At 42.7% G+C, this 279,364-nt stretch overlaps 1 protein-coding gene and 1 long non-coding RNA gene across 13 annotated transcripts; both read left to right on the plus strand.

The window, feature by feature from the left end:
* The first annotated feature begins 281 nt into the window (after positions 1-281).
* ZNF438 (zinc finger protein 438) lies at positions 282-207,789 on the plus strand. 12 transcript variants are annotated; one of them, XM_059892517.1, is made up of 11 exons: positions 282-632; positions 1,286-1,364; positions 76,903-76,959; positions 95,605-95,731; positions 110,558-110,635; positions 141,995-142,058; positions 173,720-173,787; positions 193,387-193,470; positions 196,765-196,871; positions 203,770-205,546; positions 206,907-207,786. In XM_059892517.1, coding segments are annotated over exons 5-11 (2,721 nt in total). In that variant the 5' UTR covers positions 282-632; positions 1,286-1,364; positions 76,903-76,959; positions 95,605-95,731; positions 110,558-110,633; the 3' UTR covers positions 207,526-207,786. The 12 variants fall into 12 exon arrangements, with proteins under 12 accessions (XP_059748500.1, XP_059748498.1, XP_059748505.1 ...); XM_059892515.1 differs by lacking the exon at positions 95,605-95,731; XM_059892522.1 differs by lacking the exon at positions 1,286-1,364.
* Positions 207,790-209,322: 1,533 nt separating this feature from the next.
* LOC132346891 (uncharacterized) lies at positions 209,323-215,992 on the plus strand. The gene is made up of 3 exons (XR_009496868.1): positions 209,323-211,222; positions 213,618-213,758; positions 215,486-215,992. It is a non-coding gene; the product is annotated as an uncharacterized lncRNA (long non-coding RNA).
* Positions 215,993-279,364: the final 63,372 nt, after the last annotated feature.

Consider the following 279,364-nt stretch of genomic DNA (forward strand, 5'->3'; position numbering starts at 1 on the left):
CGCGGGGCGCCGGTCCTGCCTCCAGTAGTAGCCGGAAGGGCGGACCCCCAGGGGGCGGGGCCAGGTGGAGGGGGGTGGTCCGATTGGGGAGGAGTATACTGGGGGTGGGCGGGGCCGACTACTTGGGGCGGAGTCGGGGCGGGGCGGCATAGGAGCAAGGGCTGGTGGGAGACCTGAGCGCTCCCGGCGAAGGGACCGCAGCACCTGATGGACAGCAAATGGCTGCTTCCGCACGTGGAGAACTTTTAACGAACACGTGAGGGAAGAAAGGCAAAGTCTGTGGAAAATTTACCTCACAACTCTGGCGTCCAGCCCTAGCCCCTTAGCGACACCCTGTTTGCTGTGGGTCTTTGCCCACTCCCATTGTTGCCTCGCCCCCGGCCCCACGGCTAGAGCACAGCTCTCTCGAGCAGCCCCCGCCCTCGGCGACCTGGTTTGGGAAGCCCTCCAGGAGGCAGCCACGCGGGCCGTCTGCGCCTGCTCCGCGCCCGGGGCCCCGCGGCGGGGCGGGGCCGTTGAGGAAGGGGCGTGTCTCCCGTCGGCGCGCGGGGGGCGGTGCCCGCGGCCTGACCTGCCCAGGCGCCGGGTCCTCTGACGTCACCTCGCCGTGACGCGAACGCGGTAGGAAAACTGTAAGTTTCTGAGGATTCCTGAAGCTGCTTGGGCCTCCGGGGCTCCCCCAGCTGTTCGCACCCCGGGAGTCGGTGGTGGCCTTGGGTTCCGCCCCTGGGGCGGTCCGGGGAGCCGCCGAACGCGGTGACGGGACAGGTACCCGCCCGGGGCGGGAGCGCGCTCTCCGTGGCGGGCGGGGCGGCAGTGCGAGCAGGCGAGGCCGCGCCCGGGGAGACTCGCACGGCCTCCCTTGGGACCGCAGTAGAGGCCAGAGAACGGGGAGTCCAAGGGAAGAGCCTCTTTTCATTCTTCCTCCTAGAGAGGACTGAATTCGATCTGTCTTGGAGTTTGACATGTTGAGTCAGCGGTGCAGGGTTCCTGCAGAGACCCCCGCATATCTGGGCTTCCTTTGGGGTCCCAGCAGCTTCAAGATAGGTGAGGGCGAGCTGCAGGGATGGCCACTTGCTGCCTCAGTTTCCTTTTTGTGTAAAATGGAGGCATAGCGGCCTCTAACCTCCCTAATGGGCATCTCCCAGGGCCGGGAGCATTGTGAGAGGTAACCTTGCCAGGAGAAAACTTAAGACAGTCGGTTATTCTGAGAATGTGGTGACCAGAGGCCTTGTAGGTAGGGAATGTTTTCAAAATTTTGCCTTCTTTCCTTCTGCCCATCTAGTCACGGACAACACTTGAACCGGACCACAGATCTGAACTCTTGTCTCTGAGCTTGGTGGACAGGAGTCAAGACATCACTGGTATCAGTATCACAATGTTCTCAGCAATTAAAACGCCCCCTTGTCTGGTGTTGTAGAGAAAACTGAGCGTCCTGGAATGAGCACAGTATACTCAACAGACACACTGTGTTTTAGGGGTTGTTCTGTCAGTTTGGAATTTCACCTCATCATATGTTACTGTTTGACTTTCTTGGCTTGTCAGAGGTTGGTGCATTTTTGATGAGTTAGTGCTATACTATGAAACTTCTCAAATTCAGGAGCAAGTGTTTGTTAAGAACTTTGAAAGGAAGAATATTGGGTGCCCCTAGGGTGTATTTATTCAGGAAATTGAATACAAACATTTCTGTAAATTTAGCTCAGGGGCCCAATACCCATCCATCCTAGTTTGAAGAGCCTTAGAAAGCGAGGATTCTGATTTTTGTTTCTGATAGTTACTAGCTTTGTGTCCAAAGAGAAGTCACCCAAGCTGGGAACTTTTTCTCCCCAAAATGGGAGGTGATAGTATATGTACTGTTTGTTTTTTGAGGATCAGATGTGATCATGAAAATGAAAGGCTGGCTAAGTATTGTTATTAAGAAACTCCGGCTGGTCCTCTAACCTGGTTAGGAGATGTGTACTTTCAAAGTCAGGTTCTGAGTCAGAACTACACATAGAGCAGCAAATAACATGAAGTTGCCAACCTGGTGGAGCTCATGGTCCAGGAGGGTATCAGACATCAAAGAATAAGTACATAATGTTATTTCAGATGGTGGTAAGTGCAGTGAAGTCAAGGAAGATAAGAACAACAGTGGGAGTACAGGGCGGGTTGTTTGACATGGGGTCCATCAGGGAATACATTTCAGAGGAAGAACCTGAGGTAATAAATTTTTAGGCAGGCATAATCGTAGCCGTAAACCCTAACCTAGAGCTAACTATGTGAGGCATTCTTCTAAACACTAAATTAGATTTTTACAACCTGAGATGTGTATTCATATCTCCATTTTTTGTTATAGAGGAGGATACCAGTGCACAGAAATGTTACACATGTGCTCATGGCTTCCCAGGTGACTCAGTGATAAAGAACCCACCTGCCAATGCAGGAGACGTGGGTTCTATGCTTGGGTTGGAAAGATCCCTTAGAGTAGGAAATGGAAACCCACTTCAGTATTCTTGCCTGGAAAATTCCATGGGGGGCTGCAGTCTATGGGGTCGCGAAGAGTCGGACACAGCTGAACGACTGAGCATACATGCTTGCAGACAGAGCTAAAATGTGATAGGGACAGTATTTGAATGTGGGTAACTCGACCTCAGAGTTCAGACTTCAGAGGATTGTATGGTACTGTCTTGCGACAGCAGTGGTCTGAGCTGGAAGCAAGCCTGAGGTGTCCAAGGCGTGGCAAGGGGAGAGTGTTTAGAACAAGGCAAGGAAGGGAGAAGGTGGTGGTAAGTGATACTGGAGGGCCAGCAACTAGGGGGACCCTTGTGGGTTAAAGGGGCAGGGGTGTGTGAAGACGCTACTCTGAATGTGATGGGAAACTACAGGGAGCCTTGCATCAAGGGGATAGCATCTAATTGCAGTTTTCTTGGAGGGAGAATTAGCAGTAGGGTTGTGGAATGGGGAGTATTGAAAGCGGGGAGATGGAGTCTCTTACTGTTGCCTGGGGAGAGATGGCAGGGGTTTGGGCTAGGGGAGATAGTTGGTGAGATGATGGTATATGGTCAAAGTCATAGTATACTTTTGATGCTAGAAGTTGGAGTGTGAGAAGAAGGAGAAGTAATGATTTCTCTGGTTTTAGGCTGAAACAGCTGGAGGGACAGTGGTGCTATTTCCTGAGAAGGGAGGAAGGGGTTTAGGAGGACAACCATGAATTCTGTTTTGGACAAGTTATAGATGCTCCATAGACATAGTAACAGGCTTCCCAGGTGGCACTCGTGGTAAAGAACCCGCCTGCCAGTGCAGGAAATGTAAGAGATGTGGATTTGATTTCCTGGGTTGGGAGGATCTCCTGGAGGATGGGATGGCAACCCACTCCAGTATTCTTGCCTGGAGAATCCCATGGACAGAGGAGCCTGGAGGGCTACAGTCCAGAGTGTTGCAAAGAGTTGGACACAACTGAAGTGACATAGCATGCGCATGCATGCAGACATAGTAACAGCAGTCCCAGTGCTGGTAATAGCAGTAATCTCCATGTCAGTGTGAACTGTGTGTTTGGCTGGTTTTAAGCACTTTTACACATGTGAATACATATAATTCTTATGACAGTTTTGTGTGTGGAGGAGCCACTAAAGAAGCCTGCCATCTCCTAGCTTGGGAGTGATGGAGCTGGGATTCAGACTCAGGCAATCTTGTTTCAGAATCCGTGCAATTCATCCCTGTAACTCCCACTAGATTGACACATTGAACAGGCTCTTGGATGTAGGAATATGGAACTCAGAGGAATGGTCAGGGCTGAAGACACACATTTGTATTTCTGAAAAGAAAGCCTGCTTTTTTTCCTCATTGTCTTGATTCAACATCACAGTAATTCAACATCACATTAATCCAAAGCTATGCCCCAACCATTAATGCCAAAGAAGCTAAAGTTGAATGATTTTGATTCTGTGAAGGTCTACAAGACCTTCTAGAACTAACACCAAAAAAAGATGTCCTTTTCATCATAGGGGGTTGGGAGGCAAAAGTAGGAAGTTAAGAGGTATCTGGAGAGGAGAGGGTGTGGAGAAAAGGGAACCCTCTTACACTGTTGGTGGGAATGCAAACTAGTACAGCCACTATGGAGAACAATGTAGAGATTCCTTAAAAAACTGGAAATAGAACTGCCATACGACCCAGCAAGCCCACTGCTGGGCATACACACCAAGGAAACCAGAATTGAAAGAGACACATGTACCCCAATGTTCATCGCAGCACTGTTTACAATAGCCAGGACATGGAAGCAATCTAGATGTACATCAGCAGACGAATGGATAAGAAAGCTGTGGTACATATACACAATGGAGTATTACTCAGCCATTAAAAAGAATGCATTTGAATCAGTTCTAATGAGGTGGATGAAACTGGAGCCTATTATACAGAGTGAAGTAAGCCAGAAAGAAAAAACACCAGTACAGTATACTAACGCATATATATGGAATTTAGAAAGGTGGTAACGATAACGCCACATGCAAGACGGCAAAAGGACACAGATGTATAGAACAATCTTTTGGATTCTGTGGGAGAGGGCGAGGGGGATATAATTTGGGAGAATGGCATTGAAACATGTATATTATCATACGTGAAAAGGATTGCCAGTCCAGGTTCGATGCATGAGACAGGGTCCTTGGGGCTGGTGCACTGGGATGACCCAAAGGGATGGGATGGGAAGGGAGGTGGGAGGGGGTTCAAGATGGGGAACACATGTACACCCATGGCATATCCATGTCAGTGTATAGCAAAATCACTACAATATTGTAAAGTAATTAGCCTCCAATTAAATAAATTTATATTAAGAAAATGCAAAAGTAAAAAATAAGTTTTTACTCTCTGTGGTGGGCAGAACTCTAAAAAAAAAAGAGAGAGTTACCTGGAAAAACAGGCAAGTTTGGCCTTGGAGTAAAATGAAGCAGGGCAAAGGCTAACAGAGTTTTGCCAAGAGAATGCACTGGTCATAGCACGAGACAGCTCTTCCAACAACATGAGACAGCTCTACACATGGACATCACCAGATGGTCAATACTGAAGTCAGATTGATTATATTCTTTGCAGCCAAAGATGGAGAAGCTCTATACAGTTAGCAAAAACAAGCCCCGGACATGACTGTGGCTCAGATCATGAACTCATTACAAAATTCAGGCTTAAGTTGAAGAAAGTAGGGAAAACCACTAGACCACTCAGGTATGACCTAAATCAAATCCCTTGTGATCATACAGTGGAGGTGATGAATAGATTCAAGGGATTAGATCTGGTAGACAGAATGCCTGAAGAACCGTGGACATAGGTTTATAACATTGTACAGGAGGCAGTGACCAAAACTATCCCCAAGAAAAAGAAATGCAAGAAGGCAAAGCAGTTATCTTAGGAGGCCTTAGAAATAGCTGAGAAAAGAGAAACGAAAGGCAAAGGAGAAAGGGAAAGATACACCAACTGAATGCAGAGTACCATAGGATAGCAAGGAGAGATATGAAAGCCTTCTTACAGTGAACAATGCAAAGAAACAGAGGAAAACAATAGAATGGGAGAGACTAGTGATCTCTTGAAGAAAATTGGAGATACCAAAGGACAGGGAAGCCTGGCATGCTGCAGTCCATGGGGTCGCAAAGAGTCAGACACAACTGAGTGACTGAACAATAACCACCACCACCAAGGGAGATGGGCACTGTAAAAGACAGAAACAGTAAGGAGCTAACAGAAGCAAAAGAGATTAAGAAGAGGTAAGAATACACAGAGGACCCTGATGCAGCCCTCAGATTATATGAAAAACCTCACCTCTGGAGGATCCCAGGTGACCATCAAGGACCCTACCCCACAAGGTTACTATAGTCAGATGGCATCAAGATCCTTCTGAGGGCCAAAGTTTGTATGTGGGCAGATGCTGTTGTCAAAAACCGATTATGCTTTCTGGCAAATCACTCACCGTATATAAATCCGTATATGTAAATCCCATGTTAATTTATTAAATTTCAGTTGGAAAGGAGGCATTGTGTATGATGAAATATATGTAGGGAGTCAGGCTGTCCAGTGTGCAAACTCCAAGGCAGTTGGTGTAATTGGATTCAGAGACTAGATGAGGCATAGAATACTACTCGTATGTGTGCAATTGCATAAATATTAAATTATGTTTTTAAAGTCCATTTTCATTCCTGGAGCTCAGATTTCATTTGCTATTGCTGTATACTTTATATACCCAAGGACATCGCCTCAGGGTTGTAAGCTCTTTAAGGAGATTTTATGCTTATATCCATGTATTATATAGAAAAATAAAAATTGAGTTTACTTAAAAAAAAAAGAATACACAGAGGAACTATAAAAAAGGGTCTTAATGACCTGGATGACCACGATGGTGTGATCACTCACCTAGAGCCAAACGTCCTGGAGTGTGAAGTCAAGTGGGCCTTAGGAAGCCTTTCTACAAACAAAGCTAGTGGAGGTGATGAAATTCCAGCTGAGCTATTTCAAATCCTAAAATGATGATGCTATTAAAGTGCTGTGCTCAATATATGAGCAAATTTGTAAAACTCAGTAGAGGCCACAGGACTGGAAAAGGTCAGTTTTCATTCCAGTCCCAAAGAAGGGCAATGACAAAGAACATTCAGACTACTGTACAGTTGTGCTCACATGCTAGCAAGGTAATATTCCAAATCCTTCAAGCCGGGCTTCAGTAGCTTGTGAACTAAGAAATCCCAGATGTGCGAGCTGGATTTAGAAGAAACAGAGGAACCAGAGATGAAGTTACCAACATCTGTCTGATCATAGAAAAAGCAGGGGAATTCCAGAAAAACAACTACTTCTGCTTCATTGACTATGCTAAAGCCTTTGACTGTGTGGATCACAACAAACAGAAAAATTCTCAGAGATGGAAATACCAGACCACCTTACCTGTCTTCCAAGAAACCTGTATGCAGGTCAAGAAGCAGCAGATAGGACTGGATTTGGAACAATGGACTGGTTCAAAATTGGGAAAGGAGTACATCAAGACTGTATGTTGTCACCCTGTTTATTTAGCTTATATGCAGAGTACATCATGAGAAATGCCAGATTGGATGAATCACATGCTGGAATCAAGATTGCCAGGAGAAATATCAACAACCTCAAATAACCAGATGATACAGAGGATGAGATGGTTGGATGGCATCACTGACTTAATGGACATGAGTTTGAGTAAACTCTGGGAGTTGGTGATGGACAGGGAGGCCTGGTGTGCTTTGGTCCACGGGGTTGCAAAGAGTTGGACACAACTGAGTGACTGAACTGAACTGAACCAATCTAATGGCAGAAAGTGAAGAGGAACTAAATAGCCTCTAGATGAGGGTGAAAGAGGAGAGTGAAAAACCCAGCTTAAAACTCAGCATTCAAAAAACTGAGGTCATGGCATCCAGTCCCATCATTTCATGGCAAATAGATAGGGGAAAAGTGGAAACAGTAACAGACTTTATTTTCTTGGGCTCCAAAATCACTGTGGATGGTGACTGCAGCCTTGAAATCATAAAAGACACTTGTACATTGAAAGAAAAGCTATGACAAATCTAGACAGTATTAAAAAGCATAGACATCACTTTCATGACAAAGATCCATCAAGTCAAAGCTATGGTTTTTCCTGTAGTCTTGTATGAATGTGAGAGTTGGCCCATAAAGAAGGCTGAGTGCTGAAGAATTGATGCTTTCCAACTGTGGTGCTGGAGAAGACTCTTGAGAGTCTCTTGGACAGCAAGGAGATCAAACCAGTCAATCCTAAAGGAAATCAACCCAGAATATTCATTGAAAGGACTGTTGCTGATGCTGAATCTCTAGTACTTTGGCCATCTGATGCAAAAAGCCAACTCACTGAAAAAGACCCTGATGCTGGGAAAAAAAGATTAAAGGCAGGAGGAGAAGAGGTGACAGAGGATGAGATTGTTAGATGGTGTCGCTCATTGTACAGGAGTTTGAGCAAACTCTGGGAGATAGTGAAGGATAGGGAAACCTGGTGTTCATGGCATCTCAAAGAGCTGGACAGGACTTAGGGACTGAAAAACAACAAGAAGCCTTGAATGGCAAGAGGAGAAAGGAACACAGGCTAACTGGCCTTTCATTACTTGTTTCTGTTCAGGCAGCCCCTGTCCCATACTCCCTTTCTGTGAGGTTCCAGAGGGTGAGGTCTGTATTTCTTCTTCTCCATCTCTAGTCCCTGCCGTGGAGTAGATATTAGGGATGACTTTATATGCAGAACATTGGCTAGGTGTGAGGAGTTCAGAAATGAATAAAACATAGCTCTCCTCTGGAGGAGCAGAGTGTGCAGAAGGACCTGTGGGAATACAACTAGAGGCTAAATGCAGAAACGCATGCCGATGAGTTCATCCTGGAACATGCGTGAGGGGTGGGGCGGGAAGGGGTCAGAGGAGAGAAGGAATGCCTCAGCAAACGCAGGATCAATTCGAGGCTCCCCAGGAGTCTGTTTCAAGAAAAGAATGACTCGAAACCTAAGCCTAGTATACTATATTTGCATTAGTTTTATTTGGCAACTGTGTAATTATTGCCAAATGAAATACAATTTGATATTTGAATATCATGGTGGAGTGATGAGTTTTTCCAGTTCTATTACCTCAGTGTTGACAGGGCTCACTAGTGAAATAAAGGAGTTGGCCTGAAATGTTGCAGTTTGCATAACAGGACCACGGAGGGGTTGTGTGAAGTATTTAGGCAGGTTTCCACTGATTTCAGTGAATTGTGCCAAAGTTCCACACATTGTAGTAAGTTTGAGTTTCTCTGCTGATCCTCTTTAACATTGAGTTAGATTTTTTTGTCTGAGAAAGAGGATCTGGTGATATTTGTCGTGAGCAGAACTATAGATTACATCTCTTATATGTGGAACAATGTGGAAACGTAGGAATTTGAACAATACACACAAAAATAGGTATCGTATTTCCATGAGTCTCTTTCAGGGCCTACTATAATCTACACACATTTATCACATTGTATTACTTCCTAATATGCATATTTCAAATTCAAACCATGAAAGATTATATAAATTTATACCATTGTAGATTTCATGATTAATTTCCGAGCTTTTCTGCTACAACATATACAATTATATTTTGTTTAGCTTTTTTAGCTTTCAGCAGCAGAATTGATCTGAATAACAAAGTCCACCAGAACTCTAAACAGGAACCCACCACAAGTTTAAAAGTAAAAGATGTGCTGTCTCGTGTTGCAGCTCACTGAATTTTAACTCTGCTATTGCAGTATCTCTAAATTTAGTGGAGTTGATGTGATTATTATTATTTTTTTAAACCACAATTGCAGTTAGCTTCCTTAAGAACATTAGACATGGTATAAAGTAGAATTGTGTCTATTGATGGCCTATTGATGGCTCATGCTTTGTCATTTTTTAAGTTCAGGCTCTGGGAGAGCAGGCTGTTGGGTGCATGCTAAGTTGCTTCAGTTGTATCCAACTCTTTGTGAGCCCATGGACTGTAACTCTCCAGGTTCCTCTGCATGAGATTCTCCAGGCAAGAATACTGGAGTGGATTGCCATGCCCTCGTCCAAGTGATCTTCCTGACCCAGGGATCAAACCTGCATGTCTTACATCTCCTGCATTGGCAGCCAGGTTCTTTACCACTAGTACCACCTGGGCAGCCCTGGAGAGCAGGCTGACGGTTATTTGTATCAGGTAGCTCCCAGCAGAGGGGGAGTGGTGGTCAGCTATTGTATTTGATGACAACAGAAGTCATTCTCACACTGACCAGGTGAAATATAGCATCCTAGGTAACTTACTGTGATTCCTTTTAAAATTTATATTTACCTAGGCAAAATTAACGGGCTTCCCTGGTGGTTCAGATGGTAAAAAATCTGCAATGCGTGAGACCCAGGTTCGATCCCTGGGTCGGGAAGACCCCCTGGAGAAGGCAATGGCTACCCACTCTAGCATTCTTGCCTGGAGAAGTCCATGGATAGAGGAGTCTTTTGGGGCACAGTCTGTGGAGTCGCAAAGAGTCAGACATGACTGAGCGACCAACACTTTCACTACTATGTTAAGAGTACCAATGTAAGTAGATGGAAATTATTTCTTGTAGAAAACCATGTGTCTCACCCAGTGATGGTGTATACTAGGCATTTAATGTAATTCTTAAAATTCTGCTTCTTGTGGTTTCTTTTTGCATTTTACCATCAACATATATGTATTAAACATCTATAGTAATTAGCTGAATACTAATTTGTGTATTTTTACTTAATATTTTAAATGTTTGACTACATTTAATAATTTATGTAGATAAGTAGCACTTAATTTTGTTTCATTTCATATTTGGTTGCTTAGAAATCAAAATCTTGAGGCATGATTTTTTTTCCCATATAATCACTAATGAATAATAATTAGTAAGTCTGGTAGAGACTAAGCTTTGGTGACTGGTTAACTAAGTTGTTACCCCAGAAGAACTCCCAAGAAGGAAATTCTTAGAGAGAATTAAGCAAAAAAACAGCATGTTGATGGAAGAGAATTAAACCATAACTCCCTCCTGTACCTATAATTCTCCTATAGACAGCATTCTTTTACTGAGCTCTTATACTGCAAAACTGTTAGCTCCCAACTGCATTCTAATTTATCAGTCTCAGAATGTGGTCCACTGGAGAAGGGAATGGCAAACCACTTCAGTATTCTTGCCTAGAGAACCCCATGAACAGTATGAAAAGGCAAAAAGGTAGGACACTGAAAGATGAACTCCCCAGGTTGGTTGGTGCCCTATATGCTACTGGAGACAGGGGAGAAATAACTCCAGAAAGAATGAAGGGATGGAGCCAAAGCAAAAACAACACCCAGTTGTGTATGTGACTGGTGATAGAGGCAAGGTCCAATGCTTTAAAGAGCAATATTGCATAGGAACCTGGAATGTTAGGTCCATGAATCAAGGCAAATTGGAAGTGGTCAAACAGGAGATGGCAAGAGTGAATGTCAACATTCTAGGAATCAGCGAACTGAAATGGACTGGAATAGGTGAATTTCACTCAGATGACCATTATATCTACTACTGAGGGCAGGAATCCCTTAGAAAAAATGGAGTAGCCATCATGGCCAACAAAAGAGTCTGAAATGCAGTACTTGGATGCAGTCTCAAAAACGACAGAATGATTTCTGTTCATTTCCAAGGCAAACCATTCAATATCTTGGTAATTCAAGTCTATGCCCCGACCAGTAATGTTGAAGAAGCTGAAGTTGAATGGTTCTATGAAGACCTACAAGACCTTTTAGAACTAACACCCAAAAAAGATGTCCTTTTCATTATAGAGGACTGGAATGCGAAAGTAGGAAGTCAAGAAACACCTTGGAGTAACAGGCAAATTTGGCCTTGGAGTACAGAATGAAGCAGGGCAAAGGCTAATAGAGTTTTGCCAAGAGAATGCACTGATAATAGCAAACACCCTCTTCCTACAACACAAGCGAGGACTCTGCACATGGACATCACCAAATGGCCAACACTGAAATCAGATTGGTTATATTCTTTGCACCCAAAGATGGACAAGCACTATACAGTCAGCAGAAACAAGACCAGGAGCTGACTGTGGCTCAGATCATGAACTCCTTCTTGCCAAATTCAGACTTAAATTGAAGAAAGTGGGGAAAACCATTAGACCATTCAGGTATAACCTAAATCAAATCCCTTATGATTATACAGTGGAAGTGAGAAATAGATTTAAGGGACTAGATCTGATAGACAGAGTGCCTGATGAACTATGGACGGAGGTTCGTGACATTGTACAGAAAACCGGGATCAACACCATCCCCAAGAAAAAGAAACGCAAAAAAGCAAACTGGCTGTCTGAGGAGACCTCACAAATAGCTATGAAAAGAAGCAAAAAGCAAAGGAGGAAAGGAAAGATATAAGCATCTGAATGCAGAGTTCCAAAGAATAGCAAGGAGAGGTTAAGAAAGCCTTCCTCAGCAATTAATGCAAAGAAATAGAGGAAAACAACAGAATGGGAAAGACTAAAGATCTCTTCAAGAAAATAGAAATGCCAAGGGAACATTTCATGCAAAGATGGGCAATAAAGGACAGAGATGGTACAGACCTAACAGAAGAAGAAGATATTAAGAAGAGGTGGCAAGAATATACAGAACTGTACAAAAAAGATCTTCACAACCCAGATAATGATAATGGTGTGATCACTCACTTAGAGCCAGAAATCCTGGAATGTGAAGTCAAGTGGGCCTTAGGAAACATTACTACGAACAAGCTAGTGGAGGTGATGGAATTCCAGTTGAGCTATTTCAAATCCTAAAGTGATGATGCTGTGAAAGTGCTGCACTCAATATGCAGCAAATTTGGAAAACTCAGCAGTGGCCACAGGACTGAAAAAGGTCAGTTTTCATTCCAATCCCAAAGAAGGGCAATGCCAAAGAATGCTCAAACTACTGCACAGTTGCACTCATCTCACATGCTAGTAAAGTAATGCTCAAAATTCTCCAAGCCAGGTTTCAGCAATACCTGAACTGTGAACTTCCAGATGTTCAAGCTGGTTTTAGAAAAGGCAGAGGAACCAGAGACCAAATTGCCAACATCTGCTGGATCATGAAAAAAGCAAGAGAGTTCCAGAAAACCATCTATTTCTGCTTTATTGACTATGCCAAAGCCTTTGACTGTGTGGATCACAATAAACTGTGGAAAATTGTGAAAGAGATGGGAATACCAGACCACCTGACCTGCCTCTTGAGAAACCTATATGCAGGTCAGGAAGCAACAGTTAAAACTGGACATGGAACAACAGACTGGTTCCAAATAGGAAAAGGAGTATGTCAAGGCTGTATATTGTCACCCTGCTTATTTAACTTATATGCAGAGTACATGATGAGAAATGCTGGGCTGGAAGAAGCACAAGCTGGAATCAAGATTGCTGGGAGAAATATCAATCACCTCAGATAGGCAGATGATACCACCCATGTGGCAGAAAGTGAAGAAGAACTGAAGAGCCTCTTGATGAAAGTGAAAGTGGAGAGTGAAAAAGTTGGCTTAAAGCTCAACATTCAGAAAACTAAGATCATGGCATCCGATCCTGTCACTTCATGGCAAATAGATAGGGAAACAGTGGCTGATTTTATTTTTTGGGGCTCCAAAATCACTGCAGATGGTGACTGCAGCCATGAGATTAAAAGACAGTTACTCCTTGGAAGGAAAGTTATGACCAACCTAGACAGCATATTAAAAAGCAGAGACATTACTTTGTCAACAAAGATCCGTCTATTCAAGGCTATGGGTTTTCCAGTAGTTATGTATGGATGTGAGAGTTGGACTATAAAGAAAGCTGAGTGCTGAAGAATTGATGCTTTTGAACTGTTTTGTTGGAGAAGACTCTTGAGCGTTCCTTGGACTGCAAGGAGATCCAAACAGTCCATCCTAAAGGAGATCCGTCCTGAGTGTTCACTGGAAGGCCTCATGTTGAAGCTGAAATTCCAATACTTTGGCCACCTGATGCAAAGAGCCGACTCATTTGAAAAGACCCTGATGCTGGGAAAGATTGAAGGCAGGAGGAGAAGGGGACGACAGGATGAGATGGTTGGATGGCATCACCGACTCAATGGACATGAGTTTGGGTAAACTCTTGGAGTTGGTGATGGACAGGGAGGCCTGGTGTGCTGTGGTTCATGGGGTTGCGAAGAGTCGGACACGACTGAGAGACTGGACTGAACTGAGAGAGAGAGTGAAAGTGAAAGTCACTCAGTCGTGTCCAACTCTTTGTGACCCCATGGACTATACAGTCCATGGAATTTTCCTGGCCAGGATACTGAAGTGGGTAGCCTTTCCCTTCTCCGAGGGATCTTCCCAACCCGGGGATCAAACCCAGGTCTCCCATGTTGCAGGCGGATTCTTTACCAGTAGAGCCACAAGGGGAGCCCCAGATATGAAATAAATACTGAAATGTTGTAGTGAGGCTATAGCTCAGTGAATCTAAGCTGGGGATGACTTTGTCCCCTCCCCCAACTTACCCTGGGGACATTTGGCAAAGGCTGGAGGCATTTTTAGTTGTCCCAACTCTGTATATGTTGGCGGGTTGGAGGGGGGGCACATTGCTCCTGGCATCTAGTTAGTGGAGGCCAGGGAAGCACCTCAATAACCTACAGTACCCAGGGCGACCTCAACATCAAAAAATTATTTAGGTTAGGAACTTCCCTCATGGTCCAATGATTAAGAATCTACCTTCCAATGCAGAGCATGGGGTTCAATCCCTGGTTTGGGAACTAAGAGCCCACGTGCTTCGGGGCAGCTAAGTTCACAAGCCACAGTGAAGACCCAGTACAACTAAAATAAATAAATAAACTAAAAAGGACTCCTTTTTTTTTTTAATTATCTAAGTTAAAATGTCAACGCTGCTAATGTTGAGAAACCCTGCAGTGTATAGCTTGCTTTCTTTTTCTCTTTTTCCTGTTGCTTTAGAAATTGAAGTAGTAGTTGTAAATGACAAACACCTGACTTGAACAAAAGATGTTGTTGAACTGCTTTTAGTTCTTTGGAGAGCTGAGGTCATTTGGTTCATTTATTGCATGGAAAAGAATTCTTGTAGCTCATAGCCATGTGGTGGTCAGTGTGTCTAGCATTTGGGGTATGATTTTAGGCATGACATTTTTTCCTTATTAAAATTAATTTGATTGGGGTATTATATAATCCTGGATTTTAATAGGTTTGCTCGTATGAATCCTCTTCATTTTTGTATGTATAGAATTAATTATCTCCCAGTTACATGGGTTTTTGTATGTTTGAAAAATCCTTTTCAGATTCATTTTCATAAGTGATGGTTATACATACTCCAGAAAATGTGTAGGGTATCCATTCCCCAACTATTTGACAAATCAGGAAACAGATTTAGATCAAATGACTTGTCATGTGTGTTATATAGCAAGTTAGTTACCAGACCAAAGTAGGTAGAGGCCTCAGAGATCTGGTTGTTAAGACCTTTTTTTTTTTTTTTAATGAATAGGAATGTGTATTTTTAATTAATTAATTTATATTTATTTACTTATGTTTTGGCTGCACTGCACAGCCTGTGGGATCTAGTTCCCCGACCAGGGTTCAGACTCACGCCCCCCACATTGGGAGCTGAGTCTTAACCACTGGACCACCAGGGAAGTCCTCTTAGGACATTTAAAAAAGTACTAGTTATGTGTATCTCTTTTAATCTTTCTGATAGTCCTGTGAAATAATTCCTATTTTATAGAGGAGGAAATGGTGTTCGGAGATACTGAGCAACTTATTCAAGGTCACCAAACACATCATAGAGTTTTTACTGTTTCCACCAAGCTGTACTGCCTCTCGTTGGATTCTTCTCTGTAAATGAATTTGACAGTTTCTGTATAAATTCACCAAGTCTCTGCCTAACCTTACTAAGTTAGGCCTCTTGACCCTGCAGGTGAGGGAAGATTCTCCTCCACCCTCTTTGGGTCTCTGGCTGGGCCTGAGGACTAAACTGACATAAAACAGATTAACAGGAGAAAACCATACACATTTTGTTAAACTTTGACATATACACAGGGGCCATCACAAGAGAATGAAGACCTAAAGAAGTAACCAGAGCCAGAAACTTTTGCACGTTTTAGACACACAATAAATTTGTGAAGAATTGACAAGACAAAGCTGGTGTGGGGCAGAGATAGCAAGTGGTGAAGAGATAATGGCAAGATAAGGGTTACTGTCATAAGATTTGTTCCTACAGCTTTCCCAGCCCCCAGTCCCCCACCTCTGCTGATAAGAATGTCTTCCTTCCTTCTGCTATGGGGAAGGTATGTTTCACTTGGGAGTTTTATCTCGCTCTCAGGAAGGACAAGAAGTCTCAGAGTGTCCTTCTGCACCTGCTATTTCTTAAATGTCTTTAATTCAAAATAATGTGTCAAGATTATTTTAGGGTGACATGGTTTCCTTCAACACCTAGTCAAATGTTCATGTTGGCACTTGAATCAATTAGTATTTCAGTGTTTGTAATCCTAAATTCTGAAAGAGATGGGAATACCAGACCACCTGACCTGCCTCTTGAGAAACCTATATGTAGGTCAGGAAGCAACAGTTAGAACTGGACATGGAACAACAGACTGGTTCCAAATAGGAAGGCTGTATATTATCACCCTGCTTATTTAACTTATATGCAGAGTACATCATGAGAAACGCTGGACTGGAAGAAGCACAAGCTGGAATCAAGATTGCTGGGAGAAATATCAATAACCTCAGATATGCAGATGACACCACCCTTATGGCAGAAAGTGAAGAGGAACTAAAGAGCCTCTTGATGAAAGTGAAAGAGGAGAATGAAAAAGTTGGCTTAAAGCTCAACATTCAGAAAACGAAGATCATGGCATCTGGTCCCATCACTTCATGGGAAATAGATGGGGAAACAGTGGGAACAGTATCAGACTTTATTTTTTGGGGCTCCAAAATCACTACAGATGGTGACTGCAGCCATGAAATTAAAAGATGCTTACTCCTTGGAAGGAAAGTTATGACCAACCTAGATAGCATATTCAAAAGCAGAGACATTACTTTGCCAACAAAGGTCCATCTAGTCAAGGCTATGGTTTTTCCAGTGGTCATGTATGGATGTGAGAGTTGGACTGTGAAGAAAGCTGAGCGCCAAAGAATTGATGCTTTTGAACTGTGGTGTTGGAGAAGACTCTTGAGAGTCCCTTGGACTGCAAGGAGATCCAACCAGTCCATTCTGAAGGAGATCAGCCCTGGGATTTCTTTGGAAGGAGTGATGCTAAAGCTGCAACTCCAGTACTTTGGCCACCTCATGCAAAGAGTTGACTCATTGGGAAAGACTCTGATGCTGGGAGGGATTGGGGGCAGGAGGAAAAGGAGACGGCAGAGGATGAGATGGCTGGAGGGCATCACCGACTAGATGGACATGAGCTTGAGTGAACTCCAGGAGATGGTGATGGACAGGGAGGCCTGGCGTGCTGCGATTCATGAGGTCGCAAAGAGTCGGACATGACTGAGCAACTGAACTGAACTGAACTGAACTGAATCCTACTTTGATCAGACTTGAGTGGATGCTTCACTGAGCTTTGAGAAACCATAAGGTAACAGTATTGGCTATTTAGAATTTATTTTTTGAGAACACTAAGGCCAAAAGCAGTGCAAAGACAGCTCTCAGCCATATTTGAGTATATTTGGGTCATGCAACCCTCTTGCACAATTCACTTTGCCTATCTGATTAGAGGGATTTCTATTTGGGATAGGATTCCCGTTCATTCTAATATTCTAATTAGAACCCTTATTACTCTGTTTTGTTGTTGTTGTTCAGTCACTAAGTCATGTCTGACTCTTTATGACCCCATGGACTGCAGCTTGCCAGGCTTCCCTGTCTTTTACTATATCCCTGAGTTTGCTCCATCTCACATCCATCGAGTTGGTGATGCCATCCAACCATCTCATCCTCTGTCTCCCCTCTTCTCCTCTTGCCTTCAATCTTTCCCAGCATCAGATTCTTTGCCAGTGAGTCGGCTCTTTGCATCAGGTGGCCAAAGTACTGGGGTTTCAGCTTCAGCCTTAGTCCTAGTGAATATTCAGTGTTGATTTCCTTTAGGATTGACTGGTTTGATCTCCTTGCAGTTCAAGGGACTCTCAAGAGTCTTCTCCAACACCACAGTTTGAAAGCATCATATCTTGATGCTCATCAGCCTTCTTTAGGGCTTCCCTCATAGCTCAGTCGGTAAAGAATCTGCCTGCAATGCAGGAGACCTGGGTTCGATTCCTGGGTTGAGAAGATTCCCTGGAGGAGGAAATGGCAACCCAGTCCAGTATTCTTGCCTGGAGAATCCCATGAACAGAGGAGCTTGACAGGCTATAATCCATGGGGTCCGCAAGAGTCCAACATGACTTAGCGACTAAACCAACAGCCTTCTCTAGAATACTGATGTCTCACATCAGTACATGACTACTTGAAAAACTATAACTTTGACTATACAGACCTTTGTCAGCAAAGTGTTGTCTTTGCTTTTTAATATATTTTCTAGGTTTGTCATTTTTCTTCCAAGGAGCAAGTGTCTCAATTTTGTGGCTGCAGTCACCGTCCACAGTGATTTTGGAGCCCAGGAAAATGAAATCCGACACTGTTTCCACATTTCCCCCATTTATTTGCCATGAAGTGATGGGCCAGCATGCCATGATTTTTGTTTTTTGAATATTGAGTTTTAAGCCGAGTTTTTCACTTTCCTTTCACTTTCATCAAGAGGCTCTTTAGTTCCTCTTCAATTTCTGCCATTAAAGTAGAATCATCTGCATATCTGAGGTTGTTGATATTTCTCTCAGCAATCTTGATTCCGGCTTGTGAGTCATCCAGCCCAGCATTTCCTATGATGTACTCTGCATATAAGTTAAATAAGCAGGGTGACAATATACAGCCTTGATGTACTCCTTTCTCAATTTGTAACCAGTTTGTTGTTCCATGTCCCATTCTAACTGTTGCTTCTTGTTCTACATACAGGTTTCTCAGGAGGTAAGGTGATCTGGTATTCTCATCTCTTTAAGAATTTTCCAGTTTGCTGTGATCCACACAGTCAAAGGCTTTAGTGTAGTCAGTGAAGCAGAAGTAGTTGTTTTTCTGGAATTCCCCTGCTTTTTAATACTGTGTCCAGGTTTGTCATAGCTTTTCTTCCAAGTTGCAAGTGTCTTTTAATTTCATGGTTGCAGTCACCATACCCAGTGATTTTGGAGCCCAAGAAAATAAAGTCTGTAACTGTTTCCACTTTTCCCCCATCTATTTGCCATGAAGTGATGGGACTGGATGCCATGACCTTAGTTTTTTGAATGTTGAGTTTTAAGTCAGGTTTTTCAGTCTCCTCTTTCACCCTTATCTAGAGGCTCTTCAGTTCCTCTTTAGTTTTTGCCATTAGATTGGTATCATCTGGTTATTTGAGGTTGTTGATATTTCTCCTGGCAATCTTGATTCCAGCATGTGATTCATCCAATCTGGCATTTTGCATGATGTACTCTGCATATAAGTTAAATAAACAGGGTGACAACATAGAGCCTTGTTGAACTCCTTTCCCAATTTTGAACTAGTCCATTGTTCCATGTCCAGTTCTAACTGCTGCTTCTTGACCTGCATACGGGTTTCTCAGGAGATGGGTAAGGTGGTCTGGTATTCCCATCTCTAAGAATTTTTCAATTTGTTGTGATCCACACAGTCAAAGGCTTTGGCATAGTCAATAAGCAGAAGTAGATGTTTTTTTGGAATTGCCCTGCTTTTTCTGTGATCCAGCAGATGTTGGCAATTTCATCTCTGGTTCCTCTGCTTTTTCTAAATCCAGCTTATACATCTGGAAGTTTTTAGTTCAGGTACTGTTGAATCCTAGCTTGGAGGATTTTGAGCATTACCTTGCTAGCGTGTGAAATGAGTGCAATTTTATGGTCATTTGAACATTCTTTGGCATTGCCTTTTTGGTATTGAAATGAAAACTGCCCTTTCCAGTCTTGTGGCCACTACTGAGTTTTCCAGATTTGCTGGCTTTTTGAGTGTAGCTCTTTAACAACATCCTCTTTTAGGATTTGAAATAGCTCAGCTGGAATTTCATCACTTCTACTAGCTTTGTTCGTGGTAATGCTTCCTAAGGCCTATTTCATTCTCCGGGATGTCTGGCTCTAGGTGAGTGACCATAGCATTGTGGTTATCTGGGTCATTAAGAGCTTTTTTTTTTGTACAGTTCATCTGTGTATTCTTATCACCTCTTCTTAATCTCTTGTGCTTCTGTTAGGTCCTTGCCATTTTTGTGCTTTATTGTGCCCATCTTTGCATGAAGTGTTCCATCTTTAGCCGTTTTTTTATGTCAAATTGAGACAGTTCCTCTTACCTTTTCTCCCTGCTGACCTAAACCTCAAGCTGACTTGACTTCAGCAACAAACAAAATATGATAATGTAATGGTTGGGCTTGTTTTCCTTTCCGAAACATTTAGGGTTCATCATACTCTAGATGAGTACATACAACATTTTTGTGAGGTAGTAGGAGCTGGGTATAGTCACTTTGTTTTCTAGATTGAAAAATTGAAGATGAGATGATCCATTTACCCAGATAATTAAATTGCAAAGGTAGGATTTAGAATTTAGGTTTTCAGATTTTAAAAAACCAAGCCACACTGTCATTTCTGTTAGATCAAAGGGAATGTCTACTTAAGTTTTTGATAACTTATCTTTTTGTTTGAAGACTATTTGATGATATTCACTTCTCTCTCTTTTTTTTTGGCTACACCATAGGATCTTAATTTCCTGATCAGGGTTCAAGCCTGCATCCACCCCACTGCAAGGCATATTCTTAAGTACTGGACCACTAGGGAACTCCCCATAATGATATTCAATTATTGATACACATTTGACTAATTGGAAATATTAGTGTTTAATGAATTCATTGGCTGGATGCTGACCATTGATGGTATGAGATTATTGGTCTGGCAATCAGAGGAGAAGGAAAAGGATCCCTTTGTTAGTACAGTTGTATATTGGGCAAAAATGACTATATTTAGACTTAAAAGGTGAAGATTCTCAAGTTTCCATAAAATTGAATTATTATAACAAAAAGATTTTTCTTTCCTCCATGAAGAAAAATGGTAATAACCAAGTAACCCTCATATTTATTCTATTGTTGAAGAAAGAGACTACCCAAGTGTAGCTGGATGAAAGCTGAATTTCACACTTGCTGAACAAGGGAGAACTATACTTGCAGAATATGGTCCTCAAGACATGCAGAGACTTACGTAGGATTTTGAGGAAACGTGGAATTTTTAGGATTGTTTCTTTCCAAAATGAGTTTGGGACCCTAAACTTGGAGGTTAGGGACCAGCAAGCTATGAGGAGGAAGGGTCTTGAAGCAGGGTAGTTCCTAATCAGAACTGACTCTCCCAACTGTGTATGTAAGTGGAGATATTGATTAGCGTTTAAGGATTGCTTGATGGGGCATATTTAAAACCTGTTCTTTGTTTACTTGTTTCCAGCTTAGGACAAGAGCCAAAGAATAATCTTTTCCTTTCTTGAAGTTGGAGATTAGTTACTTTAAATTTTCTGTGTTTATGTCAAACCTTAATGTTAGCACTTGTGCTAATACAGCACTTGTGATTGTGCTTTTCTTCTGAAATTTAAAAAAAAAAAAAAAGTGGAGTGACTATCATTTGTTTTCCTGCCTACCAGTTTCAAGATTCTGTGATATTTGGGATCCAGGCAGTCACAAGGATTTGTTTTATATAGTTGAAAAGGTAATAGTGATTTATGGATTACTTTAATGCTTTAAACATTATGGTGAAAACTGTGTTACTTTTATGTTTATCTTTCTCTCTTGTGGGGGTGTGTTGTGTCGTATACCTGCCAAAAGTAGTCCTGATGGATGCTGTATTATAGATCTAAAGTTTGTTGTTTTTGCTGTTGTTAGAGGTACATGTAGAAGGGATTACCTTTTGAAAGTTAACTAGCAATTATTCTTACCAACATTTTAGAATGTTTAGGATTATATTGCATGCCTTTTCTATAAAGTAGGCAGAATCATGTTAGTGTCTGTGAATCATTTTATCACAACTGCTATATCATAGTACCATTTTTATAAAGTATTTTGGTTTAGTGTTTATTTTAAAATATTCTTATACTTTAGAATGAAGTAAAGAGCTATTTATGAGTATTTCCAGGAACTGTGACAAAAAAGTAGGCCTTTTTCTAAATTGATCTCTCACAGTAATATTTTAGTTTTAAAAAATGTTTTCCTATGGAGATGTTAAAGTCAGAGGGCATTATTTTCCTAGAAGTTCAAGAAGGCAAAATAAGTTGTTGGTATACTTTATTTTTTGTATTGAAATTTTATTTAAAATGAAGAGGTGGCAAGAATACATAGAAGAACTGTACAAAAAAGGTCTTCACGACCAAGATAATCATGATGGTGTGATCACTCACCTAGAGCCAGACATCCTGGAATGTAAAGTCAAGTGAGCCTTAGAAAGCATCACTACGAACAAAGCTAGTGGAGGTGATGGAATTCCAGTTGAGCTGTTTCAAATCCTGAAAGATGATGCTGTGAAAGTGCTACACTCAATATGCCAGCAAATTTGGAAAACTCAGCAGTGGCTACAGGACTGGGAAAGATCTGTTTTCATTCCAGTCCCAAAGAAAGGCAATGCCAAAGAATGCTCAAACTACCGCACAATTGCACTCATCTCACATGCTAGTAAAGTAATGCTCAAAATTCTCTAAGCCAGGCTTCAGCAATACCTGAACTGTGAACGTCCAGATGTTCAAGCTGGTTTTAGAAAAGGCAGAGGAACCAGAGATCAAATTGCCAACATCTGCTGGATCATCAAAAGAGCTAGAGAGTTCCAGAAAACCATCTATTTCTGCTTTATTGACTATGCCAAAGCCTTTGACTGTGTGGATCACAATAAACTGTGGAAAATTGTGAAAGAGATGGGAATACCAGACCACCTGACCTGCCTCCTGAGAAATCTGTATGCAGGTCAGGAAGCAACAGTTAAAACTGGACATGGAACAACAGACTGGTTCCAAATAGGAAAAGGAGTATGTCAAGGCTGTATATTGTCACCCTGCTAATTTAACTTATACACAGAATACATCATGAGAAACGCTGGACTGGAAGAAGCACAAGCTGGAATCAAGATTGCTGGGAGAAATATCAATCACCTCAGATATGCAGATGACACCACCCTTATGGCAGAAAGTGAAGAGGAACTCAAAAGCCTCTTGATGAAAGTGAAAGAGGAGAGTGAAAAAGTTGGCTTAAAGCTCAACATTCAGAAAACGAAGATCATGGCATCTGGTCCCATCACTTCATGGGAAATAGATGGGGAAACAGTGGAAACAGTGTCAGACTTTATTTTTCTGGGCTCCAAAATCACTGCAGATGGTGACTGCAGCCATGAAATTAAAAGACAGTTACTCCTTGGAAGGAAAGTTATGACCAACCTAGATAGCATATTCAAAAGCAGAGACATTACTTTGCCAACAAAGGTCCGTCTAGTCAAGACTGTGGTTTTTCCAGTGGTCATGTATGGATGTGAGAGTTGGACTGTGAAGAAGGCTGAGCACCGAAGAATTGATGCTTTTGAAGTGTGGTGTTGGAGAAGACTCTTGAGAGTCCCTTGGACTGCAAGGAGATCCAACCAGTCCATTCTGAAGGAGATCAGCCCTGGAATTTCTTTGGAAGGAATGATGCTAAAGCTGAAACTCCAATACTTTGGCCACCTCATGCGAAGAGTTGACTCATTGGAAAAGACTCTGATGCTGGGAGGGATTGGGGGCAGGAGGAGAAGGGGACGACAGAGGATGAGATGGCTGGATGGCATCACTGACTCGATGGATGTGAGTCTGGGTGAACTCCGGGAGTTGGTGATGGACAGGGAGGCCTGGCGTGCTGCGATTCATGGGGTCGCAAAGAGTCAGACACAACTGAGTGACTGAACTGAACTGACATGCTGTATTCACAGGAAATAAGCTCATCTTACTTAAAAAAGAATGGATGCTGTGTATATTCTATTTATATTCTGCCTATATTTCCATTCTTAACCTATAGCTTTTGTGTCTTCTACCATGCAGATGGGTACCATCCAGTGCTAAAGCAATATTTGTGATTTAGATAAAGCATATTAATGTGAAACCTCTTTGAAAATGTCAAGCATGGTCCTTGTTTTTGTTTACAGTCCAAGTTTCTGACCTGCTGTGAGAGCTAACCTTAAGAGGTTAATCTTCACCTAGTATCAAAATTGATGTTATAATATTCTTTATGAAAGAGCAGTTGATTAACTACTAAATGATACTCAGGTGTATTCATTCTTAACATTTTACTCTATAAATTTATTCTAAATAGGTAAGTTTTCTGGCAGAGTCTTCTGTGCCTGACTGTGGATTGATGTTTGTTGTTTAGTCACTAAGTCATGTTTGACTCTTGTGACCCCATGGGCTGTAACCCGCCGGGCTCTTCTGTCCATGTAATTCTTCCCAGGCAAAAATACTGGACTGGGTTGCCATTTCCTTCTCCAGGGAATCTTCCCCACCCAGGAAAGGAATCCGTGTCTTGTGTTTAATGGGCTCTCCTGGTAGCTCAATTAGTAAAGCATCCGCCTGCAATGCTGGAGACCCCAGTTCAATTCCTGAGTCCGGAAGATGTGCTGGAGAAGGGATAGACTCCCCACTCCAGTATTCTTGGGCTTCCCTTGTGGCTCAGCTGGTAAAGAATCCTCCTGCAATGCGGGAGACCTGGGTTCAATCCCTGGGTTGGGAAGATCCCCTGGAGAAGGGAAAGGCTACCCAGTCCAGTATTCTGGCCTGGAGAAGTCCATGGACTATAGTCCATGGGGTTGCAAAGAGTTGGACACCACTGAGCGACTTTCACTTCACTTTCACTCCTGCTTGGCAGGCAGATTTTTTTACCCCGAGCCACCTGGGCAGCCTGCCTGACCATGGTTATTGGGATTATTCCATAGTGTCTATAGTATGAAATAATGACTTTGAAATGTGGTTTTTCTCTGTGCACATGCAGTGAACAGTTGGGCTTTTATTGCCTAATGGTATGGTCAAAAAAGGAATCTTAGTCTAGGTGATCTTTTGTAGTAAATTGGGGAAAAAAACAGGTTTATGTGCTCTTCAATAAAAGCTTTGTTTTCTGGATTTTTCTAACATAATGGTTATAAAATGGTTTGTCATGAATTTAATTTACATTTCTTTGATTACTAGTGAGGCTCAACTTCTCTTTATTCACTTGCTAGCTACATGGATTTCATCTCCAGTTGCCAGATTTAGCAAATAAAAATACAGGACACTCTATTAAATTTGAATTTCAAGTAACAGTTTTTTAGTGTAAGTATATACTATGTAATTGTCAGGCCATACTTATACTGAATTTTTTTCACTATGTATCTTTAATTTAAACTTAATAGGGCATCCTGTATTTTATTTGACCACTTTAATTTTGTTTATCGGTGAATTGTCTGCTTGCTCTTACCCAATATTCAATTCTTGGTGTAGGGAGGCTATTAAATCCTTCCCCCCCCTTTTTTTAGATGTTGTGAATACATAATCCCAGTCTTTGGCTGTTTGTTAGTTTTGTCTAGAATGTCCTTTGTTGAATTTTGAGGTCCTTCATTTTGAGGCACTTGTTGTTATTACTTGTTAAATTCCATCAAAATTTCCCCATGGCCAGGTAAAGGTACACTTAAAAATACAAAGTCTCAGTTCCCTACAACAACAAAGGTTTAGTTCTTACTCATGACATGGCTGTGGCTGTGTTCCACACCCTCTGTTACATAAAGCCAAAGGAATAGGCTTTTTGGAGATGTTGCTGTTCTGTGGCTGAAGGGACAGCATGTGGCAGAATCAGGAGCTGGGACATGGCATGTATTGTTTTTCTTCATACTTTATTGGCCAAAGCAAACAAAATGGTTGAAGCTTGAAATCAGTCAGGCAAGAAGAATGATCTTGAAGTCACGTGGCCTGCCCTGATGTCATTGGGATGTGGTGGTGGAATCTTCCTGTCTTGAGTCACACAACCTCCAGGTAGGTAGCTCACCTTAACTTGAAGGAGAGAAAGATGGACCTGCCACAGAAGCCAGCGAAGGAAGGAGGAGAAATGACAAGCTTTGTATCTACGACCAGACTAATGTGGTTGCTTTCATGCGGTGCTGATTGAAGGCAAACAGGCCTGTTGCATTTTTGAGAGGATTGTATTGTGGCATTGTCAAAGATGCCACAAGTTTGGCTTAGAAAAACCTGTGGTGGTTTGACACTGACATCTAAAGCAACCGTTGACCTCCAAATTGGCCACCAGCTCTTTGCCACATCTTTGGAGCGCTTGCTTTTCTATATCTACTTCATATATGGCTAGAAAGGATGGCAAACAATGGAAACAGTGACAGACTTTATTTTTTTGGGCTCCAAAATCACTGCAGGTGGTAACTGCAGCCATGAAATTAAAAGACACTTGCTCCTTGGAAGAAAAGTTGTGACCAACCTAGACAGAATATTAAAAAGTAAAGACGTTACTTTGCCAACAAAGGTCTGTCTAGTCAAAGCTATGGTTTTTCCAGTAGTTATGTATGGTTGTGAGAATTGGACTATAAAGAAAGCTGAGCACCAAAGAATTGATGCTTTTGAACTGTGGTGATGGAGAAGACTCTTGAGAGTCCCTTGGACTGCAAGGAGATCCAACCAGTCCATCCTAAAGGAAGTGAGTTCTGAGTGTTCATTGGAAGGGCTGATGCTGAAGTTGAAACCAATATTTTGGCCACGTGATGCAAAGAACTGACTCATTTGAAAACAGCCTGATGCTGGGAAAGATTGAAGTTGGGAAGAGAAGGGGACGACAGAGGATGAGATGGTTGGATGGCATCACCAACCCAATGAACATGAGTTTGAGTAAGCTCGGGAAGTTGGTGATGGACAGGGAGGCCTGGCATGCTGCAGTCCATGGGGTCGCAAAGAGTTGGACACGACTGAGCGACTGAACTGAACTGAGAAAGAATCATGGAAAAAAAGAAAGAATCTTCCAGAGGCAAAACCAGCCTCTATCAGACACACTGACAAAAGGGATCCTCCCTTCCCCCCAGAGAACAGGACTGAGTTTAATTGAGGGCCTGTTTTCCCTGGTGGAGTGGGGAGTCTTTGCCTTTCTTGTCTAGCTGTATCTCATCATTGGTAGGGATATGTCTTTGCCATTCTTTACAGGGTGGGAGACTTAACTGCATTCATCTTATTTTTGGCCCATTGTGTATTGGGTGTGAGGGTGGTGTTAAGTCGATGTTAAGTCGCTTGCTCAGTCGTGTCTGACTCTTTGCGACCCTGTGGACTGTAGCACACCAGGCTCCTCCGTCCATGGGATTCTCCAGGCAAGAATACTGGAGTGGTATTTCCTTCTCCAGGGGATCTTTCCGACCCAGGGATCGAACTCAGGTCTCCTGCATTGCAGACAGACACTTTAACCTCTGAGGTAGTGGAGAGCAAAAGATACCTGTCTGTTAGTTTGTGGATCACTGGGCTGGGCTGGGCTGGAGCCACTTTGATATCTGTTGAAGAGATTATGCGTTGCTCAAAAATTGTAGACTGAGCTGAATCCAGTTTATTCCTTTAGGAAGATGACTGCCCAGAGTGGGAAAGAAGGTACCCTCCCACCTCTTGACATTTAGCTTGGCCTGTAGTCCCTATGTAGAAATTGTATTTCTTAGGCCTCTTGTAGGCATATGGACCACATGTCTGAATTTCGACCAGTAGATGGTAGTGGAAATAACGTGTGTGACTTCTAAATCATACTTGTATTCAAGTCTGCTTTAGTCATATTCTTTTCCCCACCTCCATGAGCAAAGTGTTGTAAGTCAGCTTCTGTCACAGAGACCAAGGCAGTGTTCCCAGGGAGTGGGGGAACTAGATAGAAGGAACCTCAGTGTCTGGACTTTTCTGGGACCACTTGTCTGTTCTGAACTATTACATGGGAGAGAAACTTTTCTTTCATTTGAGCCACTGTATTCTTGGTTTTGTCACAGCACATTAACCTATAGCCTAGTTAATACAGATGGCAGTGAGGTAAACAGGAAACAAACAGGGAAAGTTAGATTTGAAATTGTTCTTAGTGATTTTTTTTTCAGTTGAAGCTTTTCATTAATGTATTCTTTCTACGAAAATTTATTTTTCAAATTGTTTAGCAAAGAGTTTAGAAATAAGCTCTTTTACTTGAACATTGTCCTCTGATAGTTATGATATATTCCTTTTTATTTCCTGTGCATATGTTTTACATATCTATATACAATTCTGTATCTTGATATTTTCATGTAATACTTGTTGTCTCTGTTGCTGTAGAGTTCTTATACTTGCACGGTTATTGCGGTGTTCAGTTTTACCGTGCTTTAAAGTAATTACTGTGGGCTACTATGGACTGAATTGTGCCTCCCCTCCAAGTCATGTGGAAGGCCTTAAACCCCCATGAGACTGACTGGATTGGACATTGGGCTTTTGAGGGGGCGATTAGGGCTAGATGAGATCTTCAGCTTGGATCCTGATCCTATAGAACTGGTGCCCTCACAGGAAGTGGAAGAGACCCCAGAGCGCTCTCTGCCATGTGAGAGCAGGATGGGAAGGAGGCTGTCTGGAACCCAGGGAGAGAGGTCTCATCAGGACCCACCATGCTGGGCTGTGGTCATAAAAATACCCAGAGAGTGATGGTGGGGGGCGGGGGGTGGTGGTGTGGAGCTGTGATGGGCTGGCGGCCTCTTCTGGGGGAGGGATAGGGTCCTGCCTCTTGATAAGGTTTCAGGTTACACAGGTGTATGCCCTTGTCAGAATATATTAACTAGTACACTGAAGATTGGTGTGTTTCATGCATGTTCAAAAGAGGGGAAAAAAATGTAATACTCAACTTGAGTTAGGAGTTATGTGAGTGCTGAAATATTTAGAGGGAAGAGAAACATTTGCAACTTAGCAATGCATACAATGCATTAAAAAAATTCAGAATGACTGGGTAGCTCAGAAATCACCAGGATTTTGGGGAGAACAAATTTATGTTTGCAGGCAAAATCCAGATCTCAAAGGATCGAGTAGTCAAAGGGAATTGTAAAAATAATGAGTTGAAGCTGTATTACAAGACACTTGACTCTGAAGAGAAAGGGGCAAATAGGACTGGCAGGAGAGAGGCAGATGTCTGGGGAGGAATATTAGTTTTCTTTGTTCATTTGTTTTCTTTTTTTTTTTTTAATTAGTTTTATTTTATTTTTAAACTTTACATAATTGTATTAGTTTTGCCAAATATCTTAAAAAAAATTAATTTATTTGGTGCTGCTGCTGCTAAGTCACTTCAGTCGTGTCCGATTCTGTGCGACCCCATAGACGGCAGCCCGCCAGGCTCCCCCGTCCCTGAGATTCTCCAGGCAAGAACACCGGAGTGGGTTGCCATTTCCTTCTCTGATGCCTGAAAGTGAAAAGTGAAAGTGAAGTCACTCAGTCGTGTCTGACCCTCAGTGACCCCTTGGACTGCAGCCTTCCAGGCTCCTCTGTCCATGGGATTTTCCAGGCAAGAGTACTGGAGTGGGGTGCCACTGCCTTCTCCGTCATTGGGTCCTAATTGTAACAAGTGGGATCCTTGTTGCGGTGTGTGGACTTAGTTGCCCCATGGCATGTGGAATCTTGGTTCCCTGACCAGGAATCAAACCTGTGTCCCCAGCATTGGGAGGCAGATTCTTAACCACTGGACCACTAGGGAAGCCCCTGTTCATTTGTATTCTGATGGGAGAGATTTGAACGTGTATGTGCTGTGGAGGAAAAGCCTGATGAGAAGGGGAAGGTAAAGGTGAGGGGGTGGAAGTGGATCAGGGATAGGGGAGATCCCTAAGGAGAGGGGCTAGATGGCGTGTTTTAGAGCTCTGGTTCAAAGTTACCTTTGGACAGGAAGAGGTACATCCTTCCTCCACGCTGCCAGGAAGGAGGTAAGAGTGGGTGTGTGGCCGTTGTTAGGGGGATGGAGGAAGCTGAGGGAGTCTGACCTATTGACCTCTCTTTTGTTCCTGTGGAGGTGATGTAATTTACTGAGTGGATGGGAGAGTAAGAAGTGTGAAGACATGGATGAAATTTTTTCTGTGGGCGGAGAGCGAGCCCTAAGAAATGGATGGGCTACGGATTGGGAATGGATTGGGAACTCCGGAAAAATGAATGTCCCCTGATAGGGGACCGTGTGTTTGCGGAGCCCCCAGTCACCACAGCTGGGGCTTTTCATAACACTGATTTCTGGATGGCTGGGGTGTGGGACTAAAGAAGTAGATCCTTTGATTTGATTAGGGGAAGGACAGGCCAGCAAGAAAGTTCAGAGTTTAGGCAAAGGAGTGGCTGCAACATGGGGTGATCGGATCCAAGATGACAGTGCACAAGAGGTAAAGCTTGGGGCATGGTTGGTGGGTCAGGAATGAAATCAGAGAGAGGTGTGGGGAAAAACTGGAGCCCTAAACATACTTCAGATCAACTATGACTTCTTCATTCCTTCAAAAATATTGAACATTTTTCTTCCAAACACTGTTCTCAGTGGTCTGGCTCCTGAGATCAAACAGAGATCAAAACAAAGTCTGTACCCTGGTAGAGCTTCCTCCTAGCAGGGAGGTAGAGAGATAATTTCGGATGGTAAGACAGTGTTAAAGAGAAAAACAAAGATGGGTCAAAGGTCAGCAGGTGACAGTGTGAGCAAGTGAAGTGACTTCTGGGCAGACTTGACACGGAAGGCAGAGCTCTGGCCAGGGCTGGGAATCGGGAGTGAGGCGCGGAGAGGGGCATGTGGCGTCCAGGCTTCGCTGCGGACTTAGGATTTGATTCAGGTGTCCTGGGAAGGAGGACACCACAAGTCAGAAGAGAGACCGTCTGCCTTCTGAGGGTTCATATTGGCTGCTTTTCCAGGAATTGATTGGCAGTGGGAGGCAAGGAATCTGGGGAGCCAGAAGGAGGAGGTCCTGGGCCCCGCAGGCAGCATGTGGAGTTGAAGGTTTGAGTAGCCGCGTGCTTCCTGATGAAGGATCCCGGACTGTGCTCCTTTAAGCAGACGCGCCTGCTCCACAATAGGCATTCTTTTCAGTGGAGAAAGGCCCGACCCTGACCCTGACCCTGACCCTGGCTTATTCCGCACCCTTTCCTGTTTTTGACTCTGCTCCCCGGCAGCTTCATTATTCATTCTCCCCTTTTGTCCTCACCTCATCTTTCAGATCTGATGCACATTGTTGTCTGCTTGGCCAAGACTTCCTCTAGACTTAGGTGGTCAGACCTTTTCGTTGCAGTCTGATTTCAGGCTTCAGAAGACGTCCGTGGAGGCCTAGTATGTAAGACAGGTCAAGTGCAGTGCCCGGCTCCTCACAGCTCTTCTCTGACCCCTAGAGCAATCAATCCTGAGATGCCTCCAAAAAATGCCTGGTGTCCCCTTCACACTGTGGAAAAGCCCTGCCTTGAACCGTGGTGCTGTCTCTTGCACAGGCCCTTCCTGGGTCACCTGGGGTCGTGCTCCCAGCTCAGCTGTGCCTTCTTAATCCTCCGGCACCTCCAGCCAGAGGGAGTCTGGGGACCTCCAGTTACAAAGTAGCGTGCTGAGGGCACTCAGAACTATGAAGCGGGCATGGCATGTCTTCCCAGTATTAGTTTTACTTGCTGGCTGTTACTTGATTTACTAAATTTGCACAGCAGAGATGGATGGAGTTCTAATAATAAGCCATGAATTCTGTCTTGCCTTCTCACCAAATCCTTATATTGACCCTAATTAATAGAATGGTAAATGCCTTTTTATAACAAAAGAGCATAGATATGTTATGATATAGAATATACCATTAGTGGGAACTCTTTAAGAGAAAAAAACACCAGTTTGAGAAATTTAAAGTTTGCCTGGGCTACTTAGGGGCTGGACTTTCAGTCTTGTGAGGATTATTTGGCCCATCTGCTCTGCATTGGGAATACGTTGGTAGACAAGGCTAGAGCTCCCTTTGTATGGTGGTGGATTTTTGTACTGTGTTTTTGCTTTTATTTTTAATGGAGCTATCATAATATTTTTGTTTGGTACGGAGTAGGAACTGGTCAAGATAGAGTCTTGGACATTCAGGTTTTTCTGATTGAAGGTAAAAGTATGAGTATTTTCCTCCTCTAGTCAAGTTTCATTTTGACCAATATTGTTAAAGTAAGCATTCAGTTCAGTTCAGTCAGTCAGTTCAGTCGCTCAGTAGTGTCCAACTCTTTGCGACCCCATGAATTGCAGCACGCCAGGCCTCCTTGTCCATCACCAACTCCCGGAGTTCACTCAAACTCATGTCCATTGAGTCGGTGATGCCATCCAGCCATCTCATCCTCTGTCATCCCCTTCTCCTCCTGCCCCCAATCCCTCCCAGCATCAGAGTCTTTTCCAATGAGTCAACTCTTCGCGTGAGGTGGCCAAAGTATTGGAGTTTCAGCTTTAGCATCAGTCCTTCCAATGAACACCCAGGACTGATCTCCTTCAGAATGGACTGGTTGGATCTCCTTGCAGTCCAAGGGACTCTCAAGAGTCTTCTCCAACACCACACTTCAAAAGCATCAATTCTTTGGTGCTCAGCCTTCTTCACAGTCCAACTCTCACATCCATACATGACCACTGGAAAAACCATAGCCTTGACTAGACAGACCTTTGTTGGCAAAGTAATGTCTCTGCTTTTGAATATGCTATCTAGGTTGGTCATAACTTTCCTTCCAAGGAGTAACTGTCTTTTAATTTCATGGCTGCAGTCACCATCTGCAGTGATTTTGGAGCCCAGAAAAATAAAGTCTGACACTGTTTCCACTGTTTCCCCATCTATTTCCCATGAAGTGATGGGACCAGATGCCATGATCTTCGTTTTCTGAATGTTGAACTTTAAGCCAACTTTTTCACTCTCCTCTTTCACTTTCATCATTGCAGCATTATAAAAAGGATTTGCAAGTGATGGCCTATTAAGGTCAGTACTCAAAACAAGGTCATTTGAGGCCACAAAATAGTTTGGCTCTTTGGATTATTTTAAAAACCAGAATATCGCCTATTTTAAAAGCTGTCATGTTTCTTCTGAGTTGAGGGTGGATCTTTAAGTGTTAAGATGAAAAATTTCTTTCTTTGGATTGTTTGCTGTTAAGAAATTGATTTTGGGCTAGGAATTTTTCATCGTCCTGCCAAATTATCAGGCTAATGAGAACAAAGATTTGGTCTCATGAATGCATCCTGAGCTAAGAGTCAGTTATTGTGCCTGCTATATAACACTTCATAACACTGCATCTTTGATATGACTTGGAGAGCATATTGTCTGATTATCCATACAGGACAGCATCAGGGTTGAACTGGGGGAGACTCCTTGGATGTTCTGTCCCAATATTGTTACCTGTATGTGGCCGCCTTAAGTTAATAAAAACAGGAACTCTCGAGTCTGACAGTTCTTAAGTCTGTTTAATCCCATGACATGCCACTTCTATCTGTACAATGGGAATGGCAACAGAGCATCTGTTCATTTAGTGCAAGTAGCTGCACTAAGATGAGATGATATAAAGAAAAATTATATATCTGATAATCTACTTGTACCAAGAATTTATACAGAATGCTTATAACTCAGTAATAAAAAGGACAGATAACCCAATTTAAAAATTGGCAAAGCTGAATAGACATTTCTTCAAAGAGGACTTACAAATGGCTAGTAAGCACATAAAAGATGTTCAACATCATTAGTCATGGGGTATGCAGATCACCACAGAAGATAGCTGCCACAGCCACTACCTGACTGTAATCAAAGATAGGTGATGAGAAGGGTTGATAAGAATGTGGAGAAGTTGGAATGTTCGTACATTGCTGGTGGGAATGTATAAAGGGGCAGCCACTTTAGGAAACAGCATGGAAGTTCTTTAAGGGTTAAAATGTGGAATTACCATAGTTACACAGCAATTCCATTCCTAGGTGTATACCTCAAAGATATGAAAACACATTCACACAAATACTTGCACATGAGTGTTGATGATGCAATTATTCCTTCCTAACAGTTAAAAAGTAGAGACAACCCAGATGTCCATCAAGTGATGAATAAACAAAATATATCCATGCAATGGAATTTTATTCAGTAATAAAAAAGGAAAAGTGCTGATACATGCTGTAACATGGGTGACTCTCGAAACATCATTGTATATACCTTGATTGCGTTTGTATGAAATGTCCAGGATAGGTCAGTCATAGGGACAGAGAGTAGATTATTGGGCTGGGGTGATGTATAAGGAGTTTCTTTTCGGGATGATGAAAATGGTCTGAAATGGTTTGTGGTAATGGTTGTACAACTCTGTGAATATACTCAAGTCAGTGAAGAGTGTACTTTTAAAGGGTGAATTGTAGAGTAGGTGAGTTACATCTCAATAAAGCTGTTAAAAAAAGAATAAATGAGGTAATACGTAGGGATATACTTTGAGCTATTTGAGAAGATACTAGTAATATTATAGTTTGACTGTAAGGCTTTTAAATAGTAGCAGGATGACTTAGTTATTTTTCATCACTTGCAGGTCTGTGATTTTAGGCCATGACTCAACTTTATAAGGCCATAACTCAGCAATATAAAATGTTGAAAATGTCGAAGCATAAAATGAAAACTGCTTGGCTTACTATTTTTATTTAATAGGATTTTCTGAATCAGTTAATTGGCAATAAGTAGAATGTGTCATTAAGGAATTAGGTTTTAGAGTCATAAAATTTTAGAGCTGAAAGAAACTTTAGAAGTCGTCTATTTGAGCCACCCTCATATTGTTTTGTAAGTAAGAAAACTTGAGTCCTACAGAAGCTAACTGAGGTATCCGGTCACAGAGTTGAGTAAGTGCTAGAACTGAGTCACTGTTCTTTGTTGATTGTTGTTGTTTAGCCGCTAAGTCATGTCCAACTCTTTTGTGACCCCATGGACTGTAGCTCACCAGGCTCCTCTGTTCCATGGGATTTCCCAGGAAAGAATACTGGACTGGGTTGCCATTTCCTTCTCCAAGGAGTCTTACCAACCCAGGGATCAAACCCATGTCTCCTGCGTTGGCAGTTGGGTTGTTCACCACTGAGCCACCAGGGAAGCCCTCTCTGTTGATGACTGTTGGTTTTAGTGCTATTACAGTATCAATAGCAGCTATTTCAATGCTTTCTTTGGTGACTTCCTTGGTGGTCCAATGTTTAAGACTCCACGCTTCCACTGCAGGGAGCAGGATTTGATCTCTGGTCCTGCAGTCCATGGCAACCAACCCCCACACCCTCCTATACATAAAAAAAGCAAAAGAAAAAAACCATAAATACTTACTATTTATGTGCTTTGCATTGTTGGGTACTTTATGTGTGTTATCCTGGTTAATCTGCCCAACAGTCTGTGCAGATGATTTGTTTCACCTGTGTGTGAGGGTCCTGTTGCTGCTGTAACAAATGAAACAAAAACATAATGGCTTGAAACAGCGCAAATGAATTTTCTTCCAGTTCTAGAGGTCAGAAGCCTGAAATGGGTGTCCCCGAGGGTTCCTAGTGGAGAAGGCGATGTCACCCCACTCCAGTACTCTTGCCTGGAAAATCCCGTGGAGGGAGGAGCCTGGTGGCTGCCGTCTATGGGGTTGCACAGAGTCAGACACGACTGAAGTGACTTAGCAGCAGCAGCAGCAGCAGCAGAGGGTTGCTAGGGCTGCTTCCTTCCTGGAGGCTTTAGAGAAGGTCCATGTTCTTGTCTTTTCCATCCTCTAGAGGCTGCCTGCCCTTCTTGGAGCACCTCCTCCTTCCATCTTCAGTATAGGAACGGGTCTTTCGAACACGGTTCTCAGGTTCTGACTCTTATTCATCCCTCTTCCCTTTCAGACCCATCTCAATTATCCAGGATACTCTCTTTAATTTTAAGGTCAGTTGTTGGGACTTGCGATCTTAGTTCCCCTTGTTATGTAACCTACCATCTTCACAGGTTTCAGGGATTAGGATGTGGAAATCCTTGTGGGGAGGTGTCATCATTCTGCCTCCACAATCTGTTACGTAGGGAGTTTGAGGTTCAGAGAAGTTAGATAGATAGTCCAGGGTCTCAACTCTTGTATATGAAGGAGCTCGAGTTTAACCCAGTCTGTTATGTAGCATATCTCTCACAATGACCCAGCCTTTTCCACAAATGCCATTTGATCCTTTTCCACAAATGCCATTAGGGTAAGTAGGATGGTTGACAGTTTTCAAACAGTAAATAGTTATGTCTTCATAAAGCAAAATCCCATTTACTTTAGCAGTATCAAGAAATAGGCTGTATTACTATGAAGCAATTAAAAGTGTGGTAGAGAATTCTATTTATTGATGTGGGAAAGTCTTTATGACTCCTCAAGACTTTCGGTTCATTACCCCGTCTCCCCTCTGCCATTTCTCTGTATTGCTGAGTTCCCTTGGTCGGTCATCAGTCCTTCCTTATCCAGCCTTCTCCCACCCCAGTTCAGTTCCTCACCTGCGGATGCCCACCATTCCTTTGCACTCCTTTGATCTCCTCCTGTCTGGTAAACGCTCAGGACTGAATGAACCCCACTACCTGCCTGGTTTTGCATTAATGACCCACTTGGCTGCCTCACAATTGGCAGCAGTCTCCCCAGGTGTCTTGTATCTCCCTGCCCACAGCGTCCCTCCTGCGGGCTTCCAGACCTTACCCTCCTGTGTTGCTTGGCATGTCAGCAGTTCTCCATGCAGGGACCTCAGCTGCATAGTGCTTCCTTTTGGGAACCCTCTGCCTTTTTCACACCACCCTTTCCTGGCTTTCCTTTTCCCATTCTGGCTGGTTCTTCTCAGTCTTCTGTGCTGGTTCTTCCACTTCTGCTTCACTTCTCAATGGAGTTCTTCAAGGTTTAGTCCTCTTTTATACTCACCTTGCCCTTTTGATTTAAAAATGATCTATTTGAGTCAGTCTTCCATATTTGTGTTTCTCACCCTCGGCACTAGTGACCTTTGGGGTGGGATGACAGTCTGTTCCAGGGCTGTCTTGTGCATTGTAGAATGTGTAGCAGCATCTCTGGCCTCTACCCTCTAGATGCCAGTACACCTCCCTCTGTCCCCGATGTGACAATCAGAAATGTCTCCACTCATTGCTGAGTGTCTCCTGGGGGATAGAATCACCCCCAGTTGAGAATCACTTATCAAGCCTGAAGTCCCTTCTGAGGATCAAAAGATGATGCATTTTTGGCAGCCTTGTGCATTTTGAATTCTCGTAACAAATTTAACAGAACCAGAATGGACTCTTGTTCTTTCTGTGGATTTCCTGTCCTCTAGCTTTCTTCATTTCAGATCATTTATGACCTTGCAGGGCATTAGAGGTGGTTTGGCTTTTGTTCCGAGTGAACTTGTAAGCCCTCAGAGAGTTTTGGGCTAAGAAATGGTAGGATCTCACTTAGGTCAGATCTTTGTTGAGAGTAGACTGTGAGTTGAAGGGTTGAAGCAGGAAGACTAGTTTAGAAACTACTGTGGTGATCCAGGTGAAAAGATGGTAGGAGCTTGCACACGGTGGTAGAGGATGTGGTAAGCAGTGGTATCTTCATAATTCTAAAAGGTACATGCACCCTGATATTCAAAGCAGCACTGTTCACAATAGCCAGACAAGGAAGCAACCTAAATGTCCAAAAACAGAGGAATGGATAAAGAAGATGTAGAATATATGTGTGATGGAATATTATTCAGCCATTAAAAAGAATGAGATAACGCCATTTGCAGCAACATGGATGGAACTAGAGATTGTTATACAGAGTGAAGTAAATCAGAAAGAGAAAAAGTCAGAAAGTAAATTATCAGTTGTATGTGGAATCTAGAAAAATGATACAGATAAACGTATTTGCAAAGCAGAAATAGAGATATAGAATAGAGAACAAATTTATGGTTGCCAAGGGAGAAGAGGGGGGTAGGGTGAATTGGGAGACTGGGATTGAAATATACACACTGCTGCTGCTGCTGCTAAGTCGCTTCAGTCGTGTCCGACTCTGTGCGACCCCATAGTCGGCAGCCCACCAGGCTCCCCCGTCCCTGGGATTTTCCTGGCAAGAGTACTGGAGTGGGGTGCCATTGCCTTCTCCAATGCGTGAAAATGAAAAGTGAAAGGGAAGTCGCTCAGTCGTGTCCGACTCTTAGCAACCCCACGGACTGCAGCCTACAAGGCTCCGCCGTCCATGGGATTTTCCAGGCTAGAGTACTGGAGTGGGGTGCCATTGCCTTCTCCATATGCACACTACAATGGCACCCCACTCCAGTACTTTTGCCTGGAAAATCCCATGGATGGAGGAGCATGGTAGGCTGCAGTCCATGGGGTCGCCAAGAGCTGGACACGACTGAGTGACTTCGCTTTCACTTTTCACTTTCACACATTGGAGAAGGAAATGGTAACCCACTCCAGTGTTCTTGCCTGGAAAATCCCAGGGACGGGGGAGCCCGGTGGGCTGCCATCTATGGGGTCACACAGAGTTGGACACGACTGAAGTGACTTAGCATAGCATAGCATAGCATGCATAAAATAGATAACTAATGAGAACCAACTGTATAGCACAGCACAGGGAACTCTACTCAATGGTAGGGTGGTGACCTAGATGGAAAGGAAGCCTAAAAAAGAGGGGATGCGTGTATACATACAGCTGGTTCAGTTTTCTGTATAGCAGAAACTTAACACAAACATTGTAAAGCAACTATACTCCAATAAAAATTAATAAAAAAGAAGTGGTATCTTTGGTTGAAGCCTTAAGTACCAGTAGCCTTCAGAAGAGGAATGCATTGTGTCATCATGAGAATATCTTCATGTGATTTGTTTATCATGTATTTTCTAAGATCTCAAAGGAAGAAGATGTTGGTGGATCAGAGTGAGAAGAGAGTAGCAAGAACCCAGGCACTTACATGTTTACTGTCCTCAGTATGTACCTTAAAATATGCTTAATTCTGAATTCTGTTATAGAGGGTGTGGATGTCTCAGGGCCATCTCTTAAGAGAGTGCAGAGGATACCTGCTCTAGCCGCTCCTGTCCCAACCTTGTGATGTGGTGGAATTTGAATTGAAATGGGTGAGGCCTTGGGATGAAAGGGAATTCCCTGGCTGGATTTTAGCAAAAGGATGGGAGTAGGACTGGAAGAGGGAGGTTAATGATTTATGTGAATGTTTATGCACATCATGTCTTTATCAGGTCCAGCTAGTATCAAGAGCTAAATATGTTTAAAATCACATTTGAGAAAAAGGAATAGAGTGTACTCTTTATTGGATTTGTGGGGGAAAAAAATCATTAACTCAAGAATTGGAGCAATGACAGACTCCCCAAAGAAAAGATCACCAGTTTGAATATATAAAATTTAAGACTTTTTCACAATGAAAAAAAAATAATATAACAGACTGGAGGAAATGCTCATATCATGTGTGACTGAGTGCTAATTATCTGTAATACCTGAAGGATTCTCTCAAACTTAATGAGGAAAAATAATGTCAAGATTTAGTATATTAGTGGACAGAGAATTTTAGCAGATTAATAAGTAATACAGTTAGTGATAAAAATGGGTAATCAAAGAAATGCATTTTAAATCAGCCTTGAGTTATCCCTTCTCATCTCTCAGAAGTACTGAAGTTCAGATAACTCCCTGTTCTAGTGAGGTTTTAAGGGACTGGGGCCATTTGCTTGTTACTGTTTCTTATGCTGTAGCTACTTCCTGCTGCTGCCTTTCCCTCAACATGACGCAGCGATTTCAGACTCCTCTCTTGTCCTCTCTCTGTCTTCTTCCTGAGCTCTTCCCTGGAGAACAAATGTTGGGGGGGGCCTCCCACCCAAGTCAGTGCTGCCGCTGAGCAGCCCTCTGAGTGGCACACAGCACTGCACTGCAGTCTGGGGTGTGTGAGTCACCCCTGCCACTTGCCTGGGGTTTCTTGAGCTTAGGGCTGGGCAGTTGTGCCTCAGAGCCTTGTACACAGTAGTTGTTCAGTAAATGGTGAATGAAAGGATTGAAATTTGATGAATGTTTTAATGGACTGCGGTATGTTTTAGTGGACAGTCGTGTTAGTTCCATCATTCTAATATGGTCACTCTAATTATGAGTATAATTTATGGCGAAATTTTGTAACCAAGTACAAAATGGTATATTTAGCGTGATTTCAGCTGCATTTGAAAGCTTTTATAATATGGGATTACCATGTACACAACAAGCACACATTGCTATATATAAAATAGGTAATCACCAAGGACCTACTTTATAGCACAGGGAGCTCTCTTCAATACTCTGTAATAACTTATATGGGAAAAGAATCTGCAAAAGAATATATATATATATATATAACTGAATCACTTTGCTGTACATGTGAAAGTAACACAACACTGTAAGTCAACTATCCTCCAGTATAAAATAAAAAATTTTTTAAACACTTTAAAAAAGTAATATACAAAATGAAAATTGAAAGATTTTAAATTGTAGGTAAAATTTAGTTTTTTTTTAATATATAAAGATAACTCTTTGATCTTTATGATAAGATGTATAATTTAAAAAATCAGCTGGCAGACTTGAACTTCTTCCCATCCAAGGCTAAACTCTTCGTCCTGTCCCATTATCTAGTGTATGTATCAGGAAACAGCTGGGCCTCCCTGGCCTCCCTGGAATGTGGGCTCAGAAGGATGGCTGCATTTATGTGAATGTGAATTAGGTCTCCAAACATATTTGAACGTTTACTATGCCAGGATGTATACAGCTTGAGAGATATTTTCATTAAAAATTAAAAAAAAAAATTGATTCCTTCTTGTAGGTGTATATATGGTACTTAGTACTTTGCAGTTTATAAATGTATTTGCATTATCAATGACCAGTTTTATAGCTTTTGATGATGTCAGGTATAAATGGCAATTGACTTTTTTTTAACAATTTAAAAAATAATTTTCTTGATTTATTTTTGGCTGTACTGGGTCTTTGTCGCTGTGTGGGCTTTCCTCAAGTTGGAGCAATCAGGGGCTACTCTTTCACTTGTGGTGCACAGGCTTCTTGTTGCGGTGGCTTCTCTTGTTGCAGAGCACAAGCTCTAGGTCACGGGGCCTTTAGTAGTTGCAGCTCCTGGACTCTAGAGCACAGGCTCAGTAGTTGTGGTGCATGGACTTGGTTCCTCCACGGCATACGGAATCTTCCCGGATCAGTGTTTGAACCCATGTCTCTGGCATTGGCAGGAGGATTCTTTACCACGGGACCACCAAGGAAGCCTAGCACTTGACTTCCGTAACAGGTTTTGAATATCTATTAATACCGTCTACTAGTGCTTGAGATCTCTAGTCTTTCCCATTCTGTTGTTTTCCTTTATTTCTTTGCATTGATCGCTGAGGAAGGCTTTCTTATCTCCTCTTGCTAGTCTTTGGAACTCTGCATTCAGATGCTTATATCTTTTCTTTTCTCCTATGCTTTTTGCTTCTCTTCTTTTCACAGCTATTTGTAAGGCCTCCCCAGACAGCCATTATGCTTTTTTGCATTTCTTTTCCATGGGGACGGTCTTGATCCCTGTCTCCTATACAGTGTCACGAACCTCTTTCCATAGTTCATCAATGCAAAGAAATAGAGGAAAACAACAGAATGGGAAAGGCTAGAGATCTCTTCAAGAAAATTAGAGATACCAAGGGAACATTTCATGCAAAGATGGGCTCGATAAAGGACAGAAATGGTATGGACCTAACAGAAGCAGAAGATATTAAGAAGAGGTGGCAAGAATACACAGAAGAACTGTACAAAAAAGATCTTCATGACCCAGATAATCACGATGATGTGATCACTGACCTAGAGCCAGACATCCTGGAATGTGAAGTCAAGTGGGCCTTAGAAAGCATCACTATGAACAAAGCTAGTGGAGGTGATGGAATTCCAGTTGAGCTGTTTCAAATCCTGAAAGAGGATGCTGTGAAAGTGCTACACTCAATATGCCAGCAAATTTGGAAAACTCAGCAGTGGCCACTGGACTGGAAAAGGTCAGTTTTCATTCCAATCCCAAAGAAAGGCAATGCCAAAGAATGCTCAAACTACTGCACAATTGCACTCATATCACATGCTAGTAAAGTAATGCTCAAAATTCTCCAAGCCAGGCTTCAGCAATATGTGAACCGTGAACTTCCACATGTTCAAGCTGGTTTTAGAAAAGGCAGAGAAACCAGAGACCAAATTGCCAACATCCGCTGGATCATGGAAAAAGCAAGAGAGTTCCAGAAAACCATCTATTTCTGCTTTATTGACTATGCCAAAGCCTTTGACTGTGTGGATCACAATAAACTGTGGAAAATTGTGAAAGAGATGGGAATACCAGACCACCTGACCTGCCTCCTGAGAAATCTGTATGCAGGTCAGGAAGCAACAGTTAAAACTGGACATGGAACAACAGACTGGTTCCAAATAGGAAAAGGAGTATGTCAAGGCTGTATATTGTCACCCTGCTTATTTAACTTATATGCAGAGTACATCATGAGAAACGCTGGACTGGAAGAAGCACAAGTTGGAATCAAGATTGCTGGGAGAAATATCAATCACCTCAGATATGCAGATGACACCACCCTTGTGGCAGAAAGTGAAGAGGAACTCAAAAGCCTGTTGATGAAAGTGAAAGTGGAGAGTGAAAAAGTTGGCTTAAAGGTCAACATTCAGAAAACGAAGATCATGGCATCTGGTCCCATCACTTCATGGGAAATAGATGGGAAAACAGTGGAAACAGTGTCAGACTTTATTTTTCTGGGCTCCAAAATCACTGCAGATGGTGACTGCAGCCATGAAATTAAAAGACGCTTACTCCTTGGAAGGAAAGTTATGACCAAACTAGATAGCATATTCAAAAGCAGAGACATTACTTTGCCAACAAAGGTCTGTCTAGTCAAGGCGATGGTTTTTCCAGTGGTCATGTATGGATGTGAGAGTTGGACTGTGAAGAAGGCTGAGCACCGAAGAATTGATGCTTTTGAACTGTGGTGTTGGAGAAGACTCTTGAGAGTCCCTTGGACTGCAAGGAGATCCAACCAGTCCATTCTGAAGGAGATCAGCCCTGGAATTTCTTTGGAAGGACTGATGCTAAAGCTGAAACTCTGGTACTTTGGCCACCTCATGCGAAGAGTTGACTCATTGGGAAAGACTCTGATGCTGGGAGGGATTGGGGGCAGGAGGAGAAGGGGACGACAGAGGATGAGATGGCTGGATGGCATCGCTGACTCGATGGACATTGAGTCTGAGTGAACTTCGGGAGTTGGTGATGGACAGGGAGGCCTGGCGTGCTGTGATTCATGGGGTCACAAAGAGTCGGACATGACTGAGCGACTGAACTGAACTGAGTGCTTGAGATACAGCATGCCTTTAGGGAAGCCCTTGTCTGGCAGGAATAATAGACAGCCATCATCAGTGTGGAGATTATGACAAGGAGACAGGAGAAGTGTAGTTCCGAATCTCCTATTTATTTTTGCATCCTTTCTCATGTGACCCTTTCTGTGATCATCCCTAGATTATAGATTGCAAAATAGATAAGACAAGCTTTATATTATGTTCAGCTCCACCCAACCTGCCACATGGTCTGTCTCAAAATTCATAGCTGTACAACTATGTCTCGTTTTATATTCTGGGTGAAAGTTGATGATTAGAGGAATGAGATGGGCTAAGAGGTCATTACAGTGTTCCAGACAAGAGGTGATGGCTTATATTAGAGCAGAGATAACAGACATGGATGGGAAGGAGTGTATTTGGAACATGTTCCTATGTAGACTTAGTGACAGCTTTGATATGTGGGGGTAGGGAGAACGAGGAATTGTGGATCAGTGCTTCTCAATTCTTAGTGTGAATGTGAATTGCCTGGGGATTTTGTTGAAAGGTAGATCCTGATTCAGCAGATCTGAGGTGGGGACACAGATTTCTGGGTTTCCAGGAGATAAGCAACATTGTTGGTCATGGACCAGTCGTTAAGTGGCAGGGGTGAGTTAACTTAAGTGTCAAGCTCCAGTGACTGGAAGATGATGTGAATATCTCAGATGGGAAACACTGGAGAAAAGAAAGGTTGAGGAGGATCTGGAAGGTGGAGTGAAGTCCTTGTGGAACATTCAGGTTGAAAATGACAGATAGCTGAAAATTTGGAGCTTCAGCATAAGAGAGTGTTAGGCCTAGAGATACAAATTTGGAAATCAGTTACAGTTAAGTAAAGGCACAAGAATGAACATTACCTGCAAGAAAGAGATAAAGGTATTATTAGAAAATGTGCTTATTCTGTTTGCTAGAATTTTAATGTTCCATTTAAGTTACTTTATAAGCCAGCAAGAGGAAAGAAATTGGATAGGTGAGCTTCCTGCATGTGAACCAGCTGTGGGTATAAATTCAGAAGTGGACAAATCTTCTTTGGAAAACCCCTTTAATCCTCTGTTTTGACCGTAGACCAGGTTAACTGTTCCTTGCTGTGCTGCTTCTGTTTAGTTGCTAGGTCATGTCTGACTCTTTGCGACCCCATCGACTGTAGCCCACCAGGCTCCTCTGTCCATGGAATTCTCCAGGCAAGAATACTGGAATGAATAGCCGTTCCTTTCTCCAGGGGATTTTCCCAACCCAGGGATCAAACGCAGGTCTCCTATTTGGCAGGCAGATTCTTTACCACTGAGTGGGAAACACGAAAAGTGGGTAGAGTGCAGTGTGATGAATACAGTGGTGGGGAGGGGTAGCAGGGACCCATGACTCAATGGGAGGACACAGGACAGCTTTCCTGAGAAAGTAGTGTTTAGACTGAGACCAGCAGGCTGAGTGGAGGTGATCATAAAGAGGACAGGAAGGGTATAACAGCAATGACTTGGAGGGGAGAAGGCCCTGCAGGTTGAAGGAGCCTGGTGTGTCTGGACTGCAGAGTGAGAGATGAGGCTGGAGAGGATCCATGACAAGGCCCATTCCCTTGGGACTTGGTCGAGGGAGTGTGGAGGGAGAAAATGATGTATTTTCCAAAGGAAAAAGTGGTTCAAACAATAGTCCTATGCATATGGTTTTATAAGGCTTTTATGGACTGGCCTAGTAATGGAATGACTCATAGAAACATGGTTCCTGTCGGAAAATGTTTTGGGTTTCAAAAATTTAGTTTAACTTGCAAATTTTTTTCACTGTTTGGGAACTACTTGCATAGGCACATACCTAGTGCTGTTTGTTATTTGTGCTCCAATGTGCTTTCTCTGGTATTTATCTGTATGGCTACAGTGTTTACTTTACACCCTCTGATAGGAATCAAAAGTATCATTCCACAGATCAAGGAACAGATTTAGAAAATATATGGAAATAAAAATAGAAATCTTATTACAAATTGTTTGGTTTTTGGAGTTTGTCCCTTAAAGTTAAGGATTCCTCTGTAAACTATATTTGTATAGTGTTGTGTATATGACAATATGAAAAATGAAACTGACATGAAAACTGTTATAAACAGAAAGTAAGAGAGATTGGTATGGCTTCTTTATTGAAGTCAGATGGAATGCTTAAGGTAAACAGTACATGGGTAAAATACCTACCTTTTAAAAAATACTTTAATAACCATGAACTTTAGCTTATCATCATCAAAATTATCATCATTATCTTCATTACTGGCTATTGTTATCACTAGAAATACTAGATTTTTTAAAGCAGAAGAGACATGTTAAGTTCACTCCCTTTATAAATTAGAACTACATGAGCTTCATTTTGTTTAATAAGGCAGAACTTTAGGCAGAAACTCCTTCAGATTCCCAGGTCTTCAATTGGCTAAGATAGTAAAGAACCTACCTGCAATGCAGAAGAGCCGGGTTCGCTCCCTGGGTTGGGAGGATCCCCTGGAGAAAGGAATGGTCTCTAATAGGCAAAGTTAATGTTATTTACACCCATCTTGTGAAAATCTTTCTTTCTATATCAGAATGCTTTCAGCTGGTAAAAAACAGGTGACTGAGTTGTAAATGGCTTAAAAAATAAGTAAATTTAATAATCTCATATAAATAGAACTCTGAAAGAAAGATGATTTTGTAGTTGGTTCATGTAGCAGCTAACTGCTATCGTTAGGCTCTTTGGATGTTTCTGTCTTTCTGTTCTGCCATCATGGTTGAGTTAGCCTTTGTCCTCTAGCTAGCTTATCCCTTTCTAGTCTTGAGGTGGCAGGCAGCTATAGCTCCAAGATTTACATCTTCGTATCAAAGTATCCAAGATTGAAACAAGAGGTGCTATAACAAAATGCTATGTAGTGGGTGGCTACATTAATTCGGCTGCTATAACAAAATGCTATGTAGTGGGTGGCTTAAACTACAGACATTGTATGTCTCACAGTTATGGAGTCTGGGAAGTCCAGGATCAAGGTGCCTGAAGACTTGATTCTTCATGAGCTTGCAGACAGCTCTCTGTTTTCTAGTTTCCTCACATGGTGGAGAGGAGAAATAACCTCTCCACCTTGTCTCTTATTTTATGTGGACCATGAAATTAAAAGATGCTTACTCCTTGGAAGGAAAGTTATGACCAACCTAGACAGCATATTAAAAAGCAGAGACATTACTTTGTCAACAAAGGTCTATCTAGTCAAGGCTATGATTTTTCCAAATAGTCATGTATGGACGTGAGAGTTGGATTATAAAGAAAGCTGAGCGCTAAAGAATTGATGCTTTTGAACTATGGTGTTGGAGAAGACTCTTGAGAGTCCCTTGGACTGCAAGGAGATCACACCAGTCCATCCCAAAGGAAATCAGTCCTGAATATTTATTGGAAGGACTGATGCTAAAGCTGAAACTCCAGTGCTTTGGCCACCTGATGAGAGCAGCTGACTCATTGGAAAAGACTCTGATGCTGGGAGGGATTGGGGGCAGGAGGAGAAAGGGACGACAGAGGATGAGATTGTTGGATGGCATCACTGACTCAATAGACATGAGTTTGGGTAAACTCCGGGAGTTGGTGATAGACAGGGAGTCCTGGAGTGCTGTGGTTCTTGGAGTCGCAGAGTCAGACACAACTGAGTGACTGAACTGAACTGAATCTCATTATGGGACTCCATCCTCATAACCTAACGAACGCTAATAGCCTCCAAAGACCTCACCTCCACATACCATTACAGTGGGGATTAAGGCTTTAATATATGGTCTTGGGGGAACATAGACGTTTAGACCTTAGCATCTTTGTTTCTTTTTTGAAAAAAAAATTTTATTGGAGTAAAGTTGCTCCAGTGGTCATGTATGGTTGTGAGAGCTGAACTATAAAGAAGACAGAGCATCAAAGAATTGATGCCATTGAACTGAGGTGCTGAAGAAGACTCCTGAGAGTCCCTTGGGCAACAGGGAGATCAAAGCAGTCAATCTTAAGGGAAATCAACCCTGAATACTCATTGGAAAGATTGGTGCTAAAGCTGAAGCTCCAGTATTTTGGTCACCTGATGTGAACAGACGACTTGCTGGAAAAGACCCTGATGCTGGGAAAAATTGAGGACAGGAGGAGAAGAGGAAGTCAGAGGATGAGATGGCTGGATGGCCTCACCAACTCAATGGACATGAGTTTGAGCAAACTCCAGGAGACAGTGAAGGCCAGGGGAGCCTGGCATGCTGCAGTCCAGGGGATTGCAAAGAGCTGGACACGACTGGGCAGCTAAACAACAGCATAGTTGCTTTACAATGTTGTGTTAGTTTCTGCTGTATAGTAAAGTGAATCAGCTCTATGTTTACATATACCCCCTCTTTTTGGATTTCCTTCCTATTTAAGGAATGACCTTTATTTATTTATTTTTAAATTTATTTTTAATTTGAGGGAAATTGCTTTACAGTATTGTGTTGGTTTCTGCCATACAACAACACGAATCAGCCATAATTACACATATATCACCTCCTCCTTGAGCCTGCCTCCCCTGCCTCCATCCCACACCTCTGGGTCATCACAGGGCGCCAGGCTGGGCTCCCTGTGTTATGTAGCAACTCCTCACCAGCTATCTATTTTACACGTGGTCATAGCATCTTCCTTACGTCTTTTTCGTTGTTACTGTTAAAATATTTATTTATTTGCTGTGCCCGGTCTTAATTGTGGCACACGGGATTTTTAGTTGCAGCATGTGAACTCTCAGTTGCAGCTGGAGGATCTAGTTCCCTGACCAGAGTTCAAACCCTGGGCCCACCTGCATTGGGAGCGTGGAGTCTTAGCCACTAGATCACCAGGGAAGTCGCTTATGTGTTTTTATCAGAGTGAAAAAAAGCAGCCTCCCAGAAGACTTGACTTCACTAGCCAAATCTACATCCTATATCCCATTTCTAAACCAGTCAGTGGCAGGGGGTACAAAAGTCCTGTGATTGGCTTTGACTACTCAGGATTCATGGTCCACCCCCCGCCTTCCCTGAGAAGAACACAATTAGGATTCTGTTATCCAGGATGGAAAGTGGACTGGGAGGCAGCCCCTCTTGCCCACCATCCCTTCCAAGCCCAGCTTCTCTGCCTGGGCTCTGAATCCATTCCTGCCTCTTGGAGGACCTTATTCTGTTGATCATTTTTTACTCATCTTTATTTCTAGTCTGTATTCTCTTTGTCTTTAAGCTTATTGGAAGAAGGGTCTATGTGTGCTGTCTCCATTTCTTTTCTTCCAGTTTATTCCTTAAATCTCCTGTAACTTGAGTTCTGCTGCTCCCCTAATAGACCCCCCCTCTGACATGATCAGTGCCCACCCATTGCCCAGGACTTTGCCAGCATCATTAACTAGTGTTGGGTGAGACCAGAGCTTCTCCAGATTCTCCAGGTTTAGTGTATAACCAGAATCATTTGGAGGGTGATGGAAGTACAAACCCCTGGTTTCCATCCTGAGTTTCTGAGTCAGTTAAGTCTGAGCTGGGGCTTGTAGAACTGAGCTTACTTAACATCTCTGGTGGTTTTCTGGTAGTCATGTATGGATGTGAGAGTTGGAGTATAAAGAAAGCTGAGTCCCAAAGAATTGATGCTTTTGAACTGTGATGTTGGAGAAGACTCTTGAGAGTCTCTTGGACTGCAAGGAGATCAAACCAGTGCATCCTAAAGGAAATCAGTCCTGAATATTGATTGGAAGGACTGATGCTAAAGCTGAAACTCCAATGCTTTGGCCACCTGATGAGAGCAGCTGACTCATTGGAAAAGACCCTGATGCTGGGAAAGACTAAAGTTGGGAGGAGAATGGGATGACAGAGGATGAGATGGTTGGATGGCGTCACCAACTTTATGGACCTGAATTTGAGTAGGCTCTGGGAGTTGGTGATGGCCAGGGAAGCCTGGCGCACTCCTGTTCATGGAGTCACAAAGAGTCGGACATGACTGAGCGACTCAACTGAACTGAACCTCTCTGGGGACATTTGATACGAATTTTACTAACTACTACCTTCTTTCTGAGTTTCAGAACTCAAAATCAGACCTGCAATTCTTATTCCTCCTGTGTTCTCTTTCTCTTTTTAAAGTTGATGAATGGCAGTGTTCTTTTTCTCAAGTAGGAAACCTGAAACTCATTGTAATTCTTTATTCTTCCTTACCCCCATCTACAGTCAATTCATGTTCCACACTCTAAATATCCCTCTGAGCGCATCGTTTTGTCTCCCTCTCTATTGTCTCTGCTTTAGTTTGAGCCATTTCTTTTCACCATGTTGCTATCATGCTCTCCAAAAGTGCTTGTCTAGCTCCAATCTCAGACTTTCTTGTATTTATACTTCATACTTGAGCACAGTGAGTTTTTTTTTAAAAGATGCAAGCCTAATTACATTATTCCTGAGCTCAAAATTCTTTGGCCTCCCACACCTTCTAGATAAAATCCAGACTCCCTCCCATGCAAGCAGAGGGCTTCAAAACCAGGTCTCTGCCTGCCTGTCTAGTGTTTGCTCCTCTTCCTTCTCCACTCTTCCTGGGCTTTAGGACTGAACTGGCCTTGATTCTGAGTTCTCTTGGGCTTTTGGACCTTTGCCTGAAACACTTTTCTCCCTTTAGTGCTTATCTTCTAGAACTTAGCTCAGGGTTACCTCTCCTATCGCCCCACTTCCCTGGTCCCTTTTCTGTCCCTGGAAATTAGATGCTCCTTTTCTGTACAGCCATGAGGTATGTAAATTGTACTCATTTAGCTGTTAAACACACTACTCAGTTCTAGAGGTTTATTTGGTGCTTGTCCTCCTCTAGACTATGATTTCTTTAAGGACAACGATTGTACTTTTCTTGTTTCTTAATATAGCTTCTAACATCATAATTAATTAATGTTTGTTGAGTGATTGAATGTTAAAGACTTTTCAGTGATAAAAGCTGGTCATAAAACCCAGTCTGGAAAAGTTAGGACCCACTCTGGGGAACACTTTGGAAGGTGACAAAAACACTGTAGACTTCACATCTGGTTGGATTTGTTCAAGATTCTGGAGGAATTGGTATTTCTTGGAGTCTGTGACAGAGTGGGCATGGGAGTTGGTGATGTATTACAGCAGTCACTTCAGTGATGTTGTCATTTTCATTTCTTTTATAACTTGGGTGAAATCTGGAAATAAAATTGCTCTTAAGAGATCTTTAGCATATTCAGAACTCTGCCAGTAAGACAGAAACATGTGGTTCCAAACTTTCCTCATATACCTACGTCTGTATCTGTGTTTACATAGACATATTTGTTTATTTCTTGTTCTTTGAGAAGTTTATGCAAACTTAAAAACAATTTGTGGTCGTCACAAGCTGCCATCTTTGTGATACATAAATTTTATTTCTAAGTTTTAGATGACACCACCCTTATGGCAGAAAGTGAAGAATAACTAAAGAGCCTTTTAATGAAAATGAAAGAGGAGAGTAAAAATGTTGGCTTAAAGCTCAACATTCGGAAAACTAAGATCATGGCATCTGGTCCCATCACTTCGTGATGCGGAAACAGTGGGAACAGTGGCTGACTTTATATTTTTGTGCTCCAAAATCACTGCAGATGGTGATTGCAGCAATGAAATTAAAAGACACTTCCTCCTTGGAAGGAAAGTTATGACCAACCTAGACAACATATTACAAAGCAGAGACATTACTTTGCCAACAGAGGTGTGTCTAGTCAAGGCTATGGTTTTTCCAGTGGTTATGTATGGATGGGAGAGTTGGACTGTAAAGAAAGCTGAGCGCTGAAGAATTTATGCTTTTGATCCGTGGTGTTGAAGAAGACTCTTGAGAGTCCCTTGGACTGCAAGGAGATCCAACCAGTCCATCCTAAAGGAGATCAGTCCTGGGTGTTCATTGGAAGGCCTGATATTGAAGCTGAAACTCTAATACTTTGGACACCTGATGCGAAGAGCCGACTCACTTGAAAAGACCCTGATGCTGGGGAAGATTGAGGGCAGGAGGAGAAGGGCATGACAGAGGATGAGGTGGTTGGATGGCATCACCGACTCAATGGACATGGGTTTGGGTAGACTCCAGGAGTTCTTGATGGACAGGGAGGCCTGGTGTGCTGCAGTTCACGGGGTCAGAAAAAGTCGGACATGACTGAGCAACTGAACTGAACTGAAGTTTTAGAAATTGAATATTTAATTGACCATAAATGTATTATGGTTTTCATTTGTATTTCCCTAGTGACAAATGGAGAAGGAAATGGCAACCCACTCCAATGTTCTTGCCTGGAGAATCCCAGGGACGGGAGCCTGGTGGGCTGCCGTCTCTGGGGTTGCACAGAGTCGGACACGACTGAAGTGACTTAGCAGCAGCAGCAGTGACAGATGACATTGAGCATGTTCTCATGTGTTTGTTAGCCATTTGTAAATCTTCTTTGGAGAAGTGCCTATTCCAATCCTTTGCTAATTTAAAATTTTTTAATTATGAAAATAATTTGGATTATATAATTGTTTACCTTCTTATTAAAGATTTACAAGTTCATTATAACTGATACAAGTCCCTCTTCAGGTATGTGATATATGATTATTTACTCCTGTCTGTGTTTCTCCCCCCACTTTCTTTATAGTATCATTTGCAGCACAAAAGTTTTTAATTTAGATGTGTCCCAGTTAATCTGTTTTTTCTTTTGTCACTTGTACTTATGGTATCATATTTAACAAACCATTGCCTAATCCAAGACCATAAAGAATTACTGCTCTTTTGTCTTCTCAGAGTTTTGTAATTTTAGCACTTAATTTGAAGTCTCAGATTCATTTCTAATTAATTTTTATGCAAGAAAATGTCCAACATTGTTATTATTTTTTGCATGTGGATATTCAGTCGTCCCTACACCATTTGTTGAAGAGGCTGTACTTTGCCATTGTTTTGGATGGCACAGTTTGTCAAACTAGATTATAAACGTAGGAGTTTATTTCTGAATTCTTGATTCTCTTCCATTGTTTTACATACTTGTCTTTGTGTCAGTACTGTACTGTATTGATCACTGTAACTATATAGTAAGTTTTGAAATTGGGAAATGTGAATCTTCCAACTCTGTTCTCCTTTTTCTAAGCCTGTTTGGCTATTCTGAGTTCTTTGCATATCTGAATTAGTTTTAGGATCAATTTTTCCTTAAATAGCTGCAGAAAAAGGCAGCTTGGATCATAGTAGTAATTGTGCTGAATATATAAATGAATCCGGAGTATTGACATCCAAACAATATTAATTCTTGATAACCCATGAATATAGCATGTTTTATCTATAATTTCTTCCAACAATGTTTTGTAGTTTCCAGTGAGCGAGTCTTATACTATCTTTGTTAAATATATGCCTTCTGAGTACTTTATTCTTTTTGAAGTGATTGTAAATGCAGCTGTTTTCTTAATTTCATTCTTTCACTTTTGATTTGGTCATTGCTGTTGTATGCAAATAGATCGAATTTTATTTTATTCTTGGATGCTGCAACCTTGCTGAACCTGGTGACTTGTGTTTAATTTTTTTTACTAGATTCCTTAGAATTTTCTGCAAAATCATATTATCTCTGAATTGTTGTTGTTTAGTTGCTCAGTTGTGTCTGACTCTTTGCCACCCAACAGACTGCAGCACGCCAGGCTTCCCTGTCCTTCACCAACTCCTGGAGCTTGCTCAAACTCATGTCCATTGATTCAGTGATGCCATCCAACCATCTCATCCTCTGTCATCCCCTTTTTCTCCCACCTTCAGTCTTTCCCAGCATTAGGGTCTTTTCCAATGAGTCAGTTCTTCGCATCGGGTAGCCAAAGCATTGGAGTTTCAGCTTCAGCATTAGTCCTTCCAATGAATATTCAGGACTAATTTCCTGTAGAATTGAATGGTTTGATCTCCTTGCAGTCCAAGGGACTCTCAATAAGTCTTCTCCAACACTACAGTTCAAAAGCATCAATTCTTTGGCAGTCAGCTTTCTTTATAGTCCAACTCTCACATCTGTATATGACTACTGGAAAAACCATAGCTTTGACTAGACGGACCTTTGTTGGAAAAGTAATGTCTCTGTTTTTTAGGTTGTCTTGGTTGCTGTCTAGGTTGGTCATAGCTTTTCTTCCAAGGAGCAAGCATCTTTTAATTTTATGGCTTCAGTCACCATCCGCAGTGATTTTGGAGCCCAAGAAAATAAAGTCTGTCACCGTTTCCATTGTTTCCCCATCTGTTTGTCATGAAGAGATGGGACTGGATGCCATGATCTTAGTTTTTTGAATGTTGAGTTTTAAGCCAGCTTTTTCTATGAATAGGGACAGTTATACTTATTCCTTTCCAACTCTGGGTGCTGAGGTTTTTTTTTTTCTTACCTAATTGTATTGGTTAGAACCTGGCGTGAAATGTTGAGTAGAAATGGTAAGAAATAGGACTTTATTTTCTTATTCCTAGTTTTAGGAGGGATACATTCAGTGTTTTTCTATTCCTGATTTGTTGAATGCTTTTTATGACAAGAGGGTATTGGATTTGGGGAAATACCCTTTCTGTCTGTCGATATGATCATGTGGTTTTTATTTTTTATTTGTATGGTTGATATAGTGATTTTTTTGTGTGTGTGGTTTGAGCTAACCTTGCATTCTTAGGGTAAATCCCACTTAGTTGTCTTCTATAATACTTCTGTATATTGCTGGATTTTAGTTTGCTAATATTTTGTTGAAGATTTTTGCCTCTGTAGCCATAAAAAATATTGGTAGTTATTGCATGATATCTTTTTCTAGTTTTGGTTATCAGAGTACTGCTGGCCTCATAGAAGTGTTATCTCCTTTTTTTTTGAGGGGGGGAGAATTTGTCAATGATTGGTATTAATTCTCATTTAAATGTTTGGTAGAATTCACCTGTGAAGCCTTCTGAGTTAGAAGTGTTTTTAATCACCAATTCAGTCTCTTTACTTGTTTTAAGTTTATTCAGAGATTCTGTTTTTCCTTCAGTAAGTTTTAGTTTTTTGTGTTTTTCTAGGAATTTGTTCTTTCCTTCTAAATTATCCAATTTGTTGGTTTACAGTTGTTCATAGTATTCCTATGCAATATGTTTTATTTCTGTATGGCTAATAGTAATGTCTTTTTGTTCATTTCTGATTCTGGTAATTTGTGTCTTCTGCTATTTTTATCTTGATCACTATAACTAAATGTGGGAGACCCAGGTTTGATCTCTGGGTTGTGAAGATCCCCTGGAGAAGGGGATGGCTTCCCACTCCAGTATTCTTGCCTGGAGAATTCCATGGATAGAGGATCCTGGTGGGCTGTAGTCTATGGGATCACAAAGAGTCAGAAATGACTGGCAACTAACACTTTCAAAACTAAAAGGGTGTTAACTTTGGGGATCTTTCCAAAGAAACAGCTTTCGTTTTCATTGATTTTCTATCTTTTTTCTAGTCTCTATTTCATCTATTGGCACTTGAATCTATATTATATCCTTCCTCCTGTTTGCTTAAGTTTAGATTGTTTTTTTTTCTTGGCTCTTAAGATGAAAGATAGGTTATTAATTTAAGATCATTCTTCTTTTCTTTATTTTTTTTTTGTTTTTGTTTTTTTTTTTTTTGGTTTTTTCTCCAATTTTATTTTATTTTTAAACTTTACATAATTGTATTAGTTTTGCCAAATATCAAAATGAATCCGCCACAGGTATACATGTGTTCCCCATCCCGAACCCTCCTCCCTCCTCCCTCCCCATACTATCCCTCTGGGCCGTCCCAGTGCACCAGCCCCAAGCATCCAGCATCATGCATCGAACCTGGACTGGCAACTCGTTTCCCACATGATACTTTACAGGTTTCATTGCCATTCTCCCAAATCTTCCCACCCTCTCCCTCTCCCACAGATTCCATAAGACCGTTCTATACATCAGTGTCTCTTTTGCTGTCTCGTACACCGGGTTATTGTTACCATCTTTCTAAATTCCATATATATGCGTTAGTATACTGTATTTATGTTTTTCCTTCTGGCTTACTTCACTCTGTATAATAGGCTCCAGTTTCATCCACCTCATTAGAACTGATTCAAATGTATTCTTTTTAATGGCTGAGTAATACTCCATTGTGTATATGTACCACAGCTTTCTTATCCATTCATCTGCTGATGGACATCTAGGTTGCTTCCATGTCTTGGCTATTATAAACAGTGCTGCGATGAACATTGGGGTACACGTGTCTCTTTCCCTTCTGGTTTTCTCAGTGTGTATGCCCAGCAGTGGGATTGCTGGATCATAAGGCAGTTCTATTTCCAGTTTTTTAAGGAATCTCCACACTGTTCTCCATAGTGGCTGTACTAGTTTGCATTCCCACCAACAGTGTAAGAGGGTTCCCTTTTCTCCACATCCTCTCCAGCATTTATTATTTGTAGACTTTTGGATCGCAGCCATTCTGACTGGTGTGAAATGGTACCTCATAGTGGTTTTGATTTGCATTTCTCTGATAATGAGTGATGTTGAGCATCTTTTCATGTGTTTGTTAGCCATCTGTATGTCTTTTTTGGAGAAATGTCTATTTAGTTCTTTGGCCCATTTTTTGATTGGGTCGTTTATTTTTCTGGAGTTGAGCTGTAGGAGTTGCTTGTATATTTTTGAGATTAGTTGTTTGTCGGTTGCTTCATTTGCTATTATTTTCTCCCATTCTGAAGGCTGTCTTTTCACCTTGCTAATAGTTTCCTTTGATGTGCAGAAGCTTTTAAGGTTAATTAGGTCCCATTTGTTTATTTTTGCTTTTATTTCCAATATTCTGGGAGGTGGGTCATAGAGGATCCTGCTGTGATGTATGTCGGAGAGTGTTTTGCCTATGTTCTCCTCTAGGAGTTTTATAGTTTCTGGTCTTACGTTTAGATCTTTAATCCATTTTGAGTTTATTTTTGTGTATGGTGTTAGAAAGTGGTCCAGTTTCATTCTTTTACAAGTGGTTGACCAGATTTCCCAGCACCACTTGTTAAACAGATTGTCTTTAATCCATTGTATATTCTTGCCTCCTTTGTCGAAGATAAGGTGTCCATATGTGCGTGGATTTATCTCTGGGCTTTCTATTTTATTCCATTGATCAATATTTCTGTCTTTGTGCCAGTACCATACTGTCTTGATAACTGTGGCTTTGTAGTAGAGCCTGAAGTCAGGTAGGTTGATTCCTCCAGTTCCATTCTTCTTTCTCAAGATCGCTTTGGCTATTCGAGGTTTTTTGTATTTCCATACAAATTGTGAAATTATTTGTTCTAGCTCTGTGAAGAATACTGTTGGTAGCTTGATAGGGATTGCGTTGAATCTATAAATTGCTTTGGGTAGTATACTCATTTTCACTATATTGATTCTTCCAATCCATGAACATGGTATATTTCTCCATCTATTAGTGTCCTCTTTGATTTCTTTCACCAGAGTTTTATAGTTTTCTATATATAGGTCTTTAGTTTCTTTAGGTAGATATATTCCTAAGTATTTTATTCTTTCCGTTGCAATGGTGAATGGAATTGTTTCCTTAATTTCTCTTTCTGTTTTCTCATTATTAGTGTATAGGAATGCAAGGGATTTCTGTGTGTTGATTTTATATCCTGCAACTTTACTGTAGTCATTGATTATTTCTAGTAATTTTCTGGTGGACTCTTTAGGGTTTTCTATGTAGAGGATCATGTCATCTGCAAATAGTGAGAGTTTTACTTCTTCTTTTCCAATTTGGATTCCTTTTATTTCTTTTTCTGCTCTGATTGCTGTGGCCAAAACTTCCAAAACTATGTTGAATAGTAATGGTGAAAGTGGGCACCCTTGTCTTGTTCCTGACTTTAGAGGAAATGCTTTCAATTTTTCACCATTGAGGATAATGTTTGCTGTGGGTTTGTCATATATAGCTTTTATTATGTTGAGGTATGTTCCTTCTATTCCTGCTTTCTGGAGAGTTTTTATCATAAATGGATGTTGAATTTTGTCAAAGGCTTTCTCTGCATCTATTGAGATAATCATATGGTTTTTATTTTTCAATTTGTTAATGTGGTGTATTACATTGATTGATTTGCGGATATTGAAGAATCCTTGCATCCCTGGGATAAAGCCCACTTGATCATGGTGTATGATCTTTTTAATGTGTTGTTGGATTCTGATTGCTAGAATTTTGTTAAGGATTTTTGCATCTATGTTCATCAGTGATATTGGCCTGTAGTTTTCTTTTTTTGTGGGATCTTTGTCAGGTTTTGGTATTAGGGTGATGGTGGCCTCATAGAATGAGTTTGGAAGTTTACCTTCCTCTGCAATTTTCTGGAAGAGTTTGAGCAGGATAGGTGTTAGCTCTTCTCTAAATTTTTGGTAGAATTCAGCTGTGAAGCCGTCTGGACCGGGGCTTTTGTTTGCTGGAAGATTTTTGATTACAGTTTCAATTTCCATGCTTGTGATGGGTCTGTTAAGATTTTCTATTTCTTCCTGGTCCAGTTTTGGAAAGTTGTACTTTCCTAAGAATTTGTCCATTTCTTCCATGTTGTCCATTTTATTGGCATATAATTGTTGATAGTAGTCTCTTATGATCCTTTGTATTTCTGTGTTGTCTGTTGTGATCTCTCCATTTTCGTTTCTAATTTTGTTGATTTGATTTTTCTCCCTTTGTTTCTTGATGAGTCTGGCTAATGGTTTGTCAATTTTATTTATCCTTTCAAAGAACCAGCTTTTGGTTTTGTTGATTTTTGCTATGGTCTCTTTTGTTTGTTTTGCATTTATTTCTGCTCTAATTTTTAAGATTTCTTTCCTTCTACTAACCCTGGGGTTCTTCATTTCTTCCTTTTCTAGTTGCTTTAGGTGTAGAGTTAGGTTATTTATTTGACTTTTTTCTTGTTTCTTGAGGTGTGCCTGTATTGCTATGAACTTTCCCCTTAAGACTGCTTTTACCGTGTCCCACAGGTTTTGGGTTGTTGTGTTTTCATTTTCATTCGTTTCTATGCAAATTTTGATTTCTTTTTTGATTTCTTCTGTGATTTGTTGGTTATTCAGCAGCGTGTTGTTCAGCCTCCATATGTTGGAATTTTTAGTAGTTTTTCTCCTGTAATTGAGATCTAATCTTACTGCATTGTGGTCAGAAAAAATGCTTGGAATGATTTCTATTTTTTTGAATTTACCAAGGCTAGCTTTATGGCCCAGGATGTGATCTATCCTGGAGAAGGTTCCATGTGCGCTTGAGAAAAAGGTGAAATTCATTGTTTTGGGGTGAAATGACCTATAGATATCAATTAGGTCTAACTCGTCTATTGTATCGTTTAAAGTTTGTGTTTCCTTGTTAATTTTCTGTTTAGTTGATCTATCCATAGGTGTAAGTGGGGTATTAAAGTCTCCCACTATTATTGTGTTATTGTTAATTTCTCCTTTCATACTTGTTAGCATTTGTCTTACGTACTGTGGTGCTCCCGTGTTGGGTGCATATATATTTATAATTGTTATATCTTCTTCTTGGATTGATCCTTTGATCATTATGTAGTGACCTTCTTTGTCTCTTTTCACAGCCTTTGTTTTAAAGTCTATTTTATCTGATATGAGTATTGCTACTCCTGCTTTCTTTTGGTCCCTATTTGCATGGAAAATCTTTTTCCAGCCCTTCACTTTCAGTCTGTATGTGTCCCCTGTTTTGAGGTGGGTCTCTTGTAGACAACATATGTAGGGGTCTTGTTTTTGTATCCATTCAGCCAGTCTTTGTCTTTTGGTTGGGGCATTCAACCCATTTACATTTAAGGTAATTACTGATAAGTATGTTCCCGTTGCCATTTACTTTATTGTTTTGGGTTCGAGTTTATACACCGTTTTTGTGTTTCTTGTCTAGAGAATATCCTTTAGTATTTGTTGGAGAGCTGGTTTGGTGGTGCAGAATTCTCTCAGCTTTTGCTTGTCTGAAAAGCTTTTGATTTCTCCTTCATACTTGAATGAGATCCTTGCTGGGTACAATAATCTGGGCTGTAGGTTATTTTCTTTCATCATTTTAAGTATGTCTTGCCATTCCCTCCTGGCTTGAAGAGTTTCTATTGAAAGATCAGCTGTTATCCTTATGGGAATTCCCTTGTGTGTTATTTGTTGTTTTTCCCTTGCTGCTTTTAATATTTGTTCTTTGTGTTTGATCTTTGTTAATTTGATTAATATGTGTCTTGGGGTGTTTCTCCTTGGGTTTATCCTGTTTGGTACTCTCTGGGTTTCTTGGACTTGGGTGATTATTTCCTTCCCCATTTTAGGGAAGTTTTCCACTATTATCTCCTCAAGTATTTTCTCATGGTCTTTCTTTTTGTCTTCTTCTTCTGGAACCCCTATGATTCGAATGTTGTAGCGTTTAATATTGTCCTGGAGGTCTCTGAGATTGTCCTCATTTCTTTTAATTCGTTTTTCTTTTATCCTCTCTGATTCATTTATTTCTACCATTCTATCTTCTAATTCACTAATCCTGTCTTCTGCCTCTGTTATTCTACTATTTGTTGCCTCCAGAGTGTTTTTAATTTCACTTATTGCATTATTCATTATATATTGACTCTTTTTTATTTCTTCTAGGTCCTTGTTAAACCTTTCTTGCATCTTCTCAATCCTTGTCTCCAGGCTATTTATCTGTGATTCCATTTTAGTTTCAAGATTTTGGATCAATTTCACTATCATTATTCGGAATTCTTTATCAGGTAGATTCCCTATCTTTTCCTCTTTTGTTTGGTTTGGTGGGCATTTATCCTGTTCCTTTATCTGCTGAGTATTCCTCTGTCTCTTCATCTTGTTTAAATTGCTGAGTTTGGGGTGTCCTTTCTGTATTCTGGCAGTTTGTGGAGTTCTCTTTATTGTGGCGTTTCCTCACTGTGTGTGGGTTTGTACAGGTGGCTTGTCAAGGTTTCCTGCTTAGGGAAGCTTGTTAGGGAAGCTTGTGTCGGTGTTCTGGTGGGTGGAGCTGTATTTCTTCTCTCTGGAGTGCAATGAAATGTCCAGTAATGAGTTATGAGATGTCTATAGTTTTGGGGTGACTTTGGGCAGCCTGTATCTTGAAGCTCAGGGCTGTGTTCCTTTGTTGCTGGAGAATTTGCTTGGTATGTCTTGCCCTGGAACTTATTGGCCCTTGTGTGGTGCTTGGTTTCAGTGTCGGTATGGGGGCATTTGATGAGCTCCTGTCAATGAATGTGCCTTGGAGTCAGGAGTTCCCTGGAGTCAGGGTTTGGACTTAAGTCTCCTGCTTCTGATTATCGGTCTTATTTTTACAGTAGTTTCAAAACTTCTTCTTCTATACAGCACCATTGATAAAACATCTACATTAAAGATGATAAGTTTCTCTACAGTGAGGGTCACTCAGAGAGGTTCACAGGGTTACATGGAGAAGAGAAGAGGGAGGAGGGAGTTAGAGGTGACCCAAATGAGATGAGGTGAATCAATAGTGGAGAGAGTGGGCTAGCCAGTAGTCACTTCCTTATGTGCACTCCACAACTCGACCACTCAGAGATGTTCACGGGGTTATACAGAGAAGAGAAGAAGGAGGAAGGTAACAGAGGTGGCCAGAAGGATAAAAGGGGGGAATGAAAAGGAGGGAGACAGATCCAGCCAGTAATCAGTTCCCTAAGTGTTCTCCACCATCTGGAACACACAGAAATTCACAGAGTTGGGTAGAGTAGAGAGGGGTTAGGGAGGAGACACAGGCGACCTGGTGGAGAAAAAGGAGGGTCCAAAGGGAGAGAGAGCAGTCAAGCCAGTAATCTCACTCCCTAGTGAAAAATGGGTCCTGAAGATTGGGTCCTTATAGGTACAAAATTGGTAACAAATACATAAAAGCAAAAATTAAAAATCTAGAGTAGAGTTTGGAATTTCAAAAATACGATGTTAAAGAAAAGAAGAAGGAAAAGAAAGAGAGAAAGAACGAACAAACAAAAACAAACAAGGTCGCGAAAATTATAGAGAAAGTACAGGTACAAAATTGATAACTAATACCAGAAAGCGAAAATTAAAAATCTAGAGTAGAGTTTGGAATTTCAAAAATACGATGTTAAAGAAAAGAAGAAGGAAAAGAAAGAGAGAAAAAACGAACAAACAAAAGCAAACAAGGTCGCGAAAATTATAAAGAAAGTACAAGTACAAAATTGATAACTAATACCAGAAAGCAAAAATTAAAAATCTAGAGTAGAGTTTGGAATTTCAAAAATACAATGTTAAAAAAAAAAAAAAAAAGAAGAAGAAAAATAAAGAGAGAAAACAAACAAATACGAACAATGTCACAAAAATTATAAAGAAAATACAGGTACAAAATCGATATCAAATACCAAAAAGCATAAATTAAAAATCTAGAGTAAAGTTTGGAATTTCAGATATACAATGTTATATAAAAGAAGAAGAGAAAGAAACAGAGAAGAAGAAAAAAAAAAAAAAAGTCACAGAAATTATATAAAAAAAAACTATAGGTACAAAATTGATAACATATACCAAAAAGCGAAAATTAAAAATCTAGAGTAGAGTTTAGAATTTCAAAAATATAATGTTAAAGAAAAGAAGAAAAAAACAAAAACAAACAAAAAAAAACAAGGTCAAAAAATTATAAAATACATATATATGAAGTTTGCTGAAGAAGAAAAAAATAGGGTCTTTTTTTTTTTTTTTTTTGCAAAGTAATAGGATATAAAGGTGAAAATTAAAGGAACAATAGAGGACTTAAAATTTTTTTTTTTTAATTAAAAAAAAAAGAAAGAATGATCGTAAAAATAATAAAAATATATCTAGGACTTTTTTTTTTTTTTTTTGGTGGGTGTTGTGGGTTCAGTTCATTTTTGGCTAGTTCCTTGGTCAGATTTATATTTCTCAAGATCTATAGGCCCCTTCCTATGTAGTCCGTAGTAACCACAGGGTTTTGATCTATTGCCTGTAGCTTCCAAGGCGTTTCCCTCTGGTATATCTTCTTCTGTTTGCTAGTCTCTTCAGTATCTGGTTTCCGCCCTGACTCAAAGGGCACGGTGGAGGACACTTTTTTTTTTTTTTTTTTTAGGCTTACTTGTTCAGTCACGCTGTGGGGAGGGAGGGAGGGATGCTGCAAACAAATAACACTGGCGTGGGCTCGCAGTGCCTCAGCCACCCTGGGTCTGCCCCCGCTCACGGCGCGTGTAGCCTCCCTGTCCACACTGCTCGGACTCTAGGTTGTTCCGCCGGGAACAATCCAAGGCTGGCCCTGGGCTGCATGCACCTCCCAGGTCCAAGCCGCTCAGGTTCAGGCACTCGGGTAGTCCTCAGAGGCGCAGACTCAGTTGGGCCTGCGTTTTGTGCTCTTCCCAGGTCCGAGCGCCAATTTGCTCTTCCCAGGCGAGCGCCAATGCTGCGACTTATCGCCTCCCCGCCACTCGGTTATCTGGATGTAAAACCGGCGCACCTTCTCAGGCAGATGTTGACCGTCCAGACCCCCAAGAAGTTTTAGTTAGCAAAGAAGCCTGCTTACAGTTTTATAGATAATGTCTCTCTGGGGCTGCGATTGCCCCCTTCCGGCTCTGGCTGCCTGTCACCGGAGGGGGAAGGTCTGCAGCCAGCTATCTCTGTTCAGTCCTTTGTTCCGTGCGCGGGCCTGGCGGTCTTAGGTTAGGGCTGGCTTTTCGCGTGGTAGGTATCCCACAGTCTGGTTTGCTAGCCCAAATTATTTCGCTCAGATAGCGCTCAGGGTATTCAGGCCAGATTCTTACTCTCAGCGATGCAGCCCACGCCGCGCCTCCCTGCCCAGCCCCAGTTTGCTAATGGCGGATGCAGGCGTCTGCGCTGCTTCTCTGCTGGGGGAGTTACCGTAGGGCTCGCAATCTGTGAGTTTTAAATTGTTTATTTATTTTTTCTCCCTGTTATGTTGCCCTCTGTGCTTCCAAAGCTCGGCACAGATTCGGCAGTGAGAAGGTTTCCTGATGTTTGGAAACGTTTCTCTTTTTAAGATTCCCTTCCCGGGACGGAACTCCGTCCCTCCCTCTTTTGTCTCTTTTTTTTTGTTTTTAATATTTTTTCCTACCTCCTTTCGAAGAGTTGGGTTGCTTTTCTGGGTGCCTGATGTCCTCTGCCGGCATTCAGAAGTTGTTTTGTGGAATTTACTCGACGTTTAAATGCTCTTTTGATGAATTTATGGGGGAGAAAGTGTTCTCCCCGTCCTACTCTTCCGCCATCTTGGCTCCTCCTCCTCATTCTTCTTTTCTAATATCAGCATTTACAACTATAAAATTTCTCTAAGCACTGCTTTCTTTATCTATCAGATCAGATCGGTCTCTCAGTCGTGTCCGACTCTTTGCGATCCCATGAATCGCAGCACGCCAGGCCTCCCTGTCCATCACCAACTCCCGGAGTTCACTCAGACTCACGTCCATCGAGTCAGTGATGCAATCCAGCCATCTCATCCTCTGTCGTCCCCTTCTCCTCTTGACCCCAATCCCTCCCAGCATCAGAGTCTTTTCCAGTGAGTCAACTCTTCCGATGAGGTGGCCAAAGTACCGGAGTTTCAGCTTTAGCATCATTCCTTCCAAAGAACACCCAGGACTGATCTCCTTCAGAAGGGACTGGTTGGATCTCCTTGCAGTCCAAGGGACTCTCAAGAGTCTTCTCCAACACCACAGTTCAAAAGCATCAATTCTTCGGCGCTCAGCCTTCTTCACAGTCCAACTCTCACATCCCTACATGACCACAGGAAAAACGATAGCTTTGACTAGACGAACCTTTGTTGGCAAAGTAATGTCTCTGCTTTTGAATATGCTCTCTAGGTTGGTCATAACTTTCCTTCCAAGGAGTAAGCGTCTTTTAATTTCATGGCTGCAGTCACCATCTGCAGTGATTTTGGAGCCCAGAAAAATAAAGTCTGACACTGTTTCCGCTGTTTCCCCATCTATTTCCCATGAAGTGATGGGACCGGATGCCATGATCTTCGTTTTCTGAATGTTGAGCTTTAAGCCAACTTTTTCACTCTCCACTTTCACTTTCATCAAGAGGCTTTTGAGTTCCTCTTCACTTTCTGCCATAAGGGTGGTGTCATCTGCATATCTGAGTTTATTGATATTTCTCCTGGCAATCTTGATTCCAGCTTGTGTTTCTTCCAGTCCAGCGTTTCTCATGATGTACTCTGCATATAAGTTAAATAAACAGGGTGACAATATACAACCTTGACGAACTCCTTTTCCTATTTGGAACCAGTCTGTTGTTCCATGTCCAGTTTTAGCTGTTGCTTCCTGACCTGCATACAAATTTCTCAAGAGGTAGATCAGGTGGTCTGGTATTCCCATCTCTTTCAGAATTTTCCAGTTTATTGTGATCCACACAGTCAAAGGCTTTGGCATAGTCAATAAAGCAGAAATAGATGTTTTTCTGGAACTCTCTTGCTTTTTCCATGATCCAGCGGATGTTGGCAATTTGGTCTCTGGTTCCTCTGCCTTTTCTAAAATCAGCTTGAACATCAGGAAGTTCACGGTTCACATATTGCTGAAGCCTGGGTTTATCTATACCCCATGAATTTTGGTATGTTGTATTTTAACTTTCATTCATCTCAGGGTGTTTTCTAATTTCCTTTATGATTTCTTCTTTGGTTCATTGGTTATTTACCAGTATATTGTTTTATTTCCATGTATTTGTGAATTTCCAGAATTTCCTTCTGTTACTGATTTCTGATACGCATTCCATTGTGGTCATAGAACATTCTTGACGTGATATTAATCACTTTAAATTATGAGGGCTGTTCATGGTCTAGAGTATGGTCTGTTTTAGAGAATGTTTAATGTACACTTGATTGGAATGTATACTGTGTTGTTGGGTGAAGTGTACAGAGATCTGGCAGGTCTAGTTGGCTTATAGTTTTATTCCAATCTTCTATTTCTCTATTGATTTTCTTCCTGGTTGTTCTATCCAGTATTGAAATGGGATAAAGAAATCTCTCATTATAATTTTTGAATTGTTTATTCTTTCAGTTCTTCTTTGCTATTGTTGTGGTTTTAAAGTCTGTTTTGTCTGATTCTCCTATGGTTGCTGTTTGCATAGTGTGTTACTATGTATCTTTCTACTTTCATCAAACCTAAAATGTGTCTCCTATAAACAACATATGGTGCAATTTTTAAATGCAATGAGATAATCTCCAACTTTTGGTTGGATTGTTTAACCTGTTCACATTTAATATTATTGATATGGTTTGATTTAAACCTGCCATTTTGCTTTTTGTTTTCCATAGGTCTTATGCCTTTCTTTGTTCTTTTTTTTTTTATTTTTTTTTATTTTTAAACTTTACATAATTGTATTAGTTCTGCCAAACATCAAAATAAATCCGCCACAGGCACACATGTGTTCCCCATCCTGAACCCTCCTCCCTCCTCCCTCCCCATACCACCCCTCTGGGTCGTCCCAGTGCACTAGCCCCAAGCATCCAGTATCGTGCATCGAACCTGGACTGGCATCTCGTTTCTTACATGATATTTTACATGTTTCAATGTCATTCTCCCAAATCTTCCCACCCTCTCCCTCTCCCACAGAGTCCATAGGACCGTTCTATACATCAGTGTCTCTTTTGCTGTCTCGTACACCGGGTTATTGTTACCATCTTTCTAAATTCCATATATATGCGTTAGTATACTGTATTTGTTTTTCCTTCTGGCTTACTTCACTCTGTATAATAGGCTCCAGTTTCATCCACCTCATTAGAACTGATTCAAATGTATTCTTTTTAATGGCTGAGTAATACTCCATTGTGTATATGTACCACAGCTTTCTTATCCATTCATCTGCTGATGGACATCTAGGTTGCTTCCATGTCCTGGCTATTATAAACAGTGCTGCGATGAACATTGGGGTACACGTGTCTCTTTCCCTTCTGGTTTCCTCAGTGTGTATGCCCAGCAGTGGGATTGCTGGATCATAAGGCAGTTCTATTTCCAGTTTTTTAAGGAATCTCCACACTGTTCTCCATAGTGGCTGTACTAGTTTGCATTCCCACCAACAGTGTAAGAGGGTTCCCTTTTCTCCACACCCTCTCCAGCATTTATTATTTGTAGACTTTTGGATCACAGCCATTCTGACTGGTGTGAAATGGTACCTCATAGTGGTTTTGATTTGCATTTCTCTGATAATGAGTGATGTTGAGCATCTTTTCATGTGTTTGTTAGCCATCTGTATGTCTTCTTTGGAGAAATGTCTGTTTAGTTCTTTGGCCCATTTTTTGATTGGGTCATTTATTTTTCTGGAGTTGAGCTGTAGGAGTTGCTTGTATATTTTTGAGATTAGTTGTTTGTCGGTTGCTTCATTTGCTATTATTTTCTCCCATTCTGAAGGCTGTCTTTTCACCTTGCTAATAGTTTCCTTTGATGTGCAGAAGCTTTTAAGTTTAATTAGGTCCCATTTGTTTATTTTTGCTTTTATTTCCAATATTCTTGGAGGTGGGTCATAGAGGATCCTGCTGTGATATATGTCAGAGAGTGTTTTGCCTATGTTCTCCTCTAGGAGTTTTATAGTTTCTGGTCTTACATTTAGATCTTTAATCCATTTTGAGTTCATTTTTGTGTATGGTGTTAGAAAGTGGTCTAGTTTCATTCTTTTACAAGTGGTTGACCAGATTTCCCAGCACCACTTGTTAAACAGATTGTCTTTAATCCATTGTATATTCTTGTCTCCTTTATCAAAGATAAGGTGTCCATATGTGCGTGGATTTATCTCTGGGCTTTCTATTTTATTTCATTGATCTATATTTCTGTCTTTGTGCCAGTACCATACTGTCTTGATAACTGTGGCGTTGTAGTAGAGCCTGAAGTCAGGTAGGTTGATTCCTCCAGTTCCATTCTTCTTTCTCAAGATAGCTTTGGCTATTCGAGGTTTTTTGTACTTCCATACAAATTGTGAAATTATTTGTTCTAGCTCTGTGAAGAATACCGTTTTTAAATAAGCGAATCTCTTCCAGTGTGGTGTCTTAGCTCCTTTAATAATTTTAAAATTAAACATTTTGAATTATTTCATTAGTGTTTGTTCTAGGACTTTCTATACAGATCTTAAAAGAATCTACTTCTGATATTTACCTAGTTTCAGCAAAAGACATTTCAGTATAGCTGTTTCTTTCCCCCCTCTTTTGCTACTCTTGTTATTCATATTATGTCTGTATATTTTAGAAACCCAACAACATATTGTTATAATTTTTACTTTATATAAATCTTTAAAAAAGAACTTAAGTCTTTTAAAGCAGCTAAGAGAAGTAAGGAGAATAGGTACATATTTATGGAGTTACAATAATTTTTCTATTTTTCATTTGCTTCATGTATTCTGTGGATTTAAGTTACCATCTGGTGTTATTTCCTTCTCTAATGCAGCTTTGCTCTCATCTCTGCTTCTTTTTTTTTTATCAAATATATAAAACTTTATATCTTATTAGCCCAACAATACAATTGTATGCTTATTGTTTTATTGAGTTGCTCTTTAAATCAGTTAAGAGAAGGGAAGGAAATGTATAGTTATAGTTTTACATAATTACCTTTATTGGCAGTCTTGTTTTTTGTGTGGATTCAAATTACCATTTGGTGTCATTTGCTTTCAGCCTGAAGAATTCTCCAGTATTTCTTATAAAATAGATCTTCTAGCAACACATTCTCTCAGTTTTTGTTTTTCTGGGAATGTGTTGCTTTCACCTTCATAGATGAGAGAGAGTTTTGTTAGACATAAGATCTTAATTCACAGTGTTTTATCTTCAGCACTTTGAATACTCAGTCCTACTGCCTTCTAGTTTCTTCTGCTTCTGATGATAAGTCAGTCAGCTGTTAGTCTTATTGGTATCCCTTTTATGTGATGAGTCATTTTTCTCTTGCTAATTTCAAGATTTTTTTCTTTTTTCTTAACACTTTGATTATATTTTGTCTGGGTGTATATCTCTTTATATTTATCTGGTTTGGAGTTTGTTGAACTTCTTAATGTATAGATTACTAATGTTTTCATCAAATTTGGGAAGATTTCAGCCTTTATTTAAATCTTTTTTCTGCCCCTTTCTCTTTTTCTGTGATGGTCTGTTCACTCCTTTCATTTTTTTCGGTCCATCCTTCAAATTGTACAATATCTATTGACTCATGTATGCTGTTGAGTTCCTACAGTGAATTTTCCACTTCAGTTATTGTACTTCTTCAGTTATTGTACAATTTCAGATTTTCTATTTGGCTCTTTTTTTATCATTTTTATATCTTTATTGATATTCATTGTACTTTCTTTTAATTCTTTTTACATGATTTCCTTTAGTTCTATGTGAAACTGAAAGTTGCTCAGTGGTGTCCAACTCTTTGCGACCCCATGGACTATACAGTCCATGAAATTTTCTAGGCCAGAATACTGGAATGGGTAACCTTTCCCTTCTCCAGGGGATCTTTCCAACCCAGGGATCGAACTCAGGTCTCCTGCATTGCAGGCAGACTCTTTACCAGCTGAGCCACAAGGGAAGCCCAGAAGTACTGGAGTGGGTGGCTTAGCCTTTTCCAGCACATCTTCCCAACCCAGAAATCAAATGGGGTCTCCTGCATTGCAGGCGGATTCTTTACCAACTGAGTTATCAGGGAAGCCCAACTTATTATAATAGCTGATTTGAAGTCTGTATCTGTTAAGTCTAACATCTAGCCCCTTTAAAATCAATTTATATTGCCTGTCTTCTTTCCTGCAAATGGGTTTTCTGTTTCTTTGCACATTTTGCCATATTTGTTGAAAACTGGAAAATTTAAATAACACATAGCAACTCTGTGGACTTATCACCTTGGAGCTGGGGGTTAATGTTGTTTGCTTAGTTATTTATGTATTTTTTACTGACTTGGCTGAACTGACAATGTGAAGGTATTTCCCTCAGTGGACAGCATTGGATGCCTGTACTCAAATTTATTTTCTTGTTTTTTTCTTTTACCTTCACTACTTAAGGGTCACCCCTTGGTTAATATAAACCACTTGTTGTTTTAAAGCTGTGCTTATACCCTCATAGCCAGTTAGACTTTTACTCATTACCATTAGATGTGTGTGTTGCGAATGCTATCCTAGTTGAAAGAATTTAGGTATTACAGTTCATAAAGGAAAGGCAGGACAAATTCTTGCGGTTTTTCTTTGACTTAATGGTTTTTAAGATATGTAATTGGTTCTCTATCATTTCTTGAAAGTGACCAATTTTTTTTAAAAAATCATAAATTCTTAGAATTAAACATATTTGATGAGTTTTAATCCATCTCAATTATTGTCATTAATGAAGTTCAAATTATTCCATCTTTGCCCAGTGGAAGCCTTTTGAAATTGGCTCCTGAGTCCCAGAATTAGCCATTTCTCTAAGAAGCTCTGGTCTCTTAAGGAATGCTCAGTGATGCTGGTTTGGTCTTTATAGGCCTTTTCGGTCATCAGAGCTCAGAAATATACGCACATATTTAAGATACAATAAAATACCTCACATGTTCATATTGATGCTTCCAATAAAACTCTAGACTACAGTGCAATTGAATCTTCCTTTTACATCTCCTTTTGTCTATGCCAAGAATCCTGGTTTTGAAAGATTTAAGTAATTATAGAATTAGAAAATCCCATAATCACTCATTTTTATCCCATATTACACATGCAGCAATCTCAGAATGACAACAGTAATACTACTGAAAACATGATTATTGAAAACATTAAAAAAACACATTTTTTATGTTCTGTCACCATCTTTATAGCACTTAGGACTGACAATGTCTTCTGAGACATTGTTTGTTTAGCAAAATGAAATGTTTGCCAAGTAGCACTTTAGAACACTTTATCTTTCTCAGACTTCCTGTTAGAACGGTGATGAAAAAGAGAAGGAAGACATAACCTTGTTCCTTAAAACCTGGGTTGTTGGGTTATCTGGTATCATTCTGGTATAGAAAGATGTGGCCCTAAAATCTGAGATTTTATTCTTCTTTAAAGGTACTGTTAATGATTTGACTGCATGCTTCCTGAGATGAAACTTTCATTTTCTACTTTTATCAGGGAGTAGCTTCCATGGGGTGGAGGTGCTTGACACTTCTGATGGTCTCTTACCTAGTGTATTTGGTTGTGCAGAGAAATGCAAGTAGCAGGAGATATAGCTGTCTATGCTATCATAGCTTTTGTGAGTGCACGATAGATAGATGATAGGTAGATAGACTGATAGACAGATGATAGATACACAATAGAAATAAAGAGAGAAAGAAAGAAAGGGCTTCCCTGGTGGTTGAGTGGTTAAGAATTTGCCTGCCAGTGCAGGTAACACAGGTTCGATTACTGGTCCAGGAAGAGGCCACATGCCACAACTAGAGTTCGCATGCTGGCACTGAATGGCCTCACATTCTGCATCTAAGACCCAGCACAGCCAATAAATAGAAAGAAAGATGGATAGGGAGAAAGAGATTTTATGTTAAGGAACTGGCTCACATGATTGTGGGAGCTAGCAAGTGTGATACTTGTAGAGTAGGCCAACAGGCAGAAATTTTAGGTAAAAGTTGATGATGTAACCTTGAGTCAGAATTTGCAGGGCAGTTCAGCAGACTGGAAACTCAGGCAAGGTTTCTTTGTTGGTCTTGAAACAGAATTAATTGCTTCTTCCTTGGGAAAGTTCAGTCTTTACTATTAAGGCCTTAAACTGTTTGGATGAGGTCCCCCATATTATGGAGAATAATCTGTTTGAAGTTAGCTGGTTGTAATTGTTAATCACATCCACAGGACCTTCACTGCAACATGTAGACTAGTGTTAGATCAAACTAGCCAAGTTGACACATAAAGTTAACCACCACAGTTGGGTTAACCATTTATTACCCAAACTGAAGATTCTTTCTGAAAATAAGTACTAAAAAATAATGAAATAATATGATTTTATTTGTTGATTGACAGATTATTTTTATTTGAGCTATGGTTTTTCCAGTGGTCGTGTATGGATGTGAGAGTTGGACTGTGAAGAAAGCTGAGTGCCAAAGAATTGATGCTTTTGAACTGTGGTGTTGGGGAAGACTCTTGAGAGTCCCTTGGACTGCAAGGAGATCCAACCAGTCCATTCTGAACGAGATCAGTCCTGGGTGTTCTTTGGAAGGAATGATGCTAAAGCTGAAACTCCAGTACTTTGGCCACCTCATTCGAAGAGTTGACTCATTGGAAAAGACTCTGACGCTGGGAGGGATTGGGGTCAAGAGGAGAAGGGGACGACAGAGGATGAGATGGCTGGATGGCATCACTGACTCGATGGACGTGAGTCTGAGTGAACTCCGGGAGTTGGTGATGGACAGGGAGGCCTGGCGTGCTGCGATTCTTGGGGTCACAAAGAGTTGGACATGACTGAGTGACTGAACTGAACTGACTGAAGAAGTTATTTTAAAATAAATTTATTTCTGAAAAATATTAACATATTTCCATGTTAATATAAAAAACCCAAATCATTGAGACAAATGTCAAAGCAAAACAAAACTGTTTCATGCTGAATTTTTTCAACTTTAAAAAGAACATAAATAGAATTCTCAGTAAAAGTTCATATGCATTATTTAGTTTCTTCATCGTAATTTGTTTGTAGTCCTGGGTCTCTGTATTTTTCTGAAAGAAATGTAGTTTTGAAACATGGTTGTATTATTTTTGTTTCCTAAAATTGTAGTCTTCACAGTTTCATTTTTGATTACCAAGCTTGAAATTGTTTATTTTTTCAATAGTTATTACTTGCTGTAAATCATAAATTTTTAACTTTGAGAGTATAACATCTGTGTAGGTACTAAGGTACCTGGTAAGTTAAAGCAAATTCTACTTAATTGGGGTCATTGTAAATTATTTTTTTAAATAGTTTAACATGAAAATATTCTAGCCCGTATATTTTCATAGGCACAGTCTTTTTTTACTCTATTTAGAGTACCTTTATTCAATGAAATTTTTACAAGAGAAAACTTGTCAGATAAGTTGTATCTGACAAAAAAGTTAGAAATCTTTTTTGAACATTTTACCAAATTTAGATGCTGCTGTTAATAGATTGTCAGCATTTGAAATCCATTTTATCCTGGTACAAAATATAAACATATCTAAGTAAAAAGCCCTGGTTCTCTGTGTAGATTAAATCTGAATTAAAGATTTCCAACTAACTGAACAAAATGAAGCCAATATTTATTTTTAAAATTTTTAGTGGAGTATAGATGCTTTTCTGCATTGTTAGTTTCTACTGTACAGCAAAGTAAACCAGCCACACATGTACATATATCCCCTATCTTTTGAATTTCCTTCCCATTTAGGTCACCACAGAGCATTGAGTAGAGTTCCCTGTGCTATACAGTAGGTTCTCATTAGTTATTTTATACATAGTAGCGTATATAAACATCAATCCTGATTTCCCAATTCACTCCACCCCCCTTCCCTCTTGTCCATATGTTTATTATGAAGCCAATATTTAAAGTGCTCAACTGAAAAAAATTCCACGCTATTGATGATTTTACTGAGTTTTAAAAACCTTAAAGATTGGTTTTTAAAACTCAGTAAAATCATCAATAGCGTGGAATTTTTTTCAGTTGAGCACTTTAAATATTGGCTTCATAATAAAATCTGGGAGTTGGTGATGGACAAGAAAACCTGGCGTGCTGTAGTCTAGGGGGCTACAAAGAATCGGACTTGACTAAGCAACTGAACTGATAGCAAAAAGAGAAAATATGTACTGCCACGTTGGAGTAGTTTTTATTCAACATCATATTTGTCAAAAAATATTCTAGTTCACTTTCTTTAACTGTGTGTGTGTGTGTGTATATATATAAATATTTGTCAGTGTTGTTTGGTAGACTGTCTTTGGTGAATGTAATTGTGGGATGTGTTTGCATCTACTTAAACGTCATATATTGCCATTTACATGGTATGGTTGTGAATTAGGTGTTAATCACAACCATATTCAAGCTAGTTTCTGTTCTGTGCTTTATAAATTAATAAGAACATTGATTTTTACTCTGTGATAGTGTGCTCAACCAAAGTTTGTGTTATCACTGTAAAATCAAATACAGTGTCTGCTCATTATTTACGATTTCCATTTTGTGAATTCTCCCTGCTCACAAAAAAATTAATTGAAACCCTCAAAGCAGTATTCTTGGCCCTTTTCTGGTTATTTAGGGCCATAGTAACGTGGCACCCCACTCCAGTACTCTTGCCTGGAAAATCCCATGGATGGAGGAGCCTGGTAGGCTGCAGTCCATGGGGGTCGCTAAGAGTCAGACACGACTGAGCGACTTCATTTTCACTTTTCACTTTTCATGCATTGGAGAAGGAAATGGCAACCCACTCCAGTATTCTTGCCTGAAGAATCCCAGGGACGGGGGAGCCTGGTGGGCTGCATCTCTGGGGTCACACAGAGTTGGACACAACTGAAGTGACTTAGCAGCAACAGAAAATTTGAGTTGCTCAACCTACTTGTTCCCAGCTCAGGTAAAGCAAAGGTTTCTTTCAGCTCTCACACTCTCACAGTATACACCTTTCAGGGTGCCATTTTTTTCTTTTCTTTTTGGTAATTTCACTGTTTACAGTAGCTCCAAGGCATACTGTTGAAGTGCTATATACAGTGTTCCTAAGTGCGAGAAGGCTACTGTGTGATGTATTTTACAGAGAAAATACATGTCTTGCTATGCTGTGCTAAGTCTCTTCAGTCGTGTCCGACTCTTTGTGACCCCATAGACGGCAGCCCACCAGGCTCCCCCGTCCCTGGGATTCTCCAGGCAAGAACACTGGAGTGGGTTGCCATTTCCTTCTCCAATGCATGAAAGTGAAAAGTGAAAGTGAAGTCGCTCACTAGCGTCCGACTCTTAGCGGCCCCATTGATTGCAGCCTAACAGGCTCCTCCGTCCATGGGATTTTCCAAGCAAGAGTACTGGAGTGGGGTGCCATTGCCTTCTCTGATACATGTCTTAAATAAGCTTTATTCAGGCATGAGTTAGTGCTATGGACTCTGAGTTCAGTGTTAATGAATCAATAATATATATTAAATATAGTGTCTTTATACAGAAACATGTAAAACACAAGGTTTTGTTGATTAATTGATGAAACTGTTGTAGCCAGAGGCTCACAGGAACCTAACTCTGTGTTTCCTCTAAGAGCAGTAGTTTGGTATTTGCTAGTTAAAGTTCAAAAGCATCAATTCTTCGGCACTCATCTTTCTTCACAGTCCAACTGTCACATCCATATGTGACCACTGGAAAAAACCATAGCCTTGGCTAGATGGACCTTTGTTGGCAAAGTAATGTCTCTGCTTTTAAAAATACTATCTAGGTTGGTCATAACTTTCCTTCCAAGGAGTAAGCGTCTTTTAATTTCATGGCTGCAGTCACTATCTGCAGTGATTTTGGAGCCCCCCAAAATAAAGTCTGACACTGTTTCCACTGTTTCCCCATCTATTTCCCATGAAGTGATGGGACCAGATGCCATGATCTTCATTTTCTGAATGTTGAGCTTTAAGCCAACTTTTTCACTCTCCACTTTCACTTTCATCAAGACGCTTTTGAGTTCCTCTTCACTTTCTGCCATAAGGGTGGTGTCATCTGCATATTTGAGGTTATTGATATTTCTCCTGGCAATCTTGATTCCAGCTTGTGCTTCTTCCAGCCCAGCATTTCTCATCATGTACTCTGCATATAAGTTAAATAAGCAGGGTGACAATACAGCCTTGACATACTCCTTTTCCTGTTTGGAACCAGTCTGTTGTTCCATGTCCAGTTCTAACTGTTGCTTCCTGACCTGCATACAGGTTTCTTAAGAGGCAGGTCAGGTGGTCTGGTATTTCCATCTCTTTCAGAATTTTCCACAGTTTATTGTGATCCACACAGTCAAAGGCTTTGGCATAGTCAATAAAGCAGAAATAGATGTTTTTCTGGAACTCTCTTGCTTTTTCCATGATCCAGCAAATGTTGGCAATTTGGTCTCTAGTTCCTCTGCCTTTTCTAAAACCAGCTTGAACATGTGGAAGTTCACGGTTCACGTATTGCTGAAGCCTGGCTTGGAGAATTTTGAGCATTACTTTACTAGAATGTGAGATGAGTGCAATTGTGCGGTAGTTTGAGCATTCTTTGGCATTGCCTTTCTTTGGGATTGGAATGACAACTGACCTTTTCCAGTCCTGTGGCCACTGCTGAGTTTTCCAGATTTGCTGGCATATTGAGTGTAGCACTTTCACAGCATCATCATTTTAGGATTTGAAAGAGCTCAACTGGAATTCCATCACCTCCGCTAGCTTTGCTCGTAGTGATGCTTTCTAAGGCCCACTTGACTTCACATTCCAGGATGTCTGGCTCTAGGTGAGTGATTATACCATCGTGATGATCTGGGTCATGAAGATCTTTTTTGTACAGTTCTTCTGTGTATTCTTGCCACCTCTTCTTAATATCTTCTGCTTCTGTTAGGTCCATACCATTTCTGTCCTTTATTGAACACATCTTTGCATGAAATGTTCCCTTGGTATCTCTCAATTTTCTTGATGAGATCACTAGTCTTTCCCATTCTGTTGTTTTCCTCTATTTCTTTGCACTGATCGCTGAGAAAGGCTTTCTTATCTCTCCTCAGTAGTGTTGGAGAAGACTCTTGAGAGTCGCTTGGACTGCAGGGAGATCCAACCAGTCCATTCTAAAGGAGATCAGTCCTGGGTGTACATTGGAAGGACTGATGCTAAAGCTGAAACTCCAATACTTTGAACATCTCATGCGAAGAGTTGACTCATTGGAAAAGACCCTGATGCTGGGAGGGATTGGGGGCAGGAGGAGAAGGGGATGACAGAGGATGAGATGGCTGGATGGCATCACCGACTCGATGGACATGAGTTTGAGTGAACTCCGGGAGTTGATGATGGACAGGGAGGCCTGGCATGCTGCAATTCATGGGATCGCAAAGAGTTGGACACGACTGAGCGACTGAACTGAACTGAACTGAATTTAGCGTTCATGATGACTTTGTAGAACTTAATTACTGTGACTAATGAGAACTAACTATAGTTTTATCTTTGTTTTTGAACTTCTTAACTGAATTGGAATAGCAGCTATGCAGTGTCAGGTGTACTACATAGTACAGAATAAACTTCCAAAGGCTCTATGTTGATTCCATAAATTGGATGAAAACAGTCAAACCATTTTTGGAATTAACTGATTTCTTCTATTTGATGTATTAATATCTCCTCACAACTGATAGAAAGCTGGCATCATTTAACTGTGAATTTCTTCTCTATTAGAGCCAAGAGAATAATAATTGTCAATTAACTTTGTAAACAAGATACTTTGTAATCAGAACTGAGCACCATTAATCTCAAGACCAGTCATTTGATCTAAATGAAGAGTCATGGTTTGTAGATCAATATTGTGTATAAAACATTTTTTTCCATCTGCTTTTCTTAAATTAATACCTTCAATGTAGTTACAGCTGGGGCAGCAGCATTGACTATTTCTCCCACCTCCACCCAAGACTGAAGGAAGGATTGAGCCGTCTCTTGGCTACTGCTGTCCAAGTGCACTTCCCTTTTCTGTTCATGGTTCAGATGCTGACTCTGTGAATGAGATGTCAGTTACAGCCCATCCAGCAATGGGTTACTGCTCAGGGTCTTCACATTTAACCACAGGCTAAATTGACAGCTAGGCTAAGGGTGCAGGCATCTCACACTGCTCAATGAGATCAGGGCAGAGCGTGGAAGTAAATGTTCTGGCTTGCTATAATGCTGTCATTAAAAGTCACCAGGAAGTGGAAAATCCAAGACAAATAATAAATTGGATGGGACATTGCAACAATGGACATAACTTGGGACTGTCTCAGTCAAAATGCCACACATGGATGCTTTACCAGGCACGTGTCTTCTCAAAAATCTCCTAATCCTCAACTCCTGGTTACTGTTTTCCACTCACCAAGGCTGTGCCCTCAATGTGATTCACTTGTTTGTGACCAGTTAGTAATTTCCACAGCATTATGCACATGGAAAAGAATGTGAAGCATTTTTCTTAGTCAGTTTTATTCATTGTGGTACTCCTTTTTTGTCTAGAACATTTTCTATTCATCTTAAAACTTGTATTAAATTTTGCATGCCTTCATTTTTAAACTAAAGATGTAATACATTTATGAAATTGTTCCTCACATTAGTTCTTTTGTAACCTTAAAAAATACCATACTATAATTTAGAGTGAAATTTGAGGATGAAAGGAATACAGTTGTTGCTTATATTTGATAAAAATGGATTATCCGAATATGATTGTGATAACATTTTATATTATATTTAATATTTATATTTGATTTATATTCTATTACAGGACTAATGAAAAGGATTCACCATATCTTAGGACTTTTTATGGAGCCTTAAGAGACAGGTAAGTGCCAAGCATTTTTTGAAAAGATACATTTGAAACATTAAATAATTTGAGTGTATCGGTTCCTGACAAAAATAGGCAAAGGAGTATATTTTACTTAAGCAATTTACCTTTTATTCTTCTCAGTAAAAATAGTGTAAATACCATGTTTACATTAATTTAATGTAACATTCTCTGGTATCCAATAAATCACACTTTCCAGGGAGCCTTAGATTTATTTTCTGTAATAATTATAATGAGAACATTGTTAATAAGATGAACAAGTTAGGCATATTTCAGAACTTAAAGTCCTAAAAAGAAATCATTAAATGCAAAGTGGTGCCCTGGCTTGGATCTCAGGACTGAAAAAAGACATTAGTGGAAAAACAGGTGAAATCCAGATAAAGTCTGTAGCTTAGTCAATAGTAATGTACCAACATCCTTTTCTTAACAGAGACAAATGTACCATGGTAATGTAAGATGCTAACTTTAGGTGGAATTTGGTAAAAGGAACATGAAAACTTTATAGTACCTTTGCAACTGTCCTGTAAATCTAAAATTATTCCAAGGTAAAAAGTTTTAATTAAAGCCAAAAAATCAAGATTTATTTGAAAATTATACTTCTATAGGAAATTATAGTAGTAGCTTTTCTGTGTAACAGTTTGAAAAATCAAAATGGCTGCTTTTAGAAAAACCCAGATTCCATGCAATAGAGATGCAGGGAAATATGATACTCTAGGTTTCATTTTACAGTTCATGGGAGGTGTGGGATTTCGTTTTCTGGACATTGACCTGGTGTCCGTGAACATCTCCTTGAACTCGGTTATAGACTTGCTCTTCAGTTCCTTTAAGGTACATATGTGTTCTTCAGTGGTTTAGTACAGCTCTTTCTATTAATATAAGCAGGACCCTTACATGGTTCACAGACTACTACGTTTTTCTTTTCTTTGGTATATCTGTTAGAAGCAAAAACACCAGTGATGTGACTCAGTGGTTTGGAGTTGAGATCCTTTTAGGGTGGTTTTGTTCAGTCATAGCTACTTGAGCTTCTAGGTCAAGTGCTAGACACAGTTGACCTGTCATGAAAGAGTATGAATAAAGATGAGCATAACTCTTACATAGCCATTTCTGTAGTTGAGCTGAAATAATTGATTGCTGTCAGATAATTGAAATTCTCAGTTTCCAAAATGAACTCTAGCATCTAGCAGTATAACTCTTTTAAATTTCTATAAATATTAAAGGACTATAAGAAAGAAGCTCTGTAGTTTGCTGAAACTATTATATAACTTTTCATTAATAAAATTAAATAGCCCTGCTGGCCTTATAAATGGTCTCCTGCTGCTGTTGCCAACTTTAGTGATTTTAGTTAAACTTAAATTTCATCAAGGGAAATAGAAATATATTGTACTTAGAGGATATAGACATTTAAAACAACAGACCCAGACCTGAATGACTTTTGCAGAATAATCATTGGCCTTGAAGAGTTCTTTTGCTTGATGATATTTTTTCAGAATTGGTGTTATCAATATCGTATCAATAGACTTTGCATCTTTACTTCCTAATTATGTAACATACTTGTGCCAGCCTTTGTAGGAAAGTTTTTAAAAAGGGAGGAACATTCTTTTAGGACAAGTTGAAATTTCATTATAGTTCACACAGACAAAACAAAAAAGTCTTTTTATTGTTTTTCTGTGCTCAAAGAGCATTAAAAATGTTGTTTCTGGAAACATGCTTTACCATTCAGCTGGCTGGCTGTCGTTTTACCTAACGTATAAATGAAGGTAGTACATAGGTACTGCATACTTTCTGTGTACCCTTTTTACTTTTTGTTTACGATGGTCTCATTTAATCTTCACAAACACCGATGAGCTAGTTTGGAATTCCCATTGTAGATGAGGTCAGAGGATAAGAGATGTCTCCAGGCCAACCCTGAGGGAGTGAGGAAGAACGACTCGGTGCCCATGGTGTTCAGTACCTACAGTCTGGTTCCTAATGTTACCAGCTTCCAGGGAGCCCTGAGTCCAAGGACACATGGTAAACTTCCCATTACTGCAGCTTGTCTGGGTTAAGGATGTCTAATCCCTCTGGTGACCTAGAGCAGAATCCCCCAGGGTTACAGGCGTGGAGTAGAGTCTGCTGGTCCCCATTCCAGCCTTGCCTTGGCTCATCCTCTGGCTCCTGAGCTTGTCAGTTGTTGTTCTCTGTCACCTGATTAATTGCCGAACACTCACTCATTGTGTGCTCCATTGATCAGATGCCAAGAACTCTTGGCAGCTCTGCGGAACATGATCTCAGTGTGCCTCCTGGTCAGTGCTGGGCAACTTGAAGTGGTTAGTGGGGGTGAGAACTTGGATTCAGAAGCCAGGACCTGTGCCAGAAGCCAGGGATGGGTAATTGAGTGGCTGGCACGTGAAATGGAGTGCTCCAGACTCATCAGTAGTCTGGGAGGCAGAAGGGGAACTGCACATGACTTTGAAAGGTGGTCTTTGAAGATCTTGATGGCTGGCTGTGGATTTTGTAGTTTGTAGATATAAAATCTAGTTGCTTTTTGAGGAAGAATGAGAATGTTGCCAGCTTATTCATTATATTGCTCATTACACTGGGCAGAGATCTCTCTGTAACTTTTACCCATCAGTTCCAGCTGTGTCCTTCTGTGGTTCTAAATCTCCAGTCCTTCTTACACTTGAAAGCATAACATACAAATACAATTACAAAATCTCGTTTGCAGTCTCCTCTTCTTCAGTCTCAGGAAGTTGCCTTTCTTCAGTCAGTTCATGACTGCTTTCTCCATTTTTTCTCTATGTGATCTCCTGTATCCTTCACGCTAAATATCATCTGGCCCCCTTGTTTATTTCTTTACCTCGATCTTTCCCATGAGCTCCAGGCTCCTATCTATGTCCCCCTGTCCAACATCTCTATTTAGAAGTATAATAAAATTTCAAACTTAATGGATCTGCATAGAACTCTTAGACTGAAACTTCTGGCTGCTGCCAATGACAGTGGGATCTGTCACTGACAGTGTCAAGTTGAAGCTTATCAGCCTCAGCTTTTCAAACCCCAGTGTATATATGAATCCCTTGGGTAGTTTGTTAAAATGTAGATTTTGATTAAGTCTGTCGTGGGGCCCAAGGTTCTGCACTTCTAACAAGCTCCCAGGTACTGATAATGCTGCTGATCCATGGACCCCACTCTGAGCAGCAGGGAATGTAAGTGTGTTCAGAGTAAATGCTTGTCAAGACAGGTCTGGGGCTGGGGGAGGTAAATGGAGTCCTGCAGGTCCCTCCCTCATCTCACCATTGTCCCATCCCCGCTTAAGAATCATGTTATATACAGCAAAAACTAGCACATATTGTGAAGCAACTATACACTAATAAAAGTTTTTTAAAAAAAGAAAAGTAGAATCATGTTTCTAAACACACAACTCTCAGTTATGCTTATAATTAAAAGGAAATTTAAAAAGTGGTATCCGTACTATTATTTCAATTTAAATTAACAAAGATGTGTGTGTGTGTGTGTGTGTGTGTGTATACATGTATATGCTTAGCCAAACTCTGTGAGGACACATGCCAAATGTTAACAGTTGTTAATCTTCTAAGTGATAGATTTACAGATGGCATATATTTTCATCTTTATATATGTGGCCTTTTCCAATTTTCAGTAGTGAGCATAATTTTCTAGATATAGTTTATGATGATTAATGTTATTACAACTGTCAGGTATACTCCAGCTTAGTTCATCACAACGTCGCCTTGGATGAAACATTTGCCTTCTACCACTCACTCACCTCTCTTCACCCTTCCCCCAAACATCTGCTCTTTTTTTTTTTTCCCTCAATAAATGTATTAGCTCTTTAATGGTTTAGTGAGGGCTTCATATTAGGGCTGTAGTTCAGTATCTACCAATATAGTTAATAGAATAAGGGTAATTAAATAAGTACTTTTTTATATTCAATTTTTGTAATTTTTTTGTGTGTTCAATTAAAAAAAGAACTAAAGAAATACCCTTTTTCTCGCCTCTCCCTCCTAGGAAGGTGAGCTCAGCAGGTTTCTTGGAGGGAGCTTAGTTTTCCTTTCAACTTTAAAATTCAGTAACCAAATTTAAAAGTGAAGTACCTGTCTCTTGCTATGGAACAGGGAAGGAAGTAACAAAGATACAGGATAGAAAAGCCTGATATATTTAAAATCTCACCTTCTTAAAAAGGTGAGTGTTGGACAAAGAAAGAATTTCTGAAATACACATAAAGGTGCCCCCGCAGATCTGGTAAACACCAAACCATGCATGCATAGGATAAAACTTGCAAAAGCTTGCAAGGACAATCTCCTGAGAAATGAAAAATTACCAGGTCACTGTAAGAAAAGCCCTAGAGTAAAGGTTGCTCTATACAAACCCTAAAAGAACTTAAAACTAAGCCTCAAAAGAATCATATTAATCCTCAAGTATCAACTGCCAGAAACCCAACACTTTTTAAACAAATACAAGAAATCGAGCATTCAGCTACATAAAATTCACAGTGAATTTCATCCAATCAAACATCATAGATAAACAAAGAAGCAGGAGAAAAATCCCATAACTAGGAGCCAATAGAAATAGACCCAGAAACGACAGATGATAGAACTAGCATACACGTACTTTAAAATAGCTATTGTAAATATGGTTCGTGTAGATAGACATAATGAGAAATGAAATAAAAGATAGAAAAAAAATATTGGAACATTAGAGATTTAAAAAAATACAGTATTTGAAATGAAAATTGTACTAGTATGGGACTAAGCACAGATTAGATCTTTCAGGAGAGAAGTTCAGTGAACTTGAAAACATGGTGAGAATTTAACCAAAAGCATCGAGAGAAGAAAGGTTGAAAAAGTATGCCCATCTCCACCATGCTGCTGCTGCTAAGTTGCTCAGTCATGTCCGGTGCTTTGCAACCCCATGGACTGTGGCCCATCAGGCTCCTCTGCCCATGGGCTTCTCCAGGCAAGAATATTGGAGTGGGTTGCCATGCCATCCTCCAGGGAATCTTCCTGACCCAGGGATCAAACCCAAGTCTCTTGCATTGCAAGCAGATTCTTGACCATCTGAGGCACCATCTAATTCTATAACGGAGAATTATTATATATTGTATCGCCTGTTATTGCCTGTATTGTAACAGGCAATACAAAGAAGCAAATGACATACATATTGGCAGCGTAGAAATAAAAGGTCTTTATTTGTAGACAATATAATCATGTATAGAGAAAATGCTAAGAAACTCCAAAAAATCGCTAGTATTTGTCATTTAATTTAGCAAGCTTGATGGACACAAAGCAGATACACAAATTTTGAAGTGAAAGTTGCTCGGTCATGTTTAACTCTTTGCGACTCGACTATACAGGGTATATGTAGTCCGTGGGGACTGTATAGTCCATGGAATTCTTCAGGCCAGAATACTGGAGTGGGTAGCCTTTCCCTTCTTCTCCAGGGGATCTTCCCAACCCAGAGATCGAACCCAGCTCTTGCACATTGTGGGCGGATTCTTTACCAGCTGAGCCACCAGGGAAGCGTAAGAATACTGGAGTGGGTAGCTTATCTTCCTCTCCAGTGGATCTTCCCAACCTAGGAATTGAACCCGGGTCTCCTGCATTGCAGAAGGTTTCTTTACCAGCTGAGCTACCAGGTATAACCAAGATACACAAAATCAGTTGTAATTTTATATACCAGCAATGAAAAATTAGAAATTGAAAGTCAATATTTGTATCAAAAAAGAACGGACCTGAAAAAAGAAAAAAAATTCACAAGAACAATATTGGAAGGTTTCTAGTACCTAATCTCAGGACTTCCTCTGCATTTTAAAGGTCCTTCTTTAAAGCTACAGTGATCAAGGCAGTGTTCGTCTAAGGTAAACATATACGTCAATGGAATAAAATAGAGAATCCAGAAATAGATGCACACTATTAATGGTCAGCTGACTTCTTCTGACAGTGATGCCAGGTTAATTCAATGGGGACAAGATAGTCTTTTTAACATATGGTACTGGAACACCTGAATATTCAATGTAAAAAAATTAACCTCAACCCTTACTTCTTCTGTATATAAAAATAACTTGAAAAGAATCATGGATCTAAATATAAAAGACTAACACTATAAAACTTCAAGAAAAAATTGCAGGAGAAAATATTCGTGAACTTGGGATAGGCAAAGATTTTTTTGGGCCCAAAATGCATGAACCATACAAGAAAAATTGACAAATGGGATTCCTTCAAAATTTAAAACTTCTGTTCTTCCAAAGAGATCGTTAAGAAAATGAAAAGGCAATCTGTAAACAGAATATATTCACAATACATATACCTGACAGATGACTTGTGGCCAGAATATATAAAGAACTCTTAGAGCTCATTAGTAATATGACAGCCCAGTTAGAAATCTAGGCATAAGAAAATAACAAATGGCCAGTTTTGCATAGGAAAAGGTCTTCAACATCATTAGACATAAGAAAAATGTAAACCCAAACAATGAGATACCATTGGATATTCATCAGAATAGCTAATACTTAAAAAGTGTTAGAATGGACGTTTCATATTTTGCTGGTAGGAAATCTAAATGATAAACCATTTAAACAGTTTGGCAGTGTGTTATAAGTTAAGCATATTAATACTGCATGATCCAGCAATTTTCTACTAAATGTTTACCTAAGAGAAATGAAAACATGTTTAAACACATACTTGCACAGAAATGTCCATGGCAGGTTTATTCATAATAGCCTCAAACTGGAAGCAACTTGAATTCCATCAGGTAGTGAATGGATGAACATGTTGTGGCATACCTGTGCAGGGGTATACTACTCAGAACTTAAGGTAGTAATACATTTAGCAACATGAATGAATCTCAGAAACATTATGCTGAGTTCAATAAGCCAGACACAAAAGAATACAAGCTCTGTGATTCCATTTACTACCCACAACTATTATACCAAAAATACTAGGAAAAAAAATTTAATCTGTCGTGACAATAAACAAACACATTGTCGTTTGCAGCTGAAACTGGAGTGTGATTGACTTGGATGAGGCACAAGGGGACCTTTTGGTTTGGTCCCTGTGTTCTATATCCTGACTGTGGTGGTGATTATATGGCTATATATGTGTTTATAAAATTCACTGAAATGTACACTAAAAATGTACATATTTTATTGTATATAAACTATATCTCAATAATGTTGTTTTGAAAAAATTCCAAAAATTTGAATGTTATTTTACTAACAACAGGTTATTGGTGGTGGTTTAGTTGCTAAGTCGTGTCCAGCTCTTGTGACCCCATGGACATTAGCCTGCCAGGCTCCTCTGTCCATGGGATTCTCCAGGCAAGAGTACTAGAGTGGTTGCCATTTCCTTCTCTAGGGGATCTTCCCAACTCAGGAATCGAACCCAGGTCTCCTGCATTGCAGACAGATTCTTTACCAACTGAGCTATAAGGGAAGCCCAACAAAAGGTTAACTTCTGTCTAATGTTAGAAGACCTCTGTGTAAGGCTGAGTTGACCCCAAAATTCCATTTAGATAAACCAGTATACACAATATAAATAATAATACATGAGTTAAATATCCTTAAACATGAAAAGAGAGTAGATAAATCAGTTTAGTTAACCTATGATTTGATTTATTGGAATGGGACCCTAGCATCCTTGGAAGTCATTGACATATCTTTTTAATTTCTTTAATTGATAATATCTTTGGCACTAAGAAGAATCCAGCTGAATGAAGTAATTATGAACAATCCACTCTTGGTTTTCTTTTATTGTTCTTTTCATTTTTTTTTTAACTGATAAGACTATGTGGAAGATATTCCAGTGTCCCTTAGAATCTGTTCTTGCTTTTAGGAGTAGTACTCCTAGATTTTGCCTGAGCACATACATGGCTGTCCTTCTAAAATCAACATTTCTCTGCTTCTCTTTCAGCAGGGTGTGGCTTTGGACTAAGGAGAGGTGACTGGTGATGTGTTTAAGGTTACCTCATTAAGGACAAGCCGCTTAACCTAGATTTTCTCTTTTCCTTTCCTGCTGGCTAAGGTGTAACATCAGGCACAGCAGACTATGTCAGTCCAGAGATGGAAGCCACGTGGAAGTTGATGGACCCAGCCTGGGTTCCTGAATGATCTTGTGACCACGCCTCTCCCTGTACCCCACACTGGGACAGGAAAAAGAAAAGTCTGTAATTTTGGCTGTTGTATTTTTGAGTCTTTCTGTTATGGCAGAAAGTTTATACCCTAAGACAAATTGGACAAATTGGAAAGCATTTAAGATTTTTAAGTTTTTCTCTGTGTGCTGTTTGGTCATAGCTAATATATTTTGCTGTGTATTCTCAAGTAAAATAATTTCTAAAATAGTATATGATTTCATGCCAATAGTTCTTTTTGACCCAGTAGTTATTTAGGAGAGTGTTTCTCAAATTTATGAGTTACTTTTAAACTTTAGGTACTAATTATTAGTAAATGGAGACACAGCATTCAGCTTTTCTAATTTTTAAATGTGTTTATGGGCTAATTTATGATCAATTTTGGTAAAATTCCACAGATCTTTTTAACGAAGTTGCCTTCTTGGTAAGATACCAAAATATTTATTTATTGTGTTACTTAACTTTTCTGTAATTATTTTTTTATCTGATCTAATAAAGGTTTAGAGATTTAAATCAGTGATTTCTTCCATTAATTTTTCTTTATATTTCTGTCTGTTCTGATATCTGTGTTCATGTGTTACTTAATTGTCAGCAGCTCAGTTGAGGATTGTACCTTTTATCAGAATAATGTGACTTTTTTCCTAATTTATATCTTATGCTTTGTGTTTTAGCTGACATTAATATGCTACTTTAGTTTATATGTCCCTGTATTTCTTACTTTATCTATCCTTTCTTTATCTTTATTTATATTTATCCTTTATTTATCTTTCTGTCATTTCTTTAAGATATGTCTTCTATAACTGGAGCATAGTTGGATTTTTTTAACCTATTGGGAAGAACCTTTGTCTTTTAACAGATATTATAACTCATTTATATTTATTATCAAAATTGATCTTTAACTGATTTTATTTCATTGATCTTGTTTTTGTTATAATGTCTTTGGTTTTTCCATTATGTTTTAGACTTTTTACTGTTTGATTTAAATTTTGTTTTTGTTTAATTTGGTTTTGAATTTTGCCTGCTTTGAAATATTATTTTTTAAGATTTTTTGAAAACTTAAATCTATATAGTGCCTATATAGATTTTTCCAGGGGGAAAAAGAAATTGAAAAAAAAATCAAATGAAGTTAATATATCAAATTTTATATTTGATGAGACTGTGTTTGGGATTATTAAATATAGTGGATTTCATGGTGATGGGTGGGGAATATTATTTACCGATGATCTTGTTTTCTGTGCTGTCCCTGTCAGTTACTGTATCCACAGCACAGGGCATGGCATTTACATGCTCACTAATGTTTGCTCAGTGTCAGAGTCTGTCCTTCTGCTCAACACTCTGATAGGCTTTTTCCCTACCTTGGATGCTCCTAGCCCTTTGACCTTCTCAAGTGGACGTCATCTCCATTCTGTCTCTATAATAAGTGTGCTTGTATATGGGGCTTTCCCATGTTTTTCAGAGTATACTTGAGGACTATTTAGGGAAGTGGCTCTTGGAGGACATGCAGCCTTGTCTTGGAAATAGTGTGGAGGGAACAAGCCTGTAGCAGTTGCAAGAGAGAATATCTTTAAGAAAATAATGAGGTTGCTAAGTTACTTTGCGAGGGAAGGCTTGTCTTTCTCATATTTTTTTAACTGATAATTATGTAGCTGGACTACCAAGATGCAGGGAGTGAGGGGAAGTCAGCTCTCCAGTCTCTCCAGGGCTGCGGGTCAGGGTGAAGTTCTTGGCCAGCGACTCATGTCTGTGTGGTATGTGGAAAGCAAATGGGCTGAGGCGGCAGGAATACTGTTATTCTAGCTTTGGTTCTGTTTTCCTTTGTGACCATGGCAAACCTCTCAGCTCTTCTGGGCCTCAGGCTCGACCTGTTAAATGAGAAAGATGACTCTCCAAGATGCTTTCTAACTTTGAAACTCCATGCCTGATCAGGGCACCAGGGATAACCAGGGAATTTCCACTTGACAGCATTTTTATTTTTAATTTCATTTAAGTAGGGAAGTCAGCTTCATTTCATCTTGTACAGTCAAGAGGAATAAATCACTTCTCTTGCTGCCTTGAGTAAGGAGAACTAGAAGGGTCATGTGTGACTTGTGTACGTATGACCTGACCTAATATTAGCAAGTGACACACACGGTGGTGGACTGCCCCACTTACAACACCTGGAAGTGATCTGGTGATAGAATGACTCAGAGGACTGTGAAATTACCATCTTTCCCTGAGAAAACTGAGATGTTTATTTAGACTCCCAGAAGGTTCTTGCCTTTGTCCCTGGTGTGTGTGTGTGTGTCTTGAGACTGAGGGTCCTGGGAGATAGATCCGCCGTGTGACCTTCAGCTGTTACAGACCATGGTTTTTGGCCTTCCCAAATCAACAGAAGTTGATAAGAGGCTAGGTGAGAAATTCAGGCAAGGCTTTATTGGGGCCCCTGCTACAGCTGAGGGCAGAGAAAAGAACACGTGCCCTTGCTTGCTTCCTGAGGTGGGTTGAACTAGTTCCTTATATGGGGTGAGGGTAGGGGCAGCAGGTCCAGGAGTTGGGCCAGAGGGATGGCTTGGGTGTTTTGCCCACCCCTTTGGTGGTGTTGCGTGCAGGGAGCATGTGTGCAGTACCCTGCTTTTGGTCCCAACACTCTGCTCTTGCTCCTCCCTCCTCAGAAGTGGAAGTTGGGTTCTTTTTGGTCTTTGTGTATCTTCTTGTCCATAATTTGCCCTAGCTATGCATGCGCACAGTTATTTTTAGTCCCTTATAGTTTTTTGTATTTTGTGGCTTGAGGAGACTTTTGTCCAGGTGTGAGCCCTGTAGCAAAGGGTCCCAGGTCCCAGCTTGTCTCACAAGCAGGCATCAGACCTGAAGGTCACAGTGCAGATCCTTCATTGATGAGCTCCTGAGTGATCCAAAAGCTGTTCATACTGAAATCTTGTTTCACAAGGTCAGCAATGGGGGCTGCCCAAGCTGGCTTTTTGTCAAAAACTGAGCTGGGCATGATCACAAGTAGGGTAGGCAGAGAGAGTTTTCAGATAATGAACATGTCACAATTGTGAAAGAGCAAGGACACAGCACTGACTGAATGAAATCTGTGCAACAGTCAAAGGGTGACTGTTTCTGAAGAAGGGCTTTGTTTTGGCTCAGTTCTGGAGGATGATTCCACAAAGGCGCCATCCAGAACAGTGTGGAGAAAAGATCATTGCTTCTCTTTGCTGTAGTCATCGCTCTGAGGACTAAAAAGTTATTGAAAAGTTTTATTTTCCGCTCTAGAAGAGCTTCTGGGGGAGAAAAAAAGAGAATCATTTCATTTCAGAAATGCTTTTTTTTTTCAGTAAATAGATGCTGTGAATAAGTCAAATAAAATGTAGAATAAATTTGAAACTTGGATAAAAAATGTAGATGATAGGCTTTTATTAAGTGCCACTGTGTGGTAGGCCTCTGGGGTACAGAGACCAACATTCAGTAGCCTCTCTTCACAGGAAGTGAACTTGAATGAGGCTGATAGATAGATGGCTAATACTATGTTTCCACTGCGTTTTTATAGAGCAGTTACTCTGGAGATGCTGCATCAGATGCCGAGACTACAGGTGAAGTAGATAGAGTCTCTGTTCTCAAGACATTTAGAATTCACAGTGAAATGCATCACCAGGTATGCAGAGCACCAGTTGTGCAGAGACATGTAGGAAGACATCAGTAGTTAGAATGCACAGGAGAGAATGATACAGGAAATTTGAACCTGCTCTAAGAAAAGAACTAAGCAGTCTCAAGGCACCTGTTCCTTCAGTGGTTGTTGTAAGCTGTGCTCATTAACTTTCTGGCCCCAGAGGTACACATTCCTGATGTTAAAAATAATAATAGCCCAGAATTGTACAGTGCTTTGCTTTGTGTTGGGCACAGTCTAGTGCTTTACGTACAACAACTTGTTGTTCAGTTGCCAAGTCACGTCCAGCTGTTTGAGACCCCCATGGACTGCAGCACACCAAGCTTCCCTGTACTTCACTGTCTCTCAGAGTTTGCTCAAACTCATGTGCATTGAGTCGGTGATGCCATCCAACCATCTCATTGTCTGTTGCCCACTTCTGCCTTCAATCTTTCCCAACATCAGCGTCTTTTCCAGTTAGTGGGCGCTTCGAATCAGGTGGCCAAAGTATTGGAGCTTCAGCTTCAGCATCAGTCCTTCTAATGAATATTCAGAGTTGATTTCCTTTAGGATTGATTGGCTAGATCTCCTTGCAGTCCATGGGACTCTAAAGAATCTTCTCCAGCACCATAATTTGAAAGCATCAATTCTTTGGCACTCAGCCTTCTTTATGGTCCAACTCTCCATGCATGACTACTGGAAAAACTATAGATTTGACTAGACGGACCTTGGTTGGCAAAGTGATGTCTCTGTGTTTTTAATACACCGTCTAGGTTTGTCATAGTTTTTCTTCCAAGGAGCAAGCATCTTTTAATTTCATGGCTGTATTCACTATCTGCAGTGATTTTGGAGCCTAAGAAAATAAAATCTGTTACTGTTTCCACTGTTTCCTATTTGCCATAAAGTGATGGGACAGATGCCATGATCTTCATTTCTTGAGTGTTGAGTTTTAAGCCAGCTTTTTCACTCTCCTCTTTCACCCTCTTTAAGAGGCTTTTTAGTTCCTCTTCGCTTTCTGCCATAAGGGTGGTGTCACCTGCATATCTGAGGTTATTGATATTTCAGCCAGCAATCTTGACTCCAGCTTGAGCTTCATTCAGCATAGCATTTCGCATGTTACCCTGCATGTAAGTTAAATAAGCAGGGTGACAGGATACAGCCTTGACATTCTCTTTTCTCAGTTTTGAACCAGTCCTTTGTTCCATGTCTGATTTTACCTGTTGTTTCTTGACCTGCCTACTGGTTTCTCAGGAGGCAGGTAAGGTGGTTTGATAGTCCCATCTCTTTAAGAATTTTCACAGTATGTATATACAAACTATACAAATTATACCTAGAATTTTTTATTTGAAATTATAGAAAGATCCCTTTTGATCAAATACTATCCCCCATTTATTTACAGAGAAAGGCTTTCTTGAATTATAAATATATCTAAAAGAGATCACATTGCCTCCCACAAACACTGAATCCACAGCTCTTTGAGGTGTGGTTTTCTGTTCAGCTTAATGTCCTCCTGGTCAAATAAGAGGCTGCTTTCTCTGTCTTCTCATCTGTTGAAATGTCTGTCCCTTTTTACAGCACTAGAGGTCTTTAATTTATAAGCTGGATTTGTAAATTGCAGGGTCCCAGCTGGTTGGGCCTGTGGTCCTTCCATGCCTGAACCACAGGAGGCCTGCTATTTGCTCCTCTGAGGAAGTTAATAAGAGCTTTTGTGACCTGGTTTGAGTACAATTTACAGGCGCCCATTTAGGTGATCTGGAGGAAGAAAAATGGGATGAAAAAGTCAAAGTTATGATTGTGAACGAGAAGGAAAGTTAGAATTTTAAAACCAGCATCAAAATGGTACAGACAAAGAATTAGAAGTTAGGAAGAGCCTAGGAGGAGAGGTTTTTAATTAGAGCAACCCTCAAGACATTGGAAATTGTTATGATGGTTTTAAGTAGGCAACTCTTTGGCCTTAAAGTGAATCCACAACTTGACTTTCTGTATGTGGTTTATGAGATATAAACACACACAGAGTGTGAGGCAAAAAGGTAATTGTTTTATGTAAAGCTGTTTTGATGTATGGCTTCTTGGATATTGAAAGCCTCCTTGGATCTTAAATACATTGAATGGTTTTAAAAGTTAATAAAATTGTAAGGAATTTTTTTTTTTTTTGCACTGACAGTTATTTTCAGTTTGGTGAACAGGACTATCATTAGGAAGATTGTTGAAAGCAGTCTGTGATATAAAGCTTGAATGGTGTTAGTAAAGAACAGGAGCTTTAGAACCTCACTTGGACCCTATCTACAAATAAAATAAACTTTTTCATGTAATACTGAAATCAGCAATGCAATTGAAAATACAATAATACTTTGTATAATTTTATTATTCTATTTTGCTTTCTTTAAAATTAATTTTATTGATACAAGGAATTCATAATTTTTTTTTAAAACCTTAAACATGAGATTTAAATTACCTTTGACCATCTCAGTCCCAGGGTCATCTCTTGCCATTTATTCTTCCAAATCTTGTTCTGAATACTTAAATACATGTATTTATATGTCTAGAAGAGATACTTGTGTTTTGTGTAGGTGTTAAACAATAACCCACAAATGTATTACGTTTTGCTGGTTCACTTAAGTGTGACCTTCCATTATACCTTTTGTGTTTAACAGCAGTAATGTTGCTGATCACAGCTGACATTTACTGAGTAGTTAGTATGTGCTAGGCAAGATGTTTAGCATCTTTCATGTGTTTTGTCTCCCAGTCTTCATAATAGGCTTCAGAGGTGAGTAAAAACTGATTTTATATGAGTAAAATTCCAACGTTATTCTATCTCACATTTACATTAAATTACTAATGTAATTTAATCATCACTCTTTAGTACAACTTCAAAAATAAAGCAGAATGATTGCTTTTAATTGTTAAGAATATAACTTTTATTTCTGTGAGATTCGTTCTTCTGTGCCATTGGTTTCTCCAGCCAGCCCGAGAGGTATGTGTCTCTGCTAAGCCAGAGGCTGGGGGTATGCTCACCTTTCAGGAATGAGCTGGTCATACATGTGTCATGATTGACTCATCCTAAAGGAAGAACAGACACCCCAGACATTTCCTCAGTAGTTAATGATTTTCAGAGCCCATGCCTGTGATGATGTCCTTATTTGGGGGTCAATTATAGGGTACAAGTCCTAGGTGTGAGCAGGATTTTTTTTTTAATTAATTTATTTTTGCTTGAAGGATAGTTGCTTTGTTGGTTTATGCTGTACATCAGTGTGAATCAGTCATAGGGTATACACAGAGGTTAAATTTTGAAAGATGCTTTTCACCGTGCTCTTGGCCATGCTGGTAAAAGCTACAGTTGCAGAAACTCTGATCATTTTTATGGCAGTTTGTAGACAGGGAGTGGTTGTTGTGTGGGTTGAGGAAAAAAAAATCTGCTTATTATGTGTACTCTGAGTTTAGAATTTGGATAAAGATATTTTCAAGATTTCTTGACAAAATAAAGATCTTTACTATGTGGGACAGCTGTCAGAAGGTTTAGATCTCAGCTCTGCTGCTCAGCTAGCTGGGAAAACTTGAAAAGGCCACTTAGTAATATTCAGTGAAATGATAATAATATCCATTTGTGTTGTTCAGTTGCTAAGTCGTGTCGACTCTTTGTGACCCCATGGGCTGCAGCACGCCAGGCCTCTGTGTCCCTCACTATCTCCCAGAGTTTGCCCAAGTTCATGTCCATTGAATCAGTAATGCTATCCAGCCATCTCATCCTCTGCTGCCCTCTTCTTCTTAATATCCACTTAGTAAAGTTGAGGTGAAATTACATGGAGTGTCTTATACATTGTGAAGCGTTGTGTGAATGTGCAAATATCGGGTGATGCTTCTGTCATTTTGTCATCTGAACTGTTGTCGAGGTCGTCTGCAGTTTGCCTTTTTCACTGTTGCCTCTGTCCTAAGAATGTAACTGCTTTCCTCTGTCCTTTATTCCATGGAAGAGAACACTGTATCAGAGCTCTGTAATCTTCAGGGTAGGAGCTGGGGCCCTATTGCTGAACGTGAAAGTGTTAGTTATTTAGTCGTGTCTGATTCTTTGCAACCCCGTGGACTGTAGCCCACCAGGCTTCTCTGCCCATGGGATTCTCCAGGCAAGAATACTGAAGTGGGTAGCCATTCCCTTCCCCAGGGGATCTTCCTGACCCAGGGATCGAACCCAAATCTCCTGCACTGCAGGCAGATTCTTTACCGTCTGAGCTACCAGGGAAGGCCTAAACAAACATTGAAGTACAGCCAGCATTTCTTCAGGCCTAGTGTAAGAACTGAAAAGATCATCTGCAGTAACTCATGGAAGAGACATACCCAGTGTCCCAAGAAATATCTTTTCATTGTAATTAATACATAGTGTTTGTAAACATTTTGGCCTTTTTGTCTTGAAAAGTAAACAGGTGTTAATTAGTATCTGTCTATATAGGAAAGTATTTGTTAATAAATTCTGTTGCAGTAGAACATGGTTTGAAAAAACCATCAGAAATTACCTTGCTGTGTCTTCTTTTTGGTTGCAGCACTTAAATTATCCTCAAATCTCATCATTCAAAGAGGGCATGAGGTTTTTTTATGTTTGTCAGAAGGAGACATGGGGTTAAAATGATGAAGAGACCTTCCAAGTCAGCTCTCAATTCTGGATAAGGAGAGAGCGCCATTGATTTTCCATTTGGTCTAGTCTGTGATGAGAACTGATCCTTGCTTAGAAGCTGTGAAAATCTCAGTTGCTCTTTGGGTGACCTGCCGTTCACTGTGTGTGTGTGTGTCCTGTGTGGGTGTCCTGCGTGTGTGTGTGACCTGCCACTCACCCTGTGTGTGTGTGTGTCTGACTCTTTTGAGTGACCCTTTTGACTGCAGCCTGCCAGTCCATGGGATTTTTAGGTGAGAAGATTGGAGCAGGTTGACATTTACTTCTGCAGGGGATCTTTCCCACCCAGGAATGGAACCCACATCTCCTGCATTAGCAGGCAGATTCTTTACCACTGAGCCATCAGGAAAACCCACCAGTCACCATACAGGATCACTACTGGTATAGTTTGCTGCTTGAGGAAGATATGTGTACTTTGGAGGAGGCACACTGCTGAAAAAAAAATTCTCTGGTTTTACTGTTCCCTCTTCTGGATAGTTCCAAAAACCCAAGCCTTTTAATTTTCATTGGTGATTTGCTTTGTCATCTCTGTATTCACTTTCATTGGTTTCTTGACCTACTCTTTGTGGTAGACCGTCCCTAACCTGGTTATACCAATGGAAAAAGTGAAATCTTATTTCAGGGTAACCTGTAAAATTCCATTCCATACTTTAGACTTAGACCACTGAAGATATTTTCCCCTTCATTTTATCTTACTCCCCCTATGTATTCTTACTGTCTTGAGCGCCATGGGGTTTTTTAGTTGTTTGTTGTTGTTTTATTTTTTAATGAATCTCCTTCAGACTCACCTATTTATAGAAGCTGAACATTTCCTCCTTTCTCAGAGGCAGTTGTGGCTAGAGTAGCTTTGCTTCTTGAGATCCTAACCAGGGGGGTCTCTGAAGGAGTCCAGAATCTGCAAGTCACACTTGCTTTTCCATAATTAGCAACTAGAAATATTTTAATGTGCCTTGACTATACCTAAGCAACTCTTTAAAAAAATAGTTTGCAATCAGTTGAATTCTCTAAGCTTCTGGCTTACAATACAGAAGAAACTTCTACAGAGAGTAGATAAAGGATGGGGTAAGAATTTTCCGATTTGATTGCATATTATTTATTGTGGAAAGAATGTTTTCCCTACAGACTGACTAGGAACAAGATGTTTAAACATAAGCCAGGGTGGAGACCTGTTTGTTTGGTCAGCTTCAGAGGAGCCACGTTTCTCTACTTGTGAAGAGTCTGCCAAATCTTCCATCCTCCCCACCCCCGCCTGATTCTTCAAGTTTCTTTGGGACTTTTACTTAGGGCCCTTGTTGGATAAGGCAGTGATGGAGTGCATATGTGGCAGTTAGAAAGGCTAAAGGCTTTTTTTCTGGAGGGACATGATTTTATCATGTCATCATAAATTTATGCTGTGCTGTTTGTGTGTGTGTGTATACAATGGCTTTTTCCCAGGCCCCCTCTGTAGTTGGCTTGTGTATTCACATAGCTGGGTGGCTGCAGGACCTCATTTATCACACAGGCAGTGGGAGCGGGCACGGAGATATGAAAGGGTTACTGTTCACATTTCCTGTGTAATTCCCTCTGATCTTACTGAGCTGTAATTCCTCTCTTGATGTTAAACATTCCCAGGCTCCTATAACCTTCTCACCAGTTTGTGCTAGCCAAGTTTGTCCCAGGTGATCATGTATGTAGGGGGACCTCCTGCTTCTAAAGATTAGAAACCCCTTCTTGGTCCATGCGATAGGCTAGCTGTTCTCATTAATTTGCAGCCCAGAAGAAATGCCTTTGATTTAAAACAAGAACAGAGCACTAACGGATTAGTTTTAAAATTCACATTAGCAGCCAACAACCAAATCTGTTGTCATATTAGATTTAAAAATCTTCTGATTCCTGGACTGGTGAATTTCTAGGTAAACCAAAGCCCTATGGATCTAGCGGAGATTACCTTTTTCCTTCTAAAAGCACATTTGAAAAGTGGGTTCTGATTGGAAAAAGGTAAATTTTGATGCCACCATCTTACTTTTAGCTTACGTGATCGGTAGAGTGTTTTTAGTTATGTCATGTAAAGCCACTTAGCTGAAATGGCAACATTTCTGCTTCAATTCAGGACGTAGTAGCTGAGCGTAGGGTGGTATTTATTTTCTACTTTTTGTCTGGTTTTTAAAGTATATAGCAGCTCATTTTTGTTCCACAACTTTTAAAATGTATATTTTTGTGGTTGGCAAAAGGTTTTCTATTTTTCCCTTTCCCCCTAAAGTTTTGGGAGCAAATGACATGTTCCTGTGAAGCACTGTATGTGTCAGCAGCTACTGATGGATAGGGACACAGTACCTATTCCAGCCCTGGCCTCATCCGTGAGGAGCTTCCCTCTAACACAGCTCAGGGTAAGTCTGCTCCTGTTGCTTGGAGCACATTGCCGTGTTCCCACCGTCCAACTCGGGAACCTAAGGATTCAGGGATGGACAGAAATGAAACATTGTCTCTTGGAAGGGGTTTCTAGGATAATTAAAGTTTGCCAGTGTTTAGGCCAAGTAGACTGTTTGCATGGCTTCAGGTAGTGAGATAAAATACTTTTTATGCACCTTATCCATGGCTTCCCATGGAGGCAGGTAGAGGAACTTTTAGATTGATTTCGTTTGGATCTGCCTTAGAAAGCCAATGTGACTCGTTGTTGTCTCTCATTCTCCCTTCAGTTTCCCAGAGCCTGAGGTAGCCTGTCACACGGACGGCTTTCAGTAGAGGTTTGTTTGAATACATGTGAAGTAGACATTACTTGTGTAGATTCTAAATTGGTCTGTATGTATGTCATTAAGCACGTGTCTAATAGTTTAACTCTCACTTTTCCAATTCGTCTCTAATGATAGATCCTGTTCAGAGTTTTTTGTTATTAGACAGTTAATTCCTCACAACAGTCTGTGTCCAAGTCCCTAAGTGCTTTCCACCTGGCTGGCTAACTGTGGCACTGCTCAGTCATAGAGAAAAATGACATTTAGTCACAAATTACTTAAATTATAGGCTGTTAATATTTCCTAAAACCAGTAAGCCCATTTATTATTGTAATGATGGAAGAATGCTTATATTTTCTCCCAAATAGTTATTCCTTAGGACCGTCCTAGAGCACTGAATAGTAATGTTAATCAGTGGACAAATACTTAGAGATACTTAGAGAATGATGACGTACACAGCATCGTGCCTGGTACCATGTGTTCTGCAAAGATGTGTACGACCTTGGTCCTACCACCTCGAATCTAGGCTTCTCCACAGATAGGTGCTTTACACCAGTCAGCGTAAGGCCATCAGAATGGATATGGGCCGAGAGCCCTGAATGAGAATCAGGTGAGTCCTCTTTCAGTGCATTAGATGCAGGAGATGCAGGTTCAGTCCCTGGGTCAGGAAGACACCCTGGAGAAAGGCATGGCAGCTCATTCCAGTATTCTTACCTGGAGAATCCCATGAACAGAGGAGCCTGATGGGCTACAGTCTGTGGGGTTGCACAGAGACTGAGCACACACGCATATATGCACACACTGGCACCAGGCACTCTCCCGTTTACAAAGATAGGAATGTCAACATGCACATACACATACACGTGTGCGTTATACATATATGTTATCCCCTTAGTAACGGCTACTACCTGGTCTGGACTTCGTAATTTATGTTAACACAGCAGTATTTCTTTATGTTCTCTTTTTAAATCACTGCTTGAGACTACTACAAATGGTGTTAATTTTATATTTGTAATTCTCGTTGTGTTTTAATCACGAGTAAGAGTCTAAATAAGCATTTGTTAAATGAACTAAAGGACAACCTGTGTGTGCATGTTTTAGCTTAATTATATACAAACAGTAGCTTATTTAGTAAGATGAAAATGGTTGGTTTTCATTGCAGCAACTTGGTTGAAGTTTGTCATGTTTGGAAAATTGTTTTATAGTATCTCTGAGAATATTGGCCTTTTTATCTCTAACAAATAATTTTACCTTATAATGAACTTTGCAAATTACTTCTGAGTAAGACCTGGGTCTAGGCTTCCTTTTCCAGTTTGGTAGTAGAGGCTAGACACAGGACATTGTGAGTCCTGCAATAGCCTAGGTAAATTACAAAATAACATTATTTTAGTGATCTGTTATTACATAATTAATTGCCTCAACACTGAGTGGTTTGTTCTGGATAGCTCATGGTTCTGTGGGTTGGGAGTTCAGACAAGTCTCAGTTGGGTAATTTTTCTATTCCACATTGCACTGACTAAGATCACTGGATGGTATTCATTTGGTAGATGGATTAGATGCTCTGGAGGATCTAGGATATCTTTACGCACGTATATGGTGTGTGGACAAAGGTAGAAGATGTGTCTATATGACCTTTTTAGCAGAGTCTCAAGGGAGTCAGACTTGTCCTGTTGTGATTTAGGACTCCTAGAGAGAATTTTCCAAGAGATGGGAAGGATGATGCTATAGAGGAAGGTCTAAAACTGGAAACTGGCCCCACATCACTTCTACCATATTGTGTTGGTCAAAGCAGTGCCAGAGCCCCCCAGTTTCAGTGAGATGGGACATAGAGTGGCCTTTCAGTGGAAGAGGTATCAGAGAATGTGTGGCCATCCTACTGTGCTACAGTTCACCCTCTGGCCACAGATGATTTACATTCCTCCTATATTCTAAATGTACTCAGCCCCTTCTGAGAATCCGAAGTTGTCATCCGTCTATGGCTTTATTCTCAAGCTTCAGGTCCAGGACCTTGTCATTTAAGTCAGGTCCAAACGTGCAGAAAGCTCGCCTGGTGTAGTTGCCTCAAGAGACAAGTTATTTATTCGGCATATATTAGAGAGGCAGGCATAGAATCACTGCAATAAGCATTTCCATTCAGAATCAGGAAGCAAGAGGTGCATAGCTTTCACTGGTTCATAGTAATTTTGAAATCCTAATGCTGTCATTTCTTTACTAACATTATTTTTACTCCCTGGAAATGATTATCCATGGCTCCTGACTTCACCCTAGCAACTCTGAGTCATCCATCATTTTATATAAAAAATGGTTCATGTTTACAACTGGATAGTCTTGCCAGCCTTGCTTCCTGCTGGCAGAAATTTGAGAGTTCAGAAGCATCTTTTCAGTTTTTTTCTCTTTCTGCTCCTGTCAGCCCTATATGACATAATTCTTTTAAAAACTTTGTGAAATTCCTGTGTATCAAATTATAGTCCACTCTGTTAGACAGAAGCCACATTCACATTTGTTTTGAGATATATTTTTTTCTACTTCAGACTGTGAGTAAAGGCATTATAAGATGATACCCATAAGATTCTGTGAAGCTTTTCTGTTTGAAAGAGAGTCCAAAAGGGACACCCTCAAAATTCCTATAGGTTTTTTATCTAAAAAAGATAGTCTTATGAGGCACACACTCTTAAGATTCTTAGAACTGAATTAGATATAACATGTAATCATGGTATTTTACAGTCACATTCTAGAAAGTTTTGTCCCAAAACCATGCTTTACTGACAGCCCTAAACTTGACTTTTTACTTTGAAGCTATATCTTAGTTTTCTGTCTGGGCAGAATGGGGACGAGGAAATGTTTTGTTTTAGAAAAGAGCAAGTCCTGGCTCCTTAAATTCCTGAAAGTGAAATGGTTCTTTTGTTAGCTCTAAATTCTGCTTGAAAATGGAACAGTTCTTTTGTTAACTTACCTTTCTCTTTGAATCCCGTATTATACTAGGCTAAAAGAGACTAATACTTTGACCTTCTGCCTGGCAATCTCCTTAGCCAAATCTACCACTTTATTGGGCACGTTTTCTCTTTTCTTTTTTATGCAAGGAATAGTGTTGCACAATTTCCACCACCATGTAAGAGGGCTTGTCATTTCTCCATCTGTTAACATTTTCACTAATGTCCTTCAGGCTTTCATTAACAGTGTTTTTAAGGACCTCCCTGTTTCTGCTCACCACTTGGTCCCAAAGCCAATGTCAGTATTTTAAGATTTTTATTACAGAGCCCCCACTTCCATGTGCCAGTATCTGTTATGGTTATCTAATTCTGTTACAAATTACCTAAAAACTTACAGTCTTAGAAAAACAGTCATTTTGTTGTACTTCACAGTCTGTAAGTCAGTGCAAAGGGCAGGCTCAGCTGGTGGTTATTCTTCTCCATGTAGCATCAGCTGAGGTTAGTTGGTGGCATTCAGCTGAAGGATGAGCTGGTTGCAAGTCTCTAAGACAGCTTCATATTTACATTTCTGGTACTTTGATAAGAATCATTCAAAAGCTAATTTTGGCTGAGGCTGTCAGTCAGAGTGCTTACACCTACCTTCTCCAGGATGACAGTCTTACTATAGTTAAATGATGGTAACAGTAGCACAAAAGACAGGAAGAAAGGAATAGATATCTTCTGTTGTAAAATTCTTATTTCTGAAGTGATAAAATTGTCTGAGTCACCAGGGAAGTCCAAAATATTATTAAAACTTAGGTTGTGGTAAGTTAAAGCTCTGTAGTTTAAACACCAGAGCAATAAAACTGCAAAAGAAACAGGTACATCTAATAAGCCAACAGGGAAGATAAAGTAAAATACTAAAAAATATTCAGTCACAGATAAGGCAAGAAAAAATGTGAAAAGGAAACAAAGAATAGATTAGAAAATAGCTAGATTATTATTTCAGATTCAGCCATATAAATAGTTACATTACGTATAAATGATTTAAATGCTCTGAAGACAGATCATCAGGCTAGATAAAAAAGCAAGCCCTAACTACATACTGTTCACAAGAAATCCTATTCAAATATGAACACAAGTTATGAGTAAAAGAATTGAAGAAGATATACCATGCAAACACTAATCACTAAGAAAACTGGATTGGCTATATTAATTACAACAACATAGGCTTCAGAACAGAGACTATTACTAGCAATATTGAGACATATTTCATAATGATGAATCAATTTATCAAAAAAAATAACAATCCTAAATATCTATGAGTCCATTAACAGAGCTTAAAAATACTTGAAATAAAAATTTACAGAACATAAAGGATGTTGTTGTTCAGCCGCTCAGTCATGTCTGACTCTTTGCAACCCCATGGACTGCAGCACACCAGGCTTCCCTGTCCTTCACCATCTCCCGGAGTTTGCTCAAACTCATGTCCTTTGAGTTAGTGATACCATCCAACCATCTCATCCTCTGTCATCCCCTTCTGCTGCCTTCAGTCTTTCCCAGCATCAGGGTGTTTTCTGATGAGTTGGCTCTTTGCATCAGGTGGCCAAAGTGTTGGAGCTTCAGCTTCAGCATTAGTCCTTCCAGTGAATATTCAGGTTGATTTCCTTTAGGATTGACTGGTTTGATCTCCTTGCTCTCCAAGGGACTCTCAAAAGTCTTCTGCTGTACCACTATTCGAAGGCATCTTTTTTTAAGTGCTCAGCCGTCTCTGTGGTCCAGTTCTCACATCCATATGTGACTACGGGAAAAACCATAGCTTTGACTCTACGGATCTTTGTCAGCAAAGAAATGTCTCTGCTTTTGAATACATTGCCTAGATTTGTCATAGCTTTTCTTCTAAGAAGCAAGCATCTTTTAATTTCATGGCTGCAGTCACCATCCAAAGTGATTTTGGAGCCCAAGAAAATAAAATCTGCCAATTTTTCTCCATCTGTTTGCCATGAAGTGATGGGACCGGAGGGATGCCCATGGTCTTCATTTTTTTTTTTTTCCAGTTTTTAAAAATGTATTTATTTTTTGTTGAAGGATAATTGCTTTACAGAATTTTGTTGTTTTCTGTCAAACTTCAACATGAGTCAGTCATAGGTGTACATATATCCCCTCCCTTTTGAACCTCTCTCCTATCTCCCTCCCCATCCCATCTCGCTAGACTGGTACAGAGCCATTTTTTGAGTGTTGAGTTTTTAGCCAGCTTTTTTCACTCTCCTCTTTCACCTTCATCAAGAGTCTCTTTAATTCCTTTTCACTTTCTGCCATAAGGATGGTGTCATCTGCATATCTGAGGTTATTAATATTTCTCCTGGCAGTCTTAATTCCAGCTTGTGCTTCATCCAGCTTGGTGTTTTGCATGATGAACTCTGCATATATGTTAAATAAGCACAGTGACATATACTGCCTTGTTACCCTTGAACATAAAGGATAAATAGGCAAAACTACAGTTGTAGTTAGTCTCAAACACTTCTCTCTCAGCATTTGATTTATAAGTAGGCAAAATATTAATAAAAAAGAAATCTGGAACAACACTGTTAACCAGTTGGAGTTAATTGACATTTATAGAATCTTGCACTCAACAATAGAAGAATACACATTCTTTTCAAGAACACATGAAATTTTCATCAAGGTAGGTCATATGTTAGATCATAAAACAAGTCTCAATATATTTTAAAAGATTAAAACTATGCAGGACATGTTCTTTCACTGTTTCTAAATTGTATTAGAAATGAATAGCAATAGAATATCTAGAATTCCTTCCCCAAATATTTAGAGATTAAATAGCACACTTTTAAATAAAGCATGGTTCCATGAAATTACAAGAAAAAGTAGAAAATATTTTTAACTCAATGAAAAATGAAAACACATGGGAACAATATTTATGCAGCAAAAGCTGTGATTAGAGGAAAATGTATAGCTTTAAGATACAGATATTAAAAAAGAAGAAAAGTCTAAAACCAGTTATCTAAGCTTTCACTTTTGGAAGCTGGAAAATTAAAATGAACCCAAAGTAAGTTGAAGGTAGAAAACAAGAAATAGAAATCAATAAAATAGAATATTATAAAACAGACAAATGATGGAGAAAAATTGGTGAAAACAAAAGCTTTTTAATCGATAAGATTAGTTGGCTCTCTTTAGTGGCAGTTCAGTGCCTTCCATATATTCCTAGATATAAGAGGTTAAAATTGTCCATGTCTCTTAAGTTCTAGACCCAAAAACTGGTGTCTTGTCATAGCCACCATATTTTATTGGTCAAAGAGGCCATTCAGATTCAAAACTTGGAAAGTACATGTGTACCCACTTCTCAATGGGAGGAGTTTCAAAATATTTCTGTCACTCAAGCACAGTCATATTTTTGAAGAGCTTATGAATGAAAAGAATACTGAATGAACTGAAGTAACAAAAGTGGAAGAGCACCTACGAGATGAGACTGTTAGAAATCCTCTTTCCTGAGTGTGTGTGCTCAAAATGAACACTGGCTAAGGATCAAGATTGCTGTATAAGTGAGACTCTATGAGGGAAAAGAGAAACCGTGGAAGTTTTGGTTATCACATAGTCTGACATATTGAACTGGAACCTGGGGAGTCTTCAGACACACAGCTGGTTTTCCCCATAGGTTGTTTACTGAGCCTTGAGACAGGATGGGAGGTTGGCAAGTTGAGCTGGAAATATGCAGTGATGTCTTCTGCAGTCTTGCAGTGCTTAGGAGACAGTCTCTTTGTGGTAGGGTTAGGGTGCAGCTGCAATAAGCACAATTAATTTCACCTTTGAGATGTTTTACACCAGAAGTAAAATAATTAGATGGACGTGAACAGCTCCTTACCCTACCAGTCTAATAGAGGGAAGGATGGACCCTCACTGGGAGAAAATAATGTCAGCCACAGTTTTATGGCTATTACATTCAAAATATTGAGAATACAGTAAAATGTTATATGACATGTAAAAAGTAAAAAAATATATATATGTTCAAAGAAGATAAATAGAAGCAGATCTGCCAGTGATACAGATCTAGAAGTTACCAAACAAATATTTTATAGTTGTTGTAAATGTGCTAAAGGAAATGAAGCAGTTAGAAAAATGGATGAAAAGATGAACAATATTAATAGAAAGGTGGAAATATTTAAAAAAATAATCAAATGGATATCCTAGGGCTGAAAAATATGACATCTGAAATTAAGATTTGAGTTTAAGAGCAAAGTAGGCACAACAAAAAATAAATAACTAGAACTAGTGAACTAAAGGACAGTTCAGTGGGAAAATGTACAATCTCAGAAAGGAAAAAGAATGGAAAGAACAAAACAGCTTAGGAGACATAAGATCAAGTCACTTCATCTAACGTTCATGTGGTTGGAGTCCCCAGAGGAGAGAATGAGAAAAGCAATATTTGAGAAAATAATGACCAGAGGTTTTCCAAACTGATTAAAGATAGCAATCCACAAATTCAAGGAGCACAGGAAACTTAGTGAACCCCAAGCAAGATTAATATGAAGAAAATCACACCTAGGTACAACTTGGTGAGACTTGTGAAAACCAGCTATAAAGAAAAAATCTTGAAACAATCGAAGTAAGCTCCACTACCTTCAAAGGAACAGCAGTAAGGTGGCTGACTGTCCTACAGACATTATTAAAACCAGAACATTAAGGAATGACATCCGTAAATACTTGCAGAAAGGAAAAATACTGCCAACCTGAACCTCTGTACCCAGCAAAAATATTTTTTTAATGAAAGCAGAAAAAAAATGTTTTTAGACAAAAGGTGGGAGATTTTATCACAAGTAGAACCATAGTGCAAAAATACTAAAGGAAGTTATTCAGTCTGAAGAAAAGTGATCCCAGATGAGCCATAGGACCTCAGGAAAAGTGAGGAGCCTAGGAAAGCCTATGAATAAATATAAAAGATTTCAGACCATTGAAAGCAACAATATTAATGTTTTGTGAGGCTTTAAACATAATTAGAAATAAAATATTTAAAATCAGTGGAACAAAGGGTTAGTAGGTGTAAGTGAAGTTAAACTAACATTTTTTTGTCTCACCCAGGAAGTGGTAAAAGTCATCTGAAATCAAGGAAGTATTTTTAATCTCTAAGATAATTGCTAGAAATATTACAAAGATGTTTAAACAAAAAGTTTACCAAAGGTAAAATAAAATAATTTAAAAAATTGGGTATCAAAAAAAGAACAGAAGGAATGAATAGAAAATTAATAACATGAAAGTATCTTTAAGTATAATTAAATTACATAAATTGGCTTCTTCTTCCAATTAAAACCAGAAATTTTTGGACTAGATTTTTAAAAAAAGACAACAATGTATAGTTAAGACATAAGACATATTTCACATAAAAGGATATAGAAAAAAATAAAAGGTACACTGTAACAAATACTGACTAAGGAAATCTTATATGTTAATATCAGACAGAGTAATCCTTATGGAAGAATGAATTATGGAATGCTCTATAATGATAAATGATCAATGCAGTAGGAAGACAGAACAGTGCTAAATTTATATGTTCCTAACAGCATAACTTGAAAATACATAAAGCTAAAATTGACAGGACAAAAAGGAGAACAGATGAATCATAGTTGCAGAATTTTGCAACCTTCTTTCAACCACTAGTGTAACAAGCAGATTTTTAACATGATTGTTAAAAGTGTAAGGTGATAGAATATTTAAACAAGGTTATTAACTTGACCTATTGCTATTCATAGAATATTATTCCCAACAACTGCAGAATACACATTCTTTTCAAGCATGCAAGGAATTTTTACCAAAATAGAACATGTACTAAGCCAAAAAGCAAATCTCAACAGATTTCAAAGGATAACATGTAGTATATGTTACGCAGTAGAATTAAATTAGAAATATATAACTGAAACATAAAAAAGCCTATATTTGCATGGGAAATAAATAGTATGCTTTTAAATAATCCAAGGGTCAAAGAAATACAACCATGGTCAAAATATGTTGAACAGTATCAAAACTTGTGAGACACAAAGTAATGCCTAGGGAGTATTCAGTTCAGTTCAGTCACTCAGTTGTGTCCGACTCTTTGTGACCCCATGAATCACAGCACACCAGGCCTCCCTGTCCATCACCAACTCCCAGAGTTCACTCAAACTCACGTCCATCGAGTCAGTGATGCCATCCAGCCATCTCATCCTCTGCCGTCCCTTTTTCCTCCTGCTCCCAATCCCTCCCATCATCAGAATCTTTTCCAATGATTCAGCTCTTCTCATGAGGTGGCCAAAGTACTGGAGTTTCAGCTTTAGCATCATTCCTTCCAAAGAAATCCCAGGGCTGATCTCCTTCAGAATGGACTGGTTGGATCTCCTTGCAGTCCAAGGGACTCTCAAGAGTCTTCTTCAACACCACAGTTCAAAAGCATCAATTCTTCGGCGCTCAGCCTTCTTCGCAGTCCAACTCTCACATCCATACATGACCACTTGAAAAACCATAGCCTTGACTAGACTGACCTTTGTTGGCAAAGTAATCTCTGCTTTTGAATATGCTGTCTAGGTTGGTCATAACTTTTCTTCCAAGGAGTAAGCGTCTTTTAATTTCATGGCTGTGGTCACCATCTGCAGTGATTTTGGAGCCCAAAAAGATAAAGTCTGACACTGTTTCCACTGTTTATCCATCTATTTCCCATGAAGTGATGGGAACAGATGCCATGATCTTCATTTTCTGAATGTTGAGCTTTAAGCCACTTTTTCACTCTCCACTTTCATTTTCATCAAGAGGCTTTTTAGTTCCTCTTCACTTTCTGCCAAAAGGGTGGTGTCATCTGCATATCTGAGGTTATTGATAGTATTGGATAACTTTAAATGCATATGTTTTCAACATAAGGTATAATTTTCCATCTCAAAAAGCTACAAAAAGATGTGCAAACTGAATTCAAATAAACTAGAGAAAGCTCAGATTAAACAATATGTCTTTTTTTTTTTTAATATGATGCTATTAATTTGAGCTTTCTCTTTCTTTCTTAGTAAGCGTTTGTCAGCTTTATTAACATTTTCAAAGAAACACAGCATGTGAGATCTTAGTTCCCTGACCAGGGATTGAACTCAGCACCCCCCCCCCCGCCCCCCCGCCTCCCCGCCTCCCCGCTGGCATTGGAAGCATGGAATCTTAACCATTGGACCACCAGGGAAGTCCCTATAACTTTGATCTTACCCCCAGATTTCTTCCCTTTCCTCCCCAGGAATTTAAACCTGGCTTTTGTAGGTAGTGCCAGTTTTGTTTTGTTTTTTTTTTCCACAACCATCTCAAGAAAATTTTTTTTTTAATTTTTCTAAGTCTATAGATTTTATTTTTTATTTATTTATTTTTTCTAATTTTATTTTATTTTTAAACTTTACATAATTGTATTAGTTTTGCCAAATATCAAAATGAATCCACCACAGGTATACATGTGTTCCCCATCCCGAACCCTCCTCCCTCCTCCCTCCCCATACCATCCCTCTGGGCCGTCCCAGTGCACCAGCCCCAAGCATCCAGCATCGTGCATCGAACCTGGACTGGCAACTCGTTTCCTACAAGATATTTTACATGTTTCATTGCCATTCTCCCAAATCTTCCCACCCTCCCTCTCCCACAGAGTCCATAAGACTGTTCTATACATCAGTGTCTCTTTTGCTGTCTCGTACACCGGGTTATTGTTACCATCTTTCTAAATTCCATATATATGCGTTAGTATACTGTATTTATGTTTTTCCTTCTGGCTTACTTCACTCTGTATAATAGGCTCCAGTTTCATCCACCTCATTAGAACTGATTCAAATGTATTCTTTTTAATGGCTGAGTAATACTCCATTGTGTATATGTACCACAGCTTTCTTATCCATTCATCTGCTGATGGACATCTAGGTTGCTTCCATGTCCTGGCTATTATAAACAGTGCTGCAATGAACATTGGGGTACACGTGTCTCTTTCCCTTCTGGTTTCCTCAGTGTGTATGCCCAGCAGTGGGATTGCTGGATCATAAGGCAGTTCTATTTCCAGTTTTTTAAGGAATCTCCACACTGTTCTCCATAGTGGCTGTACTAGTTTGCATTCCCACCAACAGTGTAAGAGGGTTCCCTTTTCTCCACACCCTCTCCAGCATTTATTATTTGTAGACTTTTGGATCGCAGCCATTCTGACTGGTGTGAAATGGTACCTCATAGTGGTTTTGATTTGCATTTCTCTGATAATGAGTGATGTTGAGCATCTTTAGATTTTAAAGGGAGGGTGATGTGTTCCTTTGCTCTCCACTGTCAATTCAGGATCGAGGTGCCACCTTGTGCGTCAGTTCCTTTTCTGCTAAGTCTTATGCTGCCATCTCCCATTTCGAAGGCTTGTTATTGGTTGATTTCCAAGAGGGCCACCACTCTAACTTCCTCAATCATGTCAGCATCACACTTGAAACTGTCCTTTGCACACCACACTGTGTGATTATATCTGTTTCTTCTAATTCATGTTTTGGGATTTCTGATACTCAGAACTCATTATTCTTTAAGTTGCTCAGTTCTGTCAGTCAGAATCATTTCAAGATCTCAGATGCTGAAAGCCCCTTTCTCTTCTCTAACTTTTTTCTTTTAAGCCCTTAAATTCAGATATGTCTTCATTTATGTACTGTTTCTCCACCTCTCCTTCCCTCCCTAACTTCCTTCCTCTCTATCACAGTAAATGGCCTTGTTATTGACCTTAACTCCCTCAATTTTACACCCTTACACACAATAATTTTTATCCATATCCATCACCCATCCTTTCTTACATTTCTAACCATGAAGAAAGAACAATTTCTCTTCTTAACATGGCTAACTCTACCTTCTCTTGACTTTGCTTCATTATTAATCCCTTTTCCTTCCTTTTACTCTCATTAAAAAGAAAATAGTAACTCTTATTGAAGATTCGGGTTTACATTCAAACTATGCAAGGCCTCTTAAAAGAATAATGTTTGGTAGTTAATTCCATTTCTCCTTTTTCTTTAATTCTTCCATTTTTTTGTTTTCTTTTATTGCCCTCCTGAAATTTCTTTCTAAGATCATGAGTGACTGTTAAGTTATTCTTAGTCCTCCTTCTGCTCTGAAAACACAAGACAGGGTGCTTCGTTCTTTGGCTGTTCTTCTTTGACTTCATTGATAGACATCAGTTTTTTGTGGAAAGCCTGCTTATCAAATAAATAAACCTTTTTGGAGATAAGCAGACTTCCCTATTGACTTGCTATAGCAAGAGTGACCACACAGATATGGGGGTAGGTAGGGGGCTGCTTTAGGAAATGAGTGTAGGGTTTTTATTGATTATGTTTGGGCTTTCAAGTTCTAGGGTGAGATGCCAGAAGTCAGGTGAGTCTTTTGGAGTGGTCAGTTTCTTTAAGGGATGCACACAACGCATGGTTGTGATTGAAAGGCAAAGTCTGTGGAGGCTGAGGATGCTGCACTAGTGACTGTCTGACTGGATGGTGGTAACTGGTCCAGCTCTCAGTCCTGCCTACCTTATGGGGTGGTTATTCTGGTTCTCATTTTCAAGCACACTTTTATTGTATTTTTGATTTTTTAATTCCATTGCTGTTGCCCTGGTTTCTTCTTATCCTGACTGTTGTAGTAACAAAACAGGTCTCACTGCCTTTTCAGTCTTCTTGTAGTAACTCTAAAAGCAGAACCATCTTTCTAGAATATAAATTTGAATGAGTTTTCTACTGAAAACCCTTGATGGCTCTTTTTATGTACAAGATAAAACCACATATACTGAAGGTAGTATTTAGCCCTTTCACAGTAGGACCTGGAGCCCGCATTGCAGTCCTTGTTTGTCTGCTGCTCTGTGGGTCTCCTGTCCCTCTCTCCCTCCTGCTTTCCCCTCCCCCTACCTCCCCCACCTACTTTTCTCATCCTCTCCACCAAACAATGCTCTTGTTACAGAAGCATACTGACTTTCCCAAGCTCACACACTGTATTGTGGCTTCTGTGCCTAAAATATAGTTTTTGTTTCTTCTTGGAATATTGTTTCCAAACCTTACCTTTATCTGATTGCTAAAAGTCCTATCTCTTTTAAAACTGAATTTAAGTGTCACCATTACAGACTATTGGAGAAGGAAATGGCAACCCACTCCAGTGTTCTTGCCCGGAGAATGCCAGGGACAGGGGAGCCTGGTGAGCTGCCGTCTATGGGGTCGCACAGAGTCAGACACGACTAAAGCGACTTGGCAGCAGCATTACAGACTATGTTACTTTGCCAGGACTACATAACAAAATATTATAGACCAGTGACTTCAACAACAGAAATCTGTCTGTTCAGTCTTGGAAACCAGGCCTCTGAGATCTCGGTGTCTGCAGGCTTGATTTCCCTGGGGCTCCTCTCCTTAGCTTCCAGATGCCCATCATTTTGCTGTGTCCAAATGTGGTCTTTCTCCTGGTGTGTCTCTGTGTTTCCTAACTTCTTCCTACTATAGGACACCAGTCACATTGGATTAGAGCCCACCCTAAAGGCCTCACCTTAGTCACCTTTTAAAGGGCCTTATCTCCAAATACAATCACACCCTGAGGTTCTAGGGCATTGGGGCTTCAACACATTAATTGGAGGGGGGAAGGGATTGGAAGACACAGTTCAGTCCATAATACAAAGCCGTCACATATGTTCCCTGTAGTAAGTATGGATGTGAGAGTTGGACTGTGAAGAAGGCTGAGCACCGAAGAATTGATGCTTTTGAACTGTGGTGTTGGAGAAGACTCTTGAGAGTCCCTTGGACTGCAAGGAGATCCAACCAGTCCCTTCTGAAGGAGATCAGCCCTGGGATTTCTTTGGAAGAAATGATGCTAAAGCTGAAACTCCAGTACTTTGGCCACCTCATGCGAAGAGTTGACTCATTGGAAAAGACTCTGACGCTGGGAGGGATTGGGGGCAGGAGGAGAAGGGGACGACAGAGGATGAGATGGCTGGATGGCATCACCGACTCGATGGATGTAAGTTTGAGTGAACTCCGGGAGTTGGTGATGGACAGGGAGGCCTGGCGTGCTGCGATTCACGGGGTCGCAAAGAGTCGGACACAATTGAGCGACTGAACTGAACTAACACCCCCTGCCCCCTCCAAATCCAGTAGCACTTTGTACCATTTTTAGCATTTACCGTGTGTGCCTTGATGTGGAGTTATTCATGTTTGTGTGTCTCTGGTGGTTTGTGGGTTTCCTGAGGACGGGAGCTATATCTTAACTCAACTTCACCTCTCCCTGCTGTCCATGATATAGTACTGAGTAGGGCTTGATTGGTGGCTAGATTTTAAATGATCTATTGTAAATCAAGCTTAAATATATTATTTTCCAGAACTTTTAGGAGATTGACATAAAAACATAGGAAGAAAATGTTATACCTCCTATTTTAGAAGTCTTTGAGCATAGCTTGAATTTTTATTTTAGGTTCTTAAATTATACCTAAGTATCAGTTTTCTAGAACTAAATATAACTCTTATGATCTTTAGGTGCAGTCATCTAATTAGCTTCTGTAAGCTACCTATCAATTCTTTCATACTTCCATTACATTTGTTTTCAGATAAAAATGAATGCCATGTCTCAGCCAGCACTGAAAACGTGAAGTTTAGAAGACATTTGCTAAGTCGAGTCAACTCATGTAAGTCCACCCACATCGCTCAGCACCAGTTTAAGACTGATTTAAAATGTGAAGAATTAAGTTCACCACCTTTGATGATTTCTCAAGGCTCAATTGTTCAGAATATCTTATAGTTCCCTTGTATATTGAATCACTGGTCTTGGAAGATATTGGAGAGATGATTACTCACTAAATCTCATGTGCTTGTTGAAAATATAATGTTTAAATTCAAGATATTACTTTAAAAATTAGAGTAGCACCTCATGACCAACCTTTATTTTGTACCAAGTCTAGGTATCAATTCCCAACTATGGGCCAAACTTAATGTTTGTAAAATGGTTTTCCATTGTAGCAAATATATTTTCAGTTTCTAAGTCTGGCTTTTCTGAATATGTTCTTGATAATTAAAGGGAGATGTTTAGTAATTATCACTGGAACCATAAATACATAGCTATTTATCCAAAAACCTAGCTTTGAGGTGTCATCTTAACCAATTCCAACTATTATAATTATCTCCTCATGGTCTTTGTCTTCATTCTGTCGTCTATCCTATTTTTGCTGCCTTATAGATATGCATGTAGAGCCACTCCAATAATTTAAAAACCCTTCAGTGGCTCCTCGCTCACTGCTGATAGAATCCATGCCTTTGCCGGCATTCAGAGCCCTCAAGCAAGCTCCTAAAATGTCCCCATCTTTAGCCAGCTGAGCTTTCTTCCTGTTCTCTGAAATCTCCTTGTTGTTCTTGCCTCTACATCTCGACTTGGACTGTTTTTGTTAGTGTTTCTCTGTAATGTCCCCTGCTCCTCCCTTTCTGGTTTCTCTGCCTGTTGAAGTCTTGTGCAAACCTTCAAGGTTGAGCTCAGGTGTGGAGTGCTCCACGAAGCTTCCCCTGATCACTCTAGCTAGAAGCATGAGCTTTCTTTCTCTCTGCTGACTTCACCCAGGATTTTCTTTATCATTGTTTCAGCATATTTTACCTTGCCACGTCAGTGTGTGTGTGTGTTGGTGTCTATCTTAGGACCAGAAAATCAAACATTTTGTCTAATGTAGTTTTGTCTTGCACAGCGTTCAGCGTAGCCTTTAACGATGCTCAGTATTTGTTTAACAAATTAAGAATGTGCCTGGGCTTTTCTCCCATCCTCCCCTCTATCTTACATCCTTACAGACACACATGGTCCATATTCATGGCAACCATTCATCCTCGTCTTGTCCCCCTGGCAGACCACCATGCTGCCATCTTGCCCTGGGAAAACTGGCCGTGGTGTAATTAGCAAGACACAGTCATTTCCCAGCCTCAGAAATAAACTGTGGTCCCAAAGTTCATGTCCAGTTCCATTGTTTGGAATGCAGAAAACATTTTTCCACAAAAACAGTTATAAATAGTCATTAAGTTTCTCAGTCTGCCCTCCCAAGATTGTTTAACTCATAAGTACTGGTGCAGCCACCACATATCACACTGTTTGTAGAGCAGGGATCCCCAACACATGGGCCACTGGTACCAGTCCACAGCCTGATAGGAACTGGGCCAGACAGCTGAAGGTCAGCCACAGGCAAGTGAGTGAAGCTTCATCTGTGTTTATAGCTTCTTCCCATCGCTCCCATCGGAGAAGGCCATGGCACCCCACTCCAGTACTTTTGCCTGGAAAATCCCATGGACAGAGGAGCCTGGTAGGCTGCAGTCCATGGGGTCACGAAGAGTCGGACACGACTGAGCGACTTCACTTTCACTTTCACTTTCATGCATTGGAGAAGGAAACGGCAACCCACTCCAGTGTTCTTGTCTGGAGAATCCCAGGGACGGGGGAGCCTGGTGGGCTGCTGTCTATGGGGTCACACAGAGTCGGACACGACTGAAGTGACTTAGCAGCAGCAGCAGCAGCATCACTCCCATTATTGGCTGAGCTCAGGAAGGCAAGCTCAGGGCTCCCACTGATTCTGCATTTTGGTGAGCTGTATAATTATTTCATTATATATCACAATGTAATAATAATAGAAATAAATGTAATGTGTTTAATCACCCAAAAACCATCCACCTGCCCCATTCTGTCAAAAAATTGTCTTCCCCCAAACCTGTCCCTGATGCTGTAAAGTTTAGGGACCGCTGTTGTAGAGAACCTCTGACTCTGGATATGGAAGCATATCTCTCATGTCCTGGAAGCAAAATAGGGACTTCTTGGGCAGCCTGAGCAGTAGGAAGTCTGAGCAGGGGCTCTGGCAGGGCGCCCCCCCACCATTAAACACCCTCATGACAGGAGCTTTTGGGTTTCCAATATTTGCATAAGAAACATTTAGCTCTAGGTCACTGGTACTCTCATGAGCTCTGAACTGAGGGCAAGGAGGCTCTTGTTCTGCTGACCCTCCCCACAGTAGATGAGGATGGTAAACAGTGCTTCAGTTGTCTTGTCACATGGGGGGTCATTTTTAATTTGGGTGTCTGGGAGTTGACGATATCTTTCTTGAGCTTGGCATGATTTGTTTTATGAACCTATTACACCACTTCACCCTCATTAGTGTGATCTCTTTTCTCTCACAGCCTGGCAACTTATACAGTAATTTCCCACAGTTTGCATTTAATGGAAGGAGACCATTGTCTGCTCATGGACCAAGTCTAACTCATAATCGTAACTGAAGTTATGTGCAGGAGGAATACGACCTTTAGCTTAAGCATAAAGCGTTTAATAACCACCCACACATGCAATAACATAACCCCAGTTCTGCGGGATTGTGCCAATAGCCAGAGTCACATACACCATACTTATTGGCACATAATTCTCCAGCATCTCATTGAAATTTGAAGCAGTAGTCTAAATTATGCTATGCACTTTAATATTTTTAGCATTGAATTTGATAGTTGCTTCATTTTTCTGGTAGCAGACCCATGCCTGCTTCCTGACAGGAGCAGCTATCCTTGCTCTGAATTTGTGCTCGTCTCCTGCCCGTTTCTGCAGCCCCCCACCTCCTCTCTGGGCCCATCCCCTGCTGGGGTTGGTCCATGAGCACCCGCACCCCATCTTCACCCAGGGGAGCCAGCAGATAGGAGATGAAAGGAGTTAGAATTTTAGTTCTCCTGTGACACTGACACCCCAGGTAATCCTGGGGGCTGATGTGGGACGAGAAGGCTGCCAGGGTATCCACACTCAGAACTCTCAAATTTTGCATTAGTTGAACACATTTCTCATCTCTTTGGTGTGTTTTAAATAATTTATGTTTGGCAACAGTGGGCCTTGTTTATTAGATGGCAGAGAATAAATTCAAGATGAGATGTTTTGATGTGACCTGTCTCCTTTAAAAAAGGATTCAACATCATGGATTAAAAAAAAAAAAAAGAACCACTCTCTTGGCTGTTTTGTAATAGTGCTTATGTGACAGCACTTTCTGCTGTGGCCTTGTTTGCCTGTGACAATTTATTGTTGTGTTGTCAATAGCTCCACTTTTTTACTATATAAAACTTAGGTTTTTCACTAATCATCCAAATGTTTAACCAGATGATGAATGGTCTGCTTAGACTTGAAGGAGCCTGTACAAGAAAGGGGAGAGAGGAGAAATTAAATCTGTTGAGTACTGCTCTGCACCATGTCCTTTATGTGTCTTTTAGGATCTTAACTCCATTTTACAATGGAGGAATTTGGGCTTGAGAAATGTTTAAAAAATGAATCTGAGGTCAGAGGTCTAGTCGGTGATAGATCTGGGTTTCAATCCCAAATCTGATCATCTCACTAATTGAACAGCCTGATCCTACAAGCCCATGTGCCTTTTATTTGTTGAGAAAGATCAGTGACTTGAAATTGGAGGTTGGAGGCAGATTTGGGTGTAGTAAGGTTCTCCTTCCCCACTGACAACCAAAGCTGCTCTCAGGTTCAGTTCCCTTGGCTGTCCTACGGGACTAAAACCCGTTTTACTGACCATTTGATACTGTTGTGAGAATAATAAGCTAGTGAATTTCGGTATGATTTTATAGGTATAAAACCCAATGGAAGAAGAGAGATTTTTAAGTCAAGAGAAAAACTAGTAAAAACCTTAAAACATTAAATGAGATGACTTGGACAGATTTTGTGGTATTTCACATCTTAACATTGCTCTATAAAGCTTCCAAAATGACATTTGTCAGTTTTATAATCCCTACCACCATCATGTGCAAGCTGCATCCCTGAATTAGGTATCTCATCCCTGATTTAGGTATCTCAGGTGCAGCGGAGAGAGTCCTGGCAGCATCCCAGGGACCCCCTTTCATTCACCAGAAGAGATGATTCATTTCTGCACCATATCAAACAGGTTTGGACTCTAGTAGATACTGAAGAAATGTTTGTAGCCAGTGAGGACCTGGAAAATTCTCAGGCTGTTGAATAGTCATAGATGTGTCAGACTAGCAATAATGTTAATGTTCTCAGAACAGTTTATATTTTTGAAGTTTTTAGTAAGCCCAAGTATGAAAGTCACATTTTGTAAACGTGCTTTCACAGAATTGCTGTTCAAAAGTGGTTCCAGGTTTCTGGGCACCTTTCATAGATTACAGGATGGTGAATACTGAAAGACAGCTCTGAGCTCTGAGTTGTCATCCAGTTACGCTTCTTTCAAGTATACAGAGAAGAGATAAGAAAGGTAGGGAACTCATTAAGTTATAAGGACAAGACTATGAATGAAGTGTCTGTGAGCCTGGGAAGTACCAAGGTCATGTCCTAGGCTTAACCCAAACTTTTACCCCATTAAAGCCCTAGGTCTAAAGATAAATGCTTTCAGAAGACCAGCTGAGACCATTGGAAGGATGGTATTAGAACAGTGCTCAGATATGGATCGAGAAGTCTGCACTCAGTCAGCCTTGGAGCAGATGTGTGTAGGACTCTTCCCCATCTGCCACACATCCCAAGAAGGGTCCCTGGTCCTGAGGTGCTGACTCCCACTGCTTCTTGGGCCAACCCTGAACCTGCTTCCTAGGTGTGGTGGCTGGAGGCCTCCAGAATGGGAAAGGAGACCTAGGAAGCAAAGAGTGCACACACACAGCAGACACTGTGGCCCAATTTGGTCCATCGCTATGGACCACATTTGGCTTGTACAGTGTTTGTTTTCAACATGAATAACATTATTAACTGGTGTTATTCCAACTAGTTTCTAATTGGATTTTCTGTTAACCCCTTTAATGTGCACACCCAGATTTCTGGGTTTTCTGGAAAACTGTAAGATGTGACAGCTTTAGGCCTGCCATTCGAAGTGACTGTCGTCCATTAGAGCTAGTGAGGAGCTGCCTCTATGAGATGAGTGAGAACTTTCCAGGTCTCACAACCTACCCCCTGCAACCCCTGCCCTTCACTATTGGTTTTCTTTAAATAGAATTAAGAGGAAAGTTAAATGTTACCCACTCTGCCATTTGTGTTAAAACTGAAAATAACAGGTTGAGAGGATAGCATGTTTCAATATACCTGAGAGACTGTTATTCTCCTAGGACTATTGTGTGTAACAATGTACCATAAACTGGGTGGCTTTAAACAACAGCAATTTTTACTCTCACTGTTTTGGAGGCAAGAAAACTGAAATCCAGGTGCTGGCAGAGCCTTGCTCCTGCAAAGGCCTCTCGGATCCATAGCTTCAGGTGGCACCACGTGTTCCTTGCTTTGTGGCTGCATCACTCCACCCTCTACCCCATCTTCTCATTACTGTCTTCCCTGTGTCCAGCCTTTCTTCCCGTAAGAACAGCCATCATATTGTAATAGGACCTACCCTATTCCAGGACAGGGCTTCCCTGTTGGCTCAGTGGTAAAGAATCTGCCTGCTAATGCAGGAGACACGGTTCGATCCCTGGGTTGGAAAGATCCCCTGGAGAAAGAAATGGCAACTCACTCCGGTATCTTTGCCTGGAAAAATTCCATGGACAGAAGAGCCTGGCGGGCCAGAGTCCATAGGGTCACGGGCTTACGACCTCAGCATAACATTTTGGGGAACACAATTCAGCCCATAACTGATGGCGTGTTTCTTGGTGGAGCACAGAATAGTTGTTTAAGGGCAGAGGTCCTTGGAACAAAGTACCTGGAGTCATACTTATACCTTGTTTGCTCTCTCATCTGGGCAGTTGCTCACCCGTCTCAGTGCCTCCTCGCCCTCATCTGCAAAATGAGGATGAGGGTACCCACCTTCCCCCTCCCACCTTATAGGCTTGAAGTGAAGACAGACCCTATAAAGCCCTTGGAACAGTGCGTGGCACATACTCAGTTTCAATGAACTGAACTATTAATTATCTTCATTGTTATCTGTGTTTACTCAGACACAATTTCTATGCATACAAGGAGTTTCTATGCCAAAAAGCTATTATTTAAGATAGCATTATGAAGCAAACCATGGTGAAAGTAGGAATAAGAGATAGAAATGCTTCATGAAAAAAAGTAAGTCAATAAAAGAGAGTGCGAGAGACTGGAATATTAATACGATTTATTTTTCATACAAATTAAGTAATTATAATACATTAATAATGTTTAGCCTCCTCGTGCTGTTGGATTACCTGCATGGCTTCTAGATGCACTTGAAACTGATAAAAGACCCAGATAGGAACTTTAGACTCAGAGGCTCAAACGTTGACTGTGGGCTGGGTGAGCACAGTGCCCCGGAGGTGATATTGGAGAGCTTAGTCCAGGAGGAGCATCCAGAGACACAGGACTTCTAAGCATCCCTCCTGCTTCCTTGGAAGCATGTTATTACTCTCTCCCTCTTTCCCATAAACCCTTGCATTGAAATTATCCTGGTATCCAGGCTCTAGATCAGAGATTGAGGCTAAATAATTATTTACATTTAAACCTTACTTTTCTTTCAAAGGGAACAAATATTTTGAGATACATTATTTTGTTTTTCCACATAACTTTTATGCAAGACAGCCATAAAACTTGAAGTTTATTATAAACTAAGAGCCCTGATAGAGAAGGTTTAAAGAGATGATAAGACTTTTTGAAGTCCCTGGATGAAATTTGTTCTGCAAGTTAGGGGCTATTGGGTTTGTAAAACTATAGTACATATATATATATAAAATCTTTCTCCAAGGTACACTGCCCTGAAAAATGAGAATATTCAGATAAAATCAAAGTATCTTACCTAAATGGCGAAAGGGACATATGGGTGTATGATTTGTGATTTTATTTTAGTAAAAGAGGTTAGGCTGTTTAATTTTTGGCAAAGAAGTGGTATTGTATCATTCAACTGTTAGTAATTTGGAACACTTCAATTAAATGATGAATTCATCAGAACTCCTTCGGTTGCAAATGCGTGAAGGCCAGCTCAAGCCAGCATATGCAAATCAAAGGAACTTAATTGTTTATATAACTATGGTTTCCAGAGGTGCATCTGGCGTCAGGCATGACTGCAGCCAGGAACTCAGATGATCTCAGCTGGACTCTTTCGGCTCTGCCGGTTTCTTTGTTCGTCATTCTCCAGACAGCATGTGATCAGTAAGATGACTGGCCGGCAGCAACTTGGGACTGTCATCTTCCCAGTTTAGCAGACCCAATGGAAAGATAATTCATTGGGCCAAATGCCTCACTACCTGCCTTAAGGAAGATGCGAATCAACTCTCCTTAACCCCATTTGATGAATGATCACTGAGTCCTAGCCAAGGACTTGTATTCCCGGTTCTGCAGTAGAGGAGTGTGTGTGTACCCAGGGACTGAAGGCCCCCCTTGAGTCTCCTGGAGTGAGAGAGGCTTTCTCCAAAGGAATTCAAAGAAGGGCAATGGAAGCAAGTGCTCAGCAGACCAAAACTATAGTGGCCTCAGACTGTGACACACGATGTGTGAAGTCATGTAAAGACTGTAGGTTCTGATTTTAAGATGCAAAGAATGTTCTGCCTTCTCTTATTACAAAATCCATCCAAAACGAAGGAAATAAAAAATTCCAGCTCTATCTTTGATAAAAGGTAGATGACATCACTAACCCTAATCCACTGACGTGAACAGAAAGTTGTGATGCTGTGACTTAGCAGAGGAAGGTGAAAATCTGAGCTCCCACAGAGAGTAACAGGAAAGGAAACAGTTTTGCCTTGCAGAACCTTGGGAGGTCCTGTGATTACAGTTATCAGGTCAGGCTGGAGGAATAGTTAGAAACACAGACTCAGTTGAAAGTCTGTAAAAGGACCAGTTGGACACACGGGTCCTTGTCTCAACCCAGCTGGATACCCACCTTCCCCAGAGGATGAGACGTTTATTCTCTGGAGATGTTGAGTCTTAAGAGAACCTAGGCTTGGGAACATGGGAGCTCCGAGAGTGGGGTTACGTAGACATCTGCCCTGCACTTTGAGCACCAGGAGCCAAACTTCTAAGTCCCCATTCAGGTGCTAGGAGTTTCTCTAGAGAAGCTAACTGTTTGCAGAAAAACTCCTTACAGGGGTTCCCCACAGGGAAAACCAGCTGGCTGCTTTTCAATAAAGAGCACCTTCAACAAGCTCAGTCCACAGACAGAGCTGCCATCTTGCTTTGCTGGTAATTTCCCACTTAAATGGAAAAGACAGCCAAAGATCAACAGATATGTGGAAATGCCTCCCATAGGAAAGCAGAAATTAAGAGCAACAGAGAACTCTAAGACAGAACTGTAGAGACAGAAATAGGAAACTTAAGAAATGGACTAGAAGTACTGTCTCTGAAAATGTGAGATTTTGCATGGATAACAGAGTCCTTTTTAAAAAGGAGAAGAAAAGAAAGGAAAATTAAAGAACAAAAAGAAACCCACAAAAATTAAGAATATGATGGTTGAAACAAATTTCTTACAGGGATTGCTTATTTAACTTACGTGCAGAGTGCATCATGTGAAATGCTGAGCTGGATAAAGTACAAACTGTAATCAAGATTTCTGGGAGAAATATCAATAACCTGAGATATGTAGATGATACCACCCTTACGGCAGAAAGCAAAGAACTAAGGAGTCTCTTGATGAAAGTGAAAGAGGAGAGTGAAAAAAGTTGGCTTAAAACTCAACATTCAGAAAACTAAGATCATGGCATCCGGTCCCATCACTTCATGGGAAATAGATGGAGAAACAATGGAAATAGTGAGAGACTTTATTTTCTTGGGCTCCAAAATCACTGCATATGGTGACTGCAGCCATGAATTTAAAAGACACCTTCTCCTTGGAAGGAAAGCTATGACCAACTTAGACAGCATATTCACATTACTTTTCCAACAAAGGTCTGTCTAGTCAAAGCTGTGGTTTTTCCAGTAATTGTGTATGGATGTGAGAGTTGGATTATAAAGAAAGCTGAGCAACGAAGAATTGATGCTTTTGATCTGTGGTATTGGAGAAGACTCTTGAGAGTCCCTTGGACTGCAAGGAGATCCAGTCATTCAATCCTAATAGAAATCAGCCCTAAATATTCATTAGAAGGACTGATGCTGAAGCTGAAACTCCAATCCTTTGGCCACCTGATGCGAAGAGCTGACTTATTTGAAAAGACCCTGATGCTGGGAAAGATTGAAGGTGGGAGGAGAAGGGGACGACAGAGAATGAGATGGTTGGATGGCATCACTGAATCAATGGACATGAGTTTGAGCAAGCTCTGGGAGATGGTGAAGGACAGGGAGGCCTGGCATGCTGCAGTCCATGGGGTCACAAAGAGTCAGACATGACTGAGTGAACTGACGGACTGACAGGGATTGACATAATCCAGAAAGTTCAGTCACTCACTTAATCCAAGAGAAAATGGGAGAAAGTTATCAGAGAAATAATACAAGACACTCTCCCAGAATCCAGAGAAGAAAAATTGTCATATACAAAGTATTCTGCATAAGAACAAACAAGAGACTTCTCAACATCAGTACTTATGTGTAAACATAAATTTTTGAAACAGTCTCTTAAGGGATAATTTTTATCATTAAAAAAGTTGTGATACTGTGACTTAGCAGAGGAAGGTGAAAATCTTCTTTTACCTCAGAGTTACTGTCAAGTATCTCTAAATAATTTCCTTAGCACATTTAAAATATTCCACTTACAAATTTTACATTATTTAAACTTATTTATATCTTTTATATAATCTAAAGTATGCCTTCAAATTTGTGTTTTAGAGATTCAGAGTATTTTATGGTGCTTATTTTAGTTCCTTATTGTTTTATTCACTCAACAGATAATTGAATAATCTTTTCTCAAAGCACTGTAAAGTTTATATTCCTTGTTTTATATGGTAGTGCAACATCTGGTCCATAGCTTTGTAGTCAGTGACAATAAATAACTGATTTAGAAACTCACTGGTATTAAGGTATGTGATAGCATGATCTGCAAAATGTTGGCTGTTTTTTCTTTATCCAGCATATAGTGATTTGAAGTGACAAATGTTTGGCTCTTATTTTTATACGTGTATATTGTTGTCTAGTCGCTATATTGTGTCCAACTCTTTTGCAACCCCATGGACTGTAACCTGCCAGGCTCCTCTGTCCATGGGATTTCCCAGGCAATAATACTAGAGTGGGTTGCCACTTCTTTCTCCAGGGGATCTTCCTGACCCAGAGATTGAACCTAGATCTCCTGCTTGGTAGGCAGATTCTTTACCACTGAACCATCAGGTTATCCTTATACATGTATAAAACTATTAATTATGAGTAACACAATATCTATGTAGGATATTGGGGGTTTTTTTAGTTAAAAAAAATTGGACTATAATTGCTATACAGTGTAGTATTTGTTTCTGCTGTACAGCAGTGTGAATCAGCCATATGTATACATACATCCCCTCCCTCTTGAGCTTCTCTCCCCGCCCACCCTCCAGGCCATCACAGAGCTGAGCTCCCTGTGCTTTACAGCAGCTTCCCACCAGCTATCTGTTTTATACATGGTAGTGTATATATGTCATTGCTACGCTATTTAAAATAGCCAGGACATGAAAGCAGCCTAAATGTCTGTAGGCAGATCAATCTATAAATAAATTGTGGTACATATATACAATGGAATACTACTCAGCCATAAAAATGAATGAAATTGGGTCACCTAGAGTCGGTAATGCAGAGTGAAGTCAGAAAGAGAAAAACAAATATTGAATATTAGTGAGTTGAGAATGTAGCATGAAATATTACTTTTTGTCTTTTATCAGTGAAGAAGATAGTCTCGAGTGTTATTTTCTTCCAGAAATTAGAAGCATCAAAAGTTAAAATTTAGCAGACATGTTTTCCACATTTTAATTAGTGTGAATTAATTTAAAATTGTTAAAATTAATATTTGAAAAAATAATATTTTTAAGATTCAGTGCATACTGACTGTATAATAAAATATAGTTTTATGGTATTTTTTTAGATGGAAAGTTTTCTCTAAATTGCATTTTGGTTTTTAAAACATTCTGAAATTTAGTTTGTAAATATTACAAAGAATTGAAATTTCTTTTTTTTTTTTTAATTTTTTTCTTTGTGTTCCTTTTTTTTAAATTTATTTATTTTAATTGGAGGCTAATTACTTTACAATATTGTAGTGGTTTTTGCCATACATTGACAAGAATCAGCCATGGTTGTATATGTGTTCCCCATCCTGAACCCCCCTCCCTCTTCCCTCCCCATCCCATCCCTCTGGGTCATCCCAGTGCATCAGCCCTGAGTACCCTGTCTCATGCATCAAACCTGGACTGACGATCTGCAATATAGCTCCCCTCTTTTTGGATTAGTTTTGAACACCTAATGAAATGGAAGGCAGGTTTCTTTTTCCCTTAAAAAGGGCTATATTTTATTCCTTAATGTACTATAATGAGAGCAAAATAATATAGAAAAATCAAGAAATGAAAAAGTGCCAAGATCCTTCTTGCCAATATAACTTTTTAGAATTGTGCTGAGTTGCTTCTGCTGTAAAAACCAGACTCACTTGTCTATTATGGATTCTCCAGGTAATGACATTTTGTAGAGGATTTTTGTAGTTCTTTTGGCTCAGCAAGGTCAAGAATTTTAAATTAGAATTACAGAACTGGAAGGCATCCTCATCTTCATTTTACAAATGAAGGAACTGAAGTCCAGAGGAATCATGATTTATCCAGGGTCACACACTTAATAGTGAAGGTTGGATGAGAATCATGGCCTCCTGGCAGGCAGCTCAGTGATCTTTGTAAAAGACTCTTTGGGTTTATTCTCACCACCATCACATTACATGCAGTGTTCATAATTTATTGTATTAGGCCCAAGTAGCAGGTTATGAGTTTGTGTTTAATTTTCTGAAGCTAAGTGAGCATTTAGAATTAGGAATATTGACAGTGACCAAAAAATAAATAAAAATGGCAAGAAGCGTTTGGAAGATCTCTCATCCAGGGTAGAAGATGTCCCTTGATTAGACTCTGGCCCTGCTCTCCAGATGAAAATTCTTTGTACATTATTCTCTAGGACCTGAATCTATCTACTGGAAGGTTCTCTGCTCATCTTCTTCCAAGCCCACAGTTACGTGGTCCTTGAAAAATATACCTCTTTGGGGGCTATTTGGGCATTTCTGGTAGCTCAGCTAGTAAAGAATCCTCCTGCAATGCAGGATACCTGATTTCAATCCTTGTGTTGGGAAGATTTCCTGGAGGAGGGCATGGCAATCCACTCCAGTATTCTTGCCTGTAAAATCCCCATGGACAGAGGAGCTTGGTGGGCTGCAGTCCATGGGGTTGAAATGAGTTGGACATGACTGAGCGACTCAGCATGCAGCACATACTGGGGGCTATGTAACCTTTTTCCCTACTCTCTGACCTTGCAATTTTGGCAGCTTGCACATTGTTTGCAGAGTCAGCCAGCGGCTTAGAGGCAAAGCTTGTGAAGTTTTGGGGCTTGTTGTGCCCTCAGAAACTTTGGCTTCTAATCCGCCTTCTTGTAGTTGACTCCATTTGCCAGTAAGAGAAGGACTGGGTGTCCCAGTCTGGCAGGGACAGTCTCAGTTTATATTAATAGTGCTCATGCATATTAAGTAATAATGCCCTCTTTCACTCTCAAAACTATCCCAGCTTGGACAATAAATTATGTACTGTCACTCTAGCCAAAAGAGCACACCAGAGGATCCCACACCTAATTTATTCCTTTGTTTCCTCTCTGCAATTCCCCTGTCTCTCAACTTACAAGGGTCCTTGGTTGGCCAATTGAAATAGGTTTCATGGGAAGTTCATGTGCTCATCCTGATCTACAGCAAGGCTGACTTCCCTCCATTCACAATAGAAAATGTAAAAGGCCATTTTTGCTCAAAGCATTTTTCAGTCTCCTCTTTTACTGTGTATAGTCCAGAAGCAATCAAATTTTCTAACTCTGGGAGCCTCCAGATTTCTGGATTCTCTGCTCCCTTTCAGTTTTGCCCTCAGACCTCTTATTTCTTGCCCATGCAGATTTCTTTCTTGTAAATTCTCAATAAATACAGCAAGTAATAATGTTATTCTAATGTTCTGCTTTCTGTCTCTTTTCCCTTACAGCTATAGGCTTAGTTGGCCTTCCCAGGTGGTGCTAGTGGTAAAGAACCTGCCGCAGTGCAGGTGACCTAAGGGACACTGGTTCGATCCCTCGGTCGGAAAGATCCCCTTGAGGAGGGCATGGCAACCCACTCCAGTATTCTTCCTGGAGAACCTCATGGACAGAGGAGCCTGGTGGGCTATAGTCCACGGGGTCCCAAGGAATCAGACATGACTGAAGCGACTGAGCACACATGCATAGTCTTAGTTAGACACTTGTTGGGCCTTTGAAGCTATCTCATGCATTTTCAGAAATTGAGGTATAATTTACATACAGTAAACACACAGCTTTCAGTTTAATGAGTTTTGACAGTTGTATACCCCCATGTAAACCACCTCCAAGAATAAGATAGAGAGCATTTCCATTATCCCTAATGCAAGCCGCTTTCTAGCTATTTCACTTTGATTTGCTCCCTCTGAGGCACAACCACTTTTATGACTTCTGTCACCACGGATTCCTTTCCACAACCCAGCACTTGTATTAATATTAAAAGTTTTGTGACTGGGACTTCCCTGGTTATCCAGGGGTTAAGACTTTGCCTTTCAACGCAGGGGTTGCAAGTTTGATCCCTAGTTGGGGAGCTAAGATCCTACATGCTTCATGGCCAAAAAACTGAAACATAAAAGAGAACAATATTGTAACAAGTTCAGTCAAGACTTTAAAAATGGTCCACATCAAAAAAAATCTTTTTTAAACAATTGATTAAAAAAAGAAAATTTGTGACTGTGTGACATGACTGTTTCTGTCTTTTCCTTGGTTTCTCTCTTTCCTGCTGCTGGGCCTCTAAGCAGTTCTCATCTATTTTAGATTTTTTGTTTGGCTTGTACTTCACTTAAAGGTAGCATTTTTTATGTTACTTGGGAAAAGCTAAGTGCTATAGTAAATGAACTACAAAAAACATAATAGCTTCAACCTAATCAAAATATATTTATTGCTATTGAGCAGTACACTGAACGTGTTCTTGATCAGTAGATGATGGTCTATATCCTGGACCTTTGAATCCTCCAGCAACTGAGAAAGGAGCAGGAACCCACCTTACCTGCTTCTGAAAAGCCTCAAACTGAGGTCTGACATTCAGTCCCCTCCCACTGATGTTGTTTTACGGGAAAACTATGCACAAGACCACCTCTGGCACAAGAGAGAAGGGTTTGGAATTGGGGACTCTGGCTTGGCAGCTACTTGGCAATGACAGCTCCATACCATGAACTGAAAGAAAAGTCTGTTAATTGTCTACAGGTAACAAAGGTCAGCATCAGAACTTTTATTTTCTTTTAGTGACATAATACTGTATTGCTTTTCTTTTTTTGTCATGTTAGTTTATGTAGTATATCTTTTTATGCTTTTCAAATAAACATTTTAGTATTAGAAAATTTTTAAAAATTGTATTGCAATCTCTATGATATAAATGTTCAAAGCAAAAGCAATTTATTTTCCTTACATTATTCTGGTGAAATTAAAATAATCACTGGCCATAAGCAGATATAATTTAACTCTTAAAAGGTAAAGATCCATGATATCACCATGTCTATTCAGTATTGTACCAGAGATCCTAGCCAGCAGAGTGAAATGTTGCAAGTGGGTGAACCTTAAAAAAAAAAAAAAAAAAAGATGTAGGAATGGAAAGGAAGAAAAAAATGGTCACTATTGGTAAATAATAAAGAACAGAAATGGTATGGACCTAACAGAAGCCAAAGATATTAAGAAGAGGTGGCAAGAATACACAGAACTGTACAAAAAAGATCTTCATGACCCAGATAATCACGATGGTGTGATCACTCACCTAGAGCCAGATATCCTGGAATGTGAAGTCAAGTGGGCCTTAGAAAGCATCACTACGAGTAAAGCTAGTGGAGGTGATGGAATTCCAGTTGAGCTCTTTCAAATCCTGAAAGATGATGCTGTGAAAGTGCTACACTCAATATGCCAGCAAATCTGGAAAACTCAGCAGTGGCCACAGGACTGGAAAAGGTCAGTTGTCATTCCAATCCCAAAGAAAGGCAATGCCAAAGAATGCTCAAACTACCACACAATTGCACTCATTTCACACGCTAGTAAAGTAATGCTCAAAATTCTCCAAGCCAGGCTTCAGCAATATGTGAACTGTGAACTTCCAGTTGTTCAAGCTGGTTTTAGAAAAGGCAGAGGAACCAGAGATCAAATTGCCAACATCCGCTGGATCATGGAAAAAGCAAGAGAGTTCCAGAAAACCATCTATTTCTGTTTTATTGACTATGCCAAAGCCTTTGACTGTGTGGATCACAATAAACTGTGGAAAATTCTGAAAGAGATGGGAATACCAGACCCCTGACCTGCCTCTTGAGAAATCTGTATGCAGGTCAGGAAGCAACAGTTAGAACTGGACATGGAACAACAGACTGGTTCCAAACAGGAAAAGGAGTACGTCAAGGCTGTATATTGTCACCCTGCTTATTTAACTTTTATGCAGAGTACATCATGAGAAACACTGGGCTGAATGAACCACAAGCTGGAAGCAAGATTGCCGGGAGAAATATCAATCACATCAGATATGCAGATGACACCACCCTTATGGCAGAAAGTGAAGAGGAACTCAAAAGCGTGTTGATGAAGGTGAAAGTGTAGAGTGAAAAAGTTGGCTTAAAACTCAGCATTCAGAAAACGAAGATCATGGCATCTGGCCCCGTCACTTCATGGGAAATAGATGGGGAAACAGTGGAAACAGTGTCAGACTTTATTTTTCTGGGCTCCAGAATCACTGCAGATGGTGACTACAGCCATGAAATTAAAAGATGCTTACTCCTTGGAAGGAAAGTTATGACCAACCTAGATAGCATATTCAAAAGCAGAGACATTACTTGGCCAACAAAGGTTTGTCTAGTCAAGGCTATGGTTTTTCCAGTGGTCATGTATGGATGTGAGAGTTGGACTGTGAAGAAAGCTGAATGCCGAAGAATTGATGCTTTTGAACTGTGGTGTTGGAGAAGACTCTTGAGAGTCCCATGGACTGCAAGGAGATCCAACCAGTCCATTCTAAAGGAGATCAGCCCTGGGATTTCTTTGGAAGGAATGATGCTAAAGCTGAAACTCCAGTACTTTGGCCGCCTCATGTGAAGAGTTGACTCATTGGAAAAGACTCTGATGCTGGGAGGGATTGGGGGCAGGAGGAAAAGGGGATGACAGAGGATGAGATGGCTGGATGGCATCACTGACTCAATGGACGTGAGTTTGAGTGAACTCCGGGAGTTGGTGATGGACAGGGAGGCCTGGTGTGCTGCGATTCATGGGGTTGTAAAGAGTCGGACACTACTGAGCGACTGAACTGATAATTGTCTATGTAGAAATTTTACAGAACTCTGCAGCTAAATTCTTAGCATTAACTAGAGAGTTTAGCGAGGTTTTTGGATACAAGATGAGTATAGAAAAGCCAGTTGCATTTCTGTGGACCGCCAACAACAAAAAAAAAATAGAGGAGGTAATTTTTAAGAACATTTTATTTTGAAATAATTAACATCCTATAACATCCTAAACATGGTTTAACTTCTCAAGCTAAGAAATTAACATTGATACAATAATGTTAACTGAACTATGCCTTTATTCACATTTTCCTCAGTTTTTCTACCCTTGCCCTTTTCTCTCTTTCGTGATCAAACTCCATGTAACTGTTAACTCTAGTCTATTTCAGTTTACATCAATTTCTTGCTCTTTTCTTTCTAGGACCTGGCACTTGGAAGGACAGTGGTCTGATCTTTTGTAGAATGGACCTCAGTTGGGGTGTTTGTGTGTGTAAGTCACTCAGTCATGTCTGACTCTTTGTGACCCCATGGACTGTAGCTTGCCAGGCTCCTACGTTCATGGAATTCTCCAGGCAGGAATACTGGAGTGGGTAGCACTCCCTTCCCTAGGGGATCTTCCCAACCCAGGGATCAAACCTGGGTCTTCTGCATTGCAGGCATATTCTTTACTGCCTGAGCCACCAGGGAAGGGGTTTGGCTGATGTTTTCTCATGATTGTATCACATCCTGTCCACATGACATCACTAGCGATGTTAATCTTCATCATTTGGTGTTGTCAGGTTTCTCCACAGCAGAGTTACTACAGAAAGGGCAATTTTAAAAATATAAAGTTTTATGATAGAGGCACAATATAAACAGCATTTGAATAAATATAGTGTCAACAACCTTTATTGACAAACAAACTTTTATCGAAAGACGTTAACTACAAACCAGCTTAATGGAGAGAAACACTGTATTAATGGTTTCTAAAACTCATTGTTGCAAAGATGCTAATTCTCTCAATACACCTAGAATCAAATTCCTAATAGACTTTCGGATTTTAACGTTACTACTACTAACAAAGGTCCATATAGACAAAGCTGTGGTTTTTCCAGTAGTTATGTATGGATGTGAGAGTTGGACCATAAAGAAGGCTGAGTGCTGAAGAATTGATGCTTTTGAACTGTGATGTTGGAGAAGACTCTTGAGAGTCCCTTGGACTGCAAGGAGATCCAACCGGTCAATCCTGAATATTCATTGGAAGGGCTGATGCTGAAGCTGAAACTCCAATACTTTGGACACTTGATACGAAGAGATGACTCATTGGAAAAGACCCTGATTCTGGGAAAGATTGAGGGCAGGACGATAAGGGGACAGTGGGGAACAAGATGATTGGATAGCATCACTGACTCAGTGGACGTGAGTTTGAGTAAGCTTCGGGAGTTGGTGATGAACAGGGAAGCCTGGCATGCTGCAGTCAGTGGGGTCACAAAGAGTCAGACATGACTGAGCAGCTTAACAACAACAATTAGTGTTCATCTTTATTGTTATTTTGGTGATACATAACATTGTAATGATGGCCTTAGAAAGCAGCACTACGAACAAAGCTAGTGAAGGTGATAGAATTCCAGTTGAGCTATTCCAAATCCTGAAAGATGATGCTGTGGAAGTGCTACACTCAATATGCCAGAAAATGTGGAAAACTCAGCAGTGGCCACAGGACTGGAAAAGGTCAATTGTCATTCCAATCCCAAAGAAAGGCAATGCCAAAGAATGCTCAAGCTACCACACAATTGCACTCATCTCACACGCTAGTAAAGTAATGCTCAAAATTCTCCAAGCCAGGCTTCAGCAATATGTGAACCGTGAACTTCCACATGTTCAAGCTGGTTTTAGAAAAGGCAGAGGAACCAGAGACCAAATTGCCAACATCTGCTGGATCATGGAAAAAGCAAGAGAGTTCCAGAAAAACATCTATTTCTGCTTTATTGACTATGCCAAAGCCTTTGACTGTGTGGATCATAATAAACTGTGGAAAATTCTGAAAGAGATGGGAATACCAGACCCCTGACCTGCCTCTTGAGAAATCTGTATGCAGGTCAGGAAGCAACAGTTAGAACTGGACATGGAACAACAGACTGGTTCCAAACAGGAAAAGGAGTACGTCAAGGCTGTATATTGTCACCCTGTTTATTTAACTTATATGCAGGGTACATCATGAGAAACGCTGGACTGGAAGAAACACAAGCTGGAATCAAGATTGCCGGGAGAAATATCAATAACCTCAGATATGCAGATGACACCACCCTTATGGCAGAAAGTGAAGAGGAACTCAAAAGCCTCTTGATGAAAGTGAAAGTGGAGAGTGAAAAAGTTGGCTTAAAGCTCAACATTTAGGAAACGAAGATCATGGCATCTTGTCCCATCACTTCATGGGAAATAGATGGGGAAACAGTGGAAACAGTGGCAGACTTTATTTTTCTGGGCTCCAAAATCACTGCAGATGGTGACTGCAGCCATGAAATTAAAAGACGCTTACTCCTTGGAAGGAAAGTTATGACCAACCTAGACAGCATATTGAAAAGCAGAGACGTTACTTTGCCAACAAAGGTCTGTCTAAGCAAGACTGTGGTTTTTCCAGTGGTCATGTATGGATGTGAGAGTTGGACTGTGAAGAAGGCTGAGCACCGAAGAATTGATGCTTTTGAACTGTGGTGTTGGAGAAGACTCTTGAGAGTCCCTTGGACTGCAAGGAGATCCAACCAGTCTATTCTGAAGGAGATCAGTCCTGGGATTTCTTTGGAAGGAATGATGCTAAAGCTGAAACTCCAGTACTTTGGCCACCTCATGCGAAGAGTTGACTCATTGGAAAAGACTCTGATGCTGGGAGGGACTGGGGGCAAGAGGAGAAGGGGACGACAGAGGATGAGATGGCTGGATGGCATCACTGACTTGATGGACATGAGTCTGAGTGAACTCCGGGAGTTGATGATGGACAGGGAGGCTTGGCGAGCTGCAATTCATGGGGTCGCAAAGAGTTGGACACAACTGAGCAACTGATCTGATCTGATATGATCTGAACATTGTAATTCTGAACTTAAACGGTAAAGGAGTGGTCCAAAAATTGTGAAGACAAAGTGTCTTTCTTGCCTTTTATTGTGACTTAATATGAAATTATAATAATTAAGCCAGTGTATGGTACAAAGATACACAAATTGGCCAATAGAAAGAACTGAGAATTCAGAAACAGATCCATCTATATATATGGGGCCTAGATTTATAACAAAACTGGTATTATAGACCAGTGGGGGAAAGGATAAATAGATTTTTCAATATATCAAGTTGGGGTAAGAGATGCTCATGTGAAAGAGTATGTTATTTAATTCCTATGTCATATCACACACAAAATGGGAAATGGTTCAATTATAAGTTACAAATGAATAGTTATAGTTAAGTTTAATTATAAAATTAGAGGGCTTCTCTGGTGGCTCAGACAGTAAAGAATCTGCCCGCAATGCGGGAGACTTAGGTTCAATCCCTGGGTTGGGAAGATCCCCTGGAGGAGGGCATGGCAACCCACTCCAGTATTCTTGCCAGAAGAATCTACATGGACAGAGGAGCCTGGTGGGCTACAGTATATGGGGTCTCAAAGAGTCTGACATGACTGAGCAACTAAGCGCACACACATGAAATCAGAAGCACAATTCAGAAAAAAACAGTTGAAGAAAAAAACTACCAAAGGAATGTAAACGAAATTGGAAGGAGTGCAAAGGAAAAGAAATGATACAGAAAAAAAAAAATGAGGTCATAGAAATGAGTGAGCCAAGTCAAATACACATTGAAAAGATGATGTAATACCTGTGATTTTAAAATATCAGTGTTTACAATATGCCAGAACTGCATCGTCTATTAACTTTTTTTTATCCTTAGTTACATGCCAGAAATCTAAAAGTGATCAATAAATTATTTCAGTGATCTGTCTACTGGCAACTCCATTACTCAGTCATTTTTGGAAAACAAAGAATTGGAAACATCTGACTTTGTTTTTTTTTTTTTTTTAATTTTATTTTTAAACTTTACAATATTGTATTGGTTTTGCCAAATATCGAAATGAATCCACCACAGGTATACATGTGTTCCCCATCCTGAACCCTCCTCCCTCCTCCCTCCCCATACCATCCCTCTGGGTCGTCCCTGTGCACCAGCCCCAAGCATCCAACATCTGACTTTGAAGGGGATTTATTTTTACTTTCTCAGTTTGAGGACGTTTATCAAAAAAGGCTTAACTAAGATTTACCAAATGACTGTTTTGTTACTCTTTTACTTAGAGGCACCTTGTTTAGCCCAATATACTTACAAAGTGTTATTTAGAAAAATGAATTTTAATATATATTTACTAACATGCAGTTGGTTTTTAGAGAAACTTTTTGTCTTAACATGTATCTGAAATGTGCTTTTATCATCAGCACCTTGAAGCTGTAATATACATCACTCAATTTAGGGAAAATGATTGCCATTTAATCTCATTGACAGAGCTTAGTTGTCAATTTTAAACTCATCTTCCAAATCAGACTTCCTTCTGTCCGTAAAAATCCAACTTGATTTTTCAGCCCAAATAAATATGTTAATGTATGTCTCCATGACAACCATCACACAGCTGAATTCTAATTCTAATGTAGATAAATAGATAAGCACAGAGACTTACCACGTGTTGCCTGGATACGGTGATACTGCTGCCTTCAAGATTTCTTGCTTTGCACTCACTAAAGTCTCCTAGAGTTGAGTTGTGTATCTTTTACAATAATAAAAGTATTGGAAGGTAAGGTCCTTAAGTAAAAACACTCTCACTACTGCTTCATTCTACTATGTATCTGAATTTGTAATATACTAACATGGGCCCACATACTCCGTCCCTTAATAAAATATGTATGTTTTATGTATGATGGGGATAGAACAAATCCTTATTGTGGTGCTTTGATTAAAGGAGCACTTACAGGCTTGGCTTCCTGGAGGGTTTTTACATTCCAGGGCAGTGCACTAGCCAGGATTAAGTGAGTGGTCTTCATTCCTTTTATAAAGTGGGAAACGAGTGATTCTGAAGGCGGGGTAGAGAAGAAGGCTGATGTGGTACCTTAGCTTCAGGTACACTGCAGAAAGGATCAGTAATAGGAAGATGAGGATCTGGAATTTGATTGCCTTTAAACAATCTGTGCCTACATATCTCTTAGTCATCATACGGTTCCAATTTGTAGACTGTTGATACTGAAGACAGGAAGAGCAGGGCCATCATATATCTAATTGTAAATACAGGACACCCAAACTAATGAAATAAATCCCATTTTTAGAGAGTAAGCTCTTCTGAAATAAAAGACAACTAGAACCTGCATATTCAAGGGGCATCCTGTGTGTCAGTACCGAGCAAAATTGTTGGACTTGAGGTCAAGAGCCATTCCTTTTGGGAGCCAGGCAGATATGTTGAAATTTTTATAAGGGGGAAATTATATTGGCCTCAGCTTTCAATCAGTGCAAGAAAATGGAATATACTTTAAAGATTTGGAAGGAAAGATTAAGTAACTTAGAGATTGTTATCTGTCTAAACAATCCTTCAAGTATAAGTCAACAGGCAAATAGTTTTGAACTTAAAATTTTTTCAAAAATTATTCCTTTGGGCCTTTATGAGGCAATAATAGAGAACAGATTTAAAAAACAAAAATGAAAGAAAGAAAAAAAAACACACACACAAAACCTGACTTTGCAGAATAAAGATGTATTTAGAGATGCCAGAACAGGATTTGGCAAGACTTGGATTTCCTTGTCCTACAGTGGAGTGTGCGTGCTCAGTCACTCAGTTGTGTCTGACTTTTTGTGATGCTATGGCCTATAGGCCACTAGGCTCCTCTGTTCATGGAATTTTCAGGCAGGAATATGGAGTGGGTTGCCATTTCCTCCTCCAGAGGATCTTCCCAACCCAGCGATTGAACCTGCATCTCCTGCATTGACAGGTGAATTCTTTACTACTGAGCCATCTGGGAAGACTTCCTTATCCCAGTAGTAGAAGTTTTTTATTATTTGTAACAGACTTTGACAGATGAACTCTTGTGTCCTGATGGTATTACCTATGAGAGAACTTATATATTTCTCAGGCCTTTGGTTTTCTGAGAATTAGAAAAGAATCATGACTTTTCAGCAGTCTCATCATTGATGGAAAGGGCCTGAGACAGGATGTTTGAGAGGGTCAGCCTCATAAATGTACTTGTTTGCATACATATCCAACTATTACAAGGATAAAGTAATTAATGTTTATGGTACCATTCTCTAAAGGTTAGTTCATGATGAAGTACAAATCTTGGGCACGGACTTTGCTGACACTGAATGCTATTATTTAAAAAAAAAAAAACAACTTTCTAAAATACATTGACTTTGCCTTTTTCTAGGTTAAACAAGTCAAATACCTTATACCTTGAGCACTTAATTTTGAAATCTCTGAATATGTTTGAGTTGGTTAGGAAAGTAAAACATAACACTGCTGTCCCTTTGAAATAAAACTACGAAGGTTTTGAGCTAAAGTAAGAAATAAGTATCCTCTGTTCTTTTTGAGAAGCATTATATTTTTTTTTTCCAGTTGTTGAGAGGTTCAGTCTTTAAACTGAGTTTCCTATTGCCTATACTTTGGTATTTCTAGTCTCAACTTCTGTGGTTGACAGCAGGAGATAGGAAAAATGCAAGTCTGTAATAAGTTTATCTTCAAGAGAGCAAACAGTGCTCCTTGCTACTGAGACTGCAGCCAGGGTGTTGGATATTCAGGCCATGAATTGAGTTCTTCAGTTTGATTACCCAGAGGAGGCCAACTCATTCACAAAGCATACAGACCTGCCAGGTAGATGATGAAGCTTTATTAATTTTGCTTCCCTCAGAAGAAAAAAAGGATTGTGCAGCAACTTCTTGAGTAGAAAGTGCCTATGAAGGAAATAAAAAATCAATTCAGAAAAATGTATGGACATGTAGAAAAGAAAAAAAAAAAAAAAAGAACTGGAGTCATCTTTAGCCCAAGATCCACAATGAAAAGAAAGAGGTTGGATCTTTTGTTTCTTTCATACGTAAGTATATCTGATAAAGGATGAAGGGTCATTGATTTGAACAAGTTAAGTTTACCCAAATATGCTGTATTTCTTGATCTTACTGTGAGCAACTCCTTGGATAAGGTTTCTTCAGAAGGTGTAGAAACACTTGACCAAAGAATTGTTAATGAGCCTAAGACTCTATTCCTCAGCAATGACCAAGTAGAAGAATTTAAAGCTTATTTCAGTGAGAAATGTCCATCCTTAAGTAAGGTAGAAGTGGAAGAGGAAGAATACAAACCAGTGATTGGTGTTAATAAAGAGGAGCAAGAGAGGCAAGTGAGGCAGAAAGTGGAAGAAAAGATGATAAAACCCAAAGGGCCTCAGACTCAGCCTTCTCCTAGTACTGATGAGGCACACACACACACACAAAAAATCAAGGAAATCACAGAAACTAAAAAGTTATGAAACATTTTAAGTGAATAAGAAAATAACACTGATGAAGGGAAGTTAGTTCACCAAGGCCACCCATGCAGCAGTCCATTGTGAAGGACACAAGGATCAAGACAATTCCAGATAGGAGTGGTCACATAGAACCCCCTTCCTGCCCCATCACAGTATACTTACAGTGAGTGGATTAACAAAATTTTTCTATTCCATTTCCATCATGTGTGTTCTTGGACTCTTTCCATTCCTTTATCTCACTGCCAAGTCATGGAATCCTTGTCCCATTTTTAGAAGTTCTTGTTTTGCTTAGTGTATAGAAGGTAAATAAATACGAGTATTTTTGAATTGAGATTATCAATAAAATACCTATTTCCCATTTTTAATAAAAGCACAACATCTAGGAATAAAATTAACCAAAGACATGCAAAAATTTCTACTTTGGAAATAATAAAACATTACTGAGAAAAAGAAGCCTTGAGTAAATGAAGCAGAATGACAGGTCATGGATTGAAAGACTCAGTTAGATGACAGTTCTCCCCAAACTGAGCTATAGATTTAACTTAATTTCTGTCATAATCCCACAGGTTTTGTTGTTGTTGTTGTAAAATTAACAAACTGATTCTAAAAGTTACATGGAAATATAAAAGACTGAGAATATCCCATAAACAATTTCAGAATCATAGCTGAAGGAGTTGACTTCATAACATGACCATAAAGATGCAATCACCAAGACAGTGTGGTGCTGCCATAAAGATCCACGGGCAGATTGATGCAACTGAACAGAGAGGCTGGAAGAGACCCACAGTTACATGGTCGTTGGATTTCCAACAAAAATCCAAACCCATTGGGGAGAGGAAAGTTTTTCAACAAATGGTGCTGGAATAACTAAATATCCATTGGGAAGAAAGGAATCTCAATTCCTACCTTGTGCCATGCACAAAAACTAATTTGAGATGGATCACATTACAAAATGTAAAAGCTCAAACCATAAGGGTTTTAGAAAAAAAAGCATCAGAGAATCTCTTCATGCTTTGCAGGTAGGCAAAGATTTAAATGTAGAAAGCAATAACCATAGGAGAAAAAATTTATGACTTAGACTTTATCAGAATTAAAAAAAAAAATCTTAGGCTTATCAAAAGACACTTATTGTTAAGGAAAAATGAGGAGCCACAGATTGGGGAAAATATATTCACAAAACCTGTACTTGTCAAGGGTATGCATAGGTAAAGAATTCATACAACTCCATAACAGAAGCACAGATGATCAGAAATGAAAAAGTGGGGTAGGGGGACAAATGCTTTGAAAAGCCACTTTATAACACCAGCACTCCACAACAGAAGATATTGGGATGGTCAGTGAACCTATACTCAGCAGGGAAATGCAAGTTAAAATGATGAGATGCCCACCTGCATGGCTGAAATTAAATCGCTTGGTAGCACCAAATTTTAACAGGGACGTAGAGCAACTGGAAGTCTTATACACTGTGCAGGAGGGTTAAATGGTACAATGTCTTAGGAAAAAGATTTGGAAGTTTCTTAAAAAGCTAGACATACTTTCCTGATGACTCAGCAGTTCTACTCCTAGATATCTATCTACCTAAGAAAAAGGAAAATATAAGTTCACAAAATAAGATGTACACAAGAAGTACATAATATATGTAACTTCATTCATAGTAGCCAAAAACTAGAGAGAGCCCCCAGGTGTCCATCAGTAGGAGAATGGATAAGCAGACTTGTGTACTCGTAAAGTGAAGTACTACTCCAAGAGAAAGAAGGCGCTGATACCAGCAACAGCATGGACGAATGTCATCATACCTAACTGAAAGAAACCTTATTCAAAAGAATACATACAGTTTTTCTCCAATTTTATGAAGGTTTAGAATAAGCAAAATTTGTGAGAGAAAATAATAAGGGTGGTTGCCTCCAGGGAATGGAGCAGGGAATGACTAGAATGGTTATGAGGGCTCTTTCTTTGAGGTGTGATTATGGTTTGGGTTATAAAATACATACATTTGTAAAAACTCATGGGATGGTACACTTCTGATTGGTACATGTTATATGCAAATTTTGCTCCAAAAGAGAGGCGGGGGGAAACAGCTTTAAAAAATATTTCCAAAAAAAAAATATTTCAAGAAGATACTATTGTATATCCACCAGATTGGAGAAAGTGGTGGCAAGGCAGTGGGGCCCCCGACCCCTCTGTCCCCTCTGGTGGTGTCAGTTGGATCAACCGTGAAACAGTTTGTCAGTATTAACAACTTGTGCATATACAAACACAGCAGTTCTACTCCAAGGCATAAAAGCTCTTGCAAACACACACAAAGAAACTCGTATGACAGTGTTCTTGAAAATCAGAAAGAAGTTGGATAGCCATCAGCAAGAGAAGACATAGATTGTCCCATATTGTAGCATACCACCACAGACGAACCTCATGAACATATGAAAATGATATGATTTGAACCAGTATAATTCCATCCCAAATCTTGCAAAATCAAACAATAATTTGATTAGGGATACCTATGGTAACACTAGAAAGGAAAGCAGGGGAATAAAGTTCAGGATGTTTGGGTAGAAGGCGTGGCAAGAAGGAGTGGGATTGGATGGGAAAGGCCGAAAAACCGACTTCAGAGTTATTAGCAATGTTCTGTTCCCTAAACTCGGTAGTGGCAAGACAGGTGTTCATTTTATTATTTTTCTTTACAACTTACACATACGTTAAAATGCTGTTTGGTGTATATTTGATATTTAATAATTTCATGAAAGATAATCTGATTTTTATTTTATTTTGAACCATATTTATGTGTACAGTCCAGTGGCACTGAGTACATTCACATTATTGTGCCATTCTCACCATCATCCATTTTCCAAATTTTCACCTTCCTAAATGGAAACTCTGCACCCATCAAACACTGACTTCCCATCCTCCCCCTCCCCACCCCTGGCCCCTGGCATCTACCAGTATACTTTCTGACTCTGAACTTAACTATAGTAGGTACTTCATATAAATGGAATTGAGTAGCATTTGTCTGCATCTAATGTATAACGCATTTTTAAGGGTAACTTAGTATTGTCCTACAAACAGACTGTACCTTCTTTTTTTTTCCTTCTGTACTCTACAGTAGACCCTAACCAGCAATCTATTTCATACATATTAGTGTATATATGTCAATCCCAGTCTTCCATTGTACATTTTAAAATTAAGTAATCTTTGAGCATTCTTTATTAGCAACAATATAATACATACAGTTTAAGAAGTTGTCATTCTGATATCATTAATTCAGTCATTTATTCAAATGTTTGTACATAGCCTGATAGGGCTACAATATTGGTTAAGCCTTTATTTGGAGGCTAAGGTTTCAGAAAGTGGAAGTGAAAGTTGCTCAGTCGTGTCCGACTCTTTGTGACCCCAAAGGACTGTACAGTCCGTGGAATTCTCCAGGCCAGAATACTGGAGTGGGTAGCCTTTCCCTTCTCCAGGGGATCTTCCCAACCCAGGGATCAAACCCAGGTCTCCTGCACTGCAGGCAGATTGTTTACCATCTGAGCCACCAGGGAAGCCCAAGAATACTGAAGTAGGTAGCTTATCCCTTCTCCAGGGGATCTTCCCGACCTAAGAATTGAACCAGGGTCTCCTGCATTGTAGGTGGATTCTTTACCAACACTGCTATCAGGGAAGCCCATGGTTTCAGAAGCTGTATCCTAAAATAAATTAGAAAAATAACTGAAATCTAAAATGATTACAGTCTTATAGGACAATTTTGACCTCAATCTCCTAATGCTAGTCCAGAGGATGTCTGAAGGCATGCTTTTAAGAATTGAAATGTCCCCTCAACTGATCATTGACCAGTCGTTAGGTTTACCTTACAGTCAGGTCATGGAGAATGCCTCCTGTAAGTTATCTTCTCAAAATGTAACTGTGATCAAAATTCTCAGATGCTCTGGCTCACACTTAGACCTTGTTCTTCTGTTGAATCTTAAGCAGTTTCAAGGTATTTATGGATTTTTTCATATCAACATTTCCTGCAAAAGTTTGTGAGTAATTTTCATTAAATGAACTCACCAGAAAATAAATGTTGAACTCTGTAGCTCTAACATGGTCCTAAATTCTTAGCTTAAAGTGAAAAGGGCTTACCCCAATCCTTAACTTTTTATAAGTATTCAGACATTCCTTTGGATGCCAAATAATAAATTTATAATGCTAGGTGCCCAGCAAGATGACAGTCCAGTTGCCTATGTACAGTACTTAAATAAACCGATTGCAATTCCACAACCTTATTGCTTCATTTATCACAAGAAGTGCCAGAGTTCTGAAATCTTTTGTAAGGAGAGCAACTTTGCTTGTGTGAATTCTCACAGGAATTACCAAGAATATTATGCCAATTCAATCCTAAGTATTGAAGTTAGAGTTCTAAATGACATTTAATAGTATGATTTATTTTCTATCTTAAACTTTATAGGTCACAAAAACAAGATCCTATCCTTTCATATTGCTTTTTATTGTTAAAGTGGCTGAGTGATGATAAAAATCTAAGCTTAAGAACTGTCAGATGATTTATGATATTTCATTTATTTTTCAAAGGATTGAGGTGTCACCAGTAAGCCCATTAGAATTGTAGGTTTAAAGTTCCTCAATTTTAAAAAAGACCAGCTGCATAAACAAGTGTGTTAGCTTTGTAATTTAATTCTGTGTGATTTTTTTTAATACTTCAAAGTTCCAAAGGAGGCAGCTTTTCTTAGGTCATAAATACTTATTTATGTCATTATGATCTCTAACTTTCAAGTACATTTCAAGATCTGCTTTTTAAAAAATTGATACGTTTTTATTGTGTTCTTTACAACCTCAAAACATTTCTCCTTCTGTCGACCTGAATGTGCCTTTCTTCATGGGCTGACATCAAAAATGTGGAATGTGGATGAACTAGAGAAAAACTACTTTAAAAAAAATCAGAATTCTGTAGTCAAGATGGATCATCTAAACTATCTTTTTGACAGAGTGCTGTCAGCACTGTAAAGCTTTTTTTTTTTTGGTTATTAGATTTTAAATTGAGGATAATTGTTAGTTCACAGCAGTTAGAAGAAATAATATGTACCCCCATGTGCAATTTACATGTAAGAGTTTCTCCCAAATGTAATATCCGAGATACTAGCATCAATGCAATCCAGATCCTGGGCTTCCCTGATAGCTCATTTGGTAAAGAATCTGCCTGCAGTGCAGGAGACCCTGGTTCGATTCCTAGTTCGGGAAGATCCCCTGGAGAAGGGAAAGGCTACCCACTCCAGTATTCTGGCCTGGAGAATTCCATGGACTGTATAGTCCATAGGGTCACAAAGGGTTGGACTTGACTGAGCGACTTTCACTAATGCAGATCCCACTCAAATTTTCCTCATTTTACTTGGACTCATTTGTGTATGTATATATTTAGTTTTTATGCACTTTGTATCTCATGTATAGCTTCTTGTGTCTGCTATAGTCAAGACCCACAATAGTTCCATCACAAGGATTTCTCTTGTTGCCATATTATAACCACAATCACCTACCTCCCTCACTTCCCAGCCCTAACCCCTGTCAACCACTACTGCTACCGCTAAGTCACTTCAGTCGTTTCCAACTCTGTGCGACCCCATAGACGGCAGCCACCAGGCTCCCCCGTCCCTGGGATTCTCCAGGCAAGAATACTGGAGTGGGTTACCATTTCCTTCTCCAATGCAGGAAAGTGAGAAGTGAAAGTGAAGTAGCTCAATCGTGTCCGACCCTCAGCAACCCCATGGACTGCAGCCGTCCAGGCTCCTCCATCCATGGGATTTTCCAGGCGAGAGTACTGGAGTGGGGTGCCATTGCACTGTCCTCTATTTCTATAATTTTGTCATGTCAATAATACTACATAAATGGAATCTTAGAGTATATAACCTTTAGTATTGACTTTTCCATGTAGCATAATTCCCTTCAGATCCATCCATATTGTGTGAACTAGTAGTCTGTTTCTGTTTATCACTGAGTGGTATTCCACCAAAATTTAGTTTTCATATGTACATGCATGTAAAATATGAGATCATTAAAATATCAGTTTAAAAGTGGTTTAAGACATGTTACAATTAACCTACCCATTAAAATTCCAGGTAAGTTTTTAGTATCCTCATCGTCATTTCCATTGGTCTTGTCTATGTCTTAATGTACTTAGACCAGGTCGATTGCCAGCTGTACACTGAAAACATATTTACAGTAGAAAATAAAAGATAGTTCTATTCCCTAACAATAACTGATTCTAATAAAAACTGGCAAGATTGGATAAAAGACAGTAGCTGCTACCATGTAAGACAGGTCCTCATTTTGATTTCAGCAGATTTACTGTTTAGTTTCTTTTTTTCTTTCATTCAGTCTATGATTACCCAACTCATTCTTTTCATAAAGCTTATTATACAAGTAGCTCTCCTTGCCCTTATGCTTGTGTGTGTTAAATGTGATAAGTAAAGCTGTAGATGAGATCTCCTAGGGAAAGACTGTGAAGTGAGACCCAATGTTTACCTTGAGGGGCTCCAAGACCGAATGGCCAAGAAATGGTCAGAAAGGCAGCAGGAAAAAAACAGGGGCTTCTGGTTCATTAAAGCCAAGAGGAAAGAGGGTACAAAGAAGAAATAGCCTCAGTTGACTCTTCTTCCCCACTTTCACATGTGGTAACAGTGCTCTGGATCTCAGGAAGGCCTTCTGCATCCAGGCATGGTTTGAATGCAGAGAGTTCGCTTCTCAAGGAGTGCTCAGTGGGACTATGGAGCCTCAGGAACTAATGTGAAAGAAGATCTAGCCAGGCACACTGTATGTATAAGGATAAATGTACCTGCCAGCACCTTAATTTTGGTCATGAAGACAGTTTCAGAAATCTCTCTGCATCCCGATTATTATCACTGCCATCCATGTGTACCATAGTTGTGTGGATATACCGTGACATGGTTATCAGTATTGGAAGAAGGCATGATGTACCAGCATGGCAAATATATTTTAAGAATCACTCCTGTGTTTCATAATGGTTACCGTGACTGCATAAGCCACAGTTCCTTCTAAAATGCCTTCATGATACTTAACTTTCTCACATGCAGTTAAATAATATAGTTAAGTCATTAATTGGGAATGGAAAACACCCTTCTATCATTAACACTACCTCAAAATGTAGAAGTCTGAAAATGGCTCATGATGCAGTATCAAGAAGTAAAATGCTTTTTTTACTTTCAGGAGAAGGCAATGGCACCCCACTCCAGTACTCTTGCCTGGAAAATCCCATGGATGGAAGAGCCTGGTAGGCCGCAGTCCATGAGGTCGCTGAGAGTCAGACATGACTGAGTGACTTCACTTTCACTTTTCACTTTCCCGCCTTGGAGAAGGAAATGGCAACCCACTCCAGTGTTCTTGCCTGAAGAATCCCAGAGCCTGGTGGGCTGCTGTCTATGGGGTCGCACAGAGTCAGAAATGACTGAAGCAACTTAGCAGCAGCAGCAGCAGAGGACATAGGCTATAAAGGTTCATGGTGAAAATGAAGAAGAGTAAGTCAGATGAGGACTAGGAGAAGCGCATAGAATAATTATTTTCTGAGATTTTATCACTTGAAAGGTGTTAGGTTTGGACTTTGAGTTCTGTTTTTTTAGAAATATAAAATCTCAGCCCCAAATCAAGATCTCTGCATTTTAGACAGAAACTCATGATCTGTTTTAGAGTCGAATTTTCCTGTTGCCCAAGTAAAGATGGCAATGATTTAGTAGCATCTCATGGATGTTACAGGCTTCCCTGGTAGCTCAGCTGGTAAAGAATCCGCCTGCAAGTTCCCCTGGAGAAGGGATAAGCTACCCACTCCATTATTTGGGGGCTTCCCTGGTGACTCAGATGATAAAAGAATCCTCCTGCAATGTGGGAGACCTGGGTTCGATCCCTGGGTTGGGAAGATCCCCTGGAGGAGGGCATGGCAACCCGCTCCAGCGTTCTTGCCTGGAGAACCCCATGGACGGAGGAGCCCGGCAGGCTACAGCCCATGGGGTTGCTAAGGGTCAGACACTACTGAGCGACTAAGCACAGCACACAGCAGGATGTTGTATGTGAATTACTGAGTGTTGACTATGTGATAATCAGAACCAAAAGTTAAGCATATCTTTGGATTTGTAACCTTGATGAAAGTGAAAGAGGAGAGTGAAAAAGCTGGCTTAAAGGTCAACATTCAGAAAACTAAGATCATGGCATCTGGTCCCATTACTTCATGGCAAATAGATGGGAAAACAGTGGAAACAGTGACAGACTTTATTTTGGGGGGCTCAAAAATCACTGCAGATGGTGACTGTAGCCATGAAATTAAAAGACGCTTACTTCTTGGAAGGAAAGTTATGACCAACCTAGACAGCTTATTAAAAAGCAGAGACATTACTTTGCCAACAAAGGTCCGTCTAGTCAAGGCTATGGTTTTTCTAGTAGTCATGTATGGATGTGAGAGTTGGACTCTAAAGAAAGCTGAGCGCCAAAGAATTGGTACTTTTGAACTGTGGTGTTGAAGAAGACTTGAGAGTCCCTTGGACTGCAAGGAGATCCATGCATTCAGTCCTAAAGGAAATCAGTCCTGAATATTCATTGGAAAGACTGATGTTGAAGCTGAAACTCCAATACTTTGGCCACCTGATGCAAAGAACTGACTCATTGGAAAAGACCCTGATGCTGGGAATGATTGAGGGCAGGAGGAAAAGGGGATGACACAGGATGAGATGGTTGAATGGGAGTTGATGATGGACAGGGAGGCCTGACGTGCTACAGTCCATGGGGTCGCAAAGAGTTAGACATGACTGAGCAACTGAACTGAACTGATGTTTCAGTAGTCATTATTTAGGTCATATTTGCATACATATACATTTGAAAAATCTTAGTCCATTACAGAGTGGTAAGCTTTTTACACAGTAGAATAAGGAAAATATTTTTATGGTTTTTACTTAAGATTCTAAATACTCTTTTTTTCAATAAATGTAAGTATGACCTTCATGTTGTACAAATAATACTGTTTTGCATTTTCATCTCAAGTTTTAAAATTCAATTATCTTTTCCAAGTGTGATGAAGAACATCAACAAATATTCTCTTCTACACACTTTGAGAGAAATAACCATAAACCTCATACAAGAATAATACAAAGGTTTTATTAGAAAAATTTTGCACATTGACATCAGAATCATAATTTCCAAATTTGCCTTTAAGGCTTATTTTTTAAAAGTCAGATGGATGCTACTTCTAGAGTCTGTTTCATAAATGAAGTTTGTTAATCATGAAATTTTTTTTCCTATATCAGACAAAATATGATCTTTCCTTCAAAAAGTGGTTGGGCAAATTAAATTTCAGTATTAGTTATTTAGAGTAGCATTTTCACAGTTCACTGTGCACTTGTACTAACTTTTTATTTGCAGCGTGTTTGCAATCATTTATTTGTACCATAGCTATGAGATAGATACAAGATTAATCAGGAAAGATAGAACAGCTGTGTTTATTTCCTACCTTGCTCTCCTTAGAGTTCTTCAAAATAAAATGTGTTTAAGGGCAAATCTGAAGTAAAGACTTCAGTGTGTGTACCTCTTACCATTAGGGTGATATTAAGTGGAATGGTAAACACTTACAAAGGTAAATCAACTAGACCTAAGAGCTACATAAAGAGCATTCCACTCACCACGAGCAAGGTACACATTCTTCCCAATGCATATGGCTCCATCTCCTCGATAGACTACCCATTCGGCCATAAAACAAGCCTCAGTAAATGTAAAAACGATCAGAATCATAAAAGTATGTTCTCTGACTAAAGTAGAATGCAGTTAGGAATAAATAGCAGAAGGAAATTTGGGAAATTCACAGGTATGTGGAAATTGAACAGCACACTCCTAAGTAGCCAGTGAGTCAAAGAAGACATCACAGGGAAAATTAGAAATACCTTGATGTAAAGTAACTTAACACATTATTGACTGGGGGATTTTTGCAGAAACTAAAGCCCTTGGCTGGCAGTTTGTTAACCTAAGTGACTTTTGAAACACTTCAGTCAAAGGCTGCTGCTGCTGCTGCTAAGTTGCTTCAGTCGTGTCCAACTCTGTGTGACCCCATAGACGACAGCCCACCAGGCTCCCCCGTCCCTGATATTCTCCAGGCAGGAACACTGGAGTGGGTTGCCATTTCCTTCTCCAATGCATGAAAATGAAAAGTGAAAGTGAATTCGCTCAGCCGTGTCTGACTCTTAGCGACCTCATGGACTGCAGCCTACCAGGCTCCTCCGTCCATAGGATTTTCCAGGCAAGAGTACTGGAGTGGGTTGCCATTGCCTTCTCCGTCAGTCAAAGGCACTCAGTAACAAAAGATGCATTAATACCTCTCTGGCCAATAAGTTGTTACAGTGTAACCCACCAGAATTTATAGGATGCAACTAAAGAAAACAGTGTTTAGAGGAAAATTTATAGCCATAAGTGCCTATATTTTTTCAAAGACCACATGTCACATGATTTTATTTATATGAAATTTCCAAAATAAGCAAATCTACAGAGACAGAAGATAGATCAGTGATTTCTAGGGACAGGCAGTGGGGCAGAGTGATAGAATATTTTGGCATTAGATGGTGGAGAGAGTTGTACAACTTTGTGAATGTATTAAAAACTCTAAAATGTACAGTTTAAAGGGTGAATTTTATGATATGTGAATTATATCACAAATATGCATGCTAGGTAGCCTCAGTCTGATTCTTTGCAGCCCTATGAACTATAGCTGTGTCTGTCCATGTGATTTCCCAGGCAAAAGTATTGGAGTGGGTTGCCATGTTCTCCTCCAGGGGATCTTCCCAACCCAGGGATCAAACCCATGTCTCCTGTATTAGCAAGTGGGGTCTTTACCACTGTGCCATCTGGTAAGCCCACAAATACATCACAGCTATAAATAAGTAAGCAAGCCCCTCCTTGGGTGTCCTGTTCCTTTGCTAGATGCTTCAGGTGCCATGTGAACCCAAAGGGATGTGAACCTAGCCTTCTAAAGCTGCTTGTCTTTTGCGGGTAGTGAAAGTGAAAGTAGCTCAGTCGTGTCCAGCTCTTTGCGACCCCATGGACTATACAGTCCATGGAATTCTCCAGGCCAGAATACTGGAGTGGGTAGCCTTTCCTTTCTCTAGGGGATTAGACATGAGCTAAGTAAAATTACAGTTGTAGTCGGTGATCTGAGGAAAAAAGATACGTGTTCTTTTTTTTTTTTTTTAATTATTTGAGCCAGGTCTTAGTTGCAGTGCCCGGGATCTTCTATCTTCATTAGCAGGATCTAGTTCCCTGACCAGGGATTGAACCTGGGCTGTCTATATTGAGTGAGGAGTCTTAGCCACTGGATCACCAGAGAAGTCCCCAGTACTTGTTCATTATTAACTGGGGTATCTGAGCTAGACGAGATCAAAAGACATTCTCCTAAGGGGGAGTGACACTGTCTTGTGATCTGAAGGACAAATTCAGATTATGGAAAAGAAAATCAGCATCGCAGGGAGAGGCCCATGTGTGTAGAGATTGTTGATGACAGAGCCACTGTGTGGAGACTGAGAGAAGGCCAGTGTGGCTGGACAGAATAGGGGAGAGCAGTGCAGGGTGAGGCAGAGAAATGGGCCAAGACCAGACCATGTAAAACCTCATGGACGTGTTAAGGCGCGTAGCGGTTTTCATTCTGGGTGGTGCATGCTGTGCTGTGAGAGCATCGCTGTGGCCATGTGGGCTGGAGGAGCAGTAGAAGCAGGTAGAAGAGTATCCAGTGGTCCTGCCAGGGGGCGATAGAGCAACTGATGCCAGGTGATTGGCAGTGGATTTCAGAAGTGGAGATTTCTGAACTGAGTGACTGACACTTTCACTCTTCACTTTTCAGAAGTGGGTGTATATGGGGGCTTTTTAAGAGAGAAAATTGATATATTTGGTGAAAGCCTAGAGATGGGAAGTGAAGGAGAGGGGTACAAGGCATGGCTCATGATGCTGGGAAAGTGAGGGTCAAAGAGCCATTTCTGAACTGAAGATTTTCCTCAGTCACACTGTGTATGAACTTCAAGTAACATGAATGGATACTTTTTTTTTTTTTGAAAACTAGATCTTTCTTACCAAGGCAGTCACATGTTATGTAAAGCTATGCAATCATTGAAAAAGCAAGAGAGTTCCAGAAAAACATCTATTTCTGCTTTATTGACTATGCCAAAGCCTTTGACTGTGTGGATCACAATAAACTGTGGAAAATTCTGAAAGAGATGGGAATACCAGACCACCTGACCTGCCTCTTCAGAAACTTGTATGCAAGTCAGGAAGCAACAGTTAGAACTGGACATGGAACAACAGACTGGTTCCAAATAGGAAAAGGAGTACGTCAAGGCTGTATATTGTCACCCTGCTTATTTAACTTATATGCAGAGTACATCATGAGAAACACTGGGGTGGGTGAAGCACAAGCTGGAATCAAGATTGACAGGAGAAATATCAATAACCTCAGATATGCAGATGACACCTCCCTTATGGCAGAAAGTGAAGAAGAACTAAAGAGCCTCTTGATGAAAGTGAAAGAGGAGAGAAAAAGTTGGCTTAAAGCTCAGCATTCAGAAAACTAAGATCATGGCATCTGGTCCCATCACTTCATGGGAAATAGATGGGGAAACAGTGGAAACAGTAGCTGACTTTATTTTTGGGGGTTCCAAGATCACTGCAGATGGTGACTGCAGCCATGAAATCAAAAGACGCTTACTTCTTGGAAGGAAAGTTATGACCAACCTAGGTAGCATATTAAAAAGCAGAGACATTACTTTGTCAATAAAGGTCCATCTAGTCAAGGCTATGGTTTTTCCAGTAGTCATGTATGGATGTGAGAGTTGGACTATAAAGAAAGCTGAACACAGAAGAATTGATGCTTTTGAATGGTGGTGTTGGAGAAGACCCTTGAGAGTCCCTTGGACTGCAAGGAGATCAACCAGTCCATCCTAAAGGAAATCAGTCTTGGGTTTTCATTGGAAGGACTGATGCTAAAGCTGAAACTCCAATATTTTGGCCACCTGATGTGAAGAACTGACTCATTGGAAAAGACCCTGATATTGGGAAAGATTGAAGGCAGGAGGAGAAGGGGATGACAGAGGATAAGATGGTTAGATGGCATCACTGACTCAATAGACATGAGTTTGTGTAAACTCCAGGAGTTGGTGATGGACAGGGAGGCCTGGCGTGCTGCAGTTCATGGGGTCGCAAAGAGTCAGACACGACTGAGTGACTGAACTGACTGACTGATGCAATTTACTGATAGCAAATATTTAGGGAAAGTTTAAAAAAAATTGAGGAAACTAGACACATGCCAAATGAGTTTTACCCTTGGAGTCTCTTGTGGCCTAGCCTGCATCTTCAGGGTCTTATAATGTACTTGGACTTGCTGATGGTCCCCGAAGATATAGAGATCATCTGTCATTTGAAGTTCCTCATTTTTATTTAAGTATTGAAAATAGATTCTGAAATTATTTTCTGGCAAGTAACTACCTACCAGTGAGGAATAACTGGAATGAATTCAGTTTTAGCAATTCTTATTTCCTTGGCCAGCCAAAGTCTTAAAATGTCAAGTTCTTCAGAGATGTTTTTATTCTGCAGTTATATGGAGTGATAATGTTTTATTATAATTTCTAAAAGCCACTTCAGCAATTTAAGACTACACAGAAATAAATTTTAATCTATACCCTAAAATTTTTTTCAAATGACCTGTGAAGAGTTAGTGATTTGGGCATTCACTTGCATTTGGAATGTCAGCGTACAGAACCAGCGGGCAAAAACCTGATGAAGAAAACAGATCATGCCAAGAGGCTGTGATTTAAGTTTTACCGTAACATTACAAGAAAGGTGTCACTGCTTATAGTGTTTATTGCTGTGTGTGCGTTAGTCACTCAATTGTGTCTGACTTTTTGCGACTCCATGGACTGTAGCCCACCAGGTTCCTCTATAGCCATGAAATTCTCCAGGCAAGAAAACTGGAGTGGGTAGCAATTCCCTTCTCCATGGAGTTTTCCGGACCCAGGGATCAAATCTGGGTATCCTGCATTGCAGGCAGATTGTTTACCATCTGAGCCACCAGGGAGGCCCCATGTGTTTATTGCTAATGTATCAGTAATAGACAAACCTTACAAACCTATAAATGCCCTTTGTATGCAGCATAGCAGGAGGCAAATTTAAGTTAGGAGAATTTTAAAAAGTCATTTAAAGAAAATAGTAGTGACCTGCCTTTTACAGGCCTCTTCCAGGGCATTTTCGCTAATCTTTGTCCTCATGGGCCAACACACACAGGAGGGAGTCAGACTGTTGTTCACACATTTTCCATGAAGCTTACATTGATTTAAATCAAGTTTCCATTTTTCTTACTAGCAATATAGGCTCCATCTAAGGATTAGCACTTTACTGAGAAGCATTAACTGTATTGTTTTCCACGTGTGGAAAACTGTATTGTTTTCCATGTGTTCTTACTCTATTGTGCATTTTAATTTCTGAGAATTATTCTTAAAATGGGAACTTTAAGTAAAGAAGAGGGAAATTTTGGAGGTTAGAAGCAGTTGTGATTAAAAGCAGAACCTAGCAGAACCTACTACCTATCTTGAAACCTCAGCTTTACCATTTACTAACTGTGTGAACTTAGGTAAGTTATTTAACCTCTCTGTGCCTAATTCCTTATACATGAAAGGGTGATTATAACATATTAATCCCAAGGCTGTGGTGACAATTAAATAAATTAACACACATTTAAAATACCTAGAGCACTGTTTGGAAGATAGTAAGCTCAAAATAAATGTTAGTTGCTGCAGCTGTTATATTGATAGTCTTGTCAATATTTGAATTTTAATAGCTAACTCTCACCTGTAGAAGGGGGTGACAGAGGATGAGATGGTTGAATAGCATCACTGACTCAATGGACATGAGTTTAAGCCAACTCATGTCCTAGTGTGCTATAGTCCATGGAGTCAGACACAACTTAGCAACTGAACAACAATAACAATTCTCACTTGAAAATTCAAATATTATAATTCAGTTATGGTGGTTGTTTTTGTTGAATATTCATATTTTCTCTGGCTGCTTTCATGCCACCAGAAGAAAGGAAAAGCTATATAGAGACTGTAAGGTTCATAAAACGGAAAATATTTACTGTATGATCCTTTACATAAAGCAGGTTCTATTGCCTGGCTTGTGGGGTTATTAGTTATGTGATTGAATGAATGAACTATCCTGCTTTGACAAAAGATGTAAGCTTGCATAGGAAAGTATATGACTTTAGTTATCCTTGTGGCCAGAACACTTCTTTTGTTTTGATTTGATTTAGAAAAAGTATAACTTTCCAGTTTGGTTTCAATTTTGTTGAAACTAACATACAAGTTCATGAGTAGACTTAACTGTAGTAGATTGCATAAGTGTAGACATGCCAAAATACATACTTATTCAGTAAAAAGTATTAAGACTTGGATTTCTCTCAAAAATTGTCAAAACAAAAGTTCAGTTGTGTGCATTTGTATGTAAGGATATTTGCCATCTCATCAGTTCAGTCGCTCAGTCGTGTCTGACTTTTTGTGACCCAGTGGACTACAGCACACCAGGCTTCCCTGTCCATCATCAACTCCCAGAGCTTGCTCAAACTCATGTCCATCAAGTCGATGACACCATCCAACCATCTCATCCTCTTTTGTCCTCTTCTCCTCCTGCCTTCAGTTTTTCCCAGCATCAGGGTCTTTTCCAGTGAGTAAGTTCTTCCCATCAGGTGGCCAAAGTATTGGAGTTTCAGCTTCAACATCAATCCTTCCAATGAATATTCAGGACTGATTTCCTTTAGGATGGACTGGTTGGATCTCCTTATAGTCCAAGGGACTCTCAAGAGTCTTCTGCAACACCACAGTTCAAAAGCATCAGTTCTTTGACGCTCAGCTTTCTTTATAGTCCAACTGTCACATCCATACGTGACTACTGGAAAAACCATAGCTTCAACTAGATGGACCTTCGTTGGCAAAGAATGCCATCTCATAATTATTTTAAAAAGATTATTGAAAAAGAATTCTGAAACACTGTGCTAATAAGATGAATTTTACAGTAATAATATACCTTAAGAGTATCATGTTATAATCCCACTTCAGGAATTACTTGTAGTTAGTTTTCTCAAGGCTTTGGCTGTGTGACTCAGAACCTAGTATTTCCATGGCAGCCAAAACTCTGGAACTCTTGGCAACTGAGCCTGGAGCACATATGCTTTGATTTTGTCACACGGGTCATTTAAGCAAATAACCTTATCTTCTTTCTTGATGCAATTTTTGACGACGTGGATCTTTTTTGTTTGTTTCATTATATAACCTTTATTAAGGATCTGTTTTGCTCTTGAATATCTGTAAATCTTGCAACTCCTTTTGTTTAGGTTTACATCTTTCAAAGTATATTCATGAAATACTTTTGAAAGATGTCTCTCCTCCAGGGCCCCAGGGCTACTGGGAACAGGACAGGGTTGGACCCTGCCCTTGGAGAGTGTCAGGACGATAAATGTTAAATTAATGTAAGTACCATCGGTGTTGGGAAAGAATTAAATTGTGTAATGGACTCATAAACTAAGAAGACCTAAACTCATCAGGGGAAGTCAGAGAAGATTGCTTCTTTGGATTCTTTTTTTTTTTTTACATTTTTTTAAGTTTTGTACTATATTTAAAAATCTGTTCTCAACCAATGTCTGTTGCTTAAGCTGAAATTATTTTGGGTTTAGAAAATGCATTGAAATAAGAACTTTAAGAAATTAATGGCCCCCTTATTGATTTAGGCACAACCTACTAATTAGTATTTATTGATAGACATTAGATGGTTGAATGATGAACCTTGTGCATTTGATTTTGACAGAAAATTTCTAATTAAGTGTAACCATCACGGTAAATTTGAAATGAGGAAAATACAAAGTGAGAAAAGACTGCCATTTAGTTTGTTAATTACCATTTGAAAATCAAAATACCTGTTTATCCTTCTTGAACAGAAACATGTTTAAAAGTGGCATCTGTCTTAATTTTTTCTCTCTTCTGGAACAGTTTTGTTTATAACGTAAAATAGATGGTCACACAGTTTACGTGTGTGTGTGTGTGTGTATGCATAGGCCCTGTGTTTATGTATATGTTGGTGTGTGTATAAACACACACCAAAAATGTACAAAGAAAAAAGGGACTTTTCACCACCCCAAGTCCTAAAGGTGACCACTGTTGTCTATTTGATGTTTCTCTTGGGAGTACAACTCTTTTTTTTTTTTTTAAAGACAGATGGCATCAGAGTATGCGCACTGTTCCACAATTTGCTTCACTTAAGATTATTTCCTGCACGTCTTTCCCTGCCAGTGTTTACTGAAGACCACCTGCCTCTCCAGATCTACTTCAGTCTTGTTGTTGTTGTCATTGATAATGTTATTTTAAGTAGTCCATCCACAGGGTAAAATATTCAGAAGGTTTACAAAAGAGTACACAGTGGAAGTCAGTCTCTCTCAAATGTGCCTCCCAGTTCTCTTTCCAGAGGCAGCTACCCTTAGCAGTATCTTATCCTCTGGGTTTTTTCCTTTATTTTTATGTGCTTTTACTTGGTGCGCCTAAAATTAACCCCCTGCGCAGTCATTTATAGGGAAGCGGAATGCTTAGTGAATTGACAGCAGCAACCCATTGATCTTGTAATGTCAGTGTTTAAGACTGCATATCAAAATGAGAAAAGACCCCATTAGTTGGATTTCAGTTTGGGATTTCATGCCTTATGATTGTTTGGAGGCTGTAATCTGTAGGTGTACAGTCTTTGCCAGTGTTTTAGCTCCTTAGTGCGTAACTGAATGTTCCCAGCAGAAGCCCCACAAGGCCCTACGTGGCCCAGAGCACCTCCTCCCACTTGCCCTGACCTCACCCACACATGTCTGCTGTCTCACTGTCTAGGCTGTGAATATAGCCCCAGGTCTTGGGCGACCGAAGAATAAATGGCCTTGCTGCTTTTGTTTCAGAGCTAATGGAGGGATTTGTGGCTAATCTCTGAGATGCCTATGGTTATTTTAATCTGCAACCACTTGGGTTAACTTCATTCCTGAAACTTAATTTTGATAGTGCCAGAGCCTGAGGAGGAGAGAGGTGTGGCTAGTGGGGACAGTGGATTAACGGGGGTATGGGCAGCGCTCACTCTGCCTGAGCCAACCTGGGGCTGAGATGTTATTTAGTGAAGCACTTTTCCCTGTTAACACTGGGTCTTTTGTCAGCTGCTGACACTAAAGTAGCCTAATGAACAGAGATTGTCTAGAAACCCCTGCCTCTCAAACTGCACCAGAGAAAATGGGGTGATAACATGTTTTGGGGAAATGGAAGTAAGACTGGGTTCATTCTTGAGAGTGGCTATGTTGACAGGCTTATGGCCTGAGAAGCCCTAAGCTGGTAATTCCTATTTATGGGCAGTATTTACCTCTGTATAAAATATGTTCCTCAAAAAAACACACTGAAATACATAATGCTGTATAAGAAGATTCTGTCACCAGAGAACAAGTTAAAAAAAAAAAAAATGCAGTTCCTTAATACATCATGCCTTTTCACATGATGTATGTGTAATATAAATATTATATCTTTTACAAATATTCTTTAATTTTATTATTTTTCTTTACAATGGAAGACATATATGCCTCACTAAAGTCCACTGTTGGAGAAAGCAATGGCACCCCACTCCAGTACTCTTGCCTGGAAAATCCCATGGATGGAGGAGCCTAGTAGGCTGCAGTCCATGGGATCGCTAAGAGTCGGACACGACTGAGCAACTTCACTTTCACTTTTCACTTTCATGCATTGGAGAAGGAAATGGAACCCACTCCAGTGTTCTTGCCTGGAGAATCCCACGGACGGGGGAGCCTGGTGGGCTTCCGTCTGTGGGGTCGCACAGAGTCGGACACGACTGAAGCAACTTAGTAGCAGCAGCAGCAAAGTCCACTGTGCTTCCAATATAGGTTAAAGATTTGCCCACTTAAAATGTCCTGAATGTTTGCCATCTTTGCATAAATTTATATAGGTCACAAGGCTTACGCTCCTTGTCACTAATATAATCACATTCACTTTTTAAAAATTGTGAAAAAAAGCATAACATAAAACTTATCATCTTTCCCATCTTTAAGTGTGCAGCTCAGTAGTGTTAATTATATTCATATAGCTGTGCAACCAATCTCTAGAACTTTCTCATTTTGCAAAACTGAAACCATAAACCAGTTAAACAATAAATCCCTGTCTTTCCCTCCCCACAACTCCTGGCAACCACCATTATACTTCCTGCTTATATTAATTTGACTACTCCAGATATAGCATATAAGTAGAATCACAGAGCATGTGTCTGTTTTCTCCCCCTCTGGCTTATTTCACTAAGCTTAATGTCCTCAAGGTTCATCATACTGTAGCAGGTGTCAGAATTTCCTTCCTTTTTAAGACTAAACAATATTCCATTGTGTGTGCATACTACATTTTGTTTATCCATTCATCTGTTGATAGCTAACTTGGGTTGCTTCTTGGCTATTATGAGTAGTGCTGCTATGAATATGAGCGTGCATATATCTCTTTGAGATCTTGCTTTCATTTCTTTCGCATATATGCCCAGAAGTGGAATTGCTGAAGCTTATGGTAATTCTAGTCTTTAGTTTTTTGAGGAACTGCCACACTGTTTTCTATAGCAGCTGTACCATTTTTTATTCCCATCAACAATGTACAGTGGTTCCAACTCCTCCACATCCTTGCTGACAGTTAAAATTTTCCATTTGGGGGGATAGTAGCCTACATCTTAATGGATGTGAGGTGATATCTGATCATGGTTTTGATATGCATTCTTCTATGGATAAGTAATATTGAACATCTTTTCATATACTTTGTGACTGACTATATGTATCTCCTCTGGACAAGTTTCTGTTCACTTCCTTTTCCCATTTTTAATCAGTTCATTTGGTTTGTTGTTGTTGTTGAGTTGTAGGAGTTCTTTATATATTCTGAATATTAACCCTTTATCAGAAAAATGATTTGCAAGTATTTTCTCCCATGCTGTAGGCTGTTCTTTGACTCTGTTTGATTGCTTTCTTCGATGCACAGAAACCTTCAGTTTTTATATAGAAACCTTCAGTTTTTATTTGTCTACTTTTACTTTTGTTACCTATGCTTTTGATATCATATTATTCATATTTACCTTTAATCTTTTGAGCTCCACTAATTTTTCTAAAATACAAGAGCAAAATGTATTGAAATATTTAAATAATCATAAAACCATTGCACAGACATAGTTGAACACAACTTCAGAATGAACACTTGGTTGCCAGTTGGCACCATCATACACTGGCTTAAAAAATTGCTTCCCTGGTGGTACAGTGCATAGGAGCCCGCCTGCCAGTGTAGGGGACACAGGTTTGATATCTGGTCTGGGAAGATTCCACATGCCATGGAACAGCTGAGCCCATGCACCACAACTACTGAGCCTGCACTCCAGAGCCCACAAGCCAGAACTACTGAGCCCTCATGCTGCAACTACACTAGCGCATGTGCCCAGAGCCCGCTTTGCTCCGCAGCAAGAAAAGCCACCACAATGAGAAGCCCGTGCACTGCAACTAGAGAGTAGCCCCGCTCTCTGCAACTAGAAAAAAGCCTGTGCAGCAATGAAGACCCAGTACAACCAAAAATTAAAATGAGTAAATAATTTTTTAAAATTGCTTCACTCGCTGATGTGACACTATACACTTGGAGCACAAAAAGCAGTTTGAGATGCAAATAAAAAAGTGTGAAGGAATAAATTTGGGACCATGGTCAAGTACATGAAAACAAAGGATTAGAAAACACTACTAATCAGATCCTTTGATTTGGAGTTCCTGTGTGTACAATGAACCTTTGTAGAGAGGCTTGCAAGACAAAGGCCCCCCTACTTCTTTCCACCCTCTTCTGTTTCTCATCTTTCCTATGAGGTGATGCGTCATAGTCAACACCTCTAAACAAATAGAGATAACGTGAAAGCTTTATTCAAAGCCTAACTTTCAAATTTAGAGAAGTAGAAGATGCTCTTAAAATATTTAACTTCATTTAGCTCACTTTAAATTTTAATAAGCTGTTGCCATTAATCAACAAGAAGATCATTTAACAACCAGTTGATGGTTATTGACTGCTTAGACGACTGGCAATGCACACAGAGTCTGTAGGTGTCTTTCTGGCTGTAGTAGAGAAGGGAAGAACTGGCTCTTAACTGATTCTCTGTATCTTCTGAGATATTTAAGGAACCTGGAATTTAAGTGCTTTTTATTTCCCTCCCATGCCATTTCTCCTTCTAAAATAATGTTGCCATTGTTCCTGTTTTCCCCCCACTTGCTTTTTCTTTCTTGTGTGGTTTATACTCATTCCTCTTTCCTCTGCTTGTCAGTCCCACGAGGATGTTTGTAGCTCATCTTGTTGCCTGACTTTCCCTTCCCACCCACCCAAACTCATCATTCAGTGTCCTCAACCCTCCCCTCTCTTGCAGCATTTATAGGATTAAAACAGGCCCAATGGTGGGCTCTAGAGCAGTAGTGCTCCACGTTGAGAAGCCCTCATGCTGCAACTTGAGAAAGCCTTCACAGCCAAAAGTAAAAAGTACATATAAAAATTAAAAAAAGAAAAGGTTGGAAGGAGCTGCTTTAAAAACAAAAACAAGCCCAGTGGTGTCTCCATGGATATCATTCAGATTTCCGGTCACTAACACACAGCAGATACTTCCTAAGTACCAGGTCTGGTGGCTTCCTCTTTCACCTGGTGCCCAGGTGTTGGTCAAGCAACTACCAGAAAATCCTTAAGCTTCACTGTGGCCTCTTGACATCTTATCCTCCAAACATCTAAAGAAAGCAGTTTGAGCCTTAGAAACTTAAGCAGAAAAAAGAAGCTACTGAGATACCCACTCCCCTTTATGTACTTTTAGATGTGAAAGTGAAAGTCACTCAGTCACCTCTGACTGCGACCCCATGGACTATACAGTCTATGGAATTTTCCAGGCCAGAATACTGGAGTGGGTAGCCTTTCCCTTCTCCAGGGGATCTTCCTAACCCAGGGATTGAACCCAAGTCTCCCACGTTGCAGGTGGATTCTTTACCAGCTGAGCCACAAGGGAAGCCTGAGAATACTGGAGTGGGTAGCCTATCCCTTCTCCAGTGGATCTTCCCGACCCAGGAATTGAACCAGGGTCTCCTGCATTGCAGGCGGATTCTTTACCAACTGAGCTATCATGGAAGCCCCTCTTTTAGCTATAAATACATCGAAATAGTTATGAGCAAGCCTTCAGTTGGTGAAATAGACAACTGAAGACAGCCCATTGCAGATAAGACTCATGATTCAGTCTTCTACTCACCTGAGGATTTTCCTCCTTAAATACAGCTTTGTAACAGATACAAAATTTTCTGCAAAAGCATTCCATGTACACTTATTAAACTTTTCACTTCAGCTTTAGGTGAGTGAGGAATTCAGGTTATTGAGTGGTGACTTAGTCCTAGCAGTCCTCTGGCGCATGATTTTGTTATGTGAGAGGATGCAGTAATCTTGTTTGAGAAGGTTTATTCATTAACAAAAGGTACCGAAATAAATTTAGCTGGGGTCATAGCATTTAATTTAATAGTATTACAATAATAACTACCATAATTAGTTTCAGATTTGCCTTCCTTCCCAGAGGACAAGATTTTTTAGTTTTTTGATGCCTATTTAAAGCATGAGAATGACAAGAAAATTAATGTCACGACCTTTAGAGCCTGTTTATGGTTTTTCCTAGTCATACCCTAAAGGATTCAGGGAGTTGTGTGCATCTAAAATAAACCACTTAGTAAGGACAAGTAAAAATTGGGTTAATTGGGTTCACCTGATCCTCAATTGTAGCACCTCATCGAAGACCCCCATTTCATCTTAGACAAAGGACCACCCTTTTTGCACTATAAAATTATCTCTTAAACTACACCTGTACATTCTGTGATGTCTTAAAAAGAAACTTTTTTTTTTTAAGGCCAGTTTAGAATTTCTTTCTCTCCTATAACTTTATCTGGCTTGTCTTTCTCAATTAGGAAATCACTTTGTCTGTCCACTTTCCTAGCAAGAATGGGCTGACACCAACTCATGGGCTACGTTCCCTGGCCCTCCTGCCCACTTCGTGTAGGTGATGCAGGGCAGACGCACGGACTTGTTTTCCCTTCTCTAGTCTGTCAGGGACTTCCTGTAAATGATCATTCTTCCAGATCCTCGAGAGATGAAAGTTGGTTTTCATTTTATTGTCAGAGTTTGTGTATTTCAGCAAAGAGAAATATTTGTCTATTCAACTAGAATTAAGAAAACTATCTAGGTATGCTGGAGTCTTTGAAGCTTTTGGATGGTTGATTGAAAACTTGCGGCAAATTTGGCAAATAGTGAAGACTTCCCTGGTGATCAAGTGGCCAAGACTTCACCTTCCATAGAGGGGGTGCAGGTTCTATCTCTTGTCAGGAAACTAAGAGCCCATGTGCCTCATGGCCAAAAAACCAAAACATTAAAAAAAAAAATAGAAGCAATATTATAACAAATTCAATACAGACTTTAAAAATGGCTCACATTTTTTAAAAAATGGCAGATAGTAGTTTGGAAGCACTCTCATGCATCATTGGATAAGTCAGTACAAGTTCCTTGAATGACAATATGGTAATATCCATAACAATTTTAAATTGGCCCAGAAATTTCTTAATGTGACTTCACTGTTCAGATGGACTCACACGTGCTAGCAGGGTTGTGAGTATATTAATGCATGCCGAAGTTTTGTGTGTAAGAGCAGAAGGCTGAGAATAGTCTCTTTGTCAATTGGCAGGTGGCTGGTTAATAAACTGTGGTTCTTTGCAGTGAGGTACTATACAATCTTTGCAGAGAATGAAGGGGATCCATGAGTATTGACATGGAGAGCTGAAAACATATTAAGCAAGAGAGTAGCGGGTGTAATCTGCTCAGTTTGGGGAGGGGAGAATGGGTGATACAGCCTGTTTGTACACATGTTGGCTTGTCTACATACAGACTGTTACTAGAAGGATTCCCTTGGTGCTAAGAATTGTTGCCTCCAAGTAGGGAAGTTGGGGTGACAGGACAAGAGTCAGGCTTTTGTTCACTTTGGTTTTGCTTTTTCCATGTTGAAGATAATCATTTTTGAAAACCTAAGTGACAGAGCATAGCCATCTGTGACAGGAAATTAAAAAAATTAGGTAATGCTGCAGAGGTAAACCTGCGACTGGGGTGCTCCAGGGAAATGGTGAAAAAATTATTTTAGAAGAGGAGAGGCTTCCCTGGTGGCTTAGACACTGAAGAATCTGCCTGCAATGCGGGAGACCCAGGTTCGATCGATCCCTGGGTCGGGAAGATCCCCTGGAGAAGGAAATGGCTACCCACTCCAATATTCTTGCCTGGAGAATTCCATGGACAGAGGAGCAGACTGCAGTACGTGGGGTACATGGGGTTACAAAGAGTCTGATACACTTTGTGAAAAGGAAGAAAAATCATCAGAATCATTTATGAAGTAGTAGTTCACACAAAAAAAAAACATGAAAAACTACAGAACATAGATGAAGTTAGCAGGAAACAGCAGAGCAGTGGGTTTGGTTGCTTTTTTAATTGAGCAGTCTTTATAAAGGTAATTGATGGGATTTTAATTCAGTGTGGACCGTAGAGAAGAAAAGAGCTAGAGATGGGACAGGGCTAAGAGAGGAAGGGGCCATCCTGGCAGTGCTGTGGGGAAGTTAGAATTCCCCAATACAGGCAGGTGGTAGAAACACTGAGTTGGCCAAAGAGTTCTTTCAGGTTTTTCTGTTAACATCTTATGGGGATACCCAAGTGATTTTGGCCAACCCAGTAGTTGTTGAAAGTACACCAGTTGATCTGTGGTGATGCCACCAAAACTCTTTGGTGCTTGGAAGCCAAAAAAGAACCTGAGAATCCAAAAATGATCTCCAAAGTCTTCAAAGTAGATCTGTTTTCTCTAAACCTAGAGATGATTGTCACTGAAGGTAGATAAGAGTGGTGAAAATGATCATTTCAAAGTAATAAATTAAATCCCAAATGGAGAGTAATACTACCACCAGGCTGATGGAAGGAAGCAAAATACTGACCAATCTCACAGTGTGTGTAAGTGACAGCCTTTTTATTTGATGCAGTATGTCATTTGTTACCAAACGGTACAGTTCTCTTTTGAAATGCTTTCATCTTCATCATGATGGTAACCTCACGGGCCTGAACAATCCATTCTTTTAGCATTGAGAATCCAGGCTGGAAATTCCAAAGATGCTCTGTTTGATGTAGAAAGAGGCAACTGTTTTTCTTACACCTTTATCATTTACATTTGAATGAATAAGGAATGGAAGAATGCCTGTTTGTTAAAACTTGGGTCGTTTTAGATTTAACTAAAATGCACTGAGGCCTTTTAACAGGAAAGCAGCAACATCAAATTACTGCTTTTATAGATATTTTTGGGAATTATTGTTTTCTAGGTTTATTTATTTGGAAATTATTGTTTTTGGCAGTTAATGACACTTAAAAATGTTGACATATATGAAACATCTGAAGCCTGCTACTAGAGAAACTGAAGACACTAGGATATTCTTTACCTTTGCATAATATAATTTTTAAGTCATTTTAGGAGTGGGTCAAGTCCTTCTAAAAACACGGCCAGGCAATCTGTAGAGATCGAAGGAAATGTATTACTGAAAAAATTAACCTAATAATTTATCTGTCACTCTAAGTTATGGAAAAGTATAGTAGTGGCAAAATTAATAAGATATTACTTCACATTTCAAAAATCACTATTCATTTTAAAAATAACTCCGAATTTTAGAAGCCCATCTGTTGAAAATAAAAGATTCAAGTGGTATGAAAAGTACTTGATGGGACCATGCAAGTATTGTTAAATAATTTTTAGCAGTCTTATTTTTACAGGATTCTTGACATATATTTATCCAATAATCATTTGTTAAACCTTATTACAAGCCAGTCACTTCTAGGTTCTGGAAATACAAAGATAAATATGGAATTTTTGTCCCTGATGTCATAAAACTTGCAAATTTAAAGGGAATATGGACAGAGTTAAACAGATGCTACTTCCTAAGAGAGCCAGTCAAAGTGTGTTGGAGGATAATGGACAGATCAACAGAAATGTCTTGAATTGGCCAGGTAGACATTGTGGAGGAAGTGAGTAGGAATTATGTAGCAAGGCTGGGGCAAGAAGGCGATTCCATGAAGAATTGTGGAGGCGACTAAGAGCCGGCCTATAACGTGACTGTTGAGATGCAGCTCTTAACAAATGTAGTGGTGACAGCCACACAGGCTAGTGTGTGAAATCTTCGTGCTGGACTGAAGAGGTCTGGCTGTATCTCGTGGAAAACAAGAAGCCACTGATGGACTTGAAACCTGGGGAAAACATGATGATCATTAGATCTGCATGAAAAAGACCCTTCACAGACTACTGGGTGAAGATGTCCAGTGGAACTCAATTAAAACACTAAAAGATAAAGTTAAGGGATTTTTCCAGAAAGAGCAAAAATAAAAGAAGTAAAACATGTAAAAAAGGGAAAAGAGGTTTAACAGTCCAGGGAGGGTAAACATCTGAATAAGAAGAGTTCAAGGGGAAAAGAACAGAGAAAAATATATTAAGAAGTCTCAGAAAAATAATTGAAGAAAATATCCCAGGATCTAGAGTTTCCAGATTGAAAAGGCCCACCAGCCACTTGGCAAATGGTTGAAAATAGACTAAGACACTTCACTGTGAAATTTCTAAACTTTGTTTCCATAGAGAGAAAAAAAAAAAATATTGCATATAAAGGATCACAAATAGCTTCAGGTTTCTTAACAGCAACATTGGAAACCAGAAGACAGTGGAAATTTCAACTTGGAATTCCATGCTCAGGAAAATTATTGAGCAAGCATGTTATTGATTGAGGATAGAAATAGAGATAAATCTTCATCTTTCACGGTGGGGCACCAGTAGATACTGCCTAACACTGAACAGTCAAGAAGTAAGATTATAAGCATGTTATTGACAGAATGGAGGTATAAATACCAGAACAGTCAGCTCTAAGAATTCAAAGTGCTTATTTCTGGGGAAGATAAGATGAATAAATCCTGGGGATCTAATGTACAGCATGGTGACTGCAGCTAGTAATACTGTGTCGTGTTCTTGAAATCTGCCAGGAGAGTAAACCTTAAGTGTTCTTACCACAACTTAAGTATTCTTACCACAGAGGGGTGAAAAAAGTAACTTTGTGAGGTGATGGCCAATTACCTGACTATGGTAACCATTTCACAAAGTCTGCCTGTGTCATCGCATTGTACACATTCAGCACATACAATTTTGTTCGTCATTTAATTACACCTCAATGAATTTTAAAAAATTTAGTTTTGGAAACAGGAACTGCCTTTAGTTTGCAGGTAGCCAAGTGGAGCTGTGTATAATAGTAAGCTGAGAACGTTTCACCGTGGAATTTGGAAACTAGAAATACAAATTTATAGGTGTGGTTAGATCTCAGGAGTTGAAGTAATTTTATAGAAAATCTGTTGAAGGGAGAAAAAAAAGATCTAAGGCTAGAACATACTTTCCTGGTATGTTTTTATTAAGGTAGAAGAATGCCCTCCTAAATACTGTAACCTGCCTGGTCTGGTCACGTGTGGCGCACATGTGAAAGAGCGCAGATATCAATGTGTGCTCCCACTTTAAGAGGGTAGATGATTAGATCTTACCATGGAAAATAATATGACTTGTATTTCAAAGTCTGTTCTAGTATATTCCTTTGTTTTTCTTGGAAATGCCAGAGATAATAGTAACCTTTTTTTTTTTTCCTTTTGGAAGAATCCTGCAGACCTCGACTACCATAAGTAACACCTTGTTTTTTAAATAGTTCTTTTTTAACCAAGTATTGTCAACACATAGTATTCTAGTTTAATCCTTTCATCAGCCAAATGGGTTAAGTAATATTAGCTCTCCCTTTCTAACATAAGGAAACTGAAACAGACAAAAAGATTCAGTGACTTGTTCAGAGTCACATGGTGAGACATTTTGGTTAAAAGTATACATCTCCCTACTCTGTTCGTGGATCCTTCTACAACTTTTGAATGCATTGCACAGCTGAGATGGGACTAGAATGGGGTCCTGAAAACTAAAGGTCAGTCTTGTCTTTTAGGGTTTTTGTTGGGAAACTGCAGTGAGTATCTGGTAAGATCACTGAAGCAACAGATCTAAAATCAGGGGAAATTGGGTGACTGCCAGACTTTCCCCAATTCTCGGTAGAAAAGTTGCCTCAGAGGGTCTTAAACAAACTAGTCCCCCAGGATGACTCTGTAAAGCATTTACTGGCTGACATTCAGAAATATCTGAATTTAAAGAGGCACTGTTTTATTGAACTTGATAGCAGTGTGCAATCATTTGGGCGGAAGACGATTGTCAAAGATATTAATGAAATATTAATATAAGCAGTTAATTTTCAAAGTGGGTCAGAATTTATGCTGTAGATTTTCTTTCACCTGTTCTAATTCTTTTCCACCAGTTTGAGAATTTTATAACATTTGTTTCTTAAAATTATTTGTTCCGTAAGTAAGACAGATTGAGATAGGAATAAACATTTGGTTATAACTGAGCAAATTAGTCAGAATTTGGGTACTGGTGGCTCAGACAGTAAAGTGTCTGCCTGCAATGCCGGAGACCCAGGTTTCGATCCCTGGGATGGGAAAATCCCCTGGAGAAGGAAATAGCAACCCACTCCAGTATTCTGCCTTGGAACTCCCATGGACAGAAGAACCCGGTGGGCTACAGTCCATGGGGTCACAAAGAGTTGGACACGACTGAGCAACTTCACTTCAAGATTATATTATTTTGATAAAATTGAGCTTTAAGATACTGGGTCCTCTTATTTATATAAAAATCTTAAGAAACTTGAATTCTATCAATGCTTTAAAAAGGTTATTTTTTTTAAAATCAATGAAATATAGTACAGCTGCTTTAAAAAACAGGCAGTTGCTTGTAGTTATACCACTCAGCAGTTTCATGCTAGGCAGTTTCACCCTAGAGATATGAACATGTTTATTTACACAAAGACTTGGACACAAATATTTATAGCAATTTTATTCATGAGAGCCAAAAACTGATCACAGCTCAGATGCTCAGCCATGGGTGAATGGATGGACAAATTGCATTCTGGTCATAGGATGGAATCCATTCAGCAACAGAAAGAAATGATCTACTGATCTACATAATAAAATGATAACATACTGTTTGATTTATATGAAATGATACAAAATTCTAGAACAGGCAAAGCTAATTCATGGTGACAGAAAGTGTCAGTAGTTGCCTGGGGCCAGGAAAGAGAGGTAGGGATTGACCATAAAAGAGCACAAGGGGACTCTTTCAGATAATGAGGGGACTTTTGATGTTCATGTCTATATTTCTTGTAACATAACTGGGATTTTGTTTTCATTGGGTATGGTAGGGTTACAGACAGAGCCGACTGCCTTTGAAAGAAGAAGTTATTTCTTACAGTTCCCAAGAGAGGGGGTGTGCCAGGCATTCAGGGCCACATGGGAGGTTCCAGGGCTGGTCAACAGGGAAGAGGGATGGGCAAGCATGGCCTGATGCCTTTATTGTGGTCTCCCTGGGAAAGGCAGGGTAGAGCAAGAGATCATTTTAGATTGCCTAGTTTGAACAGTTTCAGTGGTTTCAGGCTACATGATAGTCCTAGCTGTCCAACGCCTGGTCCTGGGGTGGCTGAAGCCTGGGAAAATGTTGACTCACGTGTGAAGTTCCATAAAGGAGGAGGTTGGGGATATGGACTTGGCATTGAAAGGTGTGCTCCCCAGGGTTTGTCTAGGATTATCTAGCCCTGGAAGTGGCATGCTTCCCTGGTGACTCAGTGGTAAAGAATCCACCTGCCAATGCAGGAGATGTGGGTTTGATCCCTGGGTCGGGAAGATCCCCTGGAGAAGGAAATGGCAACCCGTTCTTTGCCTGGGAAATCCCATGGACAGAGGAGCCTGGCGGGTTGCAGAGTCATACCCACCTTAGCAACAAAACAAGAACAGAAGGGGCACTCTGTCCAGCCAGCCAGCCCCTAGTATATCAGAACATTATAAATTGCAGAAAAAAGACTGATTGCTACACAGATATATATGTCTGCTGTATGTAAATTATACCTCAGTAAAGTCGATTTGAAAAGTTTTTTAAAATAGTGAAGTATATGGTGAAATTTCATGTGCCCATGAAATTAAACAGGGTAGGAAAATTCATCCTCAAATGCATTAAACATTTTGAAACAATACCCATGTCCGTAAAAGGACAAGTGCAGCACTGAATACTTCACAGGTTTTTTCGGGCTGTTCCTTCCACTTCCTCCGCTGGGTCATGACCCTTTCCTTAATTCAGTGAAAAAAAAAAAAGGCAGCTTTTTCACTTAGATAATGTCTGGGGTTATACAGCCTCTCTGAGTCCTTTGCTGCCATATTCCTAAAGTCTGTGATGACAGTTAGGGCTGGGTAAAGCTTCGAGCCAGCTTCTCCTTCAGCGTTTCCAGTGACAGAGTTCAGTGTTTCATACAGCACGTTACGGAGTGGTTTCCTAGTGGAGCATAAGTGGTCACGGAAAGTGCTGCCTTGTGTTCACATGACATTGGTTTCCTTGTAACTGGTCTCCCTTCCTGGTTGGACTGTGCACTCAGGTTACATAGCATTCCTCTCATCCTTCTTCCATGTCACTTCTCTTCAGATGTTTCAAGATGACTTTCAGATATTTCAAGATGACTATCATTTCCCGCTGAGTTCTTTCATTTCCCAAGTTCACTCCTTTCCCAGCTTATCTAACTCACTTTTTTTCATTTCCTTGGTTCCCATTCTTTATTTCACTGATTTTCCTTTAATTCTGATTTCCAGCAACAAACTTTCTCTATTTCCATTGACTTGGTACACACTTGTACAGGCGTTCACGAGAGAGAAAAGTGGAGGCAAGATAGTGGGGAAGGAAGACTGAACGCAGTAAAATAGGAGTGTGTATATGAGTTTAAGAACCAGACACACCTGGAGAATCAGTTCTGACTCATCCTAATGACCTTGAGCAAGTTACTTAATTTCTTTGGGCCTCAGTTTTTTACTTGAAAGATTTTGACAGTGCTGATTCTCTCCTGAGGATAGAGGGGTGTGTGTGTGTGTGTGTGTGTGTGTGTATCACTTTGTAGGTCTAGCATGTAGTAAGCGCTCAGTGTAGAAGAGGGGAAGGTGTTTTCTGTAAATTCACCAACTCTAGCTCTAGCCTCAAACCTAAAATCTGTGAGCCAATCACTGTGCAGTGCTTTAAAATCCAGAGCCACAAGATCACTGTAAAATCAAAACTGGAGGAAGGCCTGGGAGAAGAACAGCTGCCTAGTCAGTGGTAGGTTAGTAGTGTTATCTTAATATATAAAGAAGAGCCTGTTAAAGTAACCAATGGCTATACACCCAAAGACTTTTCACCTTGTTCAATTTTTTCATGCTTTATGTTCTTCTGACCAAATTCGTTATGTTATGGCATCTATCTGAATAGCAATGTTTATTCTGTAGGAAATAGTTCCCCTGGAAATAACTCCGTAAAATTAATCAGATAATATTAAGTTCCCTTAATAATCTAGAGTAACTCGACATTGCAGCTCTGAGTGGTGCCCAAATACACACACAAGAACACACTTTTAAATACATACTCCCACTCTGGGTTAACGGTAATAAGCTTATGGAACATGGAGCAAAGTTTTTTCATATAAGATTTTTTCATGTAAGATTCTTTCTAAATGTATTTTTAGGAACCTTGTCAAGGCAGTATAGCAAAGAGAAGGCATGATGTACCTTAGGTTTCCTCAACCAGGAATAAATGGAAGATTTCCATTTCTAGCACCATTGAGCTGTCACTTCCCATATAACCAATTCACCTAATTTTCATTTTTAATCAACTCAGTTTAAAAATGACATATTAACTAAAATGAAAAGTAACCATATGAGTGATTTATAAAACATTTTGTCTTGCTATAATCGATGGCGTTCATTCATTGCGTTCTTTAATTTTTGTTCCTTTCTGATAAATTTTTCTACTTAATGTACTTTTCAGCATGCAAGTAAGAAAAGCCAGGTTATAATGATCAGAGATTCTCTGGACTATGAAGGACACAGTGGCTGCTAGTGCTGTATCATGGTACCCTGAGTCAAGATGGCCTTGGTTTTGCTTGTGTAATATTTGAAAAATGCTGATAGAACTTATGTGACTTTTTAATGTATCTTTTCCTCTAGAACATTTATATAATGACCTTTTATTTCCAACCCAGTCAGAGGATACAATATTGTGATTATTCAGGTGCTTTTTAAAATAAGCATTAGGTGTATTTATGACACAATTTTTTCATTTTTCATAATTACAATAGAATTAAATACTATCATGTCTTATGTGGCAGAAGATAACAGACTCCATTTTAGTGAATTACCTATTTTAAATACCATGATATTGGGGGGAAAGTATTTTAATGGCAATCCTTATCTAATATAGCATTCCAGAACAATTAAAATAAAACTTTTTGTTCTGCTTTTTTTTTTTCAATTTCAGAGACAGTATTTTTTCACTGGGGAAACTTAGTAATATATCCATAAGCATAAGGAAAGTTAAAGGACTGCCCTGATGGTCTAGTGGTTAATAATCCACTTTCCAGTGCCAGGGACACAGGTTCAATCCCTGGTCAGACAACTAAGATCCCACATGCTGCAGGGCACCTAGGCTCACATGAGGCAGCTACCGAGCCCATGCACTGCAACTAGGGAAACCTGGGCACTGCAGCTAGAGAGCCCACGTCCTGCAGTGAAGACCCAGCTCAGCCAAAACTAAAAAGAAAGGGAAAGTTAAATAGCAGTTTAATTCCTCACTCAGAGGTAGCCACTTTTACTGTTTGGTAGTTTCCCTTATGTGAATATTCAGGGAAATAATTGAACCATACCACTCCATAACCAACCCCTCTCATACAAAAATGTGTAGTAAGCATTTTTCATAATTTTAAATATCTTAAGAAACAGTCTTTATAATAGTTTCGTTATAAAGATAGATAGACAGATAGATCCTCATTTACTTAGGGACTTTATATTTTGTGTGTATATTAAATGGTACCCTGAAGAATTTTAAAAAGGTAACGTGGATGATGATAGTGAAGATGGTAGTATGTAGCTCTGCACATTTATCATGATTTTCTGAAGGGTAAGGACAGTCTGGATCAAAAGGAGTGCAGAACTGTAAGGCTTAGGGTGCATCTTGCAAAAATACCTACCAGTTTGCATGTACATCTCTGCAGACTTTTTCCAAGCATGCATTTTGTTTGTTTTTGCCAATTTGTAGGCAAAGAAATTTTATTTTTGAAATTTGCATTTATTTAATTATAAGGCTGAACATTCTGATGATTACTAGTTTGTCCTCTTTCATGTTTCTGGAGTCTGCTAGTTTTATGTTTTATGGAGAGGTTTCTCATTATTTATACCAGATCCAAGCACAAGGACCCTGTCTACCATGTCCTTGCATAGTCACACCTCAAAGACTGTTAAATGAATAACTGTATAACTATATATCTGTTGTGAGTTTTCTGATTTTTCCCAATAAATTTGCCTTAATTTTTGACAGCTATTTTAAGATGTAACTGGCATACAAAAATTTCACATATTTAAAGTGAAATTTGATGCAGTTTGCTGTATGTAAGTAATGCCTGTGACACTGTCACCACAATCAAGATAATCAATATGTTGTTCATCCTAATGGGTGGATATATGTTCCTCATGCCCAAGTAGGTACTTCATTCCAACCCTCCTTGTCTCCTTGCGCTCAGGCAACTATTAATCAGCTTTTTGTCACTATAATATGCATTTTCTAAAAGTTTATAAAACTAAGGTCATAAAATATATACCTTCTTTTATCTGTCTTCTTTCATACAGCATGATGTTTTTGCAGATTCATCCGTACTGTAGTGCAGATCAGTAATTTATCCTTTTACATTGCCAAGGAATGTTACATTGAATGGGTGTATCACAGTTTGTTTAAACTCTCACCTGTTGTTGAACATTTGGATTGCTTCTGGTTTGGGGCTACTATAAATAAAGCTGCTGTGAACATTCTTTGTGAACGTGATCTTTTTTTCTCTTGAATAAGTAGGAAGGGATTGGCTGAATCATATGGTAGGTGTATCTTTATCTTATGAAGAAAATGCCTGACTTTCTTCTAAGTAATTGTACCGTTTTACATTACCACCAGCAGGGTATAAGACTTCCACTTCCTCCTCATTCTTGTCAGCACTTGGTATAGTCTTGAGAAATTTTTTAGCCATTCTAATAGGTTTGTGATTATATCTCTTTGTGGTTTTAATTTACATTTCTTTAATAACTAATGATGTTGAGCATCTTTTTATGTCCTTATTTGCAAGCCACATCTTTTTTTTTTTTGGTGAAATATTTCTTTAGATCTTTTGCTTGTCTTTTAAATTGCATGTTTGTTTTCTTATTATTAAGCTTTGAGAGTACTTTATTCTGGATATAAGGTCTTTCTATATGTATTATTTACAATCATTTTTCTCCCACTCTGTGGCTTGTTTTTTCCTTCTCTTAATAGTGTTTTTTAAAGAGCAGAAGTCTTTAATTTTGGAGTCTACCTATTAGTTAGCTACTCTGTGGATTGTGCTTTAGATGTCCCATATAAGATATCTTTGCTTGATAAAAAACCAGAGTGCTTTAGAAGTTTTGTAGTTTTAGGTTTTACATTCAGATATGTGATGCACTTTGGATTTATATGTGGTGTGAGGTATGTCTCACAGTGTTGTTGTCATTTTTTGCATATGGATGTGCAGTAGTCCAAGTACCATTTGTTAAAGTGACGCTTTTTCCTGTGTTGATTTCCCTCTGCACCTTCATGAAAAATCAGTCAGCCATATATGTGTGGGTTTATTTCTGAACTCTGTATTCTGTTCCATTGATCTATTTGTTTTTTTTAATATAAATTTATTTATTTTAATTGGAGGCTAATTACTATACAATATTGTATTGGTTTTGCCATAACATCAACATGAATTTATCTTTAAACTGTCTTCATACTTTTGGCTTTATAATAATCTTGAAATTAGAGTAGTATTTTCCTTCCACTTTTGTCTTATTTTTAAAAATGATTTTGGCTATCCTAAGTTCTTTGCATTTCCATGTGAATTTCTGCAAAATGTCTGTTGGTAGTTTTATTAAGCTTATATTAAATCTATAACACCTGTTTGCAGAGAATTACCATTTTAACAATATTGAATCTTCTGACCTATGAACATGGTATATATCTCTCCATTCACTTAGGTCTTTAAAAATTTCTCTTATCATTGTTTTGTAGTTTTCAGTATTTTACATCTTTTTGTTAGATTTACCCTCAGTTATTTCATATTTGTGATGTCATTACAAATAGTATTTTAAATTTTATTTTCTGATTTATTGTTTCAGTTTCCGATTGTTATTTGTATATGAAATGTAATTGATTTTTGTATATTGGTCTTGTATTCTTTAAGCTTGTTGAACTCAGTTATTTTTATAGATTCCATTGAATTTTCTACATAGACAATCATTCCATCTGCAAATAAAGACTGTTTTATGTCTTGTTTTTCAGTATGGATGCATTTTATTCATTTTCACTTTATTGCACTGGCTGGAACTTCCAATGCAATATTGAATCAACGTTGTAATAGTAGATATCCTCCTCTTGTTTGTAAATTTAGAGGGAAAGCATCCAGTTCTTTTCTGTTTGGCATGATACTAGCTGTAGATTTTTCACAGATATCCTTTTACCAAGTTGACGAAGTTTCCTTCTATTCTTATTTTTCTAAATGATCGTTTTTTAATGGATGTTGGATTTTGTCACATGTGTTTTCTGCATCTATTGATATGATCATACAGTTTTCCTTTTTTCACTTCACAAATACAGTGAATTACATTGATTCTGAATATTAAACAAGTGTGCATTCCCAGGATAACCTTACATGGTCAAGGTGTGTCATATTGTTGGATTTGATTTGCTAACATCTTAAAATTTTTGCATCTGTGTTAAGGAGAGATTTTGATCTGGAGGTTTCTTTCCTTCTCATGGTTTTTTGTCTGATTTTGGTGTCTGGATAATGCTGGCTCATTGAATTAGGTAGTTACAATTCCCTCCTTTTCAGTTTTCCAAAAGAATTTGCTTATAATTGGTATTATTTCTTCCTTAAATATTTGTTAGAATTCTCCAAAGAAACTTTCTGGACCTACAGTTCTTTGATGGGTGATTTTGAACTAAAACTTCGATTTCTTTGAAAATACAGGGCTCACTTTTTGAATGAGCTTTGGTAGCTTGTGTCTTTCAGAATAATTATTCATTTTATTTAAATTATCAAATGTATTGCCAGGTATTTTTAAATAGCAGTGATATCTGTAGTGGTGTCACCTCTCTCATCTAAAGGGTTATATTTCAAAGAAATTTGAGTATCAAGACAAAAACCTTATATGCTTACCATGAAGTTCCTCTTTCTAGTATTGAAATATTCCTTTCTGTGTATAGATCTATATTCTAATCAGGTATCCTGTTCCTTCTGCTTAAAAGACATCATTTTACATTCCTTGTAGGTGGGCTCATAATGAATTCCTTTAGCTTCTGTATGAACAAAAATGACTTTGTTTCTCTCCTATTTTTGAAAGATAGGTTCTATGAACATAGAATTCTAGATTACAGATTTTTTTTTTTCTTTCAGTACTTTAAACATGCTGCTCCACTTGTCTTCTCAGTTGCATCACCTCACTTTAAATTTTTCCTTTTTTCAGTAGTTTTGGACAGTTTGGTCATGATATGCATTGGTGTAGTTTTCATGTTTCTTGTGCTTTAGGGTTTGGTTTTTTTTTTTTTTTAGCTTTTCAGATATGTTTATAGCTTTATTCAAATTTGGAAGTTTCTGCCACTATTTCTTAAAAAATAATTTTTTTGATTTTGCATGTCTTTCTTCTCCAGTTACTGGATCTATTAGGTGGCTTAAAGTTGTCCTAGAGCACAAATGATGATCTGTCCTGATGATCTATTTTGTTTTGTTTTTTTCTTTTCACTCCTTTCTTCCTGAGTTTCATTTTGGACAGTCTCAATTTCTATCCCTCCAACTTTTCCAGTATTTTTCTTCCAACACGTCTAATATGCTGATAATCCTATCCGGTGTACTTTTTAATTTTATGTATTGTAATTTACATCTCTGGAAACTTTATTTGGGTCATTTTTATATCTTTCCTGTTCATACTTAAATTTTTGAACACATGAAATACAGGTTATACACTTAATGTCCTTGTCTGCTATTTCTAACATCTATGTCAGATCAGGATCAGTTATTATTTTTTTCACTGTCACTTGCATTTTCCTACCTCTTTGATAATTCTTTGTCAGCTGTCAAAATTCATGTCAGCTGAATTTTACTTTGTTGGATGATGGATATTTTTGTCTTTCTATAAATATTTTTGAGCTTTGCTCTTAATACACAGCTAGGACACTTGGAAATAGTTTGATCCTTTTCGGTCTCTCTTTAAGATATGTTTTGTAAAACCAAAGAAATGCTTAGTATAGGGTCAATTATTCCCCCTTACTAAAGCAGAATTCTTCTTCATACTCTACCCAGTGTCCCACGATTTCAGAGATTTTCCAGTCTGACTGGTAAGAGCAGGTGATATGCCTGTTCTTCCGTGAGTGTTCGGCACTGTGGATCTTTCCCGGCCTCAGGTGGTTTCCTCCATGGTATGTGCTTATAGGTGCACAAGTGAACACCTGATAAGGACGCTCTTCATTCCTTTTTTTCCTTCTCTCTCCAGCTCTTTTCCTCATTACTCTGGATGTTTCCGTCAACGTTCTCCTTTCCTGTAACAGAAAACAAATGTTTTCTCTCTCTCAAAAGTCAGTCTTTGTGACTTGAGGTTCACTGTTTTGAAATATTATTTCATGTATTTTGTCTGTGTCTTGATTGTTTCAGGAAGGAGGGAAAATCTGGCCTCTGTTATTCTGTCTTGGCTGAAGTAGAAGTCATGCCCTTTTATTTTACCTAGTTTTCTACTTTAAAAACATTTAAAATTTTCACTGGAAAAATTCATCAGTCTCTACCTTAATGTCTTTGTCTTTGGCATCATACTTAGAAACATGGCAGTTTTTGAAGTGCACAAAAAATATTTACCTGTATTTTTCCAAAGACTTTGTCTTATTTTTATATACATTTGCATAGCTTATTAACATGGTACCCACATTCTAGATAATTTGGAAAATATCTAAAATGGAAGGGAAAACAACTCTAATTACATCACCAAAACAAAAGAAATATACATATTAACATATTTCCTGTCATGCATTTTTCTGTGCCTTTGTGTTTAGCTGTAATCCTAGTGTGTCGGTCATTTGGTGTGTTCATCCAGTATATTATATCATCAGTATTTACCATGCTGCTGCATAATCTTCAAAATTGCATTTTAATGACTGAATTGTGTTTCATCAAATGATTATATTGTAGTTATACTTCCTTTACCTACATTGTTAAACATTTTAGTTATTTCTTAAATAGAACCTAAAATATAATTATCAGGCAGGACATATTTAGGGAACCTCAGCTTTGCCTAATTGCACATTTCCCTGACACCAGGAGGGCAGGGAGATGGATACAATTCACTCTTAATGTGTCACATTACTCCCTCTCCAAGCCCATACCTGAGCAGTCAGTAAAATCCTGTGTCTATGAGAAAGGAATAAAACTTTAATTCCTAATAGTTCACTCCATTTCTTATTATTCATATAAATAAAGACTTTTTATTTAAAAAATAAAGCTTGTAATTTATGTTTTTGTACATTTTCACATGGCATCTCCGTTCTTTCCTAATTATTACTTGTCTTGGTTAATTTTAGGACAGCTGTTATTCAAGTCAACGACATCATCATGCAGAGTTCATTTTCAGTACCACCGAAAGATCAAGGTAAGATAAGCTATGCCAGGGAAAATGGTAATGTGTGTGTTATAAGGAGTTTTAATTGATAAATTTAATGTCACTGCCTACTAACCAAACGGTGACTTATTTCTGGAACTAAGAACAAAAATTCTAATTCTATATGAAAGTTTATTTATTTTGGTAAATTACTTGAGTGTCTATGGAACCATGGTTTATAAATGACATTTCTCCTTTCCTGGAGACTGATTTCCAGTCCTAAATATTCATTGGAAGGACCGATGTTGAAGCTGAAACTCCAATACTTTGGCCACCTGATGTAAAGAACTGACTCATTGGAAAGACCCTGATGCTCGGGAAGATTGAAGGCAGGAAGAGAAGGGGACGACAGAGGATGAGATGGTTGGATAGCATCACCGACTCAATGGATATGAGTTTGAGTAAGCTCTCGGAGTTGGTGATGGACAGGGAAGCCTGGCCTGCTGCAGTCCATGGGGTTGCAAAGATTCGGACATGATTGAGCGACTGAACTGAACTGAACCCCTTTTCTGAGAGCAGGGTCATCTCATTCCACACAAAATTCGCAGAGCCCAGGCCATCAGCCAGCAGCTAACTGGTGTTCAGATCAGATAAGATCAGATCAGTCGCTCAGTCGTGTCCGACTCTTTGCAACCCCATGAATCACAGCACGCCAGGCCTCCCTATCCATCACCAACTCCCGGAGTTCACTCAGACTCACGTCCATCGAGTCAGTGATGCCATCCAGCCATCTCATCCTTTGTCGTCCCCTTCTCTTGCCCCCAGTCCCTCCCAGCATCAGAGTCTTTTCCAATGAGTCCACTCTTCGCATGAGGTGGCCAAAGTATTGGAGTTTCAGCTTTAGCATCATTCCTTCCAAAGAAATCCCAGGACTGATCTCCTTCAGAATGGACTGATTGGATCTCCTTGCAGTTCAAGGGACTCTCAAGAGTCTTCTCCAACACCACAGTTCAAAAGCATCAATTCTTCGGCCCTCAGCCTTCTTCACAGTCCAACTCTCATATCCATACATGACCACAGGAAAAACCATAGCCTTGACTAGCCAGACCTTTGTTGGCAAAGTAATGTCTCTGCTTTTGAATATGCTATCTAGGTTGGTCATAACTTTCCTTCCAAGGAGTAAGCGTCTTTTAATTTCATGGCTGCAGTCACCATCTGTAGTGATTTTGGAGCCCAGAAAAATAAAGTCTGCCACTGTTTCCACTGTTTCCCCATCCATTTCCCATGAAGTGGTGGGACCGGATGCCATGATCTTTGTTTTCTAAATGTTGAGCTTTAAGCCAACTTTTTCACTCTCTACTTTCACTTTCATCGAGAGGCTTTTGAGTTCCTCTTCACTTTCTGCCATAAGAGTGGTGTCATCTGCATATCTGAGGTTATTGATATTTTTCCCGGCAATCTTGATTCCAGCTTGTGTTTCTTCCAGTCCAGCGTTTCTCATGATGTACTCTGCATATAAGTTAAATAAACAGGGTGACAATATACAGCCTTGACGTACTCCTTTTCCTATTTGGAACCAGTCTGTTGTTCCATGTCCAGTTCTAACTGTTGCTTCCTGACCTGCATACAAATTTCTCAAGAGGCAGGTCAGGTGGTCTGGTATTCCCATCTCTTTCAGAATTTTCCACAGTTTGTTGTGATCCACACAGTCAAAGGCTTTGGCATAGTCAATAAAGCAGAAATAGATGTTTTTCTGGAACTCTCTTGCTTTTTCCATGATCCAGCGGATGTTGGCAATTTGGTCTCTGGTTCCTCTGCCTTTTCTAAAACCAGCTTGAACATCAGGAAGTTCACGGTTCACATATTGCTGAAGCCTGGCTTGGAGATTTTTGAGCATTACTTTACTAGCATGTGAGATGAGTGCAGTTGTGCAGTACTTTGAGCATTCTTTGGCATTGCCTTTCTTTGGGATTGGAATGACAACTGACCTTTTCCAGTCCTGTGGCCACTGCTGAGTTTTCCAAATTTGCTGGCATATTGAGTGCACCACTTTCACAGCATCGTCTTTCAGGATTTGGAATAACTCAACTGGAATGCTATCACCTCCACTAGCTTAGATGTTAAATGAGGTTGCATAGTATTGCCTTAAAAAAAGAAAACTTTAGTGTTTTGTTTTTTTTTTAACTTTACAATATTGTATTGGCTTTGCCAAACATCGAAATGAATCTGCTACAGGTATACACGTGTTCCCCATCCTGAAACCCCTCCCCCCTCCCTCCCCATACCATCCCTCTGGGTCGTCCCAGTGCACCAGCCCCAAGCATCCAGTATCATGCATCGAACCTGGACTGGCGACTCGTTTCATACATGAGAGTATACACATTTCAGTGCCATTCTCCCAAAGCTTCCCACCCTCTCCCTCTCCCACAGAGTCCATAAGACTGTTCTATATATCAGTGTCTCTTTTGCTGTCTCATATACATGGTTATTGTTACCATCTTTCTAAATTCCATATATATGTGTTAGTATACTGTATTGGTGTTTTTCTTTCTGGCTTACTTCACTCTGTATAATAGGCTCCAGTTTCATCCATCTCATTAGGACTGATTCAAATGAATTCTTTTTAATGGCTGAGTAATACTCCATTGTGTATATGTACCACAGCTTTCTTATCCATTCATCTGCTGATGGACATCTAGGTTGCTTCCATGTCCTGGCTATTATAAACAGTGCTGCGATGAACATTGGGGTACACGTGTCTCTTTCCCTTCTGGTTTCCTCAGTGTGTATGCCCAGCAGTGGGATTGCTGGATCATAAGGCAGTTCTATTTCCAGTTTTTTAAGGAATCTCCACACTGTTCTCCATAGTGGCTGTACTAGTTTGCATTCCCACCAACAGTGTAAGAGGGTTCCCTTTTCTCCACACCCTCTCCAGCATTTATTGCTTGTAGACTTTTGGATCACAGCCATTCTGATTGGCGTGAAATGGTACCTCATAGTGGTTTTGATTTGCATTTCTCTGATAATGAGTGATGTTGAGCATCTTTTCATGTGTTTGTTAGCCATCTGTATGTCTTCTTTGGAGAAATGTCTAGTTCTTTGGCCCATTTTTTGATTGGGTCATTTATTTTTCTGGAATTGAGCTGTAGGAGTTGCTTGTATATTTTGAGATTAGTTGTTTGTCAGTTGCTTCATTTGCTATTATTTTCTCCCATTCTGAAGGCTGTATTTTCACCTTGCTAATAGTTTCCTTTGTTGTGCAGAAGCTTTTAAGTTTAATTAGGTCCCATTTGTTTATTTTTGCTTTTATTTCCAATATTCTGGGAGGTGGGTCATAGAGGATCCTGCTGTGATGTATGTCGGAGAGTGTTTTGCCTATGTTCTCCTCTAGGAGTTTTATAGTTTCTGGTCTTACGTTTAGATCTTTAATCCATTTTGAGTTTATTTTTGTGTATGGTGTTAGAAAGTGTTCTAGTTTCATTCTTTTACAAGTGGTTGACCAGTTTTCCCAGCACCACTTGTTAAAGAGATTGTCTTTAATCCATTGTATATTCTTGTCTCCTTTGTCAAAGATAAGGTGTCCATATGTGCGTGGATTTATCTCTGGGCTTTAGTATTTTTAAAAAGTATTTTAAAAATATTTATTTTTTTTTGGCCGCACTGGGTCTTTGTTGCTATGTGTGGGCTTTCTCTAGGTGCAGCAAGTGGAGGCTACTCTGTAGTTGTGGTGCCGAGCTCCTCATTGTGGTAGCTTCTCTTGTTGTGGAGCATGGCCTCTAGGGCAAGGAAACAGTAGTTGTGACCCACAGGCTTAGTTGCTCTGTAGTGTGTGTGATCTTCCCAGACCAGGGATCTAACTCATGTCCCCGACATTGGCAGGTGGATTCTTAACCATTGGACCACCAGGGAAGCCCCAGAGTATTGGCTTTACCGAAGCAGAATGACATGTGTTCTAGTGAGAAAGATGGATACAAGTATATATACATATATATTCATGCACACATGTGCAAACATAACATACCTATACAGAGAGGGTATTTTCTTATTCATTTTTGACCTAGTTTTTCCTATATACCCATTTTAAAAAAGAAATGTAAAAGAAACAAATTCCCATCCATATGATTTTTTTAAATGAAAATCATGATCTCTTAACAAGAGCTCCTGGACCTTTTAGAAAAGCAGTTTATGGGTACAGATAATCATTTTTGAGTAAAGAGTAATTTAATTTTCCTCAGCATGCAGAACAAACAAAGCCTAACCTTTAAGAGGAATTCAAGTCTTTCCCTGGATAGAAGTTTTGATACGTGTGTGAGAAAAAAAACTGCCTTTAAATGATTCAGAATTGGGCTTTGCTTGTGGAAGATGCAGGCTTCCCTAGTGGCTCAGCGGTAAGGAACCCACCATACAGGAGATGTGGGTTCGATCTCTGGGTCGGGAAGATCCCCTAGAGAAGGAAGTGGCAACCGACTCCAGTATTCTTGCCTGGGAAATCCCATGGATGAAAAGCCTGGCAGGCTGCAGTCCATGGAGTCACAAAGAGTCAGACATGACTGAAGCAACTACACAGCAACAACAGTGGGAGGTGTAACTGTTAGTGCATGGAAGGAATTTGCTTTAAAGAATCCTTAACTGGAGAAAACATTCTCTGCCAAAGTGAAAGGTAGTGTCATAGCTATAAAGAGCGTGGGATGTTTGAAAATCATGTCTGCCCCTGAATTGCATAACCTCAGGTACATCACTTGACCTTAACTTTCTCATCTATAAATCTATAAAATGAAGATAGTAAGTCCTACCCTCTAGGTGATGTGGAGATGAAAGGAGATAATATATGTAAATCACCCCAGACGTTGCTCGCTGTAGAGCAGGCCCTTATGAGATGATGCCGGCTCTTGTTCTTAATGGTGGTTATTAATATCCAAGTGCCCTCCGCCTGTAAAGGCTGATGCAGTGAGATGGGCAGAGCTCCCTCCTGCTTGGGGTGGGTGCCTTGTAGCCTTCAGAGGCCAAGCGTGACCCTGAATTAAATTTAATATATGAATGCTTAAAGCTATTTCGGGCTTCCCTGGTGGCTCGGCGATAAACAGTCAGCCTGCAGTGCAGGAGCCGCAGAAGATGCAGGTTCGATCCCTGGGTCAGGAAGATCACCTTGAGAAGGGCATGGCAACCCACTCCAGTATTCTTGCCTGGAGAATCCCATGGACAGAGGAGCCTGGTAGGCTACAATCCATGGGGGTTGCAAAAAATCGGACATGACCAAGCGACCTAGCACATATGCATGAAAAGCCATTTCAATCCAAAGCAGGCAGAAATGAGAATTTGTATCATGAGAAATTATATAATTAATTAAAATAAATAAATATAAACTGATTATATTGGTCAGAAAAAATAGTATCATACATATGAGGCCTAAGAATTGCCCAGTTATTCTTGAATTTACTCATTTATCAAACGTTTTCTGTATGTCCTAGATTGCTATTAATATTGTTTAACAAAGAAAAATTGCAGATTTTTAAATTATGGTTTTGTTTATATTTGTTTCATCAAATATAATTACTTATGGAACATGAGAAGTTTGCTGAGCATATTTCATTTATTAATTAAATGCTGAGTGATTTATGTCTGTCTATAAAGTATGGTACTTTTGAATTTCAGACTTGTAAGCCTGTGTGGATGCAAACACAACATGCACTAATGTATGAAATTCAAGTAGGACATCACAGCAGAGTTGTGGGGCTTAAGAAAACCCATGGCATCATTTACTATCTTCTAACAAAATTTCTTACAATGGAAGCAGATTTAATGATCACATAAAGTGGAGGGTGAAAAAGTTGGCTTAAAGCTCAACATTCAGAAAATGAAGACCATGGCATCTGGTCCCATCACTTCATGGGAAATAGATGGGGAAACAGTAGAAACAGTGGCAGACTTTATTTTTCTGGGCTCCAAAATCACTGCAGATGGTGACTGCAGCCATGAAATTAAAAGACACTTACTCCTTGGAAGGAAAGTTATGACCAACCTAGATAGCATATTCAAAAGCAGAGACATTACTTTGCCAACAAAGGTTCGTCTAGTCAAGGCTATGGTTTTTCCTGTGGTCATGTATGGATGTGAGAGTTGGACTGTGAAGAAGGCTGAGCGCCGAAGAATTGATGCTTTTGAACTGTGGTGTTGGAGAAGACTCTTGAGAGTCCCTTGAACTGCAAGGAGATCCAATCAGTCCATTCTGAAATCAGCCCTGGGATTTCTTTGGAAGGAATGATGCTAAAGCTGAAACTCCAGTACTTTGGCCACCTCATTCGAAGAGTTGACTCATTGGAAAAGACTCTGATGCTGGGAGGGATTGGGGGCAAGAGGAGAAGGGGACGACAGAGGATGAGATGGCTGGATGGCATCACTGACTCGATGGACGTGAGTCTGAGTGAACTCCGGGAGTTGGTGATGGACAGGGAGGCCTGGCGTGCTGCGATTCATGGGGTTGCAAAGAGTCGGACACGACTGAGTGACTGATCTGATCTGATCTGATCTGAAGACAGTACTTACCAGGAACTATGCCAGATGCTATGAGGAATCCAAAGATAAATCAGACAGAAGACTGTGCTATTATAAAACACAAAATCCTCGTAGAACAGCAGACATGATATGGTATACCTGGAGAACAGTTGATTGAGCCAGAAGTTTGAGGCTGGTCAGGAAACATGACCAGACGTGGCATTTGCTCAGGACATGAGCACAAGTGTAGAAGACAGAGAATGGGGGTTAGGGGGTCAAGGGACATGGATTAAGCTGGGAGAGAACTAGATGAAACTCATTAGAAATTCCAGTGCCTTCTATTTAAATGTTTCCTGATTTTGGATAAAGAATTTTAACATTGTAATATCACTCAGATAGTTTGTACTATGTTAAAAGCTTTCCCCTATTATAATAGTGTTGATATTATCCCTTTCTGTGTGAAAATATTATTTACAGAATCTCTAGAAGTTCATCAAATGTATTTTGTTACAATTTTCTATCTTTTCATATTTTCAGGTTTTGGAGATTTATGGTTTTCCCAAAGCTTTCTTTTTTTGTTTGACATTTTCAAATGAGGAACTAATAATGTAAGGACATGTATTTTGTGTTGGAAAACAGCAAACTGTAGCAAGTGATTAACCATGTTTCTGGGGTGGGGAGGAGGAAAATTACATGCTAAGGCCAGCTATAGTGGTAACCTATACTGTAACTTTATTGAAGGAAAACACCACTGGGATTGAAAATGCAAATGGATTTGTTATTGATACAGGGAAACATACAAATGAGCAACCTTGCCAAATGTTCCTTTTAGAGGGACAGTTTATGTTTTTTATGTGCCTGGAAGACGTTGACTGTGGTTTGCCAATTAAGCATGAGTGTTAAGTCCCCATACAGTTAATTAAAACAAGTCCCATTCTTCATTGGTCAGGAAAGAGCCTTAGGTCCAGGGGAGGGCTGTTTTGCTAGAGTCATTCAGAACTCTGAAGACTTTTGCCAGTTTCACCATTCAGTCTTGCTGTTTCGTAGGGAAGACGATTGTGAGTAGAAAGGTCTTACAGAAATCTTCTAACACTTTTCTCAGCTCTGTCATAACATTTATATTGTTTAAACATAGTTATCAAATTGTGTGTGCTGTTTTTATTCAGTAAGAGTAAGAATAAATGGAGCTGAGAAAATGGCAGATGCTTTGAGGCAAGATGTAGTGGGTCTTAATGACCCCCTTTGGAAACATCGCAGTTAGCTGAACATGCTCTGTACAACTCCTACTAATTTTCAAAACCTGTGCATTATTTAACTGTGAAGCCATAACCATTACTGTCTATCATGTGAATTCAGATTTAAAGCTGGTAAAAAAAAAAAAAAAAAACCTTGGATTTTCTGATTCAATAAACTACTATAAAAAATAAACATATCACAGCCTAAAAATATATTCTTATGTCTTACAGACATAAAAATATGTACTTACATCTCACAGAAGTAAATGTTTTGGTATTAGTGAATATAGCATTTCAACTAAAGGAATATTTGGGATAGCTAGTTAATAATATATATATGTATTTTTAAGTTTAGGAAAATAATCTTACTTATTTTAGACTCTTAATATCAGGGGGGTGTGTGTGTGTTCAGTTGCTCAATTAGGTCCTTTATAAACTTCTTCATGAATTCTCTGTCTTTGGTGAGCTTTAAAGCATCCTGGCATATAGTGGTTTCTCAAATGTATATTAAATTTTGTTTAAAAGTGCTTGAAACTCTCATTTTTTTCAAAAAAATCTTATTGCCTAGATGCTATGAAAACACTGTAATCTGTTTTTTAGTGAAACACCAAGCTGAAGTTCTCAAGTCTATGTGTTTATTTAACAAATATTTTATTGCCTTTGGAGAGGCAAGGAGCAAAGAGAAACAGGAAACCAAAGTAAGATCCACTCTCTTATAGCTCAGATTCAGTGAATAAAACTGGGCTGTCTTTCCAAGCATTTTACTGTTTATGAGGATTCAAAGCCTTTGACTGTGTGGATCACAATAAACTGAGGAAAATTTTGAAAGAGATGGAAATACCAGACCACCTGACCTGCCTCTTGAGAAACCTATATGCATGTCAGGAAGCAACAGTTAGAACTGGACATGGAACAACAGACTGGTTCCAAATAGGAAAAGGAGTACGTCAAGGCTGTATATTGTCACCCTGCTTACTTAACTTATATGCATGAGAAATGCTGGACTGAAGGAAGTACAAGCTGGAATTAAGATTGACGGGAGAAATATCAATAACCTCAGATATGCAGATGACATCACCCTTATGGCAGAAAGTGAAGAAGAACTGAAGAGCCTCTTGATGAAAGTGAAAAAAGAAAGTGAAAAAGTTGGCTTAAAGCTCAACATTCAGAAAACGAAGATCATGGCATCTGGTCCCATCACTTCATGGGAAATAGATGGGGAAACAGTGGAAACAGTGTCAGACTTTATTTTTGTGGGCTCCAAAATCACTGCAGATGGTGATGAAATTAAAAGACATGAAATTAAAAGACACTTACTCCTTGGAAGGAACCTGGATAGCATATTCAAAAGCAGAGACATTACTTTGCCAACAAAGATCAGTCTAGTCAAGGCTGTGGGTTTTCCAGTGGTCGTGTACAGATGTGAGAGTTGGACTGTGAAGAAAGCTGAGCGCCGAAGAATTGATGCTTTTGAACTGTGGTGTTGGAGAAGACTCTTGAGAGTCCCTTGGACTGCAAGAAGATCCAACCAGCCCATCCTAAAGGAGATCAGTCCTGGGTGTTCATTGGAAGGACTGATACTGAAGCTGAAACTCCAGTATTTTGGCCACCTCATGCGAAGAGTTGGCTCATTGGAAAAGACTCTGATGCTGGGAGGGATTGAGGGCAGGAGGAAAAGGGGACGACAGAGGATGAGATGGCTGGATGGCATCACTGACTCAATGGACATGAGTTTGGGTAAACTCCAGGAGTTGGTGATGGACAGGGAGGCCTGGCGTGCTGCAATTCATGGGGTGGCAAAGAGTTGGACACGACTGAGTGACTGAACTGAACTGAACCTGAAAATGGTTTGTTGTCTTGTTGTCTAATCACAGTTTCATTCTTTGAACATAGTACTGGGGCTGTTTCCTAAGCTCCTCTCCTGGTTTTTCTTCTCTCCTCCCCTCTCTTCTCAGTCTGGGGAAAGAACACCAAGCTAAGAACTGAACTCTGGTTCTTCTGCCCTTTTTTCTGGGTTCTTTGCTGTGCTATGCTGTGCTCACTCAGTTGCATCTTACTCTTTGCGACCCCATGGACTGTAGCCTCCCAGGCTCCTCTGTGGAATTTTCCAGGGATCAAACCCACATCTCTTGCATCTCTTGCATCAGCAGGTGAATTCTTTACCACTGTGCCACCTGGGAAGCCTCTGGGCTCTTGGAATCTTGGCTGAATCAGTGAGCCTCAGTTCATTCTTCTTTCAAATAGGGATAATAATTCTTGCCCTGAAATAGTCAAATGAGATAAGATACCATTGATACTGTTGATTCTCATCATTCACAGTAGTTACATTGTGTAAGGTCACAGGAACACTGAATTAACTAAAACTAGACCATGGCTCCCAGGGGAAATGCAGGGTTAGGTTCCTGTGAGTCTCTGGTCACCATACAACATTTTCTCATCTATCAATATAGAACCTGCTTTTATGTATGTTTCTGTTCAAAGACACCTCGCTGAATATATCTTGTTGATTCCTTGACATGAATTTACCTCACAGAGACAGCATTATAACTCATGCCTGAACAACACTTATCTGACACACGTGTTTTCTCCATTAGGTGCATCATACTCTTCTAATCCATAGGGACACCAGACAGCATATCAGCACTATTCTCAAAAACTATTTTAGACAGTGAAATCACTAACAATGGGGAAAAAATACCAAAAAAATGTGGCACTAAGTAGACAGCAAAAAGAACACTTGTTTATACCATGGAAGCTGAGGCAAGGCAAAGTGTCCACCACCACTGGGAATGTGACTCAGATTTGGAGATTATAAATAAATTTTAGCAAGCAGGTAAATTTACAAATAACAGAATCTGCAAATGAGGATCCGCTGTGTAGGAATGCCTTTTGTAAACTCTTAGAGCACAATATAAATCTCAGAATAAGTTGCAGAATAAAACTTCTTTTGGAACTCACATATTATAACTTTGTGCAGTGTTGATATTATTAATGTGAAGTTAATCAAGTAATAATATGTTATTTGAGAGCAGCTACAAGTTCTTAGCCCAGTAAAGCTACAAAAACAGCTCTTACTGTGAACTCTGTCTCTTCAGCACTCACATTTAGTGCACAGTAGCGATGAGAACCACTGTAATTTGATGCTTTGTGTTTAGTGGTTAACGTGGCTTTGTGACCTCATTATGGGGAAGGGGAGGGAACATTCCCTATGTTTTACCAAAATATTATGTTTCTAAATATGTGACATTCATATGGAAGTATTTTGATCTTAACTAGCAGTGTAAACGCTGTTCTTGGCCTTTTGGTACCATTTTATGTTGCAGACCAAGTACAAATTGACATTTTCAAGCTGGTTTTGGTTAACTCCTTAGTGTTGCAAATTGGAACTTTCCAATGTAATAACTTCTGCAAAATACCGCTGTGAGTATTAGTATGTTATGCTGTTGACAGAAGTACAAATGGAAAACACACACATACCTATGGAAGTTTCCTCATAGGACAAAATGGAAATGACTTGGGTGGCCTAAGCCTTATCAGGCAGACCTCATACTGGGAGTTATTTTCCTAGTTGAGATAAAATACTAGAGTCAGGAATATTCTTCTTAGTAAATTTGGATTAGGACTATTTTCATCATTGGAAATCGCCAGACTTCCTGTGCTTCAAACACAGACTACCATCAGATTATCCGCTCAGGCCTGGATCAGTGTCACTGTAGCCACTTGGCAGCAGAGTCTTTCGGAAACTCCAATTAACCATGTAAATATATTTCATAGCATCACCTCTCACTTTGTCAGGACCCCCGCTGCCTTTCTATCATTAACATAAATGCAGGTGCAAATAGCATTTATGTACTTTGATAGGAAGCAGTTGGAAACATCTCACCGTGGGACCCAACACTTTGAGATTGTGTACATCTGTTCCAATAATGTATGCAGCCCCAGCGACACGAACACAAGGATGCGAACATCTGCCCCCGAGACCGTTTGCCATATAGCAGATGCTAATGTCTTTATTTATGCAGATGGCTGGCGTGACGAGCCGAGAAGGGATAAAAGGGAAGAAGTTTGACAGCAGTATTTCGATGTTATGAAGCCAGGAATATAGGTTAGGCATTTTATGTTTGTAAAAGTCTACTACTAATAAATGGGGAAAAAGTGGAAACAGTGACAGATTTTATTTTCTTGGGCTCCAAAATCATTGTGAATGGTGACTGCAGTCATGAAATTAAAAGATGCTTGCTCTTTGGAAGAAAAACTATGACAAACCTAGACAGTATACTATAAAACAGAGACATACTTTGCTGACAAAGGTCCATACTGTCAAAGCTATGGTTTTTCCAGTAGTCATGTATGGATATGAGAGTTGGACCATAAAGAAGGCTAAGCACCAAAGAATTGATGCTTTTGAACTGTGGTGCTGGAGAAGACTCCTAAGAGTCCATTGGACAATAGGGAGATCAAATCAGTCAGTCCTAAAGAAAATCAACCCTGAATATTCATTGGAAGGACTGATGTTGAAGCCGAAGCTCCAATATTTCGGCCACCTGATGCAAAGAGCCAACTCATTAGAAAAGACCCCGATGCTGGGAAAGATTGAAGGCAGGAGAAGAAGGGGGTGACAGAGGATGAGATGGTTGGATGGCATCACAGACTCAATGGACATGAGTTTGAGCAAACTCTGGGAGATGGTGAAGGACAGCGAAGCCTGGTGTGCTGCAGTCTGTGGGGTTGCAAATAGTCTGACACAACTTAGTGACTAAGCAACTACTACTAATAGGAATAGAAATTCATAAATCTTGTCATGCTTTGAGTAGAGTAAACATATTGTTGTTTCTTTAAATTAATTCACATCAAAACCCTAAAAACATTTATAGAAATTCCAGCACTTAAATCAGAAGCAGCAATTAATGATTATTTTTGTCTTGATAAAGTAATTTTAAATGGTTTTGAATGCCTTTTGCTAAGAGTACTGAAAAAATTGTGCTCTTAAAAAAAAAAATTACAGTACTACTAAGAGAATCTTGTGATGATAGTTCTTAAAATTGGAGAAAAAAATAAAAATGTCATTAGTTTAAATATATTGAGTTGGCCAAAAAGTTCATTTGGGTTTTTCCATAAGAGGTTACAGAAAAACCCAAACAATCTGTTTGGCCAACCCAATAATTTATAAGATATTTCATGAATATAAATTCAAATTGAATACAATAAAATTTGAAGTATTACATATTTTTAATACTTTGGTCAGTCAAAAATTTTTTATTTAAGCTGTATTCTAATATTTCCAACTAATGACATTTAACTGTAATTTATATTTTTATTAAAGTAAATTACCAAAAAGTTTATTTTTATAACTCTCCTAAGGATCTGCTTTACAGCTTCTCACACAGGAAAAAGGTGAAGGAAAAACTTGTCAACCAAAAATGAGACATTTCCAGATTTTATTTTCTATTCTCATTCACATACACACAAAAGAAATCACAGAATCTTCAAAGATCTGTAATATCAGATTTTATCTAGTTAGCAGTTCTCAAATATTTTAATTTCAGGCCCCTTTACATGCTTAAAAACTACTGAATATTTGTTTATGTCAGTTGTATCAATTGGGATTTACCATTTTTGAGATTATAAACTGAAAAAATATGTATTTGTGGATTCATTTTCAAATAACAATAATCTGGGCTTCCCTGGTGGTCCAGTGATTGAGTCCGCCTTGCAATGCAGGGGACACCAGTTTGATCCTTGATCTGGGAGGATCCCACGTGCCTTGGAGCAGCTAAACTCACGCACCACAACTGCTGACCCTGTGCTTCAGAGCCTGAGAGCTGCAGCTACTGAAGCCTGCTTGTGCAGAGCCTGTGCTCCTCAACAGGAGAAGCCTCGGAAGTGAGAAGCTCCCGCTCACCACAACTAGATAAAACCCTCAAGCAGCAGCGAAGACCCAGCACAGCCAAAAATAACTAATAATAATAAAATAACAACAGTAATCTCATTACAGCTTAACATATTTTGTGTAATTGGCTGTATTTTCCAAAGCAAAAGAATTAGAAGACTTATCACTGATTTACATTTTCTGCAAATCTTTAAAGTCTGGCTTCATTGAAAATCATAAGAGTCTCCGACTCTTTTCTGGTCCTGTAGCCAGTATGTTGTGATAGATTGTTTATATTGGAGTGTTTGAAGAAAATCTAGCTTACAGTAACTGGAAAGCGGGTATTTTAATGGCCTTCTCAGACAATTGTGGATATTTTTCTTTGCTACTAGACCAAAGCACGCCAGGTAACTGTAACAGAGCTTAAACAAGTCAAGTAAGGTAACAGCTTACCGTGTAGCTGTAATGTGAAATTGAAATTGTACTGTATTCTTGTATTCTATTACATTTTGGTCTGTATGACACTTGAATCTTTTGCTCATTCATGCAATGTTTATTAGAGAGCATTAGAACTTCCCTGGTGGTCAAGTGGTTAAGAATCCACCTTGTACTGTCAGGGGCACTGGTTTGATCCCTGGTCCAGGAAGATTCCACAGGCCAAGGGTCAGCTAAGCCCATGCACCACAACTACTGAGCCTGAGCTCTAGAGCCTGCAACTCACAACTACTAAAGCCCTTGTACCTACAGCCTGTGCTGGGCAACAAGAGAAACCACTGTGATAAGCCCATGCTTCACAAATAGCCCCCACTTGCTGCAACTAGAGAAAGCCCTCACAGCAGCGAAGAACCAACACAGTCAAAAATAAATAAATAAAATTAGAAAAAGAAAACATTAGTTCAGTGAATTACACAGGTCTTCTATATATGCCATTTTATACAGTATTTTGGAAATCTTATCTGTTAAAATAAACACCAGTCTTGTCTAGAGAAGGCAATGGCACCCCACTCCAGTACTCTTGCCTGGAAAATCCCATGGACGGAGGAGCCTGGTGGGCTGCAGTCCATGGGATCGCTAAGAGTCAGACACGACTGAGCGACTTCACTTTCACACATTGGAGAAGGAAATGGCAACCCACTCCAGTGTTCTTGCCTGGAGAATCCCAGGGACGGGGGGAGCCTGGTGGGCTGCCGTCTTTGGGGTCGCACAGAGTCGGACACGACTGAAGCAACTTAGCAGCAGCAGCAGTCTCATCTAAAAACCTACTAAGTATAGGAAAGCTTCAGGCTCTTGGGGATGCCTTTAAATTTTCCAAAATTCTAATGCTGCTCGAAATAATAATTTTTATTCTTGACCATGAGTACAGCCAGATGTTTTCTCTTGTAATGACAAGCTTCACTCATCCACTTTTGAGAAAATGTCTGCCCAGTACCCAGCACTGAACATGATCTCTCAACATATGTCTGTCAGATGTTCTTTCAAGTAAGGATGGTTATTCCAATGAAGAGCAGCTAGTTCAGCTTCAAACCATCCACGAGCATTTTTCCTCAGGGCTACCACCATGCCTCTGTGCCACGGAAGTCATGTCCTCATGCAGGATTTTATAAAGGCATATAAGCTCAAGGTCTAACAAAACTAAATTTTCGTCCTGCTTTTCTGTTGTTCTGCCGAGGGAGCCTGGTGACAAAGAATGCGGCTGTTTGGACAGTTTGCTGTCACGTCCTGAGTTCATCAGTTTTACAGTTACATCCTCTGTCCCATCAATGCATTGTGTGCAGAGGTCAGCAGTGGGGAAAAGGCAAGTGACATCTTATTACGAGCAGGAAAAGAGAGTGGGGAAAGCCTCCCGGGTCAGCAGACTGTACTTTGAGAAACAGTACTCTAGAAAAATTCCTGCTTGGTAAAAAGAGGATGTTCAGGCCCATAAGGATTAGGATTTCACGCAGGCTCATCCCAGCAGCGAGTGAAAGAGCCAAAGCCAGACCTCTGCTCACGTCTGCACATGTAATCGACTTGCTCCCCTGAAAAGGTCCCCACCACCAACAACCAAAAAAAGAAGATTCTAGTTCTGTCAAGTTCACTAAAGGTATAGGACTTACCACATGAGGAATGTGGAAGTTCTTTCAGCATTTTCAGACATTTTCATTCAGTTATAATATTCTTCAATGACCTCAATTTTGGAAGCAGATGGAATAGAATTTGAAAAAAATCTGGAAAACTTAAAATTCTATCTGAAATTATAAATAATATTCTATCTGAAATTATAAAAAGTAATTAATGACTTTTTCCTTTCATTTTTGCGCATATTAAAAAAAAAAAACCTCTTATGTCAGTGCCTAAAAGTGTTATTAAATAGACTGTGTAATTAATGATTTTTAAAAGTTTCACTTTGGTGTAAACCTAGGCTGTTTGTTCACCAGAAGCTCTGTTAAAGAAGGCCACCATGGAGTTTGGGATTGACACATACACACCACTATGAATAAAATAGATAACCAACAAGGACCATATAGCACAGGGGACTCTGCTCAGCACTCTATAATAGCCTATATGACAGAAGAATCTAAAAGTGACTGGATATATGTATAAGTGACTCATTTTGCTATATGGAAACTAACACAGCATTGTAAATAAACTATATGTCAATGAAAATTTTTAAAAAGAAAATAATATAAAAGAAGAAGGCCACCACCCTAGAAGAAGCCTGGCATTCAAGCACATTGTGAAGGAACTCTTTCTGTGTAAATTTCCTTAAAAGTCTTAAATTTCCTGTAAATCTCCAGCAACCATGCTGTTAGAAAAGGAAGCTCTTTGTCTCTCCTGATGGTTACGTTCTCTGATTGGAAAAAGTTGAAAAGACTAACTGTCTCAACATAGAGATGGATGGTGTGGCACTCACAGTCATTGGAGGAGACTGACATATTAACAGAGTCATCGGCAAACCCCTTCATACATTCAGTGTGTTGAAATGGAAGGAGAGCAACTTTGGGGCCAGACAGACCTGGGTTCAAACCCATCTCTCCCCTGCCAGCTTGTGACTTGCCAGAAAGATTAAGTGTCTGCATCTGTGATCCAGAATACTATGATCAAGAGCTAGTGGAAGATGAAGTCAGATCGTACTTTGAGTACCGAATCTGACCCATGATGGAGGGACATTTTAGTCCTTCACTAGGGGGCTTATGGTTTAGGGTAAGGGAAGACGCCTGTTGATAAGTAGAAACAGGGAACATATTATATACTCTACCTGTGGTAAGAGTTCTCAGAAAGAAAAGAAAGGAGATAGGGCAGTAGCTTGAAAGGGAGAGACAGCCCAAGGATTATTTACAGTTGTTGATTTTGTTTGTATAGTTTTGTATCCAGCAAAAGCACAGGAGAAAGCAACACAGTGTAGCTAAGAGCTATCAGGTCGCTCATCTAGTAAATAACATATTGTATGATGGCCGTGTACCAGACAGGAACTGGGGGCCAAGGTCCTGACAGTGAGCTTACCTTGTAGGAGGAGGAGACAATCTCATTATAAAAATAAGTGCTGTGAAGGACAATTAAAGTAGAGAAAGAAAAGAGCTGTGTGTGTGGCTGAGCACTGCCTTTAGGTGGGATGACCGGGGGAAGCCTCCTGACTTCAGGGGTCTCACTGATGGTGAAGAAGCCCTGAGGCCACAGAGGGGCCTGGAGACACGTGTGGGTGCAGCACAGCATTGGGAACACCCCATTTCCTGATTCAGTTCAGTTCAGTCACTCAGTCATGTCCGACTCTTTGCAACCCCACGAACCACAGCACGCCAGGCCTCCCTGTCCATCACCAACTCCCAGAGTTTACCTAAACTCATGTCCATTAAGTCAGTGATGCCATCTAACCATCTCATCCTCAATCGTCCCGTTCTCCTCCTGCCTTCAATCTTTCCCAACATCAGGGTCTTTTCAAATGAGTCAGCTCTTCACATCGGGTGACCATTTCCTGATACTAAGGCATATATCGTTTCATCTATCGTGTTGCAGGACTTCAGATGAATGGTGCATATTTAGAGCAATAGAGATGCTTGCTCCTGACCCCCTACCCCAGAGAAGATAGACTTATTTGTGTTGTATCATCAAAGAGGGGAGTGTAGAAATAGGAAGAAGAGACAGTGATCTCTCTGTTCCCTACAAGGTCTCAGACACTTTAAGCTGCTATAACAAAGTACCATGGTCAGAGTGGCCTCTAAACAGCAGAAATTTATTTCTCAAGTTCTGGAGGCTAGAAGTTCAAGATCAGGTTCTAAATGGTGAGAGCCCCCTTCTGGGTAGCAGACTGCCATCATCTCATATATCCTAACATAGCAGAAAAAGAGGAAGAGAAATCTCTGGAGTCCCTTTTATAAGGCATTAATCCCATTCACGAGGGCTGCACCCTCATGACCTACTCATCTCCTAAAGGCCCCATCTCCTAATACCCTTACACTGAAGGTTAGAATTTCAACATGTGAATTTGGTGGGGGCGGGTAGCGGGGGTGGGGGGGAATGAGTCACCAATATTCATTTCATTGCAAGGTCAATGCCACAATCACTGACAAGGGAGAGAGATGGGGATAGGGTGGGGTGGGGCAGAGGGGTGAGGCTTCAGAAAGGCAACAGGAACAACCTGGCTGGTCCCAGTGAAGAACTGAAGGAAGTCTGTTAGGATAAGAAACAGACTGTGGAATTGGTCTGCAGTCCGAGACTGGAAACCTTGCATTTATGATGTTGTCCAGTGTTCACAATGGCTCGGTTTCTCTGGCTCCAGGCAGTAGGTAGTGGGAGCGGAAAGTACAGGGTGGGACCAGTCAGGGTAAGCACTGTTGAAAGACACCCATGGCATTCTGGGAGTATCCGTGGATGATCAGGCATGAAACCTGATCTGGACTGGGAGTATCTACCTAAGCACACAAACCTACAGAGTCTCAGGGAAAAGAGAGCAGGTGGGTTGTGTCATCATTTCATCCCCTCAGGGAAAATGAGTTAACTCTTACACGTTCCTAACCTGGAGATGAGAGTAAATGTTTCCTTCAGCCAGCTCTCTAGTTGTATCCAGAGAACAAGAAAGATACTGACAGAGGAGAAGCTGGGCAGACTTCAAAAGAAAAGGAACCCAGATTGGTTCTATAGCTTTCAAACTCTGATGCCTTCATTTTTATTCTTTATTTTTTTAGTGATTCAGGTCAGCATCAGCTGAACCTCAGAATCTGTACATATACTCTGTACAGTATATGTGAGTTAGCCCACACAGAGCCAGGCTGGTCAACCTCATAGAAATAGTTCCCTGCATACCCAGGATCTCAGTGTCAGCAGTGTCTGGCACTTCATTTTCTTTCCAGAGTCAGTATCACAGGTGGTCTCTCTGTGTTAAGGTAAGATGTGCCTTGATTGAAGAAATGAGAAACCGTCAGTACTTACTAATAAGCAGGAGTTTCAGGGAATAATTATCAACATAACTTAGAAATACATGGTGCTGTACATTTGGACTTAAAATCATGAACTATTTGACATAAAAGTTGAGATATAGAAAAACTTGCATTAAAAAAAAAGTCCTAAAACTTTGTGAGTCAAGGATAAATCAGAAGTGAAGATAGAACAAAACTCTGCCATAAAGCAGTGGAACCATTATTTCATTTTTTTAAAAATGCAGTTTGTACATTCTTTAAAAAGGTCTGTTCTATATACATACACCAAATCTACTTTTGTAGTAATGGTATAAAGATAAGAATATCCTTGTGGTTCCAGCCCCTTGCTTTTAACTATACTGCAGTTGAAACATTGTGATCTTCACCACTTCAGTTGCATAACCAGGGTGTTTTGACCAAAGTCAAGCATAGTCTGCACACACCCTAGTTTGTTTCAACTGTCTGCATGTTCTGATGTTGAAACCCTGTTCTTTCTGTTTATCCCACTAAGGAAAAGGTTTTCTTCACCAACTGTCATCCCAGATAGTAACTGTTCCAACTGATATTGAAATACAAGATGTAAACAGAAGGGGTCCGTTTTTAACTTGTTGGTGGAAGATTTCTTGCCCTGAGAGACTAACTCACTAAAGCTCTTTTGCAGGAGATGTCTCCCTGCTCCCCAGCCCTGTGGAGAAACTGCTGACTCAGAAGATGTTGGAATCTCCTGGAAAGACAACCTGTACAGGTATATTTGTTTCTGGGAGTTTGGACTTCAGATGAAATGATGTGCTGCTTTTACTGTGATGAACTTCAGTGAGCAATGCCTTCTCAGATTCAACTGCATATTTACAATTCTAGTAATATTAACAATGAAAAGAATAGTGGGGAAATGGGCTTATCAAGTATCTCACAAGTTGCCTTTGCCCTGTTCTGTATCCCCCAGTGATCATTAGCTCTTAGTTAAATTCTGATGCTGCTCAGTCATTTTTAGATTTGGATAAAGATACCAAATCGACTGTTTTATAATAGTGAATGAAATCTTGTGAACACTACAGGTTTTTTTTGTTTGTTTGTTTTGTTTTGCGAAAAAGAGAAATAACTTCATCTTTCTCAAAGCATTAAAAATAAGACTATCTCACAGAGTTTTCAACTGTTTTTCATCAGAGGCACTTGAAATTCATAATAGTTCCCCCTAGAAATAAGGACTGATAAAGGGGGGCTTGATTAAAATGAAGGGGAAAGTCACTGAAATCAAGCATTATTAAACCGTATTTTAAATGATAGAGCTTTTTAAATTTTCTTTTTATTTGGGACATTAATTATATGACTTGAAAAGAATAATTACCTGCTTGAATTTAACAAAAACCACATTGTGTAACATTTTTTCTCATGTTAGTATTTTAGGTAATTGGCTTTTAAACTTGTTCATAAAGAATGCTTGTTTTCTCCGACTTTGTATTTGTTCGATTTTATGGGCTGTAGTTCCTCTTTGGGTGCCAAATTTTTATTTCTATACACAAGCTATCTTAAACATATTTCTTAATGATTTCTCCAGCAAAATACTGAAATTCACAAGCGCTTTCCAACTTTGGTTGCTCTGCCCACACCCTCGACCACTCACATGTTTTCTCTCCCAAAATGAAAAACTGCATGTCCGTCGCTCTCACCCTTCTCCCAAGATGTAACCAGAGTTCCTAGTCCCTGTCCCTCACAGGACCCCTGAGACCTGGGCTTACCCCACGCCCTGAAGGTCTACCAGAGGAGGTGCTTTCTTCCCTGCTAAGCTGGAGAACAAGAGCAATTAGTATCAATAGTCAGTATAAACAAAAGCAGAGGAGAGTGGCCCCAGAAAACTGCTCTTTGCAATGCACATCTGTTCACTCCTATTCACTAAATACTGTTAATCTGATTAGCACTTTGTCAACTCCATGCAAAAATGGGATTGGGTGGGGGAGCGGAACAGGCAGGGAAAAGAGAGCCTGGTAGGCTGGATCAGATGAAGCTGCCAGAGTGGGTGGCCCCAGAGAGGCAAAAAAGAAATGCTTTACAGGTTTACTGGGAGAATCATTCACAAGGAATAGTTATTTCTTCCCATTTCCCTTCATTTCCCTCTCAACAAAGAAATACACTTTTAAGGATTCAGTACTATTTCCACTGGGCTTCCCTGGTGGCTCAGTGGTAAAGAATCTGCCTGCCATGCAGGAGACACTGGTTCCATCCCTGAGTCAGGAAGGTCCGCTGAAGAAGGAATGGCAGCCCACTCCGGTATTCTTGCCTGGGAAATCCAATGAACAGAGGAGCCTGGCAGGCTGTATAGTCCACGGGGTCATAAAGAATCAAACATGACTTAGCGACTGAACAGCAACAACGCTGTTTCCATACGATTCATGGTCAAGATTTGTGCTTTTTTTTTTCCCTCCCACCAAATATAAGTGTCAGGAGCCTCATACTTCTTGGCAAGAGAGAGTAGAAGACAGAGGACTTCCCTGATGGTCCATTGGTTAAGAACCTGCCTGCCAGTGCAGGGGACACAAGTTCAATCCCTAGTGCAGGAAGATCCCACATGCCCTGAAGCAGCTAAGTCAGGGCACCAAAACTAGAGACAGCCCTATTGCAGCACTGAGGACCCAGTGCAGCCAGAAAAGAGAGAGGGAGCAAGAGTAGAAAACTAATGTCTACTGCGAAACTGACGTGTGGTAGGCCCCACCCTGGCATGTTTATGGATACTTTTTTCATTTAATCCTGACAGCAACCAGATACAATTATGCACACTTTATAAATAAGAACACTCAGGCTGAGAGTGAGTGACTTTCCTAAACTATGAGACAGAGACAGGAGTTGAACCCACATCTGTCTGAACCCCCAAACCCATGGTCTTCCCACTAGAGACTATGATGGTGGTCATTACCATGGATGCAGCTTCCAGGCAGCAGGTAGAACTGGGAAGAGCCTTTGGTGTCACCTGGGCCAAGCCTTGAATTCCAGTCTGTTACCTGCTGGCTTTGAAATCTGTATCTGTAAAATGCACATGAACAGTAATCCCTAACTCAGTGGATTGTGGGGATTAAAGGAGATAATGCATCCAAAGTATTTTGCACAGTACCTGACACGTGAAATATGCCTTATCATTGGATTAATGTTGAAGAAATAGCATTGAATAGTGCTAGGAAAGAAAAGGATCTCCTGTGCTCAGAAAAGAATTCTCTTCCTTGCTAAGCTAGGCGATGATGAGCAAGACAGCTCTCAAAGCCCATACTGAATGGAAGGTGCCAGGACATCCCTGGGGTGGCTGCAAGAGGGGAGGGAAGGGAGCTGGCTGGGACCTCAGTTCAGCAAGGGCAAGTGTACCAAGGAGGATGGACTCAGGAAACAAGATCACCAGGTGGGACTGTCTTGCTTTCTCATACAGTGTCGGATTTCCTGAACTAGGGGTCCTAGTAGAGTGATTCTGTGAAGTCTGAGTGCTGTGGATGTGTAGACTAGAGTGGTCTTGGCATCCTGAATCCTCAGAAACAAAGAACACTGTGCCTATGCTGCCAGCATGCTTTACAGCACTGTCTCTCCCGCCAGCACTCAACACAGCCCTGTGGACGGCGCCGCAGAGCCTGGAGGTGCCTGGGGGAGCCAGTGGGCGATGGCTCCACGTGTTTATGGGTTTTTCAACAAAATTAAATTGAGCTCCCCCCATGTTCAGAGGCCTTTCTTTCATCTCGGACTTCTCCAGGGTTTCACCATACTGGTTTTAACCAGAGACCATCCTGGGAAACAGTTTGAACCCCAACTGGAACTTATTATTGGAAAGCCAAGTGAGAGGGAGAACAGGGATGCCAAGCAATAAAACTGAAAATAGAGTTTCTCAGTTTAATACAATTAAAACCTAAACAAGCCCTAAAAGTTTGGGCTCTTTTGTGGCCAAGAGTGCTTGGCAGCACTCTTATTCTGGGCCTAGAGCCAGGGAGCCCTGTGTCAAGAGCAGGGACCCTCTTTCTCTACCTGTTCTCTGCTCTGGACTTAGCCATGGACCTCGGTGTCTCCCTAGATGGAGTGATGGTGGAACCGTGTCCAAACCAGCCAAGGGTCGAGTGGGAGCAACTTTGTTCAGAAGCCAGCACCCTGCGCCTTGGTTCTGCGGGTGGAAATCAGGAAGTGAGTTATTTGCAGCTGTTGGAGAACCGCCTGCCTCATGTGCTTGTCTCTTAACACTGTCTGTACAGGGGCATGTTGTGAAGCAGCCGGATGAGGCTAGCTTGGCTGTGGGCTCATGGACCACTGACCTGCATCTTCCCTCTGCTGCCTCTCACGTGCAGCCACACCCATCAGTTAGACCTGGTGGAGATGCACGCAGGACCCACTTGGTCCTTGCTCCAGACAAATAGCTGGCCGCCTTATTGGATTCCTCAGAATCCTATGGTTAATAATTGGTAAACTCAACTTTGAATATCTGCTTCAAGTGCCTCTTAGTTTTTCATCAGTTCTCTAATTAGTGGGCTGTTGGAAAGAATCTTTTAATGGTCATTGAAGTTTGGGGATATGACAAGCCATTTCTACTTTCAAATTTTTCCCCCCCTCCTTAAAATTTAGAGATAATACTATATTTTAATATAATATATAAATTATAATATACTGTAAAGTATCATATATTTTGGAGTTAAGGGCAATTTTGTAAATACTTTCCCCCTTTTCAATTAATTAACTTTATTAACTAACTTCATTTATTTGTTTATTATTTCTGGCTGTGCTGGGTATTCATTGCTGCACAGGCTTTTTTCTAGCTGTGGCAAGCAAGGGCTACTCTCTAGTTGTGACGTGCGAGCTTCTCATTGCAGTGGCGTCTCTTGTTGCGGAGCATGACCCTTAGGGCATGGACTTCTGTAGTTTTGGCTCTTAGGCTCTAGAACACCGGTTCAGTAGTTGTGGCCCACAGGCTTAGTTGGGATGTGGGGTCTTCCTGGATAAGGAATCAAACCTGTGTCTCCTGCAATGGCAGACAGATTCTTCACCACTGAGCCACCAAGGAAGCCTAAAAATTTTCCCCTTCTTGAGGGGAGGATGAAGAAGTAGAAGCCCATTGTCCACATTAGAATCAGATGGATATGGACTTCAGCTGTTACTTAACTTCCTCAAGCTCTTTTTGCTTAATCTGTTAAGGGGGACAGTAATACTTATTTGTAGAGTTTGCATAAGGATTCACTTAAGAGACCCAGCACAGATTCTAGACCATAATAAGGACTCACTACCACCTCGTTTTCCTTTAATCCACAGTTAGATCAAATTCTCACCGACTGTAAATGTCACTCTTCAAAATAATTATTTTTAATACACTTAACATATTAAAAACAGCCCACATATAAAATCGTAATACTAAGTATTTGCATTGTAGAATTGTGAAAAATTAATTTTACTGAGTGAGCCTTTCATGTTTCCAGTTAATAAAAGTCCATGTTTAGTACCTGGGAGTCCTGTGAGCCTCTTTAACTGTGTTATGGGTAATTTCGCAGGATTTCCAGAAATGATGAATGTCAGTGGAAATTTCGACTTACCATTTAGTGCACAGTTCTCTGAAATCTGTGATTTAGTAGGTGACAGGTGAGGGGTTTTAGATCACACCATCTGGGAGAGAGGCCTTGTAAATGTGTCGTGGGATAAACCACTGTTGCAGCCGCATAGCTGAGAAAGACTTGCTACAATCGTACCATTTCAGTGTTTTAAAAAACTTCATGGCATTTTCAGCTTCTCTAAACACTCTTGTTGTTCAAACTACTTTAAAAAAAAAAAAACTTGTGGTTTTATAGCAAACTGACCTTTATTGCAAATCGCTTTGTTTTACGTTTTTTAAGATTTTGTTGTTGTTATTGTGGATCACTTTTAAAGTCTTCATTGAATTTCTTACAATATCATTTCTGGTTCATGTTTTTGGTTTTTTGGCCTCGAGGCATGTCAGGGATCCTAGCTCCCTGACCAGCACCCCTTCATTGGAAGGTGAAGTCCCAACCATTGGACCACCAGGGAAGCCCCTGCCTTGTTTTATTTTAAGGAGCCAAATGTTGGGAGAGATGGTTCTCAGCACTTCAGTTGTCCTTGGGAGATAATGAGCTCTGATGCTTCCCAGGACTGAACCTTGAGGGGTGGTGATGCACTGCCTGTCAGATGACTCAATTACTTCTCTTAACCACTAGCAATTCTTATCCTTAAGTAGGCAAGGAAAGGAAAAACTTGAAATGTTCTCTCTGACATCTGGACATAGTCATTTATGAACAGACACACACTTACCCATCACCAACATCCCCAGAGATACTCCTTCTGCAAAATGGATCCAAAAAGGAAACTTTCATTTGCCTTTCATTCATTCAACAAATATTTATAGGTACCTTCTCTGTGCTAGGCATAGCGAATATTCAGTGGAAAATATGCATTCATCTCATCCTACCCTATAGTTACCCCCACCACTGTGCCTTTACCCCAAAGGCCACACCCCAAGACTAGTTTCTTTGCTTTCCTTTGAGAGATATTCTGTGTATACACGGGGATTAGTTTGTGTGTGTCTCTCACTACTTTAAAAAAAATATCCAAGTGATAGTATCTCACACCTTGGAGAGTGTTATGTATCAGTCTAACTCATTCTTCTTTTCTGCTGCTGCTTAGTATCCCATTGCCTGATTGGCTGACTGTTGTATTTGTACCTGTATTAGTACTTTGTTTCTGTTGCATGGTTGGCTATTGTATTAGTACCCTCTTGCTGAACATTTGAGTAATTCCTAAGGAGTTTTCCCCTCTATTTTTATGGCCTTGCCCTCTTTTTCCTGCTATGATTTTCTTCTAATGCATCATTTCATTCCCTATCACCTCATCATTAATGATTCTGGGAGAAGGGACTCAACATCACCGTCATGATCTGTTCCACACCTATTCCATCTGTATGGAATTCCCAACAGATCCAGGCAAGTGTGAGTAAGTTCAGTTTATCCTGTAAGGCCTTATCCTTTCACCCCACAGATTTCTTCTGATTATTGATCATGAGGCTAATTGATACACTTTTCTACCCCCAGGATCTACCTCTTTGAATTTCAGGGAACCTGGGAAAAACTGACTGTGTGGCAGGCCCCTTACCTGTCACCCCGGGCTCTGTCATCCCAGGCTGCTCACCAATCGGTATTCTCCCATGCTGGGATTGCAGTTACCCTAAAGTTTCCTTTGCTCCGGGACCACAATCAGCTTCCTTTTCCTGTGACTGTCATTGGTCTTCATGTGAGATTTTATTTCCACTGTAATATAGGAACTTCTGAAGATTCGTTGAAGCATATCTACTTTAAATGTATCATAATTAGCCCTCTCCCTCCCTTCTGGAGCAGCTCAATAAATATAGCTGGCTTCATTGCTAGGAACCTTAACTGTCAGAAGATTGCTTTCTTATACTCCGTCATAAAACCTGGGGAGCCCCTTCCCAGCTGAAGTCTTTGGGGACTTTGAGGTGACCTTGACCACCAGTTGTTGCTTCAGCTGCATCTTTTGTTCTTTGTTATTTCTGCTCCTCGTCACACTGACAGAGCCATTCTCTGCTCTGAGGGTCAGTTTTTCCTCTTCTAGCTTCCTCCTCTTTTCTCTCTAATCCCCTTCTTTTCCCCTCTTTGTGTGTCTGTTTTCTTTAAAGTAATTTCTTCTTCAGAGCTTGCTTGTTTCTTTGTACCCCAATAGCATCATTTACCATTCTCTCTTATTACCTCCTCAGATGGTTAGTCATTTGGCCTCACCTCTCCCCTTTAACTTTAAAAGGTTTTTTGTTTGTTTGTTTTCCTTCTTTTTTAAAAAATTCATGGTGCTATCCTTATTCTGATGGTGGGCAAGTTAAATTGAAAAAAAGTATTCCAGAGATCTATTCTCTATTTCTTTTTTTAATTTTCAAAGTAATATGGCAATTTTCAGTTTGCCTTTAAATTGTGTTTTTCTTTCATTTACTGATCACTTTATTACAAGTATCACTTATAAATTTTACAAGTAATTATCAGATTTCTGAGTGTATCTGTAACCCTTTTCCAGGCCCTAAAGAGGTAAATAAACTCCCCATCATCAAGGAATTCACTTTTGTGGAGGGGGTGTGGGATGGGGACTGCAGACCATAATGTAATCCATGAGATGGAGCGAGTGTGCTGGAGGAGATGGAAATGGGAAGTGGGGCAGGGAGTTCAGAACGGGGCTACAGGTTTACTAAGGCTCTTCTCTTTACTAAGAGAAGAGTTCACCATGAAGAGGCTATTTGAGCAAAACTTGAAGGAAATGCTGCAGCCCTTACTGGGGATGATCTAGAGAAGCAAGTCAGGGTGGTGAGAGTGGCAGGTGTAAACCCTCTGGGATTCAGGTGTGTGGCCCCTGTGAGGATCAGCAGCAAGGCTGCTGTGCCTGGAGAGAACCTGGGGAGGAACTAGGTTGGAGCACTTCCAGGAGCCCAGGGCTCCAGGCCCTTGAGGCCCCTGCAAGGACTTGGGCTCCAGTCTGAGATGAAGAGCCAATTGGACAGACTTGAGCAGACAAGTGAGGTGTCTTGTGCTGCAATGCATTATTGTCACATATTGTATTTCAAGCGGACTTGAGACTAATTAAGGCCAGCATAGCCTTTCTTCCAGCTCTTCTTGCTATAAATACTGTGTATTCCATCACTTAGGAGTAGGAACTAAATAGAAATCACCCAGTGTTCCCTGTTCCACGATAGGTTGTATAGATGCAAAGACCATTGTGACTGTCAGTATAATTACTTAATAAGCTTTGTCACTTGGCAACCAAAAGCTGTCAATAATTTTAAGCTCTCTGTAAACTCTCTCAATCCTGGTTTAATGTATTTATTTACAGCTTACTTCAGTACTTCTTCTAAAAAGTTAAAAGGAGGTTTAACATGAAAGATGTTTAAATTTAAAAGCTGTGGAAATAGAACTTTAAAAATGAATTAAATTATGCAGGAAGATGAAGCAGATATAGCCAATCAGTTTAGGTGACTATTGTGAGGTGATCAACTAGTCAGTTTACCCATGAACTTCATGGTCACAAAGCCAAAAAGGAAAACAACAGATTACATAATTATCCTTGTCTAATTTTTCCAACCTTAACACAAGTCTTTTCCCTTCTTCCTCTAATGTATGCTATAATACTATGTGAAATATGTTTCTAGCATACTTTTTCTTCATCAAACAGTGATTACTGTCTAGAATAAGGTGATCAGTCAGTACATATTTGCTGAAAAAAATCATTTTTGTGCTAAAATTGTTAGTTCGCTCACTGTAGACATTAAAATCAAGGTGATTAAAATCATCAGATTGCCAGCAAACTAAGGGAAAAGCTGTATCATTTCATCTTTATACCTTTCACATGACATGACATGACATGACATGGCATGAAGTAGCAGGCAGTTGTATCCAACTCTTTGCAACCCAATGGACTGCATCCCACCAGGTTCCTCTCTCCATGGAATTTTCCAGAAAAAAATACTACAGTGAGTTCCATTTCCTACTCCAGGGGATCTTTGAACCCGAATCTCTTGCGTCTCCTGCATTGAGCAGGTGGATTCTTTATCAGTGTGCCACCTGGGAAGCCCTTTATACCCTTGGTAGTTCCTAAACAAATAGTTCTTCGATCCTCTTCCTATAACTCCAAAATTTAACAGACTCTGAAAACAGAAAATGTTATCAAAAGTTGGATATTAAAACACATTCAGAGGCAAAGCCTAAACTGAAATAAGAACTTTAAAAATCATTCCCCCCCTGCCCCCACCTTGTGAATGCCCATATATTTCACTACAGAAGTGGTAATAGGTTTAATTTGGGGTATTATGCAGACTCTGCAAGGTGTTATGTAACATCTGCTGTAAGCATTTATTACTTTTTTAAAATTTGAAAGTGTAAATTCCAAAGCACATCTGGCCCCAGTGGTTTCAGAAAAAAACCATGGGTGGCAGCCATCTCTAGAAAAGTGTGGATACCTGGAAAACACAAGCTGACTGATACGAGGTACTCAGAAATGAGAAGTTCTTCTGCAGCCAGGACTCAGGAGCTTGAGGCCTTAGGGGAGAAAACCAATGATTCAGTCCTTAGAAGCAGTGCATGGAAATGTTTCCATAATTGTCCCCTCAGAGCGGTAATCATGGCTTTTTGGGTCAGCCTAATAAATCTCAAATATGAAGTGTTAGCCTGTCAGTTAAAATTGTTCCCATCGGTGTCCTGGAAGGCCCTTTTTGTGTGATCCATGTATTTTTTATGTTGTCTCTGTGTCTTTACTTATCACTCTGTATCTTTTTGTTTTTCTTCCAACATGTGTGTAAGGTGTCACATCAACTTTTTTAATACTGGTGATTTAATTGTAAAAGCACACATAAACAGTTTGAGAGGTGTGAGAAGAAATTCACAAGTCACACGGGGAAGCAGCCACAGAGCCAGCATTCAGTCTGGCATGCATCCCTGTGTGCAGGACAGATGGCGCTGCCAGTGGGTCAAATTTGTCCTAAAACCGAGTAAGAAAGGAGGTTGGTACAAGAAACGTTTGTTTCCTAACAAAGATACAGTGGGATCCAATATGGGCTTTGTGCTCACAGAGCATAAGTTTAATAGGGAAAGCAAGACATTTATATGAAAGAAATAAGAGTCTGCAGTAGAACATGCCAGAGGGGATGTAGCCCAGAGCTCAGGGACAGGGTGGGGAGCACTGGCCTGTAAAAATAAATTGGAGTGAGGTCAACAGGGAGGATGGACTTGCAGAATACAAAGACAGTCCCAGCTTTCAGGATGCTCTGTGTTCTGTAGTAGAGATGAACAAATATAAATTACTGTGGAAAGTGGTGAGTGTTATGACAAGGGCCGTGGAACCCTGGAGAATAACAGTCATGAGTCCCTGGAAAGGTGGGCAGGAGCTGACCTCCATCTTGAGGAACACTAGCTCTGCACCCATGGGCAAGGTTGGGTGCAGGGATGCTTCCGGGCAGAGGAGATGGTTGGTTGCTTACCTGTGCTCTCAGCACAGGACAGTGACTCCAGAGTGCCTTTTTTATGTTGTGTTGTCCTTGCAGGCGAACCAAATATCCCTCCTGGGGCGATTCACAGCGGGAAAGGCCTGCAGAATAAGAGTCAATTTAGAACCATCGCTCCAAAGATTGCGCCCCAAGTCTTGGCACCCAGAGTGCTGCCGGGCCCGGTGCCTTCACTCTCTGATCAGGCGAATCCAGGCCCTTCCCTCGGCTCCAAGCCCCTGGGGATGCCCCCACAGAATTATGCGCTGATGCAGGTGGCCGGCCAGGAAGGGACCTTCTCGCTGATCGCTCTGCCGCACGTGGCCTCAGCTCAGCCGATCCAGAAACCCCGGATGCCTCTGCCCGAGAACCTAAAGCTGCCCATCCCCCGGTACCAGCCCCCGAGACCTGGCAAAGGAGTCAGAAAGAAGCCAGAGCTCGAGAGGGGCTGCAGCAAATCTGCCCAAACCCAAGCAGCCCCTCCCCCACCTGAGCATCCTGAGCCCCCGCACAAGCCCAACCCACCCAAGGTGGCACCAGACCAAGCCCCAGCTGCGCTGACCAACAGGAGTGGCCACCAAGACCCCGGGCCTCCAGGGACCAGCAACCATGGAGGTTGGACTCCTCCTGCCACCCCAGCACTGGCCACACCAGAGGAGCCTTCCGCCGAGCAGGGCCTCCAGAAGAGTTCAGGAAGAGCGAAAGTTCCAAGCAAGAAAACCCCCAGGAAACCTTCTGCTGTTGCCAGTGAAAAACCTCAAGAACCGGTCGATGCCACCAAAGCCATTTTGTCATCACCAGGCGTCATTGGAAACGCGGTCCAGGTGCCCTCTTCCGTCCCCAGAGGTAAACTGCCCATCCTGCCCTACTCGAGAGTGAAGACCACGCAGGTTTACAGGAGCGGAGCCACCGTGAACACTGCGCATGTCCCCTTCCCTGGGCTCAGGACTGCCCGAGACCAGACGCCCTCCATCCCGGAAGGCTTCAGTGCGGCCCCACAGGTGGGGGACAGGGGACCTGCCCCACCGGCTCCTGGGCAGAGCCCCGGCAACAGTGCCTTCTGTCAAGCCACCAAGCCCGACCTTAACCATAAAACAAAACTGAACGGTGAGACAGCGAAGAGAAGAGGAAGAAAACGCAAGGGCCCAGACGAACTTTTGACATTTCAGGGGAAAAGGTGGAAATGTGTCCTTAGTTGTAAAGACAGCAAAGCAAGAGTCAAAAGTGAGCCCCAAGAATCCAGGGACCAAAAACCGGAGGCCGTGAAAAAATACCGGAGCATCATGCCCAAACCTGTCCCGGTCCTGCCAGCCCTGGCCTTGCCCCCAGCCACCCTCCAGCCCCCGCCACCCGGGAGCCTGGGACACATGTCTTTCGATCACTCCCTGGCCCCCAACCATCTGGACTGGAAGGAGGACGGCCAGCCCCCAAAGCCAGACTCTGCCTTCAGAAATGGGTTTTCCGGCCTCAGGAAGACTTGGCACAAGTGCCACGTGTGTGACCACCCCTTCCCGTGCAAGCAGCACCTCCGCGAGCACACGAGCGCATCCCCGGACAGCCGGCCCTACAGCTGCCGGCTCTGCAGAAAGGTGTACAAGCGACGGGGCAGCCTGAGCGCGCATGTGCGGCTGCACCATGGGGATTCCCGGCCCAGGAAGCTTGTGTGCTGCGAGTTCTGCGCCAAGGTGTTCGGCCACGTCAGAGTGTACTTCGGCCACCTGAAAGAGGTGCACGGTGTGGCCATCAGCACCGAGCCCTCCCCCTGTGAGCCGCAGCCAGGGGACCTGCCGAGGACCAGAGAGCAGACCCCTTGTGAGGTGGAGGGACTGGTGGACAGGTGAGTACGATGCGGGGTGCTGGCCAGAAGGAACTTTAAGATTCCAGATCAGGGTCGGATCCCACATTCCGGAAGGTGAGTTTGGAAAGACAGCCCTCAGATTAAGATTTCCAAAGTTAACTGCTACCACTTAACCTCTGTTCTGTGAGGAATGGCCTCATTTCTCTTTGGTCTCTGATCATTCATGATTTTTGACCAGCTTCATTCTCCATCAGCCAGGGCACAAGGGCCAGCTTGAGGGATGCTGGAGACATTCGGGCATGAGATTAATTTTGCATCTGAAATATGGAAGAGTAACTTAACATCTATGGTTATGGTCCTTTTGACGAGTAATTTCCCCCAAACTTTTATGCCCACAGAATGTATATTGAAAGAGCATCATTTGCCCCAAAACTGGCATACCAGCTGGTGGGGACTCAGCCCGTCCAGGGCAGACCTGCCCCTCAGCACTTGGTCTGTTTCCCCCTGAGGCCAGGTAAGCTGTCTCCTACATGGTTGCCTGTGCGGTGCTTTTTTCCAGCACTGTAAACAAGGCAGCTGAATCATTTGAAAGCCTGTCAGGTGGGTCAGAGAGTCCTGAGTAAATCAAGAAAGCACCCTCAGTCTGTCCCTTTTGCTCTGAGTGATGGAGGGGGTTTCTGTAAGATGCATGCACATCAGTACCATGCACATCAAACGTCTCCCAGCACTTTAGAACCTCGGTCCCTCATCATCACCAGTTGTTCTGATGGTTCTCAATGCTTTCTGTTCACTTTCAGCTCAGTCTCTCATAGTCACTAAAAATAAGCTACACCAGTCCTGTTTCTTCCCGGCTTTTCTGGAGTTTCTCTGTGTCTCTTTATGCATTTCCATTCCCTTTTAGATACCTGTGCCTTTTCCTAAGGTACATAGCCACCTCCCCCAAAGAAACCTCACTTCTGAGTGGTTAATGGAGTCCGTTTGATTTTTAGGTAAACTGTGCAAAGTGCATTGGGTGCTTGGGGTTAGGAAGGGCCCCCTGAGGGGTGGGGACAGTCATCTCAGCTGGACCCAGTGGGTTCCTGCAACACTTGGTACCTCTTGCTCTCCTGGTGGGCACACCTGTTGCCATGGTAACCAAAGAACAGTTAGCTCTTGGAGGAGATGCATAAAGGGGGACCCTTTTGTGAAGTGGCCCTGCCAGCCTGGGAGGTGTGAGGCCCCACCACACAGGCCTGACATTGACCTTCTCCGGGGCCTCTGTCTCCCACACGGTCTCTACTCTCCCTGCCTTCAACCTCCTCTTTGGTGCATGGTGTATATGTCTTAGAGCCCAGAAGGCCAGGAGCTATTAGGAGAAGTTTTTCAGTGAGGTCTGACACATTCTCTCCCCCGTTTCCAGGGAGACCAAGTCCAGCCTGGAAGAAGACCTCCTAATGAACCAGAATGACGAGGCCGGGTTCCAGATCAGATGTGGTCGCTGTCAGATCACTGCTCAGTCTCTGGCTGAAATCAAGTTCCACCTGCTTTCTGTTCATGGTGAGGAAATCCAAGGCCAGTTGCCAGAGGAGAGCTCACCCTCCTCCGGAAGCAGACCAGCTCACGGAGAACTAACTAAACAGGCTGCTCCTTTCTGGAAACGTCCTGAGAGAAGGAAGCTGCTCAGGCATCATCCCTCAGCTGGGGAGCTCTGTGCAGTCCCCAGACTGAAAAGACAACTGTACCTCCATCATCAGAACAACGTGGAAACCCTCACGAAACAGGAACGAGCCCAGCCAGGACCCAGTGAGCCCAGAGGCGACCCCCAGGGCCCCAAGTGTCCTGGCCCCCAGGCTGCCCTCCCCCTGCCCCAGTCTGGCTTTAACTGTGTCCTTTGTGTGCAGATACTAGGAAGCAAAGAAGAGCTACTTCTGCACTGGGAGCGGCAGCACAAGTGTGAGGACCCCCCCAAACTGTGGACAATTTTCAGCACGCTCTCCAGCCAGGGAGTTGTCCAACTTTCCAGCAAAACCGGAAAATGAAACACGGGGTCAGGAGTTAGGAAGAGGTGTGCGCTCTCAGCTGCCTCTGTTTCGTGGAGGTGCTTAAACACCGAAATCCAAAAAGTTACGATCAGCATTAAGTAGCAGAAGTGATTTTTGTACATAGTCTTATTTTATTATAGAATATGTATGTACATATGCTCTTGATGCATATTTTTCTAACATATACAGTTTTATTTGAAAATCCTATGTCCTCTGACTTTTATTTCAGATTCAATAAAAAGATAAATTTGCAGACTGAAATGAGGTCTATTAGGCTGTCCTTCAGATACAGTTTTTAGCAAAAATATGTGTTTATGTGTGTGTGTGTGTCCTGTGTTCATTCACATATTTTCTGTTTAAGTAGATTAATGTGATAAATTTCCAGTGGGCAAAACATTTCAGTCTCAACCCTGACATACTGTTGATCTGTATCAAATTCTCTGGTTTATTTGAATATGCCATGGAGCAGCATAATTAATAAGGTTCTCATCTATCATAATTGAAAATCCATGTTTTCAGGACTTTGACTTTTTAAAATTCTGTTTTCTTAAAAGCACATTCCCCTGAAGATGAGATGCCAGTAAGTCTTTATACCGACAAAGTGCTCCCTATCAAAGTCATCAGACATTTTTTAGGACTTCAGCTAATAGAGAGACCACTTTTTTGGGTAAAGAGTTATTCTCAAAAGGTCTTTTGAGGCAGAAAATTTACAACCCGAGGAATGAACAGGGTGCTTCAGCCCAGATGCCGAGGTGTGAGCTGCCTCTCCTCCCTCCCCAGGAAGTGCTGTCGTTCACCTGTCAGTTTTAGATGTAACTGTGCCTTTCAAGCTCAGATTCTCTTTGAAAGTCAAGAGTAAATGATTGCCTCTTAAATTCCTAGGATATTAACTAGAATCAGAAAAATCACTGTCGGAAGTCTCTGGCCATCCTGACTGCAAAATTGTTTTCTCGGAATGGGGGAATTGGAGCTCTCAAGCCATTCACGTCCCAGCCTTTGGCTGAAAGCGCCATACTCGTGGCCAGCCCAGTGCCCAAGGCTGGGCCAGGGCAGAGTCATAACAGTTTTCTGTGTTAAAGGAAGTTATCTAAACCGAGGAAGAACTAAATTCTAATTGACGAGCTAGTAGATCTTAAGTTATCTTTCTTAGTGTCTCATTTTGTTTATTTTTAATTGGAGGATAATTGCTTTACAATATTGTGTTAGTTTCTTCTGTACAACAGTGTGAATCAGCCATAAGTATGCACATATCCCTTCCCTCTTGAGCCTCTCTCCCACCCACTCCCCATTCTACCCCTCTGGGTCATAACAGACCACCACCACCATCGATCACGCTCTACCTGGTCTTAGATAATATCAGACCTATGCTGTGTGGTGTTTTAAGAACTCAGTCACAGGACAACTTTACCATTCAGCACAGCATCTAGTTTGTTTTTGGAAGAGTGGTCTCGAAAACAGTAAAAAAATGAGATCTACCATGAATACTACTTGAGTTCAAACCAAGAAACTTGAGTTTAGCTCTAAAGTGGCTCTTCAGCCCCTCTAAGCAGTGTTTTTGAAATACTGGCCAAGAAGGCCTCGGGCAGAGGACGGGTCTGGAGGATGGTGGGGGCAAAGGTGCGGGGACAGAGTACATCCACCCCGTATGTAAAATCGAAGTCCCCGAAGTCGCAGGGACTCTCTCACCTGTGGCCCATATTCTTGCAGTGAGGGTGAGACAGCAAGGGCTTAGACAGCCTCTGGAAAGAAAGAGAGGGTTAGGTTAGGACGGGGCCAAGAATGCCGCTGGGGAGATGCAGTTGGCTTATCGTGAAGTCCTCGGCCAGGCTCCCCTTCTCATCAGGGTGCTCCCTGAGTTACACTGGGAGTAGCCCAGTACCACCAAGGAGTCTCTGGCCCTTAATGGTGACACTTCCTCCATGGGAATTCTGAGAAGAGGGCGTCTGACTGAGGAGGTGGGAGAAAAGAGGGAATATTTTAGCTAAAGAACTTTGGAGGTTGGCCGTCCTTGGTGGCCCGGTGGCTGGGACTCCACGTTTCCAGTCAGGGGGCCCAGGTTCGATCCCTAGTCAGGGAACTAGATCCCGCGTGCCGCAATGAAGATCGAAAACCTCGTGCAGCCAGGATAGAAAAAAGAACTTTGGCATCAGCTCAAATTGACCAGCCAGGCGGAGGCCTTGCCTGACAAGCCTTCCTAGGGTGCAGCCGTGTTGCTGGTGCAGTCCCTGCCTATGTACAGAAACCAAAGCCAGTAGCGTTTGGAAGGTGCCATGAGGCTCACTGCCTAGGACTTACCTTTCTGGGTTCTACTACCCCTCCAGTAAGATAGGAGCCGTGACCCCACCTCGAGGCATCCGTGGTAAATGGTCAAGGCCACACATGTAAAACGTCGGGCATATACTCCGGCCAGGGAGTAAGTGGTGGCTGATATTTATTATTCTTTTGGCCTAACTTCCAGGAAGAGGTATGTAACGCCCCAGGAGGATCATGTAAAACAGCTCAGGTCAGCCTCCTGTCCAGAATTCAAGGACAAAAACAATGGAGAACCGCAGAAATCTGCATCTTTAAAAAAGTACATTTTAATTTTTAAATAATCAGACTGGGATTTGGATCACATGGAAGTTTGGTAAGTGTCTATTTAATCAGTGAAATAAGTGAAAATGTTAGTTGCTCAGGCCTGTCCAGCTTTCTGTGACCCCATGGACTATAGCCAGTCAGCCTCCTCTGTCCACGGGGATTCTCCAGGCAAGAATGCTGGAGTGGGTTGCAATGCCCTCCTCCAGGGGATCTTCCAGACCCAGGGATCAAACCTGAGTCTCCCGTATTGCAGGCAGATTCTTTATGGTCTGAGCCACAACGAAGCCCTTTTAATCAGTACCAAGAGGCAAAAGTCACTGAATTATTTCTATTCCAAGCTGCACGTTGGCCACAGATTCCCTTTATGGCCTCCCCTGGCCCTGATCCAGCTGTCAGCACAGACCCCACCCAGTGTCCTGATCTTGACAATGGACTTGTCATGTTCCCATGCTGGACCATAAACCTCCTGAGGGCAGGGACTGTGTCTTTGCTCAGCACATAACAAGGAACACTGCATGATATTTGTTGAAACAATGGATATGTGAGCAACAGCAACACAATCACCCCTTTCCCTTTCTATGACTAAACCCAGCTTCAGGAGCTCCTGAACTCACAGCCAGGAAGGCACAGAGGCAAATTTGGTCTTAAAAGCAGCACATTCATTTCACTTAAATGTCTTTTGCTTCTTGGAAAGTTGTCCTGGAGCCAACAAAACGAGAATTATTTTTTTCTTTTTATTTTGGCCCTAAATTATTTCTGAAAGTTACAGTGGTTTAGATTTGTATTGTTTTATTAGCTGTCACTTTTATTCATGTCCCCTTTTGTTTCTCTCTCTTTCTCTGGGCCTCTTCCGGCTCGAGCTCTGCGTCTCCTCTCTTAAGCTGCTCCTCATATGGAAAGCTGTCTCTTCATCACCACGCCGTAAATAATCCAACCTGGGTGCGTTCCATTGTCTTCCCGGCTCCACACTCCCTCCCGCCTCCAAGCTGCCCAGCTCCAGTTTTCTGTGGCCCCAGTAACAGGGTTGTTGGCAATAAATGCTCGGCTTCATTTATTTATTGGAATTCTCAGATCTGGACTGGTTTGCTCCATTCAAGCTGCTGACATGCTTTGTTAGGTACGTATTTTATAGACTCCCCTCCTTTGCACTGAGCTCTAAGAAAAAGGGCCCCAGTAAGGATGAAGTGGGATTTAACAGATTTTTAGCTTCAGCTTTATACTGACTTCCCTGACATTAGAGAATCGGCAGCTTATCTGGGCTTGGAGTGCAATCCAATACATATTTGAACCACATCCACCTCTTCAGGAATGATCCTTGTGGAGGTGAAATGTTTATTGTAGCTCATATTTGGTCATGGTCATGGTAATCCCCATAATAAAAGTAGAACCTTGGTTTTGCAAGCATATTTTAAACTTGTGTTTGGATGTTAGCTGAGTGGTACATCACATCTTCCATGCTCTGAAGTGTGAGAATGTTTCAATGTGTTGCCTTAACCCTAGGAGAAAATTCAAAATCTACTGAAGGAAACCAAATGTGACAACTAAAAGAGAGGTAATGGTTACTTGATCTAATTTTGATGTGAAATATTTACCCAAGTTTGGGGTGTTTTTTTTCCCCCAATGAAACTTGCTTGCATGTTCAAAATTGCCCGCTACACCTTGCGGGTAGTTTAGCCATAAAGAATTCACCTGTAATTCATCCTATTGGATGGCAGTTCTTGCCTCTTTTAGTATGTTCCAGAAACAAAATTGCAAGCAATTAGCATCATAATAGATTATGTTTTGATAAATCAGCCACTAAGTACTACTCAAAAATGAAAGATTCTACCTTCTGTCATTAAATAGGAATTTAATCTCCAGCCAGGAGTTGCCAAGAGATTATCGTCAGATGTTCTAAGGGCATTTTCAGAAACAGCAGTGAACTTGATCTCATTATTGCCTGAGTTGTCATGCAGATCTTACTATAAAATTCTGGCCTCGAAGGAGACCAGGACCCTCCCTAAGCTCTGGCTGTTTCTGGAAGTAATCTCTAAGAGTGCGCTCTTAGGAAACTAACACACTTCATTTTCCTAGTCTCATCGAAATTAAAGCACCATTAAATTTTTCCTAAAACACTGAGTGAACCAAGCCTTTTTGATAACGGTTACAATTAAGGAAAGTTAAAATATCCAAGAAGACTAAGGTTTTTGAATGGTATTGAATGTGAAACGCTGGGGTAGGGGGAGTTGGGAGGGCAGCAGTGTAAAGATGTGGCAGGAGGAACTTTCTGATGATGAAAGGCCCAGTGGGGTGCTGTAAGGGAAGTGGGGAGCCTGGATCCAGAGTCCAGGCACCAGAATGGCACTAAGAGTTTGGTACCACCGCCACAGAACAAACCAGATTTGATGTCTGTGTCTATCAAAATGATGTCCAATGTCGGTCAAAATCATTTTAAAATGCACAGATCTTGTGATCCAGGGACTCCAGTTGTAGGAATCTATCCCACAGATACCACTGCACAAGTGCACAGACAGATATGGACAAAGAAAGTCACCCACCGTTATCAGTGAGCAAAGGATGTTGGAGCCATCAAGCCAGCATCCACCGCAGCCTCCCCAGTGATGCACCCCGATGGGATGAAGAAAGTCAAGATAGTGGCCCTAGACAGCTAAAGTGCATATCAAAGGAATGATTTCAGTGAGCCCAGACCTTGCATCTTCCCATACAGAGAGAAGTGCTAAACTCATTAACTTGAGATGTCTGGTTTTCTTCAATTAACAGTCATCATTGGATATTCTGACAACCTGGGTTTGTTTTTGCTCTTGTTTTGCAAAAACTCCTATATACCCCGATTCCTCCCTAGTAGTCCTTCTAAACAACCTGAAAGTCTGTCTCCCTGGCATCAGTCCTTAGTATGTCTACCCCCAAAAATGTAACTCTCAACTTCTAATTTGTGGATTTTTTTAGTCAGTGTAGCTATGTGAAGATGTTCGTGGCAGCATTATTAATAAGACCAAACAGGGACTTCCATGGTGGTCCAGTGGTGTAAGGGGCTAAGCGTGGTCCATGCTCCCAATGCAGGGGTCCCAGGTTCGATCACTGGTCAGGGAACTGATCCCAAGTGCTACAACTGAAGATCCTGCAGGCGCAGGCCACAGTGAAAATTGAAGATCCCATGTGCCACAACTAAACCCGCTAAATTTAAATGTCCATCAGAGCTGGTTTTGAAAAGCTACAGAGCACCATGTGACGGAATACTGTGCTGCAGGAGGAAAAATGGAAGTTGCAGTTTATGAGCCAAAATCTGTATTTCGTGCAGGGAGCAAGGTGCAGAATACGTGTAATGTGCTCTCAGATGCTTTTTTACAAAGGAGGAAGTAAGGGCGGGAAAAAAGGGGTAGATGTGTGCTTGTAATAGGCATAGAAGTCTTCTGGAAGGTGGCTTCAGGAAAGGGGTGCCAGGAGTTGGGAAGGAGGGACACTTCCTTTTGCATTATTAGAATGATTGGCTGCATCTTATTTATTTTTTTCAGTTGCAAAAAGGCTTCACTGGATTAAGCAGTAGCTGGGCTGGCATTGTCTGGGAAAGGCCTCAGCCACGTGAAGACGGGAAAAGCCATCTGACCCCTGAGCCAAGCCACTGCTGCCTGACAGTCCCACACCATGGCCCACAGGTATAAAAGTTCGATTTCCTAAAAGTAATATAGTCTATGTAATCATGCATTTTGCATCTTGAATGTTGCGTTGTTATGTCTTCTTTTAATTCTGGATCCTTCATACTACATTGATCTTATAACCCACCAGTGAGCAAACACAATCTGACCTAGACCGACTAGCCACCCCTCCCTGTCCCTGCGTGGTCCTTCCTGTGGTGATCTTGAGTCTCTGCTCTCAGGGGCCTGATGAAGAACCTTCACCTCTCCCCAGATTTGCATTGTGCAGGCCTTCTGAAGAATGGCCTCAAGCCAAAGAGATGACTAATGCTGGGAAGTTCCAAGGCTCTGTGGCCACTAAGAAGGCCTTTGGTGCTTCTAGAAGCATCCTGGAGGCTCCCGAGTTCCCTTTGGAAAAGGGTGAGGCCATAGCTCTCTTTACATCTCTGATTATTTATTAAAGATAAATTCCTGGATGTATATATTTTGGATTCAAAAGATATTTCTAAGACTCTTAATGCAGATTCCCAGGTCACCCCACCAAAGGGGATCACACCAATTTTCTCCACAAACAGTAGAGCATTTGCCTCCCCATTCTAGCCCTGGCCAACACAGAAAGCTATCTTTTACCTTTGTATTTTCCAACTTAATCTTTCAAAGTTATTCCACCATTATCTTGTTTTGAATTTTTTTATTAAGGAGGTGAACAGTCTTTAAAATTGGTCATAACATTTCTTCTTTTGTGATTTGTCTATTTTCTATTGATGCCTTCATTTAAAAATTAGGTTGTAGCTCATTTGTTTATTACCACTCAATGCTCAGGACTTCTTAATTGTCTAAATTCCTTTGTACTATTTGGTTTCTTAGCTCTTGGGTTTCAATTATTTTATGGTCCTTAGTTAGCTTTGACTTTCTTTAATTTTCTTGTCTTTTACATGTATCTTTTTAAAATAATGTCTAAGCTTCAAGTTTCTTTTCTTTTTTCTTTTCATTGTTGTTTAGTTGCTAAGTCGTGTTTGACTCTGCGACCCCATGAACTGCAGCACACCAGGCTTCCCTGTCCTCCACTATCTCCCTGAACTTGCTCAAACTAATGTCCATTGAGTTGATGATGCCATCCAACCATCTCATACTCTGTCGCCTCCTTCTCCTGACCTCAATCTTTCCCAGCATCAGGGTCTTTTCCAATGAGTTGGCTCTTCACATCAGGTGGCCAAATTATTGGAGCTTCAGCTTCAGCATCAGTCCTTCCAATGAATATTCAAGGTTGATTTCCTCTAGGATTGACTGGTTTGATCTCCTTGCTGTCCAAGGGACTCTCAAGAGTGTTATTCTAGTTACTTATTGTCATTGCATCTTTCCTTTTTCTTTTTTAGTTTCTGTCACTTAGGAACCCAGGGACCTTGCCACCCAGCTGGGTCTCACCCTGAGAAACTCTTTACGTTTCTATTGACTAGTTACTGACTCTGGGTTTGGGTTGAAATTGTCTCTCATTGCTCATCCTAATTCACATAAAACAGTGCAGCAGAAATCCAGTCCTCGGAAGAGGATGCAGATTCTGATGGCGCGGGAACCTTCTGGAACCAGCAGCCTTCTTCTCCCCTCCTCCCTCCCTTCTCCCTGCCCCCCAGCTCCTCACCTATGCTGAGAAGCCCACGTCTGGCCAATTTTCCTAAGGATGTGCGTATGACCCCCTCCTTCTCATTCTCCTGGCCTCACTGTCCTGTCAAACATCTGCCATTTGCTAGGCCTGCAGAGTAGCTGGGTCCTGAGGATAGAACATGGCTGAAGACAGAACTGGTTGGACTTCAAAGTCGTCTGTATCCTTCCATCATCTCCAGAGAGTGATGCTGAAATTAGATCAAGCCTCTCGTATGTCCGGCCAAACTCCTGCCTCCTCCATGTCAGACACCCAGCACCGCCGTGAGGACAAACGCTGCTTGTCAGGCAGCTGTCACTTGGCCCAAACCACTCAAAGGTAACACCTAGTTAATCACCTTCTCCCGTGTGTATTCCTCAGGGGGCCATCATTCTCAGTTTCAACGTGTTGGTATAAATAAAATCAGTCTGATTCCCCTTTTTACAGTGGCTTAAATCTGTCCCAGGTTGCCCAAAAAAGTATTTATGGAACTACTCACGGGTCCTCCAGGGAAATTTTTCACATCAACACACAGGCCTGAGCGCCCAGCTCATGTGGAGACCTGCACCCTAGCCCACTTGGGGCTCCCAGGCTGGCCCAGAGCAGCACTGGTTTGGGAAGGTCTCCCACACTTCCAGTCATGTGGGTTTACTGCGAGGCATGGCTACTGGCTGTACTTTTCCACTTACACATGGATGGGAGCATAGGATCTGACTCTCTTGTTAACAGGAAAAGACACTGGGAGAGAAGGAAATTGGCAGGTACGGCCAACGAGCCTGTGCTTTCACGTTGCTTTGACTTTCATCATTACACTAAAGCACTACCTCAAACATCTTGATCATCACAGATGGAAAATAAAAACCTCAGTAATAATTGTTATAACTCTGAGGGCCTTTATTATTGGGCAAGAAGACGGCCAGCTCATGCCAGTTTGACAACAAACTTGTGCTTTTTCTGAGTTCAGGGGAATTCATTGGGGATTTTAGCCCAGTTGCAAATGGGAAAATTTCCCTATCACAAAATTCATTGCTTCCTGGTTGACAGTCCCAGGAGGGAAATCTCTGGGCCCCCAAGCTGAGCAATTCGCTCAAGGGTTGAGACAGTAGTAGGAAACCATGCTGTCTTGACCCAAGGTTTGCTCTCTGCTGGTGACAACAGAGAGTTTGGGGCTGCAGGGCCATCAGAAGCAGCCAATTCAGAAATAGCAAAAGGCCTTCTGCCGTAACAAGGAACTTAAAATAGGCTCAGCCAGACTTAAGCATACTCAGGCATTAATAGTCTTTTAACTTAGTGGGGGAAAAAAACCACTGAATTTCAGTTGGTGGCGAGGCTGATAGAGGAGGTAGATGAAAGAGCTGCTTCTCCTGAAGTGAGCCTGTCTGACTGAATTTCAGGAAAACAGGCTAACGGCTCTCTTTCTACGCCTGCTGGCTGGAGGTGTGATTTGCATGGACCATGTTCGTCTGCTCTGCTCCACTGTGAGGTTTGAATTAAGCCTTTCACATGGGCAACTTCCCTGGCAGTCCAGTGGTTAAGACTGTGCCCTTCCACTGTAGGGGGCATGGCTTGGGTTCCATCCCTGGTTGGGGAACTAAGATCCCACATGCTGCATGTTGAGGCCAAGAATAATAATAATAAAATAAACTTTTCACACTGGGAAGTCCTATGGTCCAACTTGCAGCCAATTGTTAGCTGAGGGCTACCAACCTCCTACTAAGTACAGCCTGACATGGGTGCCCAGAGAGCCAGCAGCAAGCTCTTACATCATCCCGATAGTACGTCAGATTCAACAACATCTTCGAGAAAATGTCTTAAATGGACAACTCTTCTAGAAGACCATTAAAGTAACATTAGCAACCACTGAAAAATCTGAAGCGTGTAGAAAATCCTGCCCCCACCAATACTGCATGGGCTGTATTATTCCCCCCCCTTTTAAATGAGCATTTAATCATAAAACCACGGCTTTATGGCCAAGCCATTCTGAAGACGTACCATCCAGGGAATGCAGGTGGAGACAACTCCGCCTGGCTCTGAGAGCCCACCTCGAAGCTGGGCCTCTCCTGGCTCCCAGTCCTGTTCTCTCCTCTGTGAGAAGCACCCTGCCCCCATTCTACTCTGCTGGTCTCACCTCTCCATCTGCCCCGTGGTTCCTGTAGCCACTCACACGTGGTTGCTGGAGGTGGGGCTGTCCCCTCAGAGGCCCCAGCTGTGCTCCCAAGCCAGCCGCGAGAGGCTGAGCCCTCCTCCTCAAACAGGGACATAGTTTTTTACTGGGTCCCAAACTGGGAGGTAGCCTTTGATTGCTTTCAGGGACGGTCTGTTCTTTGTTTAGTCTCTTTTCTGCCCGCCCTCAAGTCAAGCGCATGGAGAGGTGCTGGGGGCCACCCTGGCTCAGCCTCCCAGCCTCCTGTGAGCTCTGTGCCCCACTTCACCACTTCCGGGTGAGCCCTCAGCACCTGGACTTGCAGTCTAGGGGGTCACCCATCCCAGGCTCGCTATCACCCCCTGCCTGCCGAGCCCTCATTCTTATGCCCCGACATCCCCAAGACACCAGCAGGAGCTGCCCCCTTCCTGTTCCCAAGCCCATTTCCCCCCCTTATCTTGTGATTCATACAAATGGGCATGGAGTGGAGTCCCATCTTCATGGGTGAGTTTGTTGATGAAAAAAAAAAGCACAACCTGAAAGTTGCCAGTTATGTTTTCTTCACAGGTCTTACTAAAGACTCTAGCCCAGGGATCAGCCTTTCAGATCACTCTGAGGGACTGTTCCAGAGAGGGAAGGGCAGATATATAGCTGGTTTTGTTGAAGAAGAAAACATAGTCAAACATTAAAAGATGACTTACAAGAACAGACATCTCAGGTTAAGGATGATTTTACTGCCTTTCTGTGTATGGGAAGGTGCAAGAGTCTGGGCTCACTGGAATCATTCATGTGCATCTTCACTGTCAAGGGCCAGTATTTGGTTTTCTGCATCCCAAGTTCGCCTCACCAGGGGCGGCTGCAGCAGCTGATGGCTTGACAATGGGCAGTATTCCTTGTTTACTGGAATGGCAGCCAACATTCTTTGTCCACAAGTTCTTACCTCCTAAGGAAGGAAGGCTAAAATCCTCAACTGTCAAACCTCCTGTACCCGCAAGAAGCCCACTTTGCTGAGTTTTGCAAATATAGTGCTATCAAGTGATTTACACAGAGTTCAAGAGACAAGGTAACACTTGTACAAAACGTATGCAAAATGCACATTCGTAGTAATTTTAATTAAGGGGAGGCTGAAGAATGAGATTTAAAAGGAAACATTCAACCTACACATTCCCAGGATAAAGTGGGGACACTGCTGGTTTCCAGAATAGAATGAACATTTAAGCAGTTCAGCTCTCACTGGATCACCTGTTCTGGCTCCAGGAGCGCCGGAGGGTCACTTCTGGTAAGTGAAATGCAGGCATGTTGAAACTCCACTGAATGTCTTCATGGAATCATCCCGCTATGGGGTTGAGGAAACCTGCTGAAAATTCTGGTTTTCTAGGTAAGTTGTGCTGCTCGAGTTCAAGGTGCTGTTTCTTTCATGGAACTTGATTAGCGACTAGTTAAATGGAGGAAGAGTTGACTCGTTGGAAAAGACTCTGATGCTGGGAGGGATTGGGGGCAGGAGGAGAAGGGGACGACAGAGGATGAGGTGGCTGGATGGCATCACCAACTCAATGGACGTGAGTTTGAGCGAACTCCGGGAGTTGGTGATGGACAGGGAGGCCTGGCGTGCTGCGATTCATGGGGTCGCAAAGAGTAGGACACGACTGAACTGAACTGAACTGAAATGGAGGAAAAGAGAGTCCACAGCACAGGTGACCACAGGGTTCCCACTGCAGACAGTCTGAAGCAGTTAAATGTGTGAACCACACTGTGTGTTTCTGGGGCTGTAGAAGGGATGACCTTGCTAAGCAGCAAACACAACACCACAGCCAAGGCCCCCTCTTTGATAAAATGTACATTCCCTTCCTGAAGTAGGAAGCATCACCAACTCAAAAGTCAGCCCAGGACCAGTTTCTCCCAGGGACTGACTTCTTCCGGGGAGGAGAGCAGGGCACGGCCCCACTGACCACGGCCAAGTATGATTTATTAGTGGAGGGAAGGTCGGAATTGAACTTCACCATTGGGAGTTACTTGCATTTGAAAGCAATGCAGTCAGCAGTCCATCTTTCAACACGGAATGTATTTTCTCTACTTTTCTATCTTTCTGATGAATGAAGGGCTTATGTAAGGTGAGGGATTGGAAGCATCAGCAGCTGAAGCTCTGAGTAGATCTGCTGGCCAGGTCAGGCTGGATGGAAAAACCCAGGGGCTAGTTCACATTGTTTCCCCACCAAATTCACTTCAACAATGAACCGCGATGCTCTCCCAGGTCTGCCGTGAGCGGATAGGGCGAGTTCCCCGCCCTCCGGTTCTCCAGGCTGTTTTGAACAAGGTCTGCTAATTAAATTCAGTTGCTTGCAATTTTAATGTTCCCTGTTTTCCACAGAGCACAAATGTATTAAACTCATTTTGTCTGTCATCCAAGAAGAATTGGAACTTGCATTTTTATTACCAACTGACTTGTGTTCACCTTCATCCTCGAATTTTTTTGAAATGTTTACAATGTAATTAAAAACAATCAAGTCAAATTATCTGTATGAATTGGCCCCTCTGGGGAAAGATGAAGGAGCAGAAAAGGTGCCTGCGATGACATCATCTTTGCTGAGCATCGCTGCCTCCTCACACAGAAATACATCATGTAACTGGTCACCAAGAGCGTTATGTAATGTCACTGGTGATTTGACAATTACAGAATATTGTAATTAAATGTTCGAATGCTCTCATACGCTCTCCCGTTGCAAATGGTTCTGGAACTTGATTAATTTCAGCATTTAGAAGGGCCCTGGATTGGGTAATGTTGTTTCCTACCATGCACACCTCCAGGGAAAACTGTGATCTGAATCCTGAAGTCAGACCCAGTTACACTCTTGCCTCTTCCCCACTGCAGCCATAAGACAAAGCGCTTTTTCAGTCATGGCTCAAGCAGGCTTGTCAGGTGTCTCGGGCTCTGCCTTCCTACTGCCAACCATGAAAAAGCATTCCCTGGGAACAGTCTCATGATAGAGAAGATAAATGATAAATGATAAAAATGATCAATCCACACAGGCAGGGCCACTGTGCGAGGTGCTAGGCACAGTGCTGACTCAGCATTGGGGCTTCCTGGACCTGGTTAGGAGCCTGACCGCGGGCTTTGATGGTCACAAAGAGGTAGGTAGCTGGGACATCATGGAGCAGAAAATGAAACCACTGTACTGAAATGTCAGAAGGGGAAAAAGGCTTCCCACAGAATTTGCCTTCGGGCTGACTGACTGCAGGAGCAAATCCTTAGATAAGCTGTCAAGTAAGAAATTAGCAAGCAGGGGCCACTGATCATGTCTCCTTATTTTTAAAGTTAGTTTTAACGACACCCCAAACATATAGAAACCACGCTCATGCCTTGAGTTTCTCCTCCAGAGAGTCGAACATTCAGTAATACTGCTCTGCAGACTTTACCCCTGACTTTGGCATTAAATAAACACCCACCAACAAATGAAAACCTCGGGGCTAATTAAGATCAAGCAAATGAGTTGTCAAAAGAAAACTGCCTTCTCTTCTCTGGAGGATGGTTGCCAGTCTGTTTGCTTTGGAGGATTTAAACAGCTTTGCTCTACTGGGCAATAAATGCAAACCCCAGATTTTCTGCAAAGAATATTGTTTTTAAGAAGGAGATTGGGGAATTCCCTGGTTGTCCAATGGTTAGGACTCCTTCAGTTCTGCTCAGGATGCAGCTTCAATCCCTGGTCAGGGAACTGAGATCCCCCATGCCACGTGAAGCAGCCAACAAACAAACAAACAAAAAAAAAGGGTGATTGTTTTTTGCACTTTCCTCCCTAACTTAAAGTGGGAAGTCTCTGGCACACAATATAGATGCCAACCTCTTTACCTCTCTTAATTTGTAAAGCCATGGAACATTAGGTTCACAGCGTCAGAGGTGAGGACCAGGGGGGCCAGGCCATTACGATGAAGCCTGCGGGACTCTGAGCCCCTTGCCAGTTCTGACACCCAGTACCCCCACCCCACATGGGGTTGGCTCATCAGCATCAACTCTGCATAACCTGCCCCTTCTTGTTTCTCCTGCTGTCCAAGTATTAATATATCTTTAAGATGAGCCCAGGGGCTTCCCTGGTAGTAAAGAATCCACCTGCCAATGCATGAGACTCCAGTTCAATCCCTGGTCCGGAAAGCTGCCTTGAAGAACTGAGCCCGTGCACCACAACGACTGAACCTGTGCTCTAGAGCCCAAGAGCGGCAACTACTGAAGCCCACTTGCAGAGCCCGTGCTCTGCAGCAAGAGAAGCCACTGCAATGAGAAGCCTGCGCACCTCAACTAGAGAGCAGTCCCTGCTCACTGCAACTAGAGAAAAACCTGATCAGCAGCGAAGACCCAGCACAGTCAAAAATAAATAAATTTATTAAAAAAAAAAAAAAAAAGATGAGCCCAAATCCCTCTGTACAATTCCCCCAAGTTCAGCGGCTACTGTCTGTGGGGTCACAAAGAGTCGGACATGACAGAGTGACTAACATTTTCTTTTTTTTTTGGAGCAATAATTAGTTCATCCTTTCTCATTCATGCTGGTCCTTTATTAGCCAAGCAGAGCACGGCTGCCCATCATCCTTGGTGTTTACAGGGGGGTGTTACACTGGAAGTGACAATGCTTCCGAAGCACTCACTTCCAGAGGGAGGCACCACCACCACCCCGGGGTCAGAAGGGAGATGGCTGCAGCCTCCTGTGCTGAACAGAGCCCGCCTGGACAGGCCTGGAGCTGGATAGCCCACGCTGTCCTCCCTCGTGTGTGAGCGGAGGTGTTGGAACATTCCAGAATGTCTAGCAGCCCTGCTCTGGGGTCTGAACAGAGACCACAGGAGCACCTAACAGCCCAGGGGAGGACATGGACCATTGCCATCCACCAGGAGGGCACGAGTCGGGGGGCCATCCTGAAAGGGAGGTCAGGAGAGGTCTAGGGGCCAACCAGGCTGCCCTGCACACTAGGGAAGGCAAGGCTGATTTCGTCCCCAGACTGAGGCATCTTCGAAAAGGAAGCGACTCTGGGCTCCCGCAGCCTGGAGAGCCGGTTGAACCCAATACCCGAGGTTCTTGTTAAGCTGGCCCCAGTCAGCTGGCAGCCCTGGGTACCACAGGGCAAAAGCTCTGTGGAGCACTGTGGGCAAGGGAGAGGGGTGGAAGGGGTCAGAGGACATGGAGGAGTGTGGAAAGTGAGTGGAGAAGCTGAGGGTCTCCAACAGAGAGGGTTGGGAAGGCCCAAAGGGAAAGGCCAGTTTGGAAGGACACGAGTGCAGAAGGACCCTTTATAAGGGGCTGTCCAGGCGGGGCTCAGGACCCAGCCTCCTGCTGCTTCTGGCCCCCAGGCCCCTGCCGGATTCAGCACGGTTTCCCTTTTCTTGTCTAAATTTATTTTTTGGCTGTGCTGGGTCTTCGTTGCTGCGTGTGCATGGGCTTTCTCTAGTTGCAGAGAGCAGGGGCTGCCCTTTAGCTGTGGCACATGTGTTTCTGATTGCTGTGGCTTCTGTTGTTGCAGAGCACAGGCTCTAAGGTGAGGGCTCAGTAGTTGTGGCACACAGGCTTAGTTGCCCCGTGGTATGTGGGATCTTCCTGGGCCAGGGATCAAACGTGTGACCCCTGCATTGGCAGACAGATTCTTAAGCACTGGACCACCAGGGAAGCCCTCAGCACTGTTTTCTGAAATAAGCGATGCTCAAGCTAAACTTCATGGCAAATAGGTGGGGAAACAGTGAAAACAGTGACAGGCTTTATTTTCTTGGACTCCAAAATCACTACAGATGGTGACTGTAGCAATTAAAAGACACTTGCTCCTTGGAAGGAAAGCTATGACCAACCTAGACAGCATAATAAAAAGCATAGACATTACCTTGCCAACAAAGGTCTGTCGGTCAAAGCTATGGCTTTTCCAGTAGTCATGTATGGATGTAAGAGTTGGACCATAAAGAAGGCTGAGTGCTGAAGAATTGATGGTTTTGAACTGTGGTGTTGTAAAAGACTCTTGAGAGTCCCTTGGACTGAAAAGAAATCCAACTAGTCAATCGCAAAGGAAATCAGTCCTGAATATTCATTGGAAGGACTGATGCTGAAGCTGAAGCTCCAATACTTTGGCCACCTGATGTGCAGAACTGACTAATTGGAAAAGACCCTGATGCTGGGCAAGATTGAAGGCAGAAGGAGAAGGGAACAACAGAGGATGAGACGGTTGGATGGCATCACCAACACGATGAACATGAGTTTGTGCAAGCTCCAGGAGATGGTGAAGGACAGGGAGGCCTGGCGTGCTGCAGTCCATGGGGTCGCAAAGAGCTGGACACGACTGAGTGACTGAACTGAACAAGCTAAACCAAATCTCCATCTTAGTGCTTCAGGGGAAAATCCCATTAGAACCTCCGAAGCCCAGTCGGATTTATTACTGGAGAGGGCCAGATCTGTGGGGATTGATCTGTTTGTTATGCCTGCACCTCCTCCCTACTCCCAGCCAGCCCCCAGCAACTGGCAGGTTTACGCTGAAACACCCTGAGCTGGGCTGAAGTGCAGCTTGCTGGAGATGATGGAGATAAAACAGGATTTAAAGGCAATGCATTTTCTACTGGGTACCCTTATCTGGATTAACTGCTCTGGGTTTTCAGCTGTGCGTGGATGTGAAGGATAATTACCGTCGCATGTTACCTGAGATTGCAGGGTTGTGTTCCAACTAATGACGCCACGAGAACCAAGCAGTTGTTAATATTTAATCAGTCTCTGGGCTTAACAATTGGATAAATGAGGTGTGTAATTACATAATTATAAAAGACATTTCAGATAGGAACGGCTGGTACTGGAATTAATACCAAAGGTAAGAGCTGGTGGAAATACTGTGCCAGGTCATTTCAGAAATATCACCAAAGATGACCCTTCAAGGGGAGGGTCTCCCTTAGAAAATAATGAACACAGATCAAAAATCTTTTCCAGCATGGACTTTTTCTCTTCAGTTCGGACTCTCTATGTGGAACATCAGGCCAAATGTTGTACTGATGTCACAGAAAACTATCCCTGGAATATTTAAACAGAACCCAGGAGGAAAGCTTCAGAATTTTCTTAATTGCATTCTAAAGGTGAGTGATGTATAATGGCTAAAGGTGCTGATGGAGTTTTGCATATCTATTTTTCATTGTTAGTTGGCATTTAGGAGAGGCTGCCCAGAAGTCAGGCAGTTTACCCATGAGCCACCTTCATGGGGCCGCAGCTCCCCATGCTGGGTGGCACCTGTCTACCAAGGGAGCAGCCCGCATTGTCTCTGCTGGGGGACGCTGCTGGCATCCTTGTGTGCTCTACCTGGGGCTCCAGGTTCTCTCTTGTGCTCGTGGCTCCTAAGTGGACAGTGCCATCCTAACTGGGGGCCTCCCTCCACTGCCAGTGCCTACAAAACACAGTTGAGAGCCCATTAAAAGTACCCAGCACATTTTAGCACCCAGCTGGAGCTGTGATCCACCAGGACGATGGCTGTTCCGTAATATGAGTCTGAGTGTGTGTGTGTGTGTGTGTGTGTGTGTGTGAAATTTATTATGGGAAAATCCATAGTCCTCTAGGGCCATTTGTCAAAGTTGCAAACTCAGCCCCTCCCCTGGCTGCATTCCTGCATCGTTTTAGAAATCACCCGGATTCACCTGGGCCAGCACCCTGAGGTGAGTTATCAGCAACCCAGTCCACCCATTCCACTCTGCCCCTCATCTGGCAGCCCAGCCTCCATCCCTCCTCCTGGGCTTGGGGCACCCAGGCTATGCTTTTCCTTCTTCCTGACCATGGGAAGGATGATTCCTAAAATCTCTTTTGTGTCTCACCTGTGTAGCAGCGTCCATCAGTATGTTCCAGGGCCAGGTGGGAGCAGAACCTTCTTTGATCACAACATCCTGACTCCAGAGATGAGAGATGACGCAGAGGAGGAGGCTGGAGGAAGGAAGTCTCTGCTCTGTGATTCCAGGCCTTCCCCAGCCTCTCTAGAGAGACAGTCCATCTCCCCTTGCTCTGGACCCTGCTGCCTCTGTGAAGCTGAATGGTGCATTTGAAAACTCCAGGGTGGGGTGGGGGCAGACAGATCCAAGTTTGGACTCTGACTCTGCCTCTCAATGTTAGTGTGAACCAGGAGGTAGCTTTCATTCCCACACCTTCACTTCATCTGCCTTAAGGATGGGCTGATTCTGCCTCAATGAGAGATTTATGGGGGGAACGGGAAGCCCAGCCCTGGGGCAGGTGCTCTGGAGACCTGGCATTTCTTCCCTTCTGCTGGCTGGGGTTATGTATTGGTGCCACAGACGATGAGTTCCTTCAAAGCAAGGATGCTTGGGTGCCCAGTCATATCCAACTCTGTGACCCCATGGACTGTAGCCCACCAGGCTCCTCTGTCCATGGGAGTTCCCAGCCAAGAATACTGGAGTGGGTTGCCATTTCCTCATCCAGGGGATCTTCCCAATCCAGGGATCAAACCTGCATCTCCTGCATTGACAGGCAGGTTCTTTACCTGGGAAGTCCTCCAAAGGAAAGACGGATGGCTGTTTATCACACTTCTTCCAAACTGCCTCTTTGGGCATCATTTAAGGGATCAGCATCTTTTGCCTGTTCCTGATGATCAGCTTGCTCTTCACCACACAGGATGCCAGTGACAGAAACTCAAATCAGACTGGAGGAGAGTTAGGGGAGGGGACGCCTCACCCAACTGGAAAGTTCAGGCAACTGCCTCCAGATGCCTGAGTGACTTTTTAAAATTCATTTGGCTGTGCCAGGTCTTCGTGTAGGCACAGGGCTCCTTCGGCCTGAGGACTCTCAGTTGGGGCATGTGGTACTAGTCCCCTGACCAGGGATCAAATCCAGGCCCCCTGCATTAGGAGCATGGAGTCTTAGCCACTGGACCACCAGGAAAGTCCCCCGAGTGATGTTATCAGGGCTCTGTCACTGGTTCCCCTCTGGTTGGGGAACCAGTGTTTATTCTCCAAACAGCACATGTGGCATTTGAACCAAGGCTTAGAACTCACAGCTGCGTGCAGCAGCTTCCTAGGAGGCCAGCAGAAGCGCTGGGGAGGATCCCGGGTCTCGGCTGTGGGTTTGGGCTACTGTCCCTGATTGCATGCCTGCTCTGGGTCTGGGACAGGATGGAGTGAGTAGTTCAGTTCAGTAGCTCAGTCATATCCAGCTCTTTGTGACCCCATGGACTGCAGTATGCCAGGCTTCCCTGTCCATCACCAACTCCTGGAGCCTACTCAAACTCATGTCCATCACGTCGGTGATGCCATCCAACCATCTCATCCTCTGTCGTCCCCTTCCCCTCCTGCCTTCAATCTTTCCTAGCATCAGAGTCTCTTCCAATGAGTCAGTTCTTCCCATCAGGTGGCCAAAGTATTGGAGTTTCAGCTTCAACATCAGTCCTTCCAATGAATATTCAGGACTGATTTCCTTTGCAATTGACTGGTTGGATCTCCTGGCAGTCCAAGGGACTCTCAAGAGTCTTTTCCAACACCACAGTTCAAAAGCATCAATTCTTTGGTGATCAGCTTTCTTTATAGTCCAACTCTCACATCCATACATGACTACTGGAAAAGCCATAGGTTTGACTAGACGGACCTTTGTTGGTAATGTCTCTGCTTTTTAATATGCTGTCTAGGTTGGTCATAGCTTTTCTTCCAAGGAGTAACTGTCTTAATTTCATGGCTGCAGTCACCATCTGCAGTGATTTTGGAGCCCAAAAAAATGGTCTCTCACTGTTTCCATTGTTTCCCCATCTATTTGCCATGAAGTGATGGGACCAGATGCCATGATCATAGTTTTCTGAAAGTTGAGTTTTAAGCCAACATTTTCACTCTCCTCTTTCACATTCATCAAGAGGCTCTTCAGTTCTTCTTCACTTTCTGCCACGTTCATAAGGGTGGTATCATCTGCATATTTGAGGTTATTGATATTTCTCCTGGGAATCTTGATTCCAGCTTGTGCTTCATCCAGCCCAGCATTTCTCATGATGTACTCTGCATAGAAGTTAAATAAGCAGGGTGACAATATACAGCCTTGACGTACTCCTTTCCTGATTTGGAACCAGTCTGTTATTCCATGTCTAGTTCTAACTATTTCTTCCTGACCTGCATACAGGTTTCTCAGGAGGCAGGTCAGGTGGTCTGATATTCCCATCTCTTTCAGAATTTTCCACAGTTTGTTGTGATCCACACAGTCAAAGGCTTTGGCATAGTCAATAAAACAGAAATAGATGTTTTTCTGGAACTCTCTTGCTTTTTCAGTGATCCAGCGGATGTTGGCAATTTGATCTCTGGTTCCTCTGCCTTTTCTAAATCCAGCTTGAACATCTGGAAGTTCATGGTTCATATACTGTTGAAGCCTGGCTTGGATAATTTTGAGCATTTCTTTGCTAGCATGTGAGATGAGTGCAATTGTGCGGTAGTTTGAGCATTCTTTGGCATTGCCCTTCTTTGGGATTGGAGTGAAAACGGACCTTTTCCAGTCCTGTGGCCACTGCTGAGTTTTCCAGATTTGCTGGCATATTGAGTGCAGCACTTTCACAGCATCATGTTTTAGGATTTGAAATAGCTCAACTGGAATTCCATCACCTCCACTAGCTTTGTTCATAGTGATGCTTCCTAAAGCGCACTTGACTTTGCATTCCAGGATGTCTGGCTCTAGGTGAGTGATCACACCATCATGGTTATCGGGGTCGTGAAGATCTTTTTTGTATTGTTCTGTGTATTCTTGCCACCTCTTCTTAATATCTTCTGCTTCTGTTAGGTCCATACCATTTCTGTCCTTTATTGTACCCATCTTTGCATGAAATATTCCCTTGGTATCTCTAATTTTCTTGAAGAGATCTCCAGTCTTTCCCATTCTATTGTTTTCCTCTATTTCTTTGCATTGATCACTGAGGAAGGCTTTCTTATCTCTCCTTGCTATTCTTTGGAACTCTGCATTCAAATAAGTATTTCTTTCCTTTTCTCCTTTGCCTTTAGCTTCTCTTTTCTCAGCTATTTTAAGGCCTCATCAGACAATCATTTTGCCTTTTGCATCTCTTTTTCTTGGGGATGGTCTTGATCCCTGTCTCCTGTACAGTGTCACAAACCTCCATCCATAGTTCTTCAGGCACTCTATCTATCAGATCTAATCCCTTGAATCTCTTTGCCACTTCCACTGTATAATCGTAAGGGGTGAGTAGAGAATCTCCTCAAAGCACCCAGGAACACACACGTGCTGGACACACAAAGTCAGGTGTCTGTTCCGGTAACACAGTCACCCAACTTTACTTGGATCCTTGCACGTAGGACAGATTTCAGATGTGAGGATTTCATCTTGCCTAAGCAGGGAGACTCCAGTTGGAAGGCCCTGGGTGGGGTTTGGAGGATGGAGGGGAGGAGGCCCTGATTCCATGAATCTTTTTTTTATGAGCGTGGCCACAGCTGTGGCGTCTCTCATTCTCCCAGGGCCCCGGGTGGGACTGACAGCCTCCGCCTGGAGACAGGGCCTGGCTGTGGGGGCCTGGGAGCTGGGGCTAGGCCTGAGATGCCTCCTCTCTGGGGCTGGCTCCAGCCCGAACCAAACTTATCAGTCAGATCCTTTTTCTCTCCGACTGAAATATTTATCAGGTTTGTTTTTTTTTTTTCCAAGGCCACTGGAACTCAGGAAATCTTTCCCAGCGCCCTCCCCTGGGACCAGAATCTCTTATCATGGAGCCCTGCTCTGGGGCAGAGCTGCTGCGGGGTGGTGGTGGCTCAGCTGGTTCCCAGGCCTGTGGGTGGCTTGGAGGTGGCACCACTGAGGAAGCAGAGAGGCTTCACAGGCCCAGTGTCACGCTTCGGGGGAGCTGCGTGGATGGGGCTCCCAGTGCCAGGGGCCGAGGGCTGAAGACAAGCTGACGAGATGGACTCTGACAGGATGGAGCTGTGATGCCTGTGGGAGCAAGACCATCCTTCCCTTTGTTTTCGCTCTCCTCTCTGTGCCCATCCCCTCCCCATCAATGACATCCTCCCCACCCCACCCCTCAACCCCCACCCCCGGCCCCGGAGGAAGTCAGCAAGTGTGGTGGGTGTTCCGAGTGAGGATCCTGCTCTCCCACCTGGAAGCTGGTGGGATATGGGGATGTTGGGGCTGGCAAGGCTGGGCTAGTCCCCAGACAGTCCTGTGTGAGCCTCCTCCCCACCCCACCCCACCCCCACCCCCACCCCCGCCCATCCCGCTATAGGGAAGCCCCGCTTAACCCCCTGAGAAGTGGACCAGGCCGCAGGACAGCAAGGAGCCACCATGCAGGGCGAAGCCCAGGCCGCCTATGCACCCACCCCCAGGCCGGCCCCTCTCCTCCCCTCAGAGCCAATCAGAGCAGCAGAGGAGGCGCCAGCAGCAGACACTGCGGCATCAAATCTGTGCTCAACTAAAAATGTAAATTGTAGGACTTACTTCCTTGGTGGTCCAGGGGTTAAGACTCTGCGCTTCCACTGCAGGGAGCATGGGTTCCATCCCCGTTGGGGAACTGAGATCCCACGTGCATGCCAGCGCAGCTGGGGGAGGGGGGAAAGGGAGGCGGGGGGCGGAATTGTTCCAAGGATGCTGCTTAGTACAATACATTTCGTAGGGCAGAGCACTGGAGCAATCGATGTGCCGCCTCGTTTTGCATGGGCTTTGTAGGTATTCACATTATTCCAGTGGATAATATTCCACTGAAACACACACGGTAGCAACCCCCACACTGTTTATGCTCGTTTGGACACAGGACTCTCCAGGAGGAAACCTGTCCCATAGCAGGACAGGGATAAAGGGAAGAGCCTAGAAGGGGAACAAGCTGAAATGGACCGCATCACCTGAAAACTCAGCACAGGGGAGCCAAGCTTTATCCCTCTGATGGACGAGGACGGAAACCAGCCCTATCTGTTGGGGAGGACTCTACTCCACAGCCCAAGTTGGTTCCCACCTGCCCCTCCCCTCCCCCTTTCCTGTGTCACTGTCCCCATCTTCTTCTCTCCCTCCATCTTCTTTAGAGACCTTTTGACGCCCAAAGCTGGTGGTGGCAGCCCCTCCCACGCCTGCCTTGACTGTAACCTGCATCGTCTTTTCCATCTGATGTCCTTGGACGAGATTTCTTCCATATTTCTCTCCAGCGCCGCCCAACCCACAGATGCAGCCTCTGCCTCTTCACCAGCCACCACACCGCCCCCTAGCTTTTGAAAGATGTTTTACAGGCAAAATTTCCCAAGAATTCTCGAAAAATAGTAAATCGCTAGTCACCCAAAGAATCTAGGAAATTTTCTTCGGCTCTTTGATAGAAAAAATTTTACTGCCACAGTCAAATTATTTGCCTGCTTCTCATTTTTCTCCTCATGCTAGAATATAAGTGCCCAGAAAGCAGCCCATTTATTTGACTTCACTTCTGTGTCCTGGAAGGTGCCTGGCATAAAGCAGAGCCCAGTACTATCTACTGAGGGATAGAGGAAACTTATCTTGACTTGGGTCAAGTTCAGTAGCCCCGTGCATTTGAGACTACATCACTCATTTGAGACGTCGCTCTCCACACAAAATGTGGTGATGCAATATTGCCTCTGAACTTGGGTGAACTTGGAATCAAAAGGAAGCTGTCCCCTTAATTTCCCATAACAAACAAAGAGACTTTGCTCCTTAACTCCCGCCATCCATCATTGGCGTCCCGCTCTGGGCGGGGGCAGATAAAATGCACTTGGCAAAGAGGGTCGGATGTCTGTAGACCATCTGCAGACCTTGCGGCAGGAGTTAATAAGCCACACTAACCAAGTTAGTTCTGGGCCTTTTGCTTTAAAAGCCTCATCCTACTTTCAATACAGAAGACCCCAAACAGGAGGCAAATGCTCATCTGGGAATTCCTCTTGAAATTCTCCAGGAGTTGGTTAATGATAAACACAGCCCTAGCGAGTAATGGTTCAAGGAATGCTTTCTCCATCACATATGTTCCTGGGTTGAACATTTCTGTTTGCTCTGGCTTCTTGAAGTGGGTTCCTAAAAAATATCCCCAAATATATTCATAGAGGCAAGACTCTGAGTAAAAAGATCAATCCAAAAAGGCATTTAATCAAAATCAGTTGCTTTCTAGGCTGAAGACTGAGAACATGGCCAGGGAAGGGGGAGAGGGGAAGAATGGATTCAAACCATTACCAACTCCAGCTCATTTCAGTAAAAACAGGCAGGAGGTTGAAAGCAAGTTTTAAAACTTGCTTTGAATTCTCCCAACATGACTCAAGGGTCATCATTCTGATGCCAATTTGCAATTTGTTTTTTAATAGGTGGATGAAAGCATAATCTCCAAATGAAGAATGAAGACATCTGACATGTGTGTGAGCATGAAGTTGAAAGGGGCTCTTCACCAAAATCTGGACAAATATTGGAACGCATATTTGGGGCAGGGAGGTAATGTCCAATGGATCTGTTGTATACTGCATCTGTGTAGTGAGGGTGGGGGAGGAAATAGGATTTAAAAACACAACCGTCTACTTCAGAGACTTGGGTTATAAAAGCATAGGTTTCTCTTTCAGGAGTCTCTGAAGTTGGAAAGTATGAATTACATACACTCATTAAAACTTTTTATGTTAAATTCAAAGAGTAAAATTAGAAGGCATGTTAATGATCCCGCCATCCAGCAACTGGCCAACAGATGTCAGAGCCTTATGGTTAAGAGATTACATGCTTCGAGCCGACGATTTACTGTATGCATCCCTGGCTGAGAGGAGGTGTAACAAACATATCATCAGACACAGAAAATATGCAGCCCTGGGAAAGGGACGTGCAAATCGGACTGCCAGTGATACTTTCAAAGCGGCACATTTTTCCACTAAACCGTTATTTCGGAGAGTTAGTGGTTTTTTTTTTTTTTTCCTTTCCTAAGAATGAAGAGTTAATCTTACCCAAGCTTAGAGCCAGAAACCTGTCATATGAAATCCCAGTGAAGACCGACATTCTTTCCAACTTCCTCACTCACTGTGGAGCGGAGTTTTCCAGTGCTGCCCAAACTAAGTAGCTGTCGGACGAAACGGAGCCATATGTCACCGCTCTGGGGGGCTCTGGGACTCCAAACTGGGGACAGCTCTTCCTGGAGTGCGGGTTTCTTTGTTGGGGGGTGGATTGCCACTTGGGGAGCATGAATAAGGAAACCTGAAAGGCTGGGAAGGGCTGGGCAGCTGGGGTTCCCAGTTTCCAGGACACCAGATGGTCACGGGTTTGGTCATCTGTAACGGTGCCCAGCACACTGATGGAAAGTGTCTTGGGCTCTAAGCCCCACGCCTGCATATTGGGTGCTTCCCCCTCCATGGCCTCTCCCCTCCTCTGGGGAGAGGAAAAGCTGCAAGAGAGCTGTGAGCAGAGATGTGCCCATGAGAGTGGGAGAGTGCACCCAGCTCCCCATCATCCAGAGATGAGCGCAGGGAGATGGACACAGGCCGCCCCTTCTATCCCATCTTCTTACAGGAGCAGGGGAAGGGCGTGGTGATACGACTCTGCTTGGTCTGAGCGGCCCAGCTCCTGTCCCTTCTCCAGATTGCCTGCAGCACTTTAATTCTTTCTTTGGGGAACCAGGAAGGGCTCCACTGTTTTTCTGGTTTCCAGGATGTGCTCCACGTGTTAACCAGGGCTGGTGGGAATGAAACCACTTTGCAGCGTTCTGGCAGCAAACACAGCTGCCTGACCTTGTGGGGACTGAGAGAATGGTGGATCCAAGAAACCAACCACAAAGCAAAATCTGGGGTATGCACCCTCCAATCACACACTTCCTGCAGAGGGGCTGCTCAGGCTGGAAACATGCAAATGAGGGAGAGTACCCAGGGCCAGGGGGTGAGTGCCTGCTCTCCTGACCAGCATCTAACCAGTACCTGCTGTGCCAGCTTCTGAGCCAGCCCCTGGGCAGAGAAGATGTACCCCCACCCTGGGGGGGTTCTCACAGTCTGGTGGGGAGACACACCTGATACCGGGGCCCCCCCTCCTCTGAGCTCAATGCTTCCCACCTGCCATCTGAAGTCCCTGTCCCAGCCTGCAGTGGGCAAGCCTCCAGCTGCCCCTTCACCTGACTGTTTCTCAGGAGGCTTCCCTGGGGTTCCAGCCAGAAGAGGAGACAGTCCTCACATCACCACTCAGATTCCCCCAGATGGTGGTCCTTCGCCCTGTCCCCCCACCCCTGCCCCCGATGACTGAGATCCATGAAGCTGGGACAAGGTAGAGAGGTGAGCTTCCTGGGGACCTGTGATCTAGTTTGAAAACTGTGAAGCAGCATCTTAAGAGGCCCCTGGGTTTGAAGAGTGCACTTCTCTATAACGCCCAGGATAGGCAGGGTTTTCAGGTGACGAACTTGCATCAGCATTTACTTGGTGGCAGGCGTTAGGTGCCCACGTGGAGAGTGACTGACTGGATGGGTGATCATCCTTGCTCCTCCTCCCAGGGAATCAGGCAGATGATGAAGGCAGAGAAGGAAACCATGTAGTTTATTAGAAGGGAAAGTGCTACAGAGAAAGAGGAATCAGGCAAGAGGGAGCAGACATGGCATAGTCATTATAAGCGTGACCGTGAAGGTGGCCATTAAAGCATGGACTTGGAGGAAACAGTCTCTCAGGTACCTGGGAAGTGCACGCCCAGTGGAGGGACAATGGCCCTGAGGTAGAAGCCTCATGGGCTAGGTGGAGGAGGGGAGAGTGTAGGACACGAGGCCAGGGGTGCAGCAGGCCAGCTGGGGTCCTGAGCTCTGAGCCAGGTGGGGCTCCGGGGAGGCGGGAGGGGATGCACAGGGTGAGGGCTGAATCTGTGGAGCGGGAAGCAAGGGCAGGCCCCACAGCAGCAATCCCAGCAGGAGGAGGCTCCTGATCTAGATGCCAATTCATGGTAGACTGGATGTGATGAGTGGAAGAAAGGAAGAAATCAGGGACAACGTCCAGGGCATCAGCCTGGGGGGTAGGCAGATAGGCTTGGCACCAATCAAGGGGGTGTGGCATTTTGTGGTGGTGATTGGGGTGATATGAGACACACATTAAATACCCATGTGACAGTGTTGGGTGGGCAGGAGTCTAGAACAGACAGAGGTTGGACTTCACAGGACAGAGATGGTTTTCAAGCTCCCAGAAGGCTGAGCTCACAGAGGAGTGGACATGGCTAAAAGAAGCCAGAGGAACCTGGAAACAGACAGGGTTAGACTCCCTTTATCTTCCAGTGTCCAGAGAAGTCTCTGTTCAAGGCTGCAGAAAGGGGTCTCCCAGCTCCTCGGGCCCTGGGAGATGGGTCCCCAGCCCACTTGGTCTTGTCTGCCGGGCTTCTTCCAGGTCAAGGGCAGCAGTGATGGCCTGTCATTGAATGTCCCAAGGGACCCGGGTGGGCGGGACGCTGCACACTGACCCACACGACCCCCAAAGCTGCCAACCAGACAGCGGTGCCCAGCGCAGCCCCATCCGGCCAGGGCTCCAGGCACGCAGGCAGATGGTCCCCACAGGTGGCAGCAGCAGCTCTATGCAGAATGGCCCTGCTACAAGCTGGGGTTCTTAAGCAGCCAGTCAAACGGGCTTCCCAGCAAACCTCCGAACCCGATTTCTTTCCTGGGCCAGACACCATGGGGATGAAGATTCCAGAAGATTCTTCCACCCACCCATCCTCTCCTCACTGGTGGCTGGGAGTTTGGGCTACATTCCCAGGTCCAGTTTCCTGAGGCATGAAGTCACGTTTCTCCACCAGGCCCCTGGAGATTCGTCTAGATTCTTCAATTCCCACATTGTTCTAGAGTAAACTCTGGTTACCTCAACCCACGCTGAGAATTCCTGACTGTGGACGTCCACATGTCTGATGTTGGCTTTTGTTTTTGTGATTATGAGACTAGAAAGGCTTTAGGTTCTGAACCTCTTCCCTGGGGTGGGAATGGTGAGTGACCCAGGTTCAAGAGCCCAGTTCTGAGTTTCCTTCACCTCTCAGTCAGGCCTCACTCTTCTCATCAATGAAATGGGAGTAATAATCATCCCTCACTCTTGGGGTTAGATGAGTTATAAGTGGCAAGTTCTTAGAATAGTACCTGACACACTGAGCCCTCATGAAATCCCAGGGACTATTATTAACCCCATAGGAGCATGACAAGTGGGCAGAGCCCTCTTGCCTGCGCTAGATTGGAGCTGCAGTCAGAAAATAGAAAGTTCTGCATTATTTAAGCCTGGCCACCATGCATGCCAAAGCCTGGGTCATGTCAAACTGCAGAGCTAAGGCATCAAATGAGGACTTCTATCGAGCGACTGAAGTTGCTCTCTCTTACACTTTGAACCAGGTGTCCCGGGAGCAGGATGAATTAAGATAACTCAGCCAGTGAATGAAATCCAGGGTTTGGAATCCAAAGGGACAGAAGCCAGGGCATCGTAAGACAGCTGGACAGGCAGAAAATTGTCCCCATTCTGGCATTTTCTTTTCATCTGCAGACTTCCCTACATGTCTTCAGGCATCTGTCACTTCTGCGGACCATCAGACTTGGCGGGAGAGACACAGTCCTTGACACGGGAGTCTGAAGACTCAGGGAACACGCGTTCACTGCTGTTGTTCTGAAAACCAGGTGGGCTTCTTTGCGCCTCGCCCCCCTAAGTTGCTGGCTGGAGGGGATTCAGGGGTCCAGAATGTATGCCTAGCCCCACAGCCACACGTCCCTGGCTCCAGGGAGCAGCTGCCTCACAGAATCGAGGGACATTCTGCCTTGGGGGGATCCTTGACTCTTCCTGGGTGTCTATAACTACCATCGTCTCACAATTGTAATTTCTGCTCCCACCTTATAGATTTCAACAGCCAAGCCTTTACCCAAGCCCCTGGGACCACCTGCGTGAAACTCCATCGAAGCACAAACGTGCAGGAAGGCATAGATTTGAGGTTCTAATTCATGTTTTTTCGAATAAATGTAAAAAACATAAGACTGAAATTAAAAATGCTTGTCTGGGCAACACCAAGGTCACCCAGGTTGCCTTGAATGGACCCTCATCACACTTGGGAACAAAGAAAGTAAACCCGATGGCACTGTGGCCAGAGCCAAATAAATGTCATCTTTCTCAACACAGTAAATTGACCAGGACTTTAAAGAGCTAGTTCTTCATGGCATTCCTTAATAACTTAACTTCTGTGTTCTTCAAGGGGATAATAATGTCATTATTGATAGAATAGTGGTTTCTGATTGGGTATTGAATTTTTATGCCTAAATACATGTTTTCATATTAAAAAAAAAAAAAACCCATTGGTTAAAAAAAAAAATGCAGGCACTTTTCACTGCTAGAACTGGGAGAGTCCTTAAATGGTCAAAGAACCCTGTTTGAGACATGAGTAAGTGAGGCTCTGGGGCAGCTGAAGGGGACTCCACATAAAACAAGGCGGCACATTGATTTCCCCTGCAGGCCACCCCAGAAACAAAAAGGAGAATGAAACCTGGGTCCCAGCCTTGCACCAGCCGCATTTGGCTTCTGCCTAAGTCATCACCCTCCTGGGGCCACCCAAGGTCCCCCTCAGGACCTTCCTAGAATTGTAATTCCAAAGGTGAGAGGCCTTGGTGTCTGGCAGAGGGAATCGGACCACAGGAAAAGATGTCCACTCAGTTTGGGGGGATTATTAGATGCTCCAGAGCTGGGGCTCTCTGAGGCTGATCCCAGAAGTAGAGGTCCATGGAATGCTAGTGTTCCTTGAGATGGTCTGGGAGAAGCAGGCTCTGTGATCAGGGCAACTGGGGCAACAGTGTTATACTGTGTTAGCTTATGAAGGACTCCAAGGAATCCTAGATTTGAGGAGTTTGTTCAGGCCAGCATTTGGCCATCTTATATGATCACAGAATCCTTTCCTGGCAGACAACATCCAGAGGGGATGGAGAACCCTGGATTCTATTGAGGTCCAGCTTGATTCCCCCACATCTCATTTCCTCCAGTCTGGTGGCAAGCTCTCAAAATTTGGGACAGATTGATATTTCAGGGACTATAACAATTTTTGATAATTACTAGTTAGAAGCTTTTCTTCTCCCCCTGTCTCCCATAAGAAACTTAACCACAGGGGAAAAAATAAATTTCTGGCCTCAAATGGAAGTCAACAGCTGAAGCTGATGAATTCCAGAAGCAAGAATTCCTCTAAGCATCCATGAGAGAGAGATGGATACCACAGAGGCTATGTAAATAGAATTATTTCTAAGTAGAACACCTTCAACATTTTCCATTTTTCTGTTAGGTAGCAGGGAGGTCATTGTGAGGCCAGTTGTCCAAATATGGCCACTAATTCCTCTGAGTCAGTGAAGTATATTTAAGAAAAAAGAGCTTTGGGAGAGAAATTTCTTGCCACATACTCTAATAAGTGTCTCCAATTGTATGGGATATTATATTTAGGGCTGTGGTTTTCAAACCTTTTCTCAAAGCACAAAAAAATTCTCCTTTTCAAGGGAAATCTTATCCAAAACCCCTTCTTGCACCCCCCAGGCCAGCCTCCGAGGCAGCCTCAGGAAACCCCAGGAATCCCGTCAGTCACTTGTGGTCTCTGGCCTCGGTGCTCAGAAGGCAGGCCTCAGACAGGAAATTTCTCATCACCTGGTTGCCTCGGAGTGCAGCTTCTGGGCCCACCCAGACCTGCCCCATCCACGGCTGCATTTCTACTCCACCCCTACGGAATCTGTGCATGGCTCCTCTGTCCATGGGACTCTCCAGGCCAGAGTACTGGAGTGGGATGCCATGCCCTCCACCTGGGGATCTTCCCCACCCAGGGATCAAACTGGCATCTCTTATGTCTCCTGCATCAGCAGGTGGGTTCTTTACCAGTAGCGCCACCTAGAAAGCCCTCAAATTGAAGAGGTAGGTCTGAGAGATATACTCCTGAAGATTTCTTCCTCTGTTGGATCACTCTGAATATCTGGATGAGGCTTCTTGAAAATTTGTCTGGAAATGTTCGTCTCCCAACCCAGCAACCACCCTAAGTAGGGTAATCCAAGATAGTCATGTCATCGGCTTGAGGTTTCTCTTCTGCAAAATCTGATGTGTACCCCTCCCCTCACAGAAATGGCAAGGAAAGAAGTGAGGGCGGCCTGGCAAGAAGCAGGAGAAAAAAGAGAGAGAAATGGCTAAGAGTAGAGAATGTGAACCGGGATTCTGGGGCTTGAACCCAACACTTCCATCCCTCTTGGGTGAACTTGGGCAGGTTAATTAAGCTTCTGTCCTGTTTATCCCCCCAGGGTCAAAGGGTGAGGGATGGAATATAATGATGGGTCTGATGGTACCCAGATGATGAGGATGGTGATGGTGCCAATGATAACGATGGTGATACCTTGATGACGATGGTGGCGAGGATGGTGCTAGTGCCCAGATGGTGATGGTGGCGAGGATGATGGGGTACTGATGGTACCCATGATGATGATGGTATGGACAAGGATGGTATTAATACCTATCACATGATTGATAGGCAGGAAGCACCTAGAATTCCCTAGGCAGCTGGTCAGGGTTTTCCCTTCTGAGCCAGTAGGCTCTAGACCTATACCCCAGACAGTGGTTTTTAAGCACTTGAGCTGTGAGCCCTACCAAGCTTGGGGGTGCAGCCAGGGCCTGAGTGCACACAGGGCCCCCCTACCCCCAGCAGCCCCTCTGAAGGGCAGTGCTGGCCCCAGGGAGGCTTTCTGCATCGTGCTCAGAGCCTCTGCAGCCTCTCTGGTTTCTTGGCACCGTGAACCACTTGGTCTCAGTCCAAGGATTTGGTCTTATAAACAAGAGAGGGGGAAAAAAATAGAAGCGTTCTGGAAAACTGACACAGGGATAGGTCACCCCAGAAATGCTAAGGCATCAGCAAAACTCTTGATTGGCAGGATTTCATCTGGGGACCTCTGGTGGCCGACAGGCCTTCGTTGTGCAGGCAGAGAATTCCAGACGGAACAAGCAGGTGGGTGAAGTTCAAGGTGATCCACCCTCTGACCTCTGCCTTTCTGCCACCCAGGGTGAGCTGCGGGGCCTGCCCCAATGGCTGAGGGCCTTTATCTGGAATCTGGGAGCTTGGGATTCCGATGTGGGCACTGCCATGAGGAGGGAAGCAGGCTGCCCTTCCTCATGACAGTCAGAATCTAACTCTCTCCTATGAGCAGAACGTTGAGCTGCCCTCCCCTCCTTCAGGGACCTCATCACTGGACTTTCGCTTCCTTGGTTTGATGCCAACGTGTTCACAGGGATGGGACAGTCATCACCATTTGCCCTATAAAAAAACGCCTCAAATGATGAAAGCTAGTCTTCCACTCTGCTGTAAGCCTTTAAGCCACTTATCAGACTATTTTTACTATAAATGCCTCTTTGCATAGACAGTCACCTGCTGCAGGAACACATTTACACCCTGGAGCCATGGAATGCATTTTAATTGCGTTAATAAGAGCTGGGCAGGAGCTAAGTGGTGAGGCCCTCTCCGGCTCAATTAAAAGAGGTTGGATGAGCCTGGAGCAACGGGTACCCAGTAGCAGAAAAAGGGACGCTGAGACCTGTCCTGAGTGAAAAGGGGAGGCCTGGAAAGGGGGTTTATAGGTGCTGGTTGGATCTAACCAAAAAAGGAAGCAAAGGGGAAAAAGGCTTGTGATGCAGTGGAATGAGCTTGAGATTAGCTCAGAGACAGGTTGTTTTCCTGTTTCCCCATCTGTAAAATGGGTTCACTGATATCCATCCACTCATGGGATGAAGATTAAAAAAAGAGATAAGGTTTCCAAATCCATTAAGCACCACATCCCATGGTACCTGCTGTTGATCAGGAACTAACTAGAGATGGGCCCTGCGTTTGCAGCAACCCTGGAGGAAGGCAGGGCTGGCTGTGCCCACTTTACAGATGAGAAAAGCGAGGAGGGGCCCTCACTTGTCCAGGGCCGTGTGACTGGCTGGTGGTGGAGCTGAGCTTTGAATGCCGGGCTACCTGGCTGCATCTCCACCTCAGGAAGGATGTGCCCATGCTATGCTTCCCGGTGACTGTAACCGGACAAACCCACACACCTGAGAACAGCAGCCCGAGCCCACGAAACAGCTCCTCCTCTACACGGCGGCACCCCTGTGTACCCCCCACCCCTTCCAGCGCCCACCACCCAGCAGTGGTGAGCTCTCTAGTCGCTCTTTCTGCCAGCCACCCTGAGCTAGAGACCAAGAAGGCTAACTTGCCCTTCTCCTCCAGAATCCTGTTTCTGGCTGCGTAGGCTTCAGGTGGGGCCAGGATGCTGAGCGTCCCTGCCAGGCCTCCCCTGGTAGCTGCCGCCTCACTGGGTCTACACTTCCAGAAGGGAGAATGCAAACGTCCCTCATGTATGTTCTAGGGGGAACAACCCATTGTCACAAAGACTACAGTCCCTCCCCAAGTGTGCACTGAGCCCACTTCTTCCAAAGGGATTTCAAGTGAAGAGAACCTCACCCCCATTTTCCCATCAAGGATGCTGGGAAACCACCTCCATTCATGCCTCTGTTCTCCAAGCGGAACCTCCCTGATCCCTTGTCAACTGGGCTTGTGGGGCCAAGTTCTCCAAGCTTCTGGCTTCCTGTGTGTCCACCCCCATATCTGGTCTCCATCCTTCCCAGCAGGGGACCTAGTGAGATGACCAATGGTTCTCAGCCTCAGCTGTCTGTAAAATGAGGGGACCACACGGCCCGAAGGTGGGAGCACTAGGGGTCTTGTAGGCAAAGCTGTTAGCGGCTCCCAGCCCTTGGAGAGCTGAATAATTAGGAAATTCTGTTGCTGCCAGTTTCGTGATCTGGGAATGAAAATGGGCTTTTCTGTAATTGTTCATATAACATTGCTGATTCTTCACCTGCATCTGTTGCTGTTCCATCACTCAGTCACATCCAACCCTTTGTGACCCCATGGACTGTTGCCCGCTCTGCTCCTCTGTCCATGGGATTCTCCAGGCAAGAATACTGGAATGGGTTGCCATTTCCTTCACCAGGACATCTTCCCAATCCAGGGATCAAACCCAAGTCACCTGCATTGGCAGGTGGATTCTTTACCACTGAGCCACCAGGGAAGCCCTCATCTGCATTTATAGACCCCCAGTTCCAAAAAGTTCTGAAAATCTGGAAATATATCAGCGATTCCCTTTCCTGAACCAGTGGGAACATCAGAAACAAAGCTGCCACAGCTGGCCCCATGGTCCATGGAGTACTTTCCGTGGGAGGTGGTGATGCTGATGAGGGTACAGAGAGAGAGAGAAGGAGCTGGAATTCAATCCAGCCAGACACCAAAGCCAAGGCCCTTCTTCATTCACACCCCCAGCGCTTCCATCCTGAGCCATCTGTGTCCAGGTCAGATGGGAGGGTTGGTCTGCACCCCTCCCGAGGTCCGCCCTTGTTAAAGCACAGTCATGTAACTAACACATGCCAGGTATGTTCAGTTTGGAAATTCTGGGCACCTGTGGTGCTGAGAGCCTGAGAGTCTGGCCTGCGCGTGGAGGGTTGGACTCGGGAACCTGCAGTCAGGACCCTGGGGCCAGGCTTGGGATTGCTCCAGAAGCAACCCTGTATCCTCTCCTCCGCTATTCATGTTCCTAAGAAATCACTCCCAAACTGAGGGCTGAAAGGAAGAGTCTGAAAAGAAGACAGCAGACACCATGGGAAGACCAGCCAACATCATGTGGATTCCAGTAAAGTCCAGCTTTAGCTCGGGTCTGGTTGTGAGTTAATTCCTGCCTCCCAGACTGGTTAATCAGAGCAAGACCCCATCAGGCCCCTGTTGGTGTAACTCATTTTCTTCTATCGGTGGGGAGGGGGGAAGCCGGAACCCCACGAGGGACAACGAGCAACCGCCTGTTACAGGGCTCTCCCGGCAAACTGAGGGAGATAGGGTTCAGCGTCAGACCCCAGAGCCCGAGATTCTCACCCCAATTGCTGGGAACACGGGCCCCTTGCTAACCGCTCATGCTCGTTTGCACCCCCCACACCTGTGTCGTGTTTTCCTCACGACAGGGGTCAGGGAGGCCCGAGGAAGGCAGGCCTGGCCCGGGTTCTGCTGGCGTCTGCCCAGAGTCACCCCAAGCTGGGTTCTCCCTCCCATCTTCCTGCGTTGCTTCTCCACATCAGGGAGGGACCTGGATCAGGCTGCTTGTGCTGCTGCTGCTAGGTCGCTTCAGTTGTGTCCGACTCTGTGCGACCCCATAGACGGCAGCCCACCAGGATCCCCCGTCCCTGGGATTCTCCAGGCAAGAATACTGAAGTGAGTTGACATTTCCTTCTCCAATGCATGAAAGTGAAAAGTGAAAGTGAAGTCGCTCAGTCGTGTCCGACTCTTAGCGACCTCATGGACTGCAGCCTACCAGGCTCCTCCATCCATGGGATTTTCCAGGCAAGAGTACTGGAGTGGGATGTAACTTAACAAATGTTTGCATTTCTTTTCTTCTGCTGATTCCCAAAGAGCTGGAGGTCCCAGAGGGAATTCACCAAGCCAGGTCATCCATGAATGGGCCCAGGGGCCGGCACTATCCTGACCGGCGCCCCCGGAGACTAGAGGACAGGACATGGGACCACCACATGGATATTTGTATGACTTCACTTCATGTCACGAGAAGCCGTGAGTGCATGGGGCCTGAGCCGTGGCCTCTGAGGACCAAGCCATCTGGCCTCTCCCCTCCTCCTCCAGTGCCTTGGCCGAATCCACTCCTCCGAGGACCTTCCTTCCTGCCACCACATCCTCACATGGGCAGGTACTGTCTTGATTGGTTTTGCTGTTTCCACGCACCACATGCTATAGTTTGCTATTTACTCCATCTTTGTTCCTTAAGTGGACACACATTTTTACTTGGATAAATTGGTTTATAAGGAAATTAACTACCGCTTCACTAAAGGGGAGAGTGGTATCATTTGTGGAGGTTACAGTATAAAATGTCACAAAAACCACAGTGTCCTCAGAACATAGCTACTGCCTGGGCCTGCTCTCTACCCCTCAGGGGGAAGAGGCATCATGTGTGTGAGTGCGCACGTGCAGGGGATGGGACACACTGCGTGTCAGAGCTCCTCTGTATGTGTGTGTATATATATATGTGTGTGCGCGCGCGCGCATTAGGGCTCCTCTAATGTCCCCAGGCGGGCGGGAGGTATCTCTCACCAGGGATGCGGGGTCCCTTGGCAGGTCTCTGGACTCCTGATGCTGGGACGGTTCCTCCCTGCCCCCCTCACATCACCGCAGCGTGGCCTCGGTCCTGCCGGCCCTCAGAATCCCCTGGTCCTCCAGGTCTGTGTCTTCCTTGCATCCTCGTCACACTGCTTCTCCTTGTTGCAGCATCCAACACCCCTCCCCTCGAGAAAAGACTTTCCTGGGCCCTGGCAGGTTACCCTTCCTGCCAGAGAGTTCCTCCTCTTCACCCCATTTGCAATTCCGCCCTTCCTCCCCGTGGTTTGTGGACACGTGCTGTGGAGGGCAGAGAGCCACGTGGCCACCTGCAACCAGGAGGACCGCGGGGCGGCCTCGCTGACCCAGCGTCCCCAGCTGTTGCTCCAGGTGCAGATGTGGGACTGGGATGGTAGGTGTCTGTGGGTGCCTGGAGCCAGGTCTGTGTGGTACCAGGTGGTCCGAGGGTCTGTTGACGATCAGGGCCTGGCCTTGTGGCTTCCAAGACACTGGGTGCCCAAAGGCCAGGGCAAGCTTGGCATGGTCAGTGCTGGCGGGGCTGTCCCTGAGGGTCACAGCTCACACTCCAGGGAATCAAACATTGCAGCCTTTCAATGCCCCCTTCCCTATGCTGGACCTGGGGTTGGCCTGGGGCAGGAGCTGCCTGTCTCCCCAGGCCTGTGTCCTGCTGGGGGCCTCGGAAGTGTCCCCTGGCGCCGCCCCTTCCTCTGCCCCAGCCCTGTCTCAGGCCCCTCTTTGCCAGCAAATACGTCTGCTCTAAGGTTTTCATGGGTGTCATGGTGTCCATCCCTGTGTGTGCATGCTCACTCAGTCATGTCCGACAACTTATGACCCCATGGACTGTAGCCCACCAGGCTCCCTGGTTCAGAGGATTTGTCCAGGAAAGAATATTGGAGTGGGTTGCCATTTCCTTCTTCAGGGGATCTTCCCAACCCAGAGATCAAACTCTCATTTCTCGCATCTCCTGCATCGGCAGGTGGGTTCTTTACTAGCCCATCCCTCCCATCTCCCAAATGTGTGTTTAACCTGGGCCCCTCTGGGGGCAGATCCTTGATTCCAAGGTGAGGAGGTGGACGGGGTCCAGATGCAGAAGGTGGGGAGGAGGAGAGCCACGCCCTCCACCTGGACTGTCCACTGGCTCCGTGGCTGCTGTCCTCTGCCTCATTCATCCTGCTGGCCACTGGGGCCGCTGTCTGCCTCTGAGACCCTCCCGAGGGTGAGGAAGGCCCCTCGGCAAATACCCATTTTCAGTTTCTCCCAGGCTTGACTCAGGCAGCACTAGAGGTGATGCCGCCCCACTGGAATCCATTCCTGGGCGTGACTGTGCTGTGTGTCTGCTCAGATGAGCAGGAAAAGCCAAAACCCACTTGCCTCTCAGGGTGGGAAATGCAGGAAAATAGCACTTGGGACCTGCCATTGGGGGAGACCGGAATGATGGGGAATGCAGACAGGTGCTTCTACCATGCTGAATGACCACCCATCTCTCGCGTCCCCACGGCTGCCCAGGGCCAGGAGGATGGTGAGCTGACTAGTCATGCCCAAACCCAGGGCATCAGACTCCCAGGCCAGAGGTACTCACTATGGTGAGAACAGATTCCGTCCAATACATGTCGTGTTTTCACACCCGTTGAAATGTGAACAGTCTTAGATTAGATTAAGATGCTAAGTATTATAATTAGATTAACTGTACTCCTTCTTGTCTGACAGCTTCTTTTGCTAGACTGTCCTGGCCCCTGGGTCCCAGGGTTCCACAGGAAACAGAGGGAACAAAGGCCAGGCCTGGAGATACAACTTCTTTTATTTTTTTAAAGTTTTATTGAAGTAAAATCGATTTACAGTGTTGTGTTAGTTCCTCCTGTACAGCGAAGTGATTCAGTAATACATGGATATATTCTTTCTCATATTCTTTTTCATTGTGGTGGTGTGTCATTGGTTATTGAATCTAATTCCCTGCTTTTTTCAGTTTTTAAATTTTATTGATGTATAGGTGATTTACAGTGTTGTGTTTGTAGTTCTTGGTTTGAAATGGAGACTTTGACGAATAGACCAGAATAGTCCTTCCCCATCAGGGGTAGTGTAGCCCTAGGCCTGACGTCGGAGGGGTCCACGGATGCTAGGGTCCAGAAATCTGTCTGGCAGGGAGACGCAGGGCGCTGAGAATGGGGGCTCCCCTGGGTCTGTCCCATCACAGCCATCCCCCTGTGCCAGTGCATCTTCAGACTTAGTTCTGGGGACCCTGGATGGATGCAGAGCACCGCCAGGACGATGGGGCCACACAGTGCCAACCTGTGGGTTGGAGAAAGGAAGGCAAACAAACCTTCAGCCGGGCTGATGTATCACCCTGGAACTTTAACAAAGCGGCTATTGACACACAACACAGGAATGGTTACTTGGACCTGTTTCAATATGTCATGTCACCTTCTGCTCTTGGAGATGTTAGAAGGCTGCGAGCGACATGGTCCAGAGTCTAGTTTCACAAGCTCGTTGCTTAGAAGTGCAACTGTGCGTTGGCTCAGCTGATGCACAAATCTTTGGAGGCATTTCGGGGGAAAAAGATTAAAGTGACTATAAAACCACAAACTATGTACAAAATGTATTATGAGCTTTAATTTGCAGGTTGTTCTTTTCTTGTTTTTTTTTTTTTTTTTGCCTCCTGTAGCTTGAGGCAATGGTTTCCAGAAGAGTATGTTGTTTGGATTGAAAACTGCTTTGTGAAAATACTCCATTCTCCAAGGTTCTGTGGGTCATAGAACAGTTGGCTGGAGTCCTGGCAGGGCCCTGGGAGGCTGGTTCTCTGGATGACTCAAGCAGGGCTGGGCCTAGACTGGGGGCTCTGGGAGTCCAGCCTGGGTCAGGATGGAGCTGGCCAAGGTCAGCGCAGGAGTTGAAAACCGGAAGTTCAGGGCCTTACTTGTTTCTTGTTTTCCTGTCTAACTCTGAGTTAAAGAAACTGGTTCCTAGCCGCTTCCTTGCTGCCTTTGTTTTGTTTCGTCCAAAAGACTTCACATCCCAGAGTGAGCCATAGACACAAACCTCATCACGACCCTGACCTTCAGAGTTTCCAGTTGCTTCCGAGTCTGGGGTGGTTTTGACCATGGAGCACAGACAAGGCAGGGAGGCCTCTGTGGATGGGCCTCCCCTTTCCTGTGTTTCATGGGTGGGGGGATCCCACCCACAGTGGATCACTGTTGCCTATCACCCCAGGAGTGTGTCTTATTTCCTACTCAGGGCGAGCTCCAGCAAACCAGATGCCCATCCCCCACAGCTCCTTTCTTTGCCCTGGTGTTAAGAGGATTCAATACATAATGTGTGAAATCTAAAATACAACACAGATCAACATGTCTACAAAACAAAAACAGTCTCACAGTTGTGGTTGCCAAGGGGGAGGGGCGTGGGGAGGGAAAGAGTGGAAGGCTGGGATTAGCAGATGCAAACTATTGTATGCAGGATGGGTAAGCAACAAGGTCCTGCTGAATAGCTCAGCAGACTGTATCTGATCTCCTGTGACAAAAGATAATGGAAAAGAATATATACCTGTATGACTGAATCACTTTGCTGTATAGAAAAAATTAACATTGTAAATCAACTACACAATTGAAAAAATGTATACAAAAACAAAAAAGTATACAAAACAAATACAGTTTAACAAATGCATAATCTGGATTGCATTGGCAGTCACAGACCTGGCATTCTGGCCTCAGACATCCGGACCTGGAGGAGGCATATAAGAACAGCACAATGCCTGAGATGAAGGTGCTGGTCACAGAGTTGCCATTTTGGTTTTAATAGAAAGAAATTCACTCTAGCACAACATGATCCTTTAAGGCCACCATCCTGTCCCGCCTCACACACAGGTCAGGGGTCTTCAGGACCCATTTCCACCCACAGCTGTAACTGGAGATGTAAGCGGCTCACAACCCTTCAATTCAAGCCTGAGTCCTGATCTCAGCTTTGCTTGGTATTCAAAGCTAAAGCTAGTTCTGTCCGTGAAGATCACAGACCCCTCTGTGCGGAGAGAGTCCAAAAGTTTGCTAACTATGGAAGCTTTTACGAGACACGTGTTCCAAGGCCTCAGTCCTGGACTGGGAGCCAGCACACCCGGGTTCTGGCTCTGCTTCTCATCTAGAGTAGGGGCAAGGGCTGCCGTAACAGAGAACAACAGAAAGGTATCACCTCATAGCTCCAGATGCTGGGGCCAAAATCAGTGTGCCTGCAGGGCTGGCTCTGTGGAGGGCTGAGAGAGAGGACACTCTATTTTTCTGGCAATTTGCTGGCAATCTTTGGCTAATCCTCAGCTATGATCTTTGGTTTAGAGCAGCATCACCTCCATCTCTGCCTTTGTGTCTGCATGGCATTCTCCATGTGTACAGGTCTGGGCCCAGATGTCCCCTTTTTAAGGAAACCAGCCATATAGGATTAAGGCCACCCTCATGACCTCATCTGTTGTCATTTAGTCATTTCGGTTGTGTCCAACTCTTTGTGCCCCGTGAACTGTAACCCGCCGGGCTTCTCTGTCCATGGGCTTTCCCAGGCAAGAATACTGGAGTATTCATTTAACCAATTACACCTACAATGACATTATTTCCAAAGAAGGTCATGTTCTGTGGAACTGAGGGAGTAGGACTTCACCTTACAGATTCTGAGGGGAGGGGTGGGAGGGACACAATTCAACCCATCACCCCACCCTACGTCTTGGACCTTGAGAGAGTGAGTAAATACTTCTGAACCACATTTTCTCCAGCTGCGGCATTGCTTGTCTTTAAGATTCTTTCCAGCTTTTAAGCTCAGTGATTCCAAAAGTCTCTAGCAGATGATGGTCTATTTCCTTTCCTTTCTCAACGGTTTTAGGGCAAGCAATTCTTTTCACTGAATGTCATTTTTAAATGTACTTTGTCAGGGCTTTAAGAAATGTATCATTTTCTGCCTTTGACCATGGTTGTTTGCATGGATGACACTACGTATACATTTTTTAAATTTATTTTATTTATTTTTGACTGTGCTGGGTCTTCATTGCTTTGCATGGGCTTTCTCTAGTTGTGGCGAGCAGGGGCTGCTCTTTGGTTGTAGTGCTTGGGCTCCTCATTGCAGAAGCACAGGCTCTGGAGCAAGCAGGCTTCACTAATTGTGGAGCAGGGGCTTAGTAGTTGAGGCATGCAGGCTTAGTTGCCCCGAGGCATGTGGAATCTTCCCAGACCAGGGATTGAACCCATGCCCCCTGCATTGGCAGGCGGATTCTTAACCACTGGAGAACCAGAGAAGTCCAATGCTAAGTATCTTTAATGACCAGTACACAGGGTCCCAATGAATCAAATGGCCTCTAGCTGTTACAGCTACATATTGGTGTATATTGGCTGAACCCCAGTCCTGGCTCTTTCTGTATTTGCCTCATCTCTCCTTTTATACTTAATATTCTTCTTTCAAAAAAAATTTTTTTTCTGCTTTTAAAGTAGACATATAATCACTGTTGAAAATTTTAAGAAACAAAATTCGAAAAACCTAAAATACCTCTTCTTAGAGATACATTCTAGTGTTGGAACAGGTTTTTGTGTGTATCTTTTTTTTTTTTTTACATTTTATCCTAGATATTTTTCTGTGTATTAAATACTTTTTGAAAAAATAATTTTTATTTCTGCAAAAAGTTCCATTCTATGGATGTGCTGTTTCCAGCTTTTAATATTATAAATCACCCTATTTCTAACATAATGATGTTAAGTGCAATGGTATTCAATCTTGGTGCAGGTCCTAATTGCTTCCTTAGGGGAAGCTACTTAGTGTGGAATTACTAAGCCAAAGTTTATACATATTTTAAATGCGTATTGTCAAAATACCCTCCAGAAAAGTGCTGGAGATGAATACTGTCACCAGCAATGTCTGAAATTACCTTCATTTCCTGTAGGGATACTCAGTCTTTTCTTATTGATTTGTCAGAGCTCTTGTTATACTTAAGATATTGGATCTCTTCCCAGCACACATGTTGAAAATATGGACTTCACACTTCTTAAAGGTCCATGCCTTATTAAATGTGAATCTCATAAGGTCAAGTTCCATGACTTGTGCACAGAAACACCCAATCAGGATCCACAGGATGTAAAGAGAAGATGTCTGCCATTAAGAAGTGTATATTGCAGCCAAAGGAATCTGAACAGTACAAAAAGCAAAGTGAAACACACGCTGTAATGGAGGCACTAGATATTGTGAGATCAAAGAGGAATGTGTGGTCCATTCCAGCTAGAATTGGGAGGTCCAGTCTCATTTAGGTCTCGAGTATGATTTTTTAAATAATTGTATTTATTTATTTTTGGCTGCACTGAGCCTTCATTGCTGTGCAAGCTTTTCTCTCGCTGTGGGGAGAGGGGGCTACTCTCTAGCTGTGGCGCACGGGCTTCTCACTGCAGTGGCTCCTCTTGTTGCCGAGCACCGGCTCTAGACACATGGCACATCAGTGTGTGGGCTCCGTGGTTGTGGTGCAGGCGCTTGGTTGCTCTGTGACATGTGGGATCTTCCCCGACCAGAGACTGAACCTGTGTCCCCTGCTTGGCAGGCAGATTCCTACCCACTGGACCACCAGGGAAGTCCTTGAGGATGATTGTTTTAACCAGAGAAGAAAACATTCTAAGCTAAAGGATCAACATAAATGCAGCACATGGCGTGACAACGCCTGGTTGGTTTGACAGAGAGAGGCGTGTTCATGCCTCCCTATGCTAAGAGGATCTTGAAGGCTACAGCTGCTGCTGCTGCTGTTAAGTCGCTTCAGTCGTGTCCCACTCTGTGTGACCCCAGAGACGGCAGCCCACCAGGCTCCCCCATCCCCGGGATTCTCCAGGCAAGAACACTGGAGTGGGAAGGCTACAGGACTTTCCTTTAAAAAAAAAAAAATTATGGAGTATAGTTGCTTTACAATCCTGTGTTCGTTTCTCCTGTACAGCAAAGTGAATCAGCTATACGTGCACATATATCCCTTCTTTTTCAGATTCCCTTCCCTTTTAAGTCACTACAGAACATGGAGTAGAGTTCCTTGTGCTATATATACTGTAGGTTCTCATTAGTTATCTATTTCATATATAGTATCAATAGTGTATATATGTCAGTCGCAATCTCCCAATTCACCCTATGTCCATTTGTTTATTCTCTACATCTGTTTCTCTATTTCTTCTTTGCAAATAGGTTCATCTGTACCTTTTTTCTAGATTCCACATTTATGTGTTAATATACAGTATTTGTTTTTCTGACTTACTTCACTCTGTATGACAGTCTCTATGTCCATTCATGTCTCTTCAAATGGCACAATTTTATTCCTTTTTATGGCTGAGTAATATTCCATTGTATTAATATATATGTACCACATCTTTTTTATCCATTCCTCTGTTGATGGACATTTAGGTTGCTTCCATATCTTGGCTATTATAAATAGTGCTGCAACGAACTTTCATTGGGGTACATGTATATTTTGGAATTACGATTTTCTGTGGGTATATGCCCAGCAGCGGGATTGCTGGGTCATGTAGTCGCTCTGTTTTTAGTTTTTTAAGGAACCTCCATCATCTTCATAATGGCTGCACCGGTTTACACTCCCACCAACAGTGTATATAGGGCCTTCTATAGATAATGGTCTATAATTTGCTGACAAAGGTCCATACAGTCAAAGATATGGTTTTCCCAGTAGTCATGTATGGATATGAGAGTTGGACCATAAAGAAGGCTGAGCACCAAAAAACTGATGCTTTTGATCTGTGATGCTGAAGAAGACTCTTGAGAGTCTCTTGGATTGCAAGATCAAGCCAGCGAATTCTAAAGGAAATCAACCTTGAATACTCATTGGAAGGACTGCTACTGAAGCTCCAATACTCTGGGCACCTGATGCAAAGAGTCAACTCTTTGGAAATGACCCTGATGCTGGGAAAGATTGAGGACACGAGGAGAAGGGGGCAACAGAGGATGAGATGGTTGGATGGCATCACCAATACAATGGATGAAGTTGGGCAAACTCTGAGAAATAGTGAAAGACAGAGAAGCTTGGTGTGCTGCAGTCCATGAGGTTGCAAAGAGTCAGAAACAACTTAGTTACTGAACACCAACAACAAATTGACGGTGGGACTGAGTGAAAAATACTCTGCTGTGACCATGTTTGGGAAATATGGTGCTGGCATCTGTGTGGATGAGAGAAGGGAGAGACTGTTAACTTGCTTTAAAGGATCCTTTATGGGATTCCAGACCAAGATGGCAGCATGGAGGGAAATGTAGAAATGTTGATTCTATGCCACTTGGTTTGGCGGCTGGAAAACAGTCCTGGGGTGGGGGGAGTCCCCATCCAAGAGGCTGTAAGAGGACAGGGCTGTCTCTCTACAGGATCACCAACCTTTGTCCTTGAGGCAGAGAAGTTGAAATGTCTATGTGGGAAACACCAGAGCAGGCCTTGTTACAAACTACCCTGTTAATTTTCTCAGGTTCTTTCTACTTTCAGGAAAAATAAAACCTTTCAAATGGAAACCATTGCCATCTGATGTAAAATAATAACAAAATTAGAAGAACAAGCAGATATGGTTTTACCTGACTGTCTGGACTCAATGTGTTGAAATGCCAAGGAGCTAAAAGAAGTTGTTCTATTATTCATGGCACAGTCCATAATACTCAGAAAAATACTGTTTTCAGGTTTAAATTTTAATGAATTTTATTTTTTATTTATTTATAGTGAATTAAATTTTAATGAATTTTAATTCACGTTTAGGTACTAACGAAAATCCTTTGTTTTTGGAGATGGTATGATTGAAATGAACAAGTGGTGAGTTACGAATTTTAAACAAGGGCACTTCTGTCCTGGCCTCTGAGGAACATTCAAGAATATCCCTTAATGCGGAGAAAAAAGTGTCTTTATGGATTTCAGGAGTTTCTTTAGTCACCCTTCTTTCAGACCCCCAGGAACACTGGTTCAAAGTGTCTCCTCTGGCCTCTGTCTCCCCTCCCCACTCCAGAGGGGCTGAGAGATAAAGTCATGACAGGATGTAACTGGTGCTCATGGCAGGTGTGTGCCAGCCTGGGGTGTTGGCTTCTTGTGGAGTACGGCCCCCATCACTAGGAAGGTGATGTCCCAGGTATCCTGTCTTTGCGAGGATCTCCTTATCTCCCTCCTCCCTTGATGCTGTGTCTCCATCCTGAACTCTCAGCGCCCTCCCCCTCCCCCACAGCATGTAGTGGGCGGGCACCGGAAAGTGGGTCTGGGGTCAGAGCACTGGGATTCCGACCTGCCATTTTCTTTTCTCTTTTTTAAAAAATTATTTATTTATTTACTTTTGGCTGTGCTGGGTCTTCAGTGCTTTGTGCGGGCTTTCTTTAGTGGCCAGTGAGTGGGGGCTATTTTTGGTTGCGGTGGTTATGCAGTCTTCTCTTGTCAGTGGCTTCTCTCGTTGCAGAGTACAGGCTCTAGGGCACACAGGCTTCAGTAGTTGCGGCTCAAGGACTCAACAGTCGTGGCTCCCGGACTCTAGAGCACACGCTCAATAGTTGTGCTGCATGGGCTTAATTGCTCAGGGCATGTGGAATCTTCCAGGACCAGGGTTCGAACCCATGTCTCGTACGTTGGCAGGCAGATTCATATCTACTGCACCACCAGGGAATGGACCTGCCATTTTCTTGTCAATTACTAAATCTCCCGTGGCTTCTGGGACCTTAAACTGAAAAGTGAGATCACCATGAAGCTTATCCGATCACAGTTAAACCTGCTGATGAGCACACTGCTAGGCACAGAAGAGGCAGGCAAGCTGGGTCCCCTCTCTCCTGTGTCTGTTAGTGTGTTAGTTGTTCAGTTATGTCTGACTCTTTGTGACTCCATGGACTGTAGCCCGCCAGACTCCTCTGTCCAACCAAGAATACTGGAGTGGGTAGTCGTTCCTTTCTCCAGGGGATCGTCCCAATCCAGGGATTGAACCTGGGTCTCCTGCATTGTAGGCATATTCTTTACCATCTGAGCCACATGGGTGCCTGCTGTTTCTAGAGGCAGGTAATTACCCTGTCACCTGAATTTCCAGGAGACATTCAGTTTACACTCTTGCATTATTGAGGACTGTCCCTGCCAACAGAAACCCCTCTATTCTGCCTTCCCTGTCATCTCCCCACTCCCAGCCAAGGCCTGAGCCCCCTGAGGCTGCACAGAGACCTTCTGCATCTGGGTGACAGATGACTCTCTTCTCTGGCCCAGGGAGGGGGACCACGGCTTAATGTTACCAACTGTGATGAGTATTCAGATGTAGAGACCAAAGCCACTGCCTGGATCAGCTGTTTTCCAGGATTCTTGTGTGTTTGCATTCTCTCCTTTCTTTTTTTCATAGCTAAGGGGCTAGGGAGGGATTCCCTAATTTATCTGTGTGCCGTTTCATGTGCTCCAAGGAGAATGAGAATGATGAACGCTCTGCGGTTCGTGGAATAAATAGTTCTTGTAAAGCCAGAGTACAGTGATTTGCAATATGGATTTTCCCCCCTAAGTTATTAGAATATGTTCAGTCAGCCCATGCAGGCTCTGTGTCCAGCGATACATTAAATGAACAGCATCACCACCAGCCCGGCTCAGGTTGTGGGGAAAGTCCTCATTTGTCTGGGAAGGTCCGGCAGAGGAAAGCAGGGCCATGGGGAGAAGGCTCTGGAGGGATGTGCCTCCTGCTGGCTTGAGAACAGAGCTGTGTACCCAGTGATCTCCGGGCTTCCCTCCAGCCTGCACCTCAGCCCCTCCCCACCACAAGGCTTTGCACTCAGCAGGTGTGAATCATCCAGCCTCCCTCTGCCCCAAAGGCCTGCCTGAGAGAGACCACAGGTACCCATGAGAACTCCCAGGGGACCAGGGGCTGGCTAGCTAATGGTGCTGGGGGAGGCTCAAGGTAGACAGTAAAATGCAGCTTGCAAATTCTTAAACAAGAAAACCTGCTATAAGAATCCCTGCTTGGCTCTAAAACAACCCCCACCCATAGCTCATTCTGGAATCTGTGAGATATAAGGAGCTGCAGTCCCAGGGGTGGGTGAGTGGGGACACCCAACACCACGTCTCCCATCTCTCTGGATGGACTAGACTGGGCTCTGACCACCAGCACCCCACCTTCCAGCCTTGCTGGATTCTGTGCCAAGTTGTTGGCACCATGGGCCAGAGTGTCCTGCGCTTTCCTTTGCTTTGAAATGAAATAACACTACAGGAAACAAAGCATCACATATTTACACATTTTACACTAGGAAGACCACCTGTGACTCCGAGGGTTCAGGTGTGAGGCACCCACTTCATAAGTGATTCAGGAAGCTCACCCTAGCCCTCTAGGGCCCTTGCAGGTTTTGCCGCAATCCTGTCCTCAGGATCCAAGGCCATGAGGGCTCCCTTGAAGCAGGAATCTTCTCAGTATCTTTGGCCCAGCTGCTGGAAGACCACCTTCCCCTTGTACTGTGGGCTCCACCGGTTGACAGGTGACATTTGGACAGAGACTCTGGGGGAAATGTGTGGACATCTGGAGATGCTTTCCAGGGAGAGGAAGAGCCAGCACAAAGGTTGCAGTGGGAACCAGCTGACCTGGTGGAGAAGGGGCCGGGGCAGAGCCAGAGGGGCACCTGGGGGCCATAGAAGTGCCACCAGCTTTTACTGGGAAGAAGGGAGTGGTTGGGAGTCATTGGTTGTGGGGGGCAGGGTGGGGTGATGGTTGGAGAAGAGGAGAGGATGATGATGTGTGGCTTGTGTGCGGGGTCACACACCAAGGTAAGCACATCCAGGTCTTAACACGGGCCAGTCTGAGGGTGCGTGGCTGAGTGCTGGTGAAGGTCACACTACCTGGGCACTTAGACAACAGCAGGACCGAGGTCACAGATGAGACAGGGCTGATGGCAGGCAGAGAATCGGAGGCACAAATGCACTTCAACCTGCAGAGAGCTCAGGCGGGACACCCAGGTGCCCGAGGGTTCCCCGGAGCTGCCTCAGCCCTGGACTCACATGGGGGGCTGCCCATTCACCCAGAGCGCGGGCGCCCCTGCCCTCCTGTCCTGCCCACAATGTCCAGCCCAGAGTTGTACCTCATAAACCACACCCTTGACAGGCATGGCCATAAAACTTCATCGTTCCTGATGGCAGTAGTCTGTTTTGTTAACCTTTGGCTTCTCTTTTTTTGCGGTACTTTTATACATCTAGTTCTGGTAAAATAAAAAGATTCACTCCACTTACAACTGTACTTCCTGTTCTGGTCTGGGCTTCCCTCCTCACCCCACCCTCCCAGCTGAGGTGAAAGAGACCAAGACCTTCCACGGGCAGGATGGCTCCTGGGGTGTCCCCGGGGCCACTAGAAGCAGCCCCTCTCTCCCTGGACCTGCCTCCCTTGACCCCTTAGAAGTCGCCACTTAGGAAGGGACATTCCTGGAGGCCATATTGGTGCATAGGGGCTCACTCAGGCTTTCTGGGGTCCCAGATGGAACAAGGATGCCTTCTAAGAATGTAGGTTTTATACTGGTCCCCCTTCATCTACGGTGGAGAAGGAAATGGCAACCCACTCCAGTGTTCTTGCCTGGAGAATCCCAGGGATGGTGGAGCCTGGTGGGCTGCCGTCTATGGGGTCGCACAGAGTCGGACACGGCTGAAGCAACTTAGCAGCAGCAGCAGCAGATTCATCTACGAGGATACAGTCCAAGACCCCCAGTGGATGCCTGAAACCATGGATAGTGCTGAACCCCAGGTATATTTGGCTTTTTCCTATAGTACTTACACATCTATGATGCAGTTTAGTGTATAAATTACACACAGGTTAACAACCACAACTGGAAATAAAATAAAACGATCATAACAATGCGCGCATGTGTGCTAAGTTTCTTCAGTCGTGTCTGACTCTTGGGACTGTAGCCCACCAGGCTCCTCTGTCCATTGGATTCTCCAGGCAAGAATACAATACGTTGTACTAAAAATCAGCTGAATGTGAGCTCTCTCACACTCTCAAAACATCTTATTGTACAAATTTCATGCCTTTTTCATCTTAATGAAGCACTTATCACCCACTGTTGCCCTCCAAATGGGACAAGAGAACCCATATTCTTAGGAGGTGTGACAGTTTGAAGTGCAACAACAAAACTAGCATGAATTTTATCTTCCTTCACAATTTCATGAATAAAAGATTCTGATTGTAGATCAGAGCAACATCAGCGAGGCTATATCACACTCCTCAGGACGGCATGCCATTTAAAACATGGGGCTTGTTTACTTCTGGAATTTCCCATTTAATATTTTTGAACTACGGGTAACTAAAGCCTCGGAAAGTGAAGCCATGGATAAGGAGGCGGAGGGGCGACTGTGCTTACTGCTTTCTCTCCGCTGCTGTGCTTGCTGGGGTTCAAGCTAGATGCAAAGCCTTCAGTCCCAGGGAAGCCTCCTACCTGCCAAGCCTCACAGAGCCTGCACGTAGAAAAAGAGGATGCCAGATGGAGGGCCGGGCAAGGCCCTGGGGGAGACTGGTGGGGCAGGGAGGGAACAGAAAGTTAGGACAGAGGCTCCAGGGCTCGTCGAGGGGCGTTCTCAGACCCTCTCACTGCCAGGGACACACAGGGAAGGCCCCCGACCCGGGCCAGGCCCCGGCCTCCTTCAGGTCTCACGGTCGCATGCTCCTGCAACATTCCCACAGGTGTAGCCATGGAGCAAGCAAGAGCCACCATGCGCCCTGACCCTGACTGCAGTGCCGACCTGACCGGGGACAGAGCCGCAACACTCTGCTGCCCCCCTGGCTTCACCCAGAAGGAGCCACCCCCCAGTGTCACTCCACACGGTTCCACTGACTGACAGGGCTCAGAACCCCAGGCCTCATGCACACAGAGGGGCCGTGCACACAGTGCACACACACACCCCATGCTGTACACACATGATACACACACACACTCCACCCAGACCACATAGCACACATCCTACACAGGCACTCCACAACCCCCACACACACTCCACACACACACACACACACACACACACATACACTCCACCCCAACCACCTATCACACATTCTACACAAGCACTCCACAACCCCACACACACACTATACACACACACACACACTCCACACACAGGCGCACACTGTACACACACTCCACACACATACCACCCAGATCATTATTCCACACACACATTATACACACTCCACAACCCACACACACACTCCACCCTGACCACATATAACACATTATACACATGTACTCCACAACCACCCCCCGTAAAAAACCACACACACACACACTCCACACACTTTATACACACACTCCACAATGCCCCCCCACACACACACATACCACCCAGACCACATATCACACATTCTACACAGGCACTCCACAACCCCCCACACACACTATACACACATACACCCCACACATATGAACACACTCCACACACACTCCACCCAGACCACATATGATACATTGTACACATGTACTCCACAACCCCCCACACACTATACACACACATACACTCCACACACATGCAAACACTATACACACACCACACACACTCCACCCAGACCACATGTATTTCACACACACATTATACACATGCACTCCACAACCCCACACACACACTATACAGACACATACACTACACACACTATATACACAGTCCACACACACTCCACACACACACCACCCAGACCACATATCATACATACATTACACACACACACTCCACAACCCCCCAAAGACCCCACACTATACACACACACTCCATACACACGAACCACACCATACACATACACCCACCCCACATACACTCCACAGACACACCACACTATATACACACACATACACAAGCACACACCACACTACACATTCCACACAGATGCAGACACTCGTGTATATTCCACACACATGCAGATACACACGCTCCACATGACACAGCACAGCAGGCACCCCACACACCTCACCACACATGCACACACACAATATCCACGTCCAAAACCATGACAGAAAAGCAAAAGGATTAAAATACTCAGCTGGACTAGTGTTCAAAGAAATGTAATTAAAAAAAATAAGAAATCGGCCACATTAAACAAAGTCCTGCTCTGGTGTGGAGAGCACAGGCTCTGGCATCAGGTGTCAGCTCCCTGCTCACATCCTTGGGGACAGCGGGCAAGCCAGTGACCCTTGGTGCTCCCTTCAGCTCCCCTGGGACGAAGGCCTGACAGCACTGACCTCAGAGCAGGGGTGTGAGGATTTAATAAGTAAAAACACATGAGGTGCTGGGAACAGAGCCTGCCACATGGGGGGACCACACGCACCCACTGATGTCACCACCCTGACTGCTACAGCTGCTGTTGAGGGGCCACGGCCTGAGCCCCTCACCCCTGCTGGTAGGGCTCCATCTCTGGAAGGTAAAGTTAATCCACATCAGATCCTGAAAACCCATCCCACCGCGTGACACAGGAACTCCATAATCCCTAGGACACAGTAGAGAGGCGCCCACAGACTTGTGTTTATCATGTTCCCTGCAGCATGATAAGCAGCACGAGAGGGAAAAATGGAGACAGCCTGGAGCTCCCACACCAGGAGGTCAGCCCCAGGACCACCTGGCATCTAAGCCAAGGACCTTAGCATCATCCTTTGTTCCTTCCTCATGTCCAGTCCACAGCCAAGTTCTGTCATCTTTCCCTCCTCCCTTAGGAGGCTGGGCACTTCTTGAATTCACCTGTTAGGACTTCCTCAGAGAGGCTTCACCACCCGCTGCCCACTGTGGACCCCTGGTACGTGTAGGGTACGCATCGTCCCTTTCCCCAGTGATCACACCTTGCCAATGACCGGCTCCCCACTTCCGCCTCCCCCACCAGGTAAGGAGACCCCCGAGGGCCGGCTGGCTGTCTTGGTGACAATTATGTCTTCACAGACTGGCACATTTCATCTTTCCTGACTTAGGAACAAGCCAGTGAAAGAAGGCATGTGATTCAGCCTTAAAGCCCTCTTCTCAACAAACCCATATGGCAAAATGCTCACCATTCAACATTAAATGAGAAAAGAGGCTACAAAACTGGATCTACAGCATGACATTAAACTCATTATACATATATGTGTAAAAACCCAGACAAAAGGCACTAAATTATTAGCCGCAGTTATTCCTGACCACTTTAATTTTTTAATATATGTATATGCCTGTATTTTCCAGATATTTTACAATAAACATCCATTTCCTTTATAATCATGAAAACAGTGGGAAGATAGATGGATACAGCAAAAGATCCAGGATTGGGGGGATTAACCATAACTGGAGTCCAGGGTCTGGATGGTCGAGGCAGCCTGTGACACATCCACATTTGAACTTTGCTGCTATGTCTGTCTATTAAGGCATCATTCCCAGAGCAGCTCTATACAATCACCAGCGATCCCACTAATAACAGGTGCCTTCCTTCCTTGGGGGCACCCATTAGGCCAAGGGCATCGGAGGTGAGACAGTGGTTTCAGAAAGAAAACAGTAATGTTTTTCTTTTTCCAAAAAGAAAATTTCAGAGTAACTGAGTTTTTTTTTTTTTTTTTTCCTAAGTCATCACACTACACATTCAGGGGAATGTTGTTAGAGGCTGTTACAGGAGGACTTGTTTTTATGTCTATGCTTTTTACTGTTTGCAGTAACTACAGTGACAGCCCCCACAGTGGGGCCCAGCAGAGCGTCTCTAGGCCAGACCTCCTCAGGCCTGCACAGGCACAGGGGCCATAACACAGAGAGGCAGCCCCTGGATGAACCCAGGGAGGATAGGACCTCGTGGAAGGGTCAGTGGTGGAGCTGGGGACTGGTCCCTGGATTGATCTGGACCCTGGATTTCTATTACCCAATTGCTCAGCCCCTTGGTTTTCCCATTAGTCAAACTGCAATGTGTGTGCACCTCTCTGGGACAGTTGTAAAAAGCAGAGACATGTAGAACACTGCCTTTGGGGGATATGTCCTCCTGACCTTCTGCCCACAAGTCTCTTGAGCAGATCACCAAATGGGGAACAGAGTGGAGAGGAGGGCTGTTCAGCCTGGAGGGTTTTTTTTGTTTTGTTTTGTTTTTTAAAGGACAGGAAGTTGGAGCATAAAAATTGTCATATGCATGCAGGACAGATTTGTCCCATGAGGCTTCCTGTGCAGAACTGGAGCCACTGGTGGAAATTATAGAAAGTCAGATTTCTGCTTCTCTTTAAAAAAAAAAACCAAACCAACAAAACCTTCTAGGAACAAAAAGTAATCCAAAAGGCTATCCTGTAGGGCAGTACTGAGTCACCCAGCACTATGAAGATTTCAGTGAGGCTGGTGATCAAAGACAGCTTGGGAGAGGGATTCAGTGTTAAACTGAAGACTAGACAAGACAGGTAACCTCTAACATTCCTCCCAGCTCTAAGAACCTGTGTTTCTGCCATTTGGCCTTTCTGCTTTTGGAATTGATAGATGATAATATCTAATTCCTCCCAATACTGTGTGATCTAGGTCCAGCCAGAGCCACGGTTGCCAGAAGGCTCCTCCTCCCACTCACCCCGATGGTGAAAATCCGTCTTGTTTATGACTGTCTATATCCTCCTTACAGAAAAGCTCTCTAGTCCTGCTTTCCCAGAATAAAAGTCTGAACGCAAATTCCTAGCCCTCCCTGTGGGAAGGAAGGATCAAATCTTGACCCTTGAGATGCTCCCATTCAAGATCTGAATTTAGGAATGAGTAGCCTGGGGTGAAAAGAAGGGGGTGAGCAGATGAGGAAGGAGTTTCTGCCTAGGACCTAAATACTTAGGAAAGTATTTAAGAAAAAAGTGTTTGGAGTGACGGCAGAGACATCTGGCTTGCAGTGGTGGGAGCTGTTTCCCAGACACGGAAAGGTCAACCCTGGGACTGGAAGTTTCATTAGTGTGAGTAGAGGTGGTGTATGCAACGAAGCAGGCATCTGGAATTAGTGGCTCTGAGTGCAGAGGCCACCACAGTCTGTTCATGGAGTCTGAGGCTGGGGTTTGGGAATGCTCCTGGAATGCTCCTGTAAGAGCCTCCGCTCTTACCCCACCTGCCTGTGACTCTGCATGTTCTAACATCACCTAAGAGAATGGCTAGATGCTCACCAGACCCATTTTCTCTTCATCCTTGGGCATCCATGGAGCTGGGCTGCTGGACCACCTTTCCCAGCCTTCCTGGCTTTGCTGCATGGTCACATGACTATGTTGTGACTAATGGGGACAGAAGAGATGGGCTTCCATGCCTGGCCCCTAATCCCCCTCCAATTCTCCCAGTGCAATCCTCCATGCTCTTACCTCCCAGGAAGGGTAGAGGATGCAGTGGAAGACACAAGTCCCTGGAAAGTGGTGGAGCCAGGAGGAAAAAAGGAGCCTGAGCCCTTGAGTCCCCCCTGACTGTGCTGTGAAATGAGCCTCTTATTGTGTTAAGCCACTTTGATTTGGGTGTGGAGATAGGGTTAGCTCATCCCTATTAATACACTTAATAAATCCAATTTCTGCTGAACTAGTCAAGGAAGATTTTACTCTTTATGTCCAAGAGCTCTGAGTTTCACTTCCCAACCTGATCTGCCCTCAAGAGGTTTGATGTGAGAGGCAGTCACATGTGCAGGTAAGTTCTGGTTCCCTCAGAACAGGACGCATTCCCCCCTCCCTCCTCACCACCCCCCCCAATCCCCACCCTTCCTCAGACCCAGGCCACAGACCTCTTCCTAAGAAAGCTGGCTTCACCTCCTCGTGGTCTTGGTGGAGTCTGTGACTTCACTCCTAACTCACTGAGTGATGCTGAGAGAAGGCAGGCATGTTCTCCCTGGCACCTCTGGATTCTGTATAAGGAATCCTGCCCTCCTCTTTATTATAAGGTAAAGCTAGCTGTGGGACAGGTGCCCATAGAGCCATCTCTGAGGAAATTACCCTGCACCTGGTTAAAATCTGGCTCGGAATTAGATAAGTACATTTGTTCAGTTGCTCAGTAGTGTCTGACTCTTCGCAACCCCTTGGACTGCAGCAAGCCAGGCTTCCCTGTCCTTCATCATCTCCAGGAGTCTGCTCCAACTCATGTCCATTGAGTCAGTGATGCCATCCAACCGTCTCTTCCTCTGTCATCCCCTTCTCCTCCTGCCTTCAATCTTTCCTAGCATCAGGATCTTTTCCAATGAGTTAGCTCTTGGCATCAGGTGGCCAAAGTATTGGAGCTTCAGCACCAGTCCTTCCAATGAATATTCAGGGTTGATTTCCTTTAGGATTGACTGGTTTGATCTCCTTGCTGTCCAAGGGACTCTCAAGAGTCTTCTCCAACACCACAGTTCAAAAGCATCAATTACTCAGTGCTCAGTCGCTTTTATTGCCCAGTTCTCACATCCATACACAACTACTGGAAAAACCATAACTTTGACTATATGGACCTTTGTAGGCAAAGTAATGACTGTGTTTGTTAATAAGTTGTCTAAGTTTGTCATTGCTTTTCTTCCAAGGAGCAAGTCGTCTTTTAATTTCATGGCTGCAGTCACCATCCACAGTGATTTTGGAACCCAAGAAAAGAAAGTCTGTCACTGTTTCCATTGTTTCTCCATCAATTTGCCATGAAGTGATGGGATCCAACACCATGAACTTCGTTTTTTGAATGTTGAGCTTTAAGCCAGCTTTTTCACTCTCACTTTCATCAAGCGGCTCTTTAGTTCCTCTTTGCTTTCTGCCATAAGGGTGGTGTCACCTGCATATCTGAGGTTATTGATATTTCTCCTGGCAATCTTGATTGCAGCTTGTGCTTCATCCAGCCCAGCATTTTGCATGATGTACTCTACATATAAGTTAAATAAGCAGGTCACATGTGACAGAAGGTGACAGGGAAGTACATGCCCTTTGGCATGTCTGGTCTCTCCCACCCCTTAAGTAGTCCCGACCTCCAGGAATGGACCCTTGGCAGCCATGTTTGTATCATGTGACTAACTCCTCACAGCTGATTGGGCCAGGACCAGGCACGGTGATCGAAGGTGGGCCAATCCAAGACTTGTGCCTGAAACCAGGATACATGCAGTCTCACCTGGTCTGCCCTGAGCTCACCTGTTGAGTGGGATCCTCTTTGCCAGGTAGACTGAGAAACAGGTCGAGAGGAAGCCAGTTCACGAACAAAAAGCAGCAGAAATAGAGAAGAAAAGGTGAGAGAAGGAGAAACTAGGAACTTTCTGAGTCTGGCACATCCTAGATTGTGGGTCCAGGAACAAACCCTGTATCCATCATATATTCTCTAGTTTGCTTAAACTAGTTTAAGCTAGTCTGTAAAATCTACACTTGAGTCTTAACTGATGCCGAAGGAAGTAGAAAATATCACCCCGCAGATTGCCACCTCATGGAAACCAAGGTACCTCCTGGCTTGTCATGAACTGGGAAACCTAAAAATATTCAGAGCTAGGGAAAATATGGCAGCTGGCTAGATCTCTAGGGATTTATCATCAGTGAAAAGTGCCTGACTGATTTTCCAGCCCAGCAGCATCACGTCAGAGCAGAGCAAAGGCAAGAAACCCAGAGAGGTGGGAGGGACTTACCCACGCTCCCTCCCACCGGCAGCCAGCCTTGGGGCTAGAAGCCTTGTGGCCGGAACCTGAAACTCCCTTTAGAATGAGCATCCCTTTCACACTTGGGGCCCGGGGCGCAGGGCCAGGCGGGAGCCATCGGGATAAATCAGCACGTGTTGCTAGGCTGGCGACAAATGACGCGGCTAATTCCCGGGCCCCTCAGGTCCCCGCGCCGCGAAGACGCGCGCTCCCCGAGCACACGTGCGCACTCGGCCGGCGCGGGAGCAGCTGAAGAGGCCGGGCCTGGGCGGGGGTGGGGGGAGAGACCGACGCGGCCCGCGCCCTCCCCACCCACCCCTACCCGCCGCACCCCTGCGCGGCTGGGAGGGCCCAGCCAGCAGGGCCTTTCAGAGTTAATTAGCCTTCATGCATATGGATGGCACCGCAGATTGAACGCGGTGGAGGGGTCGTGACCTGACCCGGGTGAGGCAAGCAGAAAGAAAGGGCTGCTTTCCCCAGCTCGGTCCCTAATTGAAAGCCCAGTTGCCGGGCGCAGCGCCGGGGTGTGATCGCCGCCGCCCCATTGCTCCTGCAGAAGAAACATTTGCGGGGGTGGGAGCGGGGGGAGTCACTGTCCCCGGCGCCCGGCCCCCATTAGCAGCCATCCCCCTGATCTGTCGCCGTAATGATATCTGCGCTGGGAATTGACTCCGCAGCTTTCCTTTTCCGTGATGGTTTTCATTTCCTGTCATTTAAAGCTGGAAGCCTTTATGGAATATCACATGGTTTTCGTTTACACAGGAAATCAGCTGCAGTTGTGAGAAGATGCCGACTTACTTTTTTGTTTGTTTGTTTTTTAATCCTCCCTCCCTTAAAAAAAAAAAAAAAAAAAAGGAAAGGGGGCAAAAAGCGCCAGCTTGCAGTATTTTGTTTTGAAACAGTTTTCCTTTTTGATCCTAAGTCCCTCTTCTCCGAAGTGGTCTGTGGTTATACAGAAAAGCAGCAGTTTCTTTCTGACACGTGGTAATCACTTTACGTGAAGAAAGCCCAGCGCCAAGGGATGCTCTGGCTTTTTCCAGACCAAGGTAGGGGCGGGGGCGCCGCGGGACCCGCTGCGATCCGCTCTGGGAGCGGTGGACTCGGCGCCTATCCTGTGAAGATGGCACGTACTGCCCAGTGAACGTCCTGGGACCCCTCTGCCAGAACCCGAAAAGAGCGGTGTCCTGCCCCACCGCCCCCGCCGACCACAATTCGAAGTCTTTGACCTGGCCCCAACCCCTCACCCCAGCAATTGGAGAATCGCTGGGCTTTATAATGGGGATTGAGGATGGCATGGAAGAATTCGCGCTTCATTCTTTAAACGCCGCCCTCCAGTTACTACTGAGTTAGGCACTCCAGACTGGAAGCACCCCAGACCTCCAAGACCTCACTCCGCGGTCACCCTCTCTCCCCCGGCGTTCCCCATCCTCCCCGCCCGGAGGGCAACTAGACGGCCCTGGGCAACAGCGCCACCTGGTGCCCAGCGTCCGTCCCCAAGCGATTTGTTTTCCGGGATGCTGAACAACCCACCTTTAGAGAGTAAGGGTGCAGAGTGGATTCCGGGCTACAGAGCAGCCGCCACGGGGAATTGACGGGGTCCCCAACTCCTTTCCTCTTTTCTGAAGGAGCTTAAAATGCAGGGGACAGGAGTTTGTCCTTTCCTGTCATTTCCTGAAACACTCCTCAATAACAGACCCATTCCTTTGATTTCAGGCTGAGCCCTCAATTAAATGGGAACTGCCCTTGAAGAGATGCGACTTAAGCAGCTATTTAATTTTATTCTTTATTATTTTTTATTATTTATTTATTTATTTATCCTTGGCTGTGCTGGGTCTTCATTGCTATGCTGGCTTTTCTTTAGTTATGGTAAGTTGGGGGCTACTCTCTAGTTGCGGTGCTCTGGCTTTTCATTGCAGTGGCTTCTCCTTGAGGAGGACAGGATCCAGCGTGCACAGGCTTCAGTAACTGCGGTGCTTGTGCTCAGTAGTTGTGGCTCCTGGGATCCAGAGCCCAGGCTCAATAGTTGTGGCGCATGAGGCTCAGTTTCCCTGCGGCATGTGGGATCTTCCCAGTGCGTGCTCGGTCACCTCAGGCCTGTCTGACTCTTCGCGACCCTGTGGACTGTAGCCCACAGGCTCCTCTGTCCATGGGATTCTCCAGGCAAGAACACTGGAGTGGGTTGCCATGCCCTCCTCTAGGGGATCTTCATGACCAGGGATCGAAGACCAGGGATCAAACTTGTGTCTCCTGCATTAGCAGGTGGATTCTTTACCACTGAGCCACCAGGGAATCCCCAGGCACCTATTTTAGAGTGAACCAATGTGTTACCTTTTCCCAAGGGTGAGTGGGCTTCTACAGAGGGGAGAAAGCGAAGAGGCTGGGGGTCCACTCTGAGTTGGGGAAGGCAGGAGCTAGCACTGGGGCCATCCTTCAAGCACAGGGGCCATCGTGTGGTGGGACCAGCTGGTGGGGAGATGTTGGCCCTGGGAGGCAGGGTAAGGACAGGTCTGTGGGCATTTTGTGGCTGAGCAGGGGGCCCTCACACAACGTCAGGCTCCCAGGACTCAGGTGTTCCCCTCCTGATTGCCGTGTCCCTAGCAGCTGACACCCATTTAATTGAGACTCTCAGGCAGCCTGCCCATGACCGTCCTCTCCCGCCCCTCTCCCCCAGCCCATAAAACCAGCAGCCCTCTGTGTGAACATGAGCCCCACGTTTTTATGGGCTGTCTGCTGGCGGCTGGGGGACAAGAAGTGGACACAGCTTATTGCTGCAGCCCTTTCAGCCTCCAAATATTAAACCGTTGTAACGTGACCCCTTCTCTGAAACCAAATATTTGCAAGGATACCCAGAAGCCACCTGGCTACCAGATCCCTTGATCAGGCGGGTCATTTGTGCTGAGAAAATCCCACCTGGGAATTTCTCTCCGCTTCTGAGGGTCGGCAGGCAAAGCAGCCCTCCGTTACGCAGCGAAGCCAGCCCGGATCGGGGTGTGCAGACAGAGTCTCCTGCAGGCCTGTGAGCCGAATGAAAGGAACCCTGTTCCTTTCTGTGGCAGCACACAGCTCTGGTCTCTGTCCGAGGCACTGAACTGTTTTCCTCCCAGGAAGCTGCATTTGCCCCCTGTTGCTTATTGCCTAATTGGAGAACTGCTGGAGCAGCATGAATCGCCTTCAGGTTCTGCAGGGTCAGGATTCACTCGGCTGGGGGGACCAGTCCATCCCAGGCCAATGCCCTGACCCCCAACCATCCTGAAATGTATCTTCTGGCTCCTCTGTCCCCTACCCAGCACTCCTCTTTCTCTCCCCTTTCTCTGGAAGTATGGACTTTATTGGTCTCTACACGGGGGTGTGTGTGCTAAGTTGCTTCATTTGTGCCCAACTCTCTGCCACCCCATGGACTGTAGCCCATCAGGCTCCTCTGTCCATGGGATTCTCCAGGCAAGAATACTGGAGTAGGTTGCCATTTCCTTCTCCAGGGGATCTTCCTGGAGATCCAGGGATCGAACCCACATCTCTTTTGTCTCCTACGTTGGCAAACAGGTTCTTTACCACTAGCATCACCTGTGAAATGATCCTAATTAATAAAAGGTCCAGCCCCGGCCTGGCTGTTTTGGTTTTAGGGTGATTCCCAGTGAGTCACAAATGTGCTCACATGGCAAATCTTCCGGACTCTTTCTGGCCCCCTTACCTGACCACCTAAAAAATTGGAGGAGTTTTGGAGGGAAGTTTAGGGGAGAAAAATCAGATGCATAAAAGCCTTTCTCAGTCCTGCAGCTTCTGAGAGATCCCCCTTTTCTGGCCAAGTGTGAGTCCTGGTCCCCCCACCCCTCCCTGAGAGGGTGCCTCCCCCAGAGAAGACCTTTCCTGACCCCTCATGAGTTGCCCTCCAGGACTCACTTTTAAATAGATCAACATTTCAATATGTAATATTTTCCCCTGTTGCATTAGGAAAAAAAAAAGTTCTGGTAAGGTGCCAGAATGAGATACATAATGATGCTGTTTATCGGCAACTGTGTCATTCGGTGTTGTTGACAGTAAAATAAATTAACATAATAAACACAATTTGCTCAAAAACAGCTAAGGAAAAGCAGATGGTTAGCACATTTCGGCAGGACCTGTTGGTCCAAGTTTGCACGGATGTTTAGATGCTGCGCTGCCTGTAACAGCTGCTCACCCGGGTCCCCACGTGATGGGCACAGGCGACCTGCGCTGGGGGAGGGGCCGGGAGAGGGCAGTCCCTCTGCTGCTGGGAGCATCCGGCCCAGGCCCAGGGCCCTTCCCTGGAAAGGGGGGGCTCCCAGTTCCTGGCCCATTAGCATTCACAGCCCGTCACCCGCCCATCGCCCAGCCTTTGTGCTCCTGAACAAGCCAGCTTTCTTCCGGGGGAGGATGGCGCCAAACCTCTCAGGCTCCTGCCTGTCAGCTTCCCAGTGGCTTCAGGGCATCGCTTGGCGCTCAGAATGGGTGCCCTGTGGTGCTCAAAAGAGAAGAAAAATTCATTTTTGCCGCAGCAAGCAGTGCCCGGGCAGCCGTGGAGTGGTGGGGGAGGGGCCCTCCTCCCAGGTTGGAGGACACGAGCCCTGCAGGTCACTGCCTTCCCAGGTCCTGCGGCCACACTCAGCTTCCGTCTCCAGCTTGTCTGTGGCTGAGGGTACCGGGGCTGTCCCTGAAAGGGGACGCTTACCAGCGCTCAGACGAGCCCAGGAAGGTCCCGGAACGTCTACTGCCTGGTTTAACGGCTTGACGCTGCACAGGGACCCGGAGTCCAGCTTCTGGTTCTCTAAGTGGGATTGTTCTGAAGACTGAGTACCAGGGACAGTTACGGCGTGGTGAGCACCACGGCCTGTGCTACGCGCCCGCTCACCGGCACCCACTGTTCATCCTGAGGGCAACGTGCAAGACAGCTTCGTGGGAAAGGCAGCACTTGCCCTGGGTCCAGGGGTAATTAGGACCTCATCCAACTGTCTAATAAAGCCCCTCAGACAGAGCACAGCCAAGACTTATCCATCCATAGATCAGCTCCCGAGTGCCCCTCCCCACCCAACTGATCTGGCCCATCCCCACTCCTCCAGGCTGGATACAGGATGGACTGCTCTGTGCATGCTCTTGGGCCAGGTTCTCTGGGAAGCAGAGGAGAGATGGAGTTAAAAGGCTCCTGGGGGCGGATCGGGGGTGGGACCTGTGAAGGTAAAGGGGCGAGGGGTCACGGGGAGGCCAGGAGAGCCTTCAGACCAGCATGCAAGTCTGACACCTGGGAAAGGAGACAGGGAGGAAGATGGGGTTGCAAGAGCCTCAGACATGGATGCAGCTCCAGGGAGTTCGCCCCAGCCCAGAGGTGCTGCTTGTGAGGACTCCTTACGTCCAATAGGAAAATCCAGTGGGTGGAGTGTTCTGGAAACCCAGAGACACCTCGTACACAGCAGGTATTTATTCTTTATCTAAACATTTTAAGGCTTTTAGCATCACAACTGCTGTGATGTGCTAACATTGCTGGTGAAGGATGGCTCAGCATTAACATCCCTTCTTCCTTTGTGGCACCCCACTCCAGTACTCTTGCCTGGAAAATCCCATGGGCGGAGGAGCCTGGTAGGCTGCAGTCCATGGGGTTGCGAAGAGTCGGACACGACTGAGCGACTTCACTTTCACTCACTCCACTTTCTTTGTAGCCTTGAAAATCCTTTAACATGAAAGACCTGCTTTCGTTTTCTAGCCCAGGAGCCTGGCTAAACCGTTGGCAATTTGGTTGTTACTGGCAGACTTGGTTCTAGAATATTCCAGAAACTTGCTCTGTGACCCCAGGCACTGTGCTAGCATAATTCTTAGGTTATTTTGTGGGGGCAGTGGGAGGGTCTATGTAGACAAAGCTCTCCTTGCTGATGTTTATAAACAAATGTTTCCAATTGAGACTTACATATCCCACATAAGCAACACAGCTCCCTAGAACCATACTCCACGACAGCCTTAAAAACCCTGAAATGTCTGCTGATCCAGGGGCCTCCTGACTAGCAGGATGCAGTCCTGTTAGTACTGCATGTATCATGCCAGCCAGTCATCCCCCAACTATTGCAAAAATCTCTGTGGGCCACAGCAGCTGGAGCACAGATGTCCTGCACAGTGGTTAGAACCTTGCTGAGTATCCATCAACACCATCTCGGAGACATGAAAGGCAAGGACAGAGCTAGAAGCTGCCATAACAAGAGCCCTGCAGACGATTCTCAGGGAAATGGACTCAGACTCAGAACCCAGAGGGGGTCTTTCCATCCCACGTGGAAGACTCACTTTCAGAGCATGAGGTAATCTCGGTGCTGAGTTCTGGCAGGACCTAGGCTCGCATCTCTGTGCCAAATGGCCAATCTACTCCTAGAGATGGATGCCTGGAGTTTGTGCTAAACCTGAACATCCCAATTTGTGGTTGGGGTTCCCAACCATTTCAAGCCCTGGGTTCACCCTCCAGTGTGTGTCTAGTAGATGGCTCCAAGTTCTAACCCAGCACACACACTGCTCTGTGAAGCTGCTCAGACTGGGCTGAGCTCTGGCTGTGGGCAGGCCACAGGCAGTTTAAAAGGTATTTCTCCCGAGATACCATCTCTCTAGGATCCCCAGCTGATGTCTCCTTGCTCCTTTCTGCCACAACAGCTGGCCTTTAGGGATGACCGAACACCAAACTTCAAAACTCACCAAGGTTCCTTGGAGGAGGAGGAAGGAGCAGTTTACTTGCCCACCGGCAGGAGGTGCTAGAGCCAGTGCCACGCTTGGGAGCGCCGCTGGACTCGAGCCTGGAGGGTACCTACGAGGTGGCCTGCCTAGCCCTCCTTTTGCAGATGTGGAAACTGGGCCAAAGCGGTGACATGACTATCCAAGGTCACATGGACAGAACTGACCCCAGGCCAGTCTAATGTTTGAGGCCAACACCCACTCTCATTCACTCTGTTGTTCTGTCTCATCTTTTAAGTGTAAACCACTGGGGGGGTGGGAATCAATATATCCTCAATTAAAGTAAAATTCTTCAATAAATATCTGACATTAAAAAAAAGTCAGCACAAAACCATAGATAGATTCTGAGACCCTGATCCTGTAATGTGGGAAGGGCACAGGAGGAGGCCAAAAGGTTACAGATGAACAAACTCCAGGGACATTGGTCCTAGACAGCAGGAGATTAGGGGTTCTGATTTAGCTCTGAAGGGGCGAAGATGCCAGAAAGTCTTGCTTGAGTCTGTTCCTGTCTCCTCTGGGGTGAGAACAATCACTGTGTGAGTCAGAGTGTGTATGTGCTGCTTGAATGACGGGGTGCCGGTGGACACGCTGCAAGAGCTCCTGCACCAGTGGCGGCCTGAGTCAGGCCCCCTGGGTGGGGCCTCCCTGAGCCTCTTCTGGTTGAGACCAAGTGGCAGTGCACGTCCCCCACCTGGTCCACTCTGACAGGCCTCCCGTCGCCCCTGGTGCCATGTGGAAGGCCGCTTCCAGGCCTGGTGGGGTCCTGACCCCGCCTGCTCTGGCTCTGGGTGGAAGCCCCCTTTCAAAGTCACTATTTCACTGGCATCAGGCCATCTTCTAGAAGACAGCCAGGTGGGCCCTAAGGAGGTCAGGGCTCACTGTAGGGGCGACGAGGCCCCAGCTCTGCACACCCCGAGGTCACCAGGTCCTCATGCATCCTGTCTCTGTCAAGGTCCTGCAGACCACAGCATCTCGTTCATTTAGATGTTTGCTCAATAGTCCTTTGCGTGATCATTTGTCTCAGGGTCATCCACTGGGGATGAACCCTCTGACGGCCCTGCAGCCAAACATTTGCTCACATGCTGACATGAAATGTTCATGAAAAGAATTTCAGGACTTTTTCCGGACTAGTGAGATTCTGCAAAGTTCTCCATTAAGTTTCACATTCCCTGTATCAAAGGAAAATTCTTTTCCAAAGTGACTGGGGGAGTCAGTGCCTGGCCTGGGGTCAAACCTTTCAGTCCTGGCCCCTGTCTGGCCTCATGAGCAGCTTTGGTGAACAAGAGCAGAGCAATGAATGCCCTAGTGACTCAGGGCCCACAGGGTGGCCGGTGGGTGGTGAGAAAGAACAGCCACCTGCGTGGGGACAGTCATCTCCCCATCTGTCCATATTCTCACCTGTGACAGCCCCAGGGTGGAGGGGGTGCTAGCACCCCAGTACCCCGCTGGTTGATGCTAAGACTCATTAAGGCAGATCTGGGAGCGTCCGTCATTAGAATGGACTTTGTGCAGCATCTCCCATGTTCTAGGCACCCTGCTTGATGCTGGGGCCACAGGAACTGGGAAGCAGGCTGCCACACCCGTCCAGGGCAGGTGCAGGAGGGAAGGTGTTTCTGGTCCATGGAGAAAGGCCCCAGGGCAGGGGAGGGGTGGTGAGTTTTATGAGGAGCATTTGGGTGAGGGGGGGGGATACTCCAGTGAGCCCGGCAAGGTGGTGGATGCTGGTGGGAGACCCTCTCAACTTGGTTCCTCCCCTGGACACACAGGGAAGGACAGGGACAGAGGCGCTGGCCTGGGCTCCTGTCACTCCCATGTTTGGCCAGATTCCCACGCCTGAGTGTGTTTCTAGCACTGTCTCAAGTATCTGCAGGCCCACTGGGCCCTGAGGAGGCAAGAACAGCAGCCAGGGCCCTGCCCTCCCCCTGGACCAAGTGTGCTAAGGCCAGCAGTAGGATGGGGCAGGTCCCCACATCAGCACCTGTTCTTCCTTCCCCAGCCCCTCCTGATGATTGTGCAAAAGGGCACACCGGGCACACCCCTGCCCCAGGTGAGGCATGCCTTGGGGGTGCTGGATTTTCAGGTATATTAGATGAAATGGGGACTGGATTATGATAGAGACTGGGGCCCCGGCCCGGAGATGCAGTGCCCAGCCTTGCCCAGGCCTCTGCACAGATACTCCTCTGAGCAGCCGAGGGAGAACCCATCCCCCAACACACATGTTCCCTCAAGCCTTGTGATTTAAGAAATGCCATCTAAGAATAATGAGAAACGATTGATAATTAATTTCAGAAGTAGCCCTTGCCAAACAACTCGTATCACCGGGTATCAGTTCAGTTCATCAGCTCTCCAGCGCTCAGGGAAAGCAACGCCAAGTTCAGTCCAAGTTTCCAGTCTGACTCTTGGACATTTTCAGCCACTTTCCTGACTCCTGGGGCCTCTGATGTCCTAGTTCTCTGCAGATGGGGACTGCAGGGGGGTGATCTTGTAGGACATTGGGTGAGGGGCACCTTGGGTTTTCCTCCCAGGTGACCAAGGCAAAGCCTGAGAAATTCTCATTTTCTATGTTTGTATCCACCCTGATCTTTGTTCCCCAATTGTTGGGCACAGATATGGAGCAAAAGCAGCCAGGACGTCTGCCCTAAGCCTCAGCGCTGGCCCAGGGGCAGAACAGAGCCGGGACTGCACAGGACACTTGGCCAGCCCAGCAGGAGGGGCCTGGGGCTCTGTCCTCAGGGTTAACAGTGGCACAGGGGGTCCTCTGAGGGGTTCACACCAAGGAGAGTCTAGAAATTAAGGGAAAGAGTTTGGAATGGGGGCGCCTGTGCCAGGAAGTGGGCAATGGGCCAAAGGGGCCAGCTTGGCGGGCTGCATTTTTGTTTCCATCCTGACCAACCTTGGCTTTGCTTTTGCTGGGTGCGTGGCCTTGTGAGAACAAGACTGCCTTGACCAGCTTACCTTGAGATGTGAACATGTGGTGAGTAAAAGCAACGAAACCCCTGTGGACCATGGCAGGTGGGGTCGAATGATGGGTTAGGACTATGTAAACCCTCTTGTGAAAGGCAGCAGAGGGAAGGAGAAAGCCCTTTCGTGGAGATCTGGATATTCTTCACCCAGAAGCAATTTGAGCTCTGTCATAAAACCATGGTAGGATTTGGGAGAAGGTGTGTGGAGGATGGGGGCAGGCACAGGTCAACATGGTGCGTCCACATTCACTGGTGGACATGAAGGAGAGGGGGCAGGTCCAACTGGAGAGATGGGTCAGGGCCTTGAATGGAAGAATTTAATATGATAGAAAATTTGTTTTGAAGGAAGTGATGAGATCAGAATGCGAGTCCAGGGCTCTTGCAGTGGAAGGCATTGTAGGGGAGGTGTTGTCAGTCCTCGTATAGTGATGCTTCAGGAAACTCTATGAGGTACAAGATGGATGGCTGGGGAACAAAACAGTCTCCTCAATCTGCACCTCAGCTACCAGAGAATACATTATACCCCAAACTACGGTTAGGCTGCAAGCGGCAGAAAAGCCCCAAATAATGATGACTTAAGAGCGGTCAATTTTTTTTTCTCACATTTAAAAATTGAGGGGTAGACAGTTAAGGATTGGATGGTTTTCTTTTGAGTCAAGGATCCAAACTGCTTCTAGCTGGTTGATCTGCAGTATATGCCTTTCACTCCCAACAAATTCTCATAGCCCAAGATGGCTGCTGCAGCTCCAGCCTTCACATGTCACTCCAGGAAACAGAAAGAAGGAAGAGATGGAGAAGGAATATGGAAGACTAAAAATGGCCATAAATTCCTTGACAGTTGTCCCACTGAGAAGTGGGGGTTTTGTCTCCTTCCCTTGAATGAACTACTGTGTCCTCTACAAAGTGGTAGTAGTGATATTGTGCCAGTTTCCAAATCCATGTCTGAAGAAACCGGGAAGCTTACAGTCTCTAAGAATATTCTCTGGGAGAATGAGCTCTCAGGTGATGGAACTGACCCTCCTGTGTGCCATGCTGGAGAGGCCCTGTGTAGGACTGTGGCTAACAGTCTCTGTTGATCCTGGCCATCCCATCATCCCCACCAACATGCTAGCCGTGTGGCCCCTGTAGACCAGCCCACTCACCAGCTGAATGTCACCCACTGACCCAGTGGAGGAAAAAACAAGTTTCGGATCCACAAAATTGTGAGAAACAATAAAAATGATTGTTGTTTTAAACCCCTAAGTTTGTGGGTAATTTGTTATGCAGCCATACAAACCAGAACAAAATTTGATACCGGGAAGTGGGTTCCTGCCATCACAAAAACCTAACACATGTGCTTGGCTGGGTTGAAGCATTGGGCAAAGCTGGGAAGGCCTTGAGAAGATTGTTAATAAAAGCCAGAAGGACCTCAAAGAGACTTGATGAGAACTTGGAGGACAGACAATGAGGAAAATGTTATTTGGAGGCTGAGTTTAGCAACATCATCACCCTTAGTAACATGGAAAATAGACAGGATACTCAATGAACTCAAGAGTCTGGTTGAGGATACTCCAGGTGAAAGATGGAACATACCACTGTCTTCTTCCAGCTGCCTATGATAAACTACCTTAAGAGACTGATGGATTAAGGTAAAATATAAAGGAGCTGGGCCTTTCTGGGTGTGTCTGTGTCTCCCAGCAAAAGTGACTCATGATAAGAAATGGCTTCAGGACAAAGATCAAATCCAGGGCACTGTTTGTGCAGCACGGCTCCAGGGTGACCATCCCAAAGTGTGGTTCTAAGACTTCTTTCCAGACCTTAGAAAGATGTAAGGATATATAGATTTTTAGAAGTCTATTAGCCTTCTAGAGGCAGGTTTACAGACTTTCTCAGTTAGATTATCGTTGTTCAGTTGCTTAGTCGTGTCCGACTTTTTGCGACCCCCTGGACTGCAGCACGCCGGGCTTCTCTGTCCTCCACTGTCTCCTGGAGTTTGCTCAAACTCATGTCCATTGAGTGGATTACGCCATCCAGCCATCTCATCCTCTGTTGCCTCCTTCTCCTTCTGCCCTCCGTCTTTCCCAGCATCACGGTCTTTTCCAGTGAGTCGACTCTTTGCATCAGGTGGCCAAAATATTAGGAGTAGGGCTTTAAGAATTTTAAGGACATTGCCCCCAACAGTTCCTTACTGAGAGCCACTGGGAGCCCCCAGGAGCAGGACCTGGCTCTAATCAGGGAACTGGAGACCTGTGCCTGGCTCGATTTCCAAATCACTGTTGACCAGTTACTGATACAGGCTTTGGATGGAGGGTGTTACATGGAACTTTTCTACCCGGATATCATGTTGTTTGTTGAGTGGGTGTGTCACAGTACTCCTTTGGCTCACAGGTTTTCAGAACAAGAAGAACCAGGCTTGAGTTGCTGTTTCCAAAGAAATGCCCCAGTATACTTGGGGTTGCTTAGGAAATGCACTGGGGGCCGCAAGCCTGTGCTGAGCTGTGATGGGGAGAGACTTTCGGGGGGATGCATTCTGCATGAGGAATGAATGTAAGTGATTCATGCCAGAGGGCAGTCTGTGGTGGGTCAAGTTTTTCGATGGTCATGCTGTGGGTCTGCATCACAAAACTAGGTGGATGTGAAGGGTGTTTATTGGAGGTGACTTTCGAGTCCAGCTGAAATGCAAGTGAAAACATGGCAGGTTGGTCCTTGGGGGTCAGCACATCAGTTCTAGAAAACCCACAGTGGACTCTGAGGGGTGATAAACGGACGACATCATTACATGGGGGTGGGGGTGGGGGTGGGGCTGAGAGAGAAGTAAACAGAAGAGACCAGATTCCAGGCCGCCTTGACTGTTTGCAGCTTCCACTGGGGACACGGAGGGTGCCCCTCGCTGGGGCAGGTGACACCATGTCATGGTCTGCGTGACCCTCTCAGAGGTCACACATGGAAGGACCGAGGTGGCGGGGTGGCGGGGGACGAGGAGCCCGTGGTGGGATGCAGCACTCCTGACAGCTGGTGAGAAGTTACTTGACTTAGAAAAAAGTGGGTTTCCCAGCTCCCTGGAGGCGCATCCTGAGTTCTTTCCTGTGGGAGGTCACTGTCCCCCGAGGAGGTAGCTAGCCCAGAGACAGGGTGGCCCTGTGGGACCAGCTTCCATCTCTCCACATGCTCCCCTTACATTTTCCTTGTAGCTCTGTGATCACATCTAATTTTTTACACTCAGCTGTTCTTCTGAAAGTCCAAGCTTAGCTCTGTCTCCCAACAAGCGGTTTAAAAACGATGGTTAAACCAACCTCCAAGGTCAAGGCCCACGTGAGTCCCACTGCAGAGCAGGATGAATGGATGCAAGAGTGAGTCCCCACAGGCGTGTTTGACTTCCCTCCCAGAAGTCCCCTCTCTCTGCGCCACATATGCCAGAAACTTGGTGTTTGCTATCTAGGCTCTCCCTGGGAATAACTGAACTGAATGGATTCAGTTGCACGCAATCATAACTGCCTCGACTTAAACTGCTAAGAGTTTTACTGCTCTTCTGCAGTTGCTGCTGCTGCTGCTAAGTTGCTTCAGTCATGTCCGACCCTGTGCGACCCCATAGACGGCAGCCCACCAGGCTCCTGTCCCTGGGATTCTCCAGGCAAGAACACTAGAGTGGGTTGCCCTTTCTTTTCACTTTGCAGTTAGGTCATAATAAAGTCAAGTGGAGTGTGCCAGATTGAGGGCCTGACTAGGTTCCTTTGGGGACAAAGGCTGCAGCTGTCAGACACCCAGTTGCTAAGTCATCCCTGTGCTTCCTGTTGTAGGAACAGGGCACCTGGGGCCTGAGGTGCTGCAGACAGGGACAAGCTGGGGGTCTGGGGGAAGTGGGAGGTAGGGGCCAGTTCCAGAGCGGACGGCTGGGGCATGTAAGACCTAAGTCCAGGCCTTATTTTCTCTTCCTAATTTTTTCCTAAATGAGCAAATGCCCTTCTCTAGAAATGTCAAACATTTTCCAAAAGATGATCCAGGTAGTCTCGCATTTCTGAGAAAGCACTTAAGACCAAACTTCAGGAGCAGATGTCAGCACTGTGGTCTCTCCCGACGTCCATCATTATAGGTGCGGGTGGTGGTGGACATGCCGAGCAGACGGGGCAGGAGCTGGCCCCCGTGGGGGGCATCCCAGTGCATTATCGTCTAAAACACCCACTAGGGTGATGGGCCAAGTCTGGGGAGGAGGGGGCCATGCATTTGAAAACACTTGTTTCTACTCCAAATTATGTGTGGATCCCATGACAAGAGGGAACAAATGGTCCAGGCTGCTGCGCAGGACCCCTGGTGGTGGGGGATGGCTCCCCGCACCTCCCCTGGGCTGGCCGGGAGCCCATGCCCATAGCTCACCCTTGCACTGGTCTCACCAGCCTTCCAGTGGCACCCAGGGACCCCAGCCTGGACTGCTCTCTCTGGGCTGCTGGGTTGCAGGAGCAGAGCTGTGTGGACCTTCTAGGTGGGGACTGAGCCAGCGCCTCGCCCCCTCCCCTGCCCTCCCCCCATGTCTCTCACTCCCTGCCTCAGTGGGTCATCCTGTCCTGTCCCTCCGACCCGGCCATGGTGGGCAGCAGGTCCGCCCGGAGCCGGGGTGGACTGCAGATCTTGTTTCAGGAAGCAGGGCGGCCTCCCTGCTAATTGTAGGGGTGGGAACAGAAGGGCAGCCACAGGCCTTCCCTCTGCCAACAAAAAGGCTGGAGTTCGGCCCTCCTCCCAGGTTTTCATTTCAAAGAAGGCTAAAAAAAAAAAAAAAAAAATCCCCTCATTTCGCCTAAGTGCCGCCTTCGCAGAGTGAAAATGGAGACTTATTTGTCTCTGCCCGCTGCTTTCTCTACCCCACCTGCCTCTGCGGTGGTCTAATGGTAAATCACTCCCTCCCGCTAATCAGCTCCAGGGCCCTGGCAGGAGGTGCAGGGGGCAGGCACCGCAAGGGGGGTGCGGGGGGCCAGCGCTGGGCTGTGGCTTCTCCTGGGGCAGGGCTGTGGACGTGGCACCCTCTCCACCTCTGGTTAGGTCCTGGCCTCCAGCTGAGCACTTTATGGGGAGCACTGCTTGGGCTCAGTTGGGGCTCATTTATATGAAAACTATCCTACTCCGGCCTCTGGAACTGGTCATGGGGTCTGGCCTGGAGCGGAAAGGAAGCCAATCAGCTCCCAGTGGACAGAGCTGGGCCATGGGACCTGCATGACTCAGCTGGGCTGTATTAGCAAAGGAGTACTTGATTTATTAAAACTAGAAAACTAGAAAATCCAGTCTTCTTTATGCTTTAAGTTCAACTTTTAAAACAAATTTAGTATTCATTTTTAACTGGAGATGTTTAACCCTATTTCGAGCTGTCCTCTTACCCAGCCAGTCCACTTAAAAGTTTGGAAGGCTTCGTGGATCGTCCATAATGGTCTTAGCTCTCCCCGCAATTCAGTCCAAGCAGTTTTCTTCTCTGTCTCCCTTTCCATCCAAATGCCCCATTATCTTAAGGGAAAGTATGACTTGGGAAATCGTGTTCAGATGTGAACTTTCTTCAGATGTAACTCTGGAGACTTGGTTCTCGGTGTAGCCCATTCTTCTATAGGTGCTTTGTCTCTGTGACACATGGAGGTTTAGTGTCCAGGGAAAGGTGCCTCTTTCACCACTGAGGCCAGAACA

This window comes from Bos taurus, chromosome 13 (genome assembly GCF_002263795.3).
Source record: "Bos taurus isolate L1 Dominette 01449 registration number 42190680 breed Hereford chromosome 13, ARS-UCD2.0, whole genome shotgun sequence".
In the NCBI taxonomy this organism is placed as follows: domain Eukaryota; kingdom Metazoa; phylum Chordata; class Mammalia; order Artiodactyla; family Bovidae; genus Bos; species Bos taurus.

Excerpts from the sequence above, each read along its gene's own strand:
- ZNF438 (XM_059892517.1), top strand. Across the intron at positions 142,059-173,719 it reads CCCATGGATGGAAGAGCCTG|GACAGCTGTTATTCAAGTCA; the intron begins GTAGGCCGCAGT and ends GGTTAATTTTAG. Across the intron at positions 205,547-206,906 it reads GTGGAGGGACTGGTGGACAG|GGAGACCAAGTCCAGCCTGG; the intron begins GTGAGTACGATG and ends CCCCGTTTCCAG.